This window comes from Camelus ferus, chromosome 29 (assembly GCF_009834535.1).
Source record: "Camelus ferus isolate YT-003-E chromosome 29, BCGSAC_Cfer_1.0, whole genome shotgun sequence".
Taxonomy (NCBI): domain Eukaryota; kingdom Metazoa; phylum Chordata; class Mammalia; order Artiodactyla; family Camelidae; genus Camelus; species Camelus ferus.
In genome coordinates, this window is record NC_045724.1 from 17,766,514 (window position 1) to 17,996,698 (window position 230,185).

The 230,185-nt window shown below is 51.3% G+C and overlaps 2 protein-coding genes across 9 annotated transcripts; one reads left to right on the forward strand and one right to left on the reverse strand.

Moving 5' to 3' along the window:
- Window positions 1–15,559: 15,559 nt before the first annotated feature.
- LOC116656655 (cadherin-23-like) lies at window positions 15,560–175,430 on the reverse strand. The gene is made up of 27 exons (XM_032469914.1): window positions 175,362–175,430; window positions 169,971–170,165; window positions 166,202–166,330; window positions 158,152–158,230; window positions 121,708–121,820; window positions 119,907–120,095; window positions 97,033–97,038; window positions 95,041–95,190; window positions 94,394–94,552; window positions 68,365–68,429; window positions 63,319–63,556; window positions 61,765–61,870; window positions 59,462–59,589; window positions 54,798–54,870; window positions 53,082–53,198; window positions 49,055–49,167; window positions 47,758–47,865; window positions 41,369–41,558; window positions 40,916–41,061; window positions 38,346–38,565; window positions 36,500–36,652; window positions 34,321–34,434; window positions 31,361–31,509; window positions 23,304–23,364; window positions 22,227–22,375; window positions 17,469–17,604; window positions 15,560–15,761 (listed from the first exon to the last, which is right to left on the reverse strand). The coding sequence occupies exons 1-27, from the start codon at window positions 175,428–175,430 to the stop codon at window positions 15,688–15,690; spliced, it is 3,429 nt and encodes a 1,142-aa protein (XP_032325805.1). The 3' UTR covers window positions 15,560–15,687.
- C29H10orf105 (chromosome 29 C10orf105 homolog) lies at window positions 26,126–31,367 on the forward strand. 8 transcript variants are annotated; one of them, XR_004315942.1, is made up of 4 exons: window positions 27,182–27,332; window positions 27,870–29,967; window positions 30,246–30,323; window positions 30,944–31,367. XR_004315942.1 is itself a non-coding variant. In XM_014556263.2 (2 exons), exon 2 carries the CDS (start codon window positions 27,875–27,877, stop codon window positions 28,244–28,246), a length of 372 nt encoding a protein of 123 aa, XP_014411749.2. In that variant the 5' UTR covers window positions 26,126–26,277; window positions 27,870–27,874; the 3' UTR covers window positions 28,247–31,367. The 8 variants fall into 8 exon arrangements, 2 of the variants coding, with proteins under 2 accessions (XP_014411749.2, XP_032325794.1); XR_004315938.1 differs by having other exon boundaries at window positions 27,870–30,761; XR_004315940.1 differs by having other exon boundaries at window positions 27,870–30,410.
- Window positions 175,431–230,185: the final 54,755 nt, after the last annotated feature.

Here is a 230,185-nt window from a genome sequence, read left to right on the forward strand (position 1 = left end):
CCTCAAGACAGAGACAACTTCTAAGAATCTGGCTGCCATACCCCAGGCCCAGCTGCCTCTGTATAGAGAGAGGGAGGAGGCCCCAGAGCAGAAAGCCACCACATTTCCTCCCCAGCTTCCTCCTGCATGGCCTCAAGCTCTTGTCTCTGGATCTTTACTAGTGAATGCACCTCGGCTTCGTGGTTTCCTGTTTTCAGTAAAATTTACTCTGAGCTCCAGGCTCCATCTTTATCCATGACAAAGTGCCCTCCCTGACATGGCAGGGAGAGGCAGGTTGCCAAGGTGTCCCTCCGTGCTAGCCCTGGGCTGGCAGTGCCTCTGCAGATGCCAGCCCTGGTGGCTGAGCCCTACAGGCCCTAGTTCAGCGCTTGCCGACCGAGGTGCCTGGATCAGAGGAGAGCAGCAAGTACGGGGTGCTTGCCTCCCGGGGGCTGGGGGGAGCCCCGGGGCCGCTAGCACTTTGGCCTCTGCGCAGGGTGGGACTGAGGCAGGAAACATGGATCATGGCACCATCTGCAGCCCTGGGAGGGAAATTCGTGCTTTAAAGCACTAAGTCATCGTTAAGAGATGTATCAGGAATTGGGGGACCTGTGATGTATCTCCCGATGTTCACATTTAATAAAGGCCTCCTGCCTTTATTCCCACAAAGGGAGAGGCTAAGAGAATGGAATTGACACTCTCTGAAAACACACCGCAGAGGCCTGTGGAGATGCTGCTGTTGGATCAGGCTGGCCCTGCCTGGGGGTCTGTGGGGATGGGCACTAGGGCAGGTGTGCAGGAACACCGGGGCCTGCTTCTCAAAAGACCAGCCCTGGGGCTGCTCTCACTGCTACCTGGCCAGAGCTCCCACCTACACCAGCATCCTGGGACAGAGGGGCTAGTGCCTCCCCTTCTTCAGGCTGTGCTCTGTGGCGGGGGCACTGGGAGGACGTGGTGGGGTTGGAGGCTGCAGGGGCCCTGTCACCTTCCACCCCAGCGTGGGCACTGTCACCCTGCCTCCTGGAAGAGGCCTTCCTGGGTGTCAGCTAGAGCTCTCCAGGGCTGGCCTGACTATGCTGGAGGTTGGGCTAAGATTTGCTCAGGGAACTCAAAGAGAACAACAGTGGCAGAAAGAGGAACTGGGGTTGCCAGCCAGGATGCTAGGTGCAAAGTCCTCTTGAGAAGCCAGCACTCACACAGCCCACATGAGCGTTTGTCCCAGCCCACTGAGAGCACTGACCACCTAGCCTCTTCACTGGGCATTCACTGTACCCGCTTTGCATGGTCCCTTCTGCATGGACCCTGTGTCTACCTAACTATTCTGTGGGTTCTAGGGTGGGGGTCCAATAACAACCTGCCCTTTGGACTGGGTTGCAAAGTTGACAACGGATGCATAACATCATGGGTGATGGATCAAACTAGGATGCCAGGGTTCTGTTCTCTGGACCACTCACAATCGGCAGGGCCACCTCTGACTTTCAACGAGCTCTAGTTCCCAGCAGCGTTGTCTGGGCATGGTGGGATCTCCTCAACAGCAGTAATGCCCTGAGTTCTTGCAGGCCAAGGGGCAGAGGTTTCATTTTGTTTTACAGTTCTGGTCTGTTAGTATATATCTCCCTGGAATGTGTGTTAAGAGGGATTCTGAAGTATCAGTATAGCCTAATGAGACAGTGCTGACATCAGCTAGCAATGTCTGTCTTGGGTGTAGGACAGGGAAGGGCAGTATGTGTTCCACATCTTTGCCTCTTCTATACTCTGTGCTTTCCAAAACACTGTCATGTGTGTTATTACTTCTTTGATCTCCTCCTTCCTGGAAACCCCAGGAGGTTATATTGTCTCCATTTAACCTACAGGGAAACAAGTTTGAAAAGGTTTTTATCTTGCCACAAGTGAATGTGGAACTGGGACTAAAGCCTGGGTCTCCTGCTTCCCAGGCCTGTGCTCCTTCCTCTTCACTGAAGCGAGTGGCATTACAGGCCAGGACTTGGAATTGCTAACAGTACATACCAGGGCCCTGGGGGATGAACCTGTGCCCACAAGCCCACAAGCGGAGGCTCTGCTCCTTCCACATCAGTCTTTTCACTCCCCTTTCTGCCTGGCAGCCCTGAAGCCACATGACTCCTGGTGGGCATGGGGGCCCACATACCCAGCTTGCTTGCAAGAGGGGATGGGGAAGGGAGAAACTTATCTACCCACAGAGCCCCAGGGTCTCTTGGAGGAACCAAGCCAGTTGCATGTGTAGCATTTGAGCAGCTGCAGAACATTCTCAAGAAGCAGGGCTACCAGAAGGGCCTGAATTTAATCATGCTGGGCCAGAGGAGGTCGGCTTACTTGGCGTGCAGCACAGGGAGGGGGCCAGGCTGCGGGTTCCTGAGCTGAAGCCAGGGGAAGCAGCCTTCACAAACAGCAGCAGGGTCCAGCTTTAATCAACATAAGAGCCCTCAGCCCTAAAATTATGAGATGAGCTGCCAAGAGCAGCATCCTCTGCTCACAGACTTTCAGGAGGCTGTTGCTGGTAACTCTTGTACTGGAAGTGGGTGGTGGGAGATTTTTTGTCTTTCTGCCTGGACAGGTGTCTTCTGCAGAATCCACCAGCCTGAGAATCCAGGCTTGGTGATCTGGGCTGTCTAACCTGCTGCCTGTGATTCGTATGGCAGAGAGGCCTACTTAGGCCCTCCTTCTCCCCATCCCCCTGCAGCTGGGGCTCAGCGCCTGACCTCCCAGTTGCCTTCCGTCCTTCCTCCTGGGGCCCAGCCCTTCCTCTTACAGGGCCCTCTCTGCCTGCCACGTAGACCCCTCCCCCAAGCCTGGCCTTCCTGCCTGAGGCCTGGAGCTAGGCAGAGGGCCGAGGCTGTACAATGACTTCCCCTGCTGGGTGGCACACCATTGTGTGACAGGCCTGGGCTGGCCCGGATGCCCCTTGCAGCACAGCTGTTCCTAGCTCTGGGTGATAGAGGCTGAGAGCTGGGTGGGGACAGCTCAGGCCGACTGCAGGAATGTCAGGCTCTCAGGAAACTGGGGGGAAGGAGGGAAGCCCAGGGAGAAAAGAAGAGATGGCAGGGCTCAGATACAGGATTTCTCTTGGTTTTGGGGAGACTTGGCAGCGAATCTCATCCCTCTGCTTAGAAAGCCTCATCCTTTAAGACATGGATGCAAATGCCTTGTCCAGAACCTCCCCTGGCTCCTGGCTCTGAGCTCCTAGCACATTGCAGAGTGTCAGCTCTCTATTAAGTGTCCATTTCCCCACTAACCATAGGCACCTTGAGGGCAGAACTGTATCCAACTCATCTCTGACTTCCTAGCCTCTAGCACAGGTCTGGTGCATATTTAGTGTTGAATGAATGAATGAGTGAATGAGTGAATGACTCTTACTTGCCCTTGTCCTACAGGAAGTTTGGTCCTGTGCCGGTGAGGGCTGGCTTGAACCAGGTGGATAACTGTAGGTGTAGGTCTGCTAGGTATCTCTAGACAGATATATACACCCCTCTTAGACCATGGGGACCTCTCCTGGAACCTCAGAGTGGCTGGTCTGATGCTTCTTGGGGCTTTGGCTGGAAGGGGCTGGAATGGTCCTACTTCCTCAAACACTCATCCAGTGAAATCTACCCAATAGCAGAGAAGGCCCCTCCTCTGGTCACCTTTGGCTTGAGGGCACACATGACCCTAGGCGGCTTCACTGTTTAGAGGTGACAGTCTGGTCAGTGGAAGCAAATCTTCAGAGTGGAGGGCCCTTGCTTGCTAGCTTCTGCCCCATCCCTACTCTGGCTTAGCTGGGCTGGGAGGGAGTAGAAGGGGTGCTTGAGAAAGGACTCACCCTTGGGATCTGCCCCAGCCAGCCATGTCGTGGGGAGGATACGTAGACAGAGAGCCCTGCTCTGAGCCCCGAATACTGCCATGGGTCTGGACCACCTGCGGCTCCCTGGACCCACCCTGGATTATAACTTGCTCTTAGGCCTTTGTTCAGGCTGATGCCTGGATCCAGAACATGCTTTTCCCTTTGCTGCGCTAACTGTGACTGACTGACGATACAGCCCAGGTGTCACCTGCCCCAGGAAGCCTTCCTCAAGGCCTTCTCAGTGCCCCATCCACACCTTGGCCCCACACATGGATGTCCTCATGGCCTCCCTTATCAACTGCACTTCAATTCATGGCAGGGCCCACACAGCCTCCTTCATCTTTGTGTCTCTGGGTTCTGGCACACAGTGGGCATTCAGGGAACACTGGCTGAATGAATGAATGAAAAAATGAATAAATGAACAAATACGGTCCAGTGCTACCTTCAGAACAATGCTCCTGTGGTCACTGTAGTTCTTCACTCTGGTGTCCCTAACAAAAATTAAATGAAAGCGATATTTTCCCCCAACCTGAAGAAGCAGGAAAAAAATGGAAGGGATAGATTCTTTTTGACTGAAAATTTTTCTCCTATCAATGTTTTGCCAGCTGGTACCTGACACTGTTTGTCTGTACTATGGTATTCCAGCCCAGGAGCCATATGCATAATCCCCCGGTGATGGCCTCAGAGAACCTCATCCCTGATCCTGGTCATGAAGGTGTTTTCTGGTAGAAGAGATGGTGATGACCAGGATGAGGAACGTAGACAAAAGGAGACTGCATTTCTTACCACCCAACTTCCCACACCCCTACCAGGGAGCTGGTATAGGCCGAGACCTGCCTCCAGGAGGGCCAGAATGTCAGGGGCCCACATGTGAGGAGGCAATGCTCATGGGTCTCCACCAGTCTAGGCTGGATCCCTACAGAGGGTTGGGTCTATAGATGAAAATTCTTTCTAGCCATGGGGACCCATCCCAAGTTCTGCAGGGACTGCTTGGGGAGTGGCCCACCCATTCTGGGTGGTTAAATGTGGCTAGGGTGATTTCACATTTCTCTAATTCTTGTTTCTTCTGGAAACCAAAAGGAAGCCAGATGTTGCCTCCAAAACTCAGAGTCTTAGAATATTATGGGTCTCACCAACTGCCTCTTTGGGAAACTCTAGGACTTCTGGGTGTGGGGAAGTGTGGGGAGTGGGGTGAGAGTGGTGTGTTCACTGGCCTAGGTCAGGATGAGGAAGAGCAGCATGGCAAATGCTATCAGTCACTCACCCAAAATCTATTCTCCACTTCTTCCTCACTAGCAGAGCTCTGATTTTGTTTGAGACAGTGATATATCTGGTCCCCAGATAATAAGCCAATTCTGACAATCCTGTCCCTCATTTTTTTTCCAACCTCCTTTGTTCCAGAGTACCCATGTGAACCTCTTCCGGCCAATGAGGCACAATCAGAACTCTGGAGAATAGTTCTAGAAAACTTTTTACTTTCCTGATAAAAGGGCAGAAGTGGCGTGCATTGCTCTTTGTTTTTTTGTCATTTCCTGCCTTGAATGCCAACATGATGGCTGGAGCTATAGCAGCCATCTTGCAACCATGAGGGAAAGGCCAAGAAACATTAGCTCTGACATCACTGAGTGTGAAATTAGCATTTGTAATTCTGTGGAATTTTTGTTATGTGAGAAAAATGCATTCTAATTTATTTATGTCTCCATAGTTAAGTTTTTTATTTGTAGCCAAACACATCTATAAATGCTATTGGGGAGCTGACCAAGAAGATGATTCACCCTGAAGCTAGGTGCAGGTAAGGAGGGGTTATGTCACAACTGAGTCCCTCCATGTCAGTACAATAAATGATACCCCCCTGCCTGTCCTCCCCTGTTAGTGTGTCTCTGGCCCACTTGTGTGATTGGCTGAAGTGACAGTATTATCCTGGGCTCTTTAGAATGTGGGTCCACCATCCTCCCCAGAGACACGCTAGATAAAGAGCCCAGTTCAGACCTGCTCCAACCCCACAGTCCACAATACTATTGTCAAAAGAGAGGGGTCCAACAGAATCACCTTCTGGGGACAGAGGGACAGAGTTGAGGCCTCATTTACTATCAGGGGCCCTAGGGCAGACAGATTACAAAAATGTCCCCAATCCTCACACCTCCCTATATCTACACTCTGCAATGTAACTTTGCAGTTCAGTCCTTCAAAAGATAGAGTTTATTCCCCTACGTCTCCAACCTGGGCTGGCCTTGTGACTTGCTTTGGCAAACAGAATGTGGCAGAAGTAACCTTGTTCTGGGCCCAAGCCTAGGCCTCGAGAGGCCTTGCCTGCTTCTGCTCTGTCTCCGCGACCCTTTCTGGCTCCATATGAACCAGCACTGGCTAGCCTTCGGGATAGGAGAGGTGGCCCAGTTGCCCTGTCATTCTAGCTGACAGGCAGCTGACCTCCAAAAGAACAGCCAGCCAACCGACACATAGCTACCCACACATGTGGGAGCCCAGTGGACAGCAGAAGAACCGCCCAGCTAAGCCAGGTCCCCATTGCCAGCCTGCAGAATTGGAGCTAAGTCAACAGCTGTTTTAGGTCTCTCTGGTCAATTTGGTTTGTAAAGCAGGATTATGGTGGTGATAGCTGATACAGTCCTCCTCCTCATGGATTACCAAGCGCTTCCACAGACATGAGCTAATTCAATTCCCCAAGCACCACCTCTGCAGGAGATCTTATCTCTCTTTTATAGATGACAATGCCAGTATTTGGAAAGGTTCTGACTTGCTCGTGATCATGCAGTCAGCTCACAGTAGAAATCATCCCACCTCAGCCAATGGCCCCAAACGACGTCACCGTCCAGCCCCGCAGGCCCTATCTCCTTTTCCAAACTTACTGACCTTGCGCATTGCTTTGGGCAGTGGCCTCACCCACGCAAGCATCAGACTGGACCACAGACGTCAGCCCCTTCCAACCCTGACATGTTACCACAGAGCATCACACCGATACGATGTAGGGGAAGAGGCCAGAGGGCACCTTTTCCCATTTGGAACAGACGAACCACCATGTGGGTTAGCGCGGCCCCACAGGTACCCAGCTTGGCAAGTGGAGTGAGGGTTGGCCAGACCCCAAAGCACAGGCTCAATCTGGACCATCCTACAGAGCTGCCCTGGGTGAGCACAGAGGCCAAAATAGACTCTGAGTGGCCACAGAGGCAGATGAACCAACACCCTAGCTTGGCACACACCAGCCCCCCATAAATACGCATAGCTGATGGACTCAAGGTGCAACAAAAGTCGTCGAGGACTCACCCATGCATGGCATTCCATTCCCATCCATCCTGTCCCCCTCACATAGAAGGCGGAGCTGCCCTCCTCCACCTCCCCTCCCTGTGGCCACCCCATCACTCACCGACAGGGTAGGGGTGCCCTCATCCTCCACGGTGACTAGCAGGTGGTAGAAGCTCTGCCGCTCGCGGTCGGGCGGGGCAGGCCGCGTGGTGATCTCACCGCTGATGCGATCCATGCGAAAGGTCATGTCCTTGTTGCCCTCGGTAATGTAGTAGGACAGGACACTGTTGATTCCAATGTCACGGTCGGTGGCTCTCACCTGGACCACAGTGGTACCCCCACCCACGTTCTGAGGGGAGAGCAGAAAGGTGGTCATTCCGGATTCAAGGCCTTTAGGGCAAAGTCTAGCACCTGCTCTTGAGCGCCCAAGGGTTGCACCTGCCTCTGGAAAGCTCTGCTCTATCCTGGGTCCATGATAAGGAAGATAAAGATCATCGTGGTGAACATTCTGTGGGCACCGTGTCCGAGTTAACTCATCAAATCCTCTCTATAACCCTACAGGTTAGGTCCTCCCCATTTACGGATGAGAAAACTGACCTGCAGGGGAGGAACGTGTGTGAGTCACACAGCCAGTCAGTGGCAGAGCCATGGTGTGAATCCAGGGAGGACTCTACAGCCCTGTGTCAACCTGCCTTCATGAACGTCCAGCCTAGAGTGATACCCAGCAGGGTCTGGACAAAAATTCTACCAGAGTGGCTCAATCTTAGGACTGAAAAATGCGTGAGCTATTTTATTTAAAAGCAGCTCTCTCAGGGTAAACAGGTCCCTGTTGGTGGTGAAAGGCTACTTTCTTTATCCCCTCTCCTTTCCTCTCCTCTTCATCTGAACCATGAAGAGCTTTCCTCTGTAGGCAGACATTCAAACGGGTGCTTCGTGGTCAGCTCACACCCACTGTCCACCCTGGACGTTCAGCTGTATGGGCGCCAGAGCTGCCCTCACCTCATTGACGCTGACGTTGTATCCAAAGGGGATCTCGATCACTGGAGGGTTGTCATTGATGTCTAGGATGGTCACCTGCAGGATGTGGTCCTTCTTCCGTGGAGGGGTGCCACGGTCAGATGCCACAACCTGTGAGGAGGGGATGACTGGAATCAGGGCCAAGGGTGAGGGGGGGATCAGGAACATGGAGTCCAAATGTGCTGTCTGCTCAGTGTGGAGGAAAGGGAGGGCAGAGGGACTCACCAGCCCATCCCTGCCCCCTGGGTGGCCGCTAGCCTTGAGCCCTCCCCAAGGCTTTCACCATTTGTCCTACGCTGCAAACCACTGTTGCCCAATTTTTATCTAACTGGGGACCCTCCTTTGCAATCTAACTCTGATATGCCCAGTTTTTACCTCCTGACTATGACCTTGGGGGCCTGCAACCAGACCCAGGGCTCCTGCCTGTAGCTTCAGAGCCTCTGTTCCATGTACTCAGATCTGGTCTCTGGCAAACAGAGAAACAGTCTCAAATAATATTTTCAGTAATGATCTAGAGTCCTAGCATAGCCTGAGTCTGTCCTGAGGAGACTTGCTGGTTCCCAGATGCCTACAAGACAGCAGAAAGTGCTTGAGAGCTCAGACTCCTGCAGAAGCATGGCCCTGGGGACCCCAGAGACTCCTTAGGAAACATGGCAGCCACAGCAACTCAGCAGTAATGGCGGCCTTCATGATTCCTTACTTGTACGTATTTCTCACCTCGGCAGAGATTTTCCCGCCCCATGCATGGTGTGGGGGAAACTAAGGCCCAGGGTAAACAACTTGCTCAAGGTCACACAGTGTCTATGTGCAACAGCCAGGGCTCTTATCAGCTGGCAGTCTTTCTCTCCTCACTCTTACAGCAGAGACAGACACCTCCCGTGTTTCCTGCCCTGGGTCCAGAGACCCCTCCTCCCAGGATGCCCTTTCCCAGGTCAGCCTCACTCGAGCTCTTGGCCCTTAGGAGTGCTGTCTGCCCCATGGCCCTTGGTGTCAGCAGCAAGCTGACTGCCAGGGTGTGCTGATAGGCTGAGTTGCCTCTAGATGGAGGGGGGCTGGTTCCCACCTTGAGGATATAGTGGTCCAGCTCTTCTCTGTCCAGCAGTCTGGCCACAAACACTTCACCAATGGAGTCATTGGTGGTGATGATCTCAAAGGCCCCAGCGATGTTGCCAGAAGCCAGGGAGAAGACCACCTGTCAGGGGGAGAGGGCGTGACGAGTGAGGAGGTGTAGAGGACGGGACAAGGGGCGCTCCTCTGCCCACCTGGGCCTTCTGCTCAGCAAAGATGTCTGAGAAGAATGTGTTTTAGGCAGAAGTGGTTACAACCCTCAAAATGGGGGTAGTGGGTCCACTGATGTGATGCAGGGTCTGTGACAGGCTCCTGGGTGGTGGGGGGATGTGAGCACACTGGCCTGGGGCCAGGAGGGCGGGTGAGTCCCAACACATGAAGTTTCCCAGGGCCAGGGGTGGGGAAGCACTGAACCCCCTAGCAGAGGAGCAGGCTCAGCCCTGCTGTTACAAGGACTCTATTGGGCTCTCACAACAACCCTGTCACAGGGAGCCACTCTCTTCAGCTCAGAGAGGAGGCTGCGGACAGCGAAACCACTGGCGAGGTTACACAGCTTGTAAGTGCCCAAGAGAACAAGGATTTGAACCCACAGGCTTCTGACTCCAGAGCCAGCATCCCTCAGCCCCCTAGAGGTGTGCAAACATTTAAATAAAGGTGGAAACCTCCTCAAACACAACCCAATTTGTAGCCTAGGTCAAAGTGGTGTGAAGACTGAAACATCTGTCACTCCTCTTCCTCGTGCTCGGGGGGAGGCCCAAACCTGCAGGGTTGGGGAGCACTTCCTGCTGTGGGACAGGTAGAGAGCCTGAGAAGCAGGGGTGCAGAGGAGCATGGGGAGGGCTGCCCAAGGATGGCACAGAAGGTGAGATGCTGTGTGGTTTGTGGATGAGGTGACCCAGGATTCACTGGGAAAGCTAAACCCCCACTGGGTTCAGCTCGCTGTGGGGAATGACTCTGGCCAGCCTTCAGCTCTGTGCTCCCTGGACCCAGGCAGGGCTGACAGCTTGAACAGCTCTGCCTCCTTTCCCAGACCACGGACTGTGGTGAGGGCCAGGCTGTCCTGCTCAGGACCAGGCAGAGCCTGGGGGACCCTGCTTCCTGCTCAGTGACAGGGATGGCTTGGGAGGCCCCCTCCAGCTGAGGGGCTGAGGGAATCCCCTCCTGACAGGCCAGTTTTGGATTATTTCACCTGGTGCCCACCTGCCCATTGCTGCCGGCGTCGGGGTCCCGGGCCTTGACGGTGGCCACGTGCTGGCCCACAGGGTAGTCCTCGGGCACGCTGACCGCTGAGTCAGAGGTGAAGTCGAACCTGGGACTATTGTCATTCTCGTCCAGGACAGTGATGTAGACCTGGGGATGAACATGGCCAGAGAACTCCCACATCCTTCCCCTCCCTGGCCCCAATCACAGGGTCTCACCATGGGCCCGGTGGGGACCAGACCTCCAATCCATTCCAGAAGGTCAGCAAGCTTTCAGAGCCCACCTAGGCTAATCCTGATTTTACTCGGAGGCCCAAACACATTACTTCTGGGAGTCTAGTGGGGGAGGGCTGCACACACTCAAATGCTGGGGGGCTGTGGAGGGGGGACTCAGAGGTGGTGGGGATTTGGAGAGCCAGAAGGCACGGGCCCTGGCTAAAGGGAACAGAGGCTACTCAGCTCCAAATTGGGGAGGGAGTGCCAGCATGGCATTGGCCTAGCTTCCAGGTTTTCAAAAGGAATTAGGAATCCAGATTTTTATGTGGAATTAGGTGTTGATTAATAAAACTTAAAAAAAAATCATGTGCAGGCCAGTTAAAACACATCTGGCAGCCAGATATTGCCCGAAAGCCACTTTGTCCACACCTCTGGATTAGAGGGAAGGAAATAGGGCTCAGGAGCAGGAGGGAGCCATGAGGTGGCTTGGTGGTCCCAGCAGGGAGAGGGCAGATGGGGAAGGGAGGGAAATTTCCAACTACCAGATAAAGAGGGAACATGCAAGCTGCATGTGAAGAGCACGTTGGTTTGTGTCTGCAGCTTGGGCTTCTGCTGCAGGGTCTGGATGGTAAGCCTGGAGAGAAGGCCTCCAGCTCATGGACGGCCACAGGTACCCCTTAGGTTCACTGATGAGGGGATGAAAATGGGGCAGAAGAGGCTCAGATTTTAGGAACCCCAGGCCAGGTCTCCCCTGACCCCTTCCCAGGGCAGACCCTATCTTCTCCTTCCCCAGGCCTGGGCCTCCAGGGCTCACAGGCCCATCTGCCTCCTAGTGTGCACAGGATCCCATGGGGAGCCTTGGGAACCTCACCACATTGCAGAGAAAATTCCATTTCATCCTCTCTCCTAATCAGGTCTTCCCTCTTCTTGGTCCTAGACACGCTCCCGCATCTTAGGCAGCTGTCGGGACCGTAGGCAACGAGCCCAGGCTTTGCAGCAGGACTGATTCCACCACTTACTAGCTCTGTGATTTGGCAAAAGTTACTCAACCTCTTTGATGTTCCATTTCCTCAGATGAAAGTAGGAACAAGAACACCTACGGCATCAAGATGCTGGAAGGAATAAATGAGCCAACAAAAGTGGCCCCCATCCTGCTTCTGGCCTGGCTAAGAACTGCCCATGTATCATTTTGGATTTTGGTCAGGGAGCTCTGTGACGTCCCAGAGCCCTAGTCTGCTCTCCTGTGAAATGGGCATAATAATGCCTACCATACTGTTCTCAGGGTGAAAACAAACAAGGCCCCTATCATCTGATGCCTCCCAAAATCTGTCACTCGGGTTAAGGCCTTATATGGACTCCCCATGCTTCCTCCTACCACAGGGCCTCTGCACATGCTGTTCCCTCTGCATAAAATGCTCTTCCTTCTTGGCTGTGCAAACTCCTATATTTTCTGGGGATCTCAGCTTGAGTCACTTCCTCAGGGAAACCCTCCTCGATTTCCCTGACATCTCTTTATAGGCTCTCTCTTGGCATCTAGTGTGATAATCTGATCAATGTCTTTTCTGTTTGTGAAGGCAGAGGCTGCATCTGGCTTTGGTTTCCTGCCATATGTCCCCTGAGCCCAGCTCAGAGTCGGGCACATGGTAGGTACTCCCTCTATGCTACTACTCTCATCATGATCATGATGATGTTTGTGACGTGCTCCCAGCACTAGGGAGTCTGCATCAGTGAGTGAGGAGGGAGGGCAGGTACCAAGGCCTGTGGGAATTAGCTAAGGGTCTGTGGCCCCACCCAGGGCCTCGTGGTCCAAATCACCTCCCCCATCAGGCAAAGGCCCCAGGGTGTTACTCAGAGCTCTTACGGCAGAGTCCCCCCTTCCCCCAGCCCAGCCTGCCCCCTTCCTGCTGTCTCCCCACCCCTCTCAGGGCCACGGAGCTGCTGGGACTGGGAGGAGTCAGGTGTAGGTGAGCTGTGGTTTAGGGGTTCCGGCCTCACAGAGGAAATGGTGGCACCTTTAAAAGGTCCCTCAGCCTGCCTCCACCCCAGCACCTCCAACAAATTTGGAGCGTACAAAGCTGGTGTATCTGGGGCAGTGGCTCCTGGGAGCCTCTGAGAGGAAGCCAGGGCAGAACAGAGTGGGGTGGGTCCTGCTTCCTGGAAGAGGGTGAGGGACTGTGGAAACACAGGGGCCCTCCCAAGAGTATGTACTCTAAAATGCCCTCACCTGCCCAAGCAGGGGAAGGGGCCAAGGCTTCTACGGCCTCGGGAGGAGTGTTCCTCCTGCTTCTCAGGCTCCCCTTGGCCTCAGCTCCTGGACTCAGGACAAGGGTGAGGGGCAGCTGGGCCCACTTTACAGATGAGGCTGCTAAGGCTCAGTGAGAGGGCCTTCTGAAACTTAGATCCTCTGGCTGAGAAGGGCAGGAGCCCCAGCTGGGTGCTCCAGGACATGTGGCACCTGCTCACCATCTGCCCCCTGGGGGCTCTGCTCACTGGCTGCCTTCTGGGATCCCCAGGGAGCTGAGGGCAGCTGGGTGGGCTCACTGCTGCTTGTAGCCTCACTCACCCCAGGCTGGCCCCATGGACAGAGGAGGCTTTTGGGTACAGCCAAGCCACAATCAGGGCCACTGGCACTGGGCACTTCTAGGGAGCCGTCGGCAGAGGACGCTCTTTGCCTAGACACCGGGTTGGTCTGTACCCTTTGGCTAAGGTGAAAGGGACTCGGTGGGGGAGAAATTTGACTGTAACCAATGTTGATGATGAGCTGGAAACCCTGCGTTGTCTACAGATGGCCTCAGGACTGTCCGGCTGGGGCCCAAGCTGGATCGTGGTTAAAAGTTCTCATTATCATGGCAGGATGCCACCCCATAAGCAGCCCCTGGGGCCCAACCCCTAGCCTGAGGTCACCACCTCTCTTATTCTTCTAGGAATCTTGCCTGATATCTCCGACCTCAGCAGTCACCCTTCCCGAAATGCATAAGGTCTTGGTGCCTTTACTTAGGGTCCTTGAGGGCAGCGACTCACACCGAGTACCCACTGCTGCCCTTACCCAGCACTCCCCAGGCCCTGACCAGTGCCCCATTTCACACAACTTACTATAACACACTCCTTACCCTGATCCCGAGAGAGGCAAGGGGTCCCCTTTACAGATGCTACTCCTATCACCCCTTCCTACAAAGGGCTTCCAATCTGCCATTTCTGTCACATCCTCTGAGGGAGAGCAGCTGGCATGATCCCCATTTGAGACCCAAGAAAAGGAAGCACAGAGAGGTTGAGCAACTAGCCTACATTACATGGCCAGTGAGGAGCAGAGCTGGGTAAGGCTTCAGTGTTTCCTCCACTGTTTGTTCCACATACTCCTTGTTAGTGCACCATTCACCCCAGGATCCCATGAGGGGCTTGGCAGGACATGCAGGGTAGAGAGAACAGAGCTGGATGTGGGGTACATGTCCAGGAGGGGCCTGGACTCAGGTGTGAGAGTGTATGGACTGGGGAGTTTGGGAAGGAGCAGGGACCAGCTCCTGGCCTGCCATGTGCCCTCTCCCCAGGAGAGGCAGGAAGGCTCAGCACCATGCAGAGCCCAAGCCAGCACTGGCCACAGACAGTGCTCAGGGGAGAGCCCTGGTCCACAGACTACTCACCTTCTGTAGGCAGAGTGGCAGGAAGCGGCCGAGGGAGAGAAAAGGCAAAGAAGGTGGTTAGCAGTCCCAGCCCAGCACCCACTCCAAGCAGTGGTCTGCCCCCCACCTGTCTGAGGTCTCCTCCCTAGTCCAGGCTGCCAGGGAAGGTGTGGCATGGTTGGCCACAGTGCCATCCCTGGGCTACTGAAACCCTCACCCACTGCCTGGCCTGCATGTTGGGTGGCTGGTGAAGTTGTGGGTTTGGGGGCCCTTGGGGCAGTGATGGGCTGTCCCTGTGGGGCTCTCACCCAGGGATCTACTCACCACAGTGGAGTCTACTTTGGGGCCGCCGTCATCTGCCACCACTGTCAAGGTGTAGAAGTCACCTTTCTCCCGGTCCACCAGGTCCTTGACTGTGATCACGCCCTACAGGGAAGGGGCCAGATGGGCAGTGACATCATATACACCAGGCAGAACCTACCTTGTCCCCAAGCAGTCCCATGCTCTGATCAAACTGGATTCCTCACCAGCCCTGAGCATCCTGCCCACTTTCCCACCTCCACATCACTTCCTCTGCTGGCATAATTTCTCTGTGAAGCTCTGTCTGTTGAAATCCTCCTTCTCTCCCAATCCTACTTGGACACCACCTCTTCCATGAAGGCTTCTTTCTCCCCTAGCCAGGTGCCACCACTCTCTTATATGGGCCCCAAAGGGGCTCCATTATATCTCTATTACAGTTCTTTTCATATCATCGCTTGGGGTGCTCTGATCTGCATCCTTGATTATTCCCACTGCTACTCCTAGCCTAGGAACTCTTTAAGGGCCAGGAAGGGTCTTGTTCATCTTTGTATCCCCAGTATCCCCCAGGACAAGGCCTGGCACATCATAGTGATTACTGCCTTGCCTATTTACTTTTTCTTTTCACCTTGCCTATTTTCAAAGAAGGGATTCTGATTTGAAAAAAACAAAACAAAACACTAAAGCAAAGATGGAAGAGTAAGATCTAGGCAGTAGATAAGACATAGCTGCACCAGACACCTAAGACTAGCTTTTGCAGTAAAGCACTAAATTTATATGTGAGCTTCCTAACAGCCAGGGTAAAAAGGGAAACATGATGACTTGCATAGCTTTCATTGTCTAATAACAAGAAAACACCAGGTTGCCTATGCATAATCTTTATCTTACCCTTAAATATTAAACAGATGCATCACAAGGATGTTTATCTTTATGACAATGAAGAGAGTGCTATGCACATAGAAGGAACTCGATCAATACTGGCTAGCTTTAAAGGCACTGAGCAGCCTGCCCCCAGGTAGAGCCCTTGCTGTGCTTGCCCCTAGCCTCCCTCACCGTGATGGCATCTATCTTGAAGATGGCTTTGGCCTGGGCGCTGGTGTAGGTGTCGAAGCGGTAGGTGATCTGGTTGAGGTTGTCGATGGAGTAGGCCTGGACCCGCACAATCTCGGTGCCCAGCGCCAGGTTCTCCAAGATGGCAGCCTCATAGGAGGCATTGGAGAATTGCACAGCCTCGTCCAGCTCGTTGAGCAGAGTGATGTAGACACTGCAGAAGCCCTGGTTGAAGGGGGGTGCCTGGTCAGTGGCGGATACGTTCATCAGGTAGCTGGTCTTGGTCTCATAGTCCAGGTAATCCACGGTGATAATAAGCCCTGTGCTCTCATCAATCTCGAACTTGCCCTCCGCGCCTGACAGGATGCGGTAGTTCACCAGACCACCATCCCCTGCAGGAGGACACAAGGGGCTCGGCAGTCCCAGTCGGAGTGGGCTGCCTGGGGCTTTCCAAGCTGCCCCAGTGCTCCCCCTGCTGTCCCAGAGGGACAGGGTGAGGGGCCTTGACTGGTCCACCCAGTATACACCACCCCTCCCCGACTCCTGTGGACCAGGTTGTCCCGAGGGACAGTACAGAGGACAGGGTCAAGGGCTATGTGGACAGCAAGTCCAGCACACTCTGTTGACCTCCTCTGGGGCCTGTCCTTGACATGAGGCGGTGGTTCTATGCCTGGAACCTTAAAATTCAAGCTCAAGCACTTCTCTTGGGTATTTGGACAAAGAGAGGGTGGGGAAATTAGGGATCTCTTGTAGTGGGGGCTTTGATCTAGAAAGTTTAGATGGTGCAGCATCTTTGGGGGTGGCTATGCCTTCCTTTGCTCCCTCTGGCTGAAGGGTTCCAGTGTCAGGGTTACCTTCCTCTTTTCTCCAGACTCCCTCCACCCCAAATTCCTGTGCTTTGGAATACACCCCTCAACCAGAAGCTAGAGTTGGGATTCCTTAGGTGCAGTCCACATACTTCAAAGAGAATGGTTATAAAACCACTCAGGCAATCCCAGACTCCTTTGGAATTATTTGCAAAACTCTGAATGGACATGCGTTTTTTTCTGGGGAGGGATCCATAGCTTTCACTAGTTTCTCAAACAGATACCTGGCCCAGAAAAGGCCAGGAACCATTGGTCCGCAGCAGCGTATAGGACCTGGACTGCATAAATGTGCCATGTAAGGGAGAACAATCACCTTGGAGTTGTCTGGCCTATTTCTCCCTCTATCCCATCCTGTGCCCCAGGTGAGCTGGGGATACCGACAGGAGCTGGGTTGGGAGCCACCAGAGCAGCTGACATGAAGGAAGGGCAGGAGCTGGGAAACTAGGAGCAGTTTAGGTTGCCCAGGACAGAGGTCTTCTCTGGCCATATCCCTGGCCAGGGGCATAGGCCCATCTAGCCAGGCCCCATGACCTAGGCTGGCCACCTTTTTCCTTCATGTGGCACTGCTGACTGTGGCCACCTCTAGGGCTCGGAGCCTTTGGAGAGGTCCGGGCTGCCTTCAGGGACATCCACTGCCCTGTAGAACAGGACACTGCCCTTTGTCAAATGTTTGTGTGCCAGGCCGTGAGCTGCGGCTGGCTGGCTGAGTAGCCCTCAGCCAGCTTTCAGACAAATCCTTTACCTTCCCCAACATCTGCCTAGTTCCTAGCCAGGCGGCTGGGAGCTGCCAGGACCTGAGGTGACAAATCTAGACTTCCCAAGCTGTGACCTCTCCTCTCTCCACCCAGAGGCTGGGACAACTCTCCTCGACTCCAGACCTCCCAAGACTGAGAATCTGGTGAGGACGCCACCAAGACTGTGCCAGGAGCCACTCTCCAGCCTGGAAGCCACTGAATGGGGGAGCCCGAGGCATCCCAAGGATGACAACCCTGCAGGAGAGGGAGGGATGAGCTGGGGCTGGTCACTCTAGGGAATGGACTCTCTGGTTTCCTCCTGCCGGACTCACCAGTGTCTCGGTCTGTGGCTCGGACAACAATGACTGATGTGCCGATGCCCGCCGTCTCGCGAAGCCCCAGGCGGCTGTACTGCTGCTGTGTGAACACTGGGGCCTCATCGTTGACATCTTCAACGTACACGATCACCTGTAGAAGCCAAGCCAGGGATGAAAGGTCAGGGTCAGGTGAGGACCGGAGAAGCCCAGGGCTGGGCCTGCCTGGATCTCTGTGTGTGGTCACTGCTTTCCTGGGCCAGCTATGAGCTTCCTATAGTCCAGCTGGTCACTATATGCCCCCACCTTGTACAGTACCTGGCACGTGGCAGGTGCTCAGATACCACTTGTTAGGGAGCAAATCTCGTCTTACTCTTGGCTCTGCTACAGATCCTGGGGGAACCTGTGGCTAATCAGTGACACAAGCCATCGAATTTCTCAGTTATGAAAGGGTAATATCAACATAATAGTTCACAACCTGTGCCACTCCTGTTATGAAGACAGAATAAGCCAGGGCCTCGTAAAAGTGCTTGAAAAAGTTTAAAGAGACCCCATTCAAATATCAAGACACACCTAGAAAAATAAACATGAAAATGTCAACCATGGTTGTAGCAGAGGAAGCTGGTGCTTAGACCCCTTTAGATGCTCACACAACGTACCTTCTCTGGCGCCCTCACTGCCAGCGGCCAGCACTGTGGCTCTTTGTGGGGAACTAACCCCAGCTCACCCCACTCCACCCTGGCTGCTGAAGCCTGCACACCCAGAGAGCCAGAAGTGCCTGGAAATTATGTCCTGCATTGGCTAAGGCAGCCCTTAGCCAATGACTGATGGGCAGCTGAGACGACTCTCTCCGGAGCTCCCTGTGGGACTGAGTCAGTGTCCCTTGTTCCACTTTGCTGGCTGCCTTTCCTTCCTGGTCCCACACCCCTTCCGGCCTTTCCTGGGAACACTTCCTACTAATCACTTTCACACCAATCCATGTCTCAGGATTTGCTTCTGGAGACCCCACCCAAGACAGTGGCTATGTCAGAATTGTGGAATTACATATGATTTTCATCACTGCTTACATTTTCTAATTTCTCTTTAATGAACATGTGTGTCTAATATAACCAAAAACCACACAGTTTAAAAAATATTTATGGAGAGAAATGTTATGGCTAGAGATCAGCACCACCACCCTTCTTTTTTGAACCCCCCCCTCCCCCAACACACATAGGCTCACAGAGGGGTCTGGCCCAGGTGTGGGCAGGACCAGGACTATGTCTAGAAGGACCAGTGTGGTGGGAAGAGGAGTTATAACCAGAGTGGTCGTGTTCTAGGAGCCACAGGGAGGACCAGGGCTCCTGCCTCTTTTCCCAGATGAGGGGACAGAGGCCCAGAGACGGGGAGAGACCTGCCCATGGCCTCACTGTCACTGAGGGCTGGAAAGAGCACAGGGGTTCTGGTTACCAATCTACCAACCCTACTGCTCTTTGCTGTATGCTGGGGATGAGCTGGCCCCAGAGCAGGAAAGACACCTCTTTTCAGCCTAACAGAGCCAGGGCCAGCAGGAACCTGTCAGCAAAGCAGGCGGGAAGCACATGGGGCAGGGGAGTACACGGGGCAGGGCAGCACATGGTGCAGGGACAATGATGCACAGCACAAATTTCACACGTGGTCATCAGCACCAGTGGTGGCACAAGGCCTCAGCTAAGAGCACACATATTTGGTTTTTGATTGATCACTGCCACTCAGATCAGCCTCAGCTTCTCTTCTGGGGTTAGCTAGGAAACAGCTGGACAGAAGTGAAGGGGTTTCTGTTGTTATAAGCGGAAATGATGGCCTGATCAGTGGAGGACTGGGAGGTAAGTGGGGTGGCAGAGCCAGGGGGAGGAGAGACTCATGCGGGTAAAGGCTTCTCTGCTTCCCTGCTCTTGGGGTTCCTGTAGCCCTGCTAGGTCACCAAATCTTCATGTCCAGACATGTAGAACGCACTATGCAAACTAGGGTACCCACCCCTGAGCACAGCTGCTCACAAGCCGGAACCTAAGTCTGGCTTCGCCAACAACTTGGCTGGGAGATCCTGGGTGGGGTGGGTGTGGGGGAGAATTTGCATGGATGAATTTTAGGAACTCTCTTGCTATAAACAGAAGCTACCCATCCATCTTTTGAAACCGTGAGCCTTACCCTTCCCGAGTCTGCTTGTCCAAATGACCTTGACTCCAAGAGTCTGGGGGAACAGGGCTATGCTGACAGTTTGATAAGAGGAGGGTGGCAGCATGGTGCCTGGGTGTGGCCCGTCCTCCATGAGGCTGGCTGCATGCCACTATCCTCTTGCCGGTTTCAACCTTGTTTTTAGCAGCAAAGACAGGAGGCAAAATGGTGTGTGGTTTGCAAACCTGAGAGACACAGATGTACAGGAAACACCCAGGTCTGCCAAGTTCTTACTGAGCAAGAGGGCTCAGCGACTGAGCTACTGGGCTCCCTGGAGAACCAGCCCCACTTTCTGCCCAGTGCTGTGCCCTCCAACGGCGATGAGGCAGGAGATGCGTGTGCAAGCGCACATGCGCAGGGCACATGTGAGGCCCCCAGTCTCTACGAGGACCAGTTCACTCTACGATCCCTAGCCCCTCATCTATGCTGCCCTGGTCTCTGAAGCAGGAACTGGAGAATGTAGGTGGTCCCTGCAAGTCAGCTTTGCTGCTGCGGGGAAAATGAGCCCAGGGCAAAGCTGGAGTCCCCACACTGTCTTCAGGAAGGTCCCTGGCTTTCCTGAGGCTCAGGGGTGTGGGGGCCATCAAGCCCTGGCTGCAAGGGCCAGCAGCCAAATTCCCACCTTAAAATCGATTCTTTGGGGATAAGGCAGCAGTAGTCTCTGTTCCAGAGCCCTCTGTGAGGCAGCGTAGTGCAGTGGTTAAAACACACCTGAGCTGACTGCCTGGGTGTGAAGCCTGGTTGTATTGACCCTGACTGCTGTGTGACCCTAAACACATTGGCCAAACTCATCTTGCCTCAATCTCTCATCTGTAAAGCGGGTATAATAATCGTGCCTATCTCAGAGGGCTGTTATGAGGATTGAATGAGTTCAAGCAAATGAGGTAATTAGCAAAGATAATGGCACAGAGTAAGAACTCTGTGAGGGTTTAACACTCCTGGGTTCGAGGCAGGAGGCGCAGAGGGAGGGCGGTCAACCAGGGGCAGCTCTGGCGGCCCCACTCCCACACCACTTGGCCCAGCCCGGCTACGTGCTGTTTTACACAGGATCTGGAGCCCTGCATACTATTTTGTTTTAAAAGGTTTGCAGCCACGATGCTGAGGCAGTGACAGGAGCAGGCGCTGGAGAGAGGTACCAACCTGCTTCTGGGGCTCAGGGTGCCCTGGAGGGCTGTGGTTAGGCAGCTTTAAGTCCAGGGGGCCAACCCAAGCTACGCTGATGTCAGCCATCTGGGGCCTGAAGCTGGCCCCACAAAGGGCAGGCTCTGACGTGGGTACACCACTCAGCATGTAACTAAGTAATTCGCTGTCATGCAGGTAAGCGTGGCCGTGTGAGGCTGCCCCAGTGCACATCCAGGTACCTGTCTGATCCTCAGTCACCAGAACCCTGGAATTGTTCCAAACAACCCCAAGGTCTATAACCCAAGGGATCTGACCCCTCAGCCATCTCCACTGGGGCAGATCTTACTCTGAGGGGCAGCTGTAAGGACCCAGGTTTCTCTTTCCATCTCTTCCTGGGGCACAGCTCCTGGGGGGGCCACAGCAGGAGACAGGTCAGGGCTGAATCACCCTCTCCCCAGCACGTTTCTTAGTGTCGGTCACCCCAGGCAGGCTTCTGTTCATTGTTTCCAGCCCGAGGGAAACAGTGGGGTGGAGATGGGGCTGATAAGAGTAGCTGATTCTGCCCCACTCAGTTCTGGGTAAAAGTCCCTGCTTGTTCCCCACCCCAACTTTTCCCGTCTCCCTCCTACCCTTCACCTTTAGGGTCTGACTCACTTTCCACCCCGTTAAGGGGAAGGGGCTGTGAGCTGCTAAGTGCGCGTGGGAGGGGAGTGGGGGTGGCCTTGGGAGGTCATCTCAGTCAGCCCCCTGCCACAGGGCAGGAGAGTGCATCAGCCCAGCCAGCGGAATGTCTGGGTGCATGTTTCTGAGCATCGGGAACGTGGGTTGGTGCGATTTCAGCTGCGTAGGGGGGAGGCCTGAGGCGAGTGAGGGCGGGCAGAAAAGAATGCACCCGATGAGGCAGCTGGGAGTGGTGACTGGGATATCTGGGGGACACTTTCAATGGAAAGAGTGCTGAACTTGGACTCAGAAGATCTGGGCTCAAGTCCTGGTTCTATCACTAGTGACTTCTCTGGGCCTCAGTTTCCTCGTTTGTAAAATGAAGTTCGCAACATCTACATTTCTAGGATCACTTATGTGAAATTTCCTTGGCCCACCCTGGATTGTTGTGTGGATACAGGGGGTTAGTATTGTAAGGACACCTCTTAGGTACCTTAGGACAGACATCAGTGTCACTGACCCCTTTCCACATCTGAAGAAACAGGCTCAGAGCAAAATGACATGTCCAAGATCCCAAGCTGGGCTGAGCCTCTGGCCGCTCCCCACTGCACCCTGAACTCCAGGAGTCATCTGGCACCTAAACCAGTGATGGTCCTGCCTCCTGCCCTGGGCTCCAACTGGTGGTCATCTTCTATCCACCTGTGGCCTTGGCCCAGCCCTGAGATCAGCACTGAAGGGGATGAAGGACTTCATAATGAGTCACCCCAACGCGCCCCCCTCCAACTGTGTCCCCAGCCTTACCCTGACAGAGCTCCGCATAGGGCCCAAGTCGTGGTTGTAGGCCTCCACTATCAGAACGTGGGATGAGTTCCACTCCCGGTCCAGGGGCCGGGGCCCTCGCATTAGGAGTCCATTGCTGATGTGGATCCGGAAGTTGTTGCCATGGTTACCTGGGTAGAGAGACAGATGAGCTGCATGGGCTCTGCCCTGGAGAAGGATGCTCATGGGATCATGGGGGTCCAGACCCCCTAGGATGCTGACCCTGCCCAGAGGTCTTGGGAGCTTGGCCAAAGCCCACAATGGCAAGGAGGCTCTGCCTCATGCTGCCCTGGCCTGACAGGATTTGAGAGAGGAGGCAGAAGCTCACCTGTGTCCTCCTTATGGGAAGCCTGGAGGTCCCCTAAGACTCTAATACCCAGAGGTATCAATGGATTCAGTATTTCAGAGCAATCTGGGGCATTACAAAGACAGGAACCTAAATCAAATTTTCTGTGGGGAGTTGAAACAAGTATTTTATGGACATCTCTGGGCTGGTCCAGCACCCATTTCCCCATCTTGTGGTAACAGCACTCTGATTTTCCTTTGGGGAACCACCCTCCTCCACTCTCGGCTTTGCATAAGGGTGAAGGGTGAAGGGAGCCAGCAGATCAGCATATTTTAGTTTCTGGACCTAGTGACTGATTCTAGTTGGCCCAATGAGGCTTACTCTGGGGAGCTGTCCTATGTCCAAGGCCACAGTGATTGGTTCATGGGTGGGCATATGATACACGTTGGGCCAGTGGTACTCAATCGCTAGGGAGCTCGCTGCTGGGGGCTGCCCTGGTCCCTAAGGTCCCCTCCATCAGGGTGATACCCCACCATGGGACACCAGGAACTTCAGAAGCATAGCAATCAAATGCAGCATCCCTTACTTAAAATACATCCAACTTGGTGACATGCCTGGAGAATGTCCCTGTTTCCTCCCTCTGCCCCTGACATGGGTATAGCACTTGGGGCTTCCTTGGGGCCCCACCTCCCAGACCCTTGGCAGCCTAGAGCAGCTCTGCTATCCCAAGGGCAGGAAGGCTGGCTCCTGCTGTCCTAGGGCAGCCCACTCACCGTGAAGGATGCGGTACCACACACGCCCAAACTCGCCTTCGTCTGCATCTGTGGCTTTTAGCTGAGGGAGGAGACACACAGTTACTCCTAGAATTCCACCCTACAGGAAGAGAAGGTATTTGTGGAGTCCCTCCCATTTCCTTATACCACCCCAAGTCTGTCCTGTCCAAACCCACGGTTCCCCACGAGGCAGAGGGTGTGGGAGAGGAGAGGGCTACATCTGTCTTTCTCAACCCCCACGAGGACACCTGACTGTTGACAGCCCTGTGCTGTCCTGTCTGTGGTGGCAGCTCTGCTCCCTGCTCCTCCTCCCGGTTCTTGGGGAGATGGGGTAAAAGCTGGATGATAGCACTGTAGTTCTCTGGTTCCAGGCTTGACTCACTCAGCCCATTCCTCCACGGTTCCCTCCTTCAGCCTTTTGAGACCCCAGGAGCATCACCTGGGGTGGCTGGATTGCGTGGTTGCTTCTTGCCCATACTTCCTTGGTCTGAAGCCATTCTGGCCACACCGGCTCCCAGTGGGTACTGAATACTATAAAAGCCACTTTGTGGAAACTGAGAAATCCCACCCCACAAAGGATGGCTACACATTCATTCACACGCATGATCACTCCAGTGTAGTTCCAGCTCACTCCTGCTTGCTTGGCTGTACCTCAGGCTTATGTACTGTCTCCAGTGGGACCTGGGGATGTGCTATTCTCACTCTGAGGATGCCTAGTGATTAGCGCTTTTTACAAGGAGTCTGACCTTGAGGGTGTTGGCAGAGCCACAGTTGGTGCCAAGATGGGTCCTACCAAACCAAGAACTGATTACCTCCTCTACCTGCTGTACCCCTGCACAGTGATGCAGAGAGAGGCCCGAGCCTGCATGGCTGGGGAGGCTCCCATGGGGCCATGGTATGTGTGACTTGCTTTGTAATGCTCAGGACCTTCCTACTTTTTCTGGGTCTGCCCTCTTGTCCCCACCAATCACTTCCATCCTGTGGTGTAAGAGTGTCTAAGGGTTCTGAAAAGCATGCTGATGGTGGGAAGGAGGGAAGTATGTTAGTATGAAAGGAACAGGGTGTCTGGGTCAGGCAGACTCAAGCACAAATCCTGGCTTTGTTACTTACTGCCTATGTGGCCATGGATACGTAACCCCCCTGAACCTCAGTGAATAGGCACAACAATAAGCAGCCTTGCAGGGGTTGATGTGAGGATTAGATTATCATCTCTGCAAAGCATTCTGCCTGGTGTCTGGTGCAGAGTGATGTTGAAGGTTGAACATTATGAGATATGTCACCTTTTCCTGGAAGGCCCTCTTGATTTACACTGGAGTTGAGATACCGGGATTGCCCCTTGCTGTGGAGTTCTTCCTCCTCCCTCCCAGCAGACGTGTTATGGGCTAGAAGGTGGAGGGAAGTAGTGGAGCACTTCAACATCTGGGTGTGGAAGGGACCAGGACAGGGGAGAAGGTTGCCTGGTGGATGCTCCTGGGCGTCTCCATCCATGGTGGGACTTCCTGGATGTCTCCCTCCCCTGGCAGCCTGTACCACCCTGGGAGTGCAGGGAGTTGGCTCCTGCTAACTGAGAAAAGTGGGAGCCCCAGATGAGGTGTGCAGGCAGCTTGGGAAGAGAAAGTGAAGGAAAATGAGGTTCACTGAAGGGTGGGATGTAAGATGCAGGGATCACAAGAGGAGCTCTGGGCACTGGGAACATCTTTAGGCCAATGCTGCTCATCACACTAGATTCCTGCTGCCCATGCCTGCCCAACCTTTTTGGGGAAGGCACCTAATCCCCTATCAGTAACTTGCTGGGTGACCCTGACCAGGCCACACCTCTCTAGACCTCAGTTTCATCCTCTGAGAGACAGAGGGCTGGATTGAGATGACCCCTCAGCCATCTAATGGACTTGGACAGTCCTAGGAAGGCTCCATCCATTTGGGGCTATGCAGAGGATGCTTCTTTTGTCAGCAAAGCCTAAGGCCAGGAGGGAGGAGCTAAATACCAAAAACTAGGGCTCCAGAAAAAAGCAGGTGGACCCCAGGATCAGGTCTTGGGCAGAGAGAGCCACAACTCCCCCTACCCATGTTATTCTTCTGGGAGCCTAGGGGTCCTTGATGGGAAAGCTGTTAAAGACTTAGGCTCCTAAGCAGGCAGCTGGTTACCAGGGAAGCTCTGGCTTCTGAGAAAAAGGAGGCTGGGGGAGGGGTGCGTATGTGTGCGTGTCCACTGCCTGGAGTGTCTCCAAGGGCCCACTCAAACGGCAAGGAGCACAGCCCTGGCTGGCTGTCAATCCTGCGGTTTTTGCTCTGTGATCTCTCTGACCTTTGAAAATGCCTCTCACCCCTGCTTCTGCAGCCAGACACCCTCAAAGGGAAGGTGCTTTTCTGGGAAGCTGAGGGAGAGGCCTGGAGGGGAGCAGGCCTGGGGGCTGCCAGGGCCCATCTCTCTGCCTGTCCCCCTCCTGCTGCGTGGCTTGTAGCCCCTCTCCCCGGTAACCTGGAGGCTGGCAGGCACTGAATAGCAACCTGCTGGCTGCTCCCGACCATACCATTCAAATGACCAACGGGGGAAGGTGAGAGCCATGGGTACAGAGGCAGCGAAACTCTCCCTCTGTGTCCCCCCAGTGTCTCCGCCCCTCCAAGAGGGCTCCAAGGGAACAGGCTGGAGTGAGGCTGTGGGAAGGCTCAGGAGCTCCCAGCTCCTCTGCACGACTTCCCTCTGCCTCTTCCCAGCCCAGTTGCCATCCCTACCCTCCCGACTGTCCCCTCCCCCAAGGAAGGGCCCAAACTTTTCCAGACAAAGCCAGGTCCAGCTGGAGAGTGAGGGGTGGAGGCCACTCTGCCTGGCTGGCTGGCTGGCTGAGGGGCACAGGGCAAGGGAGAGCCCAGGGCAGGTCTGGGTCACAGTGGTGCCCGGTGCTCCTGAGGCCCCCTTTGGACAGCTAAGAAGACATCTGCACCTAGCCAAGGACTGCTGAACGCTGGCTCCGAGGTCAGTGCTGGGGGCTGCAGGAAAGTGGGGCCGCACTCTTGCTGGGGTACCCTGGGGGGGATGCGAGAGTGTGCTCAGGTCTGGGGAATTCCTCTGCTTCGGCAGAGAGTGAAAACAAGGCCTAGGGAGGGACAGTGGTTAGCCCAATGTTACACAGAAAGATGTGCTGAGGTCAGACCCCTCTGCTCACAGCAGGCCCTGCTCTATGGAGCTCTGAATGAAGAAAGAAGGTTCTAGACTGAGCTTGCAGGTATATGTCCAGAGCAGGACCTGCTCCTGTGCCCTGGGCTCCAGGGCACAGGGAGAGGCCTTAATTACCCTCAAGATCTTTCCTAGCCTTGGTCTGCTGGAGGGCTCCTTTCCCCAGAACCAGCTGGTCCCTGCTGGCTGGTCAGAGGGGAACGAAGGTGACCTGGCAGTTGGCCTTGCTGTGCATCCCAGGGAGAGTGGCTTGATGTTTTCAAGCACTTTGGAATCTCTTGCTTAAAAGGGAAATACTCAAATGCTAATTATAGCCTCATTTTTTTTTTTTTAAAGCCTTCCTCAAGGACTGGAGCCTGGACCGGCTCTGCCAGCCTGATAGGATCTCCAGATCCATATGAAGTCCTTGAAATAACACTAGGACCAGCAGGATTGGGACTTCTCCCACTTCAGACTGCCCTTTTCTTACTTCCAACCAAATACTGCCCAGGGTAGGATAGAGGCATGGTCAGTTTTCTCCCCAGAGAGATAGTGGTGGGCACACCCATCCCTCCTCCCTGCTCAGATTCAAGGGACAACCCACGTATGGCTGGGCCAGAGCGGTCTCTAGGCCTGACGCCTGAGAGGCGGAGGCCCTGGGCAGCTAGATGGGCATCAAAGTTTCCATCTGGGAGCTGGGAGGGGTCATGCTATGTCTGGAAATGCTGGAAGGAGCGTGGTGGGGACTGGGTTGGGGGGTGTGCACTGGATGTTCTCAGTCTCGGGGCACTCGGGGCACACGGGGCTCAGAGCGAGGCTGCAGGCAGAAGGAGGCTGGGCACAGAGAGCTGGGAGTTAGGTCCTGCAGGCTGCTGGTGAGTGCCTGGGGTGAGGCTGGGGGCTCAGGAGGATGGGGGCTGGGTGGCCCCTCTACACCCCTTGCAAGAACCCAACAGAACACAGCAGTGGGTCCCCCAGTTTGGACCACTGGCGTTAGATAATTACTAGAGTCCTTGCCCGCTGCAGTTTCCTATAATCAACGACTCATTCCTGGTCACAGAGTCATTGATGGAGCTGGTCTTGGATCCCAAGTTTTCAGGTCTAAGACTCTATTGTAATTCATGACAATTGACTTTAAAGTGCCGGAAGGCATCACCCTATCTCCTCTGTGGCTGGTGGGCAGGGGGTGTAGCAGAAAAGAGGATCTGAGTTCAGGCCCAGCTCCATCACTTTCCCACCATGTGACCTTAGACATGTTACCTCTCTGGGCCTCACTGTTCTAACCTGTAAAATGACCATAATGCTCTCTGCAGCCGTTTGGCAGTGCCCAGCTGCCATCAATGTTCCCCCCCCCTCCCCTTTCCCGAGTCCAGCTGATTTGCCTCTGAGCTTCTGTCCCATTCCTGTTGCAGGAGCCATGAGCACAGAGGGCCCCAGCCCCCTCGCCTTCCTCACAGCTCCTGTCACTCCGGGGAGCCCCTCGGAGGCAGTCGACCCCCTCCCTGTGCTCATTGCCCTGGCCTGCATCTTCCTCCTGCTGGCCACTTGTCTGCTGTTCATGACCCTCTGCAAGCCTGCTGCGCTGGACCCAAGCCGCCGCCGGGCCCACGAGTGCATGCCCCACCACCCTGGGAGCCCCAGTGAGCCCCAGCTCCGGCTCTGGAAACGCCTGGGCTCGCTGCGCCGCTCCCTTCACAGCTTCCGCCGCGGCAGGCCTGCCCCTCAGCGCCCCCTGCCGGGCCACGAGGACAACCACGACTGTGACTGCATGGAATCTACCAAGATGTGATGGGGCTGTCCCCCTACTCCAGGGTCCACCTGCAGACCTTCCTACCTTGGATGGAGCCTGGTACTGCAGGCTGAAGGAGGACAGTGGCTCAAACAACCTGGGCCACACACTCAGCTCATCATCTGTGGTTTCCTGTGTGTCCAGACCTGTGGCCTTTCCAGAGATGGCCCCTGGAAGAATACCCTCCTCCCTGTAGACTCTCTAGGTGCTGCCTGCTGGAAGACTGCTGCACCGATTACTGAGCATCTGCAGCCATGTGGACCCTTGGCCCGTGGCTCTGAGAGTACAAACCTGGGGTCCCCAGCTCCACCTTCTAACATTAGGCACAAACCATCTCCAGGAAGCAGTGCCCCTGCATCCCAACAGAAGCCCTGCCTGCCCTCAAGGTGCCAAAGCTCAGCTCAGATTCCATGGCGAGTTGCTGAAGGGCCAAAGGCTCTCTCCGGCCAAGTGGGGCACACACTGGGGCAGGGGACTGTCCTGTCCTCTGTGCCAACTCAGTGCCCCAGGCATAAAGGAACCCAGGGTCTCCTCTCCTTGGACTTCCAGCATCTATCTGTCATCCACAGGAGCAGCCAGCACCCTTGTGGTGGATCAGATGCCTGGGTGCCTGCTGGGAGGGAGGAGGGGCAAGCAGGGGGCTGTCAGCACCATCCACCAATCACCATGTTGGCAGTCATTCTGGCACCAATGCGAGGATGGATGAAGAAGGGGCTGAGAATGAGTTAAGAAGATCCGTGCAGAGGCCAGGACTGGGAACGTGTCAGAGTGGGAGGAGGCACTGCCAGCAGCTGGCGGGGATGCTGTCTGGGCTCTGAGTACATATCATAGTGGTTCAAGGGAAGGAGGTGGTCTTCCTTTGAGCGGGGGGGGGTCCAGACCTCTCCAGGACAGCTGTGGGACATCAGGCTTGGACCACATGAGTGTGCTGTCTGTATTTTTGGTAACTGCTTCACTGACTGGCTACTGTCAAAGCAATCCCACCCTGGGGTGGGATCCTCAGAATCCCAAACGCTCAATGTCTCCTCACAAGGCTGGTGCTCAATGCTTCAGTTGGGCCTCAAATTTGGAGAGTGGAGAGAGGGGTCTGAGCTGCCCAGCTCCTGACCCAGAGAGTTAGCTGGCCAGGGCCACCTTGTACCCCTCTGTGGGGCTGCTCCACCCCACCCTGCTATAACCCATAGTGCAGCCAGCCAAATCCTCTCAAAGAGTGAGCTCCGTATCACCACTCCCCAGCTCCAAAACCTTCCCTGACTCCCTATTGCTGGATAAAGCTGGAGTTCCCTCATCTGGTGTTTGGTACCCACTGGGAGATGGCAGCAATCTCTTAGCTTCATCTTGACCCAAGACTCCAGGCAAACTGAAAAACCTGTCTGCCTCTGGCTTCAGCTCATGCTTCATTTGCATACCCTCTGTGAAGCCCTCTTTGCTCTCTAGCTGAAGCCGTCTCCTGCCTGAAACCGAGGGAGGACAGGGATCACTTCCTCTTGGCAGTGTGGATTATCCCTGTCTGCGTCACGTCCTTCCTACAAGCCTGAGAGCTCCCACAGAGCGAGACTGTTTCCAACCCCTCACTCAGCCTCCCAGCTCCGGGCACAGAAGTATGGGGCCTCTGCTTACTGAGTGAAGGGTGGTCCAGTCTAGTCCTGGGGGAGCCTTTTCTTCCCTTGGATGCTCCTACAGAGAAGCTGCTGGACAGACCCACTGAGCCTTCCTTCTGGGTCAGTCTGATATCAAACAGTGAGTCCATCTTGACCAGAAACTTCCAGGGCCTTGGAGAAATCACCAGTGCCTGCATTTCTCCCAGAGAAATGGGGAGAATCAGGGCTGATCTGTATCACAGATCACTGATCACAGGCTCTAGGATTTCAGTCTGAGTAGCGTTGTGTAAACAGAAACCAATTCTTGGGGTTTAGGAAGTGGGGCAGGCCCTCTCCGGCAGCATTCTGCTCCACCCTCCCTTCCAGCTTATTAACCTCTTCCTGGTTTGTGCTCCCAGGTCTCCCTGAGACATCCCAGGCTGAGTTCTACCTGCGGTCATTCACCTCTGTCACCCACTGGCCAGCGTGCCCTGAGGGTAAGGCTGCCCCAGGCCTGAAGGAGAAGGAAAGCTGGGGAGGGCGACGGGCTCTCAAGTTCTGCCATACCCCAGCTACATCCCCAGGTTGGTCCTAGGAGACCTGTGTGAGCTGGGGGTGGCAGGTATTAGGTGTTAGGCTAGGAAAGAGGTGAGGCCCCCAGTTTGGTGGGGGGAGGGTGTTCCCCAAGCCCCCAGGAGCTGAGGCTCAGAGGGAGAGAACATCTTTCCGAAACCAGCCCCTAGACTGTGGCAACACCCATGGCTTTCTGGACTCTTAAGCGCCTCTAGGAGTCGGCACTCTGCTCCCAGCTCCTCGCTTGCCCTGCTCCTGGCCTTCCAGTCTTCCGTCCCTCCCAAGCCTGGGAGCCGGCCCCAGTGGGCAGGCCCAGATTTGCTGCGTTTGGCTCAGCTTCCAAGTCGGAAACCCCGCAGCTGGTGAACAGCGTAATTCTAGCCCGGCCACCCTCCCCACCCAGCAACTGAGGCCTCCAGGGAGGGCTGGGGAGGGCACCCGAGCCTCCTTTTCAGGTCCTCCCCTTCCTCCCTTGAGCCCCATAGCTGTCACTCCTTCTCCAGGGTAAAGGAATCCTTTCTGTTTGTGCCTGTTTATTTCCCAGGAGGGGAATTTCGGCCAAGAGCCCTGTGAAAGCAGCTCTGTTCTGGGCCTTGCTGGGCCCTGGCTCTCTCTCCTCAACTCCTTTCTGGGAAATGTGACATCTCCATCTCCTCCCTGCTCTGAAAGGCCCTTCTGGGTACAGTAGGGGAGGGGGAGCGGGCTGTGGGGGTGGGAGGGGAGGAAGACCAAGGCCTTCCTTCTGGTTTTAGGGAAGCAAGGGCCCATCTTTGGCTACACAAGCTGGGGGCTTAATCTCTCCAGGAGGGAGGAGGGAGCCTAGGTCCCCCTTTGCCACAGTACTGGTACCTCTGAAGCAGCAGCTGGACCCTCTCCTGTTTCCATCCTGCCCTGCCATGATGACCTTGAGCGTGTGCACTGAGCTGAGTGTGGCCCCACCCACCCCCCACCTGCCACCTGCCTGCATGATCCTGTGGCCCTCAGAGATGTCCTCGGGGACGCTGGCCTCGTAGCTGCTCTGCAGAAAGATGGGCCGGTTGTCATTCACATCCAGGATGGTGATGAACACAGTGGCTGTACCTGTGCGCCGCTTGCCCACGGGGCCGTTGTCTGTGGGACATGGAGGATGACTTGTTAGCAGCTGCCTGAGGGGCACCTTCCCAGACACCAGCCAGAGATGTGCCCCGTTTCCCCACATGCTCTGGACTTTGAGAGGTGGCTCTTTTTCTCTTTAGATTAGGAATAACACTAACCATGTCTAATATGTCCCAGGGGTTATTCTAAACTCATTCAGTCCCCACAATAAGCCTGCAAAGCAGGTGCTATTATTATCATCCCCATTTTACAGAGGAGGTAACTGAGGCATGAAATGGATTGAACAGAGGCCCCCCAAAGATACATCCATGTCAAATCCCTGGGAAACTGTACATGTAACCTTATGGGGGAAAAGGGTCTTTGAAGACGTAATTAAGGATCTTGAGATGAGACATTCTGGACTATCTATCTGGCTGGGCTGTAAACCCAAAGCCCAGGGTTCTTACGAGAGAAAGGCAGAGGGAGACTGGACAGACAGAGAAGGCCTGTGAAGCTGGAGGCAGAGACCAGAGTTCTGCAGCCACAAGCCAAGGAACCCTTAGGGCCACAAGAAACTGGGACCATCAAGGAAGGATTCTCCCCTGGAGCCTTCAGAGGGAATGTGATCCCACCAACACATTATTTTTGAACTTCTGGATCCCAGAGCCATGAGAGAATAAAGCCACTAAGTCTCGTAATTTGTTACAGTGGCCCTAGGAAGCAGATACAGGTGCTGAGATGACACACCTGACTGCTGTCGGGGCCGGGGGGTAAGGTCTGTGGGTGCACACCTGGGTGTGCCCACCTCCAGGGGCAGCTGTCCTCTGCTCCTATCCACAGTGGACAGGCAGAATGCAGGCCCCGTGACACTAGATGTTCTGATTTCTCAGGAGAAACTGAACAGCTGAGCTTTTAAATAAAATCTCTTGCTTTTTAAATGTTCACAACTAATTGTCATTGGTTACAAAACACGAGATGCGTCAGACAAGCACGCCTGCAGGACCGACTCGGCCTCTGTATTCAGGGACGTGGGCCCTACTAGATTTCTAAGCCTAAGGTATCCAGGGGTTGTGCCCCTTCAGTTCCCTGCAGGACTCTCCCAGGGCGGGGGAAGTGGCTCGGCCCCAGGGGCAGGAGCTGGGTTGCCCTCCCTGGGGGAAGGAGCTTGCGCCCAGCATAAGCTGTATATCCAGGTAAGGGCGGTCACCCCAGGGAGGAGGCTAAGACCAGGGTGACCCCGTCCTTCTTCCCCAGGCCAGCTGACCACATGCTGGGGTGCAGTCACTTATCCCGAGGTAGGTTACCTTGCCGTCCCGAGCTCCTCTCCAGGACCAGCCTCCCACCGCCCTGGGGGTCTGCTTACTTGCCATGGCTGGGGACAGTGTGGGCTGGCAGGCCCCATAAAAGGCCCAAGCCTGAGCCCTCTCCTCCCCCTAGCCAGTGCTCATGAAAAGACTGGACTTGGGGGTGGGGGGATGCTGGGTCTCCAGAGGCTGGTGTGGCCGCCCCAGGATGGGAGGAGAGCAGGGCAGGGGGAGATGCATGCAGGCGTGGGTAGGCTGGGGAGGGACTGCTGGCCGGAGAGAGTGAGGCACAGACAGCTCATTCCCTCTCATCCAGAGCTCACTGCAGACACTGAACTGGGTGCTCCTGGGAGGACTAGAGGCATCTGAGGGACACAGGCCTCATCATACCCTTCTTCCCATCTGGAGTCCTCAAGGGCTCCCTGCTGCTGGAAACCAAAAGCCAAACTTCCAGCCCAATGTCGAGGCCTCCACAAGCCGGCCCTACCTGATAACAGCCCCTCTTCCCCAAGGTACACCACTGCGTGGGCCAGCTGCTGCCGTGCACAGACACGGAGCTCTTTACGACCTCCGGGCCTGAAATGCCCTCCCTGTTTCTCCATGTACTGAAAGCCAACTTGACCTTCCAGGCAGCGGTGGGTGTGCCTTGTTTCTGCCCATCAGCACTATCCTGCTCTTAGGCAAGTCTGTGCCCTGAAGGTCTCTCTGAGAACCCTCCCTTCCTGACTCTGAGGCCTGGGGTTCCAGGCAGGTCTGACAGCCCCACAGCTCCAGGGACAGGTATGTGATTTAGGCCCAACTAACCATTACATCTCATCCCCTCTTGACCATAATGAGGGGGTCAGGAACAGGTGCTGGGCAGGATGAAACTAAACAGAGCTCATCTGAGGGCTTCAGCTGGGGCGGCTGGGAAAGACACAAGTGCTGGTTCCCTACCGCTGCACTTGAATCCAGATTAAGGCTGGGGCTGCAGTAACAGTCTGTCACCATGTGAGCCAGAGGATGCAGCCGACACACAGGAGGCAGAGCCAGCCAATGCAGGGAGACTGAGGCCTGGTGGCATCACCTGAGCCCCAGTCATACTTGAGGTACCATCTCCCCAGGGACTGGTTTTGTAAGCCCACGCTGCTGAGGTCAGTTTATTTTAACATTTGCAAGCATGAGTCCTAACTAATCCAAAGGTACCCCCAGATGCCACTTCTTCTAAGAAGTCTGCCTTGATTACCCCCTTCCCATGTTTCCACCACCCTTTGTGCCCAACTACGCTTGAGCCATCCCTTCTCCCTTTCTGCTTTGTTCTCCTGCTTCACAGTGGTTTCTCTACGTGCTGGTCTCCCATCTGGCTCCCACATACCCCTGCCCTACCACCTTAGCATCTTGCATGTAGCACCACCCTGAGCCCCACACCTGGCAAGTGCCATAATATTTTGAGGGTCTGGTTGCCCTTTCCCCACTGGCATCAGGGTGGAGCCTCTGATCAAGGCCTGGCTCCTAGAAGAGGAGTGAGCTTCCATGTGAGCTCCGTGAGTGGGCTGGTGCTTACCGATGGCCTCCAGGATGAGCATGTACGAGGCCGTGGTCTCTCGGTCCAGGTTCACCACTGTTCTCACAGTGGCATCACGGTAGCCAACGCTAAACTTTCCATCCACATTTCCGCCTGTGGGCAGAGAATAAAGCTCTGGTCAGGAAACAGGGCTCCTGGCCAGGGAAAGGGCGGTGGCACCCCAGCTCACCTTCTGAGCTGGGACACCCCAGGAGTGGTCCGGGAGTAAAAGGCTGCACTGTCCCCTCAGCCCTGCCAGAGAAGGGACTTCTTGGGGGGCTCTGATGAGGGTGTGGCCTATGTGGGCTTGGGGTTGCCAAATGCCTGAAATCATAAAGGTCTAACATTCACTGAGCACCTCCTGTGTACCAGGTACTCTGTGGGCCATTTCATCTCCGTTGTACTATCACTAACCCACAGAGAAGGAAAATGGTCTTTTAGTGAGGTTATGTGTGTGGCTCTGGGTTACAGTCACCAATTTGAGGTGCAGGACTTCAACTCGAAGTCTGATTCCTGAGCCTGTGTCCTTCTCCACTCTGCCACCTGCCTGTCTGGTGTAAGTGTCTGAGCAGTTAACTCGTATTGGGCTTTTATATGCGGCCAAGGACTTTGGGGTCAGCTGAGTGTTCCTGGCTGAGTGGGGACTCCTGGAGGCGCACAGAGAAAAGAGTAGGGGCAGGTGGACAGGAGACAGGTGTTACTGAGTCTTCTGAGTTCTGGGACAAATGGGAAGGGGCAAGGATTTCCTCCCTGAGGTAGAAGGAAGTTAGGAAAGTTTCATCAGAACAACATGGAGACCCTTCGCCTGCCAGCTGGCAGGCAGTGCGGTGTTCTGAGCAGCAGAGGGCACCACGGCACTGGGTTTGGGCTAGCCTGAACCCGGACACTGCACAGCTCCTGGCAGAATGTGCAGAATGAAAATCTGAGAGTCCTAGGGCTGGGAGGGCTCTCAGGTCAGCAGGATCTGGCCACTTCGCGGCACTAGGAAGTCATCCTGGGGCTGCCGCCAGCTGCTTCCTTGCCCTCACATGGTCTGCCCCCGGGGAAGGCCCTCCACCCTCTGAGCCTCTAGTATCCACTCCCCAGTGTTTGAAACACCACCTACAAGGGTTACAATCTGGCTCCAAAGGACAGGGCAGGAACTAAGACACAAGTAGCGCTGGGGGCCGAACCATGGCTGGTGCCACGTCAGGGTCTTGATAACTGAGCCTTTCTAGGGCAGTCTTGAGGACCAGCCCGCGAGGAGGGCTGGGGGGGGCCCCTTTAGGGAGGGGGAGGAGGGAAAGGATCTGGAAAAGAGAGGCTGAGGCCTACAAGGTCACCTTGACTGCAGCAAGCGTGGATGGACTATAGCCTGTGATTCCTTGCTCCACGGGAGAGGCATTAGAAAGGCTGGTTATGTACACAGGCATGAGTGCATATGAGCGTATGTGTAATGCGACTGCAGGCAGGCCACAGAAGAGGGAAGACTGAGCCAGTAAAATGGCTAAGGGAGTACTGAGGAATGTGAAAGAACTGCCTTTGTCCCTGCCACATACCCCAGCATCTCTCAGGTGTGTTATGGACTGAAGAACTCTGGGAAACTGTTCTAATCCAGGAATGACTTAATACATAGCATGTTTGCCACCATCTACCAAGCCTACTGTCATGGCAGACATCACTAGTAGATCATGGCTCCCTTTCCCTTTCCCTTTCCCCTGTTGAGTCAGGACATGGCTTCACAGTATTTCTCCACAGCTCTGTAAGTGGCTGCTACTTGACACTTTTGAGCTAAAACCATTTCACTCAGATCTAAACCATCTGCCTCTAAACAGACAGAAATTCTCCTCATGAATGAAAGGTCCCAGGGAAGGACCAGGCTACGTTCCTCTAGTCACTGCTTTGTCACTCTGATGTGGGGTAGAGTAGGGGTAGGTTTCCTCCCCAGGAGTCACTGCTCCACCACCCTCTAGACTAAAACTTGGTTAAGTCCCCCGGTCCCCCAACAGGTTCGGGAGGCCCACAGAGAGCCAGGCCAGAGGGACCCAGATGCAAAGCCTTTGGGAAAAGCCAAGAGCAAATTCTCAGGGAGTTCCCAGCAGGGGCAAAAGCCTGATGGCCAACTTGGACCCCTTCCCCCCTCCCCTGGCCCTACCCAGGCTGGTGGTGAATCTGGGAGGGGATGGAGGGAGGGCCGCACCGGTGATGAAGTAGCTGAGCTCGGCGTTGAGGCCCACGTCGTTGTCAGTGCAGTTGAGCCAGACCACTCGGAACTCCCGCGGCACATCCTCAGACACGGAGACGTTGTACACGGCGGGGAAGAACGTAGGAGTCTCGTCGTTCACATCCAGCACTAAGGGCAGAGTCAGTGCTCAGGGCAAGGACTGGCTTCTGCTCTAAACAAGCAGCTCCAAAGGCAGTGGGTCACATCCCAGACCGATAGGAAATGAATTTCCTAGGATGCAATACCTGCCGGTCATGAGCCAAGGGCCCCCGTGGCTGCTGGCGCAGGACAGAGCTGACCAGTCCTCTGCACCCTCCCACAGCTCCTGTTCCCCTAGGGGCTTGCTGCTGCTCAGCTGTCCAAGGGAGGTGAGAAAACCCCCGAGCCTCTCTCCAGTACATGCCTAACAACGAACAACAATGATGACTATGATGGTGGTGATGGCAGTGACCATTTCTCAGCTCTGCCCACATACCAAGCCCATGCTAAGTGCTTCCTATACAGGTCCACATGTGCCCCTCACAGTGTCCCATGAAGCAGCCGTCATCAGACACACTATACAGGTGAGGAAGCTCAGAGCAGTTGAATGTCTTGTCCAAAGTCACACAGCGAGAGACTGGTGGGGTGAAGTCTTGGGGAGGCCTTCCCCCAGTTTGTGATGGGGTCCCAGGGAAAGCAGCTGGCTTTGAGGACACTCCCTCAAAGTCTAACTTCCCTTAAAGATTTGTTTTTCAGCTCTGCACACCGAGCCCCTGTTCCTTTCGCAGGTGGGGCTCAGGATGGCCTTCAGAGTGAAATGCACCCCACCCCACTCTGGCTCCTCTCTGTAATAACCCCAAGAGAAACGCTGGGCTCATGTGATCACATGGCTTCTCCTGAGCTTTGGAGAAAAATCCTCTGGGGTCCTGAGAGGACTGGCCATCCACCCTGTCAGTCACTGACACAGACGTGGGTCTTCAAACTGACACTGGGAACCCACAAGACAAGCCTTGGACCAGCAGGGGAGAGGATGCTTGGCTCACTCTAATCTCTACATCTCCGGTCATGATTAAGGAGGGTGAACGTTTGTGCTGAGCCAACCACCACCCACCCCACTCCCACAAAGGCCGGCAGGAGCCAGGATGGGACCAGGCCTGTCCTAGAGAACAGGCCACATCCTGCCCGTCATTCTCTGCACTTATCCCCCTGGGGTTACTGCTTGCCCTGCAGCAACAGCTCATGTCCACGTCCCACTTTTGTCCCAAGAATTCAAAATACAGCCAGAGTAGATGAGAAATAGTAACCCTTCTTGGCTTGGCCCTACCCCTGTAGAGGGCGGAGATAGAAGGAGTTAGCAAGAGGGCCCCGAGGGGCTGAGGAGTCTTAGGGAGTCTGGGAATCCCTGCTGCCTTCCTCCTAGGGTGATGCCCTTCCATTGTGACTCTAGGCGTTCTCCACACACTGGAGGGAGAAGCTTTCCTTTACAGCTCCAAATAGAAACCCTGTCCCTCCAAAGATGACACAGGGCTCTGAAACCTCCCCTGCCTGCTTGTGACCTCGAGGGCCCCATCCCCTGCTCAAGCTCTCTCTGCTGGTGCCAGGATCAAAGAGAGGGGACCTTGAGCATGGGCCTGGGGCCCTGAAGGCAGTGGCCAGGTGGAGAAAGCCCTGCCGGCATTTTGACTTGGTGGAGACAGGGAACTCTGCTGTGCTGAGAGGCTCCGGGTGAGGAGGGCGCCCTTCAGCAAGGCAGCCTGCGCCCTGCAGGGACTGTGGACAGTGGCGGTGAGCGTGGGCCCCCACCCTGCCTGGAACCGCCCCAGGGCCCACGCCGCCCCCTCACCTCGGATGGTGAGCGTGCCGGTGGAGCTCTTGGTGGGCGTGCCCGCGTCACTGGCCACCACCCGCAGCTGGTACTCGGCGATGCGCTCGCGGTCCAGCTCGGTAGCGGTGACCACCACGCCGCTGCTGCTGTTGATGAGGAAGTCCATGCGGGGCATGCCCACCTGCATGCGGTAGGACACCAGCCCGTTCAGGCCCTCGTCCAGGTCGATGGCCACCACCTGAGAGAGAGGAGTGGCTGTGTGAGGGGTGAGGACACCAACACTGACGCCTGTTCCCGTGAGATATGCTCCCTCTTTCCCAGTGACCCACGCTTGCTCCAGGAGACACACCTGCCCCCCCCACCCCCGTGCCTCAGGCCACTGTCCCCAACGCAGCTGCCCAGATGTTCTTTTAGGGGGCAGCCTGTCAGAACTGAAAGGTGTCCAGATGTAACAAGCAGGGCCAGGGGAGGGGTGGGGTGGGAAAGGGGCCTTTTAGAACAAGAGTCCAGGTCCACAGCCTTCCCACTTCAAAATCCTGCTCTCCTCGTTAGGAAGCCCTCCTAGATTCACCCCAGCTGGCTCTAGGCCCTCCAGACTCGGCCATCTCCCTCACTCCCCAGTCCTCACATCACTGACCTGGAGCAGCCGTTAACAGCTCAGATCTCTTCAACTACACAGTATGCTCAGTGAATTCTTCCCTCCCCTACTTTGTTTTGATTTGTAAAACACCAAAAATAAGTTGATATGAGGATTTATTTTTAAAAGTCACTTGAGGATTTGATTATTATTTTAAATAGGCCACTTGAGGCCATGTGCAGGCAAACCTCCTCCCAGTCCCTACACTGGTCCTATCAGTACCTCAGTCCTGATGAGAGCTCCTGACTCAAGACCCTGGTATGTTGAAAGTTTTATAGAAGAGGATTAAAAAAAAAAAAACTGAGAAAAAAGTGTAAGAATAGTTAAAATAAGAGTTTTGGATTAAACCAAGACTCTCAAGATTGAAAGACAATGTCAAAGTCATTTGGCCTAATTTACATCCAACAAGCTGGACAAGAGGGTATCCAGACTCAGCCTGATTGCTTTCCGGGATGGGGAGCTCACTACTTCCAAATTATCACTAATCCCTGGGGAAAGTTCTTCTGCACATCCAGCAGAAATCATTATTGGCCGAGGTTGTAGAGGGGACCTGGGGAACAGCACAGCTCAAGTCAGAGCACTCTTTCTGTATCTGAAGACAGTTTCCAAGTTAAATGCTCCCAGCTCCTCCAACCACCTTGTCGTGACTCTGAGCCAGTTCCTCTGTGAACTCAGAAGCTGCGCTGTTGGGCATTTCCTTCCTCTGCGGTCTGTGAGGCCCACAGAACCAGGTCTGAGGGCTCATCTGCTCTCTCACCCTCCCTCCAATTAGGGGACTCCTCCTCAGGGCCCGGCTGCTGTTCCCTGGATCTCGGCTCCCCCTACTGGGGGTTTGGGGAGAATATTCTGCTGGAGAGACCATGTTTCCTGGAACTTGTCAAAAAAAAACCTATTAACCTCCTTTTATAGATGAAGAAACTGAGGCATAGGGGGTCTGCAGGGCATTGCCAAGGTTACCCACTCTGGCATCCTGACAAATAACCCTGTCTTCCTTAAATGGGATCAGGCTAACCCTCTGCTACCAGATAAACTCTCAAGATAGACACACATACATATAATGAGCACGTTGGCTACTGTGTATCTCCTGCAGTCCAAGTGCCAGGTGCTTTACACATGTGTCTGATTGAATCCCCACAGCACAGCCAGCCAGGTACTAGTCTGATCCCCACTTCACAGATGAGAATACTGAGGCCCAGAGACGTTAAATCATGCTCCAAGTCACCCAGCACACAGGGTGTGACTATACTTCAAAGCCCATCTCTTAACTTCAAGGGCCTTCCAGTGTTAGGGAATCACCTCCCCTGAAACAGTACCTTCAGGGCCTCCTCCACCAGAATGGTGATGAAGGAGGAGGCAAAGGGCCCAGGTTCAAGATCAAGTCCTGCCTCTTCCTGGCCACAGGGACTTGAGCAAGTCTCTAAGTCTCTTCAAGAGTGAGGGAGTCCCAAGCCCCAAGCCCCAAGCTGCCTTGGGGCTTAAAGGTGAGGAGGCTGCACATGGAGGTAGGATGCCTGGGCTACACCTACACCTGTCTGACATTCTTTGTGTTGTAGAACCATCTACAGAATCACCTGTAGGCATGAGGTATTAAGGGTCTTGGGCCAGACCTCCGTAATCAGGCCCTGAGAAATAACCTGACTTGGCTTCCTAGGATTCAGCTTTTGCCTCCCTCCCTCCGCCTTTAACCATCTCCTGTGGAACTTTCCCTTCAAGACCCAGCACAAGCCCCTCCTCCTCCAGGAAGCCTTCTATCACCATCTCTAGGAGCACTGGCTCTGCAACCCGACCCGTCTGTTGTGTTCCATCTGGTGGTCTTGGCCAGCCTCCCCTGCCCCTTCCAAATGCCCAAGACGAGGCACACATGGTACCTATTGCCCCCTTTCTGGCTGGTTGGGATGAGGTGAGGCAGACGACAGAGAGCAGGATCTCAGGCCAGGAAAGGGAAACTCACCTGGTAGATGGAGACCCCCGCAGGGGTGCCTTCAATCACCTCAGCCACAAAAGGCAGGTTCTGAAAGGTGGGGTCGTTGTCATTGAGATCCAAGAGGTTCACAAACACTGTGGCACTGCTGGTGGCTCTCAGAGGGGGCGTGCCACCTGGGGGGACCAGGGAGAGAGGGGAAGAGGAGAGGGGAAGAGATGCAGGAAAATGAGGGGCAGGGAGAAAGATGGCTCAGTGGCCCTTCATCCCAGAGGCCCTGCCAGGAAGCATCTTGGGCCTTGCACCCCCAGCCCCTTTTGCCCCATGAGGGTGCTCTACTGGGGTCACAACTGGGAAGTGGGTGTCACTCCACCCTTAGTCATCAAAACACAGCCTGCCTGGATGGGCTCCAGGACGCTGCGGGGGGAGGTCCCCAGGTTCCCGAGTACCAGGGGCCCCAGCCCGGATGTGAGGGGCACGCACAGTCTGTAACAGAGACGATGATCCTGCGCATCAGCTCTGCCTCGTTGGGGTCGGGGTTCTCCCGGTCCAGCACGACGTGGGTGGTGCGGATCTTGCCCGTGCTGCTGTTGAGGCTGTAGAACTTGTTGGGCGGCTGGATGCTGTACACCAGGGTGCCGTTCTCCCCCAGGTCCAGGTCCACGGCCACCACCTGCCGGGAAGGGAACCAAGCCCTCCACTGAGCCCAATCCAGGGAGGGTGTCTCTGCGGCCCGGGATATCTGCCCAGGTTGTCTGAGCTCACACACTGGTCCCAGCACCTCACTGCCTGGCTCCAGCAGGGGGGGTCTCTGGGGATCGGGAGGCAGGAGGTTCAGAAGATGAGTCAGCAGTGGAAACCCTGGGCTCCTTGGCTTCATCATCTACTCAGTTTTGACCTTAGGTAAGTCCCTTTCCCCACTTAAGTTTCAGCTTCTGATCTGTAAAAGCAACACCTAGTACACAGGAGGCTCCCAGTACCTCATCAACACCAGGCCTTCTCCACATATTGCGTCAAAGTCTTATGAGAAGGATACCTATGATTAAGCCCATTTCACAGATGAAGCACAGTGAGTCTCTCAAAGTCTCCTAGCAAGGAAGTCCGCTCCAGCAGGCCACACTGCCGGCACATTTTAGTGTCCTTCCTTTCCAGACATGTGGGGTAACATGTTTATGGACTTTTAGGGGAACAGAGTAGGGTCCCTGTAGGCCCATGACCATCAGGGTTGGGGCTGAGAAGGGCTGAGGGGGTCCAGATCCTTGGCTGGATTTGAAACCCTGGATTTTGAGAACTGCGTTCTTGGTCATCAAACCCTCTCTTCTTTTCTTTGGAGCTTTTGATTATGAAGCAATTTGAGAAGAATTGCCTCTGTGACAGCAAGGACGACAGGGCATGGGAAGGAAGCCATGGATAAGTCCCCTGGTTTGGAGGGTGGGTCCCAGCACATTGGGACAGTTACGGGGCTGGGAGAGGGAGAAGCTGGGAAAGGGAGAAGCTGGGAGAGGGAGAAGCTGGAGGAGGGAGAGGGCTGTTTCCCTGGAGTGGGGAGGAAGGCCATCCCCGTGTTGGGGTAGGGTCTCAAGACAGGTGCCCCAGACACTCTGGCTCCTTTAACTTTCCAGCCCCCCTCACTTGGTTCTCCACTTGTAAGCCCCACCCCACAAAAGGATCAAGCTCAGAGCTGTCCTAACCCAGGGCAACAAACCCTACAGCCTGCTCTTTCCTGGGTCCCCATGCCCACCAATCCTTTGCTCTGTAGGGAAATTTTCTATCACCTACCTCCCACAAGGTGCAAGCAGAGCTCAGAGAGGCAAGGGTCAGACTCAAGGTCACACAGCACCAGCCTGGGGTCCAACCCAGCTCCCACCCTGGAGGCCTCCTATTGTCCCAAGACAGCAGTGGCACCCATCCCTCAGCCTGTGCTGCAGGGGCCACTGTGGCACCAGAAGTGGACAAGATCAATGAGGGGTGGTGACCACACTCCCTGGGGCTGCATCAGGACAGTATCATTCTTAACTCCAGGACACTCAGTGATGACAGCCCGGCCTCGTCAGCTCCCTCATCTTACTTGATGTAGGGCCTTTTGTGCTTTGGCAGCAGAATCTGTCCCTCCTCTGGCTTAATCCCCAGCCAGAGGTGTCTCAGGGGCCACCAGACCAGAACAGACAAATGGGTGGTCCTGTCAAGGGCTCCCATTTGCCCCTGGGCCCTGGGAAGGCCAGGGAGAGAGGCCAATGTTGGCGCTGAACCCCAAGCCTCTGCAGCAGGACTTCTCCTCTGCATCAGAGAGTGGGTGGCCCTCCTCCCACCCCAGCCACTCAGCCCGTCTTCTCCCTTCCCAGCTTTGCTGTACGGAGGGGTGATGGAGACGGGGAGGCCCCAGCCCTTCAGGCCTGAGGAGCCCTCACTGCTCTGTGGACATGGGGCTCAGTTGCCCCAGCCTCTATAATGGGGACCCCATCACCCCTGTATTGACAACAGTAGACAGGGCTCATAGGCTCTCCTGGCATCATTTCTGCCAGGCAAAGTCATCCCACTGATGGACGAGGAGACCAGCAAGCCTCATGTTTCTACAATGCCTCTCTCAAGTTAGAGGAGGGAGACAGTTTTTATTCCCATTTCTCTGGATGGGGAAACTGAGGTACAGAGCAGTTCCAGGGCAGCAGCCTGGGGCTGAATGTGCAGAGATACCTCCTCCTACCCCTGAGCACCAGAGGGTGCCTGGGGTAGCTGCTTCCAAGTGACGGTGGTTGGCCGGTGGGCACTGACTTCTGACCCCTTGGCTCACTCCCTGCTCATGGGGTGGGGTGGAGGCATGGGAGAGGGCAGTGGCTGGGACCCCTCCCGCAAACTCCCTGCTGGACAATTGTATAGAATCTCAGTACTTTCCCCTCATTTATTTCCCATTTCACGCTCGTCATTTTTCTCCTGGCCTGACGGGGAATAATTCTCTCCCTCTCCCCTCTTCTTTATTTTGCTGGAGGGCTTTGAAAGGCTCTAAATCAATGCCCATCAGCCAGGTCCTTGAAGGAGGCTGCAGGAGCTAGGAGGGAGAGAGTTGGGCCAAAATCTCACTTGCAAACAGAGAACAGCCCCTCTGCAAGCTCACGCCCGTGCAGGTGGACGCCTGCGGTGCATGTGCGCACACAGACCACAGACGCGCCCAGCCAGCTTCCGGTGCACACAAACGCCACACAAGCCTGTCTGCTCACAGCTTTGGAAAAAAATCACTGGAATCACCCTGTACCTCAGACTCCAGGGGCTCTAGAGGAGCCCTCAGGAAGTCCTGGGTCACATGCCCTCATCTCCGCCTGACAAGGAAGACTCGACACAACCTGGTGGAGTCGGGGGCCAGGCAGGGTGCAGAAGAAAGGCGAACAAGTCCATCAACTCTCACTCACAAATACTGAACACTTACAATGTGCCTGGCACTCTGCTAGGCGCTGGGGCTACAGTGAAGAAGACAGATGTGATTCCAGCAGGGGAGGCAGCTGATGGTGACCACAGCTCTCATTCGTGGACCACTTCATTGTGTGCTGGTGTACTTTGTGTATTTTGGCTCATTAAGTATGACTACAACTCTATCAGTAGAGACTTCATCCCCATTTTCTACTTGAGAAGGCTGGAGCACAGAGAAGTTAAGTGACTTGCCCAAGGTCACACAGCTGATAAGTGGTATCGCTGGGATTAGAGCCCAGACATTTTGGTACCAGGGGCTGCCCACTTAATCACTAAGCTACACTGCCTCTTAATAAGCAAGCAACCTAGCAGGTAAATACAGATTGTGGGGCCAGCTCTGAAAGAAACAGTATAGTGAGAAGGCAGGGTCATCAGGCGAGGCTGTCTGTGGAGTGGCACTGTAAACTGGGACAGATGGAGAAGAGGCAGCCACGGATAGAGCAGGGGTCAGGGAGTAGTGGAAGAGCAGCACCCCGAGGGGTGGCGAGAGCTTGTGCAGAGGCTCCAAGGTGGAAGAGAATTCAGTAGGCTCAGGAAACTGAAAGGCCTGTGTGTGTGCGTGCGCGCGTGTGTGCGTACGTGCGCTGGGGGGTCTGTGGTGGGTGTGAGAAGGGTGGTGGGAGATGAGTCAGGAGGTGGGCCAGTTTCCACTCACATATCACCTCCTCTTTAATGTCACCTCTGGGTTAGCTGTTCCCTTCCCTGAAGCCCACTTTTCTCGCACCTCAGCCACAGCTACACCTCACCCAGGGCCATTGTGAGGCCTGAGAAGGCCCCAGGGGCCCCCTCAGAGGTATGACAATGTACTCACATATATATGCACACATACATCTCATGGCTATAAAATTTGAGAGAGTTTTTATGACTATTCCTTTTGAAACTATTTTACTATGACAAACTCGATTCATTCAGGGGCTTCTTGATTTCTGGAATCCTGGCAATCATCACACATAACTGGGAATTTCAGAGAATTCTGGAAAATTCTCCAGAATTCTAGAAAATTGAACCCATAATTCGTCCTCAAATGCAATGACATTTTTAAACACACTAAATTTCATAATTACTCAAGGGGTCATAATATATTTGGCAGATGTTTAACATAGCAAGTTTTAGTTTTGATTCTGCTCTTTTCTTTTTGAACTTCTGAGTCATTAACACTTTTTTTTCAGGTCTCAAACACGACCAACAGTGGGTCACTGAAAAGCTGGAGTGGCTGCTCCGACCTGGGGGAGGAATGGCCACGCCTGCTCTGTATGAGGGATGGGCTCACATGTACATCTCCCCAAAGTTAAGGTGGGGCAGATCCTGTGGGCCAGGTAAATCCGGTAAGAACTCTGACTTTTATAAGGGTGAGTTGGGAACCAGTCTGGAGACCCAGAGAAGACTGCTGGGGACCTAGTCTGGGAAATGCCCAAGGCCAAGTGCAGCCTCAGCCTGGGAGACCTACTCTTTGCCAGCAAGTAGACTCTTCAGTAATGGAACCCTGGCTGCTGTCCCATGAAGCCACTTACTCGCAAGGACACCTCCCTCACTTGCCCCCCATTCCCTCTGGGACAAATTCCCCAGACACATAAAGCAAAGTAAGAAGATGACGAGACAGGTGTACAGAAGTGGGTATCTTGCCCCAATTTTCCAGAATTCCCTGGAATTCCCAGTTACGTGTGATGATTGCCAGGATGCCAGAAATCAAGAAGCCCTTCTATTAATTGAGTTTGTCGTAGCAAAACAATTTCAAAAGGAATAGTCATAAAAATTCTCTCAAATATTACAGCTCTTGCAGTCCCTGGCTGGGATTGTCCTCGTCTAGAGCCCAAGTGCCAACAAGGTGGCAGCAGAGAGTGCCCATCTGATCTGCAGCCCTAGGGAGCGCAGTGCAAATGCCCTAGGGGAGTGCTTGTCAAATCTGGCTCTGAGCTGGAAGGAACCCCCCCACCTGAGGCTTTAAGAAAACACGGATTCCAGATCCCTCACCCCCACCCAACTGGAATTCTTAGGAGGGGGACCTGCCCACCATTTGAGAGTCATTCATATCCTGAACGTGTAAAAAGAAAAACAGGACAGAAGTGATGGCCAACCTCTCACTGTCCTTCCTTCCAGGTTAATGTCCTCGCCCATATAGACCAGGTGCACTTTGTCACTACTACTGCCTGTGGTTGATGAGGGTTGGGGCTGGGGGGCTAGGCATCACCCGCCCAAGGTTGCTTGAACTCAGGGCGGGGCAGCCTTCCTAGGGAGCTGGATATGAAAGTTACCATCCCTTCTCCCATCCCACCAGAGTTCTCCAGCTTCTCAGGAGCTGGGCCACCTGTCAGAGCACCTGAGCCAGCAGAGGGATAAAGTCCAGGCTAGGCAGTTTCAAAGTCAGTGAAACCTGGGTTCGATCCTGGCATTGTCTTACTATTTTCCATCTTCCTTTCAGAGCTGACCCACAATCTGTATTTATCTGTTAGGCTGCTTGCTCTGGGACTTTGGGGAAACCCCTCAAAGTCTTCCATCGTACAATGGAAGCAAGGAAACCATCTGCCCCGTGGGATCGCCATGAGGATGAGAGAATTCATGGGAAGTGGCCAGTGCGGCACCGCATGTCACAGACATTTAGTAATGGGGTTGTGGTGAGCTGTCAGGTTCATGTCCGTCACAGGGCTGGCTGGGGTCTGTGGGGCCAGACATTTGGGAAGAAGCCTCCCCAGATGAGGCCAGATGGGGCACAAATATGGGGTGGGGGAGAAGGCTTCACGAATGTGAGTCTCAGAGCAGAGCAGATCGAGTGGGGTGCTCAACCCTGGCTTTCCTCAGCTTCCCCAGGATGCTGGTCTCCCTTCTGGACGCCCCGAGACTGGCCATGTCTCCCTCTCCCAGAGTCACATCCCTACACACAGCATGCACAGGAGCCTGGAACATCCCATGCCAGACAACCCCTGGATGAATTTCAAACCCCCTGCTGGGGCAGCCCTGGGCCAACTGACCCAGGCTGATGGGTGCAGTGACAGAAGTGGTGAAGGAAGGTGCTGGGGGCAGAGCTGAAGCTTGTGCAATTTGAGGGAGGAACCTGTGTCTTGCCAGAGGAGATTGGGGGCTCTCCTGAGGGGGCGGCCAGAGACCTAGGGTCTCAGAGTAAGGGTGGTTGCTAGCTGAACCAGCCCTAGCTCCCTTGGCACTGCCCGTGGGCTGCCTGTGCTTCCTCTGATAAAGCCTGGAGTCCATGGTCCCCAAGGGCTGTGTGAGGGCTTTACCCCCAACCTCCGACTACCTTCCACCACATTGGAGAGCTCGTGTAACTCCGCTCCAAGAGCTGGCTCAGAGGGAAACATTAAGTCCATCAGCCCCACGTTGGCAGGCCCACAGGGATCATGCGGGAATGGCAGACACCCTCTCAAGGCAGCCTGGCAGCTCTGCTTCCTGCCACAACTTACCGTGGTCACGTCAGAGTCTGGGGGGGTCATCTCTACCAGGTTGATGTAGTAGGGGGCGTCCTTCCAGGTGGGGTGGTTGTCATTGATGTCCAGGAGGGTGATGTTCACCTGTGAAGCCACAAGGGGCGCTGTGGGACGCACCTAGCTGAGCTGCACAAGGACAGCGCCCTGATGGGGGACACACTCAGAAGCCTATGGGGCAACTAGGCATTAAATTCCACTGGCTCCACCTGCTTTGGCGGCCTCAGGGCAGGACCTGGGCTTTCAAGCACAGGAGGGAGCCAAGACCCTTCAGAGGGTTTAGGTGCTGCCCAATCAGGAAGCAGAGGAATGGAGGAGATGACCCCTGAAATCCTTCCTGTGACCTGGGACTCCTTCCGCCCACCCCTAGTCTAGGCTGAAGGTGACTGACAGGGTGGGGGAAGTTGGGGGTAGAATCTGATAGAATCCCTAGAGTTTCTGCCGTCAGTCTCTGCTATAAGCCAAGCAATTTCCTTGCTCACCTGCCCCTCAGGTAAATTATTTATAGAGCTCTGAGTCCTATTAGCAGGGGCCTTCCATGAATAAGGCACTGGGGATTCTCTGCCAAGTCCCTGGCCAAGTGATAGCAACTCCAGCCCCTTTGGCTGGATAAGGATAGGGTCAACTGCCGTGAGTCGGTGAGGGCCGAGGAGAGAGGTCTGGAGAGGTCTCCCGAGGGAGAGCAAGAAAGTGAATGAGGATGAGGAGGGGAGTGGCTGGAGGGACCTGTCAGCTGCTCTTCCTGCATCCTCTCCGCAGAGGGGGGCCTCTGACTCCCCCAACCTCTTCTGCAGCTAAGAGCTCAATCAGGACCCTCAAGTGGCCTTCCTCTAGCTTCCTACTCTCAGAGGCACCAAGGCCTTGGTTGGAGCTCTAGGCCTTCATGGGTCCTACCTGCTCATGGGCGGGAAACCTATGCATCATTTCTCAGCACTGCAGGGGAATGGTGGAGGGGTGACAAGCCCCCAGGAGCCCTTCTTCCTGCCAAGGCAGGGAGGGGCCTATAGGGCTCATGCCTTCTGCCCAGCTGGTCTTCGGGAGCAGAGGGAGTATTTGCTCCTCCAGAGTGCCCCCTCGTCCCAGGTGGGAATGCCTTTCTTCCCATTGCTGCAGAGGCCCGAGGGCTGACCTTGGCTGACAATGAATTGGAACCTGCCACCTTCACTCCACTCCCTCACACTGCCCCAGGACACAAGAGCCCAGGGGTCTAAGAGCTGGGGGCAGCAGCCCAGTAGGCAAATAGGGAGCCAGGGACACAGGAAGGGTGGGCACTCACAGTGGCGATGCCGGTTTTCTGGTTGTGGCCCACGCCCCCATCCACTGCCCGTACGATGAGGATGTACTCAGACTTGGTCTCACGGTCAAGCAGGGAGGTGGTGGTAATTTCACCTGCAGGAGAGAGGGGTGCACATCAGAGGGTTTGGGTGGGCCAGGGAGAGATGGGGGAGGAGGAAGAAGCATGAGTGTGAAAGAGATGCTCTCAAGAGCAAGTAACCTGGCAGCACATGTGTGCTCGTGTGTGCACCAGGGGCGGGGGGACACGGTGCTCACTGTGGGGAGAGGGCATAGCACCCAGGCCTCAGGAACCCAAATCCCAAAGCTGGGCAATATAACCTCATGAGGAATTATCAGATATGGGAAAATCTAGGCTGATTATGGGATTAGGAGCGAGAGAACAGGGCAGGGGGGACATTTGGCCTCAAGCTCAGTCACAAAGGACCTCTCACTTAGACTTTTGACATTATCTTATGGGATTTTTAAAATTTAATTATTTTCTTTTTGTTTTTCTTGTATTCTTCAAACCCTTGTGTTGAGGGTTGACTTTCAATTGATCACAGAAAGGGAGCTGTTCTGCTACATAGAAAACCCTGGCCCAGAAGCAGATCATCTACAGATGGTTTAGCACCAGGTTCCCCATGAATGTGTGTTGTGTGACAGGTGAGGGGGCAGCCGCCTTTCCGGCCACATCCCATGTCCCAACACGAAGGGCTCTCCGCACTGGATCACAGTCCCGACACACGGTATCTTACTGGTTTTATCACTTGGAACTAGTTACTTAAATCCCTGTGCCTCAGTTTCCTCATCTGGTTAAAAGGAATAATAGGGCTGACCTCATAGGGCTGTCATGGGATTAGCTTAGTTAACATTGTGGGAAGCTTAGAACAATATCTGGCACTGTTTATTCATAGGGTCACAGAAATACAGCAACAAGACTGAAACACACTGTTTCACACATGTTCCAACTTGTGACTCATTCTGGACAGCTCAACCAATAGTGCATTGGGATTTAACACTTATAAAATAATTTCCTTGTGGCTAATTATAATGCCTTGAATTTTTTAGTGTAGAAACAACTTATTCTATTAAACATCAACATTTAAAATAGACCATAATTTTTGTCAGCCTGTTTTTGGCTTTGCTTTGTATTTCGGTAAACTAAAATATGGAAGTCACCTGGTAGCAGTGTGACAGTCAGTGTTTGACAACTGGCTCTCCAAGGGGAAAAAAGGCATTTGCTGATTTCTGTGGTTATAAATATTCCCACCAGGGCCCATTTTAAGCTACCAACTTGACGGCATTGAACCTGGAGTTGGGAGGAGTAGACAGTTAGCTCTCGTGAGCAGGTGTGAGCCAGCACAAAACAGCTTCAGTTCATTATGGTAGCCAGGCCTCCTCCTAGCTCACATGGGCCACAGGAAAGAGCCTAAGCTTTGATGACAGCGAAACAGATCTGAATTCTGATTATGGCCCTTTCCAGATGCTTGGCCTTGGAAAAGTTACTTAATTTCTTTGAGTCTCAGTTTTCTCATCTGTAGAAGGGAGATTAGTACACCTTTGAATCAGAGCTGTCATAAGAATTAAATAACTGTAGGTTCGCAGCACTCAGTTCCAACACTCAGAAAATGCTCATTTCCTTCCAGTGGGCTGTGAGAATTCTCCAAGTATGCTATTCATCTTATTATCCCTATTGCCTGAGCTGTGTGACCTTGGGCAAGTTACTGAATGTTTCTGTGCTTGGTTTATTCTACCATAAAATAAAGCAGCTGGACTAGTGGTCCATAGGACTCCTTCCACTTTCATGCTTCCTGCCATGCTGGCCTGTCCCCTGGCCTGTGCAGGGCTGAGAAGGGAGCTGGGGGTGAGGTCCAGGGCAGTGAAGGTGCTAAGGCCAGGAACAAAAGACTGGCAAAGGTCTGCCCGCTGAGCCACATTCCTTGCTGGGGTGGTGTCAATTAATTGGAAGGGCAAGGAAGAAATTAATCTCTAAAAAGTTTTAAACATGAACTTGTCGCCATGATAGATGGCTCCTCCTGTCTGGGAAATTAGATCCAATTAAGGCCACCTTTGTGGAGCGGGCCTGGCTAATTTGAACATGGCGCTCAGAGGAAAACGCTTACACCTTTGGAGCTGAAGGAGCTGTGTTAAGGCAGCAAGAAAATGTCCGTGGCATTATTAAAGGCCCGGGGGTGGAGATGGAGTCCCTGACTGGGGAGGCAGGAGTAGGTGCTGAAAGGTCAGCGTGCTCGCCGCTGTATCCGGGGGGCGGTGTGCGGCTCTCTGTGGCTTTATAGGATGGAGCGTGGAAAGTGTGCGCTCCAGAGTCAGAAGTTCAGCTTCTGTGAGTCCTCAGTCAAGTAACTTACCCTCTCCTATGCCTCAGTTTCCTTATCTGGAAAATGGGGATGATGTCAGGCCAATACCTGCCTCACACAGGGGTGCTGATACTGGGCAGAGCACTTAGAACGGAGCTGAGCACTTGGATAATGTTAACAACATTACTTTGCACTCCCTAGAAATGTGGGCTTGCTGAGGGTGGATGCTTCTGGGAGCAGGGAGGGAGGCCCCTGTTTCGTTAGAGGTGGAACAGGAGGCTCAGGATGGCCCTGGAGGTGTTCAGTTTTTATGTGTCAGCACCAGCCACCTGCTCCCCAAGCTTCCAGGAAAGGGGGATGAAAGAGAGGCTGAAAGTAGACTCCAAGCAGGGAGGCATGGATAACAGGAAGACTCAGTGCCCTGCTGGGCCACTGCCCACCTGTGGCAGGAAAGGCCAGTGTCCATCACAGATTCCCACTCCTTCCCAGGCTGGAATGATTGCTGGAGGGGGGCTGCCAGGCCAGGGACTATGCTGTTCCCAGCCTGCCTTGCATCTGGGAAGGGCCATTGCCTGGTTCTGGCCCATGGGATGTGGGCACAAGTGATGTATGTTACCTGCAGGCCTGACCCATAAACACCTGCTGGCGCAAGGCCCCATGTTCTCTTTTCCCTTCTGCAGTGACCCTGGAGCCACAACAGAGAAGGGGCCTGGGTCCCAGAATCACTATGTGGAAAGCTGTCCACTGAACACAGCACTGGACTGGTGTGTGAGTTAGAATTTTGGTTGTGTTAAGCCACTGAGGTTTCAGGGTTTGCCCGTTTGGCATCTACAGTTCCCTTACCTAATACAGAAATGGGAACTTGGAAGTGGGAGCCTTGCATGCCCACTGAGCTGACTCGGAACGCCGTGAGGTCTTATTCCCTCCTGTTCCTGAGCACACAGCACAGCACCTGACAGAGAACAGGCGCCCACTGATATCTGAGTGAAGGTATGAAGGAATGTCTACGGGCCTCCTACTCCTTTCCCAGCTTCTGCCTTGAAAGCCTGGGGTCGTTTGTTGCTTTTTTCTGCCCTTCTTCCCTCCCAGCCTTAAGGAGGAGAGGGAGCTGGAGGGAGGCATATGAAGAAATGAAGAATGGAGAGTAATGAGAGCTGAGCAGGGAGCTGGGGATGGAGGCCCCAGGGTGAAAAGACCAAGGAGAATAATGATGATAATCTAACTTCTTAGCACGTACTACGTGCCAGGGACAGCTCCGAGCTCTCTATAATGATTCACTGAATTCACACAACAGCCCTGACATGTGCATCCTCTACAGGTGGGGAAACTGAGGCACATACCATGTTAGGAAGAGGAGCCAGGATTCAAGAGTGAGGTTGGCAGCTTAAGGCAGGAGACACCTAGGCTTAAAGAAAGGTGTCCCCAAAGAGTGGTGTGTTAGACAGATGTTTGTAAAATGAAACACATTTTAAATATAACAGGGCTCTTCACTACTGAAAGACATCCTTTGGTGAATGAACTCATGTGATTTTTTTTCTGGCGGGGGTAAGATCAGTCATCTCACTCAAATTAATATTTCAGGGATAAAACCAAGTGCTCAAAGCTGGCTTGTTCGAAAACACGGGCATCCTATGAAAGGGAGGAGACCCTGGCCCAGAGGCCAGTCCCCGGGCTGGCTGTGGAGCAGGGGATGAGGGCCGCAGGGCTCACCTGAGCGGGCATTGATCCGAAACTGGGAGGAGCCCTCCAAGGAATAGATGATGGACTCCTGGCCGTATTCCCGGGAGCGATCCAGGTCTGTGGCGTTTAGGAACAGTACAGTGGCTCCTTTCAAGAGACAATAGGGGTCAGAGGCTGCTCACCCTGGACTCACAGTCCCAGGTTCTGGGAGCAGGACAGGGGCACAGGTCCCAGGGTATGAGCTGGGACCTCCCGGTGACCAGCCCTCAGTACACAGGAAGCCTCCTGCAGAGGCAACCCAGGGAGAAGAGTGGGCTCAGCCACCTGCAACCGTGTTCCTGTGCTGTGGTGGGGACAACAAGGCTCCACGGGATGGGATGGAGCCTGGGATGGATCGGGCCGCCCCCTCCCTCCCCCAACCCACTACTAGCCCAACCTCAGAGAGCTCACCCCATCCCTCCATGACTGGCCACCATATTAAATGCACTCAGATTGACCAGCTTCGACTTTAATTCAAAAAGATATGGAGCTCCATATTAAATTATTCTACATTTATTATATTCAATTTTGGTCTTATTTTATCTTGTTCATGAGGGGTTTTTATTTTCTCTTTAATGTCCAGGTAAGGCCCTCATCTTCATGCCCATCTCAGTGAAATCCTGGGTTGGGGGACCAGCCTTTCCAGCTGCCTGGCCAAACCTTGAAGACAGCGTGGCGAGGAGAATCAGTGTTCAGACTTCCAGAGTTATCACACCCAGGCTGGAATCCAGGGGGACCTCTGGGAAGCACCTAAACCTAGGCCTCAGCTTCTCCCTCTGTAAATTGGGTCTAACTACAAAGCCCGACTTGTGGGTTGGTGGTGGATCCCGCGGGATAAAGCACGCAGGGCCCAGGCCCAACCCATGGTAGCTCTTGCTGAGCTGCAGACCAGTGACTATCGTGCTGCTGAATCAATGGTCCCTGGGGGCAAAATGGACCAGGCAGGGGGCTGTGGACAGTCAGGTCACTCTGGGCTCTCCAGGTAGCCGTAGGGCCTCTAAACTCTCAGTCCTACCCTGAGCACTCCTTTATCCCGGCACATTTGGCTTGGAAGAGGATTAAGTGCCATGATGAAGGACTCTTCTTGTCAGGGTCTCTGGGGATGGTGGGGAGTGCAGGGGGCACTTCAGCAGGGATATTCTCCAGGGGATGCCTGGGACTGGGACTGGGACTGGGACTGGGACTGGGACTGGGACTGGGACTGGGCCTGGGCCTGGGCCTAGGACAGGGAAGGGTGGGCTGAGCACAGCCTGGCACCCGCCCAGCAAATCATCAGACACCAGGAAGGTGCCTGAAGGTTCTCTTTAGAAGGCCCCACGGTGTCAGGGAAGGTTACCTCTGACTCCAGCTGCTCCTGACCCTTCTAGCCGCTCCTGACTCCTCCAGCAGTCTCTGAATTCAGTTGTCCCTGACTCCAGATGTCCCTGACTCCTACAACTGTCCCTACTCCAGGTGTCTGATTCCAGCTATTCCCTGACTCCCGCAGCGATTCCCTGTAGCTGCTGGGGAGCAGGGACTGAGAACCTAGTAGAGTGTATGAACATAGTAGGTACAGACAGCTGGACATCTCCAGGGGCCCCATTTGTCATGGGAAACAGACAGGAAAGTCACGGGCCTCCTGCCTTTGTGTGTAAGGTCAGGTCTACATCCTGTGTGCACCATGCCTGCTGGCTTCCCACCTTCGTGCCTCCCCCGCCTGGGCCGTACCTGCCATGATGTTCTCCACCACGGAGACGAAGTAGGCAGGCTTGCTGAAGGTGGGAGGGTTGTCATTCTCATCCTGGAAAGAAAACAGGCAAGTTGCAGGAGCCAGGAAGGCAGCCGGGGCTGGTCATTGTGCCAGGCTGGCAGTGAGGGGAGGCTGGGCATGGTTGGCACCAAGGACCTCTGGCCTCAATGTCTAGCCAGAGCCAGGTGGGGTGTCTAGAGGTGGCCAAGATGGCGCTCTGGCTGGCTACAGTTCAAGGGGCAGGACAGGCCTGGGGGAAACGTGGGGTGGGGAAGGGACAGTGAAGGCCAGAGAGATGGAGAATGAAGGCAGCAGTTGGGACTACCCACGACTCCTGACTCCTGGCTTCCCTGGATCTCCCTGTTGGTCTCCCAGCTGAAGTACAAAGCTCACTCCAGTTCTCCCACCCTCAGCTCATCAGCCCCCACACTCAGACCTTCCCATACAGCTCCGCCAAGATGACAGTGGAAGGCTCTAGGAAACTTCCTATCAACATTCTCCCTCCTAGAAATGAAGGGAGAAAGGAGTACCTCAAACCAGAAGATACTGAAGTGTGCCCTGGCAGGCAAGGGGTGGGGGCTCCTGGCACCTGAATTCCAGACCCCTCTGTGCACACACGCACACACAAACAGTAGCTCCTCCACCCACCTGGGCAAACCCAGCCTAGAACTATCACCTCTGGTTCTGGGGCAATCCCTCCTCTGGCCCAGCCTTCACCAGTGACCAGGTGAGAGGGGCAGTGGTCGGGGGATGGTGCTGGGTCTACGGGCTGAGCTGTCAGGGTGGATCCCAGGCACAGCCTCTGCTCCTGCAGTTCCTCCACAATCAGGGGAGACTTTCCTACCCTTCAAGACCCTCGTCCTCACCAATTGCTCTTTGCAGTTACTCAACAAGAATTCCTCTCTGTTCCCACCTCGGAAGAGACCTCGCTGGCCCACCTGACTCAGAGCCTCCTCCCCTTTAGCCAAGAGCCCAGCAAGGAGCTCAGAGGTTAGAGCCCCCTGGGGAGTCTGCAGGCTTCAGTTTGCAGCGATGATGGTGACCAGGGCCTCGTTTCCCCCACGAACTGGGAGCCCTCTGAGGGGAAGACTCCTGCAAGCTGCTTCTGCGGGAGTCACTTCTAGCTGAGCAAGCGAGAAGGAGGAAGACGGTATCTGGCTGTTCACCCTTTAGGACTTTAGAAAATCCCATTGTGCCAGGACTAGGGGTGCCCAGAAAGGAACGCTTTCTTCCCCAGTCTGGCCCCTGGCTCTGGACTGCACCCCAGTTCCCGCTGACCTGTCCCTCTCCCAGCCTCAGAGAACTGATGGTGTGAGGATCCATCCGATATTTGATGCCCCAGGAGCATGCCTGGGCATCCCCGGTGCGGGCATGGGTACCCCATACAGGTATATATTTAAGCCTTCTGCTTGGCTGCACGGAACGGCGCCGAGAATGTCAGTGACAGAGCATGAGGCAGAAACTTATTAGTGGTGATATTTCCCCGGATCCTGGCGCTGCATTTGCTATTAGTTCTAATTCAGCGACTCCCTCTACAAAAGCTTATTGTCCCCTAATGGGAAATCTACAAACCGAGTTTGACTTCTTTATTAAAAACCAACAAGCAGTGGATGAAAAGGAATCACCTGGCCCCTCTCACCCACCCCCTCCCTCCATAGCCTTGTCGCCTGGATCTCCATCTTCCCACACCCCCAACCTGTGCAGTAAGTGCTACCATCAACTATTTCATCTCTGCTGGGGCGCCTTTTTTTTTTTTTTGTCAAGAGAAAATCCCTTTGGTGGAGGGAGGAGACAGCTCAGCCAAGTGACAGCTACTTAAAAATCACCCACATGAAAAATCAACCCAGAGGCAGTGACCTTTTCAAGTGTGGTCCTTAGACATAAGTGACTACACCATCCAAAAGCCCTGCTCAAGAGATGATGTTCACTCACTGCCGAGGTGGCACCTGTCTTTGTTGCTAGACCCGCCCTGCTGCCAGGGGCCAGGGCAGACATGGAAGGAAAGTGCAGGGTCCCTGCTGACCTGCACGATGGCTCTGAGGAAATCTGACATCGACACCCTTTCCACGGGGGCTGAGGTGGCTTCATGCCAGGGCATAACCTGGCTGGCTGAGAGGACAGTGAGGTGGATTCCTGCCTCAACCTGTCCCTGTACATGGAGTCCTGGCTCCCTGCTGGCCAGTCCTTTATTCACAGTGGATAAAAGGCCAGTTCTATCCCCGGCCATCCTCTTCCTGCTCTGACTTCATTTGAGGGGTTGAGGCAAAAAGAGAAAGAGGCCCTCCCCAGGTCCCTTCCTCAGGTGACCACAGGTTTGGAAGCAGGCTAGGGTTTGGCACAGTCCTGGGGTTTTAAGGTCTTTGAAGACCCTGCTACTCAAAGTGTGGTCCCCTGACCAGAAGCATCAACGTCTCCTGGGAGCATGTCAGAGATGCAGAGCCTCAGTCTTTCCTCAGAGGCACTAAATAAGAAAGTGTATTTTAAGAAGGTGCTGGGGGAGTCCATGTGGACTTTGAGGCATATTGGTCTCAGTCACATGCAGATTGGGGTTTCCAAGGCTCCAAGTCTAAGGGTGTGGTAGGAAGAATTTGAACCCAGGAGTCAGACAGGTCAAGGTCCAAATCCTAGCTTACTAAGATTGGAGGTAAATTCATATGCCACTTACTAGCCAAAAAGTGAGGGAGGCACTGGTGACCATGGACCAGCTATGTTCCCTCCCTGAGCCTCAGCTGCCTCATCTGTAGAATGGGATTGAGAGACTGTGTAATGCAAAGGCACCTGGCACAGTATGGAGTTCAGAAGTTTTCATTTTCATTTGGTCAATTCTGCCTGCCCATCCCTGGGGGGCTGGAACATCTCAGCTTATTTCCCTAAACCTCCCCTTCTCTCACCCTCTCTCCGCTTCTGTATCCTCAAATTCTCAAATCCTCAAGTCCTAGAGAGGAGCCTTCTCTGCCCAGCTGTGTTCTCTGGAACTCCCCTTTGCGCTAGAGAGCCTGGCCCATGGTTGCAGCCACTGGTACCCAAGTCTGTCTTATCAGCTGTAATGAAGACATACATTACTGGAGCTGGGTGCCACCTGCATGATCCCATTTAATCTTCACGACAATATCATGAGGCAGTACCATGAGTATCTCCATTCTGCAGATAAGGAAACTGAGGCTCAGAAAGGAAAAGAACCCCAGGTCACACGGCTAAGGGTGGCAGAACCGGGTTTCAAAGCCATACGCCTCCAAAGCCATGCTCCTCCCTCTAGTCACAGTGCCGCCTTGTGGGGGAGCCAGATTTATAGTCACCTTCACATCCCCCTAGGACCTGCTACCGCACCACCCATCCAGGAGCAATTCATGAGCAGAGCAGGATTCTGGTTGTAAGTGATGGGTGGGTTGGTCAGGGTTATGAGTGTAGCCAGGACTAAGGGGGGTTTGGGAGCTGTGCTCACCCTTGGTGTTTCAAGGTGGGATGTTGCAGGTTAAAGGTAGGCACGTGTTTGGGCTTCTGCGGGTCTCCTCTTTTCTGTTCTCCTGGCCACTCCCTGGAGCCTGAAGTGCCAGATGTATGGCCCCAGACTCTGCCCTTATGTTTGCTGGACCCAGCTCTGCTGAGCCTCTCCTTTCTCTGCTACACCTAAATCCTGCTCCCACACACCCACCTGCAGGGCTTCCCTCTGGGCATCACCCTCAACTTTCACATCACTGCCAGCCCCATCCTATTCCACATGCAAGTAGGGTCCCCTGCCCAGAGGTGGCTTTGGAGCCTCGGCCGCATGTCAAAGCCAGATGTAAAGCAGTGCCAGAGGCTGTTGGCCATGTTGGCTGGGACAGGAAGGTCATCCAGAGCCTGCTCTGGGTGAGACTTTCCTGAGCATTTGTCAAACTGTAATGCATCTCCTGACCTGACAATCTGATCGAATCCTCTTGGAGTGGGTAACGCACTAACCCTTCCATCAACATGCATTCGTCCTCACCACTGGCAGCAGCCTTGATGAGATGGGGGGGGCGGTGTCAGTTTCTTGGGGGGAAGGTCCACTGGCCCACTGTCAGACCAAGATCTGCATCCCTGGGATCACTGGGGGAGCTGCACGGGGCCAATGAACCACCGTGGAGATGGATTCAGCGATGGATAATTTCAGACACAGGAAGTACCAAGGTGTGCTTGATATTCATGTCAGACAAGCTATGGTTTGGTTTTAGGCCCCTTTAGATCTTCAGAGGAGTGGAAAAAAGAAGTGAAGAAGAAAGAGGGGCTCAGAGAGAGAGACAGAAAGGAGAAGATGACCTTCCAGGAATTCCCTGGAATTTCATGGAATGTGGCTATAAATGAAGAAATTCCATATTTCCTCCCTTCTTGAGCTCCAGCTCCTGTTCCCCACCTCAGAGGGTGTCCTCAGGCCCCCAAATGAAGTTAGAACAGGACCATCGGGCTCTTCATTGGTCCCAAGGCCCTGCACCTTCCCTGGCTGAGCTGGGAGGCAGCTTGCTAGGGGACAGCCTTTGGGACAGTCTATCGGGTAACTCTCTGAGCTATAGGGACAGCCATGGATGTGGGGACACAGGGTTTGGGCAGAGCCCCTGACATTCCAGGAAGTACTCACCACTCCATATCCTGGAAGGGCAAGGCCAGCGTGCCCCTGGGTACTTACAAACACTTCGATGATGACAGGGACAGTGCTGTTCAGAGGGGGGTTGCCAGCATCCTTTGCCATGACTGTCAGATAAATCAGCCCATTGGGTATCTGTTCATAATCCAGGGGGCGGCTCACGCTGATCACTGAAATGACAAGACAGGGCCCCAGGCCCTCTGTAAGCAGACCTTACATGTCCATCCAGCCAGGGCTCCCCTTGGGGCAGAGAGGGTGTGGCTGGCCAGCTGGAACCAGCTCTGCCTTGTTTTTCCCTCCTGCTTCTGGACTTCCAGAGCATCATGGTCTTGACTTCGGTTTACTGACTGCCTGATATGTGCCAGGCACAGTACTGAGTTCCCAGATGGTAACTATTTTGGTGGTAATGTGAGCCCCACTTTACAGATGAGGAGACCAGGCTCAGAGAGAGGTTCAGTAACTTCCCCAAAGACACACAGCTAGCAATTTGATAGTGCTGGGACTTGAGCCCAGGTTTGTGTGAATTCAGAGCCCAAGCTCTTCCCCAGTGGGTGCCACTGCCTGCTTGTCTGTCTGACCCACTCATCTGGCACTCCCCATCAGCATGGAAGCTGCTTGGAGGACAAGGTCATGCCCCAGACTCTCAAATCCTGTCCCCATTACCGCTCCTGATACTCTTCAGAGATACTCAGAGTTCATCCATTTATTGCCCAGGGTCGGGGTTGCTGGGGATGGAGCTGACAGTGGGGTTCAGATGGCAGCTCCCTCCTCAGTCTCCTCTGGCTCTATTTTATTCACTACCTTTCCCCCCTCTTCTCTTCTCCCCTTGTCCTCCTCCTTCCCACTGTGGGCTCCTCATGCCTGTCCAGCAGCCTGCTCTGGGTGCTATTTAGACTCGGTGGGACACTCAGGGTAGGGGGCAGCAGATTTTATCTTCGACAGAACTCTGCTTGAAGGTGGGTGAAGACCCCCAGCACCAAAGGCAGAGAGGTGGCGAGGCAGGATCCACAGGGAGGGAATATAGATGACTTGGCCCTCAAATACTGCACCCCCGCCCCTCCTGCACACTCCTGAACTCCAACCACGAGTATCTTTCATGCTAAGTCATTGGTCTTCAATGCTGGGAGGGAAGGCATATTGGCTTTGGAGTGGGGGCCATGGGGAGTCTGCAAAGGCATTCCCCCAGGATTAAATTGCCATTTTCTATTTGGAAAATGGAAACAAAATAATTACTTTAGACATATAAAATCCAAGGAGGGTTCTTCCAGCTGAGAGGAAGGTGAGGTGTGAGGGTGGGCAGAGACATGGGATTGTTAAGGTTTTAAAAGGGGGTGGAGCATGGTTTTATAGAGGACATCCGGCTGTAGCATCCAGGGCCAGGACTGCAACTTCTGTGACTGCATCTGACAACTGCGGGGTGCTGGGTGGGGTGACCACTGCACTCAGAGTCATCCAGTGCACATCTGTTCTGCCTTGAGGGCACCTAACCTGCCTTCAAGCATTAGGGAAGCTTTCCAGAGGAGGGGATGTCCAAATGAGCCCCAAAGCTAGCCAGAGGTCGAAGGGAGGCAGGGCAAGGGACAGGGAGGAAGGGCTTTCCTGGCAGGAGGAAGACACTCCGCAAGATGTGAAAGTGACCCCTGTAAGGGCCGAGGGTGTCGAGGTGTTCAGAGAGGTCAGATTCTGGTGGGGAGGGAGGAGCTGAAAGGCAACCAAGAACCAGAGCACAAGGACCCCCCGGACAGCTTTGCTGTGCGACCTTGGGCAAGTCACTGTCTCTGGGCCCTTGTTGCCACAACAACAACAAAACAAAAAAACCCCAAAACCCAAAACCAACCCCAAATGGTCTCTTGGGATCTTGGAGCTTGATGTTGCTGCTGCTGCTATTCCCTTCCTGGGTTTTAGGGATCGGTACCCACAGCAGGGCAGGCCAGGTGAGCTTTCGAGTAGGGAACTTGTGCCTGGCCAAGCAGGGAAAGGCCGTAGCCCTGGAGAGCTGGGAGGGATCTGCAGCATGCCCCAAGGACGGGGAAGCTTGGCTGACAAGCCTCCTCCCGACAGATCTGCCCAGGCAACTTTGGCAAAAATAGGCACCCTGCAGACTGTGGTAACTTCAGAGGCCTGGCTGGTCACGGGCTTAAGACCCAGAGAAAGATCTGGCTGATCTGAGACACAGATCTGGAGCCTGTAAAAGGGTGATCCTATGCCACGTGCTGCTCCAGCTGAAGGAGCTGTGGGGCAGCTTCCCAAGTGGTCCAGGGTGTCTGGGAGGCAGAAGGGCAACCCTGTTCCTGCCTGTCAACCCTCCTCCCTAGGCTGGGTCCTCAGTCCCACCCCATGCATACCTCCATAGCCCTCATACACGCTGATGTCAAAGTAGCTGCCAAAGGCGGAGGCACTGACGATGCTGTAAGCGATCTGGTTGTTGGGAGGGGAGTCTTCATCAGTTGCCTGGAAAGAAGAGGGCAGACAGGGCCCCATGAGCTTTCAGTGATCCCTGGGCCAGGAGACTGCGGGTGGGAGGGGAAGGCTGGCTCTTCTCAGAGGCCCCTTCTCTGGGAGATCCTTGCCCTCCTTGTCCCTCAGCCAGAGGCCACTCTCTGGTTCCCAGCAGATACACCTCATGCTGGGGTATGGAGGTATCCTGGGGAACACAGAAGCCAGGCTGGAGGCCTGGGAGGATAGAGGAAGGCCAGGCCTCACCCAGAGGATGGAAAGGGTCTCCACCAGACCTGGCATGACCATCTCCTAGACCCGGGTCCCAGCTGGAATGTCCCACCCACAGAGGCCTACCCTGACCTCTAGACTGGATTAGAGCCCTATACTGGGCAGCCCATTAGTCCCTGCCCTGTCAACCTGACTGTAACTTCTTATTTAATTTCTGCCTTCCTCGCTCAGACTGTCAGCTCCACGTAAGCAGGAACTTTGTTTCTTGCCTACAGCTGATACTTATGAGTCCAGCACAAAGTCTGGTACACAGTAGGTGTCTAATAGATGCAAGCTGGATAAGTGCAAGGAGGGAAGAAAACACTTGGAATGGGATCAGGGATTCTCCTTCCCCTTGACTGTCTCTTGGGGTGGCAGCATTGATTAGCTCTTTCCAGATGTCTCTGAACCTTGAGAGCCCCTAGGGGCGTCCCATCACTCTGCGTGTAAGAGGAGTTGGGAGGGGTGGGAGGGCAGAGTCCAACGAGGAGCCATGGCCATGGTGAGTGGGCACATGGTCCTGCCTTTTGTGTATCCCCCATGCCCACCCCCTCCACCTGCCTTCATCCCTGCCTCCTTCAGAAGTAAGTTCTAAGTGGAGGCTCTGGGTCCTGTTGCTCCGGGTGGGCAGAGTGGGGAAGGGGCACGAGGACATTAAGAAATTTCTGGCCAGAGGTTGCTGAAGTGTGGTGGGAACTCACTGCAGGAGGACATTGGAGTGTAGAGTCCCATGCTCTAATCCTGGCTCTAAACTCTACTAGTTCACTGGGCCTGCCTCCCTCCTCCTGTGTCCCTTCCATGAAACAGGATGTGCCCACAGTCTCTGGTGTTCTCCAGCTGCAGCAGCACCTGGTTCTAACCAGCCACTTAAGGGCTTGGATGGGGGGCCTTACATATGGAACAGCTTGGCACTCAGCAAGGGAGACTGAGGTGGGGGAGGGGGCATCCTTTGGCTGAACAGAGACCTGAAATTTCAGTGGAAACAAACACAAGCCTCACTCAGTAACCAGGGACATGAAGTGATGCTCAGAGGTGGCCTGACACCAACCGTGATCTCTGATCTGGGCAGAATTCTTGTGGCTGGGTGGTTAGCACTTCTTAAGCTGGTTTCTCAAAGGGGTGGGGGGATCGGGGGAGAAGGCACAGGGAGGACAAGAGAAATAGCCGGATCATAGGGCACCCCGGCATCTTACCCGGAGCCGCACCAGCTGCGTGACAGAGGGCTCGTTCTCTCTCAAGACACCCACATAGGCATCCTTCTGGAAGGTGGGCACGTTGTCGTTGACATCTAACACGTTGATCCTGACCCGGCCTGTGGTCTCCTCGCCACCCCCGTCCCGGGCGATGACCGTCAAGGTAAAGCGCTGGATGAGCTCATAGTCCAGCCTGGCAATCAACATGATGAGTCCTGTGTCCTTGTCCAGAGAGAACCTGTGTCAAGCAGGAAGGAGGGACGGAAAGGACACCCTGGGTTAAAGCAGCTTGTAGATAAGGACTTGCATTTACCAGCCTGTCCTTGCCCAAGGTGATGAACAGGGAGAAATGAATGAAGTCTGAAATCCACCTTCTTCCTCATTTTCCCTAAATAAGAAGAGCAGCTATTTCTAAAAGGAGGTGCGGCAGGAGGTGGTGGGCAGGGATTAGGACCACAAGAAGGGTGGAGTGGCCAGGCACCAAAAGGGCAGGAGTGGTTTAATCAAAGAGGAAACTCAGGCAGAATGACCATTCTCTTGCTACGATCAGAAGCTTCTGCCTACGGGAGATATTTAGATGCTGGAGAACTGTTAAAGGTCAGAAATTCTTACAACTGATACCACAAAAATACAAAGGATCATGAGAGACTACTAAGAAAAATTATATGCCAACAAACTGAACAACCAAGAAGAAATGAATAAATTCTTAGAAACATACAACCTACCGAGACTGAATCATGAAGAAATAGAAAATCTGAACAGACTGATTACTAGTAAGGAGATTGATTCAGTAATCAAAAATCTCCCCAAAAGTCCAAGCCTGGATGGCTTCACTGGTGAATTCTATCAAAAATTTAAAGAAGAATCAACCAATCCTTCTCCAACTCTTCCAAAAAAAATACAAGAGTAAAATACATTTCCAAACTCACCTTATGAGGCCAGTATTATTCTGACACCAAAACCAGACAAGGACATCACAAGAAAAGAAAATTACAGGCCAATATTCCTGATGAACATAGGTACAAAAACCTCAAAAAAAATTAGCAAACCAAATTCAACAGAACATTGAGGATTATATACCATGATCAAGAGGGATTCATTCCAGGGGTGCAAGGGTGGTTCAACATCCACAAATCAATCAACATAACACATCACATTAATAAAATGAAAGATAATATTATATGATCATCTCAATGAACACAGAATAAGCATTTGACAAAATACAGCATCCCTTTATGATAATAATTCTCAACAAAGTGGGCACAGAGGGAATGCATCTCAAGATGAAAAAGGCCATATATGACAAGCCCACAGCTCACATTACACTCAATGGTGAAAAGCTGAAAGCTGTTTCTCTAAGGTCAGGAATATAACGATGCTCACTCTCACCGGAACAATCAAGCAAGCAAAAAAAAAAAAAAAAAAATTTAAAGCCATTCAAATCAGAAAAGTAAAACTGTCACTATTTACAGATGACATGATATTATATATAGAAAACCCTAAAGACTCCACCAACAAACTGTTAGAATAATAGGAATTTTGTAAAGTTGATGTGCATAAAATCAATATACAATAATCTGTTGTGTTTATGTACACCAAGAACAAACCATTAGAAAAATGAAGAAAAACAATCCCATTTATAATTTCATCAAAAATAATAAAATATTACTTAGGAATAAATTTAACCAAGGAGGTGAAAGAGCTGTACACTGAAAACTATGGCACTGATAAAAGAAATTGAAAAAGATAGAAATAAATGGAAAGATATTCCATGCTCATGGATAGCAAGGATTAATATTGTTAAAATGTCTGTACTACCTAAAGCAGTCTACAGATTCAATGCAAACTCTATCAAAATTCCAATGGTATTTTTCACAGAAAAAGGACAAACAATCCAAAAATTTGTGTGGAACCACAAAAGACCCAAAGAGCCAAAGTAGCCTTGGGAAAGAAGAACAAAGCTAGAGGCATCATGTGTCCTGATTTCAAACTACATTATAAAGATATAGGAATCAAAACAGTATGGCACTGGCATAAAAACAGACACAGGCATGAATGGAACAGAACAGCAAGCCCAGAAATAAACCTACACATATATGGTCCATTAATTTATGACAAAGGAGCTAAGAATATACAATAAGTGAAAGGACCATCTCTTCAATAAATGGGAAAACTGGACAGCCACATGCAAACGAATGAAACTGGGCCACTATCTTACACCATACACAAAAATCAATTCAAAATGGATTAAAGACTTGAATGTAAGACCTGAAACCACAAAACACCTAGAAAGAAACAAGCAGTAACCTTCTTGACATCAGTCTTGATGATAATATTTTGGACTTGATACCAAAAGCAAAGGCAACAAAAATAAAAAAACAAATAAGTGGGACTATATCAAATGAACTAAAGAGATTCTAAACAGCAAAAGAAGCCATCAACAAAATGAAGGGGGAGGGCATAGCTCAGTGGTAGAGTGCATGCTTAGCATGCACGAGGTCCTGGGTTCAATCCCCAGTACCTCCATTAAATAAATAAATGAATAAATAAATAGCTAATAACAAAATGAAAGGACAACCTACAGAATGAGGAAATATATTTGCAAATCATATATCTGATAAGGGGTTCATGTCCAAATATGCATATAAAGATCTCATACAACTCAATAGCAAAAAACTAAACAATACAATTTAAACATGGGCAGAAGATCTGAAATAGAAATTTTAACAAGAAGACATACAGATGGCCAACAGACGCACAGAAAAATGCACATCACTAATCATCAGGGAAATGCAAATCAAAACCACAGTGAATTATCATCTCACACCTGTCAGAAAGGCTACCATCAAAAAAACAAGAAGTAACACAAGAAATGTCGGCAACAACATGAAGAAAAGGGAACCCACATGCACTGCTAGTGAGAATGTAAATTGGAATTGGTGTAGCCACTATAGAAAACAGTATGGAGGTTTCTCAAAAAATTAAAAATAGAACTACCATATGATCCAGCAATTCCACCTTTGGGCATTTATCTGAAGAAAACAAAAACACTAACTTGAAAAGATATTTGTACCCCCATGTTCACTGCAGCATTATTTGTAACAGCTAAGGTATGGAAACAGTCTAAGTGTTCATCGAGGAATGAATGGATAAAGAAAATGTGATACACACACACACACACACATACACACACAATGGAATATTATTCAGCCATAAAATAAGGAAATTTTGTGACACCATGAATAGACCTCCTGAGGGTATTATGCTAAGTGAAAAAAAACAGACAGGGAAAGACAAATACTGTATGATCTCACTTATGCGTGGAATCTAAAACAAACAAACGGAGCTCAAAAATACAGAAAACAGATTGGTAGTTGCCAGAGGTGGGGTATGAGGGGTGGACAGGAGAAATGGGTGAAGTGAGTCAAAGGAAAAAACTTCCAGCTCTAGAATAAATGTCATGGGAGTAAAATGTACAACATGGTGACTATGGTTAATAATGCTCTTACATATTTGAAAGTTGCTAAGAGAGAAGATTTTAAAAGTTCTTATCACAGGCAAAAAATTTGTAACTATTCATGATGATGAATATTATCTAGATGTACTGTGGGGATCATTTTGCAACATATACAAATATGTTGTACACTTGAAATTAATATATTATTATATTGTGATACATTAACATGTATTTGGGTAATTTAAAGAAAAGAAATTCTCCTAGCCAGACGGTTTTGCACCAAAATGTTTTAAACAGACAGCAAAGCCTCCAGCAAGGGGAGGGGTGATCAGTCCTTTCTCAGGAGCCTGTCTCACCGAGGGACTGTCTTGGGTAAGAGACTAGTAAATGTCTCCTGGGGAAAAGCAAGGTCCAGCAAGACCATCTCTCTATCTGCCTCCTCTAAATGTCCCCTCAGGAGCCTCCTCTGAGTTGTCAGTTGACATTTGTGTGCTCTGAGCTGGTCCACAGCTGCCAGCCACCAAGCCTGGAAGGTCCCCGTTCTGAGACCAGGGAAGCCCCTGGCCCAGAAGATGGGAAGAGATGAGAAAATGCAAGATGATCAGGACAAGGCCACAGGGACAGGGGTGTCTCACAAGACAGACGGGTCCTATGCACTGGTCCTGCTGGTCGTTCCCTCCTCCCATTTGGAGGCTCCATCACAGAGCAGCAGAGGATGGCTGGTGCACCCAACAGTTTGTCTCTTCCTGGTCATTCATGCAGAGAGTCAGGGCCAGTAATCCAAGCTGACAGCCACTGTCTTACTCATCCTGCTGGGCTTCCAGATCTATCAAACACTTTGTTTTTAGGAACAAATATGCCCTCTGAATTCAACCTGGCTTTCAATCATGTTAAAATGAGAAGGCTTCCCCTTGGCTCAGTTTAACTGAAGTCAGGCAAAGAGATGGCCCAGAACCATGGTGGGTGACGGCAAAACCGGCACAGGTCAGGTGGAGACGCCACCCATCTACCTAATGGCCACAGCACGTTGAGAGTCCCTTCCTGCTAGAGGGTGGGTGTGTCCTGGTGGTGAACACCACATGCTGAGGCCTGGCCCTGACATTTACCAGCTGTGTGACTTTGGGCATGTGGCACAGCCTCTCTGGGCTGCAGTCTCCCAACCTGTCACATGGGGATAATAAGAGTGCCTAGCACTGAGTTCTTCCAGCGTTCAGTTGTGAGGATCACATCAGATAATGTGGGTAAAGCACTTGACAAAGTGACCAACACATAGTGAGGGCTTCGTAAATGCAGCCTCTGTGGCTGGTGGAGTTGTGTTATCGTCAGCGTTTCAAAGCTTCCTTGTTCCCAAAACTAAAAGCTATCTTTTGAGGATCAGAGAAACTATGCTCCAGAGAGTTCAGTGGGCTTGAGCACAATCAGGACCAAAGCAGCAGCAGTGCCCATGAATTCTGACTCCCAGCCCAGTCCTCTAGCCACAGTGGCACAGAGCCCTTCCTGGGCACTGAGAAGTTTCTTGGACATGGAGAGTGGCAGAGGGCCAGTGTAGAGGGGCTGGGGCTGGGGCTGGGGCTGGGCTAGGGGCTCACCGGTCAGGGTCGTCGCTGAAGAAGTAGTTGACCTCCCCGAACGTGCCCACGTCATTGTCTGTTGCCTGCCAAGGTAAGAACAAGAAATCATTACTTCCAGGCCCAGCTGAGGCTCCCGATATCACCAAGACATGTTCACAGCAAACCCACGGCTCCCCACACAACTCCTCAGGCCCAGGCTGAATTTTCTAGAGCCATGCTGTTTCAATCAGGTTTTCACCAGTCACAAATGGCGACTGAAATTAATATTGGAGAGCGCAGTTCTGGAAGATCAGTCTGCTACCTAAATCTCTAACTTTATGGAACCGTCTCTCCTGGACTCATGTCAGACTTACTCTCTGCAGATGCTCAGAGGGCTTTGGGGAGAGACCCTAGATCCGCGGCTTGCAGTTACAACTTGTAGTTTTGCCAAATACTTCAAAGATGAGGGTGGGTTCAACCATCTGGTGGCTTCTTCTGGTGATTCTCCTCCAGTCCCCCAAAGCCTCCAGGTCAGATGTGCTACCCAGTGGGGGAGGTCATTTGGGGGGATTTCTGGTGTTCCCCCTTAACCCCAGGAATAATCCATTTCCTGCACAGGGCAGACTGTTACCTGCCTGGCAACCTCTTCCACTGGGAACAGTCTGCTGCCTATCCCCACCTGTCTTCTTTGGCATCACTCTCTGCTCGAACAAGTGGCCAAAGTAGGAGCCGCTCGGCCAGTGACCTCAGGGACTGGGCTGGGGGTGGCCCTTGACTACAGCGGGGGCTGATCAGAATCCTCTGGTGAGATTCTTCTTACTGTTGCTGGGATCAAAGCTTTCCTCTGCGGCAGTGATGCTGGGATGATGTGAACTGGGAGCTGCAGGATGCGTAGGGAGGATGAAGAGAGGGGCGGATCCTAGTAGTTCTAGACATCCCAGTCTTGAATCTGACATCCCTTCCCACATCAGTTTGTCTTGAAGCTCTCTTTTATCCAAGCTGGTGCAAGTTGGCTTTCTGTCACTTACAGTCAAAAGAGACTGGAGGGAGAGGGGCCTGCCTTATGCTGAGTATGATGGCAATGATGGTGACCACTGCCAGCCTGTGTTATCATACCTTTTACATTTTCAAAGGCCATCCATGTTTATTATGACCTCATGTTATCCTCACAACTGTCACAACATGAGGAGGCAGGCATTCCGACCCATTTCACAGATCACAAAACTGAGGCCCAGACCGCAGGGCAGTTCGGTGTAACTCTGTCACCACTCTAGGTCATGTGCAGATTCAAGCAGAGTGGGGCAGAAGCTGGGACCCCTACTCCCAGCCTGGCGTTCCTTCCTTTAGGTTGTCCAGGTGAGGGCCCCTCTCCATCCCCTCCTTCTCAGGATGACGGTAGTTACAGTAGAGGTTTGGCTTTTGCGGCTGGGACCCCTGTGCTTCTCCCTGGCATGGTTACAGTTCACAGTCCATGCTAAGTGGTATCATTCATGCGTTCACTCAGCACTTAGTAAGCATGTACTCTATGCTGGGCACTGTGACCTCTGTTCCCTCCCAGGCCACTGCCTAGGCCTGGGCAAACTGCTACAGGCCACCAGATGCCAGAAAGGAAAGGCCTTGGGCTGACCTGGGGGTCATTTGTTTCACACTCAGGGCTCCTCTATAAGATCATAATTGGATAAAGTTTCCACGGCTAAAAATGTTTCAATATCTATTTTTGTTTATTTTTGTCTTTTTAGCTCTAAGGTATAACTGACATAACATTATTGTATTTTATTACACAATAAAGTTATTATGATAATATATATTCTATTGTTGTAAAATTGACAACAGAAAGGATTCCCACTATTGAGTTAATTAATCATCCATCACTTCACAGACTTACTTTCTACCTTTCTTTTCTTCTTTGATGATAACACTTAAGTTCTACTCTCGTCACAAATTTCAATGGTACAATAAATACAGCGTTATCACTACAGTCACCCTGTTATACTTGGGATCCTCAGAACTTACACATCCTGTAACTGAAAGTCTGTACCCTTTTACCAGCCTCTCCCTCATTCCCCACCTCAGTACCTTGGAACTAAGGTTTTAAAGTTCCCAGATTCTGCGAAATCTATTACATTCTGTGTTTTTTACGATAAACCTGAATTTTCAAGAAAACGCTAATTTGTGTTCAGTATAGTCAGTTGAGAATGGCAGATAAGTGAGTGATATATTTCTATTCCAAATGATTTAAATGAAAAAAAATATATCCAAAGGGTTAAGATCTTAGTTACCCAGAAAACTCGGTTAACCAGAAGGAAGCCATTTGCAGGGGCTGCGGGCAGCCTGCTCTTGTAGGACCATCTCTTGTGCCCAATTCCCACTCAGTGCCCCCACTGGGTTCCAGCAGACTGTGTGCGGACCTCTGTCCTCTCACCGCCCCATCCAGGCTCCAAGCACATCACAGGTTATCAGGGGATGCTCGTTGAATAAGTGAAAAGGGAAACGCTGAGCTATGGAACCCACCCTTCAACCTGGGACTGATTCCTGTGGACAGACCCTCCCCACATGCCTTGAGCCACTCCTCATGACAACAAATGGATTTATTGACTCCTCGTACGTATTGTGTATTTTATCTTCATAACGATCCTATGAGGTAGGTGCTATTATTAGTACTACCCCCAATTTAGAGTCAGGGAAACTGAGGCACAGAGAGGACCAGGTCATTGTATGACCAAAGAGCAATTCCCTGGGGCCTTGGCATCCTCATTTGTCAAAGGAAAAGGTTGGGGAAGCGAAGAGGGCAGGGCTGCATCTGCCGGGCTCGCCTCCCAGCCCAGACGGTGTCTGGCACATGGAAGGTGCTTCACAAATACTTGGGAAATGAATGAGCAAATTCTAGTAAGAAGAGGGTGGTGGAGATGGGGGCAAAGGCAGGGAGGAGAGATGACTCTAAGGGAAAGGGAGGGGCGGAGAGAATGGGAAAGGGAAAAGGTGGGGAGAGGCTAGCAGGTGCTGAGGGGAGAGCAGAGAGGGCCGGGCCAAACCACGAAATGGTTCCCCTCCAATGAAGGGCACATTCAGACCCTGGGAACAAGTCCTTCATATCTGTGTGTCCCATGGAACTACACTTGGACTGTTATGGTGGGAAGGACCCCCAAGGTCCCCTTGTCCAGTCCTCTTCACCCTGGGGCCTGGAGCAGCTGAGGCCCAGGGAAATTAGGAGATGAGCCCCCGGGGACCAGATGGGACTGTCCTCTCTCCAGGAAGATGCTGGCTTCTGCCGCCACTGCCGATTCCCCACTCCCTCCCTCCGAGTGGGCTGGGTACAGCCATGGCTCCCACGGTGACCCCTTTCCCCAGGGGCCTCTCGCTGCCCGCCCAGGCTGCCGAGGCTGACCAGGGAAGATTTGTGAGTCCTTTAGTGCCACCGTCTAATGACTGTATGAAATATGTATGCCTGGTGAAGAGGAGAGGGAGAACTTTCATTTCTCAAGCGCACGAAGCAGAATAATATGGAGATGAAAAGCTGCTTCTGTGTGCCTGCCAGGGCGGGGGCAGCCAGCACTGACACAGAGGGCCTCCAAATCCTTATGTTTAAAACTATTCAGCACCTTGTGGGCTAGAGGCCCCCAGAGCTGTCCTGTGGCAGCCAAGGAGCAGCTTGGCAACGCTGGCCAGCCTAGTAGGGGGCGCTGTGGGGGCCTGCTCCACTACCCACCCTGCAATTGGCTTCACCCAGGCCGGGCTGGCACCCGGCTCTGTCCCAGCTCCTCTCTGCTTGTCGCAGCACTTTTCAAGCAATCTCTTTCCCAGGACTTGCTTCATGTCTGAGCAACAGAAAAATCAACAGACAAATCAAAGGGCCCAACAGACGGTGACCCCTGAACCCACTTTGGGAAGGAGGGTTTGAGGAGTTACCAGGGCTCTGTGCAGAGAAAACAAATGTCCTCCTCATGCCATGAACACAGCTCCTTCCCGCCATGTTTTGGAAATGAGCACGTCTGTCTCCCTGCAGGATGACTTCTGGAACCTCGCTGGTCGACAGCTACAGGGATGGGGAGGGGATGGCTCACCTGCTCAGACTGGGTGGCTCTCATGTGGTACCTGGCGACTCCAAGAAAGGCCAAACCAGGGTTCCAGGTGAGCATCTCAACTGTGCTGCAGGCCCTCTCTCTGATGCCTCGGTGTCCTGGTTACCATCTTACCCAGGCTAGAATCTTACCCACAGGTATACGTGAGCACATTTTACCATTTGCCAAGATTCTCATAAGAGGCCTGGGGCAAGAAATCAAAACCAATGGCTAAAATGATCTTCCTCTGCTCAAAAACCTTCAGTGGCTCCCCACTGCTGCTGAACTAACTCCAGACCAGCACCGGGGGTCAAGACTGCATAGCCCAGCTGGCCTCAGCAATTTTGTATCCATCTCTCCCCGACGCACACAAACTGCCCTCTCACTGCCAGGCTGCACCATCCCTTCATTTCATAACTGCTGTCCACTCTCTGGCCCACCCCTCAGGGGCCACCCCAAGTGCCCCCTCCCATAGGGAGCTCCCTGGCTGCTCGCTGAACCTACACCAAGATGATAAGACTCTTGCTCAGTCACGTTCTCAGTAACTATTTTCTGAGCTTCTCCAATGTGCCAGCTAGCGTGCCAGGCTCTGAAGTCACAGCCAACAGCACACCACCACCCTTGCTAGAACCTGACTTATAATCAGAAAGGGGAGACAGACAATAACAGAGGAGAAAAATAACTAGACAACCATTGCAGACAGTGGTAAGAACTCTGAGGAAAATATAGCAGAAAATAGGCTAGCCGGAGACTGAGGTTGCTCTTTTAGATTGATTAGTCCTGGAGAAGATCTCTGGCAAAGTGTATTTGAGTCTATAGGACAGTCACTGGCTGGAAGCTGAGAAGCCCGGCAGCTCCTGGTGAGAACTGCTCTCACTGAGGCCTGGGGCGGCTCAGAAAGTCTCTGCCTCCCCCAGGGGAAGCATCTCCAGCCCAGGATGACCGGTGGCAGGACAGCATCAGTCCCCACGGTCAGTGCGTGGGAGAGGGTGCGGCCGGGACTGCCCAGCGCCTGATTTATAAGGCATCTCCTCTGATTCTCCCCAACGCTGGCATTACCGGCCAAACTAATTCCCTCATTTGGGCCTTTATAATTGCATCCGCGAGTGCTTATTTCCATGATGGACAATGCCGGCAGAAGTGTAATTTTCTTCTGCTGACAAAATGGAAAAAAAAAAAATACACACGGGGGGAAAATTCCAAAGGTTAAGACAAGGTGAACCTGCAGTGGGGGGAACAGCCAAATGTCCAGACTGGCCAGGCCTATGTCAGAAATGTACAACTTTCCCCTGGCTATAGGATGGGGAAGTGGTGAGACAGCCCCCTGCCATATTCCTCTGAGCACTGACTGTGTGCCAGGCACTGTGCCCAGCATTTCCCATGTTTTATTTTATCTTCCCAACAGCCCTATGGGACCAGCACCAATATTATCCCCATTTTACAGATGGAGGAAACTGAGGCTCAGAGAGGTCAATCAACTTGCCCTAGGTCAAACAGCCACAGTGCCAGAACATGAACCTAACAGGGTCAACCCTAAGGCACATGCTCTTGACCACTACCCCACCCCCGTATACATCCCCACCCAACTTGGTAGGGCTGGGGAACAGCCATCTTCCTGCAGTTTGAGAGCTCAGCAATGGGATCCAGGGTGCTCCCACCAGGTCACTGTCCTCACCCTGTAGATCAGATGGGCCCCCACAAGCAGTCTTTTCCTCCTTGTCACAGAGGCTCTGCCTCAGCCTCTGCCTGGAGTGGGTGGGCTCCAGCAATTCTGGTCGTGCCCATCAGCAGAGGAGGCAGGGTCCCTGGTTGTGGTTTCCAAGGATGCAGGCCCTCAGCCAAGATCCACGGCCCTCAGAGAAGGTCCCTCTCCACCCTACCCAAGCTTGTTCTTGGTGTGCGCAGGTGGCTCAGGGCCTAGGCCGGGAGAGGCTGTCACCTGCTAAAGGCCGGGGCAGCCTGGCTGGCTGTGGGTACCCCTCTGACCCACGCAGGGCTCTTCACCCAGCACCCTCTGGACATAGCTCTCCCTTCGACTTGGTTGCCAGGGCTCTACACCCAGCCCAGCTCCCTGCCCTTTGATGCTCGTTGCAACATCTCCTGCCCACTCCCAGGGACCCACCATTTCAACAGTGGTCAGGTCCTTCTGTCTGTCTCCTTCTAAGAGCTCCCTTTGGACCCAACCTGTTTTCACATTGAACAGTCATCATTTCTCCATTCATCTGCCCTGAACCAAAGGCCTCGCTTACAGGGTATCTGCCTTGATGATGCACCATCCCCATGTATCCCTACACCTCCCTGTGGTCCCTCATCATGGCCTTGCAGATGCCCATTCACTGACATTGGGCCTTATGCCCTGAACTGACTCCTGCCTGCTCTGGTCCTCTCTCGGGTCTGCCTCCAACTACAGCTCATCGGAAGCCGATGCACTGATAGCCTGAACCCCTCTCTGGGGACAAATGCCCTCCTCTCTCATGGTTGTAAACACCCTCTACCCTTCTTTATAGCTAGAAAGTTCTGCCCTTGTGTCTTCTGTGCTCTCACACTTCCCTACCTACCTCTCCCTCTCTCTCCACACACACGCACACCCTTTCTTTCTTCCTGTGTCTCAGGAGCCCCCAGTACCTGCCTGACCACACCCACCCCCACATACTCTCATAGAAACTTTCTCTTTTTCTCTGTCTGGCTCAGGTAGACCCCATCCTGCTATATGCTCACACACAGAAACACTTGCACATCACACCCACCCTCAGCCTCGAGCAACCCCCGCCCCCACCCCAGCCTCAGCCCCTGTGGCTCATCCACACCCCTTCCCCAGCCACCTGTATGCCTCTCCCCATAGGCTGGCAGCTGGCAGGCACACACTCAATCACTCCCCACCAGCACCCTTAGCCCCGTCATGCACGCTTGCCCAGATGCCCTGCTCGGGGCTTCTGCTCCGAAGCAAGGCAGGCCCAGCTGCCTCCCCAGCAGCCCAGGGTCCCCACCACAGTGGCAGGCAGTGGGCACTGGTGAGCAGTTCTGCTCCCGTGCACAAATCTGCAGAGAAGGGCACATGGTACAATTTGTTCAGGAAACAATAGCAATGTTTGACATGTCATAAGGATTGATGGAGCAGAAATTTACATGGGAGAATGCATTTTTAAACAGCTCCACGGAGCCCCGGTGCTTCGCTGGTAATGCTTTCCACATTCATCATTCGCTGAACCCCTCTGAATAACTCCTTAAACTACATTGAGATTAACTGCACTCTTGCAAGCTCTGGTGGGGTGGGGTGGCCGGCGTGAGGCAGGAGGAACTCCACTGAAGGAACCCGGTAGCCCAGAGGCTGGGGTGACCACCACTTGGCCTAATTAGGCCCATGGGGCCTGGTCCTCTCCCCTGTTCCCACACTCCCTCCCATGGTGCTGTGGAAGAGGTTTTCAGCTTCTCTCTAGGTCACGAAGTAGAAGCCAATGGCCAGGAAGCATCATCTGGTCTGCCCCACACTTCTGGGGACATGCTTGGTGTGTCACTTTCCCTCGCCACCTCAGAAGGAAGCTATCCAATCTGAGAAGGAAGCCAGGGCTGGTGAGTGAGGGCATGGTAGGTACTGGGTGGGCAGAAGTCATGTTTGGCTGGAAGCTGCTGCTCTGAGCATCTTCTGGGGGTCCCTGGCCAGCAACGATGGTTATACTCCTGGGAGGAGAGGAAATGAAAGTAGCTATAAGACAACGTCTCCCACTGAACTGTGTGTCAGGATAGTAAGGTGGGTGCTCCAGGTGGGCAGGGGTACCAGGGAGTGAACGAGAGGGTGCACAGAGATCACAGTGAGGCTGTGGGTCAGAGGAAGAAAGATACATTCAGGGAAGCCCAGGGGTCCTACTCTTGGCCTTCTGAATGTGTAGGAGGCCTTAGGACAAAAGGGTGCTACTGGGGCGGCTGGGACAGTGGCTCAGAGCCCCTGGTCAGGCCAGTCACCAAATAGGAAGGCAGTTAGGAAAGGGTGAGGACCCAGTGTGGGGTGGGGCTCCCTCATGTTCCCCTGCGGACCTGGGATGGATGGCCACCATTCCATCTCCCAAGCCACATCACTAATTGGTCACAGTACTGAGTGCAGAGAAGGCCCGGGGATGGATCTCAACCCTACCTTCCCTGCAGGCACACTAACAACCAGTGGTATGTGGGTAAAGCCTCTCTGCTCTTCCTGCTGGACTCTACCCCTGCAGAGTTGGAAACATGCTTCTCCCTGGAAGGTACAGTACAAGACCAGGCACCAAAGGCCTCAAAAGGATTTATGGCTCCATGTAGGGTTATGAAAATCCTGCAAAAATGGGAAAGTGAGATCTGGGTTCTGGTCCAGCTTTTCTGACTACCCATCCAGCTGTGGGATTTTGAGGAAGACAATGGGCTTCACAGCCCATGTGCTGCACAGCCTCCTGATCCATCTGCCCGCTTCTCCACTCGTTAGCAGCCCATCCACCAGAGCCAGAGGGAGCGTCTGACCACAGGAGACACCATTCTCCAGCTTAAAAGGCTCCCAGAGTGTTTAAGACAAAGTCTAAACTGCTGGCTACAGCTCCTAAGGCCTGATATGGGCCGGCCTCTGACCTCCTCTCCTGGCCCAGCTGCTAACTACCAAGCTGCTCCAAGCCTCAGTTTCCTCATCTGTAAAATGGGGTTAATAATAGTATCTGCCTCATGGGGTTGCTGTGGGGATTTTAGAAGGTCCTCCAAGCAAGGTGCTTTAGACCAGTGCCCAGCACAGAGGAACTGCAGCCTAAGTGGGGTTAGTATCCATCTTTCCACCCCCAATGCTAACCACTCGATGTTTCTAGTCCTCCGCAAACATGCTCCTGCTGAGCCCCATCTCAGCCTAGCCTTCCTGCCTGGGCTGTGCCAGCAGCGGGCCAGGGAAAGGGGAAGGGGACGGAGAAGTGGCACTGAGCCCTGCAGGAGGGGACACTCTAGCGGGGGCCAGGCCCGAGCCCTCTGCATGTTTATGTGTCAGTCTGAGGCAGGGGGAGGAGGGATGCGAATCAGGCTGACAGGTGCACTCAAGGTGTGGGGTCCCTGGCTTGCTTGTTATTGCAGACACAGTGCTGTTCTTGGGCTCCTCCAACCCCTTCTTTATTTCTCTTTATTTTATTTTAAAATCTGGAAATAAAAATTGATGGGGAGCAAATTGCCCTGGCCAGAGGCTCTGTGCTTAAAGGAGGTCACGGGAAGCAATTACGGGATGTCAAGGGCTGTCAGGGTGGCCGGTGGCTGCCCGTACCTATGCCTGACGCTAGCTGGTGGCCCCTGGGCCTCCTGCTGGGGAGATGCCAGGGTGGCCTGGAGGAGGGTTGTGGAGCTCCCCTCAGAGGCAGGGGGTAACTGCAATCACTGCCTGCTGAGTGTCACCTATGGTCCTGGCACTGTATGAGGAATTTAACACGATTTGTCCCCAGTCCTTCAAACAAGTAGCAAAATGTGGTCACAATCCCATTTTACAGATGAAGCAACTCCAGCTGATAATAACTACAAAAATAGTAACAACAGCTCACTCCTGTTTAGTCCTTACTGGGTTCCAGGATTTATTCCAAGAAATCTATGAGTATTAACACATTTCATTTCCACTCCCACGCTGTGAGATAAGTACTAGTACTACCCTCCTTTATGGGTGTGGAAAGTGCCTGGCTGTGGCACACACTGCCAGTGTCACACACATCCCTCCGTGCTACCTTCATATGCCAGGGGCTGCTTTAGTGGGAGTGTCTGTGCCTCTCTTGGCCTGTGAGCTTTTTTATCAAGGGACTAGTCAGAATGATGGGGTGTCTACATCCCCAGAAGCTGTCCTCACTCAATGGGGACTAGCAGTCGATGGATCAATTCCCCAGCCTCCCAGCCCTGAGCTTGGATACTCAGGCACAGCCTCTCCCCCTGATTTCCCAGCAGACAGAGCTCCAGCAGCCCCTGTGGAATCCGGCTTCATGATGCCCCCTTGAGTGATCTTGTCTTACCTCCTGCTCCCTCCTGAGTTTCCTGGGGTTACCTCCCAAGTAAACCACCTGCCCTTGGGGAGCCAGACCTCAAACACAAGCCTCAGGCTGGATGCTGGGCCCACAAGTGTGAGCCCTACAGTATGCTCCCAGCCCTCACGATGCTCACAGAGGCTCAGGGACAGCAGCTACCAGGCTCAGGGCCTCACAGTCAGTCACTGGCAGAGCTGGGACTTGAACCCTCGTTTGTCTGACATTCACACACACAAATTAAAGAGAAAAAAAAATCCCGCTCCTAACCCTTCTACAACACTGTCTAATCTTCCACATCCTAGCATTTGAGGGAGACTCAACTGAGTACCTTTTAAAAAAATTACATCTGACCATCAAAGAAGGAAGACTGGGATGCTGAAAGCCATTTTCCCTGGGATGCCAAGGAAGGAGGGTGGCTGGGGGCGAATGAGACATTCACAATCAGTAAGGGACTCGATGCCTCTTGGAGGCCAGTTATCAAGCTGGGATTATGTGGTAGAGGATGAGAAGGGGAGGGTGACAGAGATGTGGGGACAGACACCATGGCCAAGGCTCAGTTAAGTGGGGCCTTACGTGCACAGGAGTTGGAAGGAGGAGGAAAAGACAGTCCAATCAACCCCCTGGGGATGCTGCCAAACCACAGTTGGGAACGCCTCCCCCTACTGCTGGATCTCACCACTGCACCCTTGCCTGGAGTCTGACCCCCTCCATTTTCTTCCCTGCCCACGTGGGATGCAACAGGCAGCTCCAGGCCTAGTGGGAAGGTGGGGAGAGGTACTTGAGTGGGGTCACGTGCCAGGGCATATTCTCACTCAAGGTGACTTGGAGCCGGGCGGCACGCCCCCGTGCCTGCTGCCATTGGCGGGCTCTGACTGGGCCAGCACGTGCAGCTCACTAATGAACCGTATTGATTCCACATCCTCCTGTTGTCTCCCTAATGGCAAGCCACACATCTGATAGATTAAATACCTACACGATTGCCCGCTTGACATCTCCATCACTCCGCCTTTAGGTCCCGAACAAATTTTACAGCCCCACCATGACAGAAGAAATTAAGGTCAAAGTCCGATGCAGGAATTATAAATCACCTGTGATCCTGAGACGAGCAGAGGGCTGCAGCCCAGTCCCTGACTCAACTGGGCCAGTCCAGCCCAGGGGTTGATAGTGAGACAGAGTCTGCACGTTAGTGCAGGCTGGGGAGGGCATAACGGGAGCACTCATGCCTGAGAAGCAGTCCCTGGCCACGGACATTTGGGTTTCCTCATTCCTCTGCCCGTCTCACCTCCAGTAACTAGGATGTTCTAACTCAGACTAAGAAACGCTCTGACAGGAGAGCAGCATATCTCATTTATAAAGACTTGCTTCCCAAGCAGTTCAAAACACTCTAGCCACGCTGTTCTGAAAATGTCCCAGGAGAGGGAGAGGGTCTAGCAGCCTTCTCCTCATTTTGCAGATGGAGAAACTGAAGCTCACAGAGAAAAGGGGCTTGCCCAGGGTCCTTCAGCAAATTGAAGTCCTTGATTTTCTGACACCAAGTCAGCAGGTCTTGTGACAATGGGAGCCTAAGGGGTTTTTTTGGTCCTGGTCTTATTTCTCCTTTGGGCGGGGGGTACCCACTGCAGGTGACTGGGAAGGTGAGGGAGCTCTGGGCCTTGGGTTCAGCTTGGATATCAGCCAGTCAAGTTCAGTTTGCATCGTGTCACACTTCTTGGCCTCACAATTTTGCCAGGCCAGTCTCAGGGAGAGGTTCAGTCTCCATGAAGAGGCTGTGTTGCCTCATGGTGAAGGGAAAGGACTTTGGCATCCTGGAGACAAAGGTTCATTCCTCAGTGGTGCCCACTCCACAGGTGTGACATCTGCAAATAGCTAACTTCTCTGAATCTCAGTGCTCCCATCTATAAAATGAGGCTAATTTCTACCTCACCAGGCTGTCATGGGGATTTAATGAGATAACACACATAAGGTACTTAGCTTGGCACCAGGCACTTAATACAAGTGCCTGACATCTGTTTAGCACCTCCTCTGTGTCAGGCACTATGCTATGTTCTTTACATGTGTTATCTCATTGAACCCCCATACAAATCCATAAGGAACTCTCATCATCACCATTTTCCAGAACAGGAAACTGAGGCACACAGAGATTATTTGGCAGAGACTTAAACATCCTTTTCTCAAATTAACAGACTAGGCTTTTTAGGTGGCACAACACTACTTGGCTAAAATACTATGTTTCTCACTTTCTTTGCAGATAAGCACAGCCACATGACTAAGTTCTAGCCAATGAGATGAAAGCAGAAGTTTGTGCGGCATTTCTAGGAAGTCTCCTTAAAAGGAAGGAAGAGTGCCCATCTTCATTTCCTCCATTCTGCAGCTGGGAATCTGAATGTGAGGGCTGGAACTCTAGCAACCATCTTGGACCATGGAGATAAGGGCCACATTCTAGTCTGGAAGAGGAGAAAGCCTAAAGGAACCAACCAAGGTTGCTCACCTCTAAACTGCTTTTGCATGGAAGAAAAATGCACTTTGAGCTTATTTAAGCAAAGATTTGGGGGGTTTCTGTTAGTGGTAGCTGTATTGGGTCACTACTGATACAACAACCCATTCAAAGTCATAGCTCAGAAGTGGCTGAGTCAGAATAAACCTGAGTGGTTTAAGTCTGGAGCCTGGAGTCTTTACCACTCTGCCCCCTTTAGTGAGCACTTGAAAAACATGAGATGATATCATAATCGCCATCATTATATAGTAGCAGAGAAGGCTCCTTTTTCGGGTACCACATATTAATTGGTCATAAAATCAATTTAGTGGACTGTGACTCATTAAAAAATATCTAGTAGAATGAAACAGAAAATACTAGGGAGAAAACTATAAGACATTGATGAAAGAAATGGAAGAAAACACAAATAAATGAAAAGATTCCACGGTCATGGATTAAAGAATTAAAATTGTTAAAATGTCCACACTACCCAAAACAATCTACAGATTCAATGTAATGCCTATCAAAATTCCAATGGCATTTTTCACTGAAATAGAGCAAACAATTCTAAAATTTGTATGGAACCACAACAGACCCCTCAATAGCCAAAGCATCTTGAGAAAGAAGAACAAAGCTGGAGGCATCATGTTCCCTGATTTCAAACTACAAAGCTATAGGAGTCAAAACAGAATGGTATTGGCATAAAAACAGACACATAGATCAATGGAACAGAATAGAGAACCCGGAAATAAACCCACACATATGTGGTCAATTAATTTATGACAAGGGGCCAAGAATATACAAATGGGGAAAAGGAAATCTCTCCAGTAAATGGTGCTGGGAAAACTGGACAGCCACATGAAAAAGAATGAAACTGGACCACTGCCTTACACCACACACAAAATTAACTCAAAACAGATGAAAGACTTAAATTTAAGACCTGAAACCATAAAATTCCTAGAAGAAAACATAGGTCGTAAGCTCCTTGACATTCGTCTTGATGGGTTTTTTTGGATTTTACAGCAAAAGCAAAGGCAACAAAATCAAAAACAAATAGGATTACATCAAACTAAAAAGCTTCTGAACAGCAAAAGAAACCATCAACAAAACAAAAAGATAACTTACTGCATGGGATAATGTATTTGCAAATCATGTATCTGATAAGGGGCTCATATCCAAAATATCAATAGAACTCATACAACTCAATAGTGGGAAAAAAAACAAACCCAAACAATCTGATGAAAAAATGGACAGAGGATCTGAAGACGCATTTTTCTAAAGACGATATACAAATGGCCAACAGGTACTTGAAAAGGTCCTCACCACCACTTATCTTCAGGGAAATGAAAATCAAAACCAAAACGAGTTATCTCCTCACACCTGTTAGAATGGCTATTAACAAAAAGACAACAAATAGCAAGTGTTGGTGAGAATGTGGATAGAGAACTCTTGTGCACTGAACGTAAATTGGTGCAGCCACTATGGAAAACAGTATGGTGGTTCCTCAAAAAAATTAAAAATAGACCTACCATATGATCCAGCAATTCTACTTCTGGGTATATATCCAAAGAAAATGAAAACAATAACTTGAAAAGGTATCTGCACTGCCATGCTCCATTGCAACATTCTTTTTACAATAGCCAAGATGTGGAAACAACTGATGTGTTCGTTGATGGGAATGGACAAAGAATATGTGATATACATACATACATACATACATACATACATACATACACACACACACACACACACACACACACACACACACAGCCATGGAATATTATTCAACCATAAAAAGAAGGAACTCTTGCCATTTGTGACAACATGGATGGACCTCCTTGAGGGCATTATGCTAAATGACAAAGAAAGACACTTGTACTTATATGGAGAATTTAAACCACTACCACCACCCAAACAGAGCTCATAGATACAGAGAACAAATTGGTGGTTGCCAGAGGCAGGGTTAAGGGTGGTGAAATGAGTGAAGGAGGTCAAAGGTACAAACTTCCAGTTATAAAAAAGCTCCGGAGGTGCGAAGTACAGCATGGTGACTATAATTAATGATACTCTATTGTATATTTGAAAGTTGCTAAGAGGGGAGATCTTAAAAGTCTTCAAAAAAAATGAAATCTAGTGGAATAAAATAGAACTAGGGTGTATTCACACATAGGAGGGAAATAGTGCTTTTTCCTATACATAGATACATATACATGTGTGTATATTCTGGGTCATGAATTTAAATGTAGTTTTATTATGGATCATGGTTAAAAAAAAAAGTTTGAAAAGCACTACCCAAACCAATGGACATATGGGACTCTGAGTCACTCCAGGAACAAGGTGACGGCTAACCACAGCTGTCATCCCTTCCACAAGGATTATGCAGCAAGACTAGGCCACCCCAAACCCCTGGGCCCAGCTCAACTTCTCCCTCACCTCTGTGGGCGCCCCTCCCTGCTCCCTGAGCCTTTCTCCCACTGCTCCCAGGCCTAGGCCCTGGTGGCTGCTCAGGGCTTGTCCTTCCCCTGTCACTCTGTCCCAGGGCTCCTAACCCTCTTGGCCCATGGCACAGGTGGACTTGGTACAGCCATTTGCTTTACTGCATTTGCGAACTCATTCTGGCCCTGGCCACTCTCACAGCTACCCATTGTCCCCTCACCCAGGGGGTCCATTTTCTTCACTCTGGTGTTCTCTGAGCAACTGCCTGAGAGGAACAATCAGCACTAACCTAGTGAAGGGTGACTGACAGCCGCAGAGGACAGGGAATCATAGCTCTTGGTGTGGGGGGCAGGTGGTCACACGCTGTTGGCACAGGGGGCCTGAGAGAGCTTCCAGCACAACCCCTCATTTCACAGATGAGGACCCCGAGGTCCCGGGATCCAGGGACCTGCTCAAGGTCACCCAGTGACTGAGTGGCTCCCACCTCCCAACCAGCGCTGGGCCCATCTCCCCGGACTCTGGAGACAGCTGATTCCAGACAGGCTGGAGCTTAGTGTGGGAGCGGGCATCTGATGGTGACCAGCAAACGGGAGGGGGACTCAGGGGCTTTGGAATCAGTCAGACCCACGTTTGAATCCTGGCTTGGTCACTCACTTGCTGGCTGGCCCCAGACAGGTTATTTACCTCTCTGGGCCTCCATTTCCTTCTTCTGTACAATGGGACAGAAGAGATAAATAACCTACCATAAAATGCTTGGCAATTACGAAGCTCACAACACACGCTCACCAGGCCTGCAATGATGGACAACGGCATCCTCTCAGTTTTTTGGCAAAGGTCAGAGGCAGACAGAGCTGCTGGGAGGGGTGGGAGACTCTGGATGTGCCAATGAGGGAGGCGTCAAAGGCTTCACAGGAAACAGGACTTTAGATCAATTTGCCAAAAATCAAGTAGTTGGGCCACTCAGTGGCAGAACCCATCAGACCTTAAACAAGGTCTGGGACAATCCACTTCAGAGCAGAGGTAGGAGAGCCCCAGCTCTCCATCCTGACCTGGGCCCTAGCCAGTGGAAGGCAGCCACCTGCAGCCTCCCAATCCATAGGCCCTACTGAGTCTCCTTCCAGAAGCCGGGGTGGCAGCAGGCAGGCAGCAGCCAGCTGTGTTCTCCACCGTGTGCGTGTCTGCTTTTGCTCTCTGTCTCCTTAGCGCCTGTCCTACCTCTCATTCCATCCCATTTTGGTTTTACGGATTGATATTTAGATTAAAGAGATAAACACAACCGAGGAGCACTGAGGCCTGACAGACAGAGGAACCTGGACCCGTCAATCACCATCAGCCAGCTCAGCTTCCTCCTAGCGCCCGGCCCGCATTGCACCGGCCCCTCTGATTGGAGACGAACCCAAGAGCAGATTAAAGGGGCCCAGAAGTACAGCCTAGACACCTCCAAAATGAGGGAGGGTGGGTCTACAAAAGCCTTCCAGGCCAGCTTGGGAGCAGGGCCGGGGTGGCTACTATTTGCGTGTGTGCATGTGCGTGTGCGTGTGTTTAGCCTTCCTCTCCCCAGCCTGCAGATAAAGAATTCAATTTTCTTTTAAACGGTGGGGAAATTGGAAGAGATTTTGTTCTGTTTAAGCACAGCTGGAGTCTCAGGTCTCTAGGGATTGGAGAACAATGAGATCAATTAAGATGCCTGCGGTGAGGGGTGTCAAGAGGGGGTGAGGAGAGAGAGCACAAGGAGGGGGGCCATCCTCTGGGAGCGGAAGGGCAGCTGAGGAGACCTGGCTGCCAGGAAGTCCAGCTTCTGCTCATTCCCATGTTGACCTGTCCATCTCTGTTGGGTTTTGCTAAAGCATCTGGACGGGGTCTACCCATTGGGTGGTGGTATCATCCCCGAAACTGGCTGATACTTTATGGTGGCAATTTCTGTCACCAGCTTTAACAATCATAGAATCAAGCTGAAGCAATGCTGTCAGAAGCAGGGAGAGGCCACTGTTCTAGAGCAGCTTGGATAACCCTGGACGCCTGGCATGCAGCGGGGGCTGTTACCCCCGTCAGAGCACAAGTGTGGGCTCTAGACAACCATCTTTCCACACGTGACTCTACATCACTGCTGAGATGGCAATTACTCTCCCCATTTTAGAGGAGGAAGCTGAAACCCAGGGACAGTAAGTAACCTGCCCAAAGCCAACCTGCTGGTGAGAAGCTGAGGCAGGACTCCAAGCTGAGGCTGTCTACTCACTTCAGTGTTTGTAAAGGTGCAGGGCGCACGCGACAGTCAGGTGGGGATGAAGATGGGGGTGCCTTGCTGGGTCTTGAGGGGAGAAGGGTGAAACTGTTGACTAGACCTGAGCATGGGCTGGGAGAGGGTGGGCAGAGGGAGGGCTCCTGAACTTTCTGCCTCTCCCCACCTCCACTGCCAGCTGCGTGGTTGGAGGTGTCCTCATCCGCCTGATCTCCCGCTTCCCCCGGCGCACTCTGCCCCGTCCTACTGGCCTGTTCTCCATGGAGCAGCCTCAGTGATCCACCCAGCTCCCCTCAGCGCAGTCACCTCGAATGGAATCCCCATGCTGTCCTCGTCAGTCACCTCCTGAACTCCTCTGGTCCTCCCTCCTCCTCTCTGGGTTTCCATCTTCATCACCAGGCTCTTGTCTCAAGCCTTTCAACTCTAGCTCCCTCAGCCTGGTGGGGCTCTTTCCAGAATCCTTAGCTCAAACTCCCCTTGGCTTCCTTCAGGGCTCGGTCTACCACCACATTCTGTGAGAGGCCTGGCCTCCTTAACCACCTGGTAGAACACAGTAGCAATGCCACCCAGCACTCCTCCCCTGCTCCTCCCTGCAACCGCTGTATTTTCCCCATAGCACGTTATCTCCCTCTGACACACACCGTATTTCCTTATCCATCATCCATCCCACCACTGGAAACATACAGGGATGTTTGTCTGTCTCGTTCACTGCCATCATTTCAGGCCTATGATAAACAGTCACCGAATGCAGAGTATGGTAGTTGCAACTGGGGGCCCCTTTCTCCCAGAGAATGCAGAGACCTGCTCTAGGAAGGGCAGTGGGGAGGTTTCTGCAGGGAAGACACAGGGGCTCACAGGGTACCGGGCCCTGCTAGCAACAGCCAAGGAAGCAGGGTCAGCTCCTGTGCACCTGTCTGCAGAGCCAGGCTGTGGGGCTGGGCACATTTCAACCCTGACCTTGGAATCACATGCCCTATTCAGGATTAGGGAGGCCCAAGGGATCCTGGAATCTGGTGATCATTGTACTGTCCTGCCCCTTGCCTTTGTTCCTGGGCTGAGGTCGGCATTCCCAGACCCCACCTGGCCTAGGAAGGGAACTCAGAGGGCATCCGGCTTATCCTGTCCTTGGACTGAGCAGGAGGCCAAGGTCCAGAGAGGAAATGAGGCTGGCACAGGGTCACACAGCAAGTCTGTGGTCACAGCCCAGGCCTCAGGGGTCCCTGTTCAGCAGTTTTCCTCATGTGCCCATCACCAGAGGGGGTGCATGGGAGCCTGGCACACATAGTGCAACGTGGGGGTACAAGGCTTTGGATTCACACAAACATCTCTGCCACTGATTCGTTGGGTAAACTTGGGTCTGTAATTAACCCTTTCCATGCCTCAGTTTCCCTGAGACCTCTGCCCACATCCCTTCTTCCAGGAAGCTTCCCTAGACACAGCAGACCACAGGAGTCAAACCCACTCGGTGCCACACATCCCAGGGATGGGGGCACCCAGACAGGAGAACCTGCCTTCAGGAGGTTCTCTGTGGAGGAGGGAGGAAAGGACATTAGCCGTGCTGGCCCCAACAGGAGTGGTGACAGCAGCCTGGGGAAGTGAGGTGTGGCCATGCAGGGGAGCTGGGGAGGGGAGGGAGGATCTTGGGTGAGGCGGGAACATGTCTGTTACCAGAGGGAGATGGTTTCTCATGGGGAGGCTGGTGATGCTCTGGCAGGATGGAGGGAGAGCTAGATGGGGTGGAGAGGAAATGCAGAGGGTATGCAGGGAAGCTGGGGAAACTGGTCAGGCAGGAGAGAAGGGGTATGAGGGGTGTAGTGGGGCAGAGGGCTGGAAAGCATCACAGGGCTGGGGTGTGGAGGCCTTGAATGCCGATCCAGGCCTAGGGCACTGAACTGTACCAGCCAGGGAGCGCCTGGGATTACTCTCTTTTCTCTCTCTCCCACTATTCACAGAGCTCTTACCAGGCTGAAAACAGGATTTGGAGGGTTCCCCCTTCTGCTCATGTTTGCACAACGTCCAGGAGAAGGAGAGGGAACCGGCTGTCTCCCGGCACCATGCTCATGTACAGCATCTCAGTAAAAGGGCATTGACTTAGAGTGAGCTCTAAGTGAGTCTAAGACATTGACATTTGTGCAAATTCTATGACATTCTTCCCATTGAGACCTGGGGAGGGTCTCCATCCTCTCTTCTTAAATCTGAATCTGCCTTGGAGACTCACTATAACCAATAGAATTCAGTGGAAATGATGCCCCATCACCTCTAGGCTAGGTCAGAAGAGGCCACACAGCTCCTGCCTGGTTCTCTTGGGACACTCATTCCCCAGAGGACTCCTCTGAGGTGCTCCCCCTACAGCCCCATGCCTGAGATGCCCGTGCTGCGTAGAGGCACCATGGAGCAGGGGCTCAGGCTACGGTCCAGCTGAGTCAGTCCTCCAGCCAGACCAGCCTAGGCACCAGAGGGAGGAGCCCAGACCTGAAGGAGTAGAGCAGGACTTCCCTGCGGGGCACTGTCCATATTCCTGACCCATCTAACCCATGAATGTAAGAGCAGCTGTTGCTTTATGCCACCAAGTGTGGGGTGGTTTCTCCCGCAGCAATAGGAGCCAAAACAAGATTGGAGCCGGGCACAAAGCAAGCAGTTACCAGGCGAGTGCTGACGGAATGTGGGAACAGATAAAAACAGCGGGGACCCACAGAGCTCCTCTGGGCAGAAAATAAGGAAGCTCCTGCAGCCAGGACAGGCTACATAATTTGCATAATTTTCCAGTGCAAAATGAACACACAGGGCCCCTTGTTCAAAAATTAAGAATTTCAAGATGATGACAGCAGAGCATCAAACTAAAGGTGGGCCCTTCCTATAGCCAGCTTCGCAAGCAAATGCCCAGGCCATACAACCAGGAAGCCAGCCGTCCTGTCACGGCTGCTGTCTGCCTCCACCAAGAGTCTGGGGCCTCCTGCTGCCTCCTCATTTAGCCTTTCTGTCTTCTGCTACTTGAGGCTGGGGCCTGAGTGTTAGATTTCCAGGGTCGGGCATAGGCAAGAAGTCACCAGTGTCAAGTGAGAGGACCCATTGTCCAGTGAAGTCAGAGCCAACCCCCAAATAAGATGTGAGCTTCATGGTGGCTAAGAATACAGCCACAGCACCAGCAATCACAGCTATCAGCCACCCAGTGCTTTCTTACGCGTGAGCTCTCTAAATGCCCATCTCTTTTAATCACGGGATAGATGTTATTACTATCATCCTCGCAGCAAACATTAGGAACTGAGGGTCAGACACAATCAGGCATCTGTCCAGGGTCACAGAGACAGCAAGGGTAGGGGCAGAATTTCAACATGCATCTCCCTGGTTTCAAAGCCTTGTTCCTAAAATTCCCTCCTGCAGGTGCTGGCGCAGGTGGGAGGCGTCTCACCCTTGCAGCTAGTCCTCGTGCGAGGGGCCAGAGGGATCGGGGAGCACCTCCTGGGGCCGAGGCAGGACGCTGGCCTTCCCTGAACACCTGGCAGGGCTATCGGGTTCCCAGCACCTGGGTGAGGCCCACGTTAAATTCCCTGGCATCAGTGACATGGGAGGGGGTGTGGCCTGAGCCTGCAGGGATCACAGGGCTGGGGAGGAGGCCCTGCAGCCTGCCCGCTGACGGAAGAGACATGCTGCATTTCAATTCTTCCAGGATCAAGGCTGGCCTTCACCAGGGTCAGCCTGGGGCAGTGACATCACAACACACCTTTTCATTTTGGTGTTAGTGGCGTTTGCTGTGGGCAGGGGAGGAGGGAGAAGAGGACAAAGAGCAGCAGGTCATCTCTGTTGATGCTGCTGGAGAGGAAAAGCTCCAGGAGTGGGGAAGTGACCACCTTGGAATCTTCACCAAACTTCCAGATGAGGGCTTGGAGAGGGAGGGCAGGCAGGAGAGCTCTAGAGAACAGTGGGAGGGCGAGGGACCCTCGAAGGGCAGGAAGCATATCTATGTCGCCAAAAGTGAAACTCAACAGCAAACACCAACCTTTCCTCTTGGGCAGAGCGAGCTGGAATTAAGCCCCACAGAGCCAGAAGGCCCTGAAGCAGCGCCAGCCCAATCATCTTGCTTTATAATGAGGACACTGGGGCCCCAGAGGCTCAGGTCACAAGGCTGCAGGGGCAGGACCATGACTCCAAGTGTGTCCTCGCTTTATGAAAGCTCAGCCCAGAGGCTCAGCATGACTTGCTGACATTTTCTGAGCGTTCCCGACCAGACTCGGCGCTGAGTGTCTTCACCAACTGCTCTACTGAACTCTCACAACAACCCTCCCAGTTAGGATCCGGTCAGGTATCTTCCCAGGTGGCAGAGGAAACAGGCTCAGTGACCTGTCAAGGGCCCACTGTGGCAGAGCTGGGCTGAAACACAAGTTGAAGTGTGGACAGATGGGGCCCTTTAAGGTCAATGATAGTACAAAAAAAAAAAAAAAAAAAACCCCACACTTTAGGTCTGTAAACCCTTAACCATTTACAATCACATCACTGCACTGAGGCCTCCCAAAAGCCCAGCCAATGCAAGCTGGGTGGGCACTACTGTTCCCAACTGGGAAGAAAATCAAGTCCCAGAGAAGGAGAGATTGGTCCCCAACAGAACAGGATTCAGAGCCCTGCCAGAGACGGTACTAGCCTCCCAAGGACAGGCTGGGAAGAGGGCCAGGGAGGGGAAAAAGCCATGCCTTTCAGCCCCCACAGGCCATTCTGTCTGCCTGGAGCTGGGGGTGGCACTCCAGGGCTGAGCAAACTCTGAGCTGGTCTTGGGCCCCCGCAGCTGCCCCAGCAGGGCCCTTCTGACCTCTCCTTCTTGTTTTGATTGCTGCCTGAGGAGAATCCTGTTTGACAGTCCATCCCTGCTGTGCCCCATCCCCCCTGGAGCAGGGAGGCATGGCCTTGGAGTTCGGTAAGACCTGCCCCAGGAGTCACCTCCTTTCTGGCTGCTGCTCTTCCTCGGTGTCCCTCTCTCACTTTGCTGGAGAACATGGAAATAACACATTTGGGGATACAATCTTCATACTGCAGGAGGACAAACTGGCTCCTTGCACATCCTGGGCACAACTTCTGCCAGCTGTTTCCAAATGCCAGTCATGGGCCACCAGAATGGAGCAGGTAAGAGGGTGTGGATGGCTTGATACGAAACCTCTCCACTATCAGAACAGCAGCCTGACAGTTACGTTTGGGGTGGGCACAATTCAGGTGGAAGACAGACAGCTGAGCCCCAGCTGCTTTGCAGAACAGCACTCTACCTCCTTGCACAGCATATCTCCCTCACTGCATTCCAGCCACAGGGCCTTTGCACATGTGAGGACCTGTGCTTTCTCCCATGTGCTTACCTCCACTTGCTCACCTGTTAACATCTACTCAATTGCCAATGCCTCTGAGAAAGCTTCCCTGATCCCAATCAAGGTCAGGTGCCCTGTTACAGGTTTTCATAGTTCCCTGATCTCTCCATCATAGCAAGTAATACTTAATGTAATGATTCATTTCTTAGCACTAACATCTCTTTCCCAAGAGACTAAACTTCATGAGGGCAAGACTCACATCATCAGTGTCCTCAGGACCATGTGTCTGACATGTAGTAAGTATTCAAAAAACATTTGCTGAATGAATGAATGGTGAGATCGCTCTCCCTTTGTCCAGCAGCACCTAGAAACCCTGCTAGGTCCCAGAGACCCATCGCCAGGCTATAGGGCTGCCCCAAGCCCAGCAGAATCCTAGGAAGACACTTCACAGCCTTCCCACTGATTCTTATTGTCCAGTTGGAGGCAGGATCAGAAGGCAAGAATCAGAGCCTCCTGAGGATATGAGAGGGGAACAAACCATACCACTAAAAGGATGGGGAGCCACCAGCATCATATAGGAACCTACTTACGCAAACATGTGTTATATATACATCTCTATATACACATGTAGTTCCATGCACACTCACGCACACACCTAAAAGCATGCCTGTGTGCATGCATACACACCCCCCCCAAAGCAAACATATATGGGTACACGTGCCCCTACATGGTCATCCTTCAGAGTCAGGGCTCAAGGTTAAGCCTTTGAACTCTGCGTTCCCGCTTTCCCCTCCACCAATGGAAACTCATTGTTTTATAACTAGGGGCTGTAAGGGCCTCAAAACCTGGGCTGGGGGAGCCCCAGGGAGCAAGAAGGTGAGACATCAAGCCCTTCCACCGCAGTTGGGACACCCGGCTGGAGGTGACAGCCCCTTCCTGTTTCAGCTTCCCCACCTCATGACTGAACCGCTGCTTCCCCCAGGACAGGTGATGAGCCACAGAAACCAGATCTGCCAGGGGAAGGGGGTAGGCAGGCTCCTTGCAGCAGGCTTGACCTTGGCCTTCCGTGCAAATTACAACATTTTCCTTTTCTTTATTTTTTTCTGACACAACTGCCCATGAAACATTTTAATAACATCCCAGAAAAGGTCAGGGAGAAGGAATTTCACAGTCCCTAAGCAGGCAGCTATAACTTCAGCCCCTCTTAGAGCAAAGGAGGCAGAGAGATCAGGCTGACCCCAGGTCTGAGTGGAGAAGGGCAGGGTGGGAGGGGCCTGGTCAGGGCTAGGTGGTGGGTGTGGCCATGAAACTTGCCACCTGGCGGGAGCACTAGAAGCACCTTGGGGAGATTGGGAGATGGCAATGAGTGGGGGTCATCAGGGGTTGTTTTCACACCTGTCATGCACACCTCTTTACAGCAGCCTCAGAGGGGGTCATGCCCACTTTGCAGATGGAGTAATGAAGGCTCCTTAGAGGCAATGTGGATAGACCAGTGAAGGTGGGGAGCCAGGGCCCACAGTTCACTTGAGGACCTGAGCTCTTTTAGACACAGCCCTGCTGCTGGAGCTTACCATTGGGTGAAATAGCCCCCTCACATCTGCACAATTCCACAAGCCCTGGGGCTAGGGTGTTGATAGGAAAGTGGGCAGGGCTTGGACAAGACACACCCAGGAACTGGAGGCTGGCCAGATGATCCAGCCCTGGGAAGAGACCCTCAGGCAGCCAGAGGAGGCTGAACACATCTGCTAAACATCTGGAGAGGGACTAGAAAAGGGATCTTGGGCAGGGGAGCATACAGGCCCAGGAATTGCTCCTGTGCTGGAGGAAATTCAGTTTGAGAACCTACTCTCCAATGCCAACCCCAGATGGGATCAGGCTTGACACATCATCCTTGGCACCTGCAGCTGGCCATTAGCCAAGAGGTGTGCCATCCCACACTTCACACCCTACCCCTGCCCGCAGGCTCCCTCAATCCTTGCTAGGGCCACGAGAACTTGGGGCTACAAAGTGAGACCCTCCATCTCCAGCCAGAATGACAGGAAGGAATCCCCCGGCCACCAGCCAAGCCTGGGCCTCTTAATCTTTTACCACATGGTCCCAGGCCCTGTGGGGGACAGGCTGCTTGGATGTCCTTCACCCTGACATTGGAAAATGGCTGGGGGGCTGAAGACGCTTTCTTTGGGTCCAGAAGGCCAGACCCTCTGGCACTTGCTGTTCAGCTGGGCCCCCAGAGCCTCCAGCACCAGGTGACTGATTGTAGGGAACACCTTGGTGAAAGTCAGCAGAGCCACAGGCTGGGGAAGTGGGTGGGGAGACAGCAACAGCAGACTTACTGTTTACGTCTGACGGCCTGCCTAGCTGAACATCTGGTTGAAGTATTAATAACTGTCAGATGAGAAGGGCCTAGGGGTTCAATACAGTTTCATACCATCTGTCTGTAGAGTAAACACACTTCAGGGTAGGGGGCCTGTGATTGGCAGGCAATGTCTCCGCTTGGAATGAGAATAGAGCAAAAAATGGCAGGACTCTGGGGGCCTCAGCAGGCAGGGATGGGCAGCAGCAAGTTAAATTTCATAACGTTTACTGAGCACCTACTATGGGCAAGCCCCTGAACTCATGCAGCACACATCTACCACTTTGATCGACTCAGCAACCAACCTTCTCTGTTCTGAGAACAGAAGCCCCTATAGAACATCCCCTTTCTCATTTTCAGCTTATATAATTTGAATGGGGCTGTCCCAACCCCTGGCTCCATCGGCTGGGAATATGACCCATTGCTAGTATATCAGAATTACAGTGATTGGGTCCAGGATGGCCCGATAAGCTGGGCCAATGAAAATCAGCTCTGGGGCTTTTGCTGAAACTCCTGGAGAAGAATATTTTTTCCCACTGGGGTTGATAAATTGGTAAGTGAGCCTAGTGGTGCTGGTATCTTTCCTCTGCCAGAACAAAAAAGCAAAACCTGGTGCTAAAGTCAGATTCCTCCTCGACTGAGTGCCTGGATACAGCCATGCCCGAAATCACGTACACTTTGAGCTACATGAGCCAATCCTTTTTTGCTTGAACCACTTAAAGGTGTCTGGCCCTTGCAACCCAGAGTGTTGACTGATACCAATGGACATTGGAAGGGGCTCCCTGTCAAAGTCCCAGCCAAAGGCAGCTGGGGATGCCCAGGTACCCTCAAAGAGTCCATTCTTCCCTGGTGCCTGTGCTCAGATAGAGAGGGTCACCCTCCCCAGAAATAGCTGGCACCTTGTCCCCACTAGAGAGCAGGTCCAGGGCTCCTGGCCCACAAGCTCAGTATCTCTCAGGGACAAGGCAAAAAAACCAGCATATCCTGGGTCCAATCTCAGCCTTCCCCAGGCTGGTCCCTTTTCCACATTTGCTGCCCTGGCCAAAGAAGCCCCATCATGCAGAGTCCAGACGCGCTAATACATCAGCACCACAGAACACCACAGCCTCTGGGGGCTAGAGGGCACCCCGTTCCCTGACTGCCCAGACTCCTTGGGCAAAATCCCTCTGGCTGCCTCCCCCTGCTCCACCCCAGAGCTCAGTCGCCCCGCAGCAGAGCAAGGACTCACCAGGACTGTCAGCACAGAGGTTCCCATGGTGATGTTCTCGTACAAGCTGATGTTGTACAGTGGCTGACTGAAGATGGGCCGGTTGTCGTTCTCATTGATGAGGGTGATCTTCACCCTGGCATAGCCCACGTGGTCAGGCACGCTCTCATTGGCAAAGAGCTGGGTGTGCAGAGCAAGGGCCCGGGTGAGCTTGTGCATGCTCCTGGTGCCCTTGTTCCCGTAAGACCCCAGGGGGCCTCTGCCCATCCCAACCCAGAGCATCTGTCCAAGTCACTGCTCATCCCACATGTAAGCTACTGTGAGTCTCTCCATTAATGCACATAGGGCTAGGGTAGCTGCTGAATCTGCTGGGAAGGGACGGGCTCACAGGGGCTGGACTGGCTGAGGCTGGGCAGTAGAGGCTCCTGATGGGCTTCTGTGGTTATGATGGCACCAGGTAAAATTCCACTCAGTTTTTAGCCATTTCCTTGTCCTCCTTGAAAAGAGGATGCTCAGCTCAGCCCATCATAGGTCAGTGGGCTTTTCTGAGTCAGATTCACAAGAAAAGAAGAGGGAGAGTAGGAAAGGGGGATTTAAGGGGACAGTGTTGGCCTTCTGCCTCCCCTGAAATCCCCTACCCGGCCAAGGAGACACTGAGGGGTACTTACATCAAAGTCGTAGCGGTCCACAGTCTCATAGTCCAGGGGGATGGCCACCCGGATGCGAATGTCTGCTTTCCCTTGGACAGAGGTGGGGGAGATGATGAAGTGGTGGGAGTTGTTCCCCACCAGGTACACCTCGAACATGCTGTTCAGGCCCTGGGTCAAAATGGAGAAGAAACCAGTCAGAGAGGGTACAGGAGACCAAGCCCCGGGGCATAGCTGGAGGGACAGAGCTGCTTTGGTGGGGGAGGTAGATGAGGTGCAGGGGCCAAAGAAGGGCTTGTCTACCCCCAACCCCAACATGGTCTGGCCTCCCCCGAGTGATCCTGGCCTGGCTCTGTGACCCTCCTGCCCATGACTAGTCCCTCTGGAGGTCTCCTCCAGTTCTGTCTGCCTTCATCATCCTGTGGCTGCCCACAATATCCCTTCCAGGTGGTTTCGTTCATTTTCCATCTCCTGCTCCCTTCCTCTGCCCCAGGGACACCAGGTGGGGAGGCACCAGCCAGCTGAAAGACCTGGCAGGGAGATGGAGAAAAGAACAGGAAAGGAGGGGAAGAGAAGCAAGTTCGCATCTACAGTGGGCTTGGACAGGAGAGGGCACGGAGGCCAGAGCAGGACACTGCCTCTCCCATCTGGACTGTGTCAATCGGAGAACACGGCTTTACATGTGGAGTGGACACCACCCAGATGGCTGAGTGGCAAAGTAAACCCCCTAGTGCCCCTCACTGTGGCCAGCTGTGGTGGCTGGGAGGACACTGGATCCCAGACAGTGCAGAGCTGCCATGCCCTTCACTGGATCTGCTACAGCCCAGCAGCCCAAGACCACGGTTTCAGGTAGGGAGGCCTCACTCTAGGTGGGGTGTTTTTGATCATTCTAACAAGGGCCAGACTCATGAAGCCCTCTGATGCTGCCCGGCTTATTTTCACATAAAACATGTGATATCTCCATGCTGTCCAAGTCCCCAGATCAGGAGGAGGAGGAACCACCACAGAAGGTGGAGGTCATGGCTTACTGAATTCCCGAGACTGGCCTGCTCCAAAAGTCATTCAACCTCGTGGAGGGGAGGGGGGGAATTACGCCCAAATTATCCCCCTCCAACCTAGGCAGGTGGCTTGTGGTTTGGAACCAATCAGTCAAGAGCCTCTCCTGACCCTTGCTGAGATGCCCAGTGGGTCACTGACCCAGGCTTTCAGCACCAGGAGGACACGTCCCCCTGCTCGGCTGGCTCTACCCTCCCCCGGCAGTGCAAAGCACTGCCCCTCTAGGTACACATTCCTGTTGAACCCGGGGCTGGCAAGGGAGGCACGTCTCTCGTCTTGGTTGCCCAGGGATGTTGAAGGGCTTCCTTCCAGAACCTGTTCTTGCTGAGAGGGGCAGCTAGGCCACCTGGAAGCCTTTACATGGTCAGAGAGGGATGGTCCCAGCAAGGCTGGAGAGGACACCCTCAGTGAAGCCTGTGATTCACAAGATTCTGACACCCCTGGAGCTGCCCCACAGGCTGCTCAAATACATTCGTGAAATGAACGCATTTTAACATTTACTCATCGGCCTCTTGTGTTTTTTCTACTTCTAACTACAAACTGGAAGAATAGGGGCACTGCCGACCTTGGGGTCCAGGCAAGCAGTGGAACCTCCAGCGTCCCCAGACTGGAGGGGCTCCTGCAGATTGTGAGGGTGATGCTTTTCCAGCCCTGTTGGGCTGTGGAGTTTCCAGGTCTCCCTGGTGTGGAATCCATCCGTCAGATGGAGGGGACCAATTAAATGCCCGAAGGGGCACTAATAGCCAAAGCCGGCGGACTGTGACAGCTCTGAGCAGCTGACACCTCCCCCTCCCCCTCCCCCGACCTTGGCCTCTCCACCACAGGACCTGGGGCCCGAGAGGGAGGGACTGTCTGAGCTGTGCCCGAAGCAGGTGGAGCAACCCCCCTACCCCATGAAGCCCCCTCCCCAGGTGCCCAGCATGCCTCCCAGCCCCTGCCCTTCCCAGGCTCACTTACCAGGTTCTATCAGTGGAAGTCGGTCAGTCAGAGGGTATGGAGACAGAGAAGGAGCCGGAAAAGTTGGAGAGAAGAGGAAGGAACCAGAGAGAAAACGGTGAGATTCGAGGTCAGGGTAAGGGAGAGGGGCCGAAATGGATCCCAGGAGCACAGCCCCCTTTCCCCCGATGGGCCACAGCCTCTGGGGGTGCCGAGGAGAGGGGTTGGTGGTGAGGTGTGCTACAGGGGCTGGGGCCTGGGGAGGTCTGTGCAGCCCCACGCCCAGAGGAGGGGGCAGGACACAGAGGAAGAGATACCAGGGCATGAAGGGAGAAGCGGGGGTCGGGGCTCCTGTCTCCCTGAGCTCCCTCTGTCCTCATGCTGGGGGAAGAGCGGGGTGGCGCAAGGCTGGGAGAGGACAGGCCATGTCCCTCTGTCCTACTCCCAGGAACCTGGACAGAACCCCTGCAGGAAACGACCCTAAGTACCGTCATGTTTTAATTTTCCTAACAGAAAATGTTTAACGATATGATAAACAGACATGGAAAGTCACATAGTTTGCAAGTGTAAGGGGCACACAACCGTCTCCCTCTCCCCACTGTCCCCACCACTTGAGTGCCTGCCCCAGGGGCAATCATACCATTGCCAATCCGTGGGTCTCTTTCCCCAGGAAATCCATGCTCACCCGAGCATTCTCTACGCCTCCCCTCTTCAACACAGACAGTAGCGCGCTCTAACGCACTGCTCTGTGTTAGACTTTTTCCACTTAAAACTATGTCCTGCAGCTTGTTCCGTAGTTGTACAAACAGCTGACAATACCAACAACAATCACACAGCACCCATTCAGTGGACGTCTACTTTTTGCCAGACTGCTGTTTAGAATAATCACAGAATAACCCTCTGCGGTTGCTGTGGGATGTCTGGAGCCCCAGAGGAGCAGACCACACGCTGGGCAGTAGAAAGCCACGTGAGAGCAGGCACACAGTAGGTGCCCAGAAGTGATCAGGCTTCAGCAGCTTTTCCTCACCCGTTACCCTGTGCAATCCTCTTCCCAGCGGCCAGAGCGGAGGTGAAGAAACGCTGGAGCTTGGAAACCCCTCCGGAGGAAATGGAGTTCAGGGAGGTTGAATGAACCCCACAAGGCTGCGCAGGTTGTTGGCGGCAGAGTGAGGATAAGAGTCCAGGCCTAGCTCCAGGACCAGGGTGCCTTCCAGGCCAAAGGAAGGGAGGTCAGGGCCTGATGTGTGTGTCCCCCAACTGCAGCTCCGGGGGAAAGCTGGGAAGGCCCTGAAACTCCAGCCAGCAGGAAGAGTTAGCTGAGCAAGCTGAGGTGGTAACACTGGGCACTCCGGGGCCTGATCTAAGAGAACGCCAGCAGGAGAGGCTGCCCCGAGGAATGAAGGGAAAATGGATGAGGGAAAGGGTTCCAGCTGGAGGAAGTGGCTTTAAACACGGTGTTCTCGGGCCTTAGCGTATATGAGAATCACCTGGAGGCTTGGTAAACTGCAGCTTGCCTCCTCCTCCAGGAATATCTGATTTAGTCAGTCTGGGGTGGGGTCTGCGAATCTGCATTTCTAACAAGTGCCAGGTGATGCTGATACCCCTGCTGGTCTGAGACCACCATTTGAGAACCACTGGCCTAAGCAAAGGCATGGAGCGGGGAATGAATAATTAATGAGGAGGCAGACAAGTGAGCTGATTGCAAAGGGTCCACATACAGAAGCTGGTGAGACTGTCGGGGTAGCGGGAGGCTTTGTTCTCCTAGAGTCCCACCACAGGCCATATCAGGAGGCAGCAACAGGGGGTCACTCTAGGCTCTGGAGCAGAGGAACATGGGGGCTGAAAAAGGAAAGTGAACTTGGTGGCCATCACACCAGCGCAGCCCTCCTTACCTGGCTGCACATCAGAATTGCCAGTGGAGCTCTAAAAGTAAACACAGATGCCCAGGGCCACCGTGTCTGAATCTCTCAAGGGTGGGGCCAGGCAGATGCATTTTTTCCTGATGCCTCCTAGGGAACCATGTTGCACAGTCAGGGCTGGGAAGACATCAGCCCGGGTACGGAGGGCAGCTTGGAGGCAGCCGCAGGGATCCAGGGGGACGAGCAGGGGAGAGGCAGAGTGGTAGTCCTAGCCCAGCCAGACATCAAAAACACCTGAGGAGCTTTAAAAGCTCCCCATGACTAGCCGCACCCTAGACTAAGGAAATCAGACTTGGGGCAGGGGAGACCAGACATCAGGATTTCCTAACGCTCTCCAGGTTATTCATGCTAATGTGCATCCAAAATGAGAACTACTGGGGAGACCAGTGGCTCTCTGAGTGTGGTACTGGGACCAGTGGCATCCGCATCACCTAGGAACTTGCTAGAAATGCAAATTTGGGGGTCATACTCATACCACCTCAGAAACTCTGGGGTGGGGTCCAGAACTGTTTTCACAAGCCCTCCAGGCATTCTGATGCGCCCTGATGTTTGAGAATCACCAGGACAGAGCAAGGCTGGGGAGGGAGCAAGTCTGAGAACAGGGAGGAAAATCGATGAGCAAGATGTGGTGGATGAGCAGCTGGAGAGAGAAGACAGGGTGGGGGCTGTGAGCACGGTGCATGGGCAGAGGGACGGAGGGGGTGCCTGGGAAGCTGGTGCAGACTCAGGGCAAGCCCCTCGTCAGGCAGGAGCACTGTGTTTCCTGCCTACCCCCAGGGCTTCCTGGTCCCTTCAGGTGAGATCTCAGAGTCTCAACAAATGAGGCTGCTGGAAGTTCACCAGGCTTGACACTACAGTTGTCAGGACCCCACATATGGCTGTTTTAGACCCCAGAGCCACCTCCAGCTAAATTCCCTCAGATGCTCAGTCTGCCCCTTTTAGAAGTTACGCAGAGGGCTAATTCCTGCTGGGACTTGGCTTGTGACCCTCAGCCCCTCAGGATGTATGTGTGTAATATTAACCCAGTTCGCTACTTGGTGCAAAACCCCTATTACCTGCAGCCCTTAGCCCAGAACCTTCCATAACAGCAGCTTCCTTTTACCAAGCCCCAACTATGTGCTTCCCATACCTTAAACAGAATCTTCACAACATCGCAGTGACATCAGTGTCAGTTCACCTCTTTTACAGAAAGGGAAACTGAAGCCAGAGAGGGTAACCTGTTGAAGGCACACAGCTACCAGTGAAGGATTCAGGCTTGGTTTCTGACTCCTATGGAGTCTAAGGGCCTTGCTCTCTTGGCCTCCTGCAAGTTGCTCCCTCCACAGAATGCTGCTCTTCATGGATGCAAAGAACTAGCATAAGATGGCCCTGGAGGACCCTTCCCACCTTCTCCTAAAGGCAGGAGCAAGGCCCAAGGGGCAAATTTCCACTTTCCCAAGGTCAGGGAGCAAAGTGAAAGGGAGGGGAGCCCAGGCTGGTGGAGTGAGCGACCCTGCTCCTACTGGGCCAGGCTGGGGGTTGGGCCTCCTCCCCACCTCGAGCACAGCCAGGCCCAGAGATGGGTGGGGGGATGGGGCAGCTGCTTTGTGGGGCAGGGAGGGAGGGAGGTGTACAGAGAGGCAGAAGGCTCTCTTGGAGCTGTCCAGGGGCAATTTTGTTGGGAAGGGAGATAAAGAGGAACTTCAAAAGGATTCCCAGTGTGTGTGGAGAGGAGCCCGGTGGATTAAATTCTCTTCCAGCTGGGAGAGGCGATGAGAAGGCTGATAGCTGGCAGCCGCGGGTCCCAGAGCCGAGCTGAGTTGCAGCGCTCGCCATCCCTGCACTGGACTAGGGAGCCGGCTGGCTGCCCGTGGGGCTGTGATTGTTCGGCTCTATTTACTTATTGGAAGGCGGAAGGACGCATGAAAGCACTCCTCGCTCCAGCTCCCCACCGGACCCCACCCTGAGTACAGCAAGCTGTTTTGCTCCAGGTGACTGAAGTCTTGCCACCCACCGCCCCCCTTCCCTGTGGAGGGCAGCACTGCCAGCCCCCAGCCCAAGTTATCAGCAGCTGCCAGAAGGGGCGGCCTCCCCACCCTCGACTCCCCCTCCACTCCGGCTCCTGGAAGCGGAGGGGTGGCCTTGAGAGCGGTCAGAGCAGACGCTGCCCCGCAAGGAGGCTCCCACAGCCAGCAGACCTGGCTCCGTGATTGACCCAATATTGTTTTTCAGCTATGCATTGAGAGCTGATTACGTGCTAGGCTCTCCACAACCATCAGCTGACTAAGTGCTCACACCAACCCCCGCAGGGTTCAGGTGGTATTTTCACTGGTTAACAGCTGCCACATTCCCTGCTCTTGGGGAGCAGATTCTGCCCTGTCAGGCCACCAGGCTTGCCTGGGGGTGTCCTGGATGCTCTCAGGGTTCTCTCTGGATACCTGACTTCTCTCTGGACACAGCTTTCCTCTGCAGACAACCTGGTGCCCCAAAGTGAGGAAAGCCTGACCCACCTCCCAGACTCCTTCCCTGGATGTGAGGCCTGTAGATGCCTCCTTAGTCCCTCCGGCTCTTGCCTGGTTCTCTCCATCCTGATGATGGTGACACCACTTTGCTCCTCGGAGATGCTCATCTCTCTCTGCTATTGGTCAAGGTGGTAGCTGAGTTGGTGAATTTGTGGTGTGATGCAGAGGAGAGAACATGGTTCAGGGTGAGGGAACAGGATCTGTCATTTCCTAGCTGTGTGACCTTGGGCAATACACCTATACTCCTGGAGCCTCAGTTTCTTCATCTGTGAAGTGGGGAGAGTAAAGCAAACCCCACAGAATTAAACAGTGTTGTCTCTTTGCCCCACCAGGTTTTGGTATGTGACATGTAGTTTATGTTTTCTTGCCTAAGACAGGAAGTCTCCCTGATGACAGGAGCCTTGTGTGTTTTTTCCTTTGTGTTCCAAATGCTAGGGGACCCTCACTCCACCCTGTGAACCATGATGTGCCCTGGAGGGGATCTGAATTCCTTTCAATGGAAGAGGAAAGACCAGGGTTGCAAACATGCAGGGTGGACTAGGGACTTCACAGTGTTGTGAATCAAGACAGAGAAGGGCCAGGGACCACTGGAGGCACTCAGAGAGCTCTGTGGGCTGGTGGGACACCTTTAGCTCAAGGAGGGAATGGGACTGGGGACCTGGAGTGTGGAGATGGGCCTACAGAGTAAGTACCACCCTCGCAGAAGCCCTGGCCAGAACTCAGGCCAGCCAGGGAAGAGTCCTTTGACCAGAGACTCGAAGGTGTGAGGCCCTAAGCTTCAGTGGTGGCCAAAAGCACAGCCTTCGGATTGAGACTAGCTTTGGCCACTGCCCTTTCCAGCTGTGTGCACAAATGATTTTAACCTCCTTGAGCCTTGACTTCCTCATCTGCAAAATGGGAAGAATGAAGCCTACCTGATAGGGCTTTTGTGGGTGAGCAGCAAATTCTTGGTAAATTGCCTGGGATGGAGTAAGTGCTCAATAAAGGAGAGTGATTATTATTGTCCTAGAAGGGAGGGAATGGGGAGGAGGTACCCCTGGGGAGGCGCTGACTTCTTGGCCAGGAATGAGAGGGGCAGACAGAGAAGGGCAAAGGCTTGGATGTGTGCAGGGGTGAGGGGACCCCCTCATCCTGGCCAGGGGGCCCTGGGTCTCCCTCCCTCCTCCACTGTGCTCCGTTGATCTAATCCATGCTATTGAGCGGCAGAAAATCAAAGTCCACAGAAGATGTATTCTTTATCACTCCTTTGTCCATCCTTTCACTTAATTAACTCCAATCAGATGGGCCAAAGTGAACCTTGGCAGGGGGCCAGCCTCTCCTCACCCCTTCACCTCAAAACTTGCTGCTTCTCCCTCCAGCCCCCCACACTTAAGGGGGCACTAAGTTACTCTGGCCCTGCCTGCCTGCCCTGGGAAGCTGTCCCACGCCCACTGCACCAGGCTGCGTGCTGTGAAGTCAGAGTCCAGGGAATAAGGGGAAAAGCCCTGCAGCTGGCACTGCCTCCATCCCCTAACTGCCTCAATCCCCAGGGATCTTCCAAGCTTTAGAGTGGGAGAACTGATGTTGGCACCTCCCTGGCAATTCCTGGGTGACAGGTCACCTTCTGTCTCCTTATGTTCTCCCCACTCCCTGGGCACTGAGTCCCTGCTCCAGAGACCCAGCAAAGCCCATGTCACACGGTGGTAGCTCAGCTCTACTATATCTTTCTCTTCTGCCATCCAGGCTTGCCTGGCTCAGAGCCTCAGTTGTTGCACCCTAGGAGTGGGCTACCTCTCAGGCCGGAATCAGAGATGATGGGCATTGCCCCTAGTTGGCCAGCTGTCCCAGACTGCCTGGGCCTGAGAGGGTTCCCAGGATATGTCAGGGTGAAGGATGGCCCTGGTTTCAGGCTCTCAGTCCATCTCCATCCCTTTCCCAAGCTCCTCTGTGGTTTTTACCCCTTGAGTGGCATGAGCCTGAGGTCAGGAACCAGGGATCTGAGGTTTTCTCTGCATCTGCCATTCTTCACTGGGGCAGGCCCTTTTTTCTCTCTGGGCCTCAGTTTTCCTGACCTGAAAAATGGGAAGCATGGGCAGGATGATTCTCTAAGGGCCCATTAACACCTGCTGTGCTCCTTCAAATTGCTTTCCGCTCCAGCTCCTCTGGCTCACTGTCTATTCCTCCGTCCTTGCCTTCTCTTACTCCCTTCTCTTCCTTCCTCTCCCCTCCCCTCCCCCACCCTCCGTCTTTTGTCTCTTTCTTCTATTCCTCTTCTCCCTGCTTTCTTCCTCCTCCCCTCTCACCTTCCTCTTTTAATTTTCTCTTTTTCCTCCCTTTCCATCCTTTCACTTAATTAACTCCAATTAACTTTACCGTTTACCTCCAGCTCTTCCTCTCTCCTCCTCCTCCATGGCCCTTCCTCTGTTTCCCCCTCCTCGGTCCCTCTTTTCAGCAGACCCCACCCTCCTCTCCCCAGGTTATCTGTTGAATTCCACACACGCCTGCACAGACGGGATCAATCCGAGGCTGCCTTGCCTTCAGCTTATCTCTGCTCCAAATGATTGATTTTCCCTCTTTAAGAGTAATTTGCTGGTGAATTCCATGTACTGCAAAAACCCCTGTGAAATCTAATTCAATCCGATTGGCAGCTGGCAGTTTGGAGAAAGGATACTAGAGAGCTGTCAATTTCATCCTGCAGATGTGTGTATTATTCGTCTGCAGAAGAGGGTGCAAGGCGGACAGGTACTCCTCACCTGCATGTGCACACTTCCCCTTCCTTCCTCTCTCCCTCCCTCTGGAAGGATCTGGCCCATCAGATCTGCAGCCAGCCCCAGGTCTCCTGGGAAATGAATTATAATTTGCACTGGGTACTTGTATTAAGGTAAATGAATGCCAGGTGCTTTCAAATTCTGTTTTCCTAACTTGAAACCCACCACACTAGTGCACTATGGGGAATCTCACACTTTCAAAGCCCAGCTACACCTGGCTACCTGTCTCTCTCCTGCTCCCGGTCCCCACTCCCATCCTGTCCCTGGGCACTGAATCCCAACTCCAGGGACCCAGCAAAGCCCACGTCACACGGTAGTAGCTCAGTTCTGCTGTCTTTTTCTCTTCTGTGTTCTAGACTTGTCAGGTTCAGAGCCTTGGAGTGGGCCCCTCTCATGCCTGCCTCAGAGATGATGGGGCACTTCCCTTGGTTGACCAGCTGTCCCAGAGGTGATGGGCACTTCCCTTGGTTGACCAGCTGACTAGCTGGGACTGAGAGAGTTTCTGGGATGTGGGCTTAAAATGCTAAAAATCTTGGTGGTCTCAGGAAAACCAGGATAATAGGTCCTCAACTCTGTGAGGTGAGTCTGAGAGCCCAGCAGGGGTTAGTTGGCACCACCGCCCAGGTGTCATGCACTGGGTGTGGTAAACAGAGTCTAAGCATCTGGTTCCAACCACACCAGCTCCCGTGTACCATAGGTGCTCCCCAAAGTCTGAGCTGACTTCAGAGGCTAATGCCCACCATCAGCTCATATGCAGGAGGACGGGCGCACAGCAGAGCAGGGGCTCCTGCTCAGCCCTGGGCACTGTGGCTCTGGGTGGGTGCCATCTGGGGGTCACAGGTGCCACCTGTGTCCACTGGATACAGCAAAGCTAACTGTATCCACCCTCAGAGTTGGAACCAGCTGCTCTGGCCTCATTTCTATGCCCCAAGCAAATAACCATTTCTGGTAGGATCCAAATCTTTAGACTGCCCTGGACCTCTAAGGACCAGAGCAGTCAGCCTGGTGGGTACTTACTGAAACAGGGGTACTGGCCAGGAGGGCTAGACCCTCCTTAATAGTGCCTGTGGGCATGGCCAAAGGGCAAGCTTTATGCAGAAGGCCCAGGGCTCACAGGGACCTTTCTAGGCGCACACATTCAGGGACTCCTGCCCAGGTCACCAGCTTGTACCCGGTGTGCAAGGGGCAGAGGGGACACGTGGGATGTATGAGGCCCAAGCTCTTAATTCCAAGACAACATGCTCTACTCCCCAAGATCCCAAGGGAGCCAGGTCATGCTCCTCCCATCCTTCCTCCCTCCCTCCTGCATGGGACCCTGCTTGAGAAGCGCCTGCCCTAAGTGGAGAGCTTAATGATTCCTTCCTTGTGGCCTGGCCTCCCAGCACAGGCGGCCACTTTTCTAACCCTAAAGTCTTCCATTCTGATCAGAATCTGCCACCTTGGACCTCTCCCCTCATACCTGGCTGCAACCCCCTTTCTCACTCCACAGGCGAACTCTGCACTAGAGTTTTGGTTCTGTTTTGGGCAGCGGGCTAAAGTGGGATGTGAGTGTTCTCAGAGGTGCAGGGAGGAGAGTCTAAAATGCAGGGAGAAAAGGTGTGCATCCCAGGCCACCCCAGGTGCAGAATCATCCCTCCCCTTCCTCTGGAGACCCTTCTTTCAGGAATTGCATGGCCTGAGGGCAGGGTCGCAGCAGGAGGAAGATGAACCTCACTGGCCCAGGGTCTGTCCAGTCTCTGCTTTCTGGCTAGGAAAGCGGGAAGGGCAGGGTGCAGAGCTGGGAGTGGGTCTTGCACCGAGCAGCTGCCTAGCTCTGTCAATTTACCATGCTAAAACCATTTCCCTGTTCCCACAGAGAGAGAAATGTGGCAAGGCAAAGAAATCTAAACGCCTTATGGAAATCAGGAGGGGACTCTGCCTGCTGCTAATCACACCACTTTATATTCCTCTGACTCTCCAATAGGGAGTCCACCTTCCCCATGCGCCTTGGTGGCAGGGAAGGGGCTGGGAGAAATCCCATTGCCACAGTGGTCTGGTTGGGGGGTGGGGCAGAACTCAAGACTATTTAGAGGCCAGGAACCTGGGTGTCCTGGGAGCCAGAAGGAGTGGTGATTTCATCTCTCTCCGGCTCCCAGCCCTCTGCTGAGTGGCGCTGCCCAGCCCTGGGGCTCCTGCCCTGTGAACAAAAGCACCACAAACGCCCTAAGGAATGGTTCCTGGGCTGGGACAGGGCATTGGGCTCCAGGCAGATGGGTGACCATGCCTGATGACAGTGTCACTCAGCTGCCCCTGGGCATCCCGAAGTCAAACCCGGGCACAGAAGCCCAGGCTTGCAAAGAGCCCCAACTATTTGACTCACTCCATGCCTTCCATGGCACACAGGTATTGGCCACACAGTAACTGTGGTTGAATGGACAAAGCAATGCATGCATGAGCGAATGAGCTGCGTGTGTGTGTGTGTGTATCTGTGAATGTGTGGATGTGAGGAAAAAATCAGAAGACAGTGGAAAGGAGGGCAAGAGAGAGATGATTCCATTCAATGAAAAACTAAGAGAGAAATAGAGACTCAGAGGGAGAGCAGGCAAGGGTGGTGGAGGGTGTTCAGATGAAGAACTAAGTTGAGGGAAAGATGAAACCAGGAGCCTGGCCATGCCCAGCAGAGTGGTGGCAGGTAGGGGCAGCTGCCATCTCTTCCTCTATCTAGCCACTTCCCTCACCTGCCCTTCTGAGGTTCTGCCATTCCCATCTCTGGGGTTCCAAACCTTAGCCTCACTCTAATCCTCCCCCTTCTCATGAACCCCCACATCCTGCTCCTACTCATTCATGCGTCTGCCATCACCCTCGGTCACTGTCCTCATTCTCCTGGTGTCCAGAGGAATCAACCTAAAGCACAGCTCTGAGGCTATCACTCATGCTCCAGAACCATCTTTGGCTCCTGACTGCCTGCTGAATTAAGTTCAGGCTCATCAAGGCCCTCCAGCCTACCTGTCTGGCTTTATAGGAGGATGTGTATTACATACTTGCTGAATTAAATGAAGTGGAGAGAAGGATGGTGCTACCTGAGTCTAAAAGTCCACCAGTGATGCTATTTATACTGATATCTTTCACATCATCTTTTTTTGGGGGGGGGGGTGTGGGTAGAGTGATCTTCAACTATTCATAGTTTTTAATAATTAACATGCAGTGAAATTGACATTTTTGTGTATACAGTTCTATGAATTTTACCACATGTATAGCTTTGTATTACCCTCATCACAACCAGGACACAGAACAGTCCTCAACCCGACTCCCTTGTGCTATCCCTTTCCAGTCACCTCTCTCCTACCCCTCACCCCTGGTAACCACTGATGGGTTCTCCATCACTATAGTTTTGGCTTTCAGGGAATGTCATGGAATCATGCAGGATGTAGCTTTTCACTGACATCATGCTTTTAAGATCCATGTGATTCTCACTTCACTTGGTCTGCTTATTGAAGCACAGCCCCGTTCCTATAGGATGCATTAGCATATCTGCCTGGACTGCAGAGCTAGGGCTGGGAAGTCCTGCATCTAAGGGGCATGCCAGGGAGAGCTTTGAAAATGGGCAGGAGAAGAGGGTTAAATGGATTTAAAAGAAAAAACAAACAAACAAAAAAATCAAGCCTGGTAGGCCTGTTCAGTAAATGTTAGAGGATTTGGACATTTCCTAATGAGAGTAATTAAGAGTCATTATGCTGAAAACAGGAAAGTAAACACTGATACGTATGCTAATTGGGGACTATTGATAGACCATCAGGGCAGCTGCTGCTAGTCTTCTGAGTCCTATTCGTATTCCTATTTCTGCTACGAGCCCCTCGCCGCCCAACTGGCTCAGTCATTCTCCTGTCCTTCAGTGCTCCCTCTTGGCCCGCCTCCTCCCCAGGGGTGGCTCCTTCTCGGTGTCTTTGCTGGTTCATCCTCATCTCCCCTAACATGAACACTGGGGTACCCAGGGCTGCTCAGCCCCCAGCCCTGCTCTCTGCTCTACCCACACCACTTTGCTAGGTGAGCACATCTAGACCTGTGGCTTCAACTACAGTCCAGTCGCTGGCAGTGCACACATTTCCACCTCAAGCCTGGACCCACACAGTGTGGCTGGAGCCTCCTTGGCTCTAGAGGCTCCTGTCAGATTTCCAGGATTTAGGAGAGCCAGCTGAGGTCACGTTGGTAGCTTGAGATCAGCCCTGGTAGGAATACTTACATCACAGAGATCACCACAGAGATCACCAAGAGATGAGGGCCCCCCTCCCCTGGCCCTAATTGCCGCTTAATAGACATTTACCAGCACACCCCCTCTGCCTTTTCCATTTGGCTGTCTAATGAGCATGTCAAATGTGTTGAAAGCTAACTTAACAGACCTCACCTTCTTCTCACCAAATCTACTGCTTCACCATCTTAGGAGGTTAGAACGCCAGTTTCCTAACAGCTTGTCATTCTTAACGACCCCCATTCCCCCAGCAATCCTGCTGACTCTCACTTCAAACAGGTCCAGGAGTGGATCACTTCTCACTCTGACACACCCCTCCCTGCCCTTACCGCCCTCACAACCTAGGAATGTCCCTGCCCTGTGTTGTCTATGCACCCAAGCAGACAGCGCATCCCTAAATTTTTTAAATTGAGATAAGATTCATCATTTTAGTCATTCTAATTTGTACAATTCAGTGCTTTGTAGCATATTCACGATATTGTGCAATTAACAACTCTACCTAGTTCTAAATCATTTTCATTATCCCAAAAGGAAATCCTATACCCTGAGCAGTCTCTCCTCATGCCCTTCCCTCCAGCCCCTGCAACCCTGTATACCTTCCGTCTCTATGGACTACCCTGTTCTGGACATTTCATATAAATGCAATCACCCACTATGTGGCTTTTTGTGTCTGGATTCTTTCACCTAGCATCCTGTTTTCTAGATTTGCCTGTGTCGTTCTAATGGCTGAATAATATTCCACTGTTTGGAGACACCCCGTCTGTTTATCCACTCATCACCCGATGGGCATTTGGATTGTTCCTACAGACTGTCCTTTGGAAACTTCAGTCAGATCAGGGGTATCTGCTCATTACCCTTAGGTGGCTTCCTGTCTCACTCCTCATGAAAGCCAAGCCCTGACAGCAGCAGGGCTGTACACCCTCCTCCCCAGCCCAGGGGCCTCCTTGAAATGCAGGCGCACTCTGTCTCAAAGCCACTGCGCCTGCTGCTCCTTCTGCCTGGAACGTTCTTCTTCCAAATACCCACACGACTCACCCCCTACTTCACTGAGGTCTCTTAAATGCCATCCTATCAGAGAGACTGCTTCTGTCCAGCACTCCCCTAGACCCCTCACCGTGCTTTATTTTCTCTATGGCTCTTGTCACCACTTGACATAATACATATCGACTTGTTTTTTAGTGCCCCACCACTGGAACAGAAGCTGCCCAAGGGCTGGACTTTGGCTGTTGTGTTCACTTACGAACAGTGCCTAGAATAGCACATGGCACATGCAGGTGCGCAACAGATACTTGCTGAGTAAAGGAACGGATGGTTGATTCCCGCTTCCCTCTAGGGAATCTCTTTCCTCCCATCCCACATACTTCACCAGCTGTGTGTATCACTGGCCCTGCTCTGTGACCTTATGCAGAAGGGTCCTCTCTGAAAACTTGTGCTCACGTGAGAAGGGCAGAGGTATCATTTGCTGGCTGACAAAGGACTCAGGGCACTTGTCAGGAGAAGGAGGCGCAAATGTGCTCCACTCTGTGCCAAAGTATCCTTCTAACCCAAGATGTAAACATATGACAACACTGACTTTGAACATTTCTTCTCACTCCCAATTCCTTTTTCAAATTAAATGTAGAAACTAAGACCTGGAGAGGAAGGAGGAAACGTTTGCCTTCAGTCTTCATGGACAGAGTGACAACACAGCAATGAAACCTTGCCTGGCATCAATCGCCACCCCCACTCCAAACCCCAGCCCCAGCCCATTCTCCCTCTCAGGGCACAGAGCCAGCAGGAGCCCAGGAAAGCAGGGCTGGGCACTGGCTCTGAGGAGAGGTTCCCCGCCCTCCTTGGTGGCCCACCCTCAGCACAGCTGCCTGGAGGGGCTCTGCACTCCCCTTGCCTTGATGATGAGGATGTTTCACAGCCAGTGGTCACGGTGATGGGGAGAGATACACAGGCCCAGCTTCCAGCTGAGCTGTGCTTACCCCTACCCTTCAAGACAGGGATGAACAAGACATACCACCTGTTGCTGTCGGGGGCGGGACGGGGGTGGGAAACGGGGCAGGCAGGGGAGTGCGGGAGGAAGACACCATGTTCTAGGGTGACGCTGGGCTCCCCAGGGCTCATGGCGAAGGGGCACGAGAGTGGGCATGACCCAGCCAAGAGATGTCGGAGAAAGGATGAAGTTTGTTCGTTCTGTTTCTGATCCTGGTGAGGGACTTCAGGAAAACCAGCCCTGTCTTTAGGGAGCACCGAGGCTAAAATGATTCCTGCCACTTCCCATCCATGCCAATGGCGTGGGGAAGGGAGCTGAGTTAAGGGAAGCCAACCTCCAGATCTAGTATAAAAGACACCTCCAGCCACTGGAGGGGACTCGAGAGCCACAGGCGCTGGGCAGGGAAGAGGTGAGGTCCAGGCGCTGGCACTACAGCTGCCAAAGAGGCCCAGCCTGCTTCACACCCCCGCCAGGGCTACAGGGCCTGGTGTAAATAGCATGCTAATTAGATTTACGGTGAGACTAAATTAGGAGGTGTCTGAATCATGCCGAGGACACCCTCTGGTCCTTGGGGAGGCTGGAGCTTAGCACACTGGGAGGAATCACACCACGGGATGCTGCCACGCACAGAAAAATCCTAATAATCATCATCGTCATAATAAGAGCCTCAGCCAAGGCAACTGGGGAGAAATTAATGGGAAAAAGCACCAACGGGGCTGCCCTCCTTCCCCTAGCTTCCCTTCCATGAGCGGCTTTGCTATGAAGTCAACAGATATTTTCCTGAAGAGCCTAAATCTTGAGGGAGGAACCCTAGAAATGTGCGCTCAAGCTGTGACACAGCAGAGGTCTTGCAGACAGACCCTGCCCATGGCCATGTTCTCAGGCCCCACGGATCCCAGCTCCCTGCTGTCTGGACTGTCCTGCTTTGCAACAGAAACACCTGAAATAGGAGCAGGTAGGATGGGCACCCCGGCCAAGGGAAGGTTGTCAGGCAACGCTGACCTGCTCTCCTCCATGTGCCTTGCCTTGGTTGTTCCCTTGGCCGGACTCCTCACCCCACTACCCCCTCTTAGCTTCACTTCAACGATGAAATCACAGGCTGGGTGAGAGGTACAGAATGTTGGAGGCGTTCCATCTACCTCCCTTAGATCCCTGGAGGGATTCAGTGGGAGGTGGGTGATTTCCAGCCAGATCCCAGTTATCTCCCTAATGGAGGGGAAAGAAGGGCCTGGATGATTGGATAATCACACATCCACAGGGAGCAGAAATCCTCCATCTGCCTCCACGGATGCTGACAGCCTGCCCTCCCCCCTCTCCCCCATCTCTTCACTGCTTCTAGAGTTTGGTTTCTAGTTCAAATTGCTTTGGAAAATAGGAAAGCGGAGGTCCCCGCCTTGGGTCACTTCAGCAGGTAGGGAGAGTTTAGGGCAGCTGGGATCACTCCCTGGGGTGGCAGGGACGTATATTTTCCGTGTCTCTACTGCAGAGTAGATGCTGGTAGATGGATTTATGCGGCTCAGTTGAACAGTGGCCTGGAGGGTCCAGAGCCGGAAAATGGACCTTCAACGGAATGTCTGACACGGAGCACGTGGTTTTCCTGCTCTTGCCCCACCCCACTCCCCGCAAATGGCTGTGCAGCTCAGGACGGCCACTCTGAGAACCAGCGGAAGGTCAGCCTTACAGCAAGAGCCACAGGGGGAGCTGAGATGAAGGGAGGCCAGGGTTAAGGAGGGGTTTTTCATCTTTGTTTTTGCCACAGACCCTCTGACAGTCTGGTGAAGCCCACGGAGCCCCACGTCAGAATAACAACGGCATAAAATAAAATCCACGGGACCACAATGTCAGTTAATTATCTTGAAATTCAGTTATCAAAGCATTTTAAAAGGGTATTATAGTAGAAATTATGTGCTTTTTAATGCATAAAACAATGAGATTTGGCAGCAGGTATAATATAGGCTATAATTTCAAAGTAGTGATGGGTGTAAATGATATTTTGAGATCCCTGCAACACCTGTAATGTGATATAAAAATATCTGAGATTTCTCTTGGGGTCAGAGTCACAGGTACTACTAACGCCCCTGTGGTTTATTTCTGTTTTATAATTAAAGGGAGTGCAAAAGTTCAGGTAGAGGTTAGCAAAAACAAAGATGCAGACTTTTCTCCATCCAGGGTCAAGGATGCCTTGGGGAGTCCTTGGGCCCCCACTCCTGGATTCAGAGCCCTTGGACTGAAAGGAAGCCTGGGAGGGGCCCATGGGGCCTATACCACAGCCTTGCCAGGCTGCATGGGGAGCGGGGCCAGAGGGACTACAGGCTGGACAGACTAACAGGAACAAACATGAAAATGAATTTAAATAAATACAAGGTTGTGGGCCAGGCTCCCTGACAGGCCTGGAACACATGTGGAATGGAAAATGATGGTGATGGATAAAAAATAAAGCCAAGATTAACAGGAGAACAAGAGCAACCTCCCTTTCTAACTGCCCCCACCCCCCGCCCAAATAAACCCAGTATTCCAGAATATGGCCTTTTCTCCCTGTCATTTGCTTTCTTTTATTTATTTGTTTGGTGATGTTTTCTCCTTGGGAGGTGGGTAATTCTGGGGTTTTTTTCTATGCCCCTCAAACAAATAAATTGTGTCAGCTCCTGCCTGAAATAGGAATTAGCTCCTGCCAGATGGGTCCCCGTTCACCTCTGCCGTGTGGCCGTCCCCACTGCCTCACCTCCCCCTCGCCTTCCCACCAGACACGCTGGAGGTGGGACATCCACCGCTGGGTGGGACCAAACCTCTGAGTATGGGGCATCCTGGCTACAAACGAGGAACCCCGCAGCACAAGCAAGAAGCACAGGATTGAATGTTTAAGACCCAGCTCTGCGACTCACTGGCTATGTGACCTTGGAGTAGCCTCTTAACCTCTGTGAGCCTCGCTTTCCTTTTCTCTAGAAGAAAACAGTATATATATCTTCCAGGGCTGGGAATAAGAATTGTTAAGACTTAAAGAGTGATTTTCATGGGCCAGGCACTGTTCTAAATACACATATTAACCATATAATCCTCATAACAGCTCTGTGAGGTAGGTACTATTACTGTCTCCATTGTGTAGGTAGGAAAACTGAATCAGAGGGGATAAATAAGTCCCCTAAAGTAAGAAAGAACAAAAGTAGCAGTGCCGCAATTTGAACCCAGGCTTCAAAGCCCTTATTTTTAACTACTCTAGCTGGCTGGCTCTTCCTAACCCATGAAGGGATGCCCCAGGTGGTACCAAATAAGCACCAGGTGGGTGGGCTGGGAGATGATGGGGGTAGGGGCACGAGGGGGATGAGGCCCATGGCGGTGCCAGGCCCCTCTGCCCAAAGCAGGGAGCGGAGGCGGCTGGAACAAGTCCAGGGAAGGACGATGGGCCAATGTTGGGAGCAGGAGTGAAGCGGGAAGTGTGGCCGGTCTCCCCCTTCCCATCCAGGTCCTCTTAGACAAAAAGAATGTTTGAGATTTGCAGATACTAACTACTGTATATAAAATAGATAAACAACAGCCTGGAGAACTATATTCAATATCTTGTAGTAACCCATAGTGAAAAAGAATATGAAAACAAATATATGTATGTACATGTATGACTGAAACATTATGCTGTACACCAGAAATTGACACAAAATTATAAACTGAATATACTTCAATAAAAAAGAATGCAAATAAAAAAATAGATTTAACAGAAAAAAAAAAGGTTAGAATTTATAGTTCTAAGGCTGAATGGTCCAACCCACGGTTTCCCAGAGATGGACACGGAGGCACAGAGTGGGGACCTGACTTGTGTGGAATCCCTCTGGGACCGGGCTTCGCTGCTCTCTCCGCCACCTCCTCGGGGCGGTCCGGCTAGGTCTGGTACAGACCGCTATGGTCAGAATTCAAAACCCTGGACCGATTCGAAGCGGGAGAGCCTCTGTTACGAAGACTGAAGACGGCCACTCAGTCTCCATCTGGGAAGGGTTCTGAAGGTGGTTTCTGGAGGACTTATCGAGTTTCATTATAAGGGGGTCTGGGTTTCTCTGGCTTCCTGTAAACACCTTAAGAGGAAAATGGCTAACTGGCGGGAGAGCCTCAAGTCAGACGCTGGAAAGAACCTGCTGGTCAAGGGCGGCGGAAGGGCTTTCTGAGTAGGAGTCGTTGCTATGCTGCTGATTCCTTGCTTCCACCCATGGGCCCTGACACCCATTTTCAACACAGCCATCAGAGGGCTCCTTAAGAAAGATGACTCAGAGCACGTCAACTGCCTGGTTCCCCACAGGTTCAAAGTAACAGAAAAACCCCTTCCTGGGGCTGGTGGGCATGGCTGGCCCCTACTGGTGGCTGTAGCCTCACCTCCTACTGCTTGCTCAAGCTCGCTTGGCCGGTCCCACCAGCCTCTCCTCTCCTTGGAAACCAGGCCAGTTCCCTTGTGGGGATCTCTTCCCTTGCAGGGAAGAACCTGCTGCTAGAAGGTTCCGTCTCTGAAGCTCTGTGTGGCTGCCCCTCTACACCACTTAACTGTAGCTCCAAGGGCACCTCCTTGAAAGGCCTTCTGGGACCACTGAATTGAAAATAGCCCCTTACCCACCATCACTCATCCCGTTTATGGACTCCCTGACATTCATTTCCACCTGCCTCAGGTTGGCATCTGCCTTCTCCTCCAGCTTCCCCCCCTGGAATGAAAGAGAAGCTCCTGGAGGGCAGGGACCAACATCTTCAGTACCACCTCCAGTGGCATGGACATAGTAGGTAACAATAACGTTTGTTGAGTGAATGAGTGCATCATCCCCCACCGTGTACATTTCAACATGGTCTCTCAGAAAGGCTGGATGGGGGCACATTATCGAGACCTGAAGGCCATTCTGAAATGATTCTAAGTCCCAGAAGCAGGTAGATTAGGCAGGAGAGGCCTCTCTGGGGGGATATTGGCACCCCACCCCCCACTCCCACCCCTCTCCTCTCAAATTCTCCAGGACAGCAGCAAATCTGTTCTGAGAAGCTGTGGGTCAGAAATAAAGCAGATCAAATGCTCCCAACTCCTGAGGAGAAAGGTAAGATGTACATGAATGGTATTTCTTCTGAAGGGCACGTGAGAGGAAATGTCCATTGTTAGTCTAGTCAACGGGGAGGGGTCGCGCAGAGTGCAAAAACAGTATTTAAAAGCCACCCCGTTTGCTGGGATTTGTAAAGCAGCTAGAGGCACAGATGGGCTTCAATACTTACTGCCTCCCTCCCCCAACTGTTCGGAGGCAGGATACAGATAATCCACTTGGATCTAAGTCGAAGAGTGGTTTTAGGGACAACTGAACAGAAACTTCCAACCCTCCCGATCACCCAACCCGTGCAGATGGGAAAACATGACAGCCTGTGGTTGGTTCAGCTGTAGGTAGGACTGGGGAGGGCTGCAGGCAATATTGGGAGAGGAAAAGTTGACCAAATCAGAGAAAATGTAAAGATCATGTTGAGAGCAAGGGGGTGGGTAAGGGTGGGTAAGGCTGTGATGGGAATCCAAGTGGGTGAGTGTGTAGCTTTTTCCAGCGGCTCCTAGAACCCCGAGGAAGAGACAAGAGAATGCCCAGCAGCCGAGCTGGGGGAATGAGGCTGCTGCAGGCTTTAATATGAAACTCAGAGATGAGCTCCCATACCAAGCTGACTCCTGCGGCCTTTGCCTTGAGATTTTTTTGGTGTGATTTGCATTACAACCATCTATTTGCATCTCAGCTGTCACAGGGTGCAAATGGGTTGTTGTTGGTTTCAGCCCACCCCATCTCTTTCTCCTCTGGCTTCTGTGAGTTTTCTATAGCTGGGCAAAGGGAAAGAAATTACTCAGTGAGATTTGACAATGAGGATGGAGTCCTGAGGACAGAGAAAGGGCCTTTTTCAAGCACCTTTGTTATACTGAATGGTCTGGCAGAGCCTGAGGTTCAGCAAGAGGCTGAGTAGAATCTTAGATCTGGAGGGGATGACAGGCATTTTCTAGTCTTTGTGAATTAGATGAGCATCTTTATTAGGAACGATTGCCACAAAGTACTGACTGACAGGTTAAACTGCTTCCTCCTTCCCTTTTCCATCAACTCCTGCTACTGCCCCTCAGTGTACCTTTGAAGTCACCTTCTTACACAAACTCAGCTGGAGTTGGGCTTCAGCAGAGGCGTACTGACTGATAATCCAGTTTGGATAAAGCCTTGGGCCACCTCATTGCTACTTTTATCATTTCATCATGCTTTGAATTCAACCGGTACCTATTCCTGCAGTGCTTCCCAAGTGCTACGCTTGGTATGAGGCACTCAGTTACACTGTGGATCATTCACTCCAATCGGGGAGACAGACACTGTCAAGATCATCACGTTAACAATTGCAAAATCAGTCATGATGAGTGCAAGGGAGACTCATGTGTTCTATAGCATCTATGACAAAGGGATGTGACCTCTCCTCCTGCTCCCTTCCAGTCTCCAAATCTGCTCAATAAACACATTTTCTTTCACTCCCAACAAACCCAGAGTCACTTTCAACCCAGACACAAATCCCAACAGACTGATGCTCCCTTCAGAAAGAGAAGTGGAAGAAATGACAATTAAAAAATATTTTGGGGGGAAGCTGCTTGATTCCTCACTGAGGTTCTCTGATTTTCTCCACACTTCGGACACTTGGGCAAATGCCAGTGCCAGTGGCCTCTCTCTTCTGTTTCCTGCCAGCGATGTGGCGGGACACTCCACCCTGAGAACCTAGGGCCTGACCATCAGTACCCAAGACTGGGCTTTGGGAGCATCTACCTGGTCAGATCTGAATCCCTCCAGACTTGTGGAGAAGAGATGAGAGATATAAAACTGCAGGGCATCTCAGAAAGCAATTGATCTCTCCCTCCTATTTAGGAAACAGCCGAGGACCACATCTGGGGTGGTCTGGGTGCAGCTCTCCTGGGAGACTGGAGGATGGCCCACGTGACCTTAGGGTGAGGTAGCCTGGGCTTCTGGGCTGCCTCTCCTCTCTCTCTGTTCCTCAATGTGCCCTGGAGAAGTGGGACCCTTTGGGAAGGAGGCCAGTCCTTCACTATCAGAGACAGTGGCCAACTCCCTGGGAAAAGCAGCAAAATGGTCCCTGGTGGTGTTGGGCACTGTGTCCGCAGTGTGTGTGCTGATGGCTGTGCCCCAGAGGAGAGTGGCCGCTAGGGCAGGCTGGATCCAGACGCCCCTCAGCCTTCCTACAGATGCTTCAGACAGACTTTCCGCAAAGGAGCCTGAGATAAAACCGAAGGGGTCAGGGTAACCTTGAAATCCACCAACAAGTCATAGTGAGCAGGGCTCTGGGAATTCTGGCCCTGCCGGGGGTGATGCCCGGGGACCCATCTGGTTAACATCTGGCAGGCACTGTGCTAAGTCCTATATCCGTGTCATCTGATCTTCTCTCCGCATACCTTGTTGATATCCTTTGTGGCAGAGACAAATATTTAGCTGCTTCCCCACATTCCCCAGCATTCTGGCAGTGAGGTTGGGGGCACATAACTAGTTCTGGCTGATGGACCCTGAATAGAAGTCGCGAGGCCACTTCTGGGATGAAGCACAGAAGAACCCTTTAGCTGCCTCCTCCCTCCTGCAGCAACCAGGATCCTGCAGAGTGTGCACCTGAGGTCTCCCCGCCCACCCTTGCTGGACAAGTAGCTCCAGTGACAAATAAACTGCCTTTTCAGGGTTAATGTGTTCCTGCAATAGAAACCGACAGATACATTTCCTTTTTATTTTTTTTTTTACATAGATGAGCAAAGTGAGGCTGAGAAAGGGTCGACAACTCACCCAAGGTGGCAGAGCTAGTAAATGGCAGGGCTGGCCTTGAACACAGGCCCTGTCTGATTCCTTGGCTTGGCATTCAAGGCCCCCAAGGCCATGATCCAGCCCACGTTCCCAGCAGCCCATTCCACAAACCCTGATCAGTTGCGTGGGTTCCTACCTGCTCTCTCCATCATCTACTTACAAGTCTCTCCCTCTGAGCCTCTCTGTGGGCCATTGCCTGGCCCCGCCAGCCCTCCTGAGCACCCTTTCATCATCTGATTTCTGCCCCAAGGCTCAGCCCAAGTCCCCCTCTTGCCATAGTCTTTCCTGATTCTCCAGCCCCTACTCCCCCATCCTCAGCTGAGCTCTGGAGCCCTCACTGCCCGCAGGCACTGGACCCTAGACCCACACTGGTTCTGGTGTCTCTCTTCCCTTGGGCATCATTATCAGCCTGAAACCAAGGATGGGATCTTCTTCCGAGGTTCTCATTCACACAGCTGTCTCCAAAGGGGGCGCCTGCCCTCCAGAGGGATACAAGATGATCCAGTGGGGCGTGAGAAAATGTTAGAACCTGTTTGTACACCTATTTATCTCCACCTTTGAAACTTTCTACATTATTGTATGTGTTTTAAACTTACATACTACATTCGCATAAACACATATGGTCCCGTGGGACAGGGACCATGATTTCCCAGACTCCCTCAAAGTGGCCAAATATAGCTCTTTGTAAACAGTAGGTGCTCAGTACACACATATGTGCACTTGTGCACACACAGACACAGACACACATACACAGGGACTGACTTGTCCTTGTGAACCCGAGTCCTTGGGGGGACCGTGTCCAGTTGAAAAAAGCAGACAGGAGAGGGGCAAGGGAGTGAGGAGAAGCCAGCCCGAAGCAAGGCCAGTGCGGAAGCCGTGTGTGAGGACGTGAAGAGTAATTGTAGAGAAGCACCTCAGGCAGGAAAACCTAATGGAATTCCTGAGCAGAGTGGACTGGGGGAGCTGCGGTAATAAATAGAAGTCCTATTAAGGTTGTGACTGCTGACAGGCAGGGGAGGTGGGGCACGGGTAGGAGTGGGGTAGGAGGCAGGCTGAGAGGGTCGTGAAGGGATGGAGGCTGCCCCACCCAGGCTGGCCCTTGGCCCGATGACAGAGGGCGTGGCAGGGCTCTGCAGACTGGCGGAGCCTCCTCCCTCCTGCTCCTCTCCCTCACTTGTGCCCCTTGTCCCTTCCTCTTAAGACTGGCCTCAGTGGCAGGCCCTTGGGCAGGGGGATGCAGGTGTCCTGGACCCCTCTGGAGTCTTTTTATGGCCTGGAATCCCCTGGAAGGCACTTAGACTCCTTGCATGGAAAAGTAGGGTCTTACTACCCCCCAAAGCAGGAATAAGACTTTTTTCCAAGGTCATCATTTATAAAAGAGCCTTTACCTTTTAAAATTTCTATTTTGTGTGTGTATGGTTCATAACATCATACCAGATGAGTGCTCTGATCATGTATATAAATTTCTAAGTACAGAACTATACACTGGAGGTGTGTCCTCAAACGTTTTTTACAGGGTGTAGTGGCAGAAGTTTAGAGACTACTGACTTTTTCAGTCTTACTTATCCTCAGAACGTAGCACCTCAGGGGTGCAGCAATATTTGTTTCTATTTATAGATGGGGCCCTAGGAGCCCAGAGACCCCTGGCATCCCTCCCAGGGCTGCACAGCCCAGGCTGGGCAGAGGGTGTCGACTGCCTTCTGGGACTCACCTCGTCCTTGTCCACCACCTGGATGAAGAGGGGGAGGGCAAAGCCGACCTGCGCTAGCTCAGTGATGGCCACGCTGTACTCGGAGCTGTTGAACTCTGGGGCATTGTCATTGATGTCAATAACTAGGATGTTGAAGGTCGTGGTCACTGTGGCATCGGACGGGGTGCGGTCATCATTCAGCTCTGTGCCCTGCAGAGGGAGGAATAAACACCCCAGGGATGAAGGTAGCCGTAATCACAATAATAGCCGTCATTCACCAAGGCTTTCTCAAAACTAGGCACTGCGCTTTATGTGAATTATCCCCTCCAATCCTCACCATAAGTCCAGGACAGAGATTCTATCATTAGCATCCTCACTTTACTGACCCCATTACAGGTGAGAAAACTGAAGCTCAGAGAGGTTAAGCATCGTGTGCAAGGACACACAACCAGAGCAGGTGTCAAACTCAGGCAGTGGGATTCTAGAACCAAGGGGACAGGTAGAGTTTTAGGGGTTCATCTAGGGGCAAAGGGAGAGTATTCATTTTGGCAGATGATGAAATTGAGGCCAAGAAGTTTTATGCTAGCAGGTAATCAGGCCTTAATTCAGCATCTGCTATGGACTGAACACTGCTAGGCACTGGGATGGTCTGGGCTGGACTCAGGAACAGATGGACTCAGATACCTGGGCACCTGGTCTCTGGACCAGAGTCTTTGGACCATAAGATACCTATTCCCAGTTCCCACACCAACCCTCTGAACCAGAATCTCTGATGAAAAGGTCCAGGACTAGGTATCTTTTACCAGCACCCCAGGAGATTTGAGCTCACAGCCAAGTGGGGAACTCACCCTCATATTTTATATAAAGATGGAAAAACTGAGCTCAGGGCCCCACCGTGAATTGGTGGTGGCACTGGGACTAGGGGGCAGCCCTCTGCCATTGGAGCTGCCTGCCTCCATAGGAAGGGAGCAGGGACAGGAGGGGAGGCTGGAGGGGTCCTCAGGCTTGGTGCTGGGTCAGGGAAAGGCTGTGTTAGTTCGCCCTCCCCCAGCTGGCTCGCGTGTGCACATCTGGTGGAGAGGATGGAGCCGGTGGGCGAGTCAGGACTATCAATCCATCGCTGCCACAGGCCCTCTCAAGGCCAAGGAGAGTAATTAAGGGCTAGGCTGGGCTGCACCATCCTCCCCACCCTGATGGAACGGCCTCCTTCCCAGAGCCCACTCTTCAGTCCTGGTGCCACCCCCTCCTCTCAATCAATGGCTGGGGCCGGGGAGGACCACTGTGGTCCAGGCAGCATCCATACTCTAAACGGATTTCTCAGGGAATGCCTCAGCAAATCACTGAATGCAAACCGGCCATGAGTGGCAGGGGGCTGCCGGGGTGGGGACCACTGCAGCTTCCGCCCCCTCCTGGCTGCACCGCTGTTTCCTAAGCAGATAACAGCTCCAGGGAAGTTAGGAGAATTAGAAATGGGAGGAAACCTCAGAAACAGGGTAAACCTAAGAATCTGAGTTGTCTTATAAGAGAGAACTTAGAATCACGGGATAACAGTAAGGAACTTGGGATGAGCACCTACTCTGCGCTGCTTCACCCTGAAAAGGGGGTGAAACTTGCAGTCCTCTGCAGTTGTTGATAAAGCTGTGAAGTGTCCAGCAGGGCCCTGACAAGGCCTACACCTGACAGGCGCTGGCTCTTCCTGACAGGGGCCCTGGGCCTGAGACCTGGGAATCAGTGCAGGGTGAGGGAGCAGAGGTGACATGCCTGCTGGATCCTCAGGCATCCCCTCTATGTGGGTTGGAGGTGCCCACCACCCAGCTCTCACCTTCACGGTCAGGATGAAGCCGTGGCTGTACAGGGGGTTCTCCCGGTCCAGCAGGCCGTTCAAGGTCAGTGCCCCGCTGATGTAGTCCAGTGCAAAGATGCTGTTGGTGTTTCCTGCAAGAGAGAGAAGAATTCAGGGTGTGACTGGAGTGCAGGACAGGTGGACATGAGGCAGGGGGCCAGGGCTCCCCTCCGGACATTAAGGACTCATCAGTAATTTAAAATGGATGCTGGTTCCAGGAGTAACAGAAAGAGCTCTGGGGTACAGGGGAGCACACAGCCCAGGCAGCAGGCGGCACTGAGTCACAGGACGAGAACTTTATACCCGCTGCGTCTCCCTCAGGTCTCTGCCTGAGTCAAGGTGGGGGTCTTGCTTTGGTGCTTGTATGTCTCGAACACCCTCTTGTTAGTTTTCCTTTTTAACAGAGAGAGAGAGCGCGAGCAGGCTTCAGGTCCAGAGCTTTCCAAAGGGAGCAGTACCCAGCTAGGACCCAGTAACTGCTGTGTCTGACTGTTTGTGTCCCCCCAGTTCATCTGGTGGAATCCTAACCCCCACAGGTGAAGGCAGCAGCAGGTGGGGCCTTTGGGAGGTGCTTAGGTCATGAGGATGAAACTCTCAGAGTGGGACTAGTCTCTTACAGAAGAGACCCCAGAGAGCTCCCCTGCCCCTCCTACTGTGTGAGGACACAGCAAGAAGGCACCACCTGACCCAGGAAGAGGGTCCTCCCCCGGCCCCGCTGGCACCCTGATCTTGGACTTGCAGCCAGCAGACCTGTGAGAAGTAAATTTCTATTGTTTATTGGCTACAGTCTGTGGTATTTTGTTACAGCAGCCCCAGTGGATAAAGGCAGTAACCTTGTTTTGTTCCTTTTGTGCTTATTTTTATGGGCATTTTCTACTCTTTTCTAATTTTCTATATGGCAGTGGTAGAAAGTTTCCTTTTATGATAAATGTAAGTTAAAAACAAAATTCAATTTTAAGAATAAGTCTTTCAGTATTTATTAAAATTTCAAGTATGTACTTAAAGTACTGGCAAAAATCACACACAAACAGCACTGGCTCGAGTGTACCCCCACACTTGCCCCGCTCCCAACTTCATCTCATGCTCCCCCATGGCACCCCGAGCCCTCACAGTGGCTTCTGCAGGTTCCCCGAATCGCCACGTTTGTCCCTGCCTCCTTGTCTTCCGGCCTTATCTCTTGGCCTCCCCTCGGCCTCCCATGCAGCGCCGGCCCCTCCTCCTCCTCCTCCTCCTCCTCCAGGAAGGTGGTCCTAGTCCCTGTCTCTGACCCCCTCCAGCCCCACAGGCAGTACTAGGGCTCTGTTCTCCGGTTGCTTCCTGTGTGTTGACGTGCTCTTCCTGCTCAGCCAAGAAGGTTCCCTGAAGATGAAGGCCTTTCACCACCATCTCTCAAGGTCCCTGGCCAGTGCTGGGCACACGGTGGCAAGCATGTTCCTGAAGGATGGCTGCTCCCAGCCCACCTGGGCCCCACACTGCTCTGATGCTTCTCCCACCGGACTGTGAATTCACTGGGAAAACCCCAAATGCACTGCCCTCTCTTCAGGGTGTTGGTTCATTCACCTACTGGCTCACTCACTGCCATTCAATCACCTATTCAAGAGTCCCCCGGGTAGGCTGTCTTATGGCCAGGCCTTGTGCTTGGCACTGTGGGGGATGCAGAGGTCACTCACTCTGCCAGGAATTCTGATGTTGAAGCACTGACAGCATGGTAAGAGAGCTTTGACACCCCCAAGAATCAGCATCTCAGTTCACAGCAGGGAGAGGCTGTTTACACATAGGAAGGCTCAAAGAAGGAAAGCTTCCCGGAGGAGGTGACATTAATTCCCTACACCACTGTCTAGCCGTGTAAACTTGGGCAACTTACCCAAACCCTCTGTATCTTGGCCTTCTTATTTGTAAAATGAAGATTAAAAAGATCTACCTCATAGAGTTATGAGAATTAAATGAATGTGAAAAGAATATAGGCAAGTACAGGCTTGGAATAGTTCCTGGCACAAATAAGCACTTAATAAATGTTGTTTAAACTGGATCCTGGAAGGTGGAGAGGACAGGGAAAGAGGATACTTGGACATTGATTCCATAGGTGAGAACTAACACCCCAGCCTTCAACACACACGGCAGACACCAGGATCGCTCATGGGAGCTGCTGCATCTCCCTGCTCCTCCCCTTCCCTGGCTCTAAAGGGAGCCACACACAGTAGGGGTTTGTCTCCTCTCTTGGACTGACTAGGGGGAAAGTAGAGGGGAGACAATGTCCTCCTCTAACTTTCGACTTTGGGGCAGGGGCTGTTCTTAGCCACCCTGTGGATGATGGCTAGAGGCCCGCTCCCACCCGGTCCTCCCAGCCCGCCACAGAGGTTGGCAGAGGCAGGGGAGAGGCTGCTGCTGATGGCAGAGACCATTTGGGTCTCATGTCACTCTCAGACTGTGGGCTTTGGGGACTCTGCCGTGGGCCAGGCCAGGGAGGGGATGTGACTCCAGCTGCCACCTTGCCTAAGGCTTCCTCCTGTGGCCGGGGTACCCTCCTGCGGGCTTTTGTACAGCAGTCTTTGTGGAGCAGGGAGGACAGGGTTGCAAGGAGGCACGTAAGTGCATGAATATAAAGGAGCTTTTTTAGCTAGGAATTCTGCTGCTGGGGAAACAAGAGGCCAAGTGCTTTCATCTGCTCTTCATTAGCAAATCCACTCAGCAAACAATTATTGCACTCCTACAGTGTACCAGGGACGCCTTCCAAGGGGGGATGCAGCCCTCAACCTGGTATTCCTGTAACAGGGTGATCAGTGCTGAGGTGGCCAAAGCATGGACAGCACAGGTTGCTTTGGCAGCCGGGTCCTCTGAGCCCCTAAATGCTGAGCTGAAGGGCTGCCCTGAGGCAAGATCTCCAGCCTCCTGCCTCCCCCACCCGCTCCCCTACCACGCACACAGGCGTGGGCCCCACCTCCCCCACCCCAAAGTCCAACATCCCATCATTCCAGATTTTCATATAAATTTATTCATCTCAGTAAAGGAACCTATCAATGTTTAAATGTGATTCAATTTTTATCTTTGCAAGAGAAATTTTTCCTATAAATCATTCACAAACTAGAAGCCCCTTGTTGAATGCTGTCCTGTGGTTTTTGGTTTGGAGAAGAAGATTATCTGTCCCAGCACAATTGGGTCCTCTGCTCAGCACCTTTGCCCTATTCATGGCCACACTTCCCATCCCCAACTCAAAGTCTATCCCCAGCTCATAAAATACCCTCTTGTCCCAGTCTAGGCACTTTCTCCAACCAATGCAGGCAAACATCCCTCAACTGGTATAATTCAAACTCTGGGACCCTCCCCAACACACACACACACACACACACACACACACACACACACACACACACACGCTCTCTCTCTCTCTCTCTCTCTCTCTCTCTTCTTTTTCACACATCTATCTGTGTGGAGTTTACCTTGCAGCCTCCTGCCAAGTACAAGTGACTGCCAGGACCAATAGCCAGAAAGGGTTACATCCCAGAGAGTTGACAAGGCCTATCTAACTGAGCCACTGGCTCTGATGTCCCTACTGGCACCATGGCAACATCAGTACTCACTGGGATGCTGGCTTAGGCAGGGGCAGGAGGTGAGCCCCATGTCCCAAGCAGGGAGGACCAAGGAAAGGTCTCATTCAAAGACTGATTGATCAGATCACTCATTCATTCAAGTTTATATCAAGCATCTACTGAGTGCAAGGTGCTGGAGAATCAGCAGAGAAAAGCAGGTAAGGTTAATCCCTTCAGTCTCACACGTGAGACATACATTTGTGATATAATCACACTACTGAATATGTAAGTACTTGCTAAGTTAAGGCCTCTGAAGGAAAGCAACGTGGAGCAGAGAGGTGGTTACGATTATGCCCTCTGGAGGCAGACTGCCTGGGTTCTGACCACTGCTCTGCTACTTGTTAGCTGGGTGACTTCAGTCATGTTACTTAACATATCTCGGCTTCAGTTTCCTAGTCTGTAAAATGGGGGTAACAATAGTACCGAGAGTGTTGCTGTGAGGATTAAATGAGTTAATACAGTGTCTGGCACCAAGATACCACTGTGGCCCACCTCCACCCCCACCCCCAGGAAGCCTGTGCCTAGAGCTTTCGCCCAGCAAGAGCACTGAACCAACCCATCCTCTTGCCAGGAAAACTTCACAACCAAGGACCCATGGGTGCAAGCTGGCAGCCCTGAGGACAGGCTGACAACAAAACCCTCGGGTCCACAAGGCATTGCACCAGGGCTCTGACCTCGGGATGGGTCACCGCTTCCGTTTTTCCCTCCTGTATTCCCCCTCTCCCATCATGCTCCCTTCCCCAGGGGGCTGTGGGCTTGCAGCCGCATACACAGGTGTCTTTGCCATCCTGGAAACTGATACCACCCTGTCAGCTCTCTGGTCTCCCAGACATTCTTTCATTGTTTATCTAAGTCCCAGGGGACCAGGGGGCTGGGGGAGACCATGGGGGATGCCTTTCACCTGTTCAGCCCTCACTGCTGAGCAGAAGGGCATCTGCTTCCCCTGGGTCGACAGGTGCTATCCTAGGTGTGCGTGGATCTACCTGGTAGTGGAGGGGCTCTCAGGGGAGTGGGGCTGTACCTTGGGCACCCTAAGGCCTCTGAGAACTGGCGGCTTAAGGCGTTCACACAAGAAAAGAAGCAGGTCAATTGCTGGCCCTGCTGGTAATCCTGGGGGCAGCCACCTCCTCTAAGAGCCTCAGACATCAAGACCTTTTCAGATTTTGCAAGGAGGTTGTGAAGACGTGAATCAAGTCTGCAAAAGCACAAAGGCTGCTGAGGGGGAGTCACAGCCTTCTTTCCCCTGTTTATTCAAAAATAGTAGCTACAATTTACTGAACACTAACCTGTGCCAGGCACTGAGCTAAGCTGTTTGCACAACTGTGTTACTCGGTCTCCATAATAATGTTAGAGGAAGCTCTCCCATGTTATGTGTGAGGAAGCAGCCTCAGAGGCGTTCAGTGACTTGTCCCAGGTCACGTGGCTGGTGAGTGGCTAGCTTGGACTGAGATATATGCCTCTCTTTTTCTCCTTACAGGCATTCACCACCCCCCTCTCCTCCATCGTTGCACCCACTCTGCACCTGGCCCTGTGCTAAGGGACAAGGAACAAGGGGAGACACAGAAGAGATCATCATTCTTCATAGAACAAGGTGGCAAGGAAGTTGCTTTTTCCTCAAGGGGCAGTCCTAGCTAAAAAACGCTATACATTCTGGAAAGTTCCAGATAAATTTCTCACAAAATGATAGTATTTTTCCCACAATTAAAATTTTTATAAAGTCAATAGATTCATGTTCTGCATGCGCAATTAAACATTTAAAAGTATTGAACTTATAATCAAAAGGAATCTGAAAAAGAATACATGTATATAATGAATCATTTTGCTGTATACCTAAAACCAACACAACATTGCAAATAACTACACCTCAACAAAAAAATTATTTTAAAAAATATCGAACTTATCCTACTTCAATGTCCTTAAAAAACTGACTTCCTTTCTAAGCTTTCTGTCTTTACTGGTGACAAAAATGATAGAGCTTTCCATAGCAGCAGCAGGTCTGTGTGGCGATGTCCTTCAGGTGTGGGCGACGAGGGCCTGCAGTGGGGACTGGAGGGGAAGGCAGGGCCGCAGAAAGACGCTGTCAGCACAAAGGTGGTGAAATACACAGGGTGCTGGCAAGGCTGCCTTCAAAGTAGACCTATGGCTCCAGTGAGGATGTCCAGGAAAATTCAGACAGAAAGGCTGTGTTCAGAGAGGCAGGTGGTAAACCGGTATAGAGCCAGGTGCAAGAGGCGAGAAAGAGGGATGATCCCAGAAAGAGTGGTTAGCAGGATCAAACAGTGTTAAGAGAGAGGCTCAGGAGACGGAAGACAAGGTGAAGGACCCTGTTTGGATCTTCAGATGCCCCCCTGGGGTCAGACTGTGAGAAACTGTGGCTGAGTAGGGCTCAGACCTGAGGACTGCGAGTGCAGACGCTGCTGCAGGAGTTTGGTGTGAAAAACAAGGAGAGTGCAGAGTGGCAGCTAGAGGGCGCAGTAGAGTCTAACAAAGGGCTTCTGTTTCATAGACGGTCAAAGGCAGAGGGGAGGAAGTGGGAGAGGGAAACTGATAGGAGGATGTAGGGGGGTTAGGGGAGATGGTTAGACTTGGGGAGCAGGGGGCAGCTCTCTCTTTAGGCTGTGGGGGGCTCACCCTCCCACCTCGTTCCTTCGAAGCTAGCAGGCTCTCTCCTTCCTCAGGTGCCCCTCCTCTCCGCTCCTGCCAAATCTCATCACTCCCGCATCTTGTCCCCTTGTTATCTTGCCAGCAGCATCTTGACCCATGACAGAGTCAGGTCTGGGCGAAAAGCAGTTTGGTGAGTGGCTGATGGTGCGTGTGGGAACACAGGCTGATGACTTTCAATTGCTTTGTCTGCTCCGCTGGGCTGACAGCAACCACTGCCCTCTGAGTTAAAGGAAAACCAATGGCTCCCACCTTGGTCCTTTCTGTTCTTAAGATGCATCACCAATGTCGCCGGCCTCAGGAAGCCAATCCGCGAGGCTCCACTCTCTCTCACTCCACTGAGCCCCAGTGCTGGGCTAGCACCCTCAGAACAGCCCTGTGCTGTGGGGCCTCCCTGGTTCTCACATCCAGAGACTCAGGGGGGCCTTGAGGATAAGAGCTAGGGTCTCATGCTTCCATCCCCTGCAGTACCCAGAACGATGCTCATTACCTATCTGCTGGATCACCTGAAGTTTCACTCCCCACTCTGCAGGGATTAGGAAGGGTCAGTGAGTACACACTAGTAGGCGGGGGTGTACTCTGGTTCTGGCCCATATTGGGCCATGGGGTAGAGAAAAGAAGAAAAAAGCCATGCATATGAGGAGCTTATGGTCTAGTTGGTCTTCGGGGCCCAAGCATCCATCCACTCAAATGCCAGTCCTCAAATGGATGAGAGGACCAGTAGGACCCTGATCCCTCACCTGGCCTCTGACCTGGTCACCTGGCCCTCCCCAGGGAAGTAAGCAGAACTGGGGTTTGCACCCCCTTCCCTCTAGTGGTCCCTTTTTCAGCTGAGGTTTCTGCCTAGAGTCTGTTATATCAACACCTGAGTGAAGACCGCCTACTGTGCGTGATCTCACAGGATGAGAAAAAGACCTGGGTGCCAACAACAGATCTGCTGCTTACCAGCTGTGAGACCCCCTGCAAACTGCAAATTCCTCTGAGCCAAACCCCTCATCTGTAAAGTGTGGATAACAGCTCCCACCTCATGGGGTTGTGTGAGGATCATGTGTGATCATGTATGTAAAGCACCTCTCGTGGGGCCTCTCTTGGTTCCCATTCCTTCTTTCCCTATTCTGCCTGTTTTCTGAATAGAAGAATCAGACCAGGTGAGTCCCAACCGTAGCCCATTTTATCCACAGTGAGTTGGGAGAGGCTCCCCCCACAACAGCCAACATATACTGTGCCTGGCACTGTTGCAAGTGTTTTAAATATATATCTTTTTCAATTTTCAATAAAATTCCCAGTGAGGTAGGTACAATTATTCCCATTTTCCAGACAAGAAAACTAAAGTACAGAAAATAACTGGCATTAGGTCAGGGTAAGGGGTGGAACAAGGAGTTAAACTTGGCTCTCACTAAGCTAAGGAGTTCATGTCCTACCCTGAGGCCCCTGGGTTTTCCTCCTCCCCTCCCCTCCGCCTTCCCCCCGCACCCTCCACTTCCCACCAGGGGTAGCCTGTTAAACAGCTACATGTGTGCTGCCTATGCCGCCTGAGCAGATGGGACAAGCTGGCCTGGCAGGCCCATCACTGTCCAGTGGAGCCATATAATTCTGACTGGTATAGAATTGTATCACTGCATAATGAACATTGGGAGTTAGTGTGAGATATGGGCTTTGGGCAAGATAGCTTATGAATTAAAAATTGTGACTTAGCTACCTGCTGACAAAAGGGGCTGCTTCCTGGGGGGCATCGGGGCTGGGCTGCATTGAACAGCTCCATGACCAACATATGGCAAACAGCGGTGTGTGTTACCTCGGCTTTCAACCAGAGAAGGAGGCGCAGGCTGAGAGCTTGCCAGGCAAGGAGGGGGCAGATTAGGCCTACCCCCTCTCCAAAGCTTCCCTGAAGCCATCTGGGAAGTTCTCCCTGCGGATCTTTGCTGGGTGCCTTGTCTGTATTCAGGTAGCAGCTCAAAGGTCACCACCACAAAGGAGCCCTCTCTAGTCACCCCACTATCCCACTCACTCACCACTCTCTGCTCCGTTACCCTGTTTCATTTCCTTCAAAGCACTTCTACTTTCTGAACCTCTCTTTTCATCTGTTTATGTGTTTGCTTATTGTCTGTCCCCCTGCACTGGAATATAAGCTCCAGGAGGGCAGGGACTGGTTTCCCTAAGTGCCCGGTGATACATAGCAGGTGCTCAGCAAAGCCTTTTAAATGAATGCATGGGCTGTAGCAGGGGTGTCAGGGAGCCACTCTAAGGCTAGTGTAAAAGGCCGCAGGACAGAATGCTGCTGGGGTGACTTATAATGCCACACATCACAGAGACCACAGCTGCACCAGGGCTATGAGGAAGGGTCAGCCAATTAGCAATTCCACCTCAAGCTATCACAGCCTCCCGATGCACCCACAGTGACATGTTTGTTTGAGCTGAGTGTGTCTTGTTAATTACAGTTATTACCATCCAGTCAGGGAAAGATGACCTTTGAGCCCCCCAGACAGGTGGGAATTGCAGTCTGCTTGTCTTGTAGGCGTTTCACAGAACGACAGTTTTCATCAAGCTCAAGTACACCAACAAATGATCCCCTCTCCTAATAAGACCACAAACTGGACTCTGACTAATCCGCTCATAACTGGCTCCAATTTATGAAACATTAACCTGAGTAGCCAAGGATAGTAAAACCTATTACGTTAGGGTTGCTAAGGGTCAAGCCAAGCCCCTTTCACCCACAGCGGCGCCCAGCTCCTTGTCTGCAGGGGAAGGGCAGCCATTGGTCCTTGGAGGACACTTTAATAGGGATCAGCAAGACATCACCAGGGGCCAGGGCTAGGATCAGAACCTCCCCATTTCCTGGAAAACCTTTATTCTGCAACCAGGGGAATTTCTCCAAAGGGAATAATAACGAATGTGCCCACAGGTACAGCTACCAGGACTTTACTATGGTGCTGTTTACTAAGGAAAACTGGGAACAACCTAAATGTCCAACAATAAGAATTAATTACGTTACAATATGAAATTCAGCCAGCCGCCAAAAATAATGTTGCAGAAGTTTGTGACTTGAAAAGATAGATGTTTAACGCATTTTTTTAACCCAAAGGAGTCACAAAATAGCATAGCTCTATAGAACACATTTTTGTTGTTTATATATATATATAAAGGAATGAAATATTGACAAAGTGTTAACAAAGATGATCTCCAAGTGGTGATGTGAGAACAGGGTTTCTTAACCTCAGCTCCCGTGACATTTGGGCTGGACAACTCTTTGTTGGGAAAGACTGCTCCATGCATTGTGGGGTGTTTAGCAGCACCCCTACCCTCTAGTCACTAGATACCAGTAGCACCCCTTTTCCCAGTTGTGACAACCAATAAATTTTCAGACCATTGCTAAATGTCCCCTGTGGTGGGGGGTAGGGAGCCAAATCACTCCTGGTTGAGAACCATTGCCCTAGAGCCATTTCAACTTTTCCTTTTTGATTTATGTGAATTATATTTGTAAAAAAAAATTAACACAAGTGCCTTTAAAGAATCATCCCCCAAGTTCTAGAACTAGATAGTGGTGATGGTTGCACAACATTGTGAATGCACGGAATGCCACATTAAAATGGTGAATTTTATGTTATATATATTTCCCACAAAATACTCCCCAATGTTTGATAATGTGTGTCTATGTGTTCTAAGTTGGTGCTAGATGTGAGCTGACTTGGAAACAGATTTGCTTTAATGAATAATTTTTCCTCTACCTGGGTTACTATCATGACTAAATGATTTGCTGAATTTAATCTCCCTGAGGACAGGGACTTTCCCCGCTGTGGTCACTGCTACCTCAGGCAGGAAGAAGAAAGGCATTTACTCAAAGAGGAGTTTGCAAGGCACCGGAGAGGCTGAGCAGCCTAAGATGAGGTCTCTGTACCCAGGTGGCGTCCAGTCTAGATGAGGAAGCAGCACCTATGCCAAGGAGGTGTCCTGCCCCACTAAGGCAGCTCAGGGGGCTCCTCCGCCAGGCCTTGGTGGGGCGGGTTTGGGTCAGTATGGAGAGGGAGAGGACATTCTGAGCAAAAGGGTGGAGGGGGACAGTCATTTCCCAGGTGAGAAGTCAGTAAGAGGAGCTGAGTTCACATGAAACAGTAAGGAGTGGCTGATGCCAGGAGGCAGGAGCTTGATTACTGGGTAAGTAGTTCGGATTTGTGTCCACAGCCATGGGGAGGCCCTGAAGGCAGGAAGGTCTGGTGGTGATGAGGGCACGGACTAGATGATAGCAGTGAGAAAAGGAGAAATAACAAGAGCCACTTAATGCGGGTTCTAAGCACTTCCCATGCATTGGTCAATTACTCTTCACAGCGTCTCTGTGACTGTCATCATCATCACCCCATCCCCATTTTACAGGTGAGAAAACCGAGGCACAGAGAAATTAAGTGACTTGCCTGAAGTCACACTATTGGTAAGTGGCAGAACCAGGATTCAAGTCCGTCTGACTCCAGAGCCTGTAGGCTTCGTTCACATACCAGGCTGCCCCTGAGAGACAGGGAAGGTGCATGCTTCTGCCCTGCTGGCAGAGCACTTCTGAGCTCACTGGATCCTCGACACCCTGCAAGACCAGTACAGCTACCCCACTTATCAGATGAGGAAACTGAGGCTCAGTCAGGGAAGTGACACATCCAAGATCACCTAGTTACTCAGTGACCATGCTGGGATTAGAATCTGGGTCTTTTGGGTCTCAAATGGCCCTCAGAGCTGCTGCATGTGAGGCAGGAGACTGGCCAGGACATGAGCACGGTGAGGAGAAGGAAAGCAGAGGCTGAGGGTCCCTTAGGGACCCACCTGCTCACTTGTCTGGAGGCTGATTACCTCCAGGGCCTGGGACAGGTGGGCTTGGGACACACACGCCCACCCTCAATTACAGCCCCTCTTTGGGCCAAGGGTGGGCGCCTAGGTGCGCTGGGTCCCTCGGCTGTGTTCCCCTGAGGGCTGCCTGTTCTGCCTGCCGCAGACCGGCCCACATAATTCACCTGAGGCTTGGCACTCAAGAGAGCGTCAGGGCTCTGGGAGATTTACAGGCTCCGATAAAGCCATCTCAGCCCTCGCATAAGAAGCAGTTTGATATTTGATGATCTGAAAGGCCTTGTCCCAGAGGGGGAGCGTGAGGGGGGTAAGGAGGAGGGGAGACACTTAAGAAAACAAAGAGGACAGTGATCAGATGCCCAAGGAGAAGGAGGCACGAAGGCGGGGTAGGTGCTGTCTGTCATCTCGGCGAGGCCGTTGCCCTCTCCTCTAGCACTTCTGCACGACCCAGCAGTGAGATGTGGGGAAGGCAGGCCCAGGGCTTGGGGCTTCTAGGAGAGTGGGGCACCAGAGAGCACCTACCACACTACAAAGCTTCTTTGTCCTAGGCACGGCAGGGGGCAGGAGTTGGTAATGGGTAATGGCCCCAGGGAGCCCACCATCTAAGGAGGAATATTGGTCACCCCTGGGGAAGGACAAAGCATATATATAAAGAAGCAGACTGAAAAACTCATAAAGGGCCTGACATGAAGTTAGGAGACTGGATTCACACTTTTGGGCTTGTGAGCCTCTCTGAACCTCAGTTTCCTCATTGTGGGTGAGAACACCTGTCCTACTCACAGGGCTACTTGGAGGTTCAATGGGATAAGGAATCAGAAAATGCTTTACCAACTATAAAGTGCTGAGTCTGTGTTGGGTATGTGTCAAGGATAGTGAACCAGGTTCCTGGGGCAGGAACACAAAGCAGTGCCTGGAACTGGATGATGTGAGACAGGGAAGAACATGGCGAAGAGGGGCAGGGTGGGGTGCGACGCCAGCTGAAGGTTACACTGAAGTTTGCGGGAAGAGGCTTGGCACTCCTGAACCTTCCCTTCCGATGCTATTTCCCAGGGTCTAACCTCTTCCTCTCAATGCCACTTGTTCAGTTCCTTGCCTTACTATCTTCATGATCGTGTGGGAAAAACTGCAGCACCAGAGAGCCCTGAGCTCAGATCCTAGCTCTTCTACTTCTGGTCGTGTGACTTTGGGCAAGTGACCTCGCCTCTATGAGCCTCAGTTTCCTCACCTGCCAAACAGGGATAACAGTCATAGAAGGTGCCTCCTGGGGTTGCTCGAAGGATTCAATGAGACAAAAAGCTAGGAGCTGGCACAGAACAATGCTCCCTGAACCCCCGAGTCCTCCCATCTCCCTGCCACTTTCCTTCCTTGAGTGCTGATCCCAGCAGTCCCACAGCTGCCCCTGCCTTCGGCCCCAAGTGCTGCAAGTTCCGGAGTGAATGACTTTCAGATCTGGGAAGGAGAGCCCATCACACACACCTTGAACTGGGTAATTTATGAATCAAATTGTGCTCCGTCAGGCCTCCGCGGCCCAGAAATAGATGTGGTCGGACGAGGTTCAGGGAGCCAGCCTCAGACAGTTATCTTCATAGAAACTGGCCACCAGCTGGCAGAACCAGCCCGGACAACTGACCTTGAGGGGCTCCCTGAGGGCTGCGAAGCCTCCCTCAGCCTGGCCCCTGCTGAGTCCTGAAGAGAGGACAGAGATCTGCCTAGGGCTCAGGAGGCCAGCTGGTGATCCTGGGCAAATTACTTTACCTCTCTGGGCCTCAAGGTCCTCCCCTGTTTAAAAAACAGGGAGCTTTTCTATGGCAGTGATTTTCAGATTTTTTTGTTTTAGTAGCAAATCCTCTTCTCAGACAAAATCTTGTACAGAAGCCCGGTATATAAAACAACTAAAACCTAGAGCTTTCTGCCCTGGCTGAGGCAGATGAGGGGGGCTAGGCTAGGACATAGGACATAGTCTAGGACACTCAGTAAACCCCTCACCCTTAGAAAGGGTCCTGAGGGACGGGGTTGGGAACCTGGGGCCTCAGGGAACCTGGAAGTCCCCATAAACTTGGTTTTAGGATTCCATGGTTGTCTATGAGCCAAAGACGCACAGGGACTGACATCCTATCAGCTGGGTTCCCCAAGGACCAATATATGCTGACCAGGCAGGTAAGGTGAGACATTCAGAGGATCAACATGTCTTCCTCTGGATCTGATCTTTTTGAAGAGGACAGATGTTGTAGTGGCTGGGACCAGGGCTAAAATTTCAGCATCACTCCTCACAAGCTGTGTGATTGTGGGCAAGTTACCTACCCTCTCTGGACTTTAGTTTCCTCAGCTGTAAAGGGGAGGGAATAATACTTGTCTCATAGAGCTGATGGGAAGACAAAAGCAGGGAATGCATCTATTTAGTACAGCACATAGTAAGTGCTCAGTAAATATTAGTTGTTATAAATTCTTTTGGAGAAGGCAAGAAACTTGACACCCGACATATCCCATGCAGCTGAATCCTCACAACTTCACTATTAGTAAACTGAGGTGAAAGACAAAAATATTTGCCCGAAGTTACATGGATGGTTAAGTGGTTGAGCTGAGATTTCAACCCACAGTGTTCAGTGCCGAAGCCTGTCTTCTTTCTCCTACTCCTCCCTAGAAACATTGCTCCTAGAGGCCCCACCAGGAAAGCTCCAGCTTGTGGAAGGCCCAGTTTTCCAATGTTGGAGGGTCTTCCAGCATCTGGTCAGTGACTCAGAGTGTGACATCAAAGCAGATGTTTCTGGTCAGGGAATGACTGGGGGAAAAACTACACTTTTAGTTAACTACAAAACCCATCAACAACATGGAAAACAAATCCTTTATTCTCCCGAAAATGAGTCAGAATCATCATGTTCACATAAAAAAATGGCAAATTTGTCCTTTGGGGCAAGAGTCCCCACTCTGAAAACTGGAAGGGTTTCCCAGAGGGTGCCCCCAGGAACTCTGATGCATGGGGAATAGGAAAGGCCAACTTTTAAAAAGTTTTGTGGTCAAATAAATTTGGGAAATGTTGAACAGGTTATCTTCATTGCAGGACTTGTCAGAGCCTTTAATGTGCCAATGTGGATTGTGACTTGCCAGGACAAGGATGTTGTGATGTGGTGTCTTTCCAACTTATGTGGCCACAGAACTCTTTTTGCAAAGGTTCTCTTGAGTGGTGGTGTGGGAAACCACTGAGGAAATTGAAGGTAAAAAGAGAGCTGTCCCCACAGTTACCCTCCAGTGGGAGCTCTGAGCACACAAGGTAGATGTGTTCAGTATCAGAGGTGGAAAATGGAAGATGCTGACAACCCATCAGGTTCAATCTTCTCGTTCTCCCCTGGGGAACTGAGGGTCAGAGATGAAAAGTAACTTGTCTGACATAACACAGCAAGTTAGAGGCAGAGGTGGTACCAGACAGATTGACCTCAAGTCTGGCTCAAGTCTGGGGGCCCGTCCAGGTCACAGTTGGAGCTGGATCCCAGATCTGTTGTGGGTCCCCTGGCAGCTCTGGAAGCACACTTTAAAAAACTGAGCTTTTTACTTCGGAAAATTTCAAAGACAAACAACGTAGAGAAAAGAGCACAAGAAAGCCCTGTGCACCCATTGCCCAGACTCAGGAATTAACAACATTTTGCCAATCTTCCTTCTTTTAAACTCAGCCCCCAACACCACGGTTCCCCTGCAGTTATTAGAGCAAATTCCAGTTTATTCTTAAATACTGTATACATCTCTGATAAGGATTTATTAAATGTGGCCAAATATGCCATTATCCTATGAAACAAAGCCAATGATTCCTTAATGTCACCTAAGACAGACCACATACAAGTTGGGCTCATTTTTGAGGCTGACATCAGGGTTAGAGATGGTTACCCTTTCCACTCAGTCCTCAGAGACCAAGCCTCCGAGATTACTGAAAATGAAAGCAAAGGTGCCTTTAACAATACCCGTCAAGTTCCATTTCTTAAACAAGAACAAAAAGAGGAGCAAAAAAGATCAGACGCAAATATGGTAAAATGTCATCCAGTGTTATCTGAGTGGTGAATACATGGGGGTGTGCTATGTCAGTTTCTGTAATTTTCTAAATATTTAATATTTCACATTTGCCAGTGATCTGGGCTATGCTTCTCTGATGAAGGCTGGGGTCCTAGACTGGTGTGTATGTGTGTGTGTGTGTGTGTGTGTGTGTGTGTGTGTGTGTGGGTCCTGGACTGGTTTTGTGTGTGTGTGTGTGTGTGTGTGTGTGTGTGTGTGGTGGGTGGGGTAAGTGACCATTTCATCCTGGAAGCCTGGCTTCCAGAATGCCCCCATCTTCCCAGCTTGAGCATTAGCCCCGGATGTCACACTATGTCCCCAGACCCTGGCCCAGTGCCCCACACCAATGGGTGTTCAGAATGCTTGATGAGTGAGCCTAGCCAGACAGGGAGGGGTGTCCTGAGACACTTCCGTCCCCTTGGCTCAGACAGGGAGAAACTTCTGCTGAGCAAGCAAGAAACAGGAAAAAGAGACATCCTTGCCTTTTTTGGCCAAGGAGGAGGGTCAGCCACCAAAATCTTTGCAAGGCCTCTGACCACTTTTTTTGACAGAGGCCACAGGTCAGGTTTCTTCCCACTGGACTACCCTCAGGATGCGTGGCCTGGAGTCCTTCTCAATTACTGGGGCTGGCTGGGCTACAGACCCCTACTCCCTTGGCAGGAGGGCAGTTTCCTTGGGAAGCTCCCAGCACAGCTGAAGGGATGGGCACCCCATGGTACCCCTACTCCAAGCTCTGTGAATGGATACTTCTTGTGGCAGGGAGGGGAAGCAAAGGATCTTGCCAGAGACAGATGACATCCCTTTGGGGGATGTTTTGCAAGCTTGAGACTCTCAGTGCCCATGGAAAAGAGGAAGTAAGCTCTTTGTCTGTGAAGGAAGCTCCCGGCATTGCCCCTGGCACCCAGCAGCACCTCTGAGCCCAAACAAACAAGCGTCAGCCCAGGCCAGAAGGGAAGGCAGTCTTTGATCTTTGGCCCCCTCTCACAGTTGCCCAGATGTGCCACTCTCCCTCCCAGCACTCGGCCCCAAGAATGCCAGCTGTGGCAGCCCCAGCCTGCAGCTCCCCCGTCGGGAGATGACTTATGGCTTTAATTACTGAGAGCCGGGTGTGAGCCTCAGGAAGGAGCCAGCCCCACTAGGCTCTGTTCCTGTCGACAAGGGGCTGCCAAGCTGGCGAGGGCGGTCCTGCATGCTGCCACTGCCGTCCCCCGCTCTCTAGGCAGTGACCAGGCTCTCCCTTCACTTCTGGGATGTCTTCAGCCTGCCCACCTGCTCTGAGAATGGGGTGAAGCAGGAACATGGATGTGGTAGGGGGTATGGACAAAGCAGCTCTGAGGCCAGCCCGTGAGAGCCTTGTCTTGAGAGCTGTCGGGGAGACGCAGGAGGGATAAGCCAGGGCAAGGAAGAGCAGGCCAGGCCCAGATGGGCTCAGGACGATGACCAGGCCCTCTGGAAGGAGAAAGAAGCTGGGATGGTATGGAAAAGAGGAATGAGTGGCTGGATAGCACAAATGGATGCAGCTGAGATGGTTCTCATGCTGAACCCTCCAGGTTATCTTTCACCTGGCCACCCAGGGGCCTTCCAGCTGGTCTCCCTGCTTCTCCGCTTGCTCTCTCTCCAGCCCATTCTCCACCCAGCAATTCTTTCTGTGATCTTTTAAAAGCCTGATGCAGATCAAGTGACTCCATTCTAATGTCTTCCTGGTGCAAACAGAATAATCCCAACTCCTCATCCTGGTCTGCAAGACTCTGTCCAGCTCTCTGATCTCACTTCTCACTACTAATCCTCTACTCCCCACCACACCTGAACCTCACTGAGCCTCTTTTTCCAATTTTCTGTTTCTTAAATATTCCCAGCTCACTGTTGCCTTAGGGCCTTTGTACATGCTGTTTCCATTGCCTGAAACTTTTTCCCCAGCTCCACATGATTGTCTCCTCCATTGTTGCTCAGGCCCCTCTCAAATGTCACCATATCACAGAGGCTTCCCCCAACCACCCCAGCTAATAGCTGCAGCCTATTCTTCATCACAACCCATCCCCTGTTTGATTTTCTTGTAAGCCCTTGTCACTCTCTAAAATTCTCTTTTGCATTCATTTGTTTGATTATTTTCTGTCTTTCTCATTAAACTATAGGATCCATGAGGGCAACAGCTTTATCTGTCTCATTCACTGACTGTGTCCCCAGAAGCTGGTACATGAGAAGTTTTAGATAAATATTTATGAATAATCAAATTAGCCCAAATTCTTTGTGTTATGAAAAAGGACAAGGACCTTCACACTGCCCAGCAAGCTAGAGGCAGAGCCAGTAGACAAGCAGCAGCTACTCTCACCTCTAGGACCAGGCCCCCTTCCTTGCTCTCTTAACAGCTTCCTGCACCTGTGGTAGCTTCAGGGCAGAGCAGGTGGGGAGCAGGGAGGGGGAAGAAGTCACGATGGGGGAGAGCTAGGGCAGAGAGCTAAAAGAGCTAGGTTGGGAATCAGGTACCTCCCTCACTGCTCTGGGCCTTGGTTTTCTCATCTGTGACTTGGGATGGTTGGACTGGATGATATCTGGGTCCCTGTAGCCTGTGACAGGTGAGCCCTGTGAAACTGGGCCCCAGAATTGGGAGGAAGATGGAGATGGGCAAGGGGAAAGGTAGGAGGCACAATGGTACCTCTTCTGCTCCCCTCCCTCCCGGACCCCAGCACCACTGTGGGCTCTTGCCCAGGCCACGTTATCAATCTCCCTCCACCTGGAGAACACCCCGAAATGAAATTCCTATTGGCGTGAGGCCCGTGATATAACAAGTCACTCGCTTTGCCTGGGAAATGAAAGATGATAAGGCAGAGTTCCTGGGACAGAGGCGATCTCCATAAATCTGCCAGAGAGTGCTGGGATTACTTTGTGGGATTAATTATCTGTCCTTCAAACAAAGACCTGACCTCAGCGGCCAAATGTCCCCAACATGTGAGGGAGGGAGACTTGGGTGGTTGTTGGGGGGGTGGTTGCTGGGCTGAGAGGCAGGCCACAGAGCGGGCTGCACAAGCGGGCACTGTAAGATACCAAGTCAGCGCATCGCTCCCCCTGTAAGACCCTACACGGCTCCCTCCGGCCCAGCACACCAAGTCCACCTGCTTCCAACACTTTCTGCAGCTTGGCCCTTCTTGACTTCCAACAACCACCTCCCCTCCCATCTATCACACTTGCCCAGGGCCACCCTACCTCATCTCCTCTCCTAGTTACACCCCTACTGCCCAGAACTAGGGGGCCTTCCTGCTATGGATGGGAAAGTTCTATGTATAGTAGACAGAATAAGGACTAGACCAGGAGACAGTTCAGTGTTTCCTGAGCTTTCTGAGTCTCAGTTTAGCCATCCATAAAATGGGAGCAGCACACGCAGGGTCTGTACATGATGGGGTTGTCATGAAGATCGAATGGGGCAGCAAAGGCCCGAGGAAAGTTCGTGGACTTCAGAGTCACATAGACCTGCCACTGCTTGGCATGGCATGACCCTACATGCTACTTAACCTTTCGAGTCTATTTCCTCATCTATGAAATGGGGACACCGGTACAGCTTGTTGTCAGCATAGATGCAGCCTCTGTAGAGGGCCAGGAATGACATCCTTGGGAGGGGTTCCACTGACATCCTAACGATGGCTGCAAGAGGAGTGTGGTCACAGCAGCTTTCTGTCTTCTGCCCTCACCCGAGGCTGGTCCCTCTCCCTGTCGAGCTCACACTGTGTATGAATCTCCCCCAACCCCTGAGCGAAGCTGAGCAGAAGGTGCCACTTTTGGAGCCAGGGAACATCAGTGCTAATCATGGGGAGGCTTTTGAGGGCCAGGCTCCATGAGAGCCAAAGCTCAATTAGCGGTTCTGAGTCACAAGGGCCATGGAGGAAAGACGATTGGTATAGCCTTTGGTTCCCTGGAAAAATAAGGAGGGGATTCAGTGATCACCATGATGGGGAGGAATAGAATGCAGATAAGTAGGCAGATGCATGTGGACCCAAGCCAACCAGGCGGCCATAGCCCAGAGGGGACACGGTCCTGGGCATGGGGTGGGGGACAGTGGGTCAGAGAGAAAATGACAGCTGAGCTGGTTGGTAAGCATGAACCTCCTGTGAGAAAAGGAATGGGAGAGACCAACCTGCTTCCATCAGCTAAGCAGACAGGGCAAGTTGGGTGGCCAGGGAAGGCTTTCGGAGGCCGTGAGTGGGAAGATGAGGCTTAATGGAGGGGAGGAGTATAGAGACCGATAATGGAGGAACAGGCAGACTAATTAGGTAAATAGGATGACACAGGCTCCTCTCTGCTCTTGTCAATTGCCCTTCTTTCAAGAACGTGCAGTGAAAAGCAGTCACTTCCTCGAGGTGATGTCAATGAACTTGGGAACAATAGTCATTTACTGAACACTTACTATATGCCAGGCATTGTGCTAAGTAAAAGCACTGCCGTCTCTGAGGCAGGTGTTTTAACCTCAATTTACAGAAGTGATTTGTCAAGGTCCCATGGGCAGCTGAACTCAAGAGTCAGGATTTGAACTCAGATCTATCTGATCCAAAGCCCTTAGCTCCTACCTCAGCATACTGGTGTCAGAGCCACTTCTCAGGGAGCCTATTGTGGGTCATTTTGTCCTGTAGGTGGCATATCCCATCACCCCAGATTAGGTCAAGTTAGGAACAGGGTCCATACCTCCTAACTCCTTGGCCACTGTGCCTATAGCATGGCTGGAGGCTGAGGTAGGTGCTCTGAATCCCAGAGAAGCAAGACGAGAAAGAAACAGCTGGGACTTCCTGGGCATGGAGTGAGTGAAGGATTTAAGTAAAAGTGGAGTTTGCTTTTTTAGATTTTGAGTCCACCTACACCCCTTTGAAACTTTCCCACCCTACTGGACTCCAGATTTGATTTCCAAAACTGGAGTCCCAATTGCCTAGACACAAATCCTGGCTCTGATGTTTACAAGCTGAGTGGCCTTTGGAAAGTTACTTAACCTCTCTGAGCTTAGTTTCCTCATAAAGTAGCAACAATGATAGTACCTCCCTCATTGGGGTACTGTGAGGAGTAAACGAGTAAATACACACGGGCTGCTTAAAGCAGTGCCAGGAACATGGTGATGACCCAATTAACATTAGTAAATGTTATTGTAGTTGTGTTTTCCACTTTACCCTCCATCCTACATTCTTTCTTCTCCCAAAGAAATGCCAATCCAGTGCTTTGCCAAATGTCCCTGAATATGCATGTATATGCATGTTAAATACTTCCGGTTGCTATGGATTTTTAACTTACAGACATGGTATTACGCTATTCCACTCTATTTCATTTATCACTCAGTATTAGGTTTTAAAGATTTGTCTATTTTGCTGTCTATACATTAAAGTTGAACCCTATGAAATTGCTGACATTTGGCCATTTTTGACCTATAAAAATGGTAATTTAACCAAACAGTGCGTGGCTTCTAACTGATACAGAGTATTCTCTAGTGTAGCGGTTGGCAAATCTTTTCAGTAAAAGGCCATAGTAAATATTTCAGACTTTGCAGGTTAAGAGGCAAAATTGAGGACATTATGTTGGTACTTATTTAACGAGAGAAAACAAAATTCCAAAAAATTTTTGATGAAATTTGAAATATAACAATAATTACAAAAAAATTTTTGTAGTACCAGTAGATTAGTAAGAAGAATGGAATTTTGGGGAGCAAAGGATAATACTTCCCTTAGGTGGAGTTTAAAGGTAGTGCTCACTACCTTAGAGACAACGTGAAAATACTCATCTTCAAAACCTATTCTTAGCTTGTAGATCACACGGTAACAGGCAGAGGGGAGGCCAGGCCCATGTGCCCATGTTGGGTATGAAGACTTGGTCACTGTAATTGCCACTTGCATTTCTCTCTAATTTCTAGTCAGTTTCTGTACCTCTACTTATATCCACTAATCACTGGGGTTTCCCATTCTGCAAATATACTTCACCTATTTTTCTACTGAATTTCCCAATCTTTTCCTATTGATTTGCAGGAATTCCTCATACATTCTAAATATTAGTCCCTTGTTCATTTTAATTGTTGCACAAATCCCCTCCACATCATCTGTTGCTAACTTTGTCTCTATATTCCTATTGAATTGGAATGTAGATCAATTTTTCATCTATGACATGTGCTCTTTGGGTACTAAGAAGTCCTTTCCAACTACAAGGTCACAAAGACATACCCCCACATCTCCTTTTATGAGCTTTATATTATACCTTTCACAATGAAGTCTTTAATCCATCGGGAGTCTACCTTGGTATATGGTGTATAGTAGGGATCTTGCCGTATTTTTCTCCATATAGTGAGCTAGCTTTCCCAGCACTAGCTACTAAACCAGTCATCTTTTCCCCATTGATTTGTGGTGCCACTTTATCATATATCGAGTTCCCATATTTATATGTGGGTCTGGTTCTAAGAGCTCTGTTCTGTCCCACTGGGCTATCAGCCTATCTTTCAAAATGTCCTAGATGGATTTGGGGCTTGCCCCACTCATGGCCCCATTGCCCTCTCCTGTACTAGCTGCCCACAGTGACACCATCTCAGGCTGCCGGCTCCCTGTGGCTTGTGGACACTGCTTGGGATGATGAGCTGGCCAATCTGACCCCCTCTAGGAAATATGGAACTGGAAAACTAGAATACAGAGATGGTTGACAGCTGAGACAGAAGCCAAAAGGACATTTCAAGAATAGCCATGATGGAGAGGGGCAATATGACCATCGTGGACTAGGCAGATCCACGGATCCATCCTGGGAGATCATGAGAGAGCCCATGGAGAAGAGAGAGATGAGAGGGGCAAATGACCAGAGAGGGGGCCCCCACAGAGAGGGGCAGGGATGCTGTGGTAGGCAAAATAATGGCCATCAAAGACATCCAGGTCCTAATCCCTGGAATCTCTGAATGTTACCTTATATAGCAAAAGGGACATTGCGAATGTGAGTCAGTTAAGCATCTTGATGTGGGGAGATTATCTGCTGGACCTGTACGCGTAATTACAAGGGTCCTTAAAGAGGGAAGCAGAGGGAGATTTGACTACAGAAGAGGAGGAGGCAAAGTGACCAGGGAAAAAGAGATGGGAGCTGATCCAGCCACAAGTCAAAGAACTGCTGGCAGCCACCAGCAGCCAGAGGAGGCAAGGAATGGAATTTCCCCTGGAACCTCCGGAGGGAGCAACTTGGCTGACACCTTGACTTTACCTCTGTGGGGCTAAATCATTTGGGATTCTGGCCTCCAGAACCACGAGAGAAAAATTTTCTATTGTTTTAAGCCCCTAAGTTTTGTGGGAGTTTGTTGTTACTGAAGCCATGGAAAACAAACACAAACGCTCTAAGAAAGGAGAGAACAAGCAAGCTCTGTCGCAGTTCCTCATCCCAGGAGGCCCGACTCGGAGAAGGGTCTGCCCTAGATTCCTGTAGGAACCCCACAGCCTCACAGAAGGCCCCTTTCTCTGAGCTTCTTAAGTGTTCTGGGATTTGGGGAGCCACAGGTGCCCTGAAAGGAACAATCCACACTCCTCAGCTTGAATCTCAAGACCTTTCGAATCACCTCCCCCCTTTCCTCTTCTGCTGCCTAGTTGGCTCACCTGCTGCCCCTCAGGCATCTCAGGAATAGTCTTCCATTGAAGCCTTTACTCCAGTTGGTTCCTCCTGCTTGGGACGCCCACCTCCCTACCTAACCCATCCATCCTTCAGGCCCAATAATACTGCCTCTTGGTCTCTAGTACTTTGTATTTCCAAGGTGGCATCATTTCTATGATCCTATCCCACAGAGGGGTGGTATATCCTGAGTCCCTGCCTGGTGTCAGGCACTGTTCTGAGCACCTTCACATGTATTGATGTAACTCTCAGAACCCCCAGGAGCTCTATCGTCCTTTCTGTTGTACAGATAAAATGGCTCAGGTCAGGTCACTCCGATGTCAGGATGGTCCAATCTTCAGTCACTTAAATGCCACCCTCCCAAATTTTCCCATATATGTATGCTACTCATATTATTATTATTTACTATTTTTCTTAAATGTGATTCGATTTTTTTCTTTCAAAAATCATTCTAAAATAATCTATTTAAAATACAACAAATGGAGAGCCAATCTATTGGCCATAACTAGGGAGCAATTGTAAAATGGATAAAATTAGCCTATGTGGTTAGATTTTAGCTGCATCAGCTCGACATCTGAAAGCTCCAGCCTGTTCTCCTTTTGTTAAATGGGGAAGTGAGCCAACGGGTGGAGAGGTGTTAAAGATGTGAGCACCCAACTGGACTTTCTCCTGGACAGAACTGATAGAAATAGAAATTCTAAAAGAGAATTGAGAATGGAATAGCCGTTTCACTGTGTGATTCCGTGTTATTTCACGCCCTACCCTGTGCGGCACTTAAAATCATCTCTCTGCGGAATCAGCAGTCAGTCGGGGTGAAGCCGCTGCCCTAGCCCCAGCCCTCAACACCCTCAGCCTCCTCTGATCCCCTGGAGGACTTACTGACGGCAGGAGCCCCTCAGTAAATGCTGCATGGATGGACAAGCAGCTTTTCACATGCTTACCTCCCCAGGAAGTCCTCAAGCTCCTCACACAATGGTTTTCCATTTCCAATTTCTATTCTAGACCCTGTCTCCCTAAGACCACCAAGAAGGGAGGCTGGCTCACTGAGACGAGACTACCTTGCTAAGCATCTGCTGAGTCACAAAGAGGTAACTCTCCTGTCCCTACAGACTTCTAAATGACTGATAGCATCCCAGGACCTCAAGTCCTCCTTTCCAAAATGCTCCCTAAGTCCCAACTAAATGGCTCTTGGACATTTAAGATTCCCACCATCATAAAGAAGAAAAATCAGTTACTACTAGCTCCTTTAAAATAACCCTTGCTATCCTGGATATTGCTGTGAAGTGCCCTCAGCTTCTGCTTTCACTGATTCAAAAGCGCTTCACTGATGTGGTCCTCAGAGAGGGGTGTCCTCATGCACTGGCAGCAGGAGGGGGCGGGAGGGGCAGTGAGCTGGAAAATAGAGGCAGTCTGATTCCATCCCACTGCCCCCCACAAATGAAATGCCTTCTGGGGGCACTGGGACGGAGCACAGCCCAACAGAAAGAGAATGTGAGCAATAAATTCCTTCTGTGTCAGAATGTTTGTTCACTTCAATCAATGTCTGAAAATATCTGCCCTGAAATCTCTGTTTCCAGGATATTGGTCAAATATTTGAATGGGGCAGCCAGTTAATTGACTCAGGAGGAACACTTGACAGAGAGGCAGAGGGAGAGGCTGTGGGGGCACAGGAAGACAGCCGAGCCCACAGGTAGATCCAGTGACTCCCAAACCCCAGTGGTCCCATTAGATGCTCAGGGCAGGGGGAGGGCAGGGGGAGGCCAGGGGCCCTGGAGAAGTGTGGCCCTGGAGCCAACCCACTCTTCCTCTCACCAGCCATGTGACCTTGGGAAGGTGGGCCTCAGTTTCCTTATCTGTAAAATGGGCTGACAAGAATAGTACTACCTCATGGGGTTATTAGGAGAATTAAGAGTTGATGCAGGTAAAGCATTTAGGTCTATTCCCAAGCATCCACGAAGTGTTAGCTACTATTACTATGTTATTGTGACCCCTTAGTCTGGCATTCAAGGCTCTCTGAATGAGAGTTCCCTGCTGCAAGGGTGTTAGGGCTGGAGGGGAGGTTCCCTGAATGTATGCTCACACCCTGCCCTGTGGCTGGTGATGCTCCTTTCCTCACGGTCTTGTGGAGTTGGGTTCTCCCTGGGTCTGTACTGGGCCTACCTGGTGAACTGCTGGGTGGACCTTCAGTGGCTGACATCTTAGCTAAAAGTCCCTTCCCTTCCTTATTTTAAACTGCCTTAAAACATGGGTTCTGCAGGAGAGACGAGGTGGGTGGGAGGGTGGCATGGTGTCTTATGGCCCTGAAGACTGGAGTGGAGGGGCTACTTACCTGGGGCATGGGTAGTGGGTAGGCAGTGCACAGGGGCCCAGCAAGGGTGCTGTGGGGAACCAATCCCAAGTGCAGCTGTCAGGGGAGAGGAGCAGCCCCGTCTTTGGCCACCATCCATTGTGGCTCCAGGTCATGAAGTGTCCCAGGATGCTGGGCCACTCCAGTGGCTATGAAGGATGCTGAGAGCCCAGACCCAGGTGAATGACCCACTTGGCTTTGTGCAGGAGACACTCACAAGGGGTCTGGGGCAAAAGGCCAAGTCAATTAGACAGTGCATGGGAACTACCTCCCTCCCCACCCAACTGGGGACCCTGTAATGCTTAGGGATTTTACTCAGAGCTGTAGTTTTAGGTTTTGCAGGCAGGGAGGAGGGGCATGAGCCAGTGACATTTGCATTTCTAGAGACATCATTACCACCTACATGCTGAGGAACCCTAGTATCTTTTCTTGTACGAGTTTGTCATCAACTTGGTGATAATGTTTTGGGTAAACCCTATTAATAGCCCCATTTTACAGATGAGGAGACTGAGGTACAGATAGGAGAAGTAACCTGCTCAAGGTCAGCTGAGACTTGAGCCAGGCTGGCCGTGAGAAAAGCCTGTGACTAAGACTTCTCCTGCTCACTCTCTCCAGGGTACCTGGCCCATAACAGGCACACAATAAATACTAATGACACAGAGATGCTGACAGGGACGTAGGTTCAGATGTCAACATTTTTGTTCCCCCAGGAAGTCATGAATCAGAGCTGAGTCGGGGTGGGAGGTGGCTGATGGGCTGAGCTACTAGAACCCCATCTGCTTCGCTTGCCCTCTCTGCAGAGCACCCCGGGTGTCTCCCTCCTGCAGCCCCCGCCCCATCTTCTTTCCTCCTCCTTCCTGCTCTGGCTGAGCCAAGCCCAGAGAGGCCAGGTAACAGCAGTATGCGGCTGGGGGTGACTTCAGGCTTAATATCTTTTTAACCATATTGCAAAAGGGCATGCCTAAGATAGTGCCTTATGCTTAATCTTGCTCTCTTATTGCTTTTTCTCTTGTATGATTTAACCTTGCACCAGGTATCAAGCTAGATAAATAAAAACTTTTATTTCAGATTAGCCCCAGCTGGGGGCTGCCTTGAACGCTGAGCAGTCATCCAGGGAGTCAAGTGAAAAAGGGAGCTGGGAATCTGAGCTGCTTAGAGGGGCTCATTGCAGGTTCAAAGGCCCCCAAAGATATCTGAGACCTTTTTCAGAGGTGGGAGGAATGAGATCTCCTCCCAAGCCCACAGCCTAGGGAGGCTGAGGCAGTGGCTGAAGTTCCCCTAGTCCAGCCTTCCTGACCTCCCTTCCTAAGAGGCCCCTCACCCAGTTACCTTCCCTCACACTGGTATTTCCTTCCCAGTACTTAACACGGCCAGGAGACCAGGAGACGCTGCCTTTGCTCATGTTTATCTCTTTCCCACTAGAATGTGAGCTCCACGGGCCCAGGGACTGCGACTTTCCCTTCACTGTTGGCCCGAGGGTCTGGCATGAAGTGTGGCACAAAACAGACACGCAATTAATATTCACTGGTTAACTGAATGAATGAATGAATGAATCCTGTGATTCCAGTCCAGCACACAGACCAGCGGGTTAATATGAATCACATGGTTTCCCAGGCAGAATAGTAAAAGATGGCAAAAGAATGTGGGTTTTGGAAGCAGGAAGGTCTGGATTTTAATCGTGTGATCCCCACTTACGTGCTGTGTGAACCTAAGCACGTTTTGTGGGCTCTGTGGGTCTAGTTTCCTTACCGGTAAAGTGGCTCTGGCCAGCTGCATTCTGGGGTTGGGGGTGGGGGTAAGAGATGATATCTGTAGCCCAAGGCAAACGCTCCCACAAGTTCAGAGAAAAACATACAAGATGCTAAAGCAGCATGGATTGTAATAGCAAAAATCAAGGTATATACCCATTGACAGGAAAATGGACTACCTGTGATATTTTCACATGATGAAATAATATATAGTAATAAAAGTGAACAAGTGATACCCACACCAAAAAAACTATGGATGGATCTTGGATATATCATATTGAATAGAAAACACAAGTCCCAGGAGGCTGTGTATAACAGGATACTTTTTAAAATAAAGTTCAAAGATGACCAAATCTAAGCAATACTGCATTTGTGACAAAATATTTTTTAAAAGCAAGGGAATGAAAAAATACAAGACTCAAAGAGATAGTTACGGGGATGGGGAGGCGGGGGTAGGCTGGAGGAGGAACGTAGGCAGATATGAGGTATGTGTGACTGTGTAGCTAGCTCTTGGGTTTGGTGGTTTCACAGATGTCCACAATATTATTAAAAATTAATAATGAAACTAAAGAGGGCCACACATGGACTGATGTGACCATGAGCCAAGGATTACGTCTAAATCAGTTCTGTGTGCCTGAAATATGCTAAGTTAAGAAAAAAAGTGAATGCAAAATAAATGCTGGCTAGTTACACAATCTTCCAAGGGTCTCAAAGCCCTCAGAAGTCCAATACAAAGAAGGTTTTTAGAGATGAGGAAAACTAGAAAAGCCAACATTTTTTTAAAAAGACAAATGCTTGTTAACATGGGGAAACCAAACTAGAACTACCCCCCAAGGCAACCTCTAGGCACGACCTAGAATAAGCCCCAGCCCCGAAAGCAGCCTCCAGCCAAGACTGGTCTGCCAGACCCCAGGCCTGAAGAGAAGTGGTTCCCGAGCCGAGCTGAGGTCCATCCCCTGCCCAGCTGCGGAGGCAGAATCAAGGTGGGCAGAAGAGGACCTGCTTGGGCCAAAGTGGGAGATCATGGAGGGTCTCCCTCAGTACGCCGGGCACACAGGAGGCTCTACAGTGTCCTGAGCAAGGGACAGAGGCTCCTACCCATGCAGAGGGTGTGGGAAAGAGAGGCAGAAAGGGAGGATCTCAGACCATGGCAGTGACCCCTATTAAAAGTCCACTGACCAATGCGATTCATGGGAAAGACGCAAGGGGTAAGGCACTGCCAGTGACAAATAGCATGTAGGGCCCCAGTAAAGCAGAAAAGAACAAAGGATCAGGTTTATCACAAGGTCGGGCACAGAGTGTGGGGAGCAGGAGCGAGGCTGGCTGGCTAGCAGTGCATCCTCAAAGAGAGAAGGGAGAAAAATCATCGGGGGAGAATGAAGCGCAGGTTTTCCTGTGGTTCATGAGGAGGACTTTAGTTGTGGTGTGAAATATCCTTGTTGTCTTGGTACAGTGGTGGGAAAGAACTGTAAATAATATTTAATTAAATTTAAAAAATCCAGAGGCACTGTCTCTTAATATTGTTGAAAGATGAGAGCCATGGGATGCAAAATGGGTAAACCTTGAATGGCACATCCATTCCAGCCCTAGAGAGAATGCCTATTAACTACTAGTGGCTGATGGAGGCTTGGGGGCCCATTCAGGCTCTAAGTGGGAAAGTATGCTGGGATCAATTAGTGATGTCTGCCTTGGCACGGGATAGGAGAGTTCTGGTACATGTGCTGACATCAGTCTAGCGCGGCAGTCATAGGTGTAAGCAGATCAGCTCTCCTTATGAATATGCCCCTTTCTTCCAAGGCTACCACCAGGATCCCAAAAATCTAGACTCGGTGGTTAGAAGCTTCTTTGTCTCCCCCTTTCCCTGCACCACCTATTTTCAGTATATCACCTTGCTGACTCCTCTCCTGTACATCTCTGCAACAATCCCCAGTCCTCCCCTAGACTGGTGCAATAGATGGTTAGCAGATCACTATCATTCCAGGGTTTCCTGTACTGATCACACGAAACTCCCATGAGATAAACTTTCAGATGACCCCATGTTCACCCTCCTACCTCAGCCACGCTCAGGAGCCGACGACCTTTGCTTTGTATGCCCTCCACCAACAGGCCCCACCACCTGTCTCTGATCTGCCCTGACTCCTTCCTAGCTCCCTCTTTGCTCCAGCCACGTGGGCTGGTCAGTCCCTGCTGTACCTGGTCAGATGCCCTGAGGTTTCTGGGGCTTCCAGGCACCCACTGTGTACCCAAAGCCAGGGGCTGTGGTGTGCCAATTCAGATTTCCAAAGCAGGTTTGCTTTTCCTGAGTTTTCACTTCTTGAGGGGAGAAAAATGCCAAGCAGCTTAATCAAAGGGCTTTGAAGTGATTCAAATGATGGTCTCCTGTGATAGCTGCCCCCCACCAGGCCATGGCCAGGGGCCCGATTTAGTTATTGGCATATGTGGCAGTGTGGGCTTGTGCAAGCCTGACTGTATCTGATTATTCTCTCTCTTTCTAAACACACACACACACACACAAACACACACACACACACAGCTTTCATTTCAAAGTGCTCAATGTATTTTCAAGGAATTACCTCACTTGGTAGCATTAAAAGTGAAATCCAGTGAGTGGCAGGTCCCCCATTGTGACCTGCTGGTAAGGCCATTGCCTTTCAAGCTGGGAATGAAGGGTTTCAGCCCTGACACTGCTCACCTATTCTTTATTCTAGTCCACTGTTTCTCAACCTTTTTTTTAATTATTATTATTTCATGTTCTCCGAGCTTCCCCAGCCATTTGAGACCTTCTTCTTAACTGCTCCCCTGACCTGTATGAAATTTTAATAACACAGCCATAACATATATCTGTATGTATATCTGCACTTTATACATCAAAGGAGTAAGATATGTTCACCCCTCGAAACAAATGTTTGCCCCCTTGGTAGGGATCCTGCCCTGTTGATGACCCGTTCTCTTCTAGACCAAAGCTTCTCAAAGTGTGGTCCTCAGATCAACAGTATCAGCATCACCTGGGCCCCAAGCCCAGAGTTTCTGATTCAAGTTTCGGGTGAGGTGCAAAATCTTGCATTTCTAATAACCCCTAGTTGGTGCTCTCGTCTGGAGATAACACTTTGAGAGCCACTGTCATCAAGCAAACTGGGTATGTTCTGGAGCCCAAGGGACTTAGGTTCAAATCCTTGCTCTTCCACTTTGTGGCTGTGACCCTTGGCCAATCTACGTAAAGTCTCTGGGCCTTGGTTTACTTGTCGACACAGTGGAGTAATAACATCTCCCGCATACACTATTGTGAGGGATAACGGGTCCGGCCAGTGTCTGGCGCATGGCAGGCACCCAATAAATGGGGTTCCCCTCCCCTCCCCCTCGGGGATGTTGCAGAACTGCAGAAGGTCCAGGGAAGGGGGGCTCAGATGGGGAAAGGGATGATGGGAGAGGTTAGGCTTCTTCAGCCTGGAAAGTGGTGTCTGGGCTGAGATGGGGGCTGTAACGCAGGACGTGGCGGAAAGAGCTAGCTTGAGCTGGTTCACCAAATCCTCCTACCCCAGGGTGGCGAGGGCCCTTCTTGTGCTGGAGAAGGATCAGTTTAGCATCAATTACAGGAGGTGAATCAAATGACAGAACTCATCAGTCCAGCATTTGTGGAAAATGAAAATGCTTCCAATGTGGGGAAAAGGACTCGGACAGTGACAGAACCACCTGGAGGGCTTGTTCAGCTGTTTCCTGGGCCCCACCCTGAGCATCTGGCTCAGTAGTTCTGGGTGGGGCCTGAGAACGTGCATGTCTAACAGGTTCCCAGGTGATGCTACTGCTGCTGGTCCAAGGCCCCACTTTGAGAACCAAGGAAGCCTCTCATAGATGGGCTTCCTATGACGGGTGATTAAGAAGAGAGGAAGAGTCTGGGCACTCGTGGGAAGATGATAGCGGGATAGCCTGGGCCTTAGAGCCCTTGGGGATGACCCAGAGAAACCTCCAACCCAGGCTTCTGACCACCTGGCTGGCCTGCTTGTTGACCTATAAGAGTGGCCACAGCTAGTAGTGCGGGCTTCTGACAGCATGACGTGGCTCTGTGAGAAAGACAATATTGGCTCCAGATAAAAGATGGGGAAACTGGTACTTCAAGAGTTTTAGTTGCACCCTTCAGGTCACCTAGCTGGGAAGAGAGGGGGCCATTCTAGAACCCATAGTCGTTGGAAATTAAAGTAAGCAATTTCCCAGCCCAAGGGGGCTCTAAAGGCATCTTAGGCCAAGAGCCAGTCCTGGGCTCCTCCTGCACCTACACCATGCATCCCACTAGTCACCTCCTGTCACCCTGGCCTCCTCACCCTCCTTTAGCTCTGTCTCTGCACCCCTACTGTGATGTCCCCCAGCTGGGGGACACTATGGCTGCCCCCTACTGGCCTGCTTGCTCCCACCTGACCTCCCCCAACCCACGGCGAGCTTCACACAACACACCCCCAACCACATCCCTCTCCTGCTGAACTGGCTTCCCACTGCCCTCAGGACCAGGGCCTGGCATTCTCCGGAGCCGGGCATTCCACACCATGCATGGCTGGCCCTGCCTCCCTCCATGGCCTCTTCTCCCCTTGGCCTCTCGCACGCGCTGCGCTCAGCCACGCAGAATTACTGTAGCTCCACAAACGTGCTTCACTTTTTCCTACTCTGTAATCTTGGTATGAGCTGTTCCTCTGCCCGCAACAGACCCTCCCTTCACAATTCCAGGCTGGTTCCTGCTCATTAGTCAGGGGTGGCTTAGATGATCTCTCCTGCGTGAGTCTTCCCACCCGGTAATGGCTTGGTGCAGGGGGCGCCCCCTCCCACAATTCTTTCTCACTTCTTATGACTGGATATTTTTGAACATACACAAAAGTAGAAAGAACAGTCTAATAGACCCCCCCAGGGAGTCATCACTCCATGTCAGCAAGTCCCAGCACAGACAGTGCTTCTCTCTAGAGCGTTCCACCAGGCCACTGCAGCCTGTCCACACACACTACCCCTCTGCCATACCAGCCCTGAACACACTGCAGGCCAAGACAGTGACTCGGGCCCACTAGTTCTCAGGACATTAGCATAGCTCTTGGCCTAGAGAAGACCCTCAATCCACTGTAGGTGGACAGTAAGTCCCCAGTGGTTGAGCACGTACTACAAATTCAGGTGCTCTGCTAAGTGCTTTCATGTCTTAGCTCACTGAATCCTCATAGCATCCCTGTAAGGCACAGGTAATTATTACCTCCACTTCACAGACTGGAAAACTGATGCTCAGAAGATTACACAGCTGGTCCGTGATAGAAGGCAAGCCAAGGCAGTCTAACTCTGGACTAGAGCTTCTCATAGAAATAGAACGTGGGCCACATGCGTTATCTAAAATTCTCTAGGAGCCACATTAAAAGAAAAAAATAGGTAAAATTAATTTTAATGTTATATTTAACCCAGTATATCGAATATACCATTTCCACATGTCATCGATGTAAGACATTACTGAGATATTTTACAATTTGTTTTGCAAACTAAATCTTCAAAATTTTGTGGGTCACCTTCGTAGTCACATGGGCAAACATATTGGCCAGCAGAGCTAGTGGTCACCACCCTGGACAGCGGCCCTAAAGCCTGCGTGCTCAGCCACTCACTTCTCTATACTTAAATGAAGGAGGAAATGGGTAAATAGGAGTGCCAAGGACCCCTGGTCCTGATCTTTCTTTGACAATTAATAATACCTAATATTTTATGGCCCTTTAGAGTCTCTCTGGCACCATCTTATCTGCTGTGGGAGTTATTATCTCCGTTCTGTGGATGAGGATTATGGGGTTTCAAGAGGGCCAAACGCCTTGTTTGGACACCCTGCTGCAGGTGGCGTGGCTGGGCCTTAAATCAATAATTCTGGACTCCAAGTCCAGTGCTCTGCAGGGCAGGGGTGCAGCTTCCCCTGGAAGCAGGACTGTTTCCATCTGGCAGAGTAGTGTCTGCTCAGACTATAGGCTGGGCTGGCCGCTGGGGAGAAGAGCCTGCAGAGCACCAGTGGTCAGGCCCCGGAGGAAGTGATGCCCTTGGGAAGAGGGAGCAATGGGGCTCATGCTAGGTCCTCAAAAGGAAAGAATCTTGTCATTCTTCAGTCGTAGTTTGGCCACGAGAGGCTGAGAACAAATTGATGGCAATGGGGCTATAACTTACCTCTGAAGGCCTTTTTGTTCTTGGCAAAACAGAGGGGTCATTAGTAATGCGGAAAGCACTGGTGTGCAGACATAAATCCCCCCCCAGCTGCAAGGCTGATAAATAGCCCAGAGGGGATGGGGCCTCAGGGAGCCGGGGAGGGTAACTGTGTACCACGGATCACTGTGGGCTTGGGCCTGTGTCCACCCATCTGCAGACAGAGCCACCACCTGCCCAGGCTCTGCAGGTGCCCGGAGACTTGGTTACCCACAGTGCCCTCAGGACTTGCTCCTGGCTCTGGGAGCTCCTGAGGCCCTCAGTTCTTTCTTTTAAATGAAAATGGTTGCAGAGCACCTGGGCTGGAGCAGGCTCCCACCAGGCAAGCGGGGCCAGCACTGAGTGGTCAGCGTGGAGGCGCTGTGGTGGGGCATTTTTTCCTCTTGCTTCAAGCCAAACAGGCACCAGCCAAACCACCCGGGGGAGGACTGGGACTACCACCGGAGAGGCAGGCACGTGAGGCCAGACCCTCGGCAGACAACGGTCTTTGCAACAGTGTCTACACTGGTCAAGGGAACTGGAGAAGAGGCCAGATCCTAGTCTTCTGTCCACCTGCTCCCCTGGGGACTCTGAACTCCTGCCTGTCTGCCTGCTTTCGGCTAGCTCACGGGGATACCATGCGAGACCAGGGCCAGTGCTGGGGGAGAAGGGCAGGCAGGTAAGCCAGATGCTTAGGCCGGGAAAGGAAGATAAAGAGGACTGCACTTTCCTAAAGCTGTCTGAACTGGATTTGGGGGGAGGAGGGGGTCGGGTGGTGACAAACATCCACGAGATTGAGGACCATCATGACCACCCTACCAGCGTGGTCCAAGTGCTATCTCACCAAGGAGGACAGACATTTGCTGCAGGGCCGCCCTCTCCATTTCCACACCCACAGCAGACTCTACCAATTGAATGCCACACTGAGCCTGTTTGGCTTCCTCGTCCTCTTTAGGCAGCCATTACCAATCAATCAAAGTTGGCATGTGAGAGAAATCCATTTGTCATCCTTTCTAAAAGCCCTCAGGGAGCATCTGTGCTGGCAACAGGAATCCTATAAAGTAAAGCTAAGCTAAGTGCTCCAGGCCTTCTAGAAGTTTCCACATCCTGCCCCAATCTTCACACACATCCCTACCTGTAGTTTCACATCCTGGGTCTTTCTTCTCATCCTGTTGTTTGCATCTGGGGACCCGGCCCAGGAGAGTGTGCCCTTGGAAATCTCACAGGATGCTGTCGCAGGCAACTGTCCCCAGACTCCAAGCTCAAGAGCCCAGCCCAGATCCCAAAGCCTTGGCGGCTCTACCCTCCTACCTCCTGCTGCAGGGGAAAAGGGTGGCTGGGGCCATCTCTGAAGGGTAAAGAGGACCTGAGGGTCTAGGGCTGGTGGCCTGGCAGCCAGTCCACACTTGAAATGGACCAGTGCCCTGGAGGATGACCTCTCACTATCACTGCAGGCATTTCTAGTCTGCCCATGACCTCAGGCTAGATCCTGGCCCTCTGCTCCCTGCTCACATCCAGGGGTATGCCTGGAACCAGCCCAGAGACAGTGAGATGAGGAGACAACCAGCTACCCAGCCACGTGTCCCATTCCTGCTGCCACCTTATACTGGGCCCCCAACTCCATCAGCCTTTGGGCTCACTGGGGCTCCCTCAGATCTCCAGTGCAAGCCCCTTGTCACTAGGAGGCACTTGCTTTGCTTCCCAATTTGACAAACTCATGAAGGAGACCAGTACCAGTATGGATCTCCCTTCTCTGCCTACCAGGAGAGGGCCCGCTAATTCCCAGCAGGACTCTGCCTTCCTACAGAATGGCTTCCTTCCTAGGACCTCCTTTTCCACATCCTGGCCTAAGGACCACCTGCATCTGGGCCACCGAGAAAAAGGGCCATTCCCAGGCCCCGCCCCAGTTCTAGAGAATGAGAATCTCGTGGGTGCCAAGGACTCTGCCTTTTTGGTAGGAGAGGCCCAGGCTATTCTCTGGCATACTGGGATTTGAAAACCCACTACCCGTAGAGTGACATTCATTCATTCATTTATTCATTCCATAAGCACACATTGGGGTTTACTCTTGCTGAGTCCTGTGCTGAGCACCAGAATGGGGAGGAAATGGGGTCGGGGAGCAGAGACCCAAACCCACACTGGTATTGCTGCTGCTGACCACACGAGCTGGTCTGACATTTGCTCTGGGTCCTGGGGCCCGCTGGGCTTAGAAGCACAATAACAGCCTTGCCAGAAGCTGCAGGTCACAAAGAGTCCATAATATCCCTGATTTCCTGCATTCCCAAGGATGGGAGGCCTCTCCCTCCTAGGTAACTCCCAGCATCCTGAAGGTATTATTAGCTGCTAGCAGTAATAATACTCCTAGTTAACACTTGTGAAATACCTTACATACGTTAATGAAGCTCTTTACACATAGTAAGTCTTACGACTCTTGAATCACCTGTGGTAGATTCTCTTATTGCTCCCATTTTATGGATGAGAAACTGAGGTAGGAAGATCCACCCAAGGCAATATGCTCAAGAGACTCCATCCATGTTCTTGATCACTACTCACTGGTGTCCTTTGATCTTTAGGGGGGAAATGCCACTCTCTATTCTTGGCAGTGGGGTAGGGAGGGGCAACTGGCCTGGTGGCCTGCCATCCTCCTGACCATCAGTCTGGCCTGCCCAGATGAACCAGGCCGACCCTTCAGTCACTAGTGGGCTGGGGGTGGGAGAACAGGAACAGGTCCAGAGCCTGTGTTTGAGTGAGCAGCTTCTCGTGGACCTCTGACCAGCCCCCTTGCTCCAAAGCCGCCTAGTCCCAAGACAGCCAAGGAGTTGCTACTTTGCTGGTCTTTGGGTGGGGATGTGGGGTCAGGGGTTCCATCAACCAGAACCCTCTTTGCATTCAATCACTATCCTGCTCAACCCAGAGCTCGGGTGGGAGAGGAGGGCTTATGTGCCTCGCCTCAACATTCCAGATAAGACGTGAATTTCTAATGGTCAGAAATGTATAAAGAGCATGAACTCAGTTAAAGTTGCAGCTGTATGAGTTCTAAAATGATGAGAAAACTGCCAACTTTTCATCAAGTAAGTAAAGAAAAACAAAGAAAAGCCCAGAGCCTTGAAAGAGGTTAGACAGAAGTCACCAGTGACCCGGGCTCAGAGCCCCAAAGTGCCCAGATGCCTGAGACCTTGAATATCAGCACATGCTCCTGCCCCACAACACCCCGGGCAGCCCCCGACATCTGAGCCTCAGGCGCAAGCTCCTCTTCTCCTCCCTTCCTCCTTCTTTCTTCATCCAGTCAGTCTCCTGCCCGGGTTCTTTAGCCAGTGTTGTCCCTGGGGACAGGTCCCCTCATGCCACTGTCCCACACACCCATAGACCCCTCCTCAGCCCTACAGAGCCTGGCATTCCTACAGTGGCTCTTCCTGGGTCATGTGGGGGACCAGGGCAGCCCAAGCCTTACCTGAGACGATGGTGTAGCCAATCCCCCGGGGACGTCCTTTATCCTGGTCAATGGCAGTGATAATACGCACTGTCGTGCCCTGGGTGGGAGACAGGAAGCATTTGAGTTCAGCTGCCCAGCCCCCAGGCTGATGTTCTTCTTTGTAGTTGTCCTGGCACCCACAGCTTCCCTCCCTATGGGGACTCCTGGCTGCAAGGCCAGCGAAAGAACTAGATGCCAAGTGCACAGGCCTCAGCTGTGCCCGTTATCCCTAGGACATACACCAAGGCCTCTGGACAACACCTCAGTGTCCTTGGAGAGACCCAATCTTGCTGATGCTATCACTCTCCCTTCCCCTCCTCATCTCCCCTCATTCAGATGAACCACCCAGGAAAGAAATGCTGATGGAGAAGCATCCAGCAAGAAAACAAGGGATCTGGTCTCTATCTTGACCGTCCATCACATTGCTGTGTGACGTCAGGAAGGTTGCTGTACCTCTCTGTTTTCTCCCACCTTAATATGAATAACAGCAAAACCCTGGAACCTTGTTTTCACTAGGGCCTAAATAAAGGAGAGCATCATGGATCAATTACTCTGTAAATGAAAGCATCATAAATCCTGAAAGTGAGTCTCTCCAAGAATGACTGTGACAACCCTGGTGGCCACCATGGACCTCTGAACCGTGCCCCATCCAGCACTGCAACCCACAGTTCCTGCCTCAAATGGCTCTGTCCCACACCTCATTCATTCTCCCTGTAGCAATGGGGGAGGGGAGCCAGGAGCTGGGACTCTCATGATGGGGATTCAAGGCTCCATGCTTTTGGGGAGCACATGGTCTGCAGTGAGGGGTCAAGGATATATGCACAGACACTGCTATACAGATATGGAGTTGCTTGGATGCATAAATGTACCCTAAAGTGTAGAAGTCCACCTGGAGAAACTGGCAAAGGGCTGTACAGCTGGTGACATTTAGGATGGGTCATGAAGGGTGAGTAGGAGTTTGCCAGAGAGAGAGAACAAAAGGAAGGTGCGCCAGGCAAAAGACACAGCACAGGCAGGGGCCTGGAAGCCTAAGAGTCTCTAGAAAGAGATGCTGGCATATAGTGGGTGCATTCAAATACCAAATGATTGGTTGATTGGTGAATAAATGAACATACGTATGATTGGATCCTAACAATATTACCACCACCACCACTTGCTGCATCGCCCCTTGTCCAGGGCAACCACTTTGCTCTCTAGGTCCTACCACACCAGCTGTGCCTCCCTTCATGCCTGCCTGAGGTTCTGGTCTAGGCTGCAGTTTCCCCTGACTGATGGAGAGCAGGACAGCCCTGTCCCCATGCCCCAGGGAGATATCAACCCTGGCATTTGCATGTCTAATGAAGGTCTCTTGTGGCCTTGGTGCCTCTCATGCATTTGCCATTCATCAGCTGGAGGCTGAAGCCTGTATGTGGCACCCTCCACCCCAATCTGAACACCTTCTTTTGAGAGAGGCTTGTTCCTAACATGCAGACCTCTGACTTGGGGCGGGGAGCAGGGGAGGCCTAGGGGCAAGGTGCCTCCCCCCTCCAACTCCTCCAGGTCTCGCTCCAGGTCTCCCCCAAGACCCAGGAGGGGCATCTACCACCTCACCCTCCCAGGGCAGTGCTGCCCCTGCACAGCTGTCGCTCATCCTCTCCTGAACTTAGGTGGGTGGCAATCCAGAGCATCTCTAGGTTTGGCTGAAGGAAAGTGAGAAAGTTGCAGAGGAAATGTCTCCCGTAGAGAAATGGACACAGCACAGAGGCCAAAGCCCGGCAGAAGGCAGGTCTGGCTCTTTTCTGTGGGCCCTTCCCCCTGCCCCACCCTCCCGCGCAGGAGACTGGAGCTCTGGCTAGATTCCCTGCGGGGAGACAGACTGTTAGGAAGTCAGAGAAAGATGCCATTAATTGCCAGAGTGGATTCTGAGGACCTGAGCTGTGCGAGAGGGTGAAGCACCTGCTGCGACGGGAGCCCTTCTCCAGCACTTGTTCCGTGCCTGGCACTGCTGTGAATGCTTTTATGTCTTAACTCCTTTCACGCTCACAACTACCCCAGGAGACAGCTCCATTTTACAGATGAGGAAACTGAGGACCATGAGTTAAGTGGCCTTTCCAAGGTCCTACCCGCCGCAAAGAGTGAAGCTGGGAATCAGATTCAGATACTTTGGCTCCAAAATTCTGTTGCCCACCAGGCAATGCTGCTTCCATACAGGTTGTTATAATAACGGTAACCGTCATTTATGAGAGTCATTGCTATGTTCCAGGCACCACTGTAAGCAATTTACAAGCATTAATTCATGTCAAATTTGGGAAAACATACATCCCCTGTCCCTCCCTTGGAGATGCACAATGGGCTTTAGTGTGATAAAGGCTTCAAGAAGCAGTAAAGTAGCAAAGAAATCTGTTAACCTTTGTTTTCTCCGGCATTCTGAGCTGAAGACAGACTCTCTTCATGTAACATCTGTTAACAGCCCCAGACCCAGGGGTCAGAAGGAGGTGATTTGGAAAGCACTGCATTAGATCTGAAGGGTCGCTAACAACTTGCCCCCTGCCATCATCCCATCAAGGGTTCTTTTTTTGGAGGTATGCCTTTCCTGGGGTCACTCCTCACACAGGAGAGGCCTGGGTTTGTCCCATTCTGTCCCCAGAGTGCAGGACTCTGGCCCGAGGCTCCAGCTGTCAGGATGGGCTTTCTGGACACCAGGACAGCTCCCTCTTTTATGGCCTCATCCAACTTGAGCCTCACATGCGTCCCAGCATGAGGGGCCCCTGGCCTGCCAGGCTGACTGGGCCCAGTGCCCACCAAAGCACCATTCCAGACAGTCACTAAACAAGAAACCTGGGGGGGCAGCTGCAAGCGCACAGGCATACAACCAGGGCTGGGCGTGGCTGGGTCGGGCCCGGGTCAGTGAGTCTCAAAGAGACTGGAAAGGGGCCAGTGCTGGCCTGTGCAAAGAGGGGAACTGGCGACCAAACAACCCTCAGTCCTTAGAGCCTTGTGAACATCTCCCTGTGGGCATGCCTACCCTGGGCGGCCTGGAGTCCCCCTGGGTGGGTGGAGCTCAAAGGGGACCAGACAGCAAGGAGGCTGGCTCTCCCCAGGAAAAGATACACCTGAGCTTCCATGAAGTGAGCTCTAAAAGGCTTCTGACAAAGTTTGGGGTTTCATCTCTTTTTGGGTAAATAAATCCATTTTTAATAAAACCTTGAGCTTTTAATACAAGTGCAGCCACAAAGACTGGAAATGTTATGAGAAGGAATTAACAGGGAGGAATAGGGGCTCTTGGGAACTCATGGCTCTTGTTTCAGAGTCTCAGTGATTATATTTTCAATATACTGAAACTTATTTCCAAAGATGAGGGGATGGAGAAGTGTCCGCCCCAAGGCTGGGCCCCGCTATGGGCTGGCTCTCCAGGGAGGGTCTCAGCTAGGGGTGCACCAGGGCATGGCCAGGAGAGCAGATGGGTGGGCCCAGAAGGGCTAGAAATGGGGTGCACCAGACCACAGGGCTTCTTCCCTTCACAGGAACTCCCATTGCAAGGATGCCCCCTTCTGGGAAATGAGGCTTCCCCGAGAGAGGCCAAAGGTACACAGGCCCGTGGGGTCCTGACTCCTCGTGGTGGGAAAAGCAGTACGGCAAAGGGGGTAAGGGTTTGACTCTGTGGTCAGACTTCCTGGGTTTGAACCCTTAGAGTGAGTTACTTAACCTCTCGCTGCCTTGTTTCCCCCATCTATAAAATGGGTATAACAACAGTCCCCACACCTCAGGAAGTGAGACATGTAAAGTACTTGCAATAGCACCTGGGTCATGGCCAATGCTATAAAACCAACTGTCACTATTCACTGGGGCCTGGAACCGTGAGCAGCTGATGAAAGCTAAGATACCTCTTCACAGACAATGCATGCACGTGATATTCCAAACAACAAACTCAGACTCCCCAGGACCCCAGGTTAATAATCCCTGCCCTAGAGGTAAGGTGTTTTCTGGCATTCTATAGAGAGAACAGCTAGGCGCTCACAGGGAGAGCTAGCATTAGTTGAGCACCTACTGTGTGCCAAGCCTTGTGCTGGGCCCCCAGCATAGGTTCCCTCACAACTCCTCCCAGTGAGGGGATATGTGGGGAGACTGAGGCTCAAGGGGTCCGGGATTTGCTTATTGCTTAAAGTCCCAAGGTGCGGTGAGTGGGTGGGTGAGGGTGTTGGGGAAGACGGAGGGCTGTATCAGGGTGGGTAAGGGGTGCCAGGCATCCCCAGCCTCTGAGGCTTGGGTACCAGAAGGGAAGTCGGGGCAGAGTCGAGAGGAGCTGGGATTGCTCTCCCTCCTGTGGCTGCCTCCTTCCAATGAAGCTGGCCAGGAGAGTGGCTAAAGCTGGAGCCTTGGGGGGCCCGGTCCACCTCTTCCCTGCCAGCCCAGCTGCCTCCCTGCCCCACTATTTCCATGACAGGATTAAGGACTTGAAAGGTGGACGTGCAGTTTGCTTCAGGAGTGGGAGGCACCCTTGTGGGGAGGAGGCCGGTGGGGGCTGAAGGGGACTTCCGACAAGAGCTGCCACAGCAGATTCTGAGGCAGAAAATCCTATTTCTCAGTCCTTAATTCCAGTCAATTCCAGTCAAAGGGCTGATAAGCATCGGCTGGCAGTAATTTGTGCAGTTTATCCGCTCTTTTCACCTTCTATCGGTCCTTCACTGACGGGCAGGCCGACATGCTGCTGCTCGAGTGAGGAAATTAAAATTTGATGCAATAATCCCAAATAAGAAGGATTTTATTAGGTAATATATACACTTTAGATGAGGCATGCTGGCCTGATACACTGATAGAGGCAGGCATACATGCTGGGAGCCGCAGATAAAGAGGGGAAGCGAGGGAGAGAGGGCGAGGGTCCGGATGAGGCCCCAGGCCAGCAGAGGCAGGCCTGGGTTGAGGGATGCCTGGGTGCCCCGGCCCTGGGGGCTGACCAGGCCGCGCTGGGGCTCCTCAGCCTTGGCCTGGCCAGGGAAGCACTGCGTTAAATCAGAGTTCCACACTGTAAAGAAACATGGAGGGCCTGGATCAAGGCACGGAAACTGATTAGAAGCAGGGAAAAACCAGGCTCTGGGTGTATGGGAAGTGCAAGAGATGTGAAAATTTTCAAGCGTGGAGGCAGAGGGAGTCAGAGGTGTGTGGACACTGAAGTGATTCCGTGGGCACTGAGAGAGCCCGAAACTTTCAGCTTACTTCCTTGTCTGGCTCCCTCAAGCCTGGTCACATGACCCAAGTGGCGGGACTCAGACTGGCTCCCTGGGAGCGACCCAGGCATTGGCGTTAGTGGCCTCGAAGGAATGAATAAATTGGGAATTTGAGACTAGCAGATACTAACTACTATGCATAAAACAGATAAACAACAAGTTTCTACTATATAGCAGAGGAAACTATATTCAATATCTTATAGTAACCTCTAATGAAAAAGAATATGAAAACAAATTTATGTATGTGTATGTATGACTGAAACATTATGCTGTACACCAGAAATTGACACATTGTAAACTGACTATACTTCAATTAAAAAAGAATGTAAATTTAAAAAAAAGAAATTGTGATATACACACATACATACACACACACACACACACACATATGATGGAATACTACTCAGCCTTAAAAAATAAAACAATGCCATTTGCAACAACATGGGTGGACCTGGAGATTGTCATACTAAGCGAAGTAAACCAGAAAGAGAAAGAAAAATACTATATCACTTATATGCGAAATCTTAAAAAAAAAAAAAAGGACACAAATGAACTTTTTTACAAAAGAGAGACAGACTTACAGACATAGAAAACAAACTTATGGTCACCAGATGGGAAAAGGAGTGGGAAGGGATAAATTGGGAGTTCAGGATTTGCAGATACTAACTACTATATATAAAATAGATAAATAACAAGGTCCTACTGTACAGCACATGGAACTATATTTAATACCTTATAATGGCCTAAAATGAAAAAGAATATGAAAAGGAATATATATATATAAAATGTGTGTAAATGAATCATCATGCTATACATCAGAAATTAATACAACATTGTAAATTGACTATACTTCAATTAAAAAAAAACCTGCCGATCTGAAAGGAACACATGTAGCAATGTTTGACTTAGTATTACTCTGCTACGATACACGGATGCCAGGAAAAGACAAGACAAACTGAAGGGTCTGGGAGCACATGCACACCAACAGCCCTCTGGCTGACTACCAAGACTCTGAGATGAGGCTGAAGCTGGGACCCCTAGCCCAATCCAAATACGCAACCACTGTTTACTAGCCTGCTAATGCTGGCATTGCTAGGTGCGCCAATCTCTAATACCCACAGGCCAGGGAGGCACTATTAAGACAGCCTTAGCCCCAGTTTCCCAAGGAGGAAGCAGTCAGTAGGTTGTGTGATTTGGCCAAGCAAGAGCACAGCAGTGCAGAGACCTGCACCGAGCTCCCCTGGCTGCCCCACCACCAGCATGTCCTCACTTCAATCAACAAGCTGGCTTTGCCCATATTCCCTGCAGTCAGCCCTGGGCACAGTGCCTTGGGAGGCCCATGGAAGGTGTGAGACCAGGCCCCAAAGACTCAGGCACCTGGATGACTGGGAGCCCCAAAGTAACCCACTTACACATCACTGAACATTATAGGTGTGGCTACAATTCAGTGGTAAGTTATGCTGCATAGAGAGTGAACTCAACCAAAATTGAGAGGAGAGAGATGACTATGCCTGTGGGCCATGGAGGATGAAGCCAGGAAAAAAATTCTAAAGATTGTCAGTGAGCTGGGAACCAAGAGATGGGTGATGGGAGCAATCACGAGGGGTGATGAGGATGACAGGATAGTGAGAAGGTTGGCCTGAGCAGGGCATTTGTTTATTCATTCCATAATCACTTCCCGAGCTACACGGTGTGCTATGTCCACAGCAGACCCCTCTTCCTACAGCACTACCTTCTCAGTCCAGCAGAGAAGCTGAGGGTAAGCCAGACAAGATCACTGAGCGCTAAGAAGGGGATGGCCAGGGGCAGGATGGAAGGGTCCACCTCATCTGAAAGGTTGGGGCCAAGAGCACGTGGGCTTAGCAAAGATGTTTTGTGGGGCGGTAGCCCTCAGTCTCAACAGCTAGAGCTCCTGCTGTCCATGGACCACCAAGAAAGAGAGGGCTGGGGTGTGGACATTCAGAGGTACCCCTCTTCCCTTGAAACAGCTTCAGACACCTGCAACAAGAGGCCAAAAAGCATCTTGCTTGTTGGAGCCTCCAGGCCCCAAGTGGCCCCAAGAAGGAAGTGGCTACCCCCTCACACCTGGAGACTGCAGCACGATGCTTGGAAGCAGCCAACAGTCAGGACAGATCACAGTCCCAAACTGGAGGGCAGGCTTCCTGGTCCAGGGAAGCCTGTGGACACATCCCTATGAGGTGCCAATTTACAGTCTGGCTGGTGACCTATGACCTTGGGACATGGTACAAAATCACGAGCATGGCCAATCAGGTGTCTCTCTTGAAAACATGGCCTTGAGAAACCCAGAACCTGGGCAGTTAGGAGGGGCAGTTGGAGCTGTGGGCTCTCTGGGAGGAGCCCAGCCTGAGAGGGCCTGCGGGGTGGAGGGCAGTGGCTGCCACCTTGGACAGCATTGGTTGGTCGAGAGACACAGGCTGACCGATGGACCCATGGTGGGCAGGGCTGAGCCCCACTGATATTTTGGTGAGCCTTGCTGAGTCCAAGTCCACTCTCCAGCCCAGGCCAGATTTTCCATGGGCATCCCCATCATTCCACATGAATCCTTCTGAACTGCCCCCCTTCACTGGCACTAGCCAGTCTTTGCTCTTTGGCACTTGGACCCCTCCAGAGATGAAATGAGAGGGTGAGGAGGTGAGGTATGGTACAAGAGGGGTTGGATTTTCACTGTGCTGGGACAGTCATCATTGCCACATATGGGGGTTCGGGGGAGTAGAAAACGCCAAGGAGTCTGTCCTACCAAACAGGGCCCCCATCCCTACCAGAAGTGCAGTGGGAAGTCTCACCAGGGCTGGGGAGGGTCTTACCGGAGGAGAGTGCTCATAGATGTTGGTGCTGTAAGGCAGGTTGATGAAGATGGGGTCCATGTCCTGGACGTCTGTGATGATGATGGCCAAGTTGGCCAGCGTGGACAGAGGCCTGGTTTTGTCTTGATCCTTAGTGGACAAAGATACATAGCCTTAGGTTAAGTGATGTTGTGGACGTGTGCACACATGCACACACACGACACCCATGTGCACAAAGGTGTGCAAACATGTACACATGTGCTCCCACACTCCCATGGGTAAGGGCGTTAGCACAGAAGTTCAAGAACTCTAAGAACTCGCAGGGATCCACAAACAGTGCCCTCAAGGCCCAGTGGCAGATGGTTTATCCACTGTCACAAAGCAGGGCTGGGGCAGAGCCACATCTCTTGCCTCCAGCCTGGCCTAGGCCTGACCACCCCGCACATCTGATGGGTGGGATGGTGGGCTTGGGGCAAAGGGACGGTGCTGCCCTTAGCTCCTTCTCTGGATTCAGGCAGGGGACCCCTCTCCATGCCCATTTCCTGCCCCCTCTCATGCAAGGGCAGCAAGGGAATTGACTGGGATGGGGATTTTTCAGAAGAAGGGCCCTTTGACGGCAGAGGGGTCTACTCTGGGACCTGCAGCCTGCTCTGCACTGAGTTTACTGGTCAAGCAACTTTTTTGGTAGAACCAGCAGGGGGTGCTCCAGGGCCTGTGACACTTGGGGGACTCTGGGAAGGAATCCTGAGAGGTCATGCAGGCCATGTGGCCAGGCAGGCAATGTTTAAACCTTCCCAGATGGAAAGGTGGTCCTATGAAAGCTCACCAAGAAAGAAAACCCAAAATCCATCTTCTATTACCCTAAATGTGATAAACTGTTTAAATAGCTCTGCTACTGAATAACAATAGCCAACAAGAATAGAAACTACATGCTCAATACAGATTATATCCCAGGCACCATGCTAGATACCTCATTTGCTTTCATAGGTATTATGTGCCCATTATTCAGATTTAACAGAGACCAGAGAGGTTAAGTAACTTGCCCCCAGTCACAACTGTTAAATGTATAGCCAGGACTCAAACTCAGGTCCTTTTGACATAAAAACCTGCCCTGTCTTGATCTGGGGTCCTAACATCAGCCCCGTGCCTGACTTGCTAGGTCACCTTGAAAAAGTTCTCTTCCATTTTGGAGTCTTAATTTCCTATTCTGTGAGATGAAGGGACTCACTGGAATGACCTCTATGGACTCGGGCTTATAAATTCTTTGGTGTGGGATTTAAAGAGGACTGTCCTTGGGTTAGGTCTCCCTTGATCTGGCTGGGTGATCTGAACAATGCAAGGCATTCCCCACCTTACAACAAGGCCAGTGCCTGCTTCTGCTCTCCAGAGAGAGAGCTACAGAGCCTCCGAAGGAGAAGAAGGGCTGGTTGTCCTTAAGAGTCCTCAGGGGCAGCCAAGGAGAGGGGGGAGGGGCTTTGGGGGGAGGGGCTTTGGGGGGTGCGTCGTGGGTGCAGCAAGGGAGGGGAGAGTCTGGGGGTGTGGGGGGAGCTGGGCAGAGGGACCACAGCAGAGACAGCCTTGCAGCCTCCAAGACGATGGGGCCCACAGCCCAGACTTGGGGACTGCCCATGGTGAGAGTGCTCAGCTAGGCACCAGAATGACCACCAGGCAGACAAGGCCAGAGGGGGAGGCCTGGTAGGAAGTCCCTTGACCTCTTGGGTCAGGGATGCCAGTAGTTCTGATTTGCCATTACCAGGCTTCTGTAGGCAGCTGGCTTGGTACAGCCTGGCACCTACCCTCCCTGTCCCATACCTGTGGCTGCAGTCTAGCTCCTGCCAAGGATGCCCCTGTCTAGCCCACCCCAGACTCCATGGCTTATCCTGCCGGACAGGCACCTGTTACTCTGGCACCTACAGCCCTAAGCAGCTTACTCCCAGGGGAGTCCTCACAAGTCCCCACCTGCTACCCACCCAGTGAGGGCTGGGGACCCACACTGGTCCCTGAGATGTCTCACAGGAGAATCTCCTTGGGGTAATGTCCCGCGGCCAAGGGTACAGCACCAGCCCTGAGGCACAGCGCCAGCCCTGAGAGGGACTTGTGCATCAGGTGGGGGAGCCACTGAGACCTAAGGAAGTTCTAGGGCCCCTCCTGCTCTACTGCTCCAAGGCCTGATGGCTGGAAGAATAACAGCAATTTAACTGCATTCACCATCCCAGCTTGAGCCCAGGCCTCTTGCTAGGCTAGACCACCCAGATTCCTGCCTGTGCCCAGCTCTGGTCTCTTCCCCACTGGCCCAAAGCCACTTTTATGGTAGGTGGAAATTATCCCACAGGGACAAGTTCATAGTGAGAAAGAGAGAAAGTATCTCTGCATTTCTGGGCCCAGGGATGTGCAAATGGAGAGTAGTGGGAGGGGCATCACCCCCAGTGTGTGTGCAAGAGAGCGTGGAAGGGTACAGATGTGCATAAAAGGTAAATTCCACCCTTGTAAATCCCCTTGATCCCAGAAGTCAGTTTTACAAATAGCAGCACACACGTCCTCCCAGGCAACTAACGCTCCACGAGGGGAGAAGGAAGGAACGTGGGTGTCATCTGTACTGGCTTCCCCAGGAGCTGCTGGACCAGGTCCAAAGAAAAAGTTTGCATTTCTGGGTTCTTGGTGTCTCCCTGGATCTTGCCCCATCCTAGGGGAAACGCATCTTTCAAACTGGACCCTTGTGTCTTCCCCTGGGATCTAGGCTCTGTGACCTGCCAAGTGGAGACCACAGCACTAGCGGCAGCCCTTGCGGCAGTGACGGGGGCCAGGCGGTGGATGCTGTGTGTCAGGCTAATGGGTCCTGGAGGGTCAGAGGGACTCCTGTAATTTGTTTCCCTGTTGACCTGGGCTTTGTAAAAAAAAATCTAAGGGACAAATAGGTCAGCTTTCACCCTGCTGCCAGCTGAAGGCTCCAGCTGTGCTTGGAGGCAGTGGCCAGGAGCAGGGAAGACGAGAGTGAGAGGTAGAACCCTACTGAGGGTGTGGCCTGCCTGTCCCTCAGGCCCTCAATAACAGCTGGTGACAGAGGCCACACACCTGTGGTGTCCTGGAGACTCAGAGACTCCTGGCCATGGGGTACTGGACGAGGGGTTCAGACAGCCTGGGTTTGGGCTCTTGCTGCCCACTACTCATCAGCTGGTGAGTCTCAACAGTGCCAGCCATAAAATGGGATCATTATTCCTCTCCCACCGCCATCTCCTGACTAACTTATCCTGGAATTCCCAGGACCCCGCACGGTGCTCAGCACAGACGGATGCTCCCTTCTGCGTAAGAGTCACCACTCTAGAGTAGCGGTCAGGGGACCTGGACCCTCTGGCTCCTGCATGTTGGGTGGTGTCAGGACACAGCTGGGTTGACATCTCTGTCCTGTGTCCCAGAGAGCGAGAGGACACCCTGCACTTGGCATGCTCTGTGGGATTACAGTGCAGGCTCTGAAGTCCAACTGCTGGGTGACCAAGGGCAAGTCACTGAATGGCTCCTGTGCCTCAGTTTCGTCAACTATAAAGTGGGTATCTTAATACTACTTATGATACAGGGCTGTTGGAGGTTTAACAGACACAATTTGAGTGCTCAGCACAGTGCCAAGAAAACAGCATGGACCCTCAGTAACATCAGTTGTTATTATTATTATGATCGCCAGCAACACCATTAGAAGCCTTGACTAGCAGGGAACGGGGATGATGTTCCATTGCTCTCTTTGAGGGTGGGAGGAGGCAGGCATCTGGTTGCCTGGGGCCTCAGCGCAGTAACTCACCGTGGCGTTGACGGTGAGCTGGTAGGCCTGCGTGGTCTCGTAGTCCAGCTCCCGGATCACTGTGACAATGCCGCGTGCACTGTCGATGGCAAAGAACTGGGAGGGGGGCTGGAAGGAGTAGAGGACGCTGCCGCCTGCACCCAGGTCGGGATCCGTGGCGTTCACGATGAAGATGGGTGTCCCCACTGGTGTGTTCTGGGGGGTGAAGCAAAGCAAATAAAAGGGTGAGCTGGAGCTTGGAGCAGCTGCCTCAATCAGTGACTATTTCCCCAAAACCCATTAACCACGGACTCCAGCCAACAAGACCCATGGCTTTGTCATTTTTATTCTAAGAGGGTTCAGAGGAATTTAAAATGCAATATCTTTTTTTTTTTTTTCATTTTTTGCTGGCCTCCTGGTGGCTGTAACAGCACCAGTTCCAAAGATGATCTGCTCGTCCTGGAGTTCTGGGTGAGGGCCTTCTGGTCCCCGAACCCCCGTTTCTTGGTGGTTTTGCTTCCTCTGTCAGGTGCCCCTTCGCTGCTCAAGCCTCAGGCCCGAGCTGCTCTGGAGCGCACCCGGGATGGAGGTTCCAAGGGCAGGGGGCTGGGAGGAGTGTGGTATGGGGATGTGGCAGAGGGCTTGGGGGCTCTTCCTGGCCCACAGAGATTACCTGGTTTGCCCTGGGGTGGGGCATCCACATGCCATCCCTGGGCCATGGCAGCCTGCCACCAGAAAGACCCATGAGGCGCACTTAACTGTCACCCCATTTTGGGAGCCTTCCATGATTCCCTCTGCTAGACACTGTGTATAAACCCCTCCCCCTTTATGACTTTCGGTCTCTAAATAGATTTGACTTCTACACGGAGGCCTTTCAAACCCTTGAGGCAGGTCAGCCCCTACCATGCCCCCACTCCTTGCCATTGTTTATATTCAGAGTCCCACAGCACCCTGGAATTTTTCATCACCCACATTTCTTCCCTAATTCCCTGGTTAGTGCCCATCTTCTCTCATAGCGCATGTGCTCCATGGAAGCTCTATCTGCCTTGCCTACATGGTGCCTGGCACATGGCAGGTGTCCAGTAAACATCCTTTCTGAAGACATGAATGAAGCTCTATGATAGTGCATCGTATTTTAAGTATCTGTTTGCATCTTCTGCCCAATTGTCAGCTCTCATCACTGCCGTGCCCACCAAAACCATGTAAGCCACGCCTGCAAAATGCTAGGTGAGTAAATTTATTACTGACTTACTGAGCTCTGGACTCATCTGAAGAGGAGCAGTCTAGTGAGGCTCTGCCTGGAGACAAAAAGGAAGAAACAATCCCCGCTCCCGTTGACTGATTGACTGTATGTGCCATGTCTGTGCTGTGGGCTACGCCTATCAGCTCTGTAACAAGTAGCTTTTCAGGTGGTAGCTATTACATTGTTTTCAAAAAGGAAATTGAGGCTCATAGAGGTTAAGCAACTCACCAAAATCACATAGCTAGGCAGTGGCAAAGAATGCCTTGAATTCAGGTGTAGTTAACTCTAAGCCCATGCTCTTAAACTCTGCTAACACTCCTCTAAACATCGATGGTGGTTCTTTCCCTAACTCTTCTGTATGATGCTGAGGTCAACTGTCAGCTTGGGTGGTACCTCCTAGCCAGGAGTGTGGGGTTGGCCTGTCAGTTCTCTGAGGGCAGAGACAACGTTCCTGGTCCTCTGTGATCTTTTTACACTGGGACAATGACTGGATCGCTTCTCACACCTGCAGGGCTCCGTCCAAGGAGGGCATCCACATGGCTGTCCCTCTCCATGCTGCTGGCCATGACCTGTGCCCTGTGTCACTGCCTTGAACAGTTTCTTTCTTTGGGGAACAGTCTCCGGCACGCTGGTAGCCCTTCCCTGGGACTACCTGCTTGAGGCAAGGGTGTTCTTTGTAAGGCCCCAGGTCAGGCTGGAAAGGGCCTCCAGGGGACAATGCCGCGGAGCTGCCTCTGTTTCTCTCTGAGTGTGCTGCCTCTCCCTCATCACCAGGCAAATGTCAGGATGAAAGGACAGGCTCATAATCTGTCCTTCTCCAACTGGCACTGAGACTGGGGCAGACAAGGGAGGCCCTTCTCCTCCATACCTCTGCATAGGACACCGGCCCTCGTGGTCTGGCCCTGTCTCCTCCTTCACACTTTATTTCCTGGCAGGTATTGCTTTCTGGCTAAGATCACATGTAGTATCTTTTCTTATCAGTTTACTATTTCCTGGCAGGTAGAGCTATTTGTACTTCTCCAACCCAGCAGGCTCCCTCCCACTTCTGGGCTTCTGAACCTGCTTTCCCTTTGCTAGGCCTACCCTACTTAGCTCAACAGCTTGGGAAACAGATGCTCTCTTTCCCTTCAAAAGAGAGTCAAGTGTGCAAGGGGGCAGAATGGGTAAGTTGGGACCCGAGCCTCACTGTTGTGTCTTTGGGCTAGTTACTTAATCCCTCTGATCCTTAATCCCTTCTCTGTACATCGAAGTTAGTAACACCTCATAATGTCAGTGTGAAGAGTACATAAGCTCACGAGCGTAAACGTCCCAGCGTACAGTAAATAAGTGCTCAGAAGCTGACTGTTGCGGTTTTATTGTCTGAGTGCCTTCTGGATGACGGCAGACAAGAATGCCTTCAAGGGTAGGGCAGGGAGGAAACATTAATGATCCTGCACTGGGCATTCCCTGTCTGTGCTCCCTCAGATCCACTGAGTACTCTGCACTGCTATGACCTCCCTCTTCTCCTCACTCCAGGGTGGCCTCAATGAATTGTACTCCACAGGCTTCCTTGCTGGCGGGCTTCTGCCAATGGCAGGTGCTGGTAGGAGCTCAGAGTTTGGGGAGGAGGCAGGAGGAAAAAGAGTTTGGGGTATTACTTCCCCAATCCCTCCAGCTCCAGCCCAGCAACCCCTCCTCCCTGGTCTCAGCTTTTGGTGGACTCTATCCCCTCCTCTTGCCCCTGCGGCCCCAGGAATAGAAGCAGCTTCCCAGTGCTGCTCGTCTCTGGTGCCTCAACATCCCTTAATATCCCCCTAGTCCAGCACCCCCTCTGGAAGTTGTCCCTTCACTGAAATGCCTTTATTGGAACTCTCTGAGATGAACTGTTTCCTGGGGGACCCTGATGGATACGGGCACTCTGCAAGTACCTACTCCAAGCCACCACATGCAAAACCCCAAAAACTGAATTCCCTGGGCACTGGGCTCAGTGAAGCCAGCCTTCACCCCAACATGTCACTACAGTGGCACTGGTCTTGAGGCACTCTTTATGAGGTTCTCAGCTAACCCACAGCTCTCTCTCTCTGCCCCCCCCTGTAGATTCAGCATGTATGTCACACATGAGTGCCTGAGTCGCTCCAGAACAGACACGCCATCGGGGCCTGTGGTTCCTGCCACGAAAGGGATGGACATGTTCTGATTTCAGAGCCACAGACCCCTGTGAGGCAGCTAGAGAGCCAGCACTTCAGAGCACGCCCCACATGGAGCCTGTACCCAGAGGAGAGAGATGGCTCCCATGAGAATGTCAGCTCTCCAGCCCCCTGCCTCAGGAAGGAGAGGACATTTCACCCATCCATACCGCATGGTCCGGGGCGAAGGCTCTCTGGGCATCTGATCAGAGGATTTAAGAGTAAGATCCAAGAAGACAGAAAAAGGAAAAAGAAGGGATGGTCCTGAGTCTGACCTTCTTGGATTATGTTTCATGCCCTGCAGTGAAAACCCATTTAATTTCTGCATAACTTAAAAAAGACTTTAAAAAGGCCTGGCGAAGAGCCATTTATATACTTAGAAGGGACAAGCCATTGGAGAGAAAAGAATGATGACTTTCTGCATTTCAGGTCCTGGGAGCCATGCTCTATGAGGGAAATGGGGGGCCCTCATCAGCACATACACCGGGGGCTTCTCTGAGCACCCAGCTGCTGTTTCACGGAAATGTGCAGATGTGCTCACAGGTCTACCCCCTCAATGCAAGCAGATTTCCTCTATGGGGCCAGGTGCATTTGGATTTCCAAGTGTACTGCAGACAATAAAACTTGGTGGCTCAGAGTGTGGGCTCTGAGTCAGACCCCCTAAGTTTGAGTCCCAGCCTTTCCACTTAATGGCTAGAGACCTTGGATGTACACTGTCAAACTTACTCTTTTTGGCTCTCAGTTTCTCCATGTAAAGGAAAATGTAAAAATGGAGCTGTTACCAGTACCTACCTCCTAGGGTTCTGAGAAAGAATTACATGAGATAAGGTGTGAAAAAAATAAAAAGCCTCTCGTGGAGCCAGGAACATGGCAATATTGAGCAACATTCAACAAATGGTCGTTGCAATTATTATTAAGGTAATAAAATACTATCAAGGCAGCGTGAGATGAGCCGTTTTTAAAGGAGGGGTATTAGAAACATTATAAACAGCCAATCAATCTCTTCGTCATGAATTTAGACAAAGGGGCATTTTAAAATCAGAAACAGAACATCTCTTTTGATTGGTTCATGGCTGCTGCAGACAGGGTCAGGATGGGAGAGGCTCTGAAGACCCTCCAAAGCAGGTTTGGAGAGTGTGAGAGGAAGAGTGGGATCTGAGGCAGGGGTGGGAGGGATGTCTGCAGGCCAAGGAAGCTCCTGAGTACGGAGGCCAGGCCTGACCACCTACCACTCAGGGATGGCTTGAGTGAAGGAGCTGGAAGGAACCTTGGAGATTATCCAGCCCAGCCTCCCTATTCTATTGATGGGGAAAGTGAGGGGGCATGCCTTTTCTTGGTCTCACAGGTGGTTAATGGTAGAGCCATGACTGGAAATCTGGTACCTTGACTCATATATAAGTGCTTTTTTCACCCCTCCCAGAGATGCCAACCACTGCTTCCCTGTCCACCCTCCTCTCAACTAGAGATGCTCTCTGTACCCACAGCTCTGCTCAAGGGATGGACCTAGGTGGCCATGTTTGTACCAAGGGACTTCAGACTCAGGCCACATGTGATTGGTCCAGGGGTAACCACCTGACTCAACCAGGCCAATCAGATGGGGCCTTGGAAGTTAAATCAGTTTTCTGTGGGGAACTGAAAAAAGATTCTTGCTACCTGGTTAGGGCTGGAGTGGGCACTGCGACAGGCCCAAGGCCACACAGAAGCCAAAGTTACAGGGTGGCAGGGAAGCCCATCTGCAGTGAGAATGGAGCACAGTGAGGTAGAAAAGCAGAGACAAGGGGCTAGCAGGGCCTCTCCTGCCTTGGCCTTCATAGGCCCCGTCTGGCCCTCCCCTCCCATCCTGTCTGTGGTGCTGAGACATATTTGTGCTGTCCTTCCTGTGAGTACCCCTGACTCACTCTGGCCGGTGTGGGTCTCAGCTTTTTGCTCCCCACCAGGCACCCTCAGAGCGCATCCAGCCACAGGCAGGGCCTCCTCATCCCCACAGCTCTGCCCCAGGCTCACCCTGCCCCTCGCCTGCTGGGATTTGGCCCCCTTGATGCCCACGGCTGGGCTGCAGAAGACAAAGCTCATGGCCAGCCCTCCTGACTCCTGAGGGCACAGAAAGTAATGTGGGGAGAAGAAAGCAGCCTGGATGGATGAATGCCGGCTCCTGCTTCTTTTTAAGTGTCCCCAGACACTCCTTTAACATGCAAATCTGCTCAGGTCCCTGCAATGATCAGCGTGCATGTGCGGTGGCAGGGGTGGGCAGGGGACAGCTTGATTGTGGGTTTGACACAATCAGCCAGGACAGGCCTGGAGGAGAGATGCCCCACAGAGTCAGGCTTTGCCTTCCTAGAGACAGGAGACCAAGGAGAAGGCACCCCTCTGGTGTCTGGGCTTGGAGTTCGGGGTCTACAGAATTATCGCCATGTGGGTCTGGGCCATGGAGGCAGGGCCAAGAGGTCCATTTTGGCTGGGGGTCGGGTTGCCCCATTCTAGGGCAACTTCTCTCCACTTATTCATTGTGGAATATGGCTCTGGGTCCACCTTCTTGCTGGAAAGGAGCAGTTGGTCTTTGGAGGAAAGGCCCCATGGAATGTGATTACCCCTGTTTCTGAGACAGGTCTCTTAGCACACTTCTCTGTCCCAGTTCTGCTTCCAAAGCCCCTTTCCCCACGGTGCCCTCTGCCCAGTCCTGTCCACTTCCTCACAGCTTCTTAGCCATTTCAAGGGAAATCTCCCTAAATGCACCACCCAGGCCTCCAGGGGGGCTGGGAAGTGTGATCGGGCATCATCCCCTGCAAACCTCTTGCACCTGCTAGGTTGCCCCTCTCAGCGCAGGGCCCATTCCCTGCAGGTCGCAGACAGGGCAGGCCCTTGCCTTTTCCAGCTCCACATCACTTCTGATGGACCTGCTGTAAATGGGCCACCCTGTGCAATTCAGAGACAAATAAATCTTTTTGCTACTCCTGAGTTGACAAGGGAATAGGCTCTGGCAAAGTTCTACCATGCAAGGGATCTTGTTCGTTAATAATAATGATAAATAGCTCACTTCTCACATGTGGTGTGACTCACATTACACTCTGGGCTTCGACAGAGGTGGCTCAGGGTGCTCCCTGGAATGGGTAGAGGGGTGCGTGGGCAGTGAGGGAGGAAGGGGGCAGACAGAGAGAGGCAGAGTGGGAGGACAGAGAAAAGAGAGATGAAGAGAACGTAAAGAAAGGGGAAAGGAGAGAAGGCGGAAGGCAGAGGGAAGACCACAGGGGGACAAAGATAAAGAGGAGGGGGTGGTAAGAGAGGGTGGAATTGGGGGCCAAAGGGGAATGAGGATGAGAGGGAACAGAGTTTGTGAGAGAAGAGAGAAGAAAGAAAGTTGGGGAGAAAGGAGAGAAAAACTTAAGGGAGCAAAAGAGACATTACAGAGGAAAAGTTGTGAACAAAGGAAAAGAAGATAAAAATTCAAAGCAGCAAGAGAAAGGAAGATAGGAGAAAGAAAAAGCACACTATATCCCCCCATGCTCGCAGTGTACCCCCGCTTCCCTGCCTGTTAGATTTATTCTCAACTCTCTGCCAAACCTCGGAACGAGCCCGACCATTTCCACCGTAAGTGCCATCTCTAAAGGCGTTATTAATATTTATGGAATGCTTGCTAGATGCCGCCACAGTCTTTAATATCTTATTATAAAGCCTGTTATAAAATGCATTAGTAATAAATTCCTGACAGATGGAGTTCTGACAAGGTGCGGGCACCTCGGTAGATCTGAGCTGGGAATAGACCCTCCTGGACCGAGCTTGTGGCTCAGAGGCTGGGCTGCTGGTCCCTGAGGTGGGGCGGGGGCGGGGGCAGAGAGGGGATTCAACCCTCAATCTGTCAGCATTTTTAAACATCTTATCTCATTACTTCCTCTTCCCAGATGGGGGAAATGGAAACTCAGAGAAATAAAGTAACTTGTCCAAAGTCACACAGCTGGTAAGGGGTGGGAGCAGGATTGAAATTCAGGTCACCTCTGTGTCCCAGGCTTTGGGGACCCTGGAGATGAGGGTGTAGTGTGAGATCAGGGCCCCTGCTCAAGTGGGACTGATTCATTCCCTTTCTGAAAGGGCTGGGGATGACACAGGGCTGGAAGCTGGGGTATTCAGGCTGTCCAGGACTAGAGAAGAGAGGGTTGGTGGGAAGTTTTAGCCCAAAGAGAAGTTCAGAAGGAAGAAGGGATCTCAAAATGTGCACACTTTCACTGGGCATAAGGAAATGGGCTCCCACTGTGACAAGAAGAATTTAAATCAGAAGTAAAGATCTTTCTGACCAGGATGTGCCAGGGCAAAGTGGAGGCCCCTGTGCTTTGGTTTCCACCGATGCCAAAGAGGTACCTCTTCACTCATGACTCTGGAGCCGGAGCCCTACTGGGGTGCTGGTGCTCAGGGAGTGTGTAAAGTTTGGGAGGCTTTGTGGCCTTCCAACTTATGGGGGAGGAGAAATGGGGTCTATGGGAGATGTGGGCTGTATTTCTTTCTCAAATAGGCAAGAAGGCTTGTGTGGGCACCAGCTGAGAGCAGGGTCCAAAGAGAGAAATGGTGCAGGGAGGAGAACCAGGAGAGGCAGGTGCCCACCAGGCCTCCGTGCATGTCTCAGGTCACCCTGTTCTAATTGGGGAGAGGGCACTCTGTGTGTACACACACCCACATGTGTACACACGTGGTCCAGCATCTCTCCCTGAGGAGGAGAGCACTTTCCCTGGGCTGGGCTGGCCTCCTCAGCTGTTCCACATCTCCATGGAGCCAGCTTAGTGCTCTCCCATCTCTGAGCCCCTCCTCCTTCTCAGCCTCTAGCTGTACGGCCTGTTCTGAATCCCAGGAAGACCTCCACCAAAGTGCTTACCTAAAGCCCATCCTGACCTCCTGAGTTCTGGTATCTTCACCTGCTGGAGTGATCTTGGACGTGCCCCTCTCTTGTCTCCCACTCCTCGTCAATCACCAGGGCCTGTCAATTCTTCCTTCAACATAACTCAAATCCTTCCCCTTCCCTTATCTTGGCCACCTCTGAAGTCCTAGCACTTGCACACAGAAGGTATTCAATAAATGTTTTAACAGAATCAGGACTTCCTGTTAAACATGGCTGACTGAACACATCCAATTGTTTCTGTTTTTGTCCCAACCCCTCACTAAAATGCCAATATGGGAATTAAAAATGCTTAAATCCACAAGGGCAAAAAGAATAGGAGAGGTGGTGACAATAGATGAGAAGTGTCAACAAAATCCTGGAAACAGAATGAACTGAAAATTGCCTTAGGAGATGGGGAAAGCTGCAACTTTGGCCAGCATCTCAGAATCTTGGAAAAGCTGGGGAACTGGAGACATGAGGCAATGCTCAAAGCAGAAAGACTGCTGCAAATGTTTAAGAAGGGTCGTTAAGACTCCCAGATGCTGTCCCCAACTCTTGCAGAAGATAGGAGGTTTGCTTTCTGAGGGGCTGAGTTAGTTAAGCTCTAGACACACACTGGGAGCTGGTTGAGGCACTGAAAACACAGAGGTTAAGTGGAAAGCTGCATATCCCCTCCACTCACTCCAGTCTCCAACCAGGCCTCTTTAGCCATCCCCTCTCCCGAAGACTGACTGCCATGAAGGAGATGGGAAAACTGGCCCAAGAGAAAAATGCAAATATTAATATGTTGGAGTTCCTACAAAGAAACATCCACATCCTCACCTAATCATCCCATAGTGAAGCCCACTGGTTAATTAGCAGCCCCCTCCTCACCCTTCTCTGTCCTAATACACACAGAGAGCTTCCAGGCAGCTAAATGTGAACTCACTCTTAAATATGAACAGAGAACTAAGGGCCACTAAATATTTGAGAAGAGCCTCTAATGTGAAAGACAGAGAGAGGAAAACAGTGAAAAGGAGTAACAAGTATCTTTAACATGCTTAGAGAGACAACACAAGACAGCATCTTTGAAATAACCTTTCAAGAGAAAGGAAGAGTTAGTAGAAATTAAAAACTTAACAGAGAGTTGGAAGACAAAGAAACTTCTCCAAAGTAGGACAAAACTCAAAGAGATGGAAAATGGAATGAAAAGTAAGAAAATTAGACTGTATCAGAAGATCCAACACTCAACTAATAGGGATTCCAGAGTGAGGAAACAGAGCAAATAAAGGAGAGGAAATTATCCAAGAAGTAATACAAGAAAACTCCCAGATCTAAAGACATGCTTCCAGAGGGAAAGAAACTGCTATGTTTTCAGAAGAGGGCCCCACAATGAAGCATAAAACTATGAAGTTTCAAAACACTGAGTATTAAAAAAAAAAAAAATCCTGGAGACTTTCAGAGAGAAAACAAAAGGCCGCATTCAAAGGATCAAGAATCAAAATGGCATCAAAGTCCTTAACAGCCAGAACACAAAGAAAAAAGACAATACATTATAAGGAAAACAATCTTCACTCTAGAGTTCTATACCCAGCCAAACTATCAACACACATGAGTGTAGAATGAACACATTTTTCAAAGTAAAAAAAGGAATTTCCAATAATTATTTTTCAGGAAATTACTGGAGGGTGTACTCCACTAAAATGAGGGCATAAACCAACATAGGGGATAATAGGGAATCCATGTAGCAGGGGATCTAATAGAGGAGAGAGACAAAGATATTCTTAGTGTGACTCCTCTCTCTTTCCCCATGCCTACCCTACAGCAGGCCTCTTTAGCTATTCAGCATCCAGAATAGCAAGGAAGTCAGAGCACAGTCAGCCCAGATTGGAGCAAGAGGATTGACACCCCAGGGAAAATGTTGTCAAGAAAAATACAAACCTAATTTTAAAAATCAATATACTTTTGATACACTGAGAGGAGGTATTCAATTATGTCAGAATACTTAGGGATGAATGAATGACAGATTCACAGAACACTAAGCAAATGAACAAAGAAGAGGTAATTATTAATTCTAGAGAAAACAAAAGAGGAAATAAAATTACAGAGGAAATATAATGACAGTACTGTATACTATGTGGCTCAGCTGTGAATAATATTTACATAATTATAATGCTGTATATACTAAATGCTGTTTGAGCTAAAAGGAAGGATATAATTATACTGGGAGGATGGGTGGAGCACATTAAGAGTGGCAAGTGTGTAGCAAAGATGAGGTAGGGGGTGGTGTAAAAGTGCAGTTCTCATCCTTCACAGCTGAAAGTCAACAGATAATGTCTAAAACTGAAAAGTGTATAAACATGCAATTTGGAACTAAGAAGGTACCTATCAGAAATTGAACAAGGTTATCTCAGGGTGGGAATCAGGAATGGGAAAGGATGAGACAGGGCACTGCTATTTTTATTATATTACTATTTGATTTTTAAATGCATGCATATATGACTAATAAAATTAATATAAAAAATTGAAAAAATGTATCTCCCTATGGCTAATCATTGCAGTGGCCTCTCCTCTTTCAGCCCTGCTCCTGTAACTAATCCTGGAAAGTCACTGGCCTTAAGCACTGATCTCCCGTCTCATTTTCCCCCTCAAACACTGCCACCAGCTCCTCTTTTCCATCCAAGGCAACTTCCTCCTGGACCTTGGACATCACTATAGTCTGATCAAGGCTTCCCTCTCCAAGCTCATCTTTCATTTTTGCCTCACTGAGACCCTCTGCTTCACCCAAACTGGTCTAAACAGCAGCCCCCAGAGTTGGCCCACCTTAGCTCATGGTGCTTGTGTCCTCTCCACATGTATTCCTGCAGATACCTCGCCTAGAGAGTGACATCACCACCCAGCATGTGGGACTGATGCTCCCTCCCTTCCCTGAAGAGGCCGTTGGCTCCCTCGGGTTTCGAGGTACGCATGCCCAGCCTCAGGTTGAGACACCCTCCTGCCACACTTCTAGGCCCTGCTTTACACAGATACTGGGCTTGTAGAGCTGGGAGGAGCCTAATCAGAGAGACATCTGGGACCTTCCTTCCTTTTTCTCAGAAGCCTGGTTTTCAAAGCCAGGTAGGATGCCCAAGTATGAAATGGCCCCAGCTCCTTCTTACTCAGAGATTAAGGAGATCCACGCAATTTTTCTCAGCCCCATTGCAGCATCCCTACTCCAGCCCAGGGACCTTCCTGCAGAATGAGTAACAGAAGAGCTCCTACATCCACCCACTGCGTGCCATTTCCCATTAGCACCCACATTCCAGGGCTCCTGCCCTCTTCCAGCCACCCTCTACACCCCTCACTTGCTGACGCACAGGAGCTGAGGGAGGGGACATGTGGTAGCACAGGGCATGATGCATCGTGGACGGTGCACAGTGAGCAGGCCAGACAGCAGCTGGCTGAAGGCCACGTGCAGAGAGAAGAGGACAGGAAGGGCTGTGATGGTGAGGCAGCCGCCCCCCACCCCGTGTACACGCTGACCCCAGTCTCCACAACACGCTACTTTCAACACCAGGCAGTACCACCCCCTCCCTCGGGGCTGGGCTTCCACCTCCCTCTCTGGCATGGGAACAGTAAAGAGAGTAGAGGCAGTAATCCAGACCACAGCTGTTCAGTCTTACCCTCCCAGCCTTCTCCAACCTGAGAGGGTAATCTGATTGACTCCACGGAGCAGCCCCCAGCTCCCTCCCCCAGTAGGGACCTGAGAACCAGCTTCTGGAGGCTGGAAAGTATCCACTTGGTGATGATTATCCCCATGCCTGATTGGCCTGATTGGGGGGGGGGTGGAAACTGAAACAACTAGGTCACATTCTGGCTTTTCAACAGCAATCTGGGTGACTTCCTTCTCTTTTGCTGCAGGGCATCAACACAAACATCTGACACTTCAGTTTTCCCATTCAGGAAATGGGTACAACAGTCCCTGCCCTGCCTTCTACACAGAGTTTCGAGGGAGATAAAACAAGTTAATAGGGGAAAGCACTTTGAAAAATCAAAGGCCAAAACAAAATCTTTACAACCTTCTGCAGAAGCAGAAAATTCTAAGATAAAAAATTAGGGACAGCTATGATGTAACTTATAGAAAAATCCTTTCTAAAAAGCTCTACCCTAGAGTCCAGAATCAGGGTCATCTGGGTTCCAGGACATTGTCCCTCAGCCTCGGGCTTCAGGGGACTGAGTCCAGGACAGAAACAGGGTTTGGCTGAGGCATGACATGGTTGGTCTTGAGACCTGGTAGATTCTGGAAAGTGGTAACTGATTAGATACATGAAGTCGCCTGTGATTTTTTAAAAATAAGGAAAGGACTTCCAGTTGGTCCTAGGGTAATAACACACCGATTGAGGACTTCCTATGTGTCAGGCCCTGATTTAAGCACTTCCCACCCATTATCTTGTACAATCCTCTTGGCAGCTTGTGAAGCAGACACTATTACTATCCCCATTTTCCAGATCTCCAAGGACGTGTATAATAAGCAGGAGCTCTGGGATTTGCACCCAGGCAGGCTGCACCAGGGCCCAAGCTTTTAACCACCAGCTCTATTATTCTCAGTGATGAATGAGCAAATGCACCAGGTCCAGGAGGCAGAGAGGTGGCCAAGATGACCTTGAGAAATTGGGATCCTCTCATCTGGCTAAGTGCCAGGGCCTACTAATGATGTTTACAGGGTTTGCTACAGAATGACTCAGGCCATCCAGAGGTCCCAGGTTCAGGACTTAACCCGTGTCAGGCGTCACCAGGAAGGTGCTGGAAGGGGAGGAGTCAGTTATCAGGAACTGTCAGCTTCTTTCATCCATTGAGCCCAAATACACGTATAGAGCAACACAGTACATGATTGTGTTGGCCATACTCACACTCCTTATCTTTCCAACAGAAAAATGGTTATGAGCAATTACAAGTGGTTATTTATGGGGAAGAAAACATACACAATGAAAGGAGGCTTTGAGGGAGCAAGGGCAAAAAGCAATGGGCTGTATGATTCCCAGCTCCACCTTTTATTTGCTGTGTGACTTTAGGGAAAATAGGCAACCTCTCTGAGCTTCAGTTTCCTTATAGTTACAGATAGGCAATAAGAAACCCTGCCCCAAGGGATTATTGTGAGGCTTACAGGAAATAACACACAATAAGTGCTTAGTGCATAATAGGTGCTCAACAAATCTTAGGCTCTATCATAATGTTATTACCTCATGGAGCAAGTGTAAGGGCTTGTAAATGTTACTTCTGGTGGGGAGGTCTGGAAGGGGAGGGGATGCCTCTGAAGGCCGAGTTCCTCGTTCTGTTCTCAGCAGAGATAAAAGGTTCAGATGAAAGACGGCAGGGGAGGGGGCCTCTATGGCATGCACCCCCATCTCTGTCCTCATGGAGCCTTCTCTGGGTGTGTGGGGGCCTCCAATGCTGCCCTGAGCTCTCTGTGCACAGCTCCATGGCTCACAAATGGCGCTCCATCTCCCAGCCCCCAAATTCATTCCCCTGCATGATGATAAATCATGTTAAATAAAATGAATATGCAAATCTCCTTAGGGCAGGCCTTACATCTACAGGAAGCTGAAGCTAATAAATGAATGCTGAATGAGGAGACAGCTCAAGTAATGCAACTTCTCCTGCTCATCTCTCCTCCCCAACCCTGCGGGCTCCACCCGTCATCAGTCTGTACCTTCGGTCTGCCCCTTCGTCCCTGGTGGGTGTGCATTCTGAAGGTGAAGGAGGCAACAGAGGCCCCGGGCAGGCAGGAGTGGCGGTTTAGGCCTGGTGTGGGTTTTGCACCTCCAGCCCCGTGGCTACTGCTGCTGGCCCTTCAGGCTGGTGTGATGTGATAAGTGGAACCTGTCACTTGGTGCCTGGGGGCTTACGGATGGACAGGCTGAGGGAGGCGGCACACCTGGCTGAGTGCTGAGTGAGGCGTGGTGAGGGCTGGAGAGGGGGGCTTGGTGAGCCCGGGACCCAGGCAGGGAGAGGGCAGCTGCAGGAACTCACTGGGCCGTGGGACTTTGGGAAATGGTTTAAGCTTCAATAGTTGGAGAGACTGGGAATATTATGGCTACAAAGGACTTTAGAAATCACCTTGTTCAGTGGTTTGCTCCCCTGGCTGTGTATTAGAAAATCTGGGGAGCTTTTAAACATTATCAATGTTGAGGCCCACCTCAGCCTCTGGGTTTTTAAAATTCTCAGAGGAATTCTCCTGTACAGCCCGGGGAAGAAGCACTGCCCTACCCAGGAACCCTATTCTATAGACGAGAAAGCTGAGACCCAGAAAGCGGAGAGGACCTGACCGAGGTTGCACAGATGGTCAGCGGTGGCAGACACACCTCATTGCTTCCTCCCTGACCTCCCCCTCTCTTGTCCTGGCAAAGATGGAGGGTAACTCCCCGAACATACATCATCCTTATCCTTCAGGTACAAGGAGCACTGGGTTGGGGGACAGACCTGGGATCTGTGTGGTTTCCGTATGTCCCTGGACAAGTTATGAGCTTCTTTGGCCATCAAGTCCTCATCCGTCAAGTGAGGGAGTTGAAGCACATTATCTCCACATTCCCTTCCTGTCTACAAGAGTATGGCTGTAAGTCCTTCCTGAAGTCTAATCCAAGGGTCTCTTGCTACAAAGCAGCCCCTTCACTTGGGACTGTCTTCAGAAGATATAAAGGCAGCATGTACTGAAGTAAAAATTGATAAAGGGATTTCTCTTTCCCTTTCCCTTTTTAAGTGCATTGCTCCCCACTGAGACACATAACAATCTCATGTGGACAAGGACAGAGGTTACAATGCCCCAGAGCTGGTGGTAGGTGTTCGCCCTGCACTAGGACTGCAGAGCACAGCCCCTGAGGGTCGGTGTTGAGCTGAGGAAGGACATTCTGTGAAGAACAAAGGGCACCATGGGTCAGGAAGCCAGAGACCTTGCACCCCCATGGTTCTGTTTCACTAGCTCTCAAGTGGTCCCAAAGGGACAGGAAGACAGGAAGACATCAGTGCAACCATCCAGATGCTTATCCTGCCCGCCTCTTCCACTTCTGTGTGGCTTTGGATATGTACCAAGACTCTTGGAGTCTCAGTCTTCCAATCTAGAAAATGGGCATAAAAATATCTACCTCCTGGATTTGTGGGTCCTGGATGAAGTAATGATTATGAAGTACTTAGCCCAGTGCCTGACCCATAGTAACAGTGGCAGCAGCTGCCATCACTGTGATGGACCTCATTATTACCAGATAATGGGAGCCTCATATTCTCCTGCTTGGGTAGGGGTGACCCAGGGAGATCCACTTACCCAAGGAACACATTTGGGAGGAGGAAGATGCCCTGCTCTGCTGTCCTTGGGAATGTTCCCATGATAGAGGCCCTGAGGGCTCTAAAGGCTAGGGTAGGATGGACCATCTGTTCCTGCTTGTCTGGGGAGACCGGCCCTCTGAGGGGGCTGTGGGAGAAACAGCATGGGAGGTCCAACTCTTTGGTCTACTGTGCATGGTAGACCAAGGCCCATGGGTTCCGCCACTGGCCTCAGGGACAGCCAAGTCTTGGCATACAAAGACCATCAGACTGACCTGAAGATAAGATGGAGATCCAGAATCCCAGATGCACCCTGCTCGAAGGCAGTCCTAGGACTGCATGGCCACATCTGTTAAGACCAGATTTGACCAAGAAACAAACCAGCCTCCCCTTTCCTACCAGAACCCAGAGAAAGTGCCTCCACACACATCCAGAGTAGTTCAAGTGGATGACCAACCTGGTCAGGAAGTTTCAAGGGTCTTCCAAGCCCTCCTGGAATTAAGAATGTGGAGACCAAGTCCTATGGAGAAACAAATTCCTCCACAGCCCTCCTCTGCCAGGCTCCAGGGTGCCCAGTGAAGGTGGCTCTGAGGGCACACTGGCCTTCCCCTAGGAAGGAGGAGAGACCATGAGTAGGAATTGCAAATGACTTTCATTAAGCGGGGTGCTAATACCATGAATTACAAATGAAATCCAGATGAAGAGGACCCTGGTAGCCTTACCTCTGTTTGATATTAATTGGGCGACACTTTGTTTTTTGGTTTTTTTTTTTTTTAACATTTTTTATTGATTTATAATCATTTTACAATGTTGTGTCAAATTCCAGTGTTCAGCACAATTTTTCAGTCATTCATGGACATATACACACTCATTGTCACATTTTTTTCTCTGTGAGTTATCATAAGACACTTTGTTTTAGTGGTACATTAACTAATGTGGAATTTCGATGGAAGCCCTCGTGACACTCACATTAATACAAATGAATTCATTACCATCGGTGTTATTACAAGAAATGACAAATAAATCTGTAACAGTGGGACCCTTCAAATAATAATCACGAATCATTAGGTTTGCCACTCGTTTGTACTGTAGCTTGCAAATATGTGTGTATGTTTTCTGCTGTGAATGTGCTGTTGCTTTTTGGCTGGGGGAGGCAGCCAGTGGGGGAAGCTGTGTGGTAGTGGAAGGGGAAGCCTCTTCTAGACTTTGCTGCATCTGCTTTTCCTCCCTTTCACCCCCGACCTCAACCCCGGAAGAATTCCTCCTTCTCTCCCTCCCCTAGGCTCAGCAACCCCCATGTCAGGATTGTGATTGGGGTTGGTCCCCAAATCCAGCATGCCCAGTGTGCAGGCTCTGACCTGAGGACAGGGTGGTGGAGGCAGAAGGGATAACGGCAAGAGGGCCCTGGAGTGGGAGCCTGACTTGACAAGGGTTGAAGGGGTGCAGCTATGGCTGCTATTTGTTCCTCAGAGGTTCCCCATTCTTAAAGTTTCACCCAGACCTCAGAGGGTCTTGGGGAGAGACTTCAGGTGTCCAATGACCAGAACTGTGCTAGGAGTGTTATCCACATTCTCTTCAGTCCTCATGACAGTCCTGGAGGCTTTATCCCATTGTAAAAGGCAGGAAATAGGTTTAGAGAGTTTGAGCGAGAAGGGGCCAAGCTTGGGACTCAGCTCTGCCTTACTCTGAAGCTCCCAGTACAGCAGCTCTTTCCATGGGGAAGCTGCCTTCTGCCCAGGATCCTGGTGGAGGCAAGGTGTAGCCTGCATGAACCCAGCAGGTTGGTTTCAACTCTTCACCCCTCTGCTCCGTGCTTCAAGCTGCAATCTCCCAGGGGTGAGAAAGAGGTCCCCCAACAAGCTGGGTCTGCAGCTATCACCCTGATTATCTCTCACAGCCTCTCAGTTCCTGAAGTTGAGATCAAGACCATCTTTGCTTCTAAAGGGCAGTGAGTGAGGCCCCAGGAAACCACAAAGGAGGAAAGTGTCAGAGGAGCCGGTGACTCAGCAGGTTTTGATCTGCAAATCATTGACACTCAGCTTGCCTCTCCTCCCTTCTGCACTCAGGGCAGACAATGCCAAATGATCACAGAGCTCTTCCCCAGACTCAGCTGCAGGATTCCCAACCCAGTGCTCTAAGTAGCTTCTATCAATGGATTGGAGTTGGCACATGATTTGAAAGCTGTTAGCTATCCCTGTTTTAGAGCAACTTTCCCTGGAGAACTTGAAAATACAATGCAGGCTCCTCTGACAGGGATGCCCAAGAGTGGTTCAGTTTAGTAACCAAGAGATTGGCTTCCTGGGGTCTAATTCAAGAAGTCTGGAACTCCATAATCAGTTGCTTCCTCCCCTCCTAAATGAATCAATCGGCCAGTCTTACCACCATGTACAGCCGTTTTCTGACCTTTGGCTAACTTGAAACAACTTTGAAGTCAAATCCAATTTTCCTTTATTGAGTCTTTGCTAATGTGGCTAAACTCTGTTGGCCCCTGCTTTATGACTTGCCCTCCACCCTGGCCACGGAAGTCCTAGTTCTCAGAGGCTAATGCCACTTGACTGTCAGATGCTGTTTCAGATGCCAGATTCTGGCTGACTAGCAGTGGGTTGTAGCCCATGGCTGGTGTTTGAGGTACTCCAGCCCGCTCTCCTGCTCACGTTCACCCCCATTCACACTGGTACTGAGTGAACCAATTAATCACCTACGATTGTTAACTGTACTAATTATGCTCGCTCTTGAAACTTGTGGAAAAATTATTTACTGTCTCTGCCTCACGAGTTATCAATTATGGTGATTACAGGCAGACTGTCACTTCTCCCAAGCCAATGCAGAGGCAGCTTAGCCAGACTCTGAGCTGGCTTCTCAAGGAGAACCCTCACAGGGTTTTATCTGAGCTTGGGCTACATCCAACAGATATTGCAAAGGCAGTGGCCTCTTCATGGGGACAGGCCTTGCAATCTAATAAGGGGCAGCTCAAAATTGATCTTAAATGAAAGATTTTATAAAAGTTTTTCCTTTGTTCCCCTAAAAGATGAAATGACAACCACTAAGTACCACTCTGGGGATTGTACTACTTCCTTCTTCCTATGTCTCTGTGAGTGAATGCACAGTGCCCTCCTTGGCCAGACTTGGCATCACATTCCCAGAAATCTACAAGGAGGTTGCACATACATACTAGGTTATATTTTCCTCTGGTTCCTCAAGTCAGGGGCTCTATGTTGTTCCTTCTCAGCCCACCTCAATGCTCGTTCCAGATTCTACTTCCCCTGTTTCCCAGTATCCCTACTTGGGGGAGAGTTGGTGCCTCTGACCAAAATCTTTGCTAAATGAAGGAAGAAAAAGAAGAAGTTGTCAGGCTCTGTCCATCCCAGCTGGACTTTGAAATATTCCTGTCCTCTGAGGCCACTGGACTTTATAGCACAAGCCTACAGGCCACTACCACCCCCCAACAGAGACATATTCCCCAACTCTTGCCCTGTAACACCTCCACCCCCACTCCTGTCAGGGTGACAGTGTGTGATGTGAGGCGCGCGTGCAGCTGTCGGGTAAACATGTATTTATTCAGTTAAGCAGCAGGCCCCAGCAGGCTGTGGCTCCCGTCCCCTGGGCTCCCTCCCACATCCCAGCCCTCCTGCTGCCCACAGTGCTCATCTCCAAACGTCAGGGCAAAAAGCACTTAGAGCCAACTGCTGAGCCCAAATCTATTACAGTGCCAAGAAGTTCACTCCGTCACCATGCACTCACAGGCTCCAGGCAGGCTGGAGCGGGTGGCCAGCCTCTGAGTGACCCCACCCCACAGGCCCTCTCTTCTAGTTCCTGTTACCGGCAGGGGTCAGACAGGCTAAGCTGTTCCTTAGCCCTGGCCATAGCAGCCATGGTATCCCCAACCTCCAAGGGGGCCCCTGTGGGTTCTGAACAAGCCATTGCCGACTTGACACCTCCACATGAATGTCACCAAGATGCTTTGAGACTCGACTCAAGAACAAACTCTAAATCTCCCCTGGAAACTGCATCTCTGGCTCTGTGAATGGCAATGTATCCCCTTTGCAGCCAGCTGCTAAGCCAGAAACCAGAGTCCTCCTTGCAATTTCTTCTCTCAAACATCAGTCTGCTGCTCTCCCTCCCTACCTACCGCCAGCTCTCACCTGGACCATGCCACGGCCTCCAGCTGGGCCCCTGGAATGTGGACTCCCCTAGAAACACACATCTGATTTTGTGGGTTCCCTGTGCTCCAATAACTCCCCAGTGGCCTCCTGCTGACCTTAAGCTATATATCAGAGAATCCCTTGCATGGCCCTGGCTGGCCAGGCCCTGCCCAGCTCTCTGGCTTTGCTCCTCCTGATCATGCTCCAGTCACACTGGCCTTTTTTCATTTCCTCAAATGAACTAGGTGCTTTTTTGCCTCCAAGCCTTAGCCCATGCTGTCCATCCACCATCTTTTGTTATCTTCACCCCCACTGAATGCCTCCTCAGCCTCCCTATCTCAACCAAGTCCCATTTCTTTCAGAACATTCTCTGAACCCTGAGTCTGGGTCAGATTTTTGGCTTTTTTTGCTCAGAGCCCCCTCAGAGCTCAGATTTTCCTGGGGGTTCCAAACTCACTTGGTATTCTTGTGACCCTTTAATTACCATCTGTTCCCCAACCAGACCATAAGCCCTTTGAAGGGAGGGGCCACATCTGGTTCTGCTCACTGTCAAGGCCCAGCGTGTGGCTGGTTCTGAATAAATATCTTGTGGAATAAATGCTATCTTGGGCATTCCTCTCTGCACAGTCTCCTATCTAGTAAGATGGTCAGGAAACACCAATTCCAAAGTTTTTCCCTTTTGTGCATTCAATAAATGTGGACAGAGAACCTCCTATGTTCCAGCTCTGCTGGGTGGTGAAGGGCCATGGACAGGTACTGTCATGGGGTGCACTTTCTAGGAAGTCTGAAGGCATCAGTGACAGCTGGGCAGATGCTGAACCTGAGTTTTGGCTCCCAGTTCTGGCACCACCACCACCTGGATCTGGTACCTACTGGCCTTTGCTCATGCTGTTCTCCTGCCTGGAACACTCTTCCTCATTCACTCATTCATCCAACAAAGAATTACTAAGCACCTAGTATGTATCAAGCAGTGTTCTAGGTACCATGGCAAACTCCTATACATTTTCAGTCTCAACTTGGTTATCACCTCCTCCAGGAAGCCTTCTCTAATTCCTGAACCTAGGTTGGGTGCCCATCTTATGGGCTCCCAGAGCTCCCTCCCTGGACTGTCCCCATCACAGCATTGATCACACTGCATTAAAATTGCCTGCACTGCATTAAAATCCTGTGACTGTCTTGCTCACCACACCACCCCCAGTACCACTGTACCCCACTGCCTGGCCCTTAGCAGCCATTCAATATATATTTCCTGCACGAACAAATTCCTCCATTTCTTCCACTTGTGTCTCCCCAAGCCCTAAGGGAGAGGGGGAGAAACTTTGGACCAAAGCATAGGTGGCTGAAATAAACATGGAGAAGGGATATTTGTGAGAAGGCCATGATGAAGAGGAGGATGGGATTGGTTTGAAAGAAGACATTGGCGGGGGGGTGGGGGGGTGGGATAGAAGTTGGAGAACTGGGATTTTCCTGCCCTGAGTCTGAGGCAAGCAGGTCAGAGAGGAAATGAGGCTGTAGGACCAGAAGTCCTCAGACAGGCTGGCTCAAACACCCCTGATACACATGATTCGAAACCCCTCCACTGTCAGCCTTACCCAGGTTTCACCTTGCTGCTTCCCTTGGGTGTCCCTACCTCCTGGATACCCTCCTGGCCTTGCTCTCACTCTGTGGGGCAGGAGGTGGCCTCTGCAATTACTGTGCCCTGTGTCTGGAGAGTTGCCGTCCCCAGGAGAGCATGTGCTTCACTCTCACAAGGTCTCTGCCCCGATGACCTCGGAGAGGCCTTCCCTGGCCACAAATCCTGCTCTAGTCCCCAGCCTGCTTTATTTTTCTTCATGGCCCTTATTGCCAACAGATATAGATTTCTGTGCTGTTTGCTGGTCTTTCCTACTTGATGAAGCTGCCAACAGCAGGGACCTTGTCAGTTTTGTGCAGCTGAATCCCAGGCTCTGAGGACAGTGCCTGACACACAAGAAGCCCTCAAGAACTATTTCTTGAATGAATGAATGAATGAATGAATGAATTAATAGGAAGATGGTACAGGGGACCTAACTCTTCTGGACTACAAGTGCAAAGATTCTTAGAGAATAAGCACCAGGTGCCCAGTGGCACAAACAGAAATCGTCCACCTGCAGCCCCTACCCAGAAGATGCGATGCTCGCTGATGACGATGACTGCAGAGGGGACCACCTCCACTGGGTGTGAACCACTTCAAGGCGCTTCTAGTGAAACACCAGGGATGAGAACAGCCCAATGGGCTCCTCTCCAGGCCTGATCTCCCTTCGGGGACAGCCACCCCATCATCCCCTCCCAGTAACTGCTCCTTCCCCTGCCAATAACTGCTTCCTCTTGGGATAAGAGAGTACCACCTGGGAGCACCCATGCCTCTTCACTGCGACCTCCCTCTGCGGCCCTCTTCCCTCCCTCCAGCAGGAACTAGACAGATTAAACTATCAATTGCCAGGAAAGGCTCGGGCAAGAAGTGCTGTCTCTGTCCAACAACTGCATCTAGTGCTTTTGGGCTAGCGGCTCCACATGGTGGCCCCCAGTGTCTCTCGTGACAGTGAACTTATAGGGTGGAAGTAGCTCATTCTTTTCCTCTGCTATGCCTAGAGGGAGTGGCCTTGACCCTGGCCCCAGGCTGACCTCTCCCACACTGCACCAGTCACAGATGGATCCCAGACCCCAGCCACAGGCCACCCCTAACTTCTCAATCTAACATAAAATGAATCCCAAACTATGAAAAGACTGGAACATCATTTGAGGGGCTGGCTGAGAAGTCAACTTAAAATGATGTGGCTTCCTGGGTATTAAACGGTGGGGAAAGTAAGAAAAAGCAGCACTATCTTCTCCCAGACAGCTGTGCCCGATGTTCTCCCCCTTGTGGGCTTGTCTGCAGCACTGGTGACCTCGACTTCATGCCAGAACATGGGAGGTGGGTTCGAGGTTGCAGCAGTGCTCCCCAGGGCGGTGCACCCGTGCCCCTGGGCCTGGAGTGGGTGTGCCGCTGGTCTCCCTCATCTGGTCACCAGCTGGTTAGCCCCTCTGCCAGGGTCGCGGGGCAGGCTCTGCTCACAGACCCTGATTGCTTGCTGGCCAGCCCCCAGCCTGCCCCATCTCCACTCTGCCCTCCCCTTGGTGGAACCGGGGGTGATTGGAACCCCTTCTGCTAGGGCTGATTAGGCCTGATTTCACCAGCCTACTCCCACCTCTGGAACCTTCCCCTGTTATTAAAGTTGTTTTCCTCCTACTTGCTTGGTCTGCCGGATGAAGTGAGTTTATTTGATTTGATTTCTCCCCCCACCCACTTTTTTCCTACGTTCATCCACTCTACCTGGGTCTTTGGGAGACCAGAGTTCAGTGAAAACCAGGAAAATTAACTTCTAACTTTAGAGTAAAAATAGCTATAATAAAGCCAAGTGAATAATAAAGCCTCCATCTAATGTAACTTTGATTAAAAGCGGAGACCTCCCTCCTCACCCACCTCCACCCCACAAGGATGAGGTTGGCCCTTTAAAGGAGGACAGGGTTGTAGGGACAAAAAAGGCAGCCTGCTCTCGCCTCCAATTTGTTTTTTTCTCCCCTCCTTTTCACTTTCTCAGCTCTCCAAGAAGCCCAAGGATCACATCTGCTAGTCTTCACTCCCCCAAGACTCCCTGTGCACCCAGGGCCAGGTGCTTAGCTCTCTGGGTCTTGGTGTCCTCACCTGTTGAATGGGACTGTGGGAGGAGCGTTCCATGAGTCTGTGTGTGAGAAGTTCTGGGTGGGTATAATTCCCCAGGGTTAAGTCTACGTACTCAGCCAAATCCCCTTCCTGAGACTCCCCACTTTCCCTCCAAAACCAAGGGGCCATAAGCCCACCAAAGCTCTACACAAGCCCCTCCAAGCCACCCTGGGAAAGAGCCCCCTGGTCAGAGCCAGTGGCATCCTCAGAGAAGCCGAACATGTGAGAACCTGTTCTTCCTGCACTTTCGCTCGGAGGAGGGGTGAGAAGCTTGGAGCCCGGCCTGGCAGCCTGGCTGGGGAGGTTCGGTTTCTTTCACCATCCCAGCCCTCTCTCATTGGGGCACTGAGCTGTGGAGGCAGGAGTCTGGTGCTTTTCAATTTCACGCCAGGTGTCAGTGGCCAGGACTTGGCTGGCCTTATCTACTTGGCCTCCTGCCCATGTGGCGCTTGCTGAGCTCAGCCTCCCTGCGAAGCCCAGAGCATGGCTGCTCCAGGAGCAAGACTTGTGGGCAGAAGGGGCCCTGGAGAGCTGACTGCTGGGCAGGTTGGAAGGCTGGGTGGAGTCCTGCTGTAGGAGATGGGGCCTTCTGATCCCTAAGACAGGGAGATGAAGGCAGGAAATCATAGTCACAAATCAACCATTATTCTCAGAGCTGGAAGATCCCTGCAGACTATCTCACCCTCTCTCCCACTCTTCCCCATTTCCCATATGGGGAAACTGAGGCTCTAGAGAAATGAAATAACTTGCCCAAGGCCACATGGATTTGATGGAGCTGTGGTCCAACCCGAGGCCATGGAGCCCAGATTCCCCTTCTGAATCACTCAGCCCACCTCTCTATCCTCAAAAAGCTACACAGAAGCTCCCCCAAGGGTCAAGCAAGATTCCTCGTGACAAGGGGCCCTCCTTCATGTGACCAAGATGCTTCCTCTCAGAGCCTTGGTTTCCTCATATGGAAAATGGAGAAAGGAGGAGCGGTGAGTGAAAAATCCTTACAGCCCTTTTTAGATCTAAGTCAGCAGTCAGTAAACTATGGTCTATGGGCCAAATCTGGCTCACTTCCTGTTTCTGTTTACCCATCAACTAAGAATGGTTTTTACATTTTTAAGTATTCTGGGGAAAAAAGATCAAAAGAAGTATAATAGTCCATGACATATGAAAATTACATGAAATTCACATTTCAGCATCCATAAATTTGTATTGGAACATAGCTGTACCCATTCATTCATACGTTGTCTGTGTCTGCCTTTATGCTACAACAAAGTTGAGACCATATGGTCTGCAAATCCTGAAATATTTACTAGCAGGTCCTTTACAAGAACATGCTTGCCGAGCCCTGATAAGAAAGGCTGAGCTGGGTCTGGGCTCCAAAGCCCCTGAGTAGTCAGGGCTGGGAAAGCTCAGGGAGAAAGCTGTGTGAAGCAACTCTTGCTGGGTGCACTCTACTCACAGGTGCAGAAGTCTGAAACACTGGGGTACACCACGTGCATATTTCCAGGGGTACCCCCTCCTCCACGTCTGGGGAGTGGAGGTTTCCTCCTAGCAGCCGCAGTTCTGGGGACCCACCTGCCACCTGCCCTCCAGCCCAGAGCTGAACCCCAGGTCTGCATTCCCAAACTTTCTGCTTCTGCCGACTTCCTGTGGCTCACAGGTCCACGGGCTCCCCACCTGGCTGGCCCGGCCTTGAGTGTGTGGCTGTGTGGCTGGCATGGGGGCCTGGGAGGAGAAGAATCCGAGCAAGTAATTGCCGCGTGAAAATGACAGCACAGCGATTTATCCACCCCAAGCCGGGCCTCAGCATACCAAGAGGCTGCCGGCAGCAGCTCGGAATCAATACCACCCCAGAGGAGGGATTATTAGGGAGAAAAGGGGGTTTGAAAGATCCGTAAGAGCCTGATGACTGTCTGTTTCCAAGGGGACCATCAGCTGCATGAGAATTGTGTGTGGGAGGAGCAGAACTCTGGCTGCCCGCATGAGGGAGGGCTGAGTTTGGCTGTGGAGCCTGGACCCTATCCTTAACCTCAGGCTGACCACCAGCGGGAGGGCATAGGCATACCTGGGGGGAACCTGAGGCTCCAAGAGCCAGGCGTTGAGGTGGAAACAGAGGGTACATGAGGGAGACCACCCATCCCAGTTGTGCACCTGGCCGAGGGACACTAGCAGAACACCCCGTTCCGGGCCCAGCAGCAGCCGGATCTGCTGTGTCATCCTGTGCAGACCTTCCTGTCGGGGCCTGCCATCTTTCCCCCCAGGAGGCCCAAGGAAGGCACCTGGGAACTTGAGATGAGCACAGAGCTGGGCTACTGGGAATTCCTCGGCTGGGGCTCCAAGCAGCACACCTCGGAGGAGGTAGGAGGAGGCATGCCTTCCTGAAAGGGTCTCCTCTGGCCCATCTCAGGGCCTTCCTTTCCTTTCTCTGTTCAAAGAGGGCAGGGAAGGGTGAACAGAGGTAATATAGGCCCTCTGCCCCCCATCTCTCAGAGGAATACTCAGGGATCCCCTTAGGGTACTAGAGACCATATCAAATCATCGCAACAGCATATGTGTGTTTGTGCAGATGGATCAGAGCAGTCCCCACTCCTCTGTCAATCCCCGCGGGCCTGCAGCCATGAGCCTGGCAGGTTGGGGCGGGCAGGACATTCTGTGACCAAGTCAAGTCACTGGCACACACGGGCACTGCCTGCAGGATCCCCATCCACTCTGTACCATGCACTGAATAATCCAGTCAAGCTGAATTTGCCAAGTGACGTGTGGGGAAGGGGAGGATCAGGAGCTGCTCTCTGTTCCAGGGTCTGGGCTGATGAAGGGCTGGTTAAGGGGTCCCCAGTCCTGACCCAGGAAGGTCATGGACTGCTAGTCTGTGAGGGGCCTCAGCCCTTGCACCCATGGCTTTGGAGATGGGGAGACAAGAGGAGGATCACCGCACCTGATCACGTAGCATCTGAGATGACAGAATGGGTGATCCAGTCCTAAGGAGCAGAAACTCCTGATGTATTTTGGGAGAGGGTGGGCCCCCTCCCCAGAACCCCAGGGGGTTCCAGTTAAAGGAGTGGTCCCTAACTCCCCAAACACAATCCAGGCAGCAAAAAAAAGGGTTGAAACCAATTTGCTCCCTGGCAGTCCTGCCACCAGCAAGCACACCTGCCATTCTACCATTTAACAGGAAGAAGGCAAACAAATACAGCCCGTCCCCAAGGAGAGAGAACAGGGAAGGTGGGGAGTGGGGGTGGGTGGAGGTGAACAACAGAGGAAGAAAGAGAGAAAGAAACAGAGAGAAAGAGAGATGGAGGGATAGACAGAGACCAAAGAGTCAGAGGAAGGGATAAACGGGGGAAAGAGGAGAAGAGACCGAAAGCGAGAGAGAGCAAGAGAGACAGACAGAGAGAGGAACGAGAGACAAGGGGAAGGAAGGGAAGGAGAGAACCAGCCCAGCAGAGGGGACTTGAATATTCAAGTTCTTGAAGGAGAGAGGCTGGGTTTGTAGTGCAGCCCTCTGGAGACAGCGGGAACAAACTGGGTTTTGAAATGAGAGATAAAAGGAGCTGTTATATCTCCAGCTTTGCATCATTTAGTTCATCAGGCTTGACATGTGTCTAACAAACAAAGCCACAAGCAGAGAATGAAAGACATTGGAGAAAGAGAAGCAAAGGAACAGAGAGAGCCTGGGAGAGTGGCCCTCCCCTGGCTCTGAGCACTGAGCGGGTGCTCCTGATTTTTATTCTGAGGAGTTGATTCCCTGCTTGAAGGAGACAGGAGCCGTGAAGTGACTGGCTGCAGGCAGGACAAGCACGAGGGAAGTCCGTCCCGGCCTGGGGAGCACCATCAACTAAGGTGCTCACTCTGCCTTCCTGACTAGCGTGCCCTGGGAGGGACCAGGGGGTGTAGGGAGAACAGGTCCAGGCCTCTGCCCTCTCAAGGGTGCTGTCACCAGCTGAGAGGACAGAAGTAGGGCGTGATGAGGGGGTAGGGGACACGGGGTCAGTAGAGCCTCCCTACCACTCTTCTGGGGGCTCATGTCTGGACTTGGGGTGTGGGCACTGGAAACTCACTAGGTTCCCGGGAGACAGGCAGAAACAGTCTCCTAGGGGGGACATCAAGTGAGGGCAGTAGTTACAGGGCCCAGGGCTCTTGCCATCTGACTCCTACATTGTCTCCTGATTTCGACCCTTTCCCTTTACTGTGTGAACTCAGCAAATCACCGCTTCCAGCCTCGGTTTCCTCGTCTGTACTTATAGAGATAAGAACTCCTGCCCAGCCAATCTCATGAGGGTTCAATGAGGATTTCTTAGAACAGGGCATGCAAAAGTGCATGGTACACTTTCAGAACCCAAGAGTGCTCATTTGAAGAACAGAAAATACACACAGTTATGATTGATTGTGAACTCCCGGGAGTTTATCGCACGCTGTATCCACCAAGCAGGCAGTTCTTGTAGTTGCCTATCATTTGCCAGAATATATTCACCTCAGCATCAGACTTGATGCACTTGCATTCTATTCTGTTTTGCTAAATCAGATTAATCTGAGGAACAGGAAAAAAAAAATATGTTGAACATGACAGGATAGCAGAAAGAATTCCAGGAGGAGCCAGGAAAACAGCTAGGCACCAGACTGACACAGTCCCTCACTGTCACGGTTGCCTGAGGGACCTGGTAGCAGGTTATTAATACGTGCTGAGGGTGTGGGAAGTTCATGGCTTCGGAGTAACCCTCAGTGTATCTGAAAATTAACTCACCCCTTTCTCGGTTGCTCCTCCCTGGGCAACAAGACCACTGGAGACCTCGTGGGGTGGTGCTGGCAGGAAAAATACAGACTTGTTTCTCTTCTCCCTTGCCCCTTAGAGAGTATCAGCCCTGACTTTTGGCCTCAGTCACTCCTATCTGCAAAAAGGACGCAGTGATACGGACAATGCTGACTGCTGGATCATATTCAAGAGAGCTGTGTGAAAAATCAACCAACCCACTTTTTGATTACCTACAGCTGCCCCTGAACCACATGGGTTTGAACGATGCGGGTCCATTTACATGCAGATTTTCTTCAATAGTAAATGCTACAGAACTACATGATCTGAGGTTGGAGGAATCCACGAGCATGCTCGTGGATATGGAGGGCTGACTATAAGTTGTACTCCGAATTTTGACTGTAGGGAGGATCGGCACCCCTGCCTTGTTCAAGGGTCAACTGTACTTCTCGGAAAGGGAGGTGGGAAAACCACAGGTCTGCATCTCAGCTCTGCCAAGTGTATTTGAGTAGTTGATCTGTTCTCCAAGTCTCAGTCTCCTCATTTGTGAAATAAGATAATAACACCGTCATCTCAAAAGAGTCAGAAGGAGGAAATGAAGTGATGTTTGAAATCAATCAACACAGTGCTGGCCCACAATAAGGACTCCTTATATGGTCTCTGACACTGTCAGTTTGGGGTCCTGGGATGAAACCTGATCAGTGGCTGCAACCCCAGTCAAATGGATCTTTTGTGGGGGGTCAGCTGGGGGAGACCGAAAGCCAGATTGATGGGAGGGGCAGGAAGCAGAGGCAAGCCAGGAGAGGCAAGCACAGAGTTCATCCATTATTGGGTTCCTGGGGGCATGCAAAATAAGAAGGGATGGGATGAGAAATTACCTTGATAACACTCAGTTTTTAAGGAAATATAAAGAGCCACTTGGAAGAGGCAAAGCTATTATTGGCCGCATTGTCCTTGGCATCACGACATCAGAGAAAAACTCTTCAGATTAATGTGCTTTTGTGAATCTTGATTTCTTTTGAGGGGAAGGAGAGTGTCAGTGACATTCTGCTAGCTAACGAAAATGCAAATGGGATGACTTCTTCTCCCCCTGCATCCTCTGTCAGGCCCCTGACGGATCCTCTCTGCTGTGTTTATTACTACTACTGACTTTCTCGTTATGATTTGGCTCTGAAACATAACCAATGGTTCTGGAGCAATCCCATTATTTCCCCACATTATTCAATTACAGACCCAAGCTGCTCTTCTGCCTGGGGGGTTGGGGTTGCCTCTTGCTCTCATGCCCAGGCCCTCAGCTGTGGCCCCGTGGAAGCCGGGAAGATGGGGATGGAGGGTGGCAGCTGTTAGGTGGTCTACACTGGCTCCGGCGGCAGTTCTGTCAAATGCATGGTGTCAGAGGAACATGGAACCTTCAAGAGCAGCCTTGAAAATAAATATCCAAAGAGTCCTGACTCTTCTCTCACTTTATAGGCCAGACTGTCCTCCTTCCATGACACCAGGGGCCTCCTAGGGCATGAGGAGTGTGGCTGAGATGCTCACCCTTTGGTGTTGGATGGTCTCCCCAACCCTCTAGTCACACTATTGAGCTCCACCACCTCAGACACATCGACTCCCAGCCTCTTTTCCTTATGGTGACATTCCCTCCTGAAGACTTTCCTCCTGTCACATCACACACCCCAGCTGGCCCCACTGACGCCTCTGGATGGAACAGGGTCTGGATGGAACAGGACTATGGATTCATGATGGGTGGTGGACTTCCACGACCCACCGTCTTCCACTCTGCCCTGCCCACAAGACTTGAGCTGCAATCCAAATCCTGCAGCGCTGCCCACTCAGTTCCTGTTCCACCACAATCTTCCTCCCATGCTCACTGTGTCATGCCATCACTCCAAAACCTTTGGAGGCTCACTGTTTACACTGTATGGAAAGCAAATGCTCTGCGTGCCTTTCGAAGCCCTCCAGTCTGTTTCTTTCCACTAGTTCCAGCCCACCCCTCCATCTTCCCAGAATGTCTTCTGTGACTCAGTCAACCAGCCCCCTCCTCACTAGCCCCAATCAAACCACACTGTCTCCACCTTTGCTCCTCTGCCCACTTCCTAGAATGTGCCCTCCTCATCACTCCATGTTCACAGAACCTCAAGTCCTCCTTCCACGGAGGCCCTTCTGCCCTGACAGCCCTCAAAGATCTCCCCACTCTCTGTCTCCCCATCAGTGCCCACAGCCTGCAGCCCACAGAATAACCCTTCCCCTCAGGTCCCCTGTCCCCATGAACTCCTTGTTTTAGGTTCTCCATCCTGTGATGGGAATGTGTGCTGCCTGAGGGCCGGGACCACACCAAGGCCAAGGAACTTGCCCTTCTGCTGGCCCTCTGACACCCAGCTAGGGTGGAGCCCAGGGCAGCCAATCCCTTGACACGCAGACTGGGAACTTTAGCTGAGAGAATGTGGCCTTTCCTTGGCAATTCCTGACTTGGGTTGACAATGTCTGTTTCAGTTACAGGCACCTTCCAAGGTGTCCAAACTCATGCCACATGCAGAGTTGCCTGGTCAGCACTTCTGGGTGATAACGAAGTGGAGATGTGATGCCACTCTCCTGGCACATGTCATCACATCTCCAGGGCACAAGGGTGAGGGTGGTCCCTAGCCCTGCCCTGGACTGATTAACCAAGCCCCTGCCTTGGGCGGTCACATCAGGGGTCATTCTCCTCCAGCTAACCAGTCTCAGGCCGAATGCCACTGGGCGTGGGGAACAGTCAAAACCCTGCTACTAAGCAGATACAGGTCAAACCCTACCCTACACAGCTCCACAGCATCAAAGCTCATTATGATGGGTGTTTTCTCATCAATAAAACTTTCATCCTGTTTCTTAAGACCCACTGAATGGCCTCGGCCTGTGGCAGTTTTCCAGGGCTACTAGGGTGTAAAGCAAAGCCTTCTATGATGCTACGAACCCCAACACGTTTGTGAATCAGGGGTAACTTGAAAAATGAGCAGACTCGTGGTGCCTGTGGTTATGAAGACCCCTTGCTCCCCCAGAACAAGCCCCAGGAGGAAGGCGGGGCCTGGGCCCTGTGTGTTGGGATCAGAGCTCACTCCTCTCCCAGCAGAAAGCGACGATCTGATCAGGAATGCAAAGTGGGGATGAAGGAAGACACGGCCCATAATTTACACAATGTCTTTGGGCTTAACCAGAGGTTATAAGCACCATCCACCCCGCCCCCAGCCAGTCTGCCCTTCCTTCAGTTCTATTGCTGTCTTTCTCCTGCTCCATAAACCACCATCTCCAAGCTATAAAAAGTGCAATGAGCAGTCTGGATGGAAGAGATTGGGCATGGAGCAGGCAAGGCAGCCATGCTTCCCTGAAGAGCCTCAGAGGACGTAGGCTGGCAGCAGAGTGAGCCTGCCCCGAGGGGCCCTCTCCTGGCTGCCCATGCAGGGAGGGGTCAAAGGCATCAGGCCAGGAACTACTGGCTTTCTCAGCTAAAAAAAGACCTCTTCTCCTGCCTGTCCAAGCTGGCGGGGAGCCTCGAGGATCCTGGAGTTTAGAGCAAAAGCGAATCCTGTAAGTCCCCAAGCCTCACTCCTTGGTCCCAAGCAAAGTAGCCTGTGGCAGTGTCTGTACCTGCCCTACCCTTGGTGTCCCGTGTAGGTGGCAATCACCCTCAGAAAAGAGCCAATGGGCATGGAAGTCAGGACAGGGGAAAGACCCTCCAAAGGCCCCTGGAAAATAAGCCCCACATTTCAGGTAACCTGGCCTGACCATCCAATGAATTTAACTACTGGTTTTAATGTGGATGGTGGTGGTGGTGGCAAGATGTGGAGGGAAATGGAGATGGGTACACTTGTCACGCTGGCAGGAGCGGGACTAGGGGATCCCAGGACGATGGGGAGTGATACTGGGCAGACTGATGGTTCTTTAGTGGTTGGAAGGGGCAGCCAGTCCTTCCAGATAAGGAAGTGGCAGGAAAAACTGTGAAGAAATCAGGACAGATGTCCCTTGGTTGAGTCGAGGGGGGCCTGTTCTGTGGGTTAGTTTGTGAGCCAGCATGACCCAGATTCAGCCTGAGATGATGGACACTCGCCCCCAAATCTTACGAATCTGGGGTGTGCTGGAGATGTGCCTGCCACTCGGAAGGAACCAGTGGGATGTGGGGACAATCACATATCTGGGTGGGGATGAGATCAGGCATTTGGAGTGAAGGGACGCATCAGCGCCTCGGGGGACAGCCTGACACACTTAGGAAAGGCATCGGAAAACATTGGGCTGTTTATCATAAAATCAGTAAAGAAAATAGAATGGTTAAAATTCAGAGCCTGGCTAGGAATGAGGTGACAGGGGGACAGTGGGAGCCTTAAAGGAGATGCTTTCTGAAACCTCAGGAAAACATAATGCAAGGAAATGAGAAGTGGGACAAGATGCCTTTTCTAAAACAGGGAGTTATAGATTTAGACAGTTTGTGACGATAATGGGGTGGGGGCAGAGGATATTTGCACACCTCTCTCTGCCACCCCCATCCATCCTTTCTGCAGCAACCAGAGACCCTTTTCAAAATCTCAGCTATGACTGCATCCTTCCCTGGCCCCAAAGCCCTCCACCTTCCTCCACTGCCTAAGAGGGGAAAAATCCAAATTATTGAATGGAGAATCTCGGGTCCTTTATATTGTGGCTCTAATCAACCACAGTTTTTTATCTTATGGCCCCTGGGCCTGTTCCAGCAAGTCTTCTTGGTGCTCCCCAAGCACACCTGGCCCTTTCCAGCCTCCACACCTTCCCCATCCTCATGCGGACCTCCTGCTGGGCTGCCCTTCCCTTCATTTCTGCCCACTCAGCAGGGAGACAAGGCTGCCTCCCGCACCAAGTGCCTTTCAGCCTCCACCCCAGTGGGTGTTTGCATGGATTTCTGTGTGTCTCTCTCATTAGACTAGAGGCTCCTGCAGGACAGGGCTGTGTGGCATTTGTGTGCCTTACCTCTTCCAGGAGCCAAGTATTTGTTAGACTGATTACCCATAAAATTGGAGGCTAAATACTAGCTGGCAGAGCCTAACCCTGTGAGGTAGGCAAGGAGGTAGTAATAGCCTTACTGTGCCAGTGAGGAAGCAGAAGTCCAATAGGAAAGGACACCTGAAGTCTCCTGACGGGCAGCAGAGACAGAACTAGAGTAAGGGGGTCCTTGCAGTTCTGGAGCTGAGCACACTGCATCTCTGCCCATTCATTCATTTGCAAACTCCCAGACTGTCATCTCTGAGTCAGGCAGTACCAGAGATCCACGCTCTACAGGCAGGAGATGTTGGAACATCAGGGGAGTGTCACACGCCACAGTGCTGGCTACAGTGCTGGGCGCTATAGACAGTCAAAAACACTTGCGTTGATCAAACTCAACACTATTCATCTGAAAGTGCCAGGGCTTCATGTCAGGAAATCTCAAGGGTGGGGATTCAAAAGGCCAGGCTGTCTGGGTCTCAGTTTAGTCCAGCGTGTTCCAAGTGGAGGGCCCCCTGGCAGAGCTATACTCAGGGGCTGTGCCAGCTGTGGCCCCCCAGCCTCCAGATTCAGAAGGCTAAGGGTTAAGCCTCCTCAAGTTCTACCCCCTTCACCGTCCCTGTCCCTCAAGTTCCACCCCCTCCACCGTCCACCCTCAGTCCCCCTGAAGGAGGACCTGCCATTACCCTGATTGGACTCTCCAAGATAATCGTGGGGCCTCAGATCCCAGCTGCTCTGGTCTGCTCTCCCCTTCTGCTGCAGCCGGGAGGCTGGCAGGAGAGCAGCCTCGGTGAGAGGCAGATGGGGCTGTAATGAACTGAAGATGTGTGACAGCTACAGAGGAACAAGTTCATCAATTAGAGCTTCCTGCCTGAGGACTTCTGGGAAGGGCTGTCGTGGGGGAGGGCTGGAGACGACTGGCTTCTCTCCACAAGGTCCTGAAGCCCCAATTACCCAGGCCCCAGGCGGGGTCTCAGCCCCAACTCCCAAGAGGCTTCTTTTGCCTTTTGCTGTGAGTATCAGGGGCCTCGGAGGGATTCCCCCTTTCTGGAGGGGCTTGCTAGCAGTTTCACTGAGGACTTCAGTGTCTTCTGAACATGAGGGAAAAATATTCAGTCTAGTCTCAAACTCTTTAAATCCTTAGAAAATTGAACTTGGGAGTAGAATGTAAAAATTAACACTGCTGTTCCCTTCTCTGGCTCTGACCTGCACCCTCAGAGGCCAAGAGACGAGGAACGCCTTGGTCCGAAGGGGCTGTTGCTGAGGTACCACACTAATGCTGAAGCAGACCAAGTACAGGAGTTTAAAAATGTCAGCACTTCCTGCCTGCAAAGAAGTGCCAAATGTGGGTGTTGTCCATGGCTAGGAGGGTCAGAGCACTGACAGCCTTTGGAGGGTCCCTGGTCCTCAGGCCGCTACCCCAACCCAGCCTGGCTTTGCCCCTAGGGCTGAGCCATGCCCACATTCCCAAGGACGGGGTCCTGGCCTATTTCCCAGGGAGGAGGGCTGAGGAGCACAGAGCAGGCACCTCTGGTGAGATGAGCATGGTCACTATTTGTGCAGGCGAAGACTACGGTGACTAACTCAAGTGAATCTCAATTTCATACACTTTAAAATGAGGGGCAAATGGGCATCTTAGAATGGAAGAAATGGAATATTTTTGGAGATGTGTTAGTCAATGGAGTCTGGGAACCCCCAAGAAAGTGGCTGCAGAATCCTGAACAGGGGACATTGGGCTTATGACCTCCAGGGGCGCAGAGGTACTGACCATTTGCCCTGGCCAACAGCTAGAGGAGATGAAGTTCTAGGGTCCACAGCTGGGGGAGTCCCGGGAAGAAGGGGTTACTCTGAGGCCCCCTTGTTCCTTACAAGCCCTTACAAGCCGGTCACATGCTGGTGCTAATGGGCTGAGGCTGAGGCAGTGGGTTCAAACCCCTGGCAGCCTCTCCCCCAGCCCGCTGTGGCTACATACACTATCAGAGGCTTACCCTAACTCCAGCCAGCAAACCTGGATCTACGCAGTGCAAGTGGAGGCCAGTATATTCTAGCTCAACATAGAAATACTTTTCTTACACTTCAGAGATGGCTGAACTTATCCTGGATGACCCTAGGGAGCTGAGAGCTCCCTGTCACAGGAAAGTGTTCAAAAAGAGCACTTTGTTTGTCATGAATATTGTGGTGTCAGCTAGCAAGCTGTGTGACCTCTTGCAGTCACTTAACATCTCTGGGTCTCTGCTTCCTCATCTGCATATTGGGAAGCGTGAACACACCTTTCTCCAAGGTGGTCTAAGAATGAACTGATGCTGAGAAAGGGCTCAGCACAGTTCCTGGCACACAGGATGTGTTTGGTAAACATTAACTGTGCAGATTACTCTATCCACTGGTGGGACAGAGAGGTGGGAAAAAATTAGCTTTCAGACTCCTCCCTCTTGTGATTGTCAAGGAGGGCTGAGAATGCAACCCTAATGGGGGTGTGAGATGAGAGCTGGTCAGGAAGGTAGGTGCTTGGGAAGGATGGAGAAAGAGAAGAGGTGACCCACCTGCAAGACCACCAGCGACCCTGGCTCCCACACCTGCCCACTGACGACACACCAACCAGGCAAGAAGAATGACAACGCCATCTACTGCAGTCCTGGGCACAGCAAATGCTGAGGGGTGGGGGGAGTCAGGGCTGAAGCAGAATCGGGAGAGGGGCTTCAGGTGGGTGGGGCATGGGAAATGGGCATGGCAGCCTGCAGAGGCCTGTCCTGTGACTGTGGCTTGGCCCCACCCAGTCAGCATGTGAGAAGGAAGCCTGTACGGTGGTGGTGCGGCAGTGCTGGGAGCTGGCAGGGCAGACCTGGGGAGGGCTGGGCCTCTCTCCCCTCAATGGGCCTGGCACACAGGCCCAGAAGTCCCCAAGGAGGGCTTGCTAGATGCCAGTGGACTCCTGTGCAGGGGCAGCCTGGCTGAGAGAGATAAGCCGCAGCAACCCAGCACAAGCCCTGGCTCCTCCGAGCTGCAGGAGCACATACTAATGGGACCCATTCAACTCAGCTCGCATGGCAATTAATAACAGGCCAGGCAGAGAGACTGAGTTGTTTGTGTGTGTATGAGTGTGTGTGTGTATGAGTGTGTGTGTGTGTCTGTGTGTGTATGTCTGTGTTTGTGTATGCTGGGGCGGGGTGTGTAGGCCGGGGTGGGGTGGGGCTAAGTATCTTTCCTCAAGGATAATCCCTCTGGCAGCAGACCTGGACCCCACCACTAGTTAGGAGAGAGGGGCTGTCCTCTCCTAATCCTTCCAGCTGAACTCTGTGGGCAGGGAGGGAGCAGGAGGCAGGAAAGGACCTGTTTCTTAGGCTTCTGGGGCTCAGGAAGCCCAGAGTATTCTCCTCCCACCCAGGTGGGGCTGGAGTGACTGAAGGGAGAAACTGACTTTTGACATGTCAGCCTGATGCACTCTATTCTCCCTCTCAGACCTCCATACTCTGCAGGAGAAGCTGCAAGATTGGGCAGTGTGAGGGAGGGGCCATGAGGAGATGCAGAAGCAGGAACAGACTGACAGCTTGGAGTTTGGGGACAAGCCTGTACAGTGCCCATGTGCAAAATTAGAAAAAGATGTCTCCTCAGAGTGGACCCTGCCCTGTGAGTATACAGCTTGGTGAGCAAACCAGGCCACTGTGCCAAGAAAAACATGCTTCATGAGCAGCATTGGGCTACTTGTTCAGTGCCCTACCTGCACAACCACAGAGGGCGGCGCTGCTTAGAAACTGGCTATGGTCCAACAGGTATCTCCCCACACCTGGACCCTGTGCTGAGACTCTGGGTCACTCTTTCTTGGCCCTTGGCCTTTACTGCTTCCTAGAACTTTCCTCCTTAAAGTGAGGTGGGAGGACCAGCAGCGTCAGCAGTCCCTGGGAGCTTGGTAGAAACACAGTCTCAGGCCGCATCCAAGACCTACTGAATCAGGATCAGACCCCGATCAAGAACAAGATCTTCAGCTGATTCAAATGTGCCTTAAAATGGCTTAGAAAACACTGGGGTTGTCCAAACACTGACAGAGGTAGAGTGGAACATGGAGGGGGCAGTCAGAAAGCAAAGAAAGAGACCCTCTACAGAGTAGGGGCAGGAGAAGGCAGAGCAGTGAGGAGGGGTAGAGGATGGAGGCAAACATCTGTTCCAGCACACTAAGGACCTTGGCTATCTGTTCCAAGTGGGTAGACGCCCAGCCTGGCAGCTCAGAGTCCCAGGGGAGCACGCTTCAGGGCAGCCTGGGTCCCTGGGGTGGGGAACGAGGGTTCTGGGGGCCTGATTCCACTCTATCCATCACCCCGCATCTCTGCACAGACCTTTCATCAGGATTCCCAGGCTGGAGTGCGCAAGCTTGCGCGCCTCAATCACTCCTATCACACTGGTTGCAGGAAGAGAATAGCTTTCAGCTCAATTACCCTTCACATTCCAATATCATAATGCTCCGATGTAGCTTTTTAACCAAAAACAAAAAAGCCATGTCTGCCGCAGGCCAGCTGCAAGGCCAGCCGTGCAGAAGGGACAGGCCTGTCTGCCTAACAGCCCTCAGGTGAGACTCTGGGAAGGGACCCATCCCGGGGCACCAGCTCCACAGAGAGCGCACTGGGGTCCAGGGCCTCAGTTTGCCGACACCTGCCCTGCCTCTGCTCATCAACTATTGGGACTGAACAACTAAGCCTTGGGGAGAGAGAACACCGAGGCTCACGTCCAGAGAGGCAGCAGGGAGTGACAGACTCCAAATGGTCTTCGCTATCACAACACTTGCCCTGCTTTCTCCTTCTAAGGGCAGGAATGCCCCCCAGACCCCTCTTAGTGCCATGACGTGATGGCCTAATTCAGCTGGGCCACCACCTGGGGAACTGGGGTCTTGGTCTACATGTCATTTCACACCCATTGGCTCATCTGCATCTTATAAAGTTGACTAGTTAGGGAGCTAGTTACAGCTAAGGGTATTCACCCCACTGCACAGATGGGTAAACTGAGGCCTGGAGCGATGGAAGGAGAGGCCCAAAGACATAAGGAAGAATCTCAGCCTGTTGTTCCTTTAAGATCCGCTGCTGCCATAGCAGGTGGGGGGTGGGGGTGAGGTCTGCAGTCCAAAGAATCTAGGCAGAAACAAACATATCTCTACTCTCCTACATATGAAGTGACTGTCCGCATCTGAAAACTGTTCTCATGGGGAGGCAAACCAAGTGCCTATACCGTGAATCCCACATGCTTGGTGAATTCCCAGTGAGCACACATGTTCCATCCATGTTCCCATCCCATGTCACACCTTGGAGGGCTCCAGAACAGTGCCCACAAAAGAGGCTGGACCGCCCTCTCCCAATCAGCTGTGCTTTCCTCTGCCTGGCCAGCTCAGTGCTAATGGCCTTGATGGCAGTGTCCCCTCCCTGTGTCCTCCTGGCCTCCTGCTGGCTGTGGCCGATTTGCTCATGATTTACCGCTCTGGGGCACTGACCCGTGAGGGAGACACATGGGACAGAAGGAGGCAGGGCAGACGTCACGCCTGAGGTGTGTGCATGCGTGCGTGTCCTGGTGCAGGGGTGGGAAGGTGGCTCTCCAGGAACGCGCTGCCCAGCCGGGTTCTCTAGGACTGAGAGCCGGGTCTGGCATTCCCACCCTCGCTGCCCCATGCTGCCCATGGCACTGGGTACTGTGCAGGAGATAGGAGGATAAGGGGAGACCTCAAGAGGGATGCAAGGAGCCACAGCCTGCCAGTCCTGCCCTAAGGAGCCTAGCACCCCCCCTCACAATGGTCTGCCACCTGCTGGGTCCTCTGAGTATCCAGGGCACGTTCACTGGATGTGCAAGACACGACCACCTCCATGCCCTGCCCCCACCCCACTGTCAACAGAGGTGCAGCACAGCGTGGGGGCCCTGGAGGTGTGCCGACTCAGTTCACATCCCAGCTCAGCAACTGACTTAATCTCTGAGCCTCAGGTTTCCCACCTTAAAAGTGGGGGTAATCCCAGTACCTGTCCCACAGCTAGGCTATAAAAAGTACCAAGTGAATGCATGTACAGTCTCCATTATTATTGCTGTTGTTGTTATTCAGTGCTTTCCTTATGCCCAGTACCCCCGGGCCAAAACCCAAGCCAGTTCCTCCCTCCCCAGCCCAGACTGAGAGCAGCGGCGGCAGGTGACCCAGGCTGCTGCAGGACGGAGTGGTGGAAGGGCAGGACAGAGCAGAGAGAACCAATTTGCCAAGCTCATTTAGAGCTCATTTGTCCATTTCTGCTGCCTGGAGGGAGACGTGCTTGATATCCATTCATGTTACAAGGGGCTTGGGGGCCAGGACAGGGTGGGTGGGTGGCAGGGCCCAGGTTCCCTGCAGCACTAAAGCCAGGTTGGGTGAACTGCTCTCCTCTACCCAAACAACCCAGAGAGAGCCAGGCTTTGGGTGGTGGCTTTTTGAGCTCTCATCCTGTTTTAAAGGTGCCACTGTGGGTAAGCAGGGCCCAGCTGGGATCTCCTGGGGGCCAGGGACCATGTCCCAATCCCCTTGTGTCCTGAGGACCCAGCATGGACTTGGCATCCATCAGGAATCCAGGAGACATTTGAAGAATGAGTGAATAAATGAATGAGGCACAAAGAACCAACACTTTTGCATCCCATTACTACTCTGAGAGTTAGACCTCTCTCTCAGGCTTATTGGTGCCAAGAGGTCAAGTTTTCCAGGAGGGTCTCCAGCACTCAGGCACCTGCTAAGCCTCCTCCCTGCAATGGGGGGTGGGGGGTGGTTCTTTCCTGGGGTCCCAGCAGCATGGTGGCCAGTTCTTAGATGTAGTACCTTTCAACACCATCCCGAATCCCTTCATCTACAAGCTTTCCCTCTCTCTACACCCACTGTATGGGCTCTTAGGCTCCTGCCTCACCCCTCCTGGTTTCTACAAGGCCCCTTCCCAGCCAGCGGCCCTCCCAGCTCTGGGCACCCCCGCCTCACAGCTGACCCTCATGGATCATCCCCAACAACCACCAGCCTCACACCTATGTCCAGACAACCCACCTTCGGGTACACGAATCCTCCTGCCTGAAGGGCCCCAAAGAAGCAAGTAAACTAGAGTTTGGGGGTGCTGAAGAGGTGCACTGTAGCATGCATCCCCTACTGCTCTGCCTTCAAAGCACCAGTGTGTCAGTTTCCTAACACTGCTGTAACAAAGTCCCATGAACTTAGTGGCTTAAAACAATACAAGTTCATCACCTTACAGTTCTTCAGGCCAGAAGTCCAAAATGGGTCTTCCTGGACTAAAAGCAAGGGGCTAACAGGCCTGTATTTCTTCTGAAGGCTCAGGGGAGAATCTGCTTCCATGCCTTTTCCAGTTTCTAGAGGCCACACTCATTCCTGGACTCATGGCCTCTTCTTCCATGGTCAGACCAGTAGCATAACACTTTCAGATCTCTCTCTCTGACCTCTGCTTCCATTGTCACATCCCCTTCTCTGACTCTCCTACCTCCGTTTTATAAGGACCCACACAGATAATAAGCCAGATATCTCCCCACAAAGGCGCATAACTTAATCACATCAGCAAAGTTTCTTTTGCCACATAAGGTAACATAGTCCCAGGTTCCTGCCATTAGGGTGTGGACATCTTTGGGGATACTCTTCTGCCTGCCATATCCCAGCCCCATTAGATGACACCCTTTCTTCCAATATTCCTGAGTGAGGCACCTTCATTTCCCACTGGCTGCCTGCATCTCTGATGAAACCAGGCTCAACCCTTCTCCGAAGGCCTTGGTGGGGAACTTGCCAGCACTTCTGCGCTGCCTTAAGCATCCAGCCTTGGGAACAGAGCACACCAGGAATGGTTAATGGAAGTCAGGAGTTCATGAAAAGGGGGAGGGAACAGCCATGCAAAGACCCTGTGGCACAGTGCCCTCAGGGACGGGAAAAGAGGCAGAGGAGCTAGAGGCACAGGAAAACACAGAGTAAAGGGGAGGTGGAGAGGGGGCTGGGCAGACCCTGCCAGCCTGTGGGACTCTGGTCACCATTGTCAGAACACCATGGAGAAGTTTTAGCAACGTCCCTTGCACATCACAGGGACACCGTATAGTTGAATGAATGGTTGGGTGGAAGAATGAATGAATGAGCTCCTCACCAGTGACCTGCCCAATCCCTCCCTTCTGCACAGCAACAGTTAACAGGATCTCTGAGGCTTGCTCACTTATTTATTTATTTCCCCACGGCTGCTGCCACCGACCCATGCAGCCCGAGCGTGGCTCCGTGGAAATGTCTGTAATCGCCAGCACACTTTAGGCATTACTCCCACACCATTTAGGGCTTTTCGCCCCAATAGCTGCTGGTGCATTTCCCTCCATCTCCATCTTTTGGGCTGTGTTGGGTGGTTTTGTTGTTGTTGTTTTTTAAGGTCTGAGGCCCCTGAGTTTGGGGGATCTGGTGGTTTGGGGAGATGAAAGAAACAGTATTATTCTTCCCCCATTGCCCTGGTCCTGCCCCAGTGCTGAACAGAAAAGCGAAAGGGGGAACCAACAGCAATCACTTCAAGCTGCTAAGAAGCCTTTAAAAATTTTTGTGTTTTCTTGTGCAGGCTTAAGATTAGGTTGCTGATAGGAGCTGCAGCTTAGTGGAAGGCTGAAGGGCCGGAAGGCAATAAAGGTCACTTCGGGAGAATCTCTCTCCTAACCAAACACTTCCCCCTTTCACTTTCTCCAGACTCAAGGCTAGCCTCCAGGAAGCACTGCGAGTGGATACTCTGGGGGTAAAACACATTTGGACTCACTCTGGGGACAGTACAAAGAGGACAAAATCCAGGACTAGCTGTGTGGCCTTGGGCAAATCACTTAACCTCTCTGGGCCCATTTCTCCAGCTATAATATGAAGACAATCATACCTTTCTTACCAACATGAAGGACTTTTATGAGGATCGAAGAAGACCTCATAGAAAGGGCCCTCCTCCTTTTTTCCCTTTCCCTTCCTGTCAACCTGAGTTTCAGCCACTCCATTTAGTTCCCCGTGCAGCTTCCTGTCCCAGCACCCGGGCAGCTCCATCTCCACCTGCAGAGATGACCCCTGACCAGGGAGGGACTACCCTGAGTTGAGACCCACAGGGAATAATCCTTCCAGCCTTGCTGTGTGCGGGGTGTCGGCTGAGCCCTGCAATGCATCATCTCATGTCACCTGCCTGGTGGCAACCCTGTGTCAGCACCACCCTCATTTAATCAGAGAAGGAAGTTTCCTGGAGATTCACAGAAGTAAGTGGTGAGACCAAGATTCGAGCCACTAACCTAACCACTGTGCTTCTATCCATTGTGAGAAGTGACTTCTGAGAAGCTGGCTGCCTATTCCCAGGGCCTTAGGTAATGATAAAAACCTAATAACATGTATATAATAAAATGAAAATGGCCAAAAGAAATCCACGGGTTTAGAAGCCAGGATAGTGATTACTCTCTGGAGGGAGAAGGAGGGACTGGAAAGGTCACAAGGGGGCTTCTAGGTGCCAGAGAGTTTCTGTTCCTTGATCCAGATGTGGTGACACAAATGTGTTCACTTTGTAATCAACTCATAAATTCATGAACACTTATGCTTGTTCACTTTATATATATGCTTAGGTAATAGACTCAAAGAAAGAAGAGATAACTCATGAAGTCTGGGGGCCCACTGGAGAAATACTCCAGGGATTAATCTGCCCCACTTGTATGAGGCTTTAGGTTCAGGGCCTCCCTGACTTCCACTATGAGGTGGACAGGCTGAGGGCTAACACTCCCATTTAGCAGAGGGGCAAACTGAGCCCTGGAAGAGGGAAGTGACTTACCCAAGCCTCCCAGCTGCAGGTGGTCGGGCTCCCACCCTCTCTGGTGGTCGGGCTTGCCCCACTCTAATTCGCTGAGTATCACAGACAGGTGACAAGACAGGAGGGGCTGAGGAAGGCTCAGCACCCAGACTGGGGACTGGCTGGCCTCTTTTGCACATGGGGTGGGGGAGCCTGGGGCCACCCCAGGAAGGAAAGGCCAGGCCAAGGTCAGGAGGCAGAGGTTTGCACCAGGAGTGGGGTTTAGAAGCCAGGATGGATGGAGTGGGTGGAAGGAGCAATTCCAAGGGAAAGGACTAAGAGAAGCCTGTGCCTTCAAGTCCAGTGGAGACCAAGTAAAGGGCCTGGGTTGGATCTCAGCCAGCCACTTCCATAGGGAGTAACCTGGGCAAGTTTTCTGACTCTTCTAATACTTGACATGCTTATCTGTAAATGGGGACAGAGAGGACCAGCCTCCTCCACTCCCCCACTGGATTATTCCAAGGAAGGAAGAGTAGGGTTTGGCTACATGGTAGGAAGGAAGATGGTGCTGTAGGTTTGGCTGAGAGCATTTCGAGGGAGGGCACAGTATGAACAAAGGCAGGTGGCTGGAAAGTAAGGATCCAGGACAGGAGGGTCAGAAAAGCTTGGAGATTAAAGCCTCACACAAACAGCATGAATTTCTACAATGCAGGGTGTGTGCTGGGGATCAGACTGGGAGATACCCAGAGAGGAGGGGTCAATGGAAAAGGCCTCCAAGCCATCTTCCTCTTGAGGGGGCAAGGCTGGGAGAGGGGACCTGAGCCTGTGACTCTCCTGGACAAGGACGTGACCAGGCATTCAGCTCTTTGTGGCTGGCAAGTTCCCCACTCCAGGGAGGTGGGCTGGCTGACGGATGATGAAGACAGTGAGCGGGACAATTGCACTGCACCTAGTGATTACACCCTGGGTGAAATCTCTCAGCTGCATTATCGCATTGGAGAGAAGAGCGGGCTTTTTTAATAGATGGACAGGAGGCTTCCACTTACGGTTATTATGAAGAGGGAGAGCCCAGCCCCTCCCGGCTTCCAGCCAGCCACAAAGTTGCAAAGTAATTAAAGGCTGCTAAGGAATCAGAGAAATTACAATAATTCCATCACTAGAGAGTTCTCTCTCTCTCTTTCTCTCTCTTGTTTTCTAGTAGGAAACAAGGTGGGTCAGGCAGACTGCGAACACATCAAAACAAGATTATTGTGAGAGAGCCTCAATGTTATGGGGGGCTGCTGGGCATGTCCCCAAGCTGTTTGGACAATATTTGAACTTGTTAGGGTAAGTAGAGGGGCTGAGACAAAATCCCAGAGCCCCCAAGAAGAGGAAAGACAGCAGTGGTCCACACTCTCACGTGGGCCAAGAAGGCAGCTGGGCAGGCCGCTGCTCCTGGGGTGTGGGGCAACTGCGGGGGTCCAGGAGGCAACAACCCCTCTGCATCATTAATAAGAATGTCCTGAGTGCTGGGGGGTGAAGTGAGGAGACATATGGATAGATTACTTCCTCTCCCTGGATCACTGTTTCACTTGTAAATGCCACCTCCTTTAAGTCTTAGCTTAGTTTTCTGCTCCTCTGAGAAGCTGGTTCTGACCTTTCCCTACAAAATTAGAAAACAGAAATCCTTGGGAAATCTACCACTGAATGGATTTGTTAAAACAGATAACCTCTCTGGTGGTTTTCAGTCCATTGGAAGTGAAGGCGTGGGAGTCATGGAAGGATATACCAGATGTTTGAGAAGCATGAACTATGCATCCAACATAAAATGAGTGAGCCAGGGTGAATTAGGAGGACTGAGACAAGATGCAGTAAGAATGAAGGAAAGCTTCATGGAAGGGAAGGAGTGTGAACAGACTTGGAGATGTGAAAAGACAATATTTAAGAAAAAGCCATCATTCTAGAAAGATTGACTCATTATGAGGGAAAACATGAAAGAAAAAAAAAAAAAAAAAGCCAAGCATGGAGGCACATCCTCAGAGGAGAGGGAGTGCATTTAGACCCATGTGCAACTGTACAAATTGTGGTGTGGCTTTATTGAAAGTGCTAAGAATAAACTGTTTACAAAACAACAACAACAAAAAAACAGAAAAGCCAAGCAGTGTACAAAATCTAAAGTTGTCTTTTTCCTTTTATTGTCAAGTTTCTGGACATAAAAAAGATTGGGAAGTACTATATATGCTACCACAAAAAAATAAATTGAGAAAGAAATGTCTGCTTTCTTTTTAATTGCTTGGTTTGGAAGGTCCAAGAGAAACATGGCAGTTTGAAAACAGATGTTTGTATCTGCTCCCTCATAAAACCCTACTACAATGATACTAAAAGGGGGAAAAAGGGCAGAAACCTATAAGAACAAAGGGAAAAGTAATCATAATGGACAAGATATTTTGACAAAATTTTGGAAGCTGGAAAGCAGATGGCCAAGTATTAACTGATTTAGTGGAGATGAGAGAGCTGACCCCCCCCCCCCCAAGAGGTGGAGAGGAAACATGACAAGGACCAAGTTGGCTCCCACCACAAGCCACAGGACTTCAAATCAGAGAGACATGAAGTTCTTCTGTGAATGGGAGTATAGGATGGGGGTGAAGTTGGGAGAATTGGTTGCAGGTTTTACAAGGAACAATTAGACCCTCAGATCTTATCCTCCAACCTGGGCATCCAGGCCTAGCCTCAGGTGGGCAGAGCATGCCACAATGAAGATCTACACACCGAACAAGGATCACTGATGTGGGAAAAAGCCTTCGGGGTGCCAGACAGAGGTCAAAGTAAGAAAACAGAAAAAAAAAAAAACCAGAAAAAAAAAAAAAAAAAAAAAGAACTGGGAGGAAAAAGACAACGTATAGAGCAGACAATGTATAGACTTTGTAAAAAACCTCAGACCTTCAGAGACACACTAGAAGATCTTTCATTCATGGAACAAGGACGGGGGCTCTCAACAGGAACCCAGAGGACAAGAAACTCTTGGAAATTAAAAATATGATAGGAAAAAAAAAATAGAACAGTTGGAAGAGGAGAAGATGAAGTTGAGGAAATTACCTAGAAAGTAGAACAAGATGACAAATATGTGAAAAATGAGAAAGAAGAAAATTAAAAGTTGAATCTGGGAGCCCCCAAATCCAATAATGGATTACAGGTTCCTCCTCCCCCCAACATTACCTCATAGGCACCCTTCCCCAGAAAGGGTTATCTAGAAATTTGGGGGTAGCTATTATTTATAGTTTCCTTGGTGAGAACAGGAATCAACAATGGGGAAGGCTAGGGCGAGGATCTGCTACAAACTTTGTAAAAGTATCGGAGTTTCAAAAGTTTTTATTTTGAAATATTCTAAACTGAACAAAAAGTTGTAAAACTGGTACAGAGTGTTCCCATATATATTCATCCCATTTCCCCCAATGATAACGTCTTCCATAACCATAGGCCATAGTCAAAACCAGGCGATTGATACTATTATAGTACTGTTAATGCTATGTGACTTTGAAAATCATGTTCCAGTATTATTTTGTTTTGAATAAGCATTTAAAAAAGAAAGGTCTAGGGCTTACTTTACTCTTAAATGTGTAAGGTTGCATCAGCCATTCTCTTATCATTTTAAAAAGCTCCCTGGTATCTGCTTTGTGTCTGTTTTCTGTTCAGGATGTTATTCCTGTTCCTCCTTCATTGTCATTCTCTTAATTCTTTTTTTTTTTATTCCAGATTTAAACTTTTCCCTTTACTGGTCTTTTGTTTTGTTGACCAACTCTAGTAGCTTTCAAGCTTCCTGTATGAAGTGTTTGTTTGTATCTTTTCTTTTCTCCTGCAAAAAGCTTAATTGTTTCCATTTGGTTCCAGGCTTGGGCGAGGACTCCAGGGCGGTTCAGAAGCTGCCTAGTGGCTGCAGAGAGAGGCTTCAGACAGAAACCCTGACCCCAGAGGGGCCCCTCAAAGGCTTCTGGGTTCCGGCGGCTCCTAGCAGTGCTTGTGGGGGAGCCTTTGGGAGCGGGGCTCGCGCGGCCGAGCCTGGGCTCCAGCCGGCCTGAGCGCCAGCCAGCCTGCGCAGTTCACTCAGGTGGTCGTCCATCTTCCTGATGGGTTTCACCTCCTCATCCAGGAAGCGGCTCTGCAGGAAGTCACAGCGGTGGGGGTCTGCCCGGGCAGAACCCAGGGCATGCACATCCAAGAGGATCTGATTCGGCTTCTTCTCCGTGAGCATGGCCTGTGCTTCATATCGCTGGACGGCTTCTGCACGTTCTGGAAGAGGGCGCGGCCGCCATGCTGGTTTGCGTTTTCCAGAGACGCCAGGTGCCCTGGCGCTTCTCCTTGGCCAACTGGCAGGAAAACTGGCCTGCGCCCTCCGGAGCCACATCGCCCTGGTGGAAAAAGAAGCCCAGAGAGCGGTAAGTACAGGGGGCCCGCAGATGCATGTGGGCCCTGAGGTTGACGACGGCCACCACCTGGTGGAAAAATTCTGATGAATTTGGGAGCTCATGGTTGATGAGTAATAAGGAGCTAAGGTTAAAAGATGGTGTTGGCTGGTCCTGCAGGTTGAGGGTAGCAGAGTGGCTGGTTCTGCAGGTTGTGACTGGAAAAACGGTTGGAGGGTGGTCAGAGGCCGGAGCTGGGGCGTCCCTGTGTCTGTTCTGTCCAAATACTGTTGAAGCAGAAGACAGACCCGTGGGGCCGCCCAGCACACCGCCAGGGTTGCTGTTTATCTTTATTCATTGCTGTTCCTATATTTTTAGAAGTATGTTGTGTGGTTCTTTCTCCTGGTTTCTTGAGTTGAAATCCTGTTTACTTTCAGTCTTGTATTAGCAAAGTTCTCACAGGAAACAGGATTGTTGGAAGAGTTTGTTGGAAAAAAGTTCTTACAAAGGTGTGAGCACATATACCTTCCAAGGCCTGAGGAGAGAGAAATGTAGTGACCCCTGAGGGGGGATCTGGGTGATCTCCCACACCTCTGTCCTGACACCTGCCAGTGCCAGCAACAATGGAGGTGGACAGCTCTCTGGTACTGTCCACAGGGCCCTTTTCTCCTTGTCCAAGCAGCATGGAGAAGACCGTAGTGACTATGGAAAGGTCATTGGAAGGTATTTGGCATACTTTTTCCTAATAAAGTCATCTAAGCCTATGATGTTTCCTCTGAATATTACTTTCACCACATTCTTAATTTTGGGCTAGTTTCCAGTTTCCTCCTTGAAAATACCTTTTGGGAACAGCAGGTTAAAATTCCAAAAAGAGTTTTTTGGAAGAGGTACACCTTTTGGTTGACCCAATTTCAGTGTATTATGGCCCATGATTGTGGCCTGTGTAAATTTCTAATTTGAGTTCATTGAATTTTTTCACTGGCCTAATTAATATATGGCTCATATTTGGAAATATTCCATGAGTGTCTGAAAAGAATGTGTATTTTTGTTGTTGTTGGGTGAAAAAAATCTGTGTCTATGAATTAACTCTGTTAGTTGAATTGTGTTTTTTAATAATTTGCGTCTGTATTTTTTTGTATGTATTTGATCTGTTGATTTTTGAGTGATAGCTCAAAATCTCCCACTATGTTGTGGGTTGTCAATAACTCTTTGCTATCAGGTTTTACTTTATATATTTTGAATCTGTGTTACTAGGCACATAAAGGTTTCTGGCCGTTACGTATTAGTGGTGGATCACACACCTTTTATGAATATGAAATATTCCTCGTGTCCCTTTTATTACTTTTAGCCTTGGTTCTGAATTTGATAATATTATTACTATATCTGCTTTCTTTTTATGAGCATCTTCCTGATAGGTCTATTTTTCCCATTCTTTATTTCCTTTTTTTCCCCTTTTATTATTTTGCTTTCATCTTTTATTACACTTTTAAATGAGAGAGAGAAAAAACATTGAGTCTGATACTGTTTTCTGCCATTTTTGTGAGCAGTTCCCAAATGGTGTTAATAGAATTTTGTTCTTTTTTTGCTTTCTGTTCAGATAGCCCTTTTCTGGATTTTACCTGGAACCTCCATTCTCCGAGGGAGGGTCAGTGAGGGGGTCTGAGAGGCAGGGCAGTGCACTGGTGGCTGATGTCCTTTGGGAGGAAGGGGGAGCTGTGATACCCAGAATTCTAGGACAGTTTAACTGGACTGAACAATGCTTGTTTTGATAAGCTCACTTTTATATGTTTGTTACTGTTTTTAGTTTTGAATCCCATGCTGATTTGATTTTTCACAAGTGAAAAATCTACATGAAAAATCCACATTTGGGTCCCCTTTTATGATTTTATAATGTACAACGTGGACATCAAGTGAAATTTAGACAATAATTATAAGTCAATTAGAAGTGTGTCTATAAACAGGCCAAAAATTATATTCACATCTATCAGCTCAAGCTATAAATAGGGTAAAATCGTCTGCATTCTTCCAATTCAGTCAAATGGATATTTCTTTTGACTGTATTATTAAAAGAGCTGATTGGGGGGGAGGGTATAGCTCAGTGGTAGGATACATGCTTAGCACGCATGAGGTCCTGGGTTCAATCCTCAGTGCCTCCATTAAAACAAACAAACAATAAATAAACCTAATTACCACCCTCCCCCACCACACACACAAAAAGATCGTTCTATTTCTGTTAGTGTACTTCCCATACTCAGCAGCACCTGTCTTTGCATGAGAGGAGTTAGGTGGTCTGGCTTTATGATAGGTGCTTGAATAACTTTCTGTGATTTGCTATGCAGTGTTTTTGGCATATTCTCTCAAACTCCAAATTGTATCTTTCTTTTCCCTTTGTTTTGGGAAATGTCTCTTCATTTGAGACATTTTCCTTTTTCCTTTCCCATTTTTAAAATCACAACCCCTATACTGAAAAACATTCATTCTTCTGTCTTACTGAGCAATTTAGTTTATGGAACAAGAAATTCCAAATTACTGAAAAAATTTTGCCTAAAAGACAGAGATGCTAAACTTTCATTTGAAGTAGTTTGGTGGAGATTATAATGAAATCTTTTTGGGGGCTTGGAGCAGAAGTTTTGAGAGAATTTGTCATCTTGATCATTTTTTCATCAATCATCTGGTACACATTTCTAGTTAGGTTTCCCTGCGGTGCCCCTGAGCAAACATTAGGTACTCATGCAAAAGGCTTCTTACTAGAGTTTGATTTGTTGATTTTTAAAATGCCTCTTAGAATAAGAATCCTCATTAAATTTCATATTGGAAAAAGGAGCAATATGTGACTGACATCACCAGAACGTCTGCGTGCTAGCATACATTAACAGTTTTTTTTTTTTTTTCTTGTCCGCCATGTTGGCGAGCGGCAAGCGGCGGCGGCGGCGGCGGCGGCGGCGGCGGCGGCGGCTCCTCGGTACCCTGACGGGCCGCCGCTCCCGCCGCCGCCGCCCGCCGCGCCCCGACATGGGGGGGCCGCCCCGGGGCAGCCCCCCCCGCGCGCTCCCGCTCGCCGCGCGCCCCCGCCCCGCGCCCCGCTCAGTGCCCCGCGCGCGCCGCAGCCTCCTGCCCGCCCCGCCTCCCCGCGCGCCGCCCCATAATAGTTTTTTGTAGTCATTATATTGAACATGCCTCATTTTCAGAGTATGACCTTGAGTTGTCATTGCTTTAGAAAACATGGACTGGTTAGGACATCCATTAATGTCCTAGAACAAATGCTACAGCGGAATCCCCAAGAGAGACAGGGATTTTACTGGTCTCCGGACACAGGAATCCATTTGTTGGAGCATATGCTGAGTGTGATGAGCTGTAAAATGAAGTTCATTTCAGTTCCAGACCAAACTAGGTGAAAGATTGAGCAACTGGATAAGATGAAGGCTGCATATTCTTCAGAGGGAAAAATAACTACATTTTTTCAGACATTGTCGCACGTGTTTTTGGATTTATCTCACAAGGACAGGTAGAGCAATAAAGAGGAACACAGCCTAAGTAGGAGCTCCAGATCAGTGTTTAGGAAGCTGTCATTGTGAAATCTTTAACTTCAGGTTGTCCGTGCACGGTAGTAGAAGAAAAGAGGACAATGCCTTATTGCTAAAAGCATCCTTCCTGTAAGTGAAAAAGCTGTTAATACTGTTCTTGGGAGTTCTGAAAATTTTAAAACAGAAGAATTGGAGTTTCCTATCATCCATTTGGGGCCCTGATTATCCAAACAGGAACACTATCACCTTTTTGTTTGACGCTTACTACTTGGAGTCAGTTTGCAGTTTGGGGGTATTTTTCTGGATGTGATTCTCTTTAAGTTATTGATAGTTTTTCTGTTATTTGCCATGGCAAGTTTCCCTTGCTATTTACTGTTGCCCTGCTGTTTTTAAAGACAACAGTCCCACTCTGAAAAGCAATGCCCACATTTTAATTTTACTTCCCGCCCCCCACTCAGTCATAATTGTTTTGTAAGCAGAGTATTAGCCTTACAAAGCTGCCCAGTATGGTAATTAGGCTTGGAGATTTTTAAGCTGTTGTATTGAAAATTCTACTTTTACAAATTGAGGGACTTATCTCTCATTTTCTGACAGACAACTGCTATAGTATTTAAGAGCACAGATGTTAGAAACAGATATAATTAATTGTATGATTTGGGGCAACAAACTTCTGAGCTCAGTTTCTTATTTGCAAAATAAGGATAATTCCTAACACACAAGCTTTTTGTGTGGATTAAATAAGATGTTTTCTAAATACTTAGAATGCTATCTGGTTCAAATATAGTAGCATCTTTTTCACTAATTGTATGATTGATATTATTTAAGTTCTTTCTAAAAAGAGGGTTTTGGTTTTTTTTCCCCCCAAGGAAAAACTCTTATTTATTAAAGTTCTTTGAAGCAAAAAATCAGCATTGCATTTTATACAAATAAAAAGACTTCAGTGCATTTAGTTCATTTAAAAAAATTTAAACACCCTGACTAAAATTTTACCTTGAAAAAACAATATTTTATGTGCCAGGCCCTGTTCTAAATGCTTTACGGTGGCTTTTATTATCATCCCATTGTACAGATGAGGAAACTGAAAGGCAGAAGAGTAATTTGCCCAAATGTAGGGAAGAGCTGTGAGTCATCTTATACAGGCATCCCACTGCGGGGACCTTTTAGTTTTTAATTTTTAAAATTTTTGACTAGGTTTAAAAATAAAATAGAGTATATATAATAAAAAATACACAGTGAAATGTCTTCTCACTTCCCATGAGCGTCTCCCACTCTTATGAGTAGCCGCTGTTACTAGCTTCTAAGGGTGTCTGTCCAGAGTGTCTTTCTGCATGTGAAGTAAATACAGATGTTATGTCTTATTCTCCACATTTTCTATATAAACTTCTCTCATTTATCAACATATCTTCAAAACTTTTTCCAGTCTGAACCTAGAGAACCTTCTTATTCTTTTTCAGAGCCATGTAACACTCCATTGTATGGATACACTGCAGTTTATTTAGTCTGTTGCCTGTTGATAGACCATTTCTGATCTTTGCTATCATAATTAAGGCTGCAGTGTACACCTGAATGGTCTTGCCCATCTTCCTTTTGCTTGTGTGCAAGGGCAGTTGGGTGCATGCTAGGTGTGTTTAGATACTATTTGCACATGTAATATTGACAGATGTTGCCAAATTGCAGTCCAAAGAGGGCTGTGCCAGCTTACACTCCCCCTGAGAGGGTGCCATTCCCTCCTAGCCCTGCCAAGCCTGTTACCCAGTTTATGGAGTTTTGCTATTATCTGATGGGTGAGAAATGGTATCTCAGAGTAGTTTTAATTTGTGTCTCTTATGTGTATGATCTTAACTCTTGCATCATGTGGCCGCCAGGGATACTCAGGGGCTCTGGTTGAAGAGAATCATTTTTATCCTCCCTTTCGAGCACTTCATTTGAAATATATGGACTCCAAGTTATTGCTTCTATTATTTTGGCCAAAAAAGGATGTCACAGTCCCTGGCCTCATGTAAACTTTTAGAGATAAAATAAATTGGATGTTGGGTTTGCCACCGAAGAGCCAAGAGGAAGGGAGCTAAGTCGCAGGCCCAGGCCAGTGGCCATAAGTGTTTGAGTCCAGGAGTGTGGCTTTTTGGCTGATGGTCTTTTGACCTTGATAACCTTTCTCAGTAACCTGCTGAATGATAGTTTACAGATGTATTGAATAACAAGGCTGGAATGCAAATGGCATTCAGCTATATATATTCCACTTGAATGTTTAATTATGACTTATCTACATAAATTCTTTAGACTTGAATAAAATCCCTCCTGAAGTGTCCCCTTCAGGGATCATGGTTTTGTGCAGCCAAGCCACCCCAAATAAATATATATTCTTTGTACATTTCATTATACCTGTAAGATATGTTCCTTATGTACCCTCTCCCAGCAGACTGCCTCATTTAAACCCCTCCTGTATGGAGAAATCAAAACCTGCCATTGCTTGGACCTCTAAACACACCCATCAAAGAGTCACTCAGATGAAGCTTCAACTCCACCTTCTGTGACATCCTGCTCCATCCTTCTGGTGCTTACACTGTTAGGAAATTCTTCTTCGTACTTAGTTGAAATGTACCTTCCAATGGGCTTTTATCTGTTGGTTCCATACAGAACCAGTGGAATCTCTAATGCAAGACCATTTTTCCCGTGTGTTGGAGACTGTATTGTGTTTTTCCTGAGATTTTTATTGGCTTCTCCACCCTTTACACTTTCAACCATTTTTCAAATGGCATTAAGTCATCAGAACTGTTGAGGAGAAGCATGTCCATTTGTGGAAAGGACAAGAGAGACTTGAATTTGCATCAGTGCTTCTTCATTTATTTATTAAACATACTGACATGCCTGTCCCCTTCTTAGGTGCTTAGGAAAGTCCCAGGAACGACTTGCCCATGCCCTCCAGGAATTTATAATTCAAATGCGATACTATTTATACACAGGTATAGAATACAGCTGCGGCCTAACTCAGAGCAGGATGTGATTAATTGTCCAGATATTGCTACATGAAGGAATGAGTGGTTATGGGGAAGCAGGATCTGAGGCTGTGGACTGGAGAATTGTGGAAGGCCTTAAGGAAGCAAATTGACTTCAGCGAGCTGGACTTTAAAGGTTGAATTTGTGCATGTGGCAGAGAAAACATGGCATTTCAGGTAGGCTAACGTCAGATAAATGGGCTCTTTGAAGTTCTGAGACCCCTTTTTCCCCAGTAACCATCCTACAACAGAGCTTTTCTCTTGTTTTTCCAAAATTTTCCAGTATTTCTCCCTTGCCCTTGAGATAAAAGCCCGAATTCCTCATCTTGGAAATTAAAAATATGATAGGAAAAAAAAAAATAGAACAGTTGGAAGAGGAGAAGATGAAGTTGAGGAAATTACCTAGAAAGTAGAACAAGGTGACAAATGTGTGGAAAATGAGAAAGAAGAAAATTAAAAGTTGAATCTGGGAGCCCCCAAATCCAATAATGGATTACAGGTTCCTCCTCCCCCCAACATTACCTCATAGGCACCCTTCCCCAGAAAGGGTTATCTAGAAATTTGGGGGTAGCTATTATTTATAGTTTCCTTGGTGAGAATAGGAATCAACAATGGGGAAGGCTAGGGCGAGGATCTGCTACAAACTTTGTAAAAGTATCGGAGTTTCAAAAGTTTTTATTTTGAAATATTCTAAACTGAACAAAAAGTTGTAAAAATGGTACAGAGTGTTCCCATATATATTCATCCCATTTCCCCCAATGATAACGTCTTCCATAACCATAGGCCATAGTCAAAACCAGGCGATTGATACTATTATAGTACTGTTAATGCTATGTGACTTTGAAAATCATGTTCCAGTATTATTTTGTTTTGAATAAGCATTTAAAAAAGAAAGGTCTAGGGCTTACTTTACTCTTAAATGTGTAAGGTTGCATCAGCCATTCTCTTATCATTTTAAAAAGCTCCCTGGTATCTGCTTTGTGTCTGTTTTCTGTTCAGGATGTTATTCCTGTTCCTCCTTCATTGTCATTCTCGTAATTCTTTTTTTTTTTTTATTCCAGATTTAAACTTTTCCCTTTACTGGTCTTTTGTTTTGTTGACCAACTCTAGTAGCTTTCAAGCTTCCTGTATGAAGTGTTTGTTTGTATCTTTTCTTTTCTCCTGCAAAAAGCTTAATTGTTTCCATTTGGTTCCAGGCTTGGGCGAGGACTCCAGGGCGGTTCAGAAGCTGCCTAGTGGCTGCAGAGAGAGGCTCCAGACAGAAACCCTGACCCCAGAGGGGCCCCTCAAAGGCTTCTGGGTTCCGGCGGCTCCTAGCAGTGCTTGTGGGGGAGCCTTTGGGAGCGGGGGTCGCGCGGCCGAGCCTGGGCTCCAGCCGGCCTGAGCGCCAGCCAGCCTGCGCAGTTCACTCAGGTGGTCGTCCATCTTCCTGATGGGTTTCACCTCCTCATCCAGGAAGCGGCTCTGCAGGAAGTCACAGCGGTGGGGGTCTGCCCGGGCAGAACCCAGGGCATGCACATCCAAGAGGATCTGATTCGGCTTCTTCTCCGTGAGCATGGCCTGGGCTTCATGTCGCTGGACGGCTTCTGCATGTTCTGGAAGAGGGCGCGGCCACCATGCTGGTTTGCGTTTTCCAGAGACGCCAGGTGCCCTGGCGCTTCTCCTTGGCCAACTGGCAGGAAAAGCGGCCTGCGCCCTCCGGAGCCACATCGCCCTGGTGGAAAAAGAAGCCCAGAGAGTGGTAAGTACAGGGGGCCCGCAGATGCATGTGGGCCCTGAGGTTGACGGCGGCCACCACCTGGTGGAAAAATTCTGATGAATTTGGGAGCTCATGGTTGATGAGTAATAAGGAGCTAAGGTTAAAAGATGGTGTTGGCTGGTCCTGCAGGTTGAGGGTAGCAGAGTGGCTGGTTCTGCAGGTTGTGACTGGAAAAACGGTTGGAGGGTGGTCAGAGGCCAGAGCTGGGGCGTCCCTGTGTCTGTTCTGTCCAAATACTGTTGAAGCAGAAGACAGACCCGTGGGGCCACCCAGCACACTGCCAGGGCTGCTGTTTATCTTTATTCCTTTATTCAGGGAAAAAGGGGTCCCCAGTTTCCACCATCCCATTTCTGCACATGTCACCTTAGGATGTAGTGAGAGGCAGCCCAGGCAGAAAGGAGGTGGTCCATAAAGCTGGTGTTGGATGGTGAGTGTAGGTTTGGGATCAGACAGGTCTAGGATGTGGGCCCAGTTTCTGTTCTAGGTTTCCTAGAAAATGGAGCCTGAGGCAAGGCTTACATGCTGGTCCTTTACTAGAAATGGAGTCCCAGGGCCTCAAGAGTGAGGGAAAATTAAGGAGGGGAAGGGTGGGAAGAAAAAAGAAGGTGGTGTGTTGTCTAGATCCCTGTTTTATGAAGTCACAGAGCCTCGGCCACAGGAATTCTCCATAAAGACTGTACAGAAGCAACATGTCTTAGAAGATCCCTCAGGAGGGGAAATGGGGAGGGTCCTGCTCTGCTGCCTATGGGCACAGCCCCCGCTCGTAGGGCAGAGAAGCATCTGATGCTTCAGATGAATCTGCAAGTTGTGCTAGGGACCAGGGAGTCTGGTGACCTCAGGCGGAGCAGGTGGGCCAAGTACTCCAGGGTCAGGCATGGCGAAGGTGAGCTGAGACCAGCTGGGAGTTACATCCTCTTGGATGTGAGGAAGTTACTTTTTTTGTTGTCTTTCCCTATCTTTGAAGTAGGAATGGTATCTGCCTTTTAGGATAGTGTAGAAATTAAATAAAACAATGATAATAAATGATGACAAGTGACATAATGGAAACATTCACCGAGCTTTGCTCCAGGCATGGTGCTAAGCACTTTACATTAATTACCATATCTCACCTATAATCCTGAGGTCATATCAGGTTTTATTCATTAACAGATGAGATAAAGGTCATACAGCCAGTGGGCGGCAGAGCCCAGGTGTGACTCTAAGTTTGAGTGACTGAAGAATGGGGACACAGAAATGACTAGTACACTTTGTTCCCATTGGTTCATTCATTCACTCACTCATTCTTTCACCCAGTATTTTTTGTGAACCTGCTGTGTGTCATGCATGTTCCAGGTGCTTGGGACACATGAGTGAGCAAAACCAAGATCCTTATTCTCTTGGAGCTTAATTCCAGTGATGGGGAGCTGGGGGAACATTCACCAGGGAAGAGAAGTGATGGATGAAGGGATGTAATATGTCAGGCGGCAAGAAGTGGTATGGAGTAAAGGGAAGTCAAGCAGTGTTTGGGAGACGGGTGTAGACGTGGTAATTGGACGAAGGGTGGTCAGGGGAGGACCAGCAGTTAAGGTAAGGGAGTCTTGGGTCGATATCTTGGGAGGAGCCTTCCTGTCTGAGGAGTGGGCAGTTTAAAAGTCTTAAGGGAAAAATCTATCAGTGATGGAGGGACAGCAGGGGGCCAGGCTGACTGGAGTGGAGGAGGGAGGGCAGTAGGGTAAGGGAGGGGGACTGAGGGTGGGAGGTTGCAGACCACACAGTCTTGAAGGATTAGGAGGGTCTTGGAAGGGTTTAGCTTATACTCTGAGTACTGCGTGTTCTATTACAATGCCATCTAATGTAAAATCACTTACTACATGTATCACAATTGCACATATTACAATTGCAGTCGTTTCATTCTGACTTCTGTCCTCAGCACAACAGGAATCTGCTCTTGCTAAGATCCCTAATGAACCCCTAATCAGCAAATGCGCTTACACTTTTAACATCTTAATCAGCTCTGTTGCATTTGGTTTCTACTTGACGCTGAGACAAACATATTTCTTTATACCAAAGATGCTCTGTGTAACCCATTAAATGTAAATCGATCATAAGTTGTGCTCCTGTGTTGAAAATTTGTAAGTGTGTTATGAGAGTCAAATTGAGGAAACACTGTATAGGTGGAGACTTTGCAGATCAAAGCAGCATTCTCGACCCCAGACACGGGTGGGTTCAAGCTTCATATTAACTGCGTAGGCAAGTTACTAAATATTTTTGAACTTCATTTTTCTCATCTTTCAAAAGATTATTGTGAGTGGCTTATTGTTATACCCATTCTGCAAATGGGCAAACAAATCCAGAGACATAAAGGAACCAACTTCATATCCCTCCCCTGAACAAAGACAAACATTTCTCTGCTCCTGTGACAATTGTGGAACTTAACAATCACATAGGCTTCCACGGAAGGCCATCCCAGCTCTGCAGAGGGGGGCCAAGGAAGTAGCAGCTCATAGGACCAGGATTCTCCTCTTTGAAACCCTGGAGTCTCACAACTCTAGAACATTGTGACTCTAATAATTTTGCATGGCCTAGAAAATTTAAAAGCAGGTGTAGCCAAATGTCCATCTTAGCTATTTTAAAAATAATGCAATATTTGAATACCTATAAAACTTCTAGTTTTGACTGATACATCATCTTGTTGCATCCTTAAGACTAGGAGAATTTATGTTAATGAAACTGGAATGCATTATAGATTATAAATTATGAAATAATTATGAAGTGGGGGAAAAGCAGAAATTAAGAAACAGGAAAATGAAAGAAAAACTGACACATAAGTAAAATCAAGATACGGTTATTTGGAAAAAACCAACAAATAGTCAAGTCTGATCAAGATACAAGGAAAGAGAAAATACCAATAAAAACCATTAGAAGTAGGAAAGGTAATATAACCACAAGTCCTAAAAAGATGAAATATTAGACAGTATTTATTTTTTTGAAATATACTTTATTTATTTTTATTGAAGTATAGTCAGTTACAGTGTGCCAATTTCTGGTGTACAGCATCATATCCCAGTCATACATATATACATATCATTTTCATATTCTTTTTCGCTAAAGATTATTACAAGATACTGAATATAGTTCCTGTCCTATACAGAAGAAATTTGTTTTTTAAATCTATTTTTATATATAGTAGTTAATATCTTCAGGTCTTGAACTCCCAAATCTATTCCTTCCTATCCTCTTTCCCCTAATAACCATAAGATTATTTACTATGCCTGTGAGTCTGTATCTGTTTTGTAGATGAGTTTATTAGTAGAGATTTTTTGAGATTTTTTTAAAACATTTTTTACTGATTTATAATCATTCTACAATGTTGTGTCAAATTCCAGTGTTCAGCACAATTTTTCAGTCATTCATGGACATATACACACTCATTGTCACATTTTTTTCTCTGTGAGTTATCATAACATTTTGTGTATATTTCCCTGTGCTATACAGTGTAATCTTGTTTATCTATTCTACAATTTTGAAATCCCAGTCTATCCCTTCCCACCCTCCACCCCCATAAGACAGTATTTAAATATAATATTTAAACATTAAAATTTAAAATATAATAATAAATCTGAAAATATGTACCAACAAATGTAAAAATATTCTATACACAATGGAATATTACCCAGCCATTAAAAAGAATAAGATTCTGCTATTTGCAGCAACATGGATAGACTTTGAGGGTATTATGAGTAGTGAATTAAGTCAGACAGAGAAAGAAAAATACTGTATGTTATCACTTATATGTGGAATAAAAAAAAAAGAATGAATATAACAAAACAGAAACAGACTCAGATACAGAGAACAAGCTAGTGGTTATCACTGGGGAGAGGGAAGGGGGAGGGACAGGGTAGGGGTTTAGGAGACTGTATAATCTATAAAAATTTTGAATCACTATGTTGTACATCTGAAATTAATATATTGTTAATCAAATATATCTCAATATAAATAAATGAGTTATACATTCTTTAAAAAATATCAAGTGGAAACAGAACATTAATGACAATACTCATCATTATCCATTTAAGAATTCATTAGTAAGATCTTTTCTAGTGTTTGGAAAATTTATATCTTTTTTTCTTTTTGAACATTATGTTTCACTTACTCCACGGATTCTTCTATTATATATTTTTATATTTAAATCATTTTATTAAGATTTCTTTTATATGCTTCTCTCACAGTGGAACATGGAAGTAAATAAATTTTCCATGAAACATAAAATTTTAATTTTGTTTTATTTCCTGTGACCATGAGGCAGTTAAGTAGTAACAAATTATTCTGCATTGAGTTATCATTATAATTATTTGTTGATAATTGCTATAAATAAGTATTCTACATATTTTGATAAATAATTATTTAAGATAAAAAATAAGCTTAATGAAAACGCAGCTTTTATTGACATGAACTATAATTAAACTTTCTCCGTGTACTTAATGAAAGAGAAAGATAAAAACTCCTAAAAACAAATTGGTCTAGCAGTTAGCATATAATTTCAAGTTAATAGGAGGAAGAAGATACAAAACATTTTATAAGATAAAATAAGATGAGAATTGACTATAATTGACAAATGTCATGGTCTGATTTGATAAAGTAATTTTTATCTTCTTTAAAAATAACACTGAAAGAAATCACATAAAAGCTTTGAGGGTTTTATACAGCATTTTTTTTTTTTTATAATTTGGTAGTTTC

Coding starts and splice junctions, on each gene's coding strand:
- C29H10orf105 (XM_014556263.2), top strand. CDS start 27,875: ATGAGCACAGAGGGCCCCAGCCCCCTCGCCTTCCTCACAGCTCCTGTC.
- LOC116656655 (XM_032469914.1), bottom strand. CDS start 175,430: ATGAGCTTTGTCTTCTGCAGCCCAGCCGTGGGCATCAAGGGGGCCAAA. Junction 120,096..121,707: donor GCTTCATCCTGACCGTGAAG/GTGAGAGCTGGG, acceptor CTCCCTCTGCAG/GGCACAGAGCTGAATGATGA. Junction 15,762..17,468: donor AGCCACAGACCGAGACACTG/GTGAGTCCGGCA, acceptor CCCTTCAACCAG/GGCTTCTGCAGTGTCTACAT.